This window comes from Anabrus simplex, chromosome 4, assembly GCF_040414725.1.
Source record: "Anabrus simplex isolate iqAnaSimp1 chromosome 4, ASM4041472v1, whole genome shotgun sequence".
Classification (NCBI taxonomy): Eukaryota; Metazoa; Arthropoda; class Insecta; order Orthoptera; family Tettigoniidae; genus Anabrus; species Anabrus simplex.
Genome location: NC_090268.1, coordinates 433,851,034 through 434,139,391, shown reverse-complemented (window position 1 = coordinate 434,139,391; position 288,358 = coordinate 433,851,034). Strand labels below are relative to the sequence as shown.

Below are 288,358 nucleotides of genomic sequence, written 5' to 3'. Positions count from 1 at the left end.
TGAAGTTTTTTGTTGTTTGAGTTATTACATATTGAAAATACGATTGCACTTGGGCAAGGTGGTGCCAGGATTTGTTTACTGCAGTTGGTAGAGCACAGCACGGCAAGCAGCAGGCATGCCACTCTGGACCAAGTACAGTCATCACACAAGTCTAGCGTTACCGACAATACATGATGAATTTTAGAGAAGAATCTGTGATCTCTACAACTGCAAAAACAATAAGACGAATTGAGAATAGAATGTGGGTCGATTGTTCATGGGTTAGCGATGTTAAGAGTGAAAGGAACCACTTTATCACCAGAAACTGACCAACTAACTGAGCAGTTGTAGATTTAGCATGCTACGGTAATTGGTGATAGAGCCCTGGATGTAAACAGGCAGTAGTTCCTGGCATGGCCAAGTGCTATCATATTTTGAAAACATAATAATCATGTCCTTGCATTGGTAAGTTGCTGCTTTCTTTCCTTCTTTATTGCTGAAGAATGGTGATTTGTGGTGAGGGTGATTATTGTTTGGAGGGATAAAACCACAGGATTAGATAACCAACTATCACTGTGATATAAGAGACTGGAAAAGACAGAAAGAAGGAAACAAACAAACAGATGAACAGACGTTCTTGCCATGAATTCAACATGAAATATGTAGGTACTGTGGTTACTTTTCAGGGACAAAATTTGTGATAAGGCAGGCACTTCTAGATAAAGTTGAGGATTCTAAGCAAAAATGAGATTTATAGTGGTACCTTAGTGGATAATTTCTGAACTAATAATTCATCATTTGTTTTCTCAAGGATATTTCCATTATAAATAAGTCTCCATTGTTAAGATATCTAATTATTATTTTCCCCAATTATTCATACAGAAGTTTTTATACTGAGTAATCTAGAATTCCAACTGATTCCCTGAAATGAATACAAGTAATGTTAATGATTCATAATAATTAATAATAATTCATAACAATTTCAGCAATTTATGGAAAACACTACTGATATACAGGTAGCAGGTATGGATGTATGACAGAGTGGAACTGTATTTTATTTCCCTCTGCTTTAACAAGAAAGAAGTGGTTTACTTTTATTCATCATGTTGAAACTGTACAGCATCCTGAACAGTTCAGTTATATTATTTACATCTGTATATTTCATCAAAACTGTGTCAGAATTCAAATTATTCATGTCATACATGTCCAAAAGGAATGTCACTGGGACTTGATCAACATTTAGCCAGACTCAGACTCGCGGGGCAGGGAGCTTGGTGAACAAAGAAGAGGAGGAGGAGGTGAAACTAGCACTGAGCTGAAAAACCCTTGCAGTCAGATGAGAGGGACAGAAGAGGACATGCTGCTGAAACTAGTCTAATATGCCCATGAGAGGGGTAGTTTACAGTGTTTCAAGCCAAGGGATGGCAATTTCCTGCTTTTCCCTCCTGTTTTCCCCGAGTGCCAACATGGATTTCTGATGTGCAAATTATATTATATCCGGATTTAGCAGTAAAAAAAAATTAATGTAGAAGACGTTAATAAATGGAGCAGAATTTACTGTATATCCTGAGCTGAGATGAATTGAGGTCACGGAGTGTCAGGAAAAATTTATGCGAACCTGATGTGTTGAGACAAGCGTCCCTTTAAGATAGGGACTCCTACAGAGTTCTTTTTTTTTTTTTTTTTTGCTATTTGCTTTACGTCGCACCAACAGATAGGTCTTATGGCGACAATGGGATAGGAAAGGCCTAGGAGTTGGAAGGAAGCGGCCGTGGCCTTAATTAAGGTACAGCCCCAGCATTTGCCTGGTGTGAAAATGGGAAACCACAGAAAACCATCTTCAGGGCTGCCGACAGTGGGGCTCGAACCCATGATCTCCCGGATACAAGCTCACAGCCGCGCGCCTCTATGCGCACGGCCAACTCGCCTGGTCCTACAGAGTTAAGCTCCACCCTAGTAATCCTAATATTGCAGCCTATGGCGGGGGATTAATTATGAGAAAACTACTGATCAATTTGTGAGCACATTCAGCTCAGGAGATAGAGGAGATCAAGAACTATTAGATGCACTTTTTAGATGTTTCGAATTCGAGCTGCTAATGAAGACAATTTTTCAAACAAGGTTTCCTTTTCCTCGGACCCCAAGCAGAGGCTATTAAACAATAAATAAGAGCTGGTTGTTTGCCGATGGTCAGTCTGGTAAGAGCCATCTGAGGAAAAACCTATGCTTGCTGTGGTCATGTCGTAAGTAAGTGTTGGTACAGGTGTGAGTTGTGAACTATAAATTGTGAGTGACTTAAAGTAATAACTTACTGAGCCTGTGCAAATTCTCTGATTTGGTGCCTGATGAAACGAAACCGCTGTTAAGTTGATTAGGCAATGGGCAGGAATTGGCTACGAGAATGCTAATATGAATTAGTGACCAAGATTACTAAGCGAGTGCTAAAGATTTACAATAGTATTACGAGACAGCAGAATAACGTACTGGAACATTCCGCTATTCTGAGTAAGGCATCTCAAGTCCTACAAGTCGCCTTACTCAGTAGATTAATATGTGCCAACCATTGCTATAGTTTACGTATCAGTGTGTGGTAAAATTTTAGTTGCCTAATCTTCTATGTGCAGCCTTATCTCTTGTGTGAGTGAAGAAACTGATATTTCTTGTGGATTACTTTAAGATTCTAGCAGCAGGACTATCCAAGCCCATTCATGGACTACATTAGGCGGGGAGTGATGGCTGATACTCCTGTCTGCAGCACCACCGAGATGACTGTTTAATTCCACCATGGGTCCATAGAAGGAGAAATGATCACCAAAGATGAGTAGAGTGGAACCTTGGATTGCGAGCATAATTCGTTCCGGCAACATGCTTGTAATTACAAGCGATTATTTTCATTTTGACTAGCACAAGTTAATCTCCAATAAGTTGTAAAAATGTACAGATGATTTAATCCCACTTGCATCAAGCCGTTCTCATCACCGACATTATGAAAGTTAACAGTCAACATATTTCCATTAATTGTGAACAAGAGTAGAATGTCATATTTGAACTTAAAACATGGACGGCTTGATCACTCCTTTGCACTGTTATATAAATAACATTGACTATGATTAATCCTAAAATAGCATCCACTCAGAGCTCTGACTTGGAGATAGAATTAATGGCTGATGATGCCTGCAATGCCAGGCGAAATATGTACCATACTCAAACTTAATGTAATGACATTGTTATAGTCATAAAGACTTAACCAGTATTGAATAGGTGGTATCAATAAATTATAAACATTTAATAACATGCTTGTAATCCAAAGCGCTCGTATATCAAAGCAAGTTTTCCCATAAGAAACAATTGAAACGCGGATGATTCGTCCACAACACAAAAATATGTATTCGCATACCATTTATGAAATGAAATATAACTTAAAATAAATTAAACTGCACTTTTCCTTACAATAGCATCTTTGTTGGTGTGAGGGAGGCGAGAGATGACACAAGAAGAGTTACTGTGTAGCACGAATTTTACTAACAGAATCACTGCTATCCAATAATAAAGTTTTATTATGAATCCACCTGTTCAATACATTAAAATGTTGTCACATTTAAAATAACTTCATTAGTTAAAAAGTTATATATGGGACATGTTTCGCTCCCATATAGAGCATCATCAGCCAAATCTGAATCTCGAATAATTGTTATTTACGTAAATAATGACTTAAGAACTATTAGAACATTTTTGACAAACTTAAAACTTATACTATTAGAATATCATAAAATATAAAATCTTTGTATACATGGCTTAATTACATGTGCTTAACAGGAAGATACCTTAAAATTATGGAAGAGAGAGTACTAAAATATAAAATAAAATAAAAATATATATATCATGTCCAAAATCTTAGAAAGACGTGAAAATCAATCTTAGGAGCTAAATTTGAGGATTTTCTTGGCAATGAGATCTGGTAAAAAAGTTATTTATCCCTTGTGGATAAGAGTCTATAAAGATTCAAATTTATCATCAATTTGATGATTGAACTTGTAACAGGATAAATGTTGGTCTTCAAGAAATTTAATGCTTGTTGTCATATGACCTCAGCGAATGCTGTTGAACAGATATGTTCTTATAGATGTCAATGACCGTTCGTTGAACTAATGGATTTGATAAGGATGATTGAAAGGGACGTAAATCAACGTTTGTACTGAAAGCTGCTGCTTGGTTTATCTTGTTGAATGTCTGTAACAAGAAAAGGAATCTTGTAAGTAATCGGAATTTGTGTTGCTAGTTAAGAGTGTGCTTCTAGAAACTTCACTTACCCCTCCAATTGCTGTTTGTCGGTTTGGTGTTGTCCGAGGTTATGTGGTGACTGTTTGTTCTGTGTCTACTCCTTGTGTTGTAAGAGTGAGGTGGTGGGGGTTGAGGGGAGGGAGTAGGGGTAGGAGGAGAAATGTTTGTGGGTGTGGTTTTGGGGAATGTCTAGTAGGAGCGCAGGGAGGGGTTGAGTTCTTTAATGTTGGATGATTATTAGTTGTTTTGGGAATGAAAACTTCGGCAAAATTACTTTTTTCTAGATTAAGCGTCTTTAATAGTTTCGGTAATTGTTCGTGTAACGGATTTCTTATTTCAATTTCGTCATTTAAATTTTTTCTTTATTGAAATACTGGTGTAAGTGGATATAAATATTTTCTAATTCTGTCATTAGTTTACCTTTTTCTATCTTCTTTATAATTTTTAGGTCTTTCTCTATGGTTGTGAATTGGTGGCCTGACTCTCTCATGTGAGCACTCATCGCAGAATGTTTGTTGTGCTTTGTAGCATTAACGTGTTCTAAGTATTTTCTGAGAAAGTTACAGCCAGTTTGGCCAACATATGAACATTTACATTCTACACATGTTAATCTATAGATGCCAGAACTTAGATAAGGGTTATTGTTGGAATTTATACTATTGTGGTTGAAAAAAATGTTTCTGTTTGTATTTTGTGTTTTGAATGCTACATTCACATCTTGTTTTTTGATAGGATTAGTTATTTGAAAAATGGCTGGATTGGTGAATGTAAATGTTGCAAATTTGGACTGCTTAGTTTTTTCGGGAGTAAGATTAGTTACTAACTTTTGTTTTACTTTATTGATGATCCGATTGACTATATTTATTTTATATCCATTAATTGAGGCCAGATCTTTTATAAAATTGAGTTCCTTTTTTAAGTTACTCTCTGAAAGGGGGATTTTGAAAGCTCTATAAACTAAACTGTAAAAAGCCGCCTGTTTATGTGATTTTGGGTGAAGAGAATCATTTTTTATCGTTAGAGGAGCGTATGATGGTTTTCTAAATATTTGAAATTCAAATTTATCTCTTATTTGTTTTACATTAATATCCAGGAAGTTTATTGAGTTGTTAGTTTCATCTTCTTTCGTGAATTTTATATTTGGGTCAATATTATTTAAGAAATTTAGGATTTTTTTACTATCATTTTTTTGGCTATCTATTATGACAAAGGTGTCGTCTACATACCTGATCCAAAGGCAAAGTCCATTTATTTTTGTGTTTATTTTGTTTTGCTCCAAATGATCCATATATATGTCTGCCAGTATGCCCAACATGGGGTCTCCCATTGCTAGGCATGTTTGATGGTAAATCTTTTTATTAAATGTGAAGTAATTATTGTTTAATACAAATTTCAGTAGGTTTACGAATTCATCTGTTTCACATCTACTTAATTTACTGTATGTAAGGAGATTGTGTTTGATGATATTGATGGTTTCTTTAACCGGTATATTTGGATACATGTTGGTTATGTCGAATGAAACAATTTTATGTTGTGGTTGTAAATTGAATTTTCCTAGTTTATTACAAAATTCTATTGAATTTTTGATTGTCGATTCGTTGTTAAATTTGTAATGTCTTTTGAGGAAATAGTGTATAAATTTGGATGTTTTATACGTGGGACTATTTCTACTGTTTATTATAGGACGTATGGGTACGTTGGATTTATGTAATTTGGGCAATGCCCTAGCTGTTGGTAACTTTGGATTCATATTTATCATTTTTTGGTGTTCTTGTTCATTAAATAAAAAAGTAGAATTCTTGAGGATCATTTTTAGATTCCGTTGAATCTTATTTATGGGATCCTGGTTTACAAAAGTGTAGGTTTTGTCTGAAAAGAATTCTTTGGTTTTTTCAATATAGTCATTTTTATTTAAGAGGACTGTGGTTTGACCTTTGTCTGCTTTGGTAACAACTACATTATTTTTGTTTAGTTTTGTTTTTAGTGTCATTATTTCTGTTATGAGAGTGGGATTAGAACTTTTGTTTATTTTCTTTACGAAAGCCGGGAGCTTCTTTCTAACTTCAAATCTGATGTCGTTTTGTATATCTGGTGTTAATTTATTCAAGTTTGATTCAACTTCTGCTACTACATTGATTACGTCTTCTACTTTTTGAGAGTTAGGCCAATTAAATTTTGAACCTTTATCTAATAGGTTCATTTCATTATCAGTGAAGTTCGTGTTTGAGAGATTGATAGTGGTGGGAATGTTTTTAAGGTTAGAATTAGGATTATTTGCTCTATTGTTAGATTTGTTATGATTTGGTTTGTTTTCTTTTAAGAGTGTAAGTTTGTTATCTAGGGTTTTTTGTTTCTTGTCTAAAACGTCTGCAAGTTTCTCTGTTATATGATTTTGGATAGAGTTCCATTCTAAGGGAGAGAATTCTTGTGCAATTTCCAAGTGTGTACGATATAATTGCAAGTTCAAAAATGATTTCTTCCTATAGAGAGCTTTAATTTCACTTTTCAGCCAGATCTCATTTATTTTGTTTTGAGTATCTGCTACCTTTGAATTAGATACGTTTTTTCTTTGTATAGATTTTAAAAACCTAGGTACTAATACATTTCAAACATTCTTTCAAGAACCAAATATCTTTGGATATCTAACTGATTTTGATTATGAGAATCAGATATCTATTCTTTTTGTTTGTATTAGCCTGGTTGGCTATTTCATTGCAAGTGACTAATCTCATGTTTTAATCCGTACTGAAATCTGTTGATATACAATAATGAGATTAGTCACTTGCAATCACTGCTATCTCTTGGCTCACTGGAATTGTTTTCTTTTTGTGCAACTTTAATGAGGAACATGTCCAATGACTGTTGCTTTTGCCTCTTTTTGAGGATTTCATGAAAATGTGACATTGCATTGTCATTGACCTGATTCATCGCTCGTACCGCTACAGCCTTATTCTGGTGATGTTTTTCTACAAAATATTGCACCGTTTCCCACATTTTGCACTTCTTCCGAATCTCAGTTGAAGTGAGAGATTCCATTGACTTTTCCTCCTCCTCTTCCCCGTGCAAGATCTCCTCCATAACCTCCTCCTGTTGTTCGCGATGCAGGTCCACCAGTTCATTGGTAGATAGTTCCTGGCTATGTTTTTCCAACAGCTCTCGAATGTCCACGTCATTCACCTCCAACCCCATAGTCTTCCCTAAGGACACAATTTAATCGACAATCGGCAGCTCATTTTCACCAACAATTCCCTCAAAGTCATGTCCAAGAACACAGTCAGGCCACAGTTTTCCACAAGCGGAAGTAAGAGTTCTCTTGGTGACTCCATCCCAGGCTTTATCGATGATCTTCAGGCAGTTCACGATGGGGAAATGCTTTCTCCCAAACTCTCAGATGGTAAGGTTTGTTCCTTCGGTCACTTCAAAGCATTGCTGAAATAGTGCTTTGGTGTATAGCTTCTTGAAGTTCGAAATTACTTGCTGATTCATAGGCTGGAGTGGTGGAGTAGTGTTGGGAGGAAGGAACTTTACCGTAACGAACTTGAATTCCTCCAGTAAGTCGTCCTCAAGGCCTGGAGGATGAGCAGGAGCATTGCCCATAACCAGCAAGACTTTGAGCGGCAGATTATTTTCTGAAAGGTATTTCTTCACTACAGGACCAACGACCTCGTTTATCTATTCAACAAACGAACAGGGGAGGGGAAAATGTAGGCACATGTGACACTCGTATTGCGGAACCTCACTGCTTATCAAGTTACAGTTTATTTTAAATTTTTACTCGTCTTGCAAAACACTCGTAGACCAAGTTACTCACATACCGAGGTTTCACTGTAGATCACAATATTATTACTTGGTAAGTAAACACCGGTAATCATGTAGGATTTTAAATGTATAACAATTGTAAATAAGAAGATCTAAATTTCCAGATGAAACCATATATTTCTTTCTAGTATTTTGTGGGATTCTTTTTCATTTTTGTTCTTGATTTAACCCAGTGTCTGCCAAGATCCGATGTAAGTCGATGCTCTGTGAATTGTAAAACTGCCATGATCCTATGAGGTCCGATGCCGTAAAGGCCGGTTTTCAAGTACCAATTCTTCAGGTTTAATACAACAGATGACTCGAATGCATGTTGGCTGATCCATGGTATCCCTAACTACAAGTAAATACCCTTTTCTCTCTGACAAAGAGAATTATATAACATTCCTATTTTATATTTCTTTGAGAGGTTGGCACACGCTGGCCATGTCATGTGCGCCACGAACGTTGTGCGGCAAGTTTTCTTGGTAATATTTATTCAAAACAATCTTTGAAGGTGTTCACCTTTTCAATACAATTTATTTTTCTTTACAAATAGAATCTTTACATTAACATCGATTCAGCTGTTGAGACATGTTTTGCCCTTATTTAGGCATCATCAGCCAGTTTCTCGACTCAATATCTTCAAATTACAACCAGAATTCAGATTATAATATTTTAAAGATATTTTAAAATATTTAGTTCATGCTAATTTAAAATTTCTTGTTTAACAGTACATAAAAGTATCCATTTGACTAGAAAAACTACTTGTGTGAAGAAGAATGCATTGAGACAATGTTAATCCTTAAATAAAAGTTTTGGGATACACAAACTGACTATGAATTTAAAACTGTTGAATCACTTGGGTAGTTATTTAAATTCATTCTTATTGTCTATTAATATGATGGTTCTTCCTTGGACATATATTCTTGATGATAGACTTTCACAAGTTGAGTGTGTATGTGAGGATCTTCAAAAGGCAGAAGTATTCAGTCAGCAGTATGTAAAGATTGTTGCTTACAAGGATAATGTCCAGATGGAGGAGGAGACTAATGCTAAAGAAGTATTAAAATTTACATATGATAACAATGACATTTACAATAAGATACAAAAAGTAGAAAACTAGAAAAGTGGTTGGAATTGATGAGATTTCTGGGGATATACTAAACACAATGGGTTGGGATATAGTACCATATCTGAAGTACTTATTTGATTATTGTTTGGTTGAAGGAGCTATACCAAATGAATGGAGAGTTCCTATAGTAGCCCCTGTGTATAAAGGAAAGGGTGATAGACATTAAACTGAAAATTACAGGCCAGTAAGTTTGACATGCATTGCATGTAAGCTTTGGGAAGGCATTCTTTCTGACTATATTAGACATGTTTGCGAAATTAATAACTGGTTCGATAGAAGGCAGTTCAGGTTTAGGAAAGGTTATTCCACTGAGGCTCAACTTGTAGGATACCAGCAAGATATAGCAGATATCTTGGATTCAGGAGGTCAAATGGACTGTATCGCAATTGACCTGTCTAAAGCATTCGATAGGGTGGATCATGGGAGACTACTGGCAAAATTGAGTCAAAATTGGGCTAGACAAAGGAGTGACTGAATGGGTTGCTATATTTCTAGAAAATAGATCTCAGAGAATTAGAGTAGGCGAAGCTTTATCTGACCCTGTAATAATTAAGAGGGGAATTCCTCAAGGCAGTATTATCGGACCTTTATGTTTTCTTATATATATAAATGATACGAGTAAAGGAGTGGAATCGGAGGTAAGGCTTTTTTCAGATGATGTTATTCTCTATAGAGTGATAAATAAGTTACAAGATTGTGAGCAACTGCAACGTGACCTCGAAAATGTTGTGAGATGGACAGCAGGCAATGGTATGTTGATAAATGGGGTTAAAAGTCAGGTTGTGAGTTTCACAAATAGGAAATGTCCTCTCAGTTTTAATTACTGCATTGATGGGGTGAAAGTTCCTTTTGGGGATCATTGTAAATATCTTAGGTGTTAATATAAGGAAAGATCCTCATTGGGTAATCACATAAATGGGATTGTAAATAAAGGGTACAGATCTCTGCACATGGTTATTAGGGTGTTTAGGGATTGTAATAAGGATGTAAAGGAGAGGGCATATAAGTCTCTGGTAAGACCCCAACTTTTTTTTTTTTGCTAGGGGCTTTACGTCGCACCGACACAGATAGGTCTTATAGCGACGATGGGATAGGAAATGCCTAGGAATTGGAATGAAGCGGCCGTGGCCTTAATTAAGGTACAGCCCCAGCATTTGCCTGGTGTGAAAATGGGAAACCATGGAAAACCATTTTCAGGGTTGCCGATAGTGGGATTTGAACCTACTATCTCGCGGATGCAAGCTCACAGCCGCGCGCCTGTACGCGCACGGCCAACTCGCCCGGTGAAGACCCCAACTAGAGTATGATTCCAGTGTATGGGACCCTCACCAGGATTACCTGATTCAAGAACTGGAAAAAATCCAAAGAAAAGCAGCTCGATTTGTTCTGGGTGATTTCCAACAAAAGAGTAGGGTTAAAAAAATGTTGCAAAGTTTGCACTGGGAAGAATTGGGAGAAAGAAGACGAGCTGCGCGACTAAGTGGTATGTTGATATAGATGTTGATTCCCATGGGGAATCAGAAATATTTGTTCCAAATGAGTATGTTCTGCGCTGTCAGCGGAGAGATGGCGTGGAATGATATTAGTAGACGAATAAGTTTGAGTGGCGTCTTTAAAAGTAGGAAAGATCACAATATGAAGATAAAGTTGGAATTCAAGAGGACAAATTGGGGCAAATATTCATTTATAGGAAGGGGAGTTAGGGATTGGAATAACTTACAAGGGAGATGTTCAATAAATTTCCAATTTCTTTGAAATCATTTAAGAAAAGGCTAGGAAAACAAAAGATAGGGAATCTGCCACCTGGGCAACTGCCCTAAATGCAGATCAGTATTGATTGATGTTTATGTTCAAAAACTTTTTTATTAAGGTGTTCTAACTGCTCCACTTCTGTTTACTCTTATTGAGAGAACATACGTCATGCTGTCAGTTGGAATTTGTAAATAGTTGATTAAATTGACCTATTTGATACTGCATTCTCTGTTTAAAAGGGCTATTTTGTAACTGTTTTTTAAAATAACTTTAGAATTATATTGTTGATCCCAAGTCTCCTCTGTAAATTCAGATTTATTTGAGTAAAATGAGTACATACTTTTTTTTGACGTGTTGTTTATAGATGTTCTGCTGTTAAAGTAATGAGTCGCTTATTGTTGGAGAGAGTTGAACAGGGCACTACTCAATGTGTACATATAAATGATCAATCCTTGAGTTGCTGGAATATGCAGGCTCCTTTAAGATGCAGGTATCCAATTGAAGAACCACTGAGCCGAAGTTACGTCGTTTATTTATGAATAAAGTCCAGTGAGCCGTATAGCATTAAAAAGTCCAGTGCACACTAAAAAGATGTTAAAGAAAGAATTCTTGAGTTGCTGGATAAGGAGATTAGAATATGCTGGCTCCTTTAAGATACTGGTATCCAATTGAAGAACCACTGAGCCGAAGTCACGTCGTTTATTTACGATTAAAGACCAGTGCGCCGTGTAGCATTAAAAAGTTGATAGGGATGGAAATTTCAGTTGTTGGTCAAGGAATTCAACATATGCTGGCTTCTTAAATTTGCTGCTGTATATTTGAAGAACAACTGAGATGAAGTTACGTCGTTTTTAAGATATTCATAGATGTAAAAACACATGGATGCTGGAAAGGCAAATTTAAGAAGCCAGCATATGTTTTCTTATAATATTGTAATTATTTTATGTTATTCTCCATTGATTCTAGTAGTATAAGTCATGCGAGAGATAGGTTCTCACATTATAAGTCATTGATTTAATTTGTAGCCATGTGTACTACAAAAATATTGTTACATAATGCAAATAAATCAAATTTCTAAAGTATATTATCCATTCATTTCTAACCCTGAAACTTAGGAAAACAAAATTAACACATTGATACAGGCGTTTTACAATATCTCACAATTATTCTCAAAAACTCGCCTTATTCAGTATTAGAATCTCGGATCGCTATTTGATACAGTAATATTATCTTTTATAACATCCTCTAATATTTCTTCTTATGTCCTGCTAACGTAGACGTTCCCTTTAAAGACGTGTGAATTACTATCAGTTCAACCTTCCATCTCAGTTTTTATGCGATACAATTGTTCATAAAACAAAAGTTCATTAAAATTGTTATCCTGATAATATTGGTCTGCATTTCATACGCTAGGCTCAACTCGCTGACTTGTAACCTCTCTTCCATCTGCTTTTGACAGTTAGAAAGTGAATTCCAAGATAACGTCATCCCATCTGATTGGAAAGGTGCACAAAGGAACACTTCATCATTTGTCCTCATGACGTATGTAATTGATATATCCTCTTCAGCGCCTCCTTGATCATCTAACATGTAGCATCAAGTCATGGCCTCCTCTGCGTTCATCACTGGACATGAATACCATATGATCGACTTGCTTCTTAATGCTGTTGAGAATGTACATCTAAGATAATATTTCGTGACCGTAAGCGTCCGGTGACCACGGGGTTCTGAGCTTAGGAATTTCGTTCCTCATCTTATGTCCATCCAATTTCCTGTTAGAATGGGCGAGTTCTTCCGGGTATTTGACACAACTGGACGTATTCCCGAGTAATTCCTGTTAATCATTTCTTTAGCATAACCTTCAATGGCTCAACAGCTGACTCACTTGCCATTGAACGGTTATATAACTAGTATTAATTACAGTATTTAACTTAGATCTAGTATTGCGGGATACAATTAGTTAAATTTCATTTAATATTTTTATTAAGCTTACTAGAATTTTTCGTTAGTATGTCTTTCATTGTGTATTGAAATGAGTATTTTTTCAAATCTCTATTATCTAGGCAGTTCCTTATTCTTTCTTTCTTCTTTGCTTGTATATACTCATATTTTTGTCTTAAAATTTTTTGTCTTAAATTTAGTGTTATTTGTAGTTCTTAGTATTTTAAGTTAATCAGTGTCATCGTTAACAAATAATAATATGTGTGTGGTTAAGTGTAAGAAAGGGCCAAGAGCCCTAACTTCACCACAGAAAATAAAGGTTTTTATATATCTATCTATCAAACACCCTCATAACCATGTGCAGAGATCTGTATCCTTTATTTACAATCCCATTTATGTGATTACCCCAATGAAGATCTTTCCTTATGTTAACACCCAGATACCTACAATGATCCTCAAAAGGAACTTTCACTCCATCAATGCAGTAATTAAAACTGAGAGGAATTTTCCTATTTGTGAAACTCACAACCTGACTTTTAACCCCGTTTATCATCATACCATTGTCCACCGCCCATCTCACAACACTATCGAGGTCACCCTGCAGCCGCTCACAATCTTGTAACTTATTTATTACTCTATACAGAATAACATCATTTGCAAAAAGCCTTACCTGTGATTCCACTCCTTTACTCATATCATTTATATATAAGAAAACATAAAGGTCCAATAAAACTGCATTGAGGAATTCCCCTATTAATGATTACAGGATCAGATAAAGCTTCGCCTACTCTAATTCTCTGAGATCTATTTTCTAGAAATGTAGCGAGCCATTCAGTCACTCCTTTGTCTAGCCCAATTTTGGCTCATTTTTGCCAGTAGTCTCCCATGATCCACCCTATCAAATGCTTTAGACAGGTCAATCACAATACAGACCATTTGACCTCCTGAATCCAAAATATCTGCTATATCTTGCTGGAACCCTTCAAGTTCAGCTTCAGTGGAATAACCTTTCCTAAAACCGAACTGCCTTCTATCAAACTAGTTATTAATTTCGCAAACATGTCGAATATAATCAGAAAGAATGCATTCCCAAAGCTTACATGCAACGCATGTCAAACTTACTGGCCAATCATTTTCAGCTTTGTGTCTATCACCCTTTCCTTTATACACAGGGGCTACTATAGCAACTCTCCATTCATTTGGTATAGCTCCTTCAACCAAACATTAATCTACATCTCAACCCATTGTCTTTAGTATATCCCCAGAAATCTGATCAATTCCAGCCGCTTTTCTAGTTTTCAACTTTTGTATCTTATTGTAAATGCCATTGTTATCATATGTAAATTTTAATACTCCTTTAGCATTAGTCACCTCCTCTGTCTGTATATTATCCTTGTAACCAAACAATAATCAAATGAGTACTTCAGATATGGTACTATATCCCAACCCATTGTCTTTAGTATATCCCCAGAAATCTTATCAATTCCAGCTGCTTTTCTAGTTTTCAACTTTTGATCCTTATTGTAAATATCATTGTTACCATACGTAAATTTTAATACTTCAGCATTAGTCACCTCCTCTATCTGGACATTGCCCTTGTAACCAACAATCTTTACATACTGCTGACTGAATACTTCTGCCTTTTGAAGATCCTCACATACACATTCTTCTTGTTCATTAATTATTCCTGGAATGTCCTTCTTGGAACCTGTTTCTGCCTTAAAGTATCTGTACATACCCTTCCATTTTTCACTAAAATTTGTATGACTGCCAATTATGCTTGCCATTATGTTATCCTTAGCTGCCTTCTTTGCTAGATTCAATTTCCTAGTAAGTTCCTTCAGTTTCTCCTTACTTCCACTGCTATTTCTAACACTATTTCTTTCCAATCTGCACCTCCTTCTTAGTCTCTTTATTTCTCTATTTTAATTCTCTATTACCCTTCCTTACCACTTTTAAAGGTACAAACCTGTTTTTACATTCCTCAACAATTTCTTTAAAACCATTCCAAAGTCTGTTTACATTCTTATTTACCATTTTCCACTGATCATAATTACTTTTTAAAAACTGCCTCATGCCTGCTTTATCAGCCAGATGGTACTGTGTAATAGTCCTACTTTTAAAACCTTCCTTTCTATCACATTTATTTTTAACTATGACAAAAACAGCTTTGTGATCACTAATACCATCTATTACTTCGGTTTCTGTATAGAGCTCATCTGGTTTTATCAGCGCCATGTCCAGGACATTTTTCCCTCTAGTTGGTTCTGTCACTTTCTGAATCAGCTGTCATTTCCATATTAGCTTATTTGCCATTTGTTGGTCATACTTCCTGTCGTTTTCATTTCCTTCCCAATTGACATTTGGTAAATTCAGATCTCCTGCTACAATTACATTCCTTTCCATGTTGTTTCCCACATAGCTGATTATCTTATCAAATAACTCTGAATCTGTGTCAGCGCTCCCCTTTCCCGGTCTGTACACTCCAAAGACATCAAGTTGCCTATTATCTTTAGAAATGAGCCTTAGACCTAGAATTTCATGTTTCTCATCTTTAACTTTTCGTAGCTTACAAATTCTTCTTTCACCAGAATGAATACTCCCCCTCCCACCGTTCCTATCCTATCTCTACGATACACACTCCAGTTTCGTGAGAAAATTTCTGCATCCATTATATCATTTCTCAGCCATGATTCAACTCCTATTACAATATCTGGTAAATATATATCTATTAAATGACTCAATTCTATTCCTTTCTTTACAATACTTCTACAATTCAACACTAACATTTTTATGTCATCCCTACTTGACTTCCAGATCTCTGTACCCTTATCTTCGCTCCCTAGAACCCAGTTTCCCTGAATGTATCTCCCTATTACCCTTCCAAACAAATTTCCTAAGTTATACGTATCACTGCGGTTTAAGTGAAGGCCATCTGAGCGCATATCCCTATCTCCTACCCACCCATTAGTATCTAGAAATTTCACTCCCAGTTTCCCACATACCCATTCCATAGTCTCATTTAAATCCTCAATCACCCTCCAGTTAGTATCCCTCCCATACAGTATTCCACTGATAACAATCTCCGCTTCCTTAAACTTCACCCGTGCTGCATTTACCGGATCCCACACATTTCCCAACTATGTTGGTACTTATGCCAGCTTGCCTTACGTTGTTGGTACCAATGTGAAACACTACCACTTTCTCCTTCCCCTCCTCCTTCTCTTCTACTTTTTTCAGCATCTGCCTCAACCTAATTCCTGGATAACACTCTACCCTGGTTCCCTTTCCTCCACACACTTTTCCCACATGTCTAACGATTGAATCCCCCATGACCAGAACCTCAACCCTACCCACCTCCTTTGATCTCCTCCCCTCCTGGTCAGCCCTATCTTTCGTGATAGCTGCAGATGCCACTTCCTCCTCCCTTTCCCCCTCCCATGACCCTGTTCTACCTGTCTTTTCCTATCCTCTACTCTACATTTCCCTTTCCTACCTTGTCCCTTCCTCCTACTTCCACACATCTCAGCAACAGTTCCCTGTTCCTCATCTTCCTTCTGTTGCTCTACCTGGAGTGGCTCGTACCTGTCCTGAATTCTGATCCTGAATAGAGCCCTTAGCCTGCACTCTCCTTCCCCATAGAATATTAAACCACCTGTCTTCTAATAAAAATTAGCTCAAAATTCCCTTCAAATCAACATTTTATTATTATCTCCCCAACTTTATTACCTCAGTTTTGAACAAACAAAGCTATGAACTTACATTTATGTGGTTTTAAGTCATAATAATTATTAATTTCTGTATTTTTGTATTAATAAGATTTCATTTCATTGCTCTGATCCCTGTGTGATAAACACAAATATATTAATGACTGTATAATAGTAACTTTAATAGACTAATGGTTGTTACACCTTAAAATCAGCTTGTTGTATAATTATGTTTACTATTTGGAAGGGGGGAGTGGTAACTCCACAAATATTGGAAGCCTACATGAGTACACTAAGAAAATGCTCTAGACTACAGTAAACTAATAACTCAAGATTTTACTTATATTATGGTACATTCCTTTTACATTTGCAATTGTTTCACTATAATCTAGGTTTATATCAGTTAAAGCTATTTTTTGGTAACAATATGAAATTGTGACAAATGACTGAATACCAAGCTCCCTTAGTGCAATCTCTTGAAGTTTTTGTGAAGGTCAAGAACCACTTGCAGTTCACGAACCAGTAAATGTCCATGCATGCTCTGGAGTAACATTTTTGATGTCTTGAAATGTTCAAACACATTGAAAGTATTTGATGAAATATTTTTTCAGATTCTTTTTGTATGCATCTGACTTTTCCCCTAGGCATCAAATCCACAAAAATCATCCTATCAATGTCCCATGAAAAACATGATCATGGCTTTAGCAGTTGGAAGAGTTATGTATTTCTTTTCTTGGTGGTGACTCAATTTCATCACTTGGAATAATCCAGGACAAAAAGATATTCCATTCTATCCTAAAATGCATAAGCTATTTAGAAAAAGTTTTGCTTTGACTTTGAATTCTGTGTTTTCAGGTATAAGACTATAAAAAACTCATTTTGATATATTGAATATCCAAGAACTTCCAAGAATTGCAATTGTATTTCAATTACTCCTTGAATGTTGTAGGCCAAGCCTCGACTAGTGATGTGATAATGCTGACAATAATGGCATTACTGTGTTTCATTGTGTCTGAGCTGATTGCTTGAAGTGTGAGCAGAGTGTGACTTATATTGCAGGTTCATTATTCCACATTCTGAAGCATTAACTCTGTCCAGCCCACAATTATTATTATTATTATTTTTTTTTTTGGTGGTGAATATTCATGATAGTTTTCTGCACTCTAATCTAGAAGTGAAGAACAAACTCACATTTGTAATGTAAGTTATTCACAAATGCTATATTCAAGGATTACTATAGTTGCATTATCTATGAAAACGCCATACATGTCTTCATAGTATGCAATATGTCACTTTCATATGTTTAATATTGGCTCTGAAAAAATTATGGTACATTATCTTCTTATACAACCCACCGGTAGAGGAGCGGCTATGAAAGGCGTCTGTCTCCGTGTTAGGGGCGGCCTAATTTTGAACCTGGCAGTAGGTATAAAATGCCTTTGGGTGTGGCGAGCCCATCGTAACAATAGTCTATATGGACAAAGCAGATATGGTGCCTCGGAAAAGGTTAGGGCGTCCCCTGCTAAAAGCGACGCGCAGCTCTTCAGGTGCTGGGGGAACTGTGAAAAATGGGCAACCCGCACCAAACTACATCAAAATTGCAACAATTAATTTACTGACACTGACGGGAAAGACAGAAGAACTGGTTGACTTCATGATAGAAAAAGATATAGCCATACTTGGACTGTGCGAGACCAAGAAGAGGGGTACAGGGGAGATCCCTCTGAGAGAAGGATACAGGCTGTATTACAGCGGAGGACCTGAAGCAAAAAATGGAGTGGCCATCATACTTAGAAGAGAAATCCAAGAATATCTGGAATATACAAAGTACGTCAGCGATAGGATGATGATGATGAGACTCCAGTTTGAAAATGGCGTGAAAGATCTATTTCAGTTGTATGCCCCACAAACTGGTTGCATAGATGAACATCTAGAGGACTTCTTAGAGGAAGTGGAGAGACAGATAGAAGATAAGGAAGTACTATTGATGGGAGATCTAAATGCACAAGTTGGAATGGAAAGACAAGGAAAGAAAGATGTTGTAGGGCCCTTTGGATATGGAAATGTAAATCCAGAAGGCGAGTTGTTGGTGGATTTTTGCATGAGGAATCAAATGATTGTTGGAAACACCTGGTTTAGGAAGAAGAACAGTCAGAAGATTACAAGGTATGGTTGGGGAGACAGACGAACAAAGACCATGATTGATTCTATAATCATAGAGAAAGAACACCGGAAGAACCTTGTAGATGTAACAGCCATGCCTGAAGAAGCTTTTGGTGGAGATCATAGAGTTGTGATAGGAAAATTGAAAGTTGGAAAGATTGAAAAACCCCAATTAAGAAGAGAGAAAAGAATTAAGGTATGGAAGTTGAAGGAGAAAAGCATACAAGAAGAATTTCAAAGGGAAATAATACCCTTGGTACCCAGGACAGAGGTGGGGAATGTTGAAGAGGAATGGAAAAGATTTAAGGAAGCACTGGTTGGATGTGCAGAAAAGGTGTGTGGTAGAACATCAGGAAATGTGAAAGACAAAGAAACACACTGGTGGAATGATAGGGTAAAGATTAAAGTGAAGGAAAAGAAAATGGCATGGAAAGCATGGAAAACATCTAAGACTGAAGAAAGTAGAAGAAAATATGTGGAGGCAAAGAATTTGGCCAAGAAAGTAGTGGAGGAAGAAAAGAGGAAAAGCTGGGCCTTATTCACACAGAAATTGAGAGATGATACGCAGGGCAGCAAGAAATTACTGTAAGGTAACCTAAGAAACAAAAAGAGAGATCAAGTAAACACCAGATTTGTGAAGGATGAAGGTGGCATAATTTTAACAAAGCCAGAAGAAATAAGAAAGAGATGGAGAGAGTATTTTCAGAAGCTGCTGAACATAAGAACGGATGACAGTCATTCAATGGCGACCAGGAAAGGGAATTAGTTGATGAAGAAATGGATAAAGAAATTACAATGAATGAAATTGAAATGGCAGTAAGAAAGATGAAGAATGGAAAAACTGCTGGAATAGATGAAATTTCAGTGGAGATGATAAAGGCAGCTGGAGCTGTAGGCCTGCAGTGGACATATCGGGTTCTCAGGAATGTCTGGGAGAATAAGGAGGTCCCTGAGAATTGGCAAAAAGGAATAATCATCCCAATTTTCAAGAAAGGTGATAAGAAAGTTTTGAAGAACTACAGGGGAATTACTCTAATATCCCATGTTGCTAAGATAATGGAAAGGATACTGGAAAGTAGAATAAGGTTGAGGGTTGAGAATCAGATACAGGAAAATCAGTTTGGTTTCAGAAGTGGAAGGTCAACAATAGAGCCCATTTTCATTATGAGACAACTAATGGAAAAGCACTGGGAGTACGGGAATGATATGGTGATGACATTCATTGATATCGAAAAGGCATATGACAGTGTCCCTAGGATGAAAGTTTGGGACAGTCTGGTGCAAAAAGGAATTGGAAAGGGATTAATAAAAATGATCATGGCATTGTATAAGGAATGTTGTAGTTGCGTGCAAACACAAGTTGGCAGGACAAGTTGGTTCAAAATAACTAGTGGGCTGAGACAGGGAAGTGTTCTATCACCAATCCTGTTTACAATAGTAATGGATGACATCATGAGAACAGCAAAAGCAGCATATGGAGGAAGAGAAATGAACATGATGTTATTTGCAGATGATATTGTGATTTGGGGAGAAGACGACAGGAAGGTTCAAGAACAGTTGAATGTGGTGAATGGGAAGATCGAAGAATGTGGATTGAAAATAAGTGTAGAAAAGAGTAAAACTCTTGTTATGACTAGAGGGGAGAAAGAAGGGAAAGGTCAGATTAGACTTGCAGACAAGCCCCTGGAAGTAGTGGAAACGTTTAAATACCTGGGGAGTGAATTAATGGAGAACGCTCGACTGGATGCTGAGATTAGTAAAAGGATTCAAGCTGGAAGTTGTTTCTATCATAGTGTAAGAAACATGTTATGGGACAAAGATGTGCCAATGGAAGCAAAGGACACTATGTACAAGATGTATTACGTACCCATAACAACTTACGGAGCAGAAACTTGGACAATGACAAAGAAGGATGAGAGTCGAATACAGGCAGCCGAAATGAAATTCTTGAGGAGTATGATACAGAAGAGTAGAAGAGACAAAATAAGGAATGAGAAAATCCGGGAAGAAATTGGAGTGGAAAAAATGAATGATAGAATAGAGAAGAGCCGACTAAGATGGTTTGGGCACAAAAAGCGAATGAGCGACGAAAGAATGCCAAAAAAAGTGATGGAAATGCAAATCCAAGGAAGGAGAGGCCGTGGACAACCACGATTGAGATGGAAGGATACCATCCAACGCAGCATTATAGAAAGAAACCTGGACTGGGACACAGTGTTGGAGGAGGAGTGGTGGAAAGACCGAAGAAAGTGGAGAGGAACCATATTTGCCCCTACCCGGCTACAGCTGGATAAAGGGAAATGATGATGATGATGATGATGATGATGATGATGATGATGATGACAACCCACCGGTAATATTACTGCATGGATTGCAACATATTTCTTTACCAAACTAATGTGTGTCAAGAGGTAAGAAGCATTATACATTCCTTCAAGCATCTCACTAACTTTTCTAGTCTACTAATGTATGCAATTCAGGATACTTCCTCAAAGCCTTATATTCACCTAGTTTCAAGAGAAAGTACGCAAGCTAGGAGTGTTTGAGAGACCACTGTCAATTTATTTGACAAGGACCAACAGCCGCTAAAGAGGCTTGATGTAATATAAGGAATACAAAAATATAAGGGAAGATCTTCATTGGGGAAATCACATAAACAGGATTGTATTAAGGAGAGGGCGCACAAGTCACTGGTAAGACCTAGTAGTAGTAGTAGTGTATGAAACTCACTAGGATTACTTGATTTTATTATAGTTTATTATTTTCATGTCTGTATTGATAAAGTTCACAATTGTAAAATGGGGATAATTCCACCCAATCAATACTGCTTATTAAAAGTACAATATATTTATGCTCAAAAATACACCATTTGCAGTACCACTTTTGATCTGTACCCATCATCCTCAGCTGCCTTAAGAACATGAGATAAAACAACATGTACGAATCATTGGACATTACTTAGTTTAAGAATGTGTTTAAAAAGCATGATGAACAACATTAATGACAAGTTAAAATCAATAATGCACTTCAAAGTCCTGGTGTGTTGCTAGATGAATACTTCGTATCTTGTGTGATACTTATTCTGGTGAGGTGGGCTTTTCAAATATGGTGCTTTTTGTGCTGATCGGGCTGTCTTAGTCAAATGAGTTAAGCTGGCATTGACTAATCTTCATTTGACTTTAAGGCAGCCACGTCAGCACAAAAAGCAACACACCTCACCACCATATTTGACCTCATTGGAATATGTATCACACAACACATGAAGTGTTCATCTAGCAACACTTCAGGACTTTTAAGTGCATCTTAATTATGAAGAAGACAGAAATACAACAGGTCTATGGACATAATTCAAAATTTATTGAATTTAACTTGCCATTAATGTTGTTCATCATTGATTTTAACTTGTTACTACTGTTGTTCTTAAACTAAGTAATGTCCAGTGATTTGTACATGTTGTTTTATCTCATGTTCTTAAGGCAGTTCAGGATGATGGGTACAGATCAAAACTGGTACTGCAAATAGTGTAGTTTTGAGCATAAATACATTGTACTTTTAATAAGCAGTATTAATTAGGTGGAATTATCCCCATTTTACAATTGTAGGATTACTTGATTTGAGAACTGGCAAAGATCCAAAAGAAAGCAGCACAATTTGTTCTGGGTGATCTTTGACAAAAGAGTAGTGTTACAAAAAATGTTGCAAATTTTGGACTGGAAAGACTTTGGATGGAGTAAGGAGACAAGCTGCTCTACTAAGTGGTATATTCCAAGCCGTTAGGGGAGAGATGGCATTGACATAAGACTGGAGTGTTTTTAAGAGTAAAAAAATAAATAAATTATAATATGAAGATAAAGTTGGAATTCAAGAGAATAAATCGGAGCAAATAGTTTATAGGAAGAGGAGTTAGGAATTGGAATAATTTACCAAAGGAGATGTTTGATAAATTACCAAATACTCTGAAATCATTTAAAGAAATACTTTTGCACCCATCTCTTGGCACAGGCCAGAGTAAAGTGCAGCTTCCACCGAAGTCCCAGTCTCATCCATGGCTGTGACAATATAGAAGCTGCTAGGGTATGGGTGGTGCTGAATAATGAATGACATTCGGAGTACAACTAGTGCATCTGAGGGTTATGAAAGGTGTTGCTCATAGCGTTAGTCATGCTACAATAGCACTTTCTGGCCCAGTGAGGAAAGCAATGGCAAACTACCTCAATCCTCATCTTGCCTAGTACGCTTCATTTTGGTGCTGCCATTGGTTTTTGTGCTTTACCTATTGCTACATAGCTTCCTTTGGTGGTGCTATTTGAGGATCGAAGCAGCCTATGGGCTGACAACCTAACAGACAGAGAAGAAAATACTAGGGAAACAACTGATTGGGAATTTATCACTGAGGCAACAGCCCTAAATGCAGATCTTAATTGATGCAGCTTTGTAATTTTACATCTTATCCCTCACTTTCATTGTATACCATATTTCTTTATATTTCTTCAATAATTTGTGTTTGTGCATGTGCATGCATGCTACCCGTATAAATAAAATAGGAGTTTTGTCTGTACTTTGGCCAGAATATTAAAAAACCTGGGTATTTGTGTGTTGGTCATGTCCAGAATAACAAGGAATAAAAACTTGCTACAAAGATTTATCTCACTTCATAACCAACCGCGTACACAAACAGGACAAAGGTCGGACACACACACATTTTTAAATTTCCGTCGTGCATATCAGCCTAATTGTATATATGTGCATGCATCACAAGAAAACAGCTAAACAGAATTTTATGAAAACTGGCCATCAATGCTATAAATTAATTCACGCTGGATGAAACAGTAGTTCAGGGGAAGGTCTCAAAAATTAATTCTCAAATATCGCCTGTTAATGCTGGTCCTAATGATAAATAATAAACACTGTAAAAAATAAATGTTAACCTTTTGAGCGGTACAAATCACTTCCATGACAAATAAGAATTGAAATATTTTTGTTTTATTTCATGTATCCTACCATTGCTGATGGGGGTTGAACGTTACTCACATCCGTAGGTATCACCTCACATTACCCTACACGTGACCCCCGGGTGGTGCTAAACGAGTAACAGCATTAAAGGTGACATACAATATGCCCAGAAACATAACAAGTAACCGTTCTTTTCAGAACCATCAAACTAGAGGTGGGAAACACCCAGTCCGTATTATGCAACTTAATATTGAAGGCATAAGTTCTGCCAAATGCGAATATCTGCAAAAACAACTGCATGACCTTAACATTGATGTTGTTAATATTCAAAAAACCCATACCAAAGATGAACAGGATCTCCAGCGTAGAGGACAAATACCGGGTTATACACTGGTCAAAGCTATCCACCATCCACAATATGGAATAGCCACTTATGTGAAGTCAAGTTTAAATGGAGTGCAAGTAATTAGTTGCACTGAAGATGGCTACATTTATACTATAGCAATTCAGATAAATGACTTAAAAATTGTCAATCTTTACAAGCCTCCATGTGCGAATTGGGCTCCTACAGTACTGCCGGCTTTTGACCACCCTTGTGTATACACTGGAGACTTCAACAGCCATCACACAAACTGGTGGTATGACACTATGGATGTGAATGGGGAGTCTATAGTTCTATGGGCAGAAACTAACAATATGCATTTGGTTTTTGATGTAAAAGACAAGGGAACCTTCCACTCCGCATGCTGGAACAAGGATTATAACCCAGACTTGACATTCGTGTCTAAAGATCAACTAGACCAACCACTCAACACCACTCGCACTGTTCTGTCCAACTTCCCAAACAGTCAACACCAACCTGTTATGGTGGAAATCGGTTTGAAAATTCTCCTTGTAAACTCAATGCCCTTACTCAGATGGAACTTTCAACAAGCTAACTGGGATGGATTCACAAAAGACCTTGACTCCAGCCTAGCTGCGGAGAAACTTCAGCCGACAGCAAATAACTACGACGAATTTGTTAAACTAGTTATCAAAGCTGCCAAGTCCAACATTCCTAGGGGTTACAGAAAGGAATATGTACCTGGATGGAATGAAAATAGTGAGGCTTTATACCAAGAATACCAAAGTTCTGAAAATCAAACAGTGAGCTCACAGCTACTCCACTCTTCAAATAAGAGCAGAAGAGAGAAATGGGAAGCTACACTCAAAGCAATGAACTTCGCAAAGTCAAGCAGGAAAGCTTGGAGAATCTTGAATGCGCTAACTGGCAAGCAACACCCCAAAAAGCCGCATCCTAAACCGAGTCCTGACATCATTGCCAACAGGATCGTAGACCTCACTAGGACAAAGAGGGATAAGAATCATACCAGAATAGTAAACTGTAACCTTTCTAAACTCGAGCGCAGTGCCCCGAGAAACAAGCCGCTTACCAGACCCTTTTCCACAGTGGAAGTAGAAAATGCAATTAAACAACTGAAAATCGGCAAGGCTGCTGGTGCCGACAACATCTATAATGAATTTATTAAGAACATGGGCCTGCATCGTATATACTGGCTCACTTCTCTCTTCACTTACATACTCCAAGAGAACAGATTGCCCATTCTCAAACCTGGCAAGCCTGAGGACAGCCCCGAAAGTTATCGACCAATAGCACTGCTCAGTTGCATATTCAAGCTTCTTGAACGAATCCTCCTAACCAGAATAGCTCCGTTCATTGAAGCTGTTACTCCTCCTGAACAAGCTGGATTCAGACATGGACGCAGCTGCACCGATCAAGTTCTTGCCCTAACTACACATATCAAAGCTGGTTTTCAAGGACAACTAAAATCAACAGCTGTTTTCATCAACTTGAGAGGTGCATATGACACTGTTTGGTGACAGGGACTGATCTACAAAGTATTGCAAGTTGTACCAAGTCGAGAAATCGTGGATCTAATATGTAGCATGCTTAGTGAAAGACAATTCGAAGTGTCTCTAGGCAACACTAAAAGCCACAAACGAAAACTAAACAACGGTCTACCACAGGGATCTGTCTTAGCACCATTGCTATTCAATTTGTACATTCATAACCTACCAAACACAAAATCAACCAAGTTCATATATGCTGATGACATTGCATTGGTAGCACAGTTTACAATGGCGAAAAATGAAAGTATCCTCCTATTCAATACATCATATATTCCGTCATTAGACGGAGTAAACAAGTTCATTATTGGTAGCACAGAGTAATAACTTTGAAGACTGTGAACAAATTCAGACGGAGGACCTTAAGAAGATGTCAACTTTCTTTAAGACCTGGAGATTGATCCCCAGCACAAGAACTGAAGTCTCTTGTTTCCATCTAGCGAATCGTGCTGCGAACTACAAACCAAGAGTTCTGCTCAACGGACGAAAGCTGAGGTACAATGCTTTCCCAAAATATCTTACAGTCACTTTAGATAGAACCCTGAGCTACAAAGAGCACATCACTAAGCTTTCTCACAAAGTCACCGCAAGAAACAACATACTGCATACCTCCTGGGGAGCCTATGCTGATTGTCTACGTTTAACTGCATTAGCCTTGTCTACTCGGCTGCTGAGTACTATGCTCCTGTCTGGTCGGAAAGTGTACATGTGAAGAATGTAGACACAAAATTGAACGATACAATGCGTTGCATTACTGGTACCATCAAATCAACCTTATGTCACTGATTACCTGTGCTGAGTCACATCCCTCCACCTCACTTAAGACGGAAGCAAGCTCTACTAAGGGAAGCTACAAAAATCTTTGCATCACCCTTTGCCACTGCACCAGGAATTCTGTCATCCGTCACAGCAGCGACTTTAATCAAGAAGACCAGCAAGTGTCACTGCAGGGCAACTCATTGCGGATGGGTTTGACCTAACTGAAAGCTGGAAGCATGAGTGGTCATCAAAAACATTGGGAACAAGTGCCAACCATCTTGATCCCACAAAGAAGCCAAACGGTTTTGACCTACCAAGGAACCTGCCGTATCAACAGGTTAAGGACTGGACATGGTTGTTGCAATTATTTCAGGTACAAGTGGGGTTGGATCAGTTCACCAATGTGTGATTGTAACCTGGAAGAACAGACGATTGAGCACCTGGTCCAACAGTGTCCTTTTCATTTGTACCCTGGCGCTCCTGATGATTTGTTCGCTCTCACACCTGGTTTATCTGAATGGCTGAGAAGGATGGACTTTAAAGTTTGATTCTGCCTTGTGTATATATATTGTATAAAATCACCATATGATTAAATAAATAAATAAAAACCATTGCTGAGGTTTATCTTACCAAAGAATTCTTTGTACAAACAGGAAGAACAGCAAATTCTGATCTTCTATTTCTGAAACACTTAAGGTAGTTAGAACAGTGGCCAGGTCGTGAATTTGGGGGGGAATATACCTGATGAAAGGTCATGAAATTTTGGATTTTGGATATGTTTTTTGTACCTAGGCCTTTATTAAAAATCAACTTCTTCTAATTTGGCGCACCTGTGCTTACATCAATATGACTACTTTTGTGTCACGTTTTTCTATTTTTGCTCAATAACTCTTTACTAGTGTGTCCCACAAAAAAACTCCATCCTTTTTTGTAGAACACAAAATTTGCTACAATTTACGCCATAGTATGTTTTTCTAAACCTCACAGTTACCAAAATACAGAGTTTTTAAAACACAAAATGTTTCCAAAAGTTAAGGAAAACTATCACTAAAACACAGTGCCTATCATCGTAACGGTTTATTGGTTCCATTTAAGGACAACATGACACAGATGCTAATCCCATACTAAAAAGTGTGACTAACGGGGAGAAATTTAAAAGGCTGAGATGAGATTTCCCAACTTTAGAGGTCACTCAGCTCTAGAAAACAGAAAGGGAAAGTCCCGAGGTCACCACTTGTGCTCCCTTACATTAAATTTTTTCCAGTAGGGAATATATTGTAGCCATAAGTTAGGTATGTTCATAAATAGTTACAAATAAGACCACAATACATGGAATAATATATATAATTATATATGTATGTGAATTGGCTCAGAAGTAGTTAGTGGGACGTAAAGCAAATAACATATTATTATTATTATTATTATTATTATTATTATTATTATTATTATTATTATTATTATTATTATTATTATTGAGTTGGCTCAAATAATACATTTACAAATAAGATGTACTCACAAACAAAAATAATTTTCTATCCAAATTATAGATATATGTATAAAAATACAAATAATACATAATAACAACTAGCTGTGGTACACGGCTCTGCGTAGGCACTTTTTTGAATGTTTCATTTTGATTTGTATTATTGTAACTGAAGTAATTTTACTGTAGATTTTTTTTATTGTGAGGTTGACTGATAGTTTAAGAGCTCTTTTGTAAATTTAGAGTTATTGTTTAGCATTTAATTTTAAGTTTTAGTTTGAGATTATAATTTCATGTTAAAGTATTTCCTTGTGGCAGCCCAGACTGTCAGGAAAGTAGCTGATCCTTTCAAACAATTAAGTTATAACTGTATGTATTTATGGCTCGCTCAATAGATTTGATGTATATGATTCCAACTGTCACTGGGACTGTCATGAGTCAGGCTAGCGGCCCAGAAATCTGTGGGCTCAACACAAATATCGGTCATTTTGGACATATTCTTGTTCACGCCTTCTCAACCCCCATGCCAATGGAGGCTGACCTTGGACTTAAATGGCATCATAATGGTGTCACAATTCATCTCAGCGGCACCAAAAGCCATCAGTTCCACACTAATATTGGTTGTTTTTGCTTATTTTTTCATATCAAAACGCTTCTCCTAGGGGCATTAGTGGTGTCTTACCCTCAATGTACTTTTTGCAAATTTTTTTTTTTTTTTTTTTTTTTGCTATTTGCTTTATGTTGCACCAACACAGATAGGTGTTATGGTGATGACGGGATAGGAAAGGCTTAGGAATGGGAAAGAAGCAGACATGGCCTTAATTAAGATACAGCCCCAGCATTTGTCTGGTGTGAAAATGGGAAACCATTTCCAGAGCTGCCAAAAGTGGGGTTCGAACCCGGTATCTCCCGGATGCAAGCTCACAGCTGCGCCTCCCTAACAGCATGGCCAATTCGCCCGGTTTTCCAAACAGTAAGTCATATGTGTACCAAGCTGGAACATACACACATAATCTCGGTCATTTTTGAACTTTTTTCCTCATCCCTTATGCTGATGGGGGTTGAATTTTGACTTCAATGGCAATGAGAGTGTCACTGTTCATTTAAGCGACCCCGAAAACTGTGGATTCTACACTATTTTTGATTATTTTTATATGCCACCCTCTTCCCACTTCCACCCGTAGTGGTGTTAGGGGTGGTTTACCGCCACCGTGTTTGTCTCCAGATAGTAAGTCATAAATGCACCAAGTTTCATCGAAATTGCTCCAGTGATTTAGGAGATTTGGAAAGGTACTTCATAAAACATGGCAGCGTGTCCTCCTATATACATCATTTCTTACCGGACTATCATGAAACAGAGTAAGTTGCAGCCGCCTTGCGTCAATCTATCCATCAAGGTCGATGTAAATCTTTGTGTGGCTTTGTAATTAAATTAATTATAAATCAATCTTCATAAAAAAAAATCTACTTATTGGATTTCATTCAAACCACTTCCTAAACCCTCTCGGGAGTAATAAGAACAAATTGTGAAATTTTCAGGAAAATCGGTCCAGTAGTTTTTAAGTCTATTCGAGACGAACAAACAAATATTCATTTTTTTATATTAGAAGATAATAATAGCAGTGCAAATAATGCGTACCTGCAAACAAAATGTTTCGTAGGAAAATGTATAGAAACATTAGACTTTTGATCATTTGTTTCTATCTGTAGTGGCACTCTCATTACCTTCTATAAAAAAATGTAAAATGTTCAATGTCTTCATTTACTTGGATGATCATCTGATCGATTATTGAAACTGCTTCTTTTTCTATGCCATCAACCTTTGTAATAATCTTGGGGACATTTAGGCATGGTAGTCCACAGCAATTCTTACAAATAATAAAGCAATGCAAACTGGCCTTTCTGCAGCTGCAGGCATTAGCATATCCTTTCTTACCTTAGCCAAAAATTGTCTGTGGTTTGTTGTTTTACTATAAGTCAGCCCTTGTCTGCCTGTCGTCCAACCCCAATCCAAAGGGATCTTTTCCCTCCTTATCCATGTGTGTACTTGATAATAATGTGCATAATGCATGATACCGGGCTGCTTGCAATGGTGGCAGTCTAGCACGGGGAACCTTGTTTTTAGTCACAGACACAATGAAGGCAATGAACATTCTACATTTGTTATAGAAAGTGACACTACAGAAAGAACCAAAAGATCGAAAGTCTAACATTGCTATACACTTTTCTACAAAACATTTTGTTTGCAGGTATACATCATTTGTACTATTACTATTATTATGCATTATATGTATTTTTATACATATATATCTAGGTATAATTTGTATACAAAATTATTTAATTTTGTCTTTAAATTCAATGAGTCTGTATATTTTTATTTGTATGCTTTATTTGTAAATGTATTGTTTGAGCCTATATACATATCTTTTTTTGTGGTCTTATTGGTAACTTTTTATATCTAACATATGGCTACAAAGTGTCTCATTCTGTCTTTATGCACTGAACCAATAAACCATTAGGAAGACGGACACTGTGTTTTATTGGTAGTTTTCCTTAACTTGTGGAAACATTTTGTGCTTTGAAATTCTGTATTTTGGTAACTATGAGGTTTGGAAAAACATGTTATGGGAGTAAATTGTAGCAAATTTTGTGCTCTACAAAAAATGACGAGTATTTTTTTGTGGGACACACTAGTAAAGAGTTGAGCAAAAAAAAAAAAGTGACACAAAAGTAGTCGTACTGATGCAAGCACAGGTGCATGAATTAGAAAACTTGGATTTTTAATAAAGGCCTAAGTACACACATCATATCCAAAATCCAAAACTTCATGACCTTTTGTCATATAAAATGTACTTCGACACTGGCCTAAGTAGGAAGGTTACCAGTCCGGATACCTGAATGTACTGTCTGTCGCAACGTGGGCCATAAGCGGATGTATGCCTAATGTGAAATATATTAATATTCCTGAAGACACAGCAGAGAAGTCTTCATAGCTGCCTAAGGCTAGGTTAGTCCAAAATAAATAAACAATACAAATAATTCAATAAATAAATAAATAAATAAATAAATAAATAAATAAATAAATATATATATACTGACTGAGCAAATGTCATGGGATAGCGGAGCACTGATGCGCAGGTGTGTTGTCTGCACACCACATGCCCCCTGTGCCAGCGGCAGTTGTATAGGAGACCTTGTGAGCAGTGGCTGTGCTTGTGACAGGTGTAACATGGAACGTCATCGTGAGCTGACACAGTTCGAACGGGTATGGTCGGTGCCCGACGGATGGGAAGTGCGATTTCGGAAGTGGTGTGGGAATTCGGCTTCACATGATCAACCGTATCCAGGGTGTAGCGTAAATGGTTGAATGCGGGTGTCACCGTCCACAACAGATGAATGAACGGCCGTCCAGCCACCCTCAATGACCGTGACCGGCGACATCTGAGACGGATTGTCAATAGTGACAGACGGGCAACCGTGCAACATATCACGTCTCAATTCAACACAGGCCGTGCTAGACACATCTCCCAGTGGACAATCCGTAGGAACACGGGTTCTATGGGGTGTGGGAGCCGGCACCGCACACGGGTGCCACTGTTAACCCAACGTCATCGGGCACAACCACGCGCATTTGTCTCCTGTCGCCAGTCACCAGGGATGGACACTGGAAAAATGGTGTAACGTGATATGGTCGGACGAATCATGATTTCAACTGCACCATACCGATGGGAGGCACCGTGTATGGCGCAGACCACATGAAGCGATGGATCTCGCCTGTCTCGAAGGTGTGGTCCAGGGCGCTGGTGTCTCTGTTATGTTCGCGTGTGCCGTGCTGATGCTCGGAAGATTACGCATTACTTCTTTTAATTGACTTACATTCCACTTCATCTGAATTTTACACTGCCTACCCCCGTCATTTTTAAATCACCTCTTCAACTGATATTGTGTGGACTTGACCGTTAACTTCTTTCTTACTTATGCATTGTTTTTCAAGTTATAATCGGCTGATGATGACCCAGACTGGGGTCGAAACCGGTACCATTTCCACTTTTAATTAAATAAGAATGTAATCTCTACATCTCTTATTTACTTGTATTGAATAGGTTGAACTACCATATTTATTCGAAACAGACTTTCAACGCATTAGGTCGTGTTATGTACATCGGGAGGTTGTGGGTTCGGATCCCACTGGTGTCCGGCTGGCCATTTTTGTTCTGTACTTAACATCTCTTCAACACGTACTACATGTACGTAACACGACCTAATGTGTTGAAAGTCTGTTTCGATTACAATGCGGTCGTGAAAATTCAATATTCATTACCATATTTATTATTTCAATTTAACTGTGATACTTTTCAACATGGAACAATGAAATTTTTATCTTTAAATTAGGTGACTATCCCATGACATTTGCTAAGTCAGTGTAAAATAATAGTTTTGCCTGTACATTGCTCAGACTTTAAAAAGAATGGTATTTCTGCATCCGTCGTGTCCAACAGTAACAAGCAAATGTACTTTTTAATTTTCCGTAATTTCTGTCTGTCTGTACATATGTACACGCATCACGAGAAAATGACTGAAGAGAATTTAATGAAAATTGGCATGCAAAGTCGGGGAATGAGCCACTACAATCTACAGTATAAATCATTTTATTCACACTGAGCAAAATGGTAGTTTAGGGGAAGGCCTAAAATATAATTTTCAAATATTTGTTATTTGTGGTCGTACTGATAAAAACTGCATAAACAAAGTTATATAGAATTAAATTTCCAATCATTTGTGTCTTATACATTTTTACCATACCAGCTATGATAATAGAGATATTCATGAATTTGTATTTTTGTTGCTAAATCCATATCAGCACAGAGCCACGAGAAAATGGGTAAACAGAATTTAATTAAAATTTGTCTATATAGTCGGGGAATAAGAAACTACAGTTTAATCTATAAACAATTTTTTTCACCCTGGATGAAATCGTAGTTTAGGGGAAGGCGCCTAAAATTTCATTCTTAAATACCTATCTTATTGGTCCTATCGAAAATAATACATAACAGAATTTATAGAGAATACAATTTCCGATCATTTATGTTTTGTACAGTTTTACCGTGGTATTTGAGATCGGAAGAAAACTAAATGTGAAGGCCTACAATAACGAAAGCTCATACAATTGATCAACTATAACATTACATTGACCATTGTTTGTTGTGATGTCTCATATGCTGCCACTCATCTCTGATAGACGGGATTACTGCTGCATAATGAGTGTAACAGCCTGTCTGAAGATTATTATTAAATTTACATATTTATAGCAGGGGAGTTAGATTAGTTTCTTCTCCAGCACACCATTCCTCTGGTTCATTCATTTTTTGATACTGCTGGTACGTAACACGTTGGTTCATCATAGTATTCCAGCTATTCGATCCCTATTCTGAAGCACTGACTGGATTAATCAGTGTGCACAATTAATGGAATAATGGCAGAGGGTCTAGAATTACAATTTTGGCCTATTCCAAATTACAGCACCATAATTCACTAAATAACTCAAAAATCAGCCCTGAAATGAGCCATTTCTTATGAAAAGGTTCTTCCTCTTTGCATTTAATAAATTCTACATTAATTTTATTCCAAATTAGCAGCCAAGAGGGGGTTTCTCCCCTGGCTTGGAGGTAAAATTTGCTTCCACGTCACATAGATTTTCCTCCACCAGTGTAGTGAATTGAGATTTTCCAACTCATTGCTAAGTCTTAGAGTTCTAAGTTTTCCCAGTAGATGGTGTAAGTGCTGCCAATGAGAAAGTCTGTCTAGTTTAGTGCTTCTTAGTTTTTTCCAGAATACTGATAACGGAAGTTGCTTTGTTGAACTTAATTAGGTGGGTTAGCAATTGTCAGAGTTTTCCAAGTGAATATAATATTAATTTATTGTTACTCCTGAGATTAATAAGGAAAAAATAACAATGGGTAAAAGGAGACCCGAGTCCAAAGAAGAAAAAGGAAATTGAGATTATGTTGAAATGTTAAAATTGCCAGGAAATGTAATGTTTCTGCACAAAGTGTTGGAAGAATTAAAAGAAAGGTGGATTTAGGTGAACCAGTTACACCAACAAAGCGGCAAAACTGTAGGGGACTGAGAAAGACCCTGCCAAGGCAGGAACGAATGCTTAAGAATCTTGCTTTGTGTAACCGAAAGACTAAAGTTAAGAACATTAGAGATACCTTGAGTGATGTAGGTTGTAATTTAAGCACAAAGACAGTTCATAGGTGACTTCACGAGTCCGGTTTACGATCTCGCCGTCCAACAAAAAAGCCAAAGTTACGACCAGCCATGATGAGAAAGTGTTTATCTTGGGCATTGAGGCATAAAGATTGGACTGCAAGTGATTGGTTAAAGGCAAGTTCATTTGTTGTATTGTTTTATGAATTAATTCAGTCCACTGGCCACACTCAGTTGGCGGCTTTATCCAAATTTTATCAAATTTCAAAAATAATTTGAGTTACTGATTTTTTAAATACTTTTTGTTCCATACATTTCCTTGTTGCAGGTTTGCTTCTTGGATGAGTCGACAGTAGAAATTATTTACATTGAGGAGTGAGGGTAATTGTTTCCACCTATTCAATACCACAACAGTGTGACGTCATTAATACATCACGTATTTATTAGATTTCAACATTGGGACCGGTTTTGGCATTTGTGTTTGCCAACATCAGCCAAAGGAAAATTGTTGAAATCTAATAAATACGTGATGTATGAATGACATCACACTGTATTGAATAGGTGGAAACAATTACCCTCCTCCTTAATGTAAACCTGGATTCAATACGGACTAAAAATGAAGTTTTTGACATTAAGTAGAAATTATGAAAGATCGTCAGCAGCACGTGTGGAGACGTGCTGGAGAGCAGTTGATGTCCGAGTGCATTAAGGAAACTGTTAAATACTCCGGTAAACTTATGGCATAGTGTATCGAAGAGGAAGTGCGACATCTTTTCCGTTCACCCGTAAGAGAGCTCAAGAGGTTGGTGGGACACCCGCTTGATGGCAGCACAGGCGATTGTGATATCAACAAAGACCCTTGGCCATTAACCCGCGTTATATTTGCCTTCAGTTGTAGTAATTTTTATTGCTCATTATTGTCGCTGTCAGAGATGTTTCGACAATTTCCATTATTAGTGTATTCACGATTGAGTGGTGTGAGAAGTGTTATGTTTTAATTACCTCGGTTTTTGTCGCTATTGTGCTATAAGGCAACGTATTTAAGTACAGGAGGAAACTACCACATCATGCCCTCGTGTTTTGTACCCGGCTGCAGATCTGGATATGACCGATCGTCTTCAGATAGGCATTTCTTTAGGCCCCCTAAAGAGTGTGGTATTTTTTCTGAAATGGGAGAAGGCTATCCATAGAAAAGACTAAAAATAAACTCATAACTGTTTTGTGTGTGACATTCATGTTTGCGATGACTTTCTAGTAAAAGTAGACTCGTTTACGGTGAATGGTAAAAGAGTAGAGATACCAAGACACCGCTGGAAATTAAAAACAGAAGCATTTCCTCACATATTTCCTAATCTACCCCAGTATATTTCTAAGGAAGTTAAGAAATGCAACTCCCCCACAAATAGGCAATCCACACGACGAGATTTCTCTAATAAAAGTCCTGAACAGATCGTAAATATCAGTGATAGTGATCAACCTGTATGCTCAGCAGTTGAAGATAGCTCTAATGTCGCAGATGCTAGGAATACAATTGCGCTATTAAATAGGAGATTGAAGAATCAGAAACGTAATTTCATTAGAGTGCAGAATGAACTCAATGTCGCTAAACCTAAGATACATTTGCTTGAAAAATACATTTCTGATATAAAATCAAAGAGAAATTTCACTGTCAAAACAATTTGGTTCTCTCAGCAAAAAAACAGAAAATGATAGTCGATACAATGTTAAAGAAATGTCAAACAAAAAGTAAAAGAGGAATGAGATATAGCAATGAATTTCTTCTTCATGCACTTCTTTTAAAAATAAAGTCTCCCAAGGGTTATCAGCATTGTTTAAATCATGACTTGCAGCCTTTGCCTTCTGAATCCCACTTGAGAAATTTGGTGAAGGGCCTAAAATGTTTGTACAGCATAAATGAGCATGCTGCCGCTGCCATACCAGATTTTTTTAATGGAAAGGAGGAACATGAACGCTTAGGGATGTTGATATTTGACTTGGTAAAGATTTACGAGAAGGAATTTGCTTTAACTCTGAATCGTTGCAAGTGAATGGTTTTGTTGATTTGGGGAAATTTGCTGAAGATAAAAGCAAGGGTCAGTTGGCAAATCATGCTCTAGTTTCTATGTTTGTTCCTTTTCTATATAACTGGATACAACCCATAGCAATATATGCTAGCCCGAACGCCACCCCTGGTGATATAATTGCAAACATTCTCATTAAAGTCATCATACAATTAGAGCAAGTAGGTGTCTGAATCAATAGTTTCACATCAGATGGTAGCCAGTCGATTAAAAAGTTGTGGAAATGCTTAGGAATATCTGGTAACAAAGAATCTGAAGTGTTCTATCCAGCTGACTCCAACAGAAATTTATAGGCATTCAGATGCGCCACATATATTTAAATGTGTAAAAAATCATTTTCATGACAAAGGACAGGTTAATTATAATGGCAATATTGTTGATTATTCATTGTTTATGAATGTGACTCATCTCCTGAATTTTCTGGATTGAAAGTTTGCTACAAACTGACCTCTGCCTACTTGGATCCTAATTCGTTTCAGCAAATGAATGTAAGACTGGCATTTCAACTATTCAGTAGATCAGTCGCTAATGGTATAGCATTCTGTCGGGGTATTAAAACACAGGGTTTAGAAGACAGTAAACAAACGGAAATTTTCACAAGCGATTTAAACTGTCTGGCAGAATGTTCTCAGAGATACTCAAAATTCATTCGCTTCACAAAGGACACTGGAGTCTTTAAGAGTTACTGTGGAAAGTGCTTCAGAAGTGTCTGAATATTTGTAGGAACACAATTATAGCTACGTTTTGACAGGAAAATTTAATCAAGATGCCCTAGAATGTCATTTCGGTATCCTGCGATCACTAAGTTGTGACAATCATCCGTCCACTATTGACTTTCTACATTTACAAATGTTGCAGTCTATTTACGTACTGACTAAATTTGCCTTATTGTCTGGTGGAAACTGTGAGTACAGAGCTGAATCCCCATTGACGTCTCTTGTTAATCACTGAGTATTCTGGCAAGAGAAATTGAAAGTAAAACTTGTGCAGTGAAGACACAAGCTGTAGATGAAATCAGGGAAAAAATCGTGAACGTCAAAAATGACATTCAAATATCAGACTGGGAAAACAGTTTACCTGAGTTAAGTGGATGGAATTGTAGCAAAGAGTACTTAGTTTATCATTTACCCAGATACATAGTGCGGAATATTTCAAAAGTGATTCAGTGTTATTTATGTCGTCCTTTCCTTTTCTAGAACCGACTGATAATATGCCTGCTTCCCTAACACTAATTAAGGATTACGGCTCAATGCAAAGCACCACATATGTCGCGTATGCTTCAGAAAGTGTTTATAATGTGTTGTTGCGAGTGGAAAATGTTCTTTCGGTTTATGGGGTGATACTTTCTTCGAGTGCCTAGATAAATTAGATGTTATTAAACTGAAGTCATCGCAGTTGGGGTGCTGTGTGTGCTACCAAAACTCGTATTTCACTACTTGAAATGTCTATTCTTCTTCTGCACAAAGGAAATAAGAAGGGAGCTGGTTACTCTGAAGGCAGCGAAATCACCCAGGAAATATTCCAAAGTGTCCAGCAGATGAAATCATTTTTAAACTAAGTTGCATGCTTGAGTTTCTTAGTAGATTTTGAAGTAGTAGTCCCAATAATGCCTCTGTTATCTTCGCGCTCAGTCATCACTGTGGATGACTATGATGATGATGCTTGTTGTTTAAAGGGGCCTAACATCTAGGTCATTGGCCCTAATGGTACGAAATGAAATAACAAATTAAAAGTTCAAAATCATCCAATGACCAAAATAAAAAATGTCATGAAGAATGAATGGATAGATATGAATTTAAAACAATCAGTGGATCCGACCCAAAAACTATCATTAAAATAGTATTACTGACCAAGTGACCACTTCTAAAGCACAATCCTGAATCGAGGATGCTTGTAGCCTAAAAGGGTCCAAAATCCAGGTCAACGGCCTGTCATAATGGTACTTGTCGCTAGTAAAGCAGAACCATGGTAGTTGTCATGTTGAGGTACTAAGCAGAAGTAGCGTAGACTCACGGTATTCCACACACGATGGTACTACTCACAAGTATTGTATGTTGTACAGGTAACGCAGACCTATGGTGTTTCTCACATAATGGCGCCACTCATAGGCAACGCAAACTGATGGTGTTCCTCACCTAGGTGTATTAATCACGGGCGCCAGTATTCCCGTGGTGTTCCTCATATAGTGGGTACTAATCACAGGCAACGCAGACCCACGGTGTCGCTCATATAGTGGTACTAATCACAGGCAACACCCAGACCCATGGTGTTTCTCACAATGGTACTAATCACGGATACTGGAAACTCACAGTGAACCACTCTGCTGCTACTAATCACAAACCTATTGTGTACCTAATATAGTGGTACTACTTGCAAGTAAAGGCGACCCATGGTGTTCCCCGCGTGATGGTACTAATCAGAAGTAGTTTCATGGTTCTAATACAATCATCCCTTGGTCGCCCCTTTTAGTCGCCTCTCCCGACACGCAGGGGATACCGTGGGTGTATTCTTCGTCTGCATCCCCCACCCACAGGGGGTAGACAGAGAGTAAAAAGAAGGGATCCAACACTTTGAAAAATGAAGTAACGGACGAAGAAAGGCAAGGGCCACGAAGGATGTGAAATTGAAAGACTCCCTAGGCCTCGAATGCTCTAATACCGTCGGGGTTGGAAAAGAACAAGAGTTGGCCAAGGGAGTTCGGACAGGATAGACGAAAGTAAGGAGCCTGGCACAAGTAAGTGGAAGCAATGCCAGGACTCAGCTACAGGTACCGTGGTCGTCAACCCTCACTCCCAAGTTGAGAAACCCTTGGGCCCCTTTTAGTCACCTCTTACGACAGGCAGGGGATACCGTGGGTGTATACTTCACTGTGGATGGTAGTGCCATCTGTGCGATGGTCCACGGTAACTCGTGAAGATGTCGCACTTCCTCTTCGATACGCTATTGTTATTGTATGGAGTGTGATATCTGTTCATGGCACTGGGCCGTTGTATTTTGTTGAGGGTACTATGGGGAAAGAACAATACAAACATGTCCTGGATACTTGCCTAGTTCCTCAAATAAATGAGTGGTATCCAGAAAATGATTGAATTTTCATGCAGGATGGGGCACCCTGCCAGACTTCAAAATTTGTCATGAATCATCTGCAGCAGGAAGGATTCAAAGTGTTGGACTGGTCAGGGAACAGCCCAGACCTGAACCCCATACAAGGGATATAGAATATTATGAAAAATAAGGTCAGTAGTCCCATGTGCACTAATATTCCTGAATTAAAACAGCGTCTTCAGCAAGTTTGGTAACATGATGCAGCTATTACTGAAATGGTGGCATGGAGTATCGAACGCATGCCAAGATGTGTTATGGCTGTTATTAAAGCTAAAGGTGGTACTACCAAGTACTAACTGTCTCAAATGACGTAAAAATAAGTTCATTAGTTGTAAACTTATGAAACAAGCTTAAAAGCATTGTAAAATATTGTAAAAATTCAAATAAAGTTAAAAAATATAAGATTTTTTGGTAATTACTAATTCATTGTCCACTGACTGTAATTGCGGGGGGAAAAAATCCCCACATACATCTTGCATAGGGAGGTCATCAAGTGTCAAACATACACAACAAAAATATACCCTGTGGCAAGCATGCTTGAAAACAGTATTTAGCAAAAATTAGCAGTCTTCCTATGTATTTATGGTATTATATGAACCATTGGTTGTGGCATCAAACACAACCATTAACTCGGCTCCAGGGAGACAGGGTCATCTTCCCTATTCTTCATTTGAGTAATTCTTGTCTGGCGCATCCACATTGCGGGGGTGGGTATCCTCCACATCAGTAGGCCGGTGTGAAGGAGAGCTAAGTTCAGGCAAGGACCCAGTCTCAAGAGGTATAACGTGGAACCCATGTCCAGGGTTACGGGTGAAGTCCTTAACAGCATCTTAGGCAGAGAAGGAGACCTTCATAATAGCGAAGATGGTGGATGAGGCAACCCATCCTCTCTGGGGAAAATTAGAAGAGGAAACCACTGCCTTGTGGAGAAGAGGGATCTTCAAAAGCTAAGGGAGTAAACCCCAAAAGAAAATCCTCAGATGCGTTAGGCTTAGCAGGTCAGCAGATGAGTAAATTTGTACTTGCTTAAAACTACAATACAAGCCTCGGATGGAAATAGAATTGACAAGTCTCTGACAACAGTTGCATAGTATGATGGTAATCCTGATGTTCGTGTAAGTGTTAAATCAGAGAACAAAACCCGATTTGGAACAATAAATACTTTAATAATGAATGGGAAGGAAAATTAATTGATTGACCTAATGGAGAGACAAAAATTCGACACCCTGGGATTAAGTTACATAAAATGGAAAGGGAAAGGAATAAAGAAACTAAGAAAGGGGTACACCTTGTACTGGATGGGTAACAGTAAAGAAAATAAATGGAGTGGGATTTGTAGTGAATCAGAATGTGGAACCAATAGCTGAAGTTGAGTTTGTAAATGAAAGAATTATAATAATGTACATACATGTAAAAAAGGAACTACTGAAGATAATAGAGGTGTATGCTCCACAGACAGGATGTGGCATGGAAGAAAAAGAAGAGTTCCTCAATGATCTGGAAACATATATTGTTGGAGATGTGATCATGATAATGGGAGATCTGAATGCTCATGTGGGAACTGATAGAATGGGATATGAGAATGTTCTGGGCCCACATGGGTATGGCGATAGAAATGAGGATGGAGAGAAACTGTTGGACTTTTGTATCAGAAATAACCTGATAGTAAAGAACACATGGTTTATGAAGAGGAATAGCCATAAGATCTGCCAATATAGTTGGGATGGACAGTATGGAACACTCATCAATTTTATAATAACAGACCGAGAATGGGGAAGATTCGTCATGAATATGAAGATAATCCCTAGTGAAAGTATGGAAGGTGATCACAGATTACTGATTGTGAAATTAAAACAAGTAAAATTCTCTAAAATTGTATTGAAGAAGAAACCAAAGATCAGGATTTGGGAATTGGAGGAGGAGGATAAAAGAATGGCATTCAAAGATTGTATAAAAAGGAAGTATGGAAATATGAAGTGGAGAAGAAGAGTGGGACAATTTAGGACAGATATTTGTGGAAGCAGCAATTGAGGTATGTGGGAAAACAAAAGGAAAGGTTAAGGGAAAGGAGACACGGTGGTGGACAGACAAAATAAAAACAGAAATAAAAGAAAGGAACAAGGTGAAGAAAGAAATGGATAAGGAAATGGAAAAAACATATCAGAGGGATGAGAATAAGATGTAAACCTTTCTCTTATTATGTGGAATACAAAAGTTTGAAACTACAAGTAAAGAGGAGTATCAAGGAAGAAAAGGAGAAATGTTGGAGAGAGTTTACCAACAAAATTGAGCAAGATAGTTGAGGAAATAAACTGTTAAACAGAGTAATAAAATAAAAAAAGAATAAATCAAGAAAAATCAAGGCATTCGAGAGGGAAGATGGATCCATAGTACATAACGAAAAGGGTCTTCAGAAGGTGAATGCAAAGTATTTTGAAAAACTTTATAATGAGGATGACTGCTCGGTGGAAGAACGAAATAAGAAAATGGAAATAATAGATGGAGAAAAAGAAGAGAACCCGATAACATGGTTGGAACTTGAAAGGTCAATGAAAGCAATGACCAAAGGTGAAGCAAGTGGAAAAGACAAATTCAATGCTGATATGATTATGCAGCAGGAAGCATTGGACTACAGTGGCTATACAGAGCCCTCAATGCCATATGGAAGGATGAAAGTATATTGAAGATTGGCAACAAGGAAGCATTGTACCACTGTTCAAAAATGGAAACAGGAAGAAATGTGAAAATTATAGAGGTATAATTATCACATGGGCTAAAAATAATGGAGAAAGTCACAGACAAAAGACTGAGGGATAAAACAGAAACACAGTTAGAGGAAAAACAATATGGCTTTAGACCGAATGGATCAACAGCAGACTTGATATTCAAAGTGCAAACGATAATGGAAACACACCTGGAAAGGAACAAAGGAATCATCTTCGTATTTTGGGATTTGGAAAAAGCTTATGATACAGTTAAGAGAAAACAAGTATGGGAATGCCTACGGAAAAGGAATGTACCAAAATCATTAATTAACAAGATAAAAATGTTGTATCATGAGAGTAAAAGCAGTGTACAAGTGGGGGGGGGGGGGGGGAATCAAACATTTTATACAGAAAAAGGTCTCAAGCAAAGAAGCACGCTGTCGCCATTATTGTTTATTATATTGATGGATGAAATCATAAAATGTGTAAAACAGAGTATCAGTAGGGATGAAGTGAATGCTTTGGTATTTGCAGATGATGTAGTGATTTGGGGAAAGGAAGAAAAGGAAGTACAAAGGAGACTGGACATTTGGAATGAAAATCTGAAGGAGTTTGGAATGGTAATTAGTAAAAAGAAAACTGTAGTCATGCACTGTGGAAAAGATAAAAAGAGGAGCCAAGTGAACATAGACGGAGAACAGTTAGAGAATGTAGAACAGTTTATATATCTGGGTGGCATTATTAATGGAAGTAATGAAATCAATCCTGAAATTAATAGCAGACTAAGTAAAGGTACAACATTTTATTATCAAGTCAGAGAGCTTTTATGGTATAGAGTACCCAAGAGAACAAAATTAACATTATATAAACAGTATTTCATACCAATTTTAACATATGGATTACAAATGCTGGTAACTAATAAGAGACAAGATAGTAAGATCCAAGCAGTAGAAATTACATTTTTAAGAACATTGGTTAAGAAAACAAGAAGAATTCAAAATATTTAAATCAGAGAAGAGCTAAATATAGAACCGTTAGTATAGAACATGAATTTAGTTAAACTGTTTTATTCCACCTATTCAATACTATACATATACAGTATGGAATAGGTGGAATAAAACACTGTTTAACTAAATTCATGTAATCTCAGTTCAATAAGGAACCAAAAATGAAATTTATAACCCTTGAACATACAGAAAGCAAGACTGAGGTGGTTCGGACATGTAAAAAGAATAGGAAAGGAACGGGTAGCATGAAGGGAATTGGAAAGAGAAGGGAAAGAGACCAGTTCGAAGACCGAGAAGGTGGATTGATCAGATTTGGAAGGACATTAGAGAAGCTGGATTGGATGTGGCAGAAGTAATGGAGCAGGAAAAGTGGAAGGACAGAAAGGAGTGGAGGGGGCTTGTTAACCACACCTGGGCAACTGGAGTAGGACACTGATGATGATGATGATGATCCTTGGGTAGGGGAAAACCAAGGAGAAGATGGTTGAATGAAGTTAAATAGAATACAAAGGAGTTGAAGTTGAGATGATCTATCTAGACTGGCAAATTTGGAAGCAGCTCACAAACCACACATGGGCAACATGAGATGGTCCACAATGATATTGATATGATCCGTGGTTGTTCCCTAACATGTAGCATATTGAACTAGAAAGAATTTCATTGTGTATCATGGTATGTGCTAGCCAAAAGATGCGAGATCTGAGTGCAGTGTACTTTCTTCAAATAAATTGTTTTCCAGCATGATTTAGTTTGTTGGCGAGTTATGGCAAGTTTTTAACTCTGAACAATTGAATTCACTGGGAAATGCAGTAATTATGATGCAAGCCAAAAGTTTAACATACGTTATGGATGAAATCTTGCAGAAATTCTGTGGTGGTCTTTAGGAACCAATTAGTCAAACAACAACAAAAATCTTGTGTACATTATTAGTTATCTTAATTCAAAAGTAGGTGGTGATACTGTGGAACCTGACATTGTTGGGTGATTTGGACTGGGAGAAGAGAATGAATTGATACAAAAGAGTGATGAATTCAGTTTTGGCAGGAACATGGACTAACAAGCACTAATACTTGGTTTTAACAATTCGTGCAGCAGGTTTTCATCTGGAGATCACAGAATACAGAATTAAAATTGATTACATCCTATGTCAGAAGAAATAACAAGAGTTCAGTCTTGGCAGTGAAAACATACCCAATTGGTGACTGCAGATCTGACCACCAACTATTGGTAGCCACACTTAAACTTTGATTTTGCAACATCAAACAAATGGCAGACTCAAAGAGATTTGATGTGAATAAGACCAGTTTCACCTACAGAAATGAAGTTCAGGGACAGGTTCAACTTACTCTCAACTGAAGAGAAGCAATCACAGGAACTGTGGAAATAAATTAAAACACACATTTTAGGAGCTGCTTCACTGTCCTATGCAAGCAACCATGAGTCAGCTTAATTTGTTTTTACAATATATTTTGCTTTAACTCTCACTGACACAGATACTGTAGGTCTTATGGCGATAAAATGAAATGTTGATGGCTTTTAGTGCCGGGATATCCCAGGAAGGGTTCGGCTCACCAGGTGCAGGTCTTTCTATTTGACACCCGTAGGCGACCTGCGCATCATGATGAGGATGAAATGATGATGAAGACAAAACATACACCCAGCCCCCGGACCATTGGAATGAACCAATTAAGGTTAAAATCCCCGACCCGACCGGGATTCGAACCCGGGACCCTCTGAACCGAAGGACAGTACGCTGACCGTCCAGCCAACGAGTCGGACCTTATGGCGATGATGGGATAGGAAAGAGCTAGGAGTGGGAAGGAAGCCGCTGTGGCCTTAATTAAGGTACATCCCCAGCATTTTCCTGGTGTGAAAATGGAAAACCATCTTCCAGACTGCCGACAGTGGGGATCAAAGCCACTATCTCCCGAATGCATGCTCAAAGCTGCACGGCACTAATCGCATGTCCAACTCACTTAGTCATCAGCCAACTGAATGGATTCTTTTTTTTTTATTTGCTAGGGATTTTACGTCGCACCGACACAGATAGGTCTTATGGCGACGATGGGATAGGAAAGACCTAGGAGTTGGAAGGAAGCGGCCATGGCCTTAATTAAGGTACAGCCCCAGCATTTGCCTGGTGTGAAAATGGGAAACCACGGAAAACCATTTTCAGGGCTGCCGATAGTGGGATTCGAACCTACTATCTCCCGGATGCAATAAATGGATTCTTGAAGCCATCGCTAACATTACTGAAGAAAGGAGGACGACCAAAGCTGCAGGGAACAGAAGAATTCAGACAGCTAAATTGCAGTATTTCAGTCAGCGGCCAGAAGGGAAAAATAAAAGTATTGGAACCAATAATGTCCAAAAATAAATGAAGCAAGTAGCAAGGGCACCGCTTGACATTTATATGCTCATGTAAGGATCTGAGCTTGCCCAACATGTGGAATGAATAAACAGAGAAGCTATATGACAATAGCCCCCAAGATCAACAATCTGGAAAAAAAAAAAAAACAACCAACAACTAGAACTGACACACTGAGAGTAATAAAGCATTACAACTAGCTAGGCACAAATCCCCAAGCATTTATGGAATTACAACTGTTGAAGCCACTAATGCCAATGCCACTAATGCAATGTTATGCCAGCAAATCTGGAAAGCATGTGAATGGCCAAAGGAATGGAAGCAACCAGTGTTTATCCCTATTCCAAATAAAGGTGTCCTTTCAGACTTCTCCAACCATAATGTGATTGCCTTTAGGCAGGCCACTATACACTTATCTGTAATATGAAAAATGCATTCATCGGTTCTGCAGCTCAGCTGGCATGTTTTGTGCACTACAGATCCCCATGCTGCACACTTGTCTGTCTGTTGTCATATCAAACAGCTGTCTGCCATGAAGATACATGTACTTGAGTAGAAAACTTAATTTGTAACTTCAGTGAATATTGCAGATTGTCCCCTTCAGAAGAGCACATTATGATGCTAAGCAGTGTACATGATCTATAAAAAACCACTACTCTACATTGAAAATCCAGTTCCACCTTACGGCTGGCTTTGCAACTAACTGTAAAAATGCTAATAAAGTAACAATTTTACCATATTTACTCCTATAATCTAGGTTATATATTATGGTGTACAGAAGATTGTAGCGAGTAGATTATCCACGAAAGTTTTTAAAACTTTAAAAGGAAAAGAAATGCAAGCGCAGTAATATTGAGGTTAATATAAAAAAACTTACGGACAGGTAATTTTGATATAGCAGCATTTGCAACATAGTAACAAAATTATGTAATGATTAAATATAAAACTGCATACTAAATCGCTGTACTAATCTTTCTCGCGCAATGCCTCTCCCACTACTTTCTACAGTTTTTCTGCATTAATTTCTTTGAGTAACTAATACAGTAGATGAGTAATTGAAAAGATCACTTAGGTCTTCCACTAATAGCACTAGTCTAATGTTCTGGGTCGTTTCTAATTTTCAAGCGAAGTAAACTGAAAATCAGACTCCTTCAGTCGCTCTGAAATGTATTTAAAAAACTGTATGCCATCAGGTGGTGACACTGGCACTCCACCAGACAGTGTGTGGTACTGCATTTTTTACTATGGTAACAGATTCCTGTTGTCTCACAAATGGCGTGCAAGCTGCGCATTACAGAAGTGTGTGCAGCCTGCCTTATACTAGTAAGACTCTCTTGAAAGTTATCGAATGGCATTTCACGATGATTACTGACTGGGAAATGCCAGAAATCCAAGCTAGTTTCTGCAATGGACATCATACAGGAAATCATATGGAAATCTCCAATGGATAATGAAGGAAGCCAGAGAAAATCAAAGATTACCGTATTTCTCCAAATCCAAGACGATCCTGAATGCAAGACGCATTCAACAAAAGAATTAAGTCAGGCTTAAAAAGTGCTTTGTAAAATCATGCCGTTCTTGTACAGTACCGGTAGGCATTTGAAGACTATCTTTGTCTTCACGCCAACATTGAACATTGGCTTTAATTATGCCGTATTCTTTTTTTTTTTTTTTTTTGCTATTGGCTTTACGTCGCACCGACACAGATAGGTCTTATGGCGACGATGGGTCAGGAAAGGGCTAGGACTGGGAAGGAACCGGCCGTGGCCTTAATTAAGGTACAGTCCCGGCATTTGCCTGGTGTGAAAATGGGAAACCACGGAAAACCATCTTCAGGACTGCCGACAGTGGGGTTCGAACCACTTATCTCCCGAATACTGGATACTGGCCGCACTTAAGCGACTGCAGCTATCGAGCTCGGTCCGTATTCTTTTGAGGCTGCAATTCTTTACTTCCCCCTGAATGCAAGATGCATTCAACAAAAGAATTAAGTCGGGATTAAAAAGTGCTTTGTAAAATCATGCCTTTCTTGTACATAGGTGGTTTGAAAAGTTCTCGGAATGTACTAGAATTAAGTATCTTACCTTGGTGGAACTGCTTTTCTTTTTCAACATAGTCTCCCTGTAGACTAATGCATTTGGTCCAGCGATGTTCCAATGCCTTGATCCCATCTCGAAAATGAGATTCCTCCAGGCCTGCAAAATACCTCTCCAATTCGGCTGTCAGTTCTTCCCTTGTAGAAAATCTCCGTCCACCGAGGAAAATTTTCTGCTTGGGGAATAGATGAAAGTCTGATGGTGCCAAATAAGGTGAATAAGGTGGATGTGGCAACAATTCGTACCCCAGTTCGTGAAGTTTTGCCACGGCAATAACATTTGTGTGCGGCGGACGTTGTCCTGATGAAAGATGACCTTTTTCCTTGCCAAACCAGGCCTTGTTTCGCGTATCTTTTCCTGTAGTTGGTCTAGGAGGTTTGCACAGTATTGCCCCGTAATTGTTTGGTCAGTAGGAAGATAATCTATCAGCAGAATGCCTGTTGCATCCCAGAAAACTGAGGCCATGACCTTTCCGGCCGAACGCACTGCCTTTGCTTTCTTTGGTGGGGGTGAATCAGCATGTTTCCACTGCTTTGACTGCTGTTTTGTCTCTGGGGTATAGTAGTGGACCCAAGTTTCATCTGTAGTCACAAACCGGGGCATAAAATCTTGTTGGTTGCATTGAAAACGGGCCAGACTTTGTTCAGACATTTCCAATCTGGTGCGTTTATTGTCCAATGTCAAGAGCCGCGGCACCCATCTTGCGGATAATTTTTTCATACCCAATTCTTCGGTTAAAATAGAATATACCCGTTCAGAAGACATCCCTACAGCTTCAGAAATCTCCCGCACTTTCAGTCGACGATCCTCCATGACCATTTTATGCACTTTTGCGATAAATTCTGGGGTCGTAGCACTTTTTGGCCGTCCACTAACGTGGATCATCATCCAAGATCTCCCGACCAAATTTATTGTTCTTGAAGTGGATTTGGGCTCGTTAACCAAATTTAAACTCGCTGGCCCACTTGGCAACAGTTGAAAATGACGGAGCAGAGTCCCCCAGTGTGTTCTGAAAGTCGGCATGAATTTCCTTTGCTTTCATACCTTTCTTTACAAAGTATTTAATCATTGCTCGAATCTCGTTTTTTTTCCATTGTCACAAATCACTACACGGGAACAACAACAAAGAGTCGTCACTACCACACTCCTGCAGCTAGAGCACTGACGCGCCACGTGTTCACTCACAAAGGATGTGTGTTTGTTGCGCGGGAACCTTGTTGCTCTAGCACTGACATCTAGCGGTGATTCCGAGAACTTTTCAAACCGTCCTCGTACAGTAGGCATTTTAAGACTATCTTGGTCTTCACTACAACATCGAACATTGGCTTTAATTATGTCGTATTCTTTTGAGGCTGCAATTCTTTACTTCCCCAGATTTAATAACCACTAACTTAAAATTTGCATCATATCAAAGAAAACTCATTGAAAATTTGCCGGCAATACCTGTTCCACGCATCTCTACAATGCGACCATCCATCAAGAAAATAATCCTGCTGTTTAAAAAACTTGCGTCAGGCACAACTGGCTGCTGCTACATGTATGTCTTGCTTGCCGGGTTCGGCCGACTTTAGCGCTAGCGATGTATAGGCCTAATCACGACGCGGACATTGAAGATCAGCGAACAAGTTTATTACACCGTGGTATGGCCATTCTGCCCGTGCGTTTTTCGCGCACATACCTCATAATTTCATCTTCAACTTCTTTAAAGCATCCTTGTTGCGGGCCACTGAATGCATTCTTTTGTACAGAATGCATTTTTAAAGCTATCTTTGTCTTCACGCTAACGCCGAATATTGCTTTAGTTAAGCCTACGCCGAATTTTCTTGCGGCTGCCCTATTATTAATTTCTGCGTGTTAAATAACCATTAACTTAAAATTGGCATCATAATATCGACGAGAACCCGTTGAAAGTTTGCCGGCAATAGGCTCTGTTCCATGTACCTTTACAATACAACGATCCGTCATGAAAATATTCCTGCCGTCTATAAAACTTAATTTTACTAAGCATCAGGTGCAGTAGAAGCGTTATAAGTTTGCCTCTGAGTAGCCATGGCCTTTCTAAGAATTTGAGGGGCTCGCATGTTTTTATGCCATTCTGCAGATTTCAGAAACGTTTTTGTAGATATTTCCAGAGATCCAGTGACGTTACACAAAGGCACTGTATAAACAGTTGCTGCAGCTAACGATGTATAATAAAGAGACTGACATTGATTATCAACGAGTTTCGTGTTTGCATGTGCGGGGGGGGGTGAAAAGAAGCAGTGTGGTTACCATGGTAGCTGCTAGTGGTGTCCATTACTGTTAGGTTGCGATTGGAAGACGACCCTTGATTTTTTACGAGATTGTGAGGAAAAAAGTAGTCTTGGGTTCGGTGAAATACGGCATATATATACTTCATTGATTATTTGAAGGCCTTTAATGTTATTGAACACAGCAAGCTATGGGAACTCCAGGACATTTGATCAAACTAATTGGACCACTCGACACCAATCAAGAAGCAACCGTTCAAATGCCGTACGGAGACAGATTAGTTCAACATCCAGAAAGGGACTTATCAAGGTTGTACTTTATCACCTTCAATTTTTAACATGTATGTAGACAGGGATTTGTACGTAGATGAAAGAAACAGAGCGAAACAAATAGTTGTTGAATCCAAAAAGAAGTCATGGGAAGATTTTGGTAATAACCTGGAAAGGCTAGGTCAAGCAGCAGGGAAACATTTCTGGACAGTAATAAAGAATCTTAGGAAGGGAGGGAAAAAGGAAATGAACAGTGTTTTGAGTAAATCAGGTGAACTCATAATAGATCCCAGGGAATCACTGGAGAGGTGGAGGGAATATTTTGAACATCTTCTCAATGTAAAAGGAAATCATCCTGGTGGTGTTGCAAACAGCCAAGCTCATGGGGAGGAGGAAAATGATGTTGGTGAAATTATGCTTGAGGAAGTGAAAAGGATGGTAAATAAACTCCATTGTCATAAGGCAGCAGGAATAGATGAAATTCGACCTGAAATGGTGAAGTATAGTGGGAAGGCAGGGATGAAATGGCTTCATAGAGTAGTAAAATTAGCGTGGAGTGTTGGTAAGGTACCTTCAGATTGGACAAAAGCAGTAATTGCACCTATCTATAAGCAAGGGAACAGGAAGGATTGCAACAACTATCGAGGTATCTCATTGATTAGTATACCAGGCAAAGTATTCACTGGCATCTTGGAAGGGAGGGTGCGATCAGTCGTTGAGAGGAAGTTGGATGAAAACCAGTGTGGTTTCAGACCACAGAGAGGCTGTCAGGATCAGATTTTCAGTATGCGCCACGTAATTGAGAAATGCTACGAGAGGAATAGGCAATTGTGTTTATGTTTCATAGATCTAGAGAAAGCATATGACAGGGTACCGAGGGAAAAGATGTTCACTATACTGGGGGACTATGGAATTAAAGGTAGATTATTAAAATCAATCAAAGGCATTTATGTTGACAATTGGGTTGCAATGAGAATTGATGGTAGAATGAGTTCTTGGTTCAGGGTACTTACAGGGGTTAGACAAGGCTGTAATCTTTCACCTTTGCTGTTTGTAGTTTACATGGATCATCTGCTGAAAGGTATAAAATGGCAGGGAGGGATTCAGTTAGGTGGAAATGCAGTAAGCAGTTTGGCCTATGCTGACAACTTGGTCTTAATGGCAGACTGTGCCGAAAGCCTGCAGTCTAATATCTTGGAACTTGAAAATAGGTGCAATGAGTGTGGTATGAAAATTAGCCTCTCGAAGACTAAACTGATGTCAGTAGGTAAGAAATTCAACCGAATTGAATGTCAGATTGGTGATACAAAGCTAGAACAAGTCGATAATTTCAAGTATTTAGGTTGTGTGTTCACCCAAGATGGTAATATAGTAAGCGAGATTGAATCAAGGTGTAGTAAAGCTAATGCAGCGAGCTCGCAGTTGCGATCAGCAGTATTCTGTAAGAAGGAAGTCAGCTCCCAGACGAAACTATCTTTACATCGGTCTGTTTTCAGACCAACTTTGCTTTATGGGAGTGAAAGCTGGGTGGACTCAGGATATCTTATTCATAAGTTAGAAGTAACAGACGTGAAAGTAGCAAGAATGATTGCTGGTACAAACAGGTGGGAACAATGGCAGGAGGGTACGCAGAATGAGGAGATAAAGGCTAATTTAGGTGGTGGGGTCATGTGAGGCGAATGGAGGAGGATAGGTTACCTAGGAGAATAATGGACTCTGTTATGGAGGGTAAGAGGAGTAGACGGAGACCAAGACGACGATGGTTAGACTCGGTTTCTAATGATTTAAAGATAAGAGGTATAGAATTAAATGAGGCCACAACACTTGTTGCAAATCGAGGATTGTGGTGACGTTTAATAAATTCTCAGAGGCTTGCAGACTGAATGCTGAAAGGAATAACAGTCTATAATGATAATGTATGTATGTATGTATGTATGTATGTATGTATGTATGTATGTATAAGCTGTCGGGGGCTGCCTGGCCGAGGTGGTAAAGGCATGCTTGGTTCGTCCGGAGGCTTGTGGATTTGGTTTCCTGTCAGGAAGTCGAAAAATTTAAGAAATGAGATTTCCACTTCCAGAAGTGCATTTGATTGTGAGCATAACTTAGCCTACACCAAAAATGAGTACCAGGTTAAGTCCTGGGGGCAAAGGAAGCCGGGCATAGAGCTAATCACTCCACCCCATCAAGTGCCGAGGTTACAGATAGTGGAAGAATACCTTCCACCCCTCCTAGGGCCTTCATTGCTTGTACAGAGATGACTTAGCTTTGCTATATAGAAGCTGTCATGAAAAAGGCAGGTCTGGCCAAGTCTAGGATGGGTGTAACTGACGGTAGTAATATTAATCACCTCAAGTGGTATGCTAATGACACCACCTTGTTGGTAGAAAGCAACCTGGAACATTTGATCACAAAGCTTGGTGATGACAGCAAGAAGTCAGGGCTGTATATGCAGTAAATATCAAGACTAAGTTCATGCTGACAGAAGAAAACGTACGAGGGTAGGGGCAAAAGTCGTGGAAACAATTTTTTTTCTTGAAGATACCAGTCCGGTTGGAAAATGTGGCATATACAGACGAAAGGACAAGGTGTTAACTATATGTGTGGACAATGAATAGCACTGAAATATTGTAAAACACTAATTTATTACGGTAGTATACAAGGCAATATGGCCTTCCCGGTACAAAAGAATGACAACACAGTACACAAAGTTGACATGACAAACCTGGGCCTAAAGACTCTCAAAGTAGTCCCCTGCTACCGACACCACACGCTGCCAACGATGTGGGATGCGCTGAATACCACCTGCCTCAGCATTTGCCGCACCATGTGTGAATCAGGTCATCTGTTGGCGCACAGCATTAGCAATGTCCTCTCGTGTTGCAAACTGCCTACCATGTAGTGGTTCCTTAATCATTCGAATGAGATCAAAGTCACAGGGCGAAATGTCGGGAGAGTACGGTGGGTGCTCTAATTCTTCCCATCCCCAATGTCACAGTAGCTGCTTTATGTGGTTTTTCATTGTAGTGCAGGATTATTGCACTGTCCACAAGAGCCGGATGTTTCTCCAAAACGCCACGTTGTACCTGTCGCACCAGGAAGTCCCTGTAGTACTGTGCGGTCACTGTTCTGCCATATGGAACAAAGTGGCAAACAATGACACCCCTGACGTCATACACATTGATCACTATCAATTTGACTAGGGAAGGATTCTGACAGACCTTCTGCCTCCTTGGTGATCCAGCATGTCGCCACTCCGCGGACTGACGTTTCAGTTCTGGTTCGTATGCCCTGGCCCAAAATTAATTGATGGCGATTATTCGTGACAAGAACTGATCGACGTTTTGTTGCCAGTGTGCAAGGTGGTCAGAGCATATTGCATAGCGCACCCACCTTTGAACTTCCGTCAGTGCATGCGGTATCTACCGCGATGCGATTTTGCGCAGTTGCAGCTCATTATGCAATATCCTGTGGACGGTGCATTTCTCGATGCCACTTGCCTTCTCTAACTCCAGTAGCATGCATCGTCTGTCTTTATCCAAGAGCTGCTTGATGACGGCACGTGCCACGTCGGTCGGCACACTGACAGGTCGTCCAGAACATTGCTCATCACTGGTTGACACATGTCCTTGCTGAAACTTTCCTACCCACCGTGCTATTGTACAGTATGGTAGGGCATTATTATTATTATTATTATTTATAAGTTTCATTTCCATATTGATTGGATGCATGTATACAGACAAGAAATTTGTTCCACCTATCAACACTTATTTATTATAAACGGATTCACATCAGTACCGGTTTCGGCCTTCCATGGCCATCATCAGCTCGTATATTACAATATTGTAGCCATTAGACATATGTCACACAGATGTTATTACGATTAGATCATCCGGATGTCTAATGGGGTTAAAAATAAAATTTATTGTAGTAATGTTTTGTCTATGTGGGGGTTAAAATAGCATCTATAATCAATGTGGCGGTGAAGGCTACAGTAAGCTAAAACTTATTAAGTGTACATTAGACATGTTGAGCCGTATCCTGCCGGCCCATAATAATAATTAGAATATTATTTGACCCAATATGTAAATTTTATTCATACAAGTTACAGTCTAATATGTTAAAGTATCGTATCCTAAGATAGTTGATACCGGATGTTGAGCAAGACAGTAAGTCGCTGGACATTGCTTCATATTTCCGCGTGACCGTGAGAAAGGGTGGCGTAACCAAGAGTTGGCAAGGATCGACACATGTATTAGATGCTGACCAAGGAAGATATTTCAGCCAATGGGAAATTTAGGATTTGGCAAACATGGAGGCTAAACCGCGCCAAATCTTAATTCCAGAATGACCAACGTGCTCATTGCTAAAGTCAGTTTCTGTCGTTCATCGGTTTTCCACAGACTCAGAAATAATTGGAAAAGTAATATAAAAGTTAGAGGAAGAGATTTGCTAGTGTTTGAGCTGTGTTTTGTAAATATATCATAATTAATATTGTGTCATCATATACGACGAATTTTCTGATTGGTGGTTGGTTCAGACACCCGGGAACCCCAGTATTGAAATGGTGTCACCGAAGCCTCCTCAGTAACCCAAGCTCTGGAGAGCGTCACTCTGTGTTAAATGCTTGGATAGTGCGGAAGCACAAACTCTGATTGGTGATCGTGATTAACGTAGTGTTATTCCAGTAACAGTAACTGGTTCTTAATAATATTTTAAATTGTGCAGTTGGAAGATTTTACTGTTCCTGAGTAAATGGAAGAGTATATTGTAGCAGAGTTTACTTTCAATATATAAAGACGGTGTTTAGTGACCGCTGTGTAGCAAGTGTAGAGGAGACATGCTATTGTTTCACTACTCCGCGACTGGCGCGTTTCGCAAGGAACTTCCGTAGCGAACCGTGTGCTGCTCTTAAAACTGTATTCTCACCCTTTAAGTGAAGTGTTTATTATAAATGTATCAGTATGTTTAGCTGATCTTGTAAAGAGAAAGGGTATTCCGGCTCGTAGCATTGAGCAGCGAAGATATTGTCAACCAAGGTCTTCTGTGTTCCAGTGAATCATTTTCCAGCAAGATGATGGCTATGCATGCAGAAGAAGGAAGTGCATTCCCACATGTTAATGCTGTGATTAACATGGTGTAAATCCCTCAATCAGCGGGGATGTAAGCTGCTATCCTGGTATCCCGAGAGTCGTCGGATGGAATTCAGTTAAGACGCATGTGTTATTTATGGCATGATATGTAAATTATGTTAAGGTACTAGGGCAGTGTAGATAGGATTTTTAATTTCATGTAAAGTAAGCCTGACGGCATGTGTTTGTTTAATTTTGTTACTATGATAGATTCGGATACGAGAATAATGCATGTTTATTTTATTTTCATTTTGCTTTACGATTAGATGATTGGGAAAATGAGGGATTGATAGGATTAGTTGTTCATTTATGCATGTTACCTAGTATAGGATATTCCGAGTTTTCCATATATATATGCTAGAAGGGCTAGATTGACAGGTTCATCTTAATACAACGTTAAATACGTATTATTTCATTTTATTTCGGTTATTCAGAGAGACAGGTATAGCTAATCTGCATGATGCATGATTTTACGGAAGCTGACTGAAGGAGCTGCAGAACGTCGTCGTTAGAATAAGATCTTTGAAGTTAAGTTGGAATCTGTTTCGCCTGATGGTCTGCAAAGGAAACGAATTGAGTCTCATAATGTGGAAGACCAATGGGATTTATGAGAAATATGAGATAAAGATTGCATGCTGAATTATAATGTATTGGTGCAGACTGATAGTATGCCTGACAAGAGAAAGAATATTGTGCAGATGTGTGTGCCTGCCAAGTGTCTGAGTGTATATTGTGATCAGAATGGACAGTATTAATTCCAGACTATTGAGTCTGATGTTAAATGGCACAAGCATGCTTAGAAGGAATGAATATACGTGAGTTTCCGTGTAGCCGGCGAAAGACGTTATCTCATGGCAAGCTGATTACTGGCCTTGTGTTTATTAGTAGGCGCGAATGAGACGATATTTCCTTGTGACAGCCTCGGGGGACAGAATCCAAACTTTAGCATAGTGTTGAGTTCAACATTTCTTTTCAGCTCGTAATCTACCCGGAAGTACATGACTGACGACCACGCTGTTGAGCGCTCAAATGCAGCAGAATGAGGCAATTTTGCCCATTGCTTTCTTCATGATATCAAGGGTTATTTGTATGTTTTTCCCTTACAGGATGATGTTTTACATTGTTATTTGTGGTTGTATACGTTGTCTCGTTGTTTTAAAAGGGAACAGCCCGAGTGCTGAAGTATTGGTGGTTTATCTAGTTCTGTCTAGATCTTTTGCAGTGAACCGGGATTCACATTAGAATCTGTGTAGCATTTACGACTTTACTCGATATCCAATGTATATATATGTGTTTAGTTTGATTATTTGAAGTGTTGTAAATATAGTATAGCATATGCCCCTAGTATTTTGCATAACTTACATAGCGTCCCATTGCGTCTTAATTATTTTTCTTTTTCATCGTAACTTTTCTTTGTAATGTAACTTTTAATTAACGGTAGCATTTCGGCGACTCTCGTTTTAACTTAGGAAACCGTATCGTTGTGATGCGATAGTGTGTAACTCCATGCGGAAATACCACATGTCAGTGTTTGCGTACACTTGTTGCCATACAATATAAACAATGGACTATAAAAAGAAACTCACTTTTGATGTATATAAGTGTTCTTTGTTGAACTTGATTTTTGATTTCAAAATTTGTCATCATTCAAGTAACGTTTTAATTTCCATTTATTTTCTATATTTTTGAGTTCATTTTGACATATTATTCCTTGATTTTAATTGTTTTCTCGTAATATGATCAGGGATATTTATCAATAAATCCATCTTACCCCCTATGATTGTTTCTCATTCATGTTATACCTCCATTTCCTGTCATTGACTGATATCTTAGAGTAAAACTTTGACTTGTATCCTGACCCAACCGACAACCAACCCACACTCTGCCCAACCCTGAGTTAGTCGGATGTTCATACAGGAATGGAGGCATCGTCCTAGAGGGTATTCACCCTTGGGTACGGTACAATATTGAGCACATTAAACATATTAAAATACACTGACTGACAGAGCAAATGCAACACCAAGAAGGAGTAGTCAGAACTTTATGCCAATTGCAGGGTAGACTGACGTCACTGAGGTATGCTCATGATGTGAAATGCGCCGCTGTGCTGCGCACGTAGCAAACGATAAATGGGACACGGCGTTGGCGAATGGCCCACTTCGTACCGTGATTTCTCAGCCGACAGTCATTGTAGAACGTGTTGTCGTGTGCCACAGGACACGTGTATAGCTAAGAATGCCAGGCCGCCGTCAACGGAGGCATTTCCAGCAGACAGACGCCTTTACGAGGGGTATGGTGATCGGGCTGAGAAGGGCAGGTTGGTCGCTTCGTCAAATCGCAGCTGATACCCATAGGGATGTGTCCACGGTGCAGCGCCTGTGGCGAAGATGGTTGGCGCAGGGACATGTGGCACGTGCGAGGGGTCCAGGCGCAGCCCGAGTGACGTCAGCACGCGAGGATCGGCGCATCCGCCGCCAAGCGGTGGCAGCCCCGCACGCCACGTCAACCGCCATTCTTCAGCATGTGCAAGACACCCTGGCTGTTCCAATATCGACCAGAACAATTTCCCGTCGATTGGTTGAAGGAGGCCTGCACTCCCGGCGTCCGCTCAGAAGACTACCATTGACTCCACAGCATAGACGTGCACGCCTGGCATGGTGCCGGGCTAGAGCGACTTGGACAGTCACGCTTCTGTTCTGTCAGTGATAGTCACCGCAGACGAGTGTGGCGTCAGCGTGGAGAAAGGTCAAATCCGGCAGTAACTGTGGAGCGCCCTACCGCTAGACAACGCGGCATAATGGTTTGGGGCGCTATTGCGTATGATTCCACGTCACCTCTAGTGCGGATTCAAGGCACGTTAAATGCCCACCGCTACGTGCAGCATGTGCTGCGGCCGGTGGCACTCCCGTACCTTCAGGGGCTGCCCAATGCTCAGTTTCAGCAGGATAATGCCCGCCCACACACTGCTCGCATCTCCCAACAGGCTCTATGAGGTGTACAGATGCTTCCGTGGCCAGCGTACTCTCCGGATCTCTCACCAATCGAACATGTGTGGGATCTCATTGGACGCCGTTTGCAAACTCTGCCCCAGCCTCGTATGGACGACCAACTGTGGCAAATGGTTGACAGAGAATGGAGAACCATCCCTCAGGACACCATCCGCACTCTTATTGACTCTGTACCTCGACGTGTTTCTGTGTGCATCACCGCTCGCGGTGGTCCTACATCCTACTGAGTCGATGCCGTGCGCATTGTGTAACCTGCATATCGGTTTGAAATAAACATCAATTATTCGTCCGTGCCGTCTCTGTTTTTTCCCCAACTTTCATCCCTTTCGAACCACTCCTCCTTGGTGTTGCATTGTCACTGCCAGTGTATATAAAGCACAGTATAAAACATTTGATAAGTTTAAACACACTAAAATATAAGGTACATGTATGTTAAAACACTTGTTAAAATTTGCGAGTTCGTGTTGTGTGGAGTTCCTTCTTCAAGGTTCCTTATAGTTCTTGCACTTCTCTGTTTATGTTCGTTTAGTTGCATAAAGTGATCTTCGAGAATATTCTATTTGGCTAATATTGTCATGTTAATTCGTAGTGAAAACCCTTGTCGTAAAAATTTTCAAGTACTGTTGTGATTCAACTGTTGATATACTTCAGTAAGTTTTATGACAGACTGCAAAGTCTTGAGTTTTAAAGATTAAAGGAGCTGTTGGTAGCGACCTCTTTCGTCTGTATTTGTGTTGTAGATATTGCTGTTATCTGCAAAGATAAGCTAGTATAAGTATAGTGTGCGTATGAAGGAATGCCTGAGGTGTGTATGGAGGTGAAAAGGGTACTTACTGTTGTTGTGGAGGTCGTGTAGCGTTGTGTTTGGAAGCTTGCTGTGTACTACTGCAAGTGCGTCTGGAACTTATGTTAGCAGTGGTGAGGGATATGGGTGGAGGGGTAGGAGGAGTGGCTATTATTAATTCGTGGTGAAAACCCTTTTGCAAGCTGTCCACTTCATGGCCGTATCGATGAGTTTAATCAACAAATTAATCTAAAAAGCCACCTAATCGATACTTTATTTCTTTTGCCTTTGGCAAACTTAAAAATACATTAACAAACACAGTACATGTTTCGGCCACTTAGTGGTCATCTTCAGCTGTATATAAAAAATCTTAGATGATAACATTTAAAAGCAAGCACATTGGATCTTAAAACTATATCCCATGGGAATCCAAAAACTATTGTTCTAGATGCTTTAAATGAAATGGTAGATGGGGGGGGGGGGTTTGGGGGTAAGGAGATTTATGTGAATGATACTTAAATTACAGTATCGTTTACAATTGTGTTTAAAAACTTAAATGATGAAAAACATATTTAAAATATTTAAAAGCGTCTATGGTAAAATTCTTTTTGATAACATTAGGTGGCGTGAATAAAAAGTTCGTGTTTGTAATAATCTTCAGGCATTTGTGAGAAAATAATAACTTAATTAAAATTTGCGTCTGTGGTGCTGTTAAACACTTTGTTTTTAATAAACATACTTTAAAATATTCTAAAGTGTCTATGGTAAGGCACTTATTCAAAAACACTTGTGCTTGAATGAAAGTTTATGTCATATGCACCAGTCTTCAGGTATTTATTGTTTATATTTAATAACTTCCTTGAGTGATATTCTTGTGGTTAAAAGGCCGTGTTGACTGTTTAACTTCCGAGAATTGCTCTTCGGAATGTGATGAAAGAAATTGTGTTAGTCGTTTAACTTGTTAAAACCCTGTGGTGGCTACTGTTATACAAAATGGCGATCTGATTCGGGCAGCTTGCCTCGCGATCTGTAACCAGCAGGAGATCGTAATATATTAAAATATGACATATGATAAAAGTAAAAAGCTCCGAATTCTAAACAGATAGCGGGAAGATGTTTGTATTCGAGATTGCGTGGCCTTGACTTACCTTATCTGGCAAATGTTTAATCCGCGTTGCCTTGGAGAACTGCCTTCGTGCACGACCTAGTGTGATAGCGGTGTGACATGGTCTGATTGTTTGTGGAATATTCCGGAGAAAGGGGAAGAAGAGTTGTGTCGTCATCTAGTACGTCTTGTGAGGGGGGAGGGATTACTGGTTGTGTTTCAGTGACGTCGTGTTCGAGTATTTCATTTGTTTGTCTTGTTTGTTTACTGTTTACCATTTCCACGTATTTACTGAATTGTTCGTATAGGAGGTTTTTTCGTTCGTTACGTTTAGATTCCGTTTCCTGTTCTCTAGTTTATCGAGAGTAATGTGGATGTTTTCTAGGTTATTCATTAAACTTCCTTTATTAATCCTACTGATAATTTCGAGATCTTGTCTGATATTGGTGAAATTGTGATTTGCTTCCTTCATATGAGCTCCCCTAGCAGAGTATCTTCTGTATTTCTCTGCATTAACATGTTCCTGATATCTAATTAAGAAGCTCCTCCCAGATTGCCCCACGTATGTTTTTTTGCACTGGGTACATCCAATGTGCTTGCTTTTAAATGTTATCATCTAAGATTTTTTATATACAGGTGAAGATGACCACTAAGTGGTCGAAACATGTACTGTGTTTGTTAATGTATTTTTAAGTTTGCCAAAGGCAAAAGAAATAAAGTATCGATTAGGTGGCTTTTTAGATTAATTTGTTGGTGAAAACCCTTGTCGTAAAAATTTTTCAAGTACTGTTGTACTCCACCCCTCCACCCGGGTGTGGACACAGGACGGCCGCATTGTTGTTTTGAAAGACAATGGACAGAAAATGTTTGTTAGCAGCATGGCACAATTAATAAGCCTTATGTGAGCGACGAGATTGACTAGGAAAAACAATGAGTGATATAATAGCGTATAATGTTTGTGTATGTGATAGTGTGTGTGAGAGTGATTGTGTAAATATTTCTGGAGGTGCTTATGAAACAACTAGGGTGAGTAGTTTGAATTTTTCTGTTGACAATGGCTAACGTAAATGAGTCAATTATTTATACCGAACAGCATGTCCGTGATGTCATTGACCCTATCCCTCTTCATTGTCGTCCGCCTTCACCCTTACCTTCCGCTTCACCAGCAGTGGCAGGAGACATTCTTAAGGAAATGTTAGCTCCCACCAACAATATTTTCAGTGTTGTCATATCAATGCACAATCGCTTCTTTGTCACTTTGACGAAATACAGGCTCTATTTAGTAACAGTAACTTGCATTGTATTTGTGTAACAGAGACATGGTTACAGCAGTCACTCAAATCTGATCTTGTAAAGCTGAATAACATGACGTTACATCGCCTAGATCGTTTAAATCGTGTAGGGGGCGATTGCGCTATATATTGCCGTAGCGACTTAAAAAGTAAAATAATTATGACCTCAGATCCTAAGACTCCATTTCGACCTGAATTCATGTTTGTTGAACTCTTGGTTAATAATCAAAAATTACTGATCGGAGTGGTATACAAGGCGCCGGACATACAACATATATCTGACCTAGAAGTGGCATTATCGAAGTTAACTCCGCTGTACGAAAACATAATCATTCTTGGTGACTTCAATACTAATCTCCTAGTTACAAGTAATGAATCAACATACAAAACCTATTCCATGGCATGGATTACAATATACTGACACTAGACGCGACTAACCATGTTCACAGAATAAACCACACGTCTCACACACTGATTGACCTTATCATAACAAACAATCCGCAGAAAGTGGTAAAACATGGACAGCTTGCTGTACCAGGTATTTCGACCCACGATCTCATATACTTATGTTACTCTCTCAAGGCACCAAAGTACAAAACCAGGTACATAATGCGAAGAGACTTCAAGCATTTTAATACTGAGATAATACGAAATGAAGCATATCAATTGCCGTGGAATGACATTCTACTGACTAATGACATTGATGATAAGGTTGACAGACTGAACTCTTTAATATTACGACTGTATGACAAACACGCTCCGAAGAAGCAAATTCGAGTTTCTCACCCTTCGTCTCCTTGGCTAACAAATGAAATTAAGTCGGTCATGGCAAATCGTGATGCTTGGTATAGGCGATTTAGGCGAACTGAAAGCACTAGTGATTTCGAAAATTACCGTATTCTCCGAAATCAAGTTAAGAAATTAATTCGTAACAGCAAGTATAAATATATTCAAGAGATAACAAACAGACGAAATTCAGCACTAATATGGAAACATTTGCATCAGATGGGTATACGTCGCAGCCTGACCGTGCAGACACCCAGTATACCACTTGATGATCTAAATTCTCATTTTACGAAAGCAGCATACACTAATAATGATATTACTGACAATAATGACTATGATGCGAACTATCCTAATAATGATAATAATAATAATAATAATAATAATCATCATCATCAACCAGTTGATGACCTAACTGATGATGATATTAACGCCATAAATGCTCATTCCCGAGTAAATCAAGTAAAATTCACTTTCAAAAAAGTTGGGGCGAACGATGTGAAGCGTGTAATTTACTCCCTCAAGTCTGATGCTCCGGGTAATGACGACATACCATTATCTTTCATAAAAAATATTATTGGTGACATATTACCTATTCTGACGCATATATTTAATCATTGCCTTGTACAGGGAGTATTCTCAACTGTGTGGAAGCACGGTATCGTCATTCCTATTCCTAAGAAGAATTCTCCTAGTTTACCGTCAGATTATCGCCCTATATCCATTCTCCCACCCCTTTCCAAAGTACTAGAACGCTTGGTACACGAACAAGTCCTCACTTACTTGACTAACTTCTCACTGCTTGACCCTTACCAATCTGGTTTCAAGAAAGGACACAGCCCAACGACTGCCCTACTGAAAGTAACTGATGATATCCGACAGGCAATGGACATTGAAATAATAACATTAAGTTATTTATTAGACCACCTAATCAATACAAAATCGTCTTGGATGATTTACATAAATTTGTTAGCTAATAGTGGGACATGTTTCGCCTTCCCTGAAGGCATCATCAGCCATAGTCTTAACCTTAAATTAAAAATAAGCGTCTAAATAACATGTAGTAATGAAATGAATTTTTAAAAATCTTGAAGAGATTTGAAGTAAAATAACATTAAAAATAACAATGATGGTTTGAAAATACAATGTGATGAGATACAATAGTGGAAGTATTAACAAAATTAACATTAGAAGGCTGCTAAAATAAGTACAATGGATAAAACAACAGATTGTTATACAACAAGTAGTAAGATTGCATAAAAGTAAAGTTGATAGTCATGGCGGTTATAATTAGACGATGGCGAAAAATCTTATATAATCAAAGTAAAGAGGAGAGAATAAAAGTCAAAGTTAGTCGAGAGATCCAAAGTTCAACATGATCTTGAAGATAAAAGACGAAAGTCAGATGCATATGGTGAAGTTGTAGAACACGTTGAGGATATGAAGTAGGTGAATAGAAGTTGAAGAACAGTTTCAAATAGGATCACTATGGACCATCTCAAAATTTGAAGTGATGTTCAAATGTTGTAAATTGTGAGTTTGTAGATATTCTAGTTGAAAAAGCATATAAAAGTGGAATCAGTAAATGGAAGCAAGAAACGTAGAGTTAATTGTGTGAAAAGATATTTGAAAAATATTGAAGTAGAATCGTATGCACTTACCATTTGACGGTGACAAAGATAGCTTGTAATATTATGAGTTAGAAGAATTTGCAACCGTAGACTTCTTGCTACGTGTGTTATAACTGAAGTTTTGTGCTGGAGGGGGATCTGTTTGCGTTGACGTAACTATTGGAGGGGGGCTGCTATTGGTGGGAGGGAAGGAAGAGAGTGTATTACTGCGCGTGTTGTAACGGTGTAAGGCTATTGGAGGGAGCGATGTTCCGGTGGGTGTGGCTATGGGTTTATTGGTTGTATTTGAATTAGAGGTACTAGCGGCGGGGGGAAGGGAGGGGGGTATATTAGCTGTAGGGGAGGTGGGAACTCTAATTGATGTGAGGTTGAAGATTTTTAAGAATTTGTTGGTGAGGGAAGTTGATTCTCGTAATAAAATAAGAATCTGTTCATACAAGGGGCTTTTTTTATCAATAGTGTCATTTAGATTTTTATCTTTATTAAAATGTTGGTCGAGGAAAATAAATAAGTTTTCATATTCTGTCATGAGTTTGCTTTTATCGACTCTTTTTAGGATATGAAGGTCTTGTTCTATTGTGGTGAATTTATGCCCGGTGTCCCTCATATGGTTGGCCATTGCGGAGAATTTGTTGTGTCTTTGGGCATTGTAATGCTCGGCATATCTGGTAGAGAAGCTGCGGCCAGTTTGGCCAACATAAGAAAAATTACATGTAGAGCATTTCAATCTGTATATTCCTGATCCAGAGTAACTATTGTCTGTGATGTTGATAGAGTTGTGATTGAAGAATAAATTACGATTAGTGTTTTTTGTTGTGTAGGCTATTTTAATTTCGTGCTTCATTAATGAATTGGTTATCGGGTAAATGCTATGGTTAGTGAACGTAAATTTAGCGTATTTTGGTTTGACGGGTTTTAATGGGGTTAAATTGGTAGCTAGTTTCAGTTTGGTTTTATTGATGATTTTATCAATCATACTCGTGTTAAATCCATTGAATTTAGCTATTTCCTTGATGAATAGTAATTCTTTCTTTAAATTAGTAGAGGACATAGGGATCTTTAATGCTCTATATATTAAACTGTGATAAGTGGCTTTTTTATGTGAGTTGGGATGTAAAGAATCATTTTTTATGGTTGTTGGAGAAAAGGTGGGTTTTCTATATATTTGGAAGTCGAATTTGTTCAATGCTCGTGTGATTTTGATATCTAAGAAGTTCAAAGAGTTATTGAACTCATCTTCTTTAGTGAATTTAATATTATTATCTAAGTTGTTGAGGAATGATAGTATGTTATTGCTGTTGTTGATTTGTTTATCAATGATAGCTATGGTATCATCAACATAGCGATGCCAAAGACAGAGTCCGTTGATGTTATTAATAATCTTACTATGTTCGAGATTATCTAAGTATATATCGGCTAGTATTCCAGACAACGGGTCTCCCATCGCTAGACCTTCTTGTTTGTAAATTTTCTTATTGAAGGTAAAATAGTTGTTGTCTAAAACGAAATTAAGTAATTTTAACCATTCATCAATTTCGATTTTACTCAATGTGCTATGTTTCAACAGATTGTTTTTTATGATGTTAATAGTATTGTTGATAGGGATATTAGTATACATGTTGGTGATGTCAAAAGAACATAAAACGTGGTTTGGTTGTAGACTGAAATTATTTAGGGAATTACAAAGTTCGATCGAGTTCTTTATGGGGTTGGAGTTGTGAAATTTGAAGTGTTTTTTTAGGAATTTGTGTAGGAATTGAGAGGTTTTATAGGTAGGACTATTGATACTATTAATTATAGGCCGAATGGGGACATCATTTTTATGAATTTTGGGCAGTGATCTGACTGTCGGTAATTTTGGGTTCATTACAGTTAATTTCTGATAATCTTGATCATTTAAAATGAAGTTAGAATTTTTAAGAAGGTTCTTTAAGTTACGCTGTATTTTGTTTGTTGGATCTTTGTTAATTAAGGTATAGGTATTGTCTGAAAAAAAGGTTTCAGTTTTATTGATGTAATCTTGTTTGTTCATTATTACTATGGTGTTGCCCTTATCTGCTTTTGTAATTACTACGTTGTTGTTATGGATTTTGGATTTCAGGTTTAGAATTTGTTTCGAGACATTGTAGTTATTATTAGATGTTATCTCATTAATCAAAGTTGGGAGTTTCTTTTTTACTTCATATCGTACGTCATTCTGTTTATCAATAGGGATTTGTTTATCGATATTAGTTTCGGTTTCAGCGATGGTAGTGATGATGTCTTCTGCCTTTTTGTGATTAGGCCAATTATGTTTGATGCCTTTATCTAATAGATTTAATTCTTGGTTAGAGAAGGTTGCATTAGATAGGTTGATTGTAGTGGGAATGTTAGTCAAATGGGAAGGGGACACTTTGTTGTTTGTATTTTGGTCAGGAGTTTTACATTTGTTTTCTTGAAGACAAAGTAATTTATGGTTTAGGGTTTTCTGTTTCTTGTCTAATACGTAAGATAGTTTGATGTCAGTGTACCTTAAAAATGAGCTCCATTCAAGTGGGGGTAATTTCTGAGAGATGGTCAAATGAGTCCTATATAATTGTAAATTTAGTAAAGATTTCTTCTTGTATAATAGTTTAATTTCATTTTTCAACCATATGTTGTTTACTTTCTTTTGAGTGGCATTAGATTTTGAATAGGGATGACTTTTTCTTTGTAAAGATTTGAGAAATTAAGGTACCAACTCTAATTTCAAGCAATCTTTAAGAAACTTGATATCTCTAGAAATCTTGCCTATTTTAATTTTTAGGTTCAAGTACTTGTTAGGTTTTACTATTGCCTGGTTGGCATTGACATTACATGTGATAAATATCATTTTTGGTCCGTATTGATGATATTAGATTGAAATAATAACATTAAGTTATTTATTAGACCACCTAATCAATACAAAATCGTCTTGGATGATTTCTCTACCAGATATGCCGAGCATTACAATGCCCAAAGACACAACAAATTCTCCGCAATGGCCAACCATATGAGGGACACCGGGCATAAATTCACCACAATAGAACAAGACCTTCATATCCTAAAAAGAGTCGATAAAAGCAAACTCATGACAGAATATGAAAACTTATTTATTTTCCTCGACCAACATTTTAATAAAGATAAAAATCTAAATGACACTATTGATAAAAAAAGCCCCTTGTATGAACAGATTCTTATTTTATTACGAGAATCAACTTCCCTCACCAACAAATTCTTAAAAATCTTCAACCTCACATCAATTAGAGTTCCCACCTCCCCTACAGCTAATATACCCCCCTCCCTTCCCCCCGCCGCTAGTACCTCTAATTCAAATACAACCAATAAACCCATAGCCACACCCACCGGAACATCGCTCCCTCCAATAGCCTTACACCGTTACAACACGCGCAGTAATACACTCTCTTCCTTCCCTCCCACCAATAGCAGCCCCCCTCCAATAGTTACGTCAACGCAAACAGATCCCCCTCCAGCACAAAACTTCAGTTATAACACACGTAGCAAGAAGTCTACGGTTGCAAATTCTTCTAACTCATAATATTACAAGCTATCTTTGTCACCGTCAAATGGTAAGTGCATACGATTCTACTTCAATATTTTTCAAATATCTTTTCACACAATTAACTCTACGTTTCTTGCTTCCATTTACAGATTCCACTTTTATATGCTTTTTCAACTAGAATATCTACAAACTCACAATTTACAACATTTGAACATCACTTCAAATTTTGAGATGGTCCATAGTGATCCTATTTGAAACTGTTCTTCAACTTCTATTCACCTACTTCATATCCTCAACGTGTTCTACAACTTCACCATATGCATCTGACTTTCGTCTTTTATCTTCAAGATCATGTCGAACTTTGGATCTCTCGACTAACTTTGACTTTTATTCTCTCCTCTTTACTTTGATTATATAAGATTTTTCGCCATCGTCTAATTATAACCGCCATGACTATCAACTTTACTTTTATGCAATCTTACTACTTGTTGTATAACAATCTGTTGTTTTATCCATTGTACTTATTTTAGCAGCCTTCTAATGTTAATTTTGTTAATACTTCCACTATTGTATCTCATCACATTGTATTTTCAAACCATCATTGTTATTTTTAATGTTATTTTACTTCAAATCTCTTCAAGATTTTTAAAAATTCATTTCATTACTACATGTTATTTAGACGCTTATTTTTAATTTAAGGTTAAGACTATGGCTGATGATGCCTTCAGGGAAGGCGAAACATGTCCCACTATTAGCTAACAAATTTATGTAAATCATCCAAGACGATTTTGTATTGATTAGGTGGTCTAATAAATAACTTAATGTTATTATTTCAATCTAATATCATCAATACGGACCAAAAATGATATTTATCACATGTAATGTCAATGCCAACCAGGCAATAGTAAAACCTAACAAGTACTTGAACCTAAAAATTAAAATAGGCAAGATTTCTAGAGATATCAAGTTTCTTAAAGATTGCTTGAAATTAGAGTTGGTACCTAAATTTCTCAAATCTTTACAAAGAAAAAGTCATCCCTATTCAAAATCTAATGCCACTCAAAAGAAAGTAAACAACATATGGTTGAAAAATGAAATTAAACTATTATACAAGAAGAAATCTTTACTAAATTTACAATTATATAGGACTCATTTGACCATCTCTCAGAAATTACCCCCACTTGAATGGAGCTCATTTTTAAGGTACACTGACATCAAACTATCTTACGTATTAGACAAGAAACAGAAAACCCTAAACCATAAATTACTTTGTCTTCAAGAAAACAAATGTAAAACTCCTGACCAAAATACAAACAACAAAGTGTCCCCTTCCCATTTGACTAACATTCCCACTACAATCAACCTATCTAATGCAACCTTCTCTAACCAAGAATTAAATCTATTAGATAAAGGCATCAAACATAATTGGCCTAATCACAAAAAGGCAGAAGACATCATCACTACCATCGCTGAAACCGAAACTAATATCGATAAACAAATCCCTATTGATAAACAGAATGACGTACGATATGAAGTAAAAAAGAAACTCCCAACTTTGATTAATGAGATAACATCTAATAATAACTACAATGTCTCGAAACAAATTCTAAACCTGAAATCCAAAATCCATAACAACAACGTAGTAATTACAAAAGCAGATAAGGGCAACACCATAGTAATAATGAACAAACAAGATTACATCAATAAAACTGAAACCTTTTTTTCAGACAATACCTATACCTTAATTAACAAAGATCCAACAAACAAAATACAGCGTAACTTAAAGAACCTTCTTAAAAATTCTAACTTCATTTTAAATGATCAAGATTATCAGAAATTAACTGTAATGAACCCAAAATTACCTACAGTCAGATCACTGTCCAAAATTCATAAAAATGATGTCCCCATTCGGCCTATAATTAATAGTATCAATAGTCCTACCTATAAAACCTCTCAATTCCTACACAAATTCCTAAAAAAACACTTCAAATTTCACAACTCCAACCCCATAAAGAACTCGATCGAACTTTGTAATTCCCTAAATAATTTCAGTCTACAACCAAACCACGTTTTATGTTCTTTTGACATCACCAACATGTATACTAATATCCCTATCAACAATACTATTAACATCATAAAAAACAATCTGTTGAAACATAGCACATTGAGTAAAATCGAAATTGATGAATGGTTAAAATTACTTAATTTCGTTTTAGACAACAACTATTTTACCTTCAATAAGAAAATTTACAAACAAGAAGGTCTAGCGATGGGAGACCCGTTGTCTGGAATACTAGCCGATATATACTTAGATAATCTCGAACATAGTAAGATTATTAATAACATCAACGGACTCTGTCTTTGGCATCGCTATGTTGATGATACCATAGCTATCATTGATAAACAAATCAACAACAGCAATAACATACTATCATTCCTCAACAACTTAGATAATAATATTAAATTCACTAAAGAAGATGAGTTCAATAACTCTTTGAACTTCTTAGATATCAAAATCACACGAGCATTGAACAAATTCGACTTCCAAATATATAGAAAACCCACCTTTTCTCCAACAACCATAAAAAATGATTCTTTACATCCCAACTCACATAAAAAAGCCACTTATCACAGTTTAATATATAGAGCATTAAAGATCCCTATGTCCTCTACTAATTTAAAGAAAGAATTGCTATTCATCAAGGAAATAGCTAAATTCAATGGATTTAACACGAGTATGATTGATAAAATCATCAATAAAACCAAACTGAAACTAGCTACCAATTTAACCCCATTAAAACCCGTCAAACCAAAATACGCTAAATTTACGTTCACTAACCATAGCATTTACCCGATAACCAATTCATTAATGAAGCACGAAATTAAAATAGCCTACACAACAAAAAACACTAATCGTAATTTATTCTTCAATCACAACTCTATCAACATCACAGACAATAGTTACTCTGGATCAGGAATATACAGATTGAAATGCTCTACATGTAATTTTTCTTATGTTGGCCAAACTGGCCGCAGCTTCTCTACCAGATATGCCGAGCATTACAATGCCCAAACACACAACAAATTCTCCGCAATGGCCAACCATATGAGGGACACCGGGCATAAATTCACCACAATAGAACAAGACCTTCATATCCTAAAAAGAGTCGATAAAAGCAAACTCATGACAGAATATGAAAACTTATTTATTTTCCTCGACCAACATTTTAATAAAGATAAAAATCTAAATGACACTATTGATAAAAAAAGCCCCTTGTATGAACAGATTCTTATTTTATTACGAGAATCAACTTCCCTCACCAACAAATTCTTAAAAATCTTCAACCTCACATCAATTAGAGTTCCCACCTCCCCTACAGCTAATATACCCCCCTCCCTTCCCCCCGCCGCTAGTACCTCTAATTCAAATACAACCAATAAACCCATAGCCACACCCACCGGAACATCGCTCCCTCCAATAGCCTTACACCGTTACAACACGCGCAGTAATACACTCTCTTCCTTCCCTCCCTCCAATAGCAGCCCCCCTCCAATAGTTACGTCAACGCAAACAGATCCCCCTCCAGCACAAAACTTCAGTTATAACACACGTAGCAAGAAGTCTACGGTTGCAAATTCTTCTAACTCATAATATTACAAGCTATCTTTGTCACCGTCAAATGGTAAGTGCATACGATTCTACTTCAATATTTTTCAAATATCTTTTCACACAATTAACTCTACGTTTCTTGCTTCCATTTACAGATTCCACTTTTATATGCTTTTTCAACTAGAATATCTACAAACTCACAATTTACAACATTTGAACATCACTTCAAATTTTGAGATGGTCCATAGTGATCCTATTTGAAACTGTTCTTCAACTTCTATTCACCTACTTCATATCCTCAACGTGTTCTACAACTTCACCATATGCATCTGACTTTCGTCTTTTATCTTCAAGATCATGTCGAACTTTGGATCTCTCGACTAACTTTGACTTTTATTCTCTCCTCTTTACTTTGATTATATAAGATTTTTCGCCATCGTCTAATTATAACCGCCATGACTATCAACTTTACTTTTATGCAATCTTACTACTTGTTGTATAACAATCTGTTGTTTTATCCATTGTACTTATTTTAGCAGCCTTCTAATGTTAATTTTGTTAATACTTCCACGATTGTATCTCATCACATTGTATTTTCAAACCATCATTGTTATTTTTAATGTTATTTTACTTCAAATCTCTTCAAGATTTTTAAAAATTCATTTCATTACTACATGTTATTTAGACGCTTATTTTTAATTTAAGGTTAAGACTATGGCTGATGATGCCTTCAGGGAAGGCGAAACATGTCCCACTATTAGCTAACAAATTTATGTAAATCATCCAAGACGATTTTGTATTGATTAGGTGGTCTAATAAATAACTTAATGTTATTATTTCAATCTAATATCATCAATACGGACCAAAATGATATTTATCACATATAAAGGCAATGGACACTCGACAAGTGACTGTACTGGTTCTACTTGATTTTTCTAGTGCTTTTGATACTGTTGTTCCTCAACTGCTACTTTCAAAATTGGATTCATTAAATTTCAGCAAGACGGCAATAAACTTTTTCAGTTCGTACCTCAAAAATCGCCATCAGTGTGTCAAAGTAAATAATAGCAGATCTGAGTGGCTTAACAAACCCCTCGGTGTCCCCCAAGGGTCTGTACTTGGACCATTGCTGTTTGCAATTTACTTACACGATGTTGCCAAATCGATTACACATTGCAAGTATCATCTTTATGCTGATGATCTGCAGATCTACTACCACTCAAGAACTGATAAAATTCAGAGTGCTGTAGAAAAAGTTAATGCTGATTTAAGTTTCATAAGTAATTTTGCATTGAGTAACAATCTCAAAATTAATCCTCTTAAAACGCAAGCAATAATCATTGGTACTTCAAAAAACTTACACGTCTTAAAACAATATGAAATTCCTCCTGTAGCACTAAACAATACCATTATTCCATTTTGTGAAACAGTTATGAATCTTGGTGTGACTATAAGCGAAACACTGAACTGGTCGCAACATGCGATGAAAGTGTGCCAAAAGGTACATCAAAGCCTGCATCCTCTGAAGCGGTTTAAAAATATATTTCCTCGGTCCTTGAAAATAAAGCTCATTCAATCACTCTTGTTTCCAATTCTCGAATATTGTGATACAGTTTTTATTGATATCAATAACGAGCAAAGCATGAGACTGCAACGTGCCCAAAATGCATGCATCAGGTATGCATTCGACATACAACCATACGCCCATGTATCTCCATTCTATACACAATTATCTTGGTTACGACTGAATGACAGACGTAGACTCCACGCAACTACTTTGGTGTATCAAGTGCTTTCTGAAAACACTCCTCCTTACCTATCCACCAGATTTCGCTACCTTAGTTCCCTGCACCTGTTCAATACCCGGTCAGGCTGTACGCTAGAAATTCCTGTGCATCGAACCGCAACCTAAAACAGATCGTTCACTATCACCGCCACGAGCTGGTGGAATGAACTCCCCAATGACATCAGGGAAGCTAAATCTAAGACAAAATTTAAAATCCTTTGCCAGCGTCATCTTTTAAGCACTTCCAGTCTTTCTTGAGTGTGAATGGGATGCATGAATGAGAGTGAATATGGTTGTTTATTGCAATGTGTTGCTGTATATAATTTAGTTATACTTTACTCACCTTAGTTTAGTTAGTGATACTTTAGTTGCTTTAGTTATACTTTAGGTTGTAAAGATTTCATATGTTTAAATTTTATGTAAAATATACATTGTATATACATGAAGTGGTTAAGTGTAAGAAAGGGCCGGGAGCCCTAACTTCGCCACAATAAAGACGCTTTAATAATAATAATAATAATAATATCCCTCTCCACTGCTAACATAAGTCCCAGACGCACTTGCAGTAGTACACAGCAAGCTTCCAAAAAACAACAACAACAACAGTAAGTACCCTTTTCACTTCCATACACACCTCAGGCATTCCTTCATACGCACACTATACTTATACTAGCTTATCTTTACAGATAACAGCAACATCATCTTTGTATACTGTTTCCACTCCCACTTGTCTTCCCTACAGCTACTTATTAAAGACCGGCAAGCAAGGATTTTAGTCTGCTCTACTGTTCACCTCCATGGATGGGTCAGAACAAGGCACATGATGTTACACAGCCTTGATGGACAACAGGTGATGCCGTACAAGTCACAAAGAGCAGGCTTCACGGTGATCAACCCAAAACGTCCAGCAGATCAGTACTAGGACAGACTTGACTAAGCTTAGCCCATCATAAGTACAGTTGGGATATCTATGTAATTACATATTTTGTTCCTTGCTATTTAGGTGCTGGGAAAAGTCATATGTTCCCAAAACACTATGTTAGGGTTATTATTACTGAATTTCATTTTACATATTTTTTTATATTTGTGAGTATTCTGCATATTCTTAGTGATATTACATACAATTACATTTTTTAGCATTTTCCTGTTTTCATATGAAATAAATTGCTGAATTGAAGTTTCACACTTAATGTGGGGCTGTTGTCTGTCCTCTCAACAGGGGGATTAAGGTAATTATGAGTGACAGGTATTCGAGAGGATGATAGGTGCAGGTAGAGGCCCTTGTGAAATAGGTTTTTCCAAAGGTTCCAATTAGCTGCAGGAAAACTGTTACTTTACATGTGCCAGTCTTAAATCTTTCATCCCTTTTAGAGTTAATTGCTTTACAACTTTCATGTTGGAGTTTCCAGGAATATTTTTCTAAACACATTTCTGTGACCTCTTTGTTATGTACTTAGGAATTTCTAAATCTATTCTTAGATTCTCAATTAGGTTTTAGTTTCTTTTGAACAGCTGAAGAACATAGTTCATGAACATCAGTTTCCTCTAGAGTCAATATGGCACCAGTAGTGTCCTCGCTGGCTTTAAAGTTAAAATCATGTATTGCAGTTGACGAGTCCTTTGCAACTGATGGCAAAGTAGTGAATTGCCAAGCATGCAACAAACATATAGCATGTTCCATGAAATCCCAGCTTGAGCAACATGCATGAAGTGCTTTGCACAGAAAAAACCAACAGTTAGGTCTACAAAAGAAACAAATCCTGTTAACACAGATGCAGCCTTCACCTTCAAGTAAGTTAACCCTTTTTATAAAGACTTATGCAATGCAATAATTGCAGCCAATATTCCATGGTATAAACTTAAAGTGAATTCACATTTTTTCTGGAAAAAATACTGCAAACAACATGTTCCTAACCAATCAACACTACGCAAGAATTATCTTCAAGTCTGCTACGAGGAGGTAATGCACAATGTGACAGCCTATAGGAAATTCTTTCATATGGGTTGCTGTTGATGAAACAACAGATGTTAAGGGTAGATTTATTGCAAATCTTGTGCTGGGGAAGCTAAAACCTGACAGCACCTCAAAACTGTGTTTGATCTATTGTAAAGAGCTAGACTACACAAATCACTCAACTATTGCAAGATTTGTGAATGATGGATTAAGAGCTCTGTGGCTGACCGAGATTAAAGAGGGAAAGGTATTAGTGATGTATTCTGATGCTGCAGCATATATGCTTAAGGCTGCAACTGCTTTGAAGGTGTTATATCCCAATATGCTACATTTTCCATGCTTGGCTCATGGATTGCAACGTGTTGCCGAAGATATTAGAGCTAAGTTTCCGTGAGTGAATAGATTAATTTCAGCAACAAAAAAGGTTTTTCCAAAAGCTACACAATGAGTGCTATCTTACACACAGCAATTGCCAGAGATACCACTGCCACCGGAACCAGTGTTAACGAGGTAGAGGACATGGATAGAAGCAGTTAACTTCTATAGTGAGCATCTAGATGCTATAAAGACTGTGGTAGATTCATTTGATCCTGAAAATGATGTATCTATTAGTGAACCACAAACTGCCTTTAGTGACTCCAAAGTAGTCTCCTCAATCACCTACATCAGGGGCAACTTCTGCTGGCTTCCAGAAACCATCAAACGTTTAGAAACATCAGGACTGCCACTGCAAGATTCTATTGCCATCATAGAGGATGCTATTGAAAAACTAAGTGCTGTGCATGGGGAAACTGGTGCAAGTGTAATGAGTAAATTGCAAAAAGTGTTTGAGAAATCCTGGTTATTCAACATTTCACATTGTGTGCCGAATTCTAAATGGAGATGATATTGATCCTCCCGAGGACATTTCTCCAGCGAAAATTCCTCTCCTAAAATTTGCCTCAGTTACATCATGTGATGTTGAAAGATCTTTCACTGCATATAAGAAAATCCTAAGTGACAAACTCCTTTCCATGACCCCAGAGAACATCGAAAAATACTTAATAGTTCACTGTGCTACAAAATGTAATATAAAGCGTGTTTAGTGTGTTGTAACTGACAAAAAGTTTGTTATATTTACATATTTTGCCGCTTTGTGTTACATATGTATGTACATATTATGCCACTTGATACTACATAAAAATCCCAGCTCTAATAATAAGTTATGAATTTCATTATGGTCCATACTGACAACTGATGCTTAGCCCTGCGTGATACATAGGCATGACCAGGCTAGAACACACCATCCCCCAACACTAGATCAGTCCATCAAAGAACATAATATAACTGTATTACACCACAACTGTAATGGAGGATAGCGGGTAACAGTTTCTACTGAGGTTACGTAGGTGTAAATAAAACTATTTTTGTGTTGTTCCATATTGAATGGAATGGATAAGTACAAGAAATCAGATAGGTTGACTATTGAGGTTTACATTCTTAGAGATAGGGAAGGAACAAGTAGTGTTTGGGCAAATTTTAAGGAAATAGTTCCTTCAGATGGGAGTCAGGAGGTCAGTTATGTACAGTGCGTAAAATGTAGTAGCATGTTATAGTTCAACAGTGACATCTCAAGTTTTCTTAGAAGTAAGTGCTCAGTACCATGAGACGGTATTAATAACGTAAAAATCCCTTTCCCAAGGAAACAGTTTCGAACTGGCCTTTCGGTTGTGGAAATTGGTAACAAATTATCTCTATCTGGTGGATTTACTTTCTTTTCGGTTTGGTACTGCTTGAGAATTTATTTACTAAATATATGCATTGATCTGCGCTCTCGCGGTGATTCCTTGAAACTGCGGGAAGAAATTAACCTTGTATGAGGCGCTCTCTACCTGAGCTTTCGTCAAACGATGCTCCGACCACTAACCAATGAGAGCTCGCTTCCAGAAGAAAAGCTGATCTCCGATTATTGAGGTAGAGTCTGGCGTGAGTTGTGAACTGAGATGGACGCACGGTTCTTGCCTGTCTGGTGGGGAGCGCATTCCGCCTCTCGTCATGGATGTGACTTGAAGAAAGATGTGAAAAGGGGCTCTCCCTTGGCCCTCCTTATGATCTTGCATCTTTAATCAACGCGGGAGCTGCTCTAGTTGGTATTTTTAATTTAATCGTTGCATCGCTTCATCATCCAGAATGCAAGTTTTTAAAAATGGAGTCTTGACGCCTTCCTAATTCAGTGAAGATTTTCGGCAATTCTACGAAACTAATTCTCTTCAGCTTTAATCAATTTCAGTATCCGTCGTGTAGTAATGATGGACTCTTAATTAAATGGAAGATCTCGGTCTTTTAAAAGAAATTTGGATATTGTTATTATCATTTTGAAAGATATCATTGAAACCTTTATTCAGGTGAAATATGTAAAATAATTTAAGAAGTTTCGGAGTTCGAGTACCTTACGCTCATGTGGTAAAACTTGTAAAGTATCAATTTAACTACCTTATCAAAGCATGCTAAGCGAGTCTATTTATCCAGTTGAGTTCTAACCAAGTGGACAGTAATTATTTAATTAAGCTGTGTTTGAGTTTGATTTTGTTCGTGTTTCTTGTTCCTCGTTCTTCCTTTCGTTCCCTTTATTCTGATTATCCTTGTATCTGTGGTCATCCGTTACCATGCTTGATACATGGCGTTTGTTGGTTACCATGCCAACGGTTTTGGTATTGATGTGATTATGCTTTATTCTGATTGATTTCTCTTCTCTTGGGTGACCTTGTGTTCCGATTTAAGCGATTTAATTTTTTAATTTCGGTTTCCTTCTGTTTCTTCGGGGTACTATGTGTCATGCTAATTTTCTCCACTTCTTGATTTATTCCCTTGGTGAGAGCTCGGTGGATCTGGAAGACTTTAAAATGTATCCAATGTGTATTGATACTAGTGTCAAATTAACTTCGCTGGTATGATGAGGCCTCACTTATTTAATAATTTTGTGTTTTCCTTTGTTTTTGAGGATTGATCATCCTATGTTTTAAAAGTTTTTATTTGATATCTTAATTCAAATTAATTTATACCTTTATAATTTCTCCTGCGTTGAGTATTTTCTTTCTCTAACCTTCTAAAAGATTAATTCACTAAATAAATCATTTGTTTTAAATTCCCCTATGAAAGTGTTGTTCTTCTTAAATTAACTAGTTGGTACCAGGTACGATTTTCTTTCTCCTTGTTCCGGGTGGGTTTTCTTGCCCTAATTTATGGTAAGTATCTTGTTCTTGTTTTGTTTTGTGTTGATGATTTTACTCTGGGTTCGCTTCCAGCTTGTTCCCTTTATTCACTTATTGTGTTCCAGTTAATTTTTCCTTTCTTTCTTGTTAATTTACTGCCGTGAACGTAGTGTTGTGTATGATCTACCTCACGGGACAACCAAAGATGTAAAATGTGTGTATATATATATCGGAAAGGAAGACAAACATAAGACTATGGAGTGCTGTGTAAAAATTTGTGCTTGCAATATTTATCTTTTTCAAATGGTAGCCTCTCAAGGTTTCAAAGATCTGAGCCAGGAACTAATTCAAATGGATGCTAAATATGGTGACATACATGTTAATAGGCTACTTCTGGATCTGCGTAGTGTCTCAAAGTCAGAACCACTGCAAATAGCTTGAGAGATGTTGCTCTTCCCATTCTCCTGGAAACAACAAAGGTTGGGCAATTTGAACATGGAGTGATAAGTACAAAAATATTGCACATACCAAACAACAGGACATCACAGATGAATGGGCTCTTCAATCATGCGTGTTATTTACACGTCAATATAAGAAATTAAATCGACGACAGGTTATTAGCAACGGGATTTCCACTGGATGACTTAACCTAAATCACTTCTGTCTCAGATCAAGGGAGCCACATAAAAAAGGCTCCAATTATAAATGTGTGCCACGAGCAGTCGGTATACTGAACAAAGTCCTACAACACGCTTTTAAAGAGACCACGAAGGAGGAGTTGAACATATAGTGTGAATCAATGTCAACATGTATAGAGGTTACAGCATGCATGAAATGCGTGAGATTTTGTAGGCAAACTATCCAAAACTTTAGTACAATCTCAAATCAAATAATGTTATTGGTTTTACGTCTCACTAACTATGTACTTTTACAGTTGCGGAGATACCTAATCTCCAATCTGTGTAGAAGCAAGGAGAAATTAAATTCTGGCGCAAAGGAATGCAGAACATACATTCTTCCAATATAATAAAAATATAATTAGTGATTTGTTCGGTTTAATAACCCTGTTTAAGGAGGCAACAGAGCAACTTGAAGCTGAACACTTACCAACAGTTCAAATAGTACTTCTCTAGAACTGATGAAGCACTGTTCAGAACTGGAGACCGATTTAGAGATAAGCAATACAATAGCAGAGGGCAACTCACGTCCTCAGTTTTCTAAATATTCACAGAAAATATTTATAGGTTGGATGTTTTAAAAATACAAGATATATAGAAGATTAGCTCTGAATTTCTTTCCAGAAAAGTTCCAAATGGTATCAGTTCATTATGTGGGAACATTCCTTTGACCTTTTTAAAAATATTTCTTGATGCTGTCAGACAATGAGAAAAAAAAAATGTTCATGATTTGATGAAACTTTCAACAACATCTCAAAGTATACCAAACAGTAGCGACGGTTAGAAGTTAGAAGTGTGGAGGGGGGCACAGAAAAAAGTACCTGGGTTTAAGGGCTATAGCAGAAGGGGGGAGGGGGTCAAAGGACACAAAAACTGAAAAAATACAGCTACAAAATGGGAAGTTTTTTAATGCTCTCTGAGCAAATTTCGATAGAGACTTAAAGGTTGAGTCTATAAACTTTAGTGCAGTAATAACAGTAGCCTAATAAACAATAAACTTTCACCAAAGGGATAATAATTACACAGTTCAGTGTGATTATACAATTAACCCATTAACGCCGTGCGTGATCATATGACCATGCATCGCAATGTCTTATATATTTTCAAATCCTTCGGGTTTAATCTACTAATTATTGTTTTATTCTCTTTGATGTACATCTGGCAACTCAGCCTGATCGATATATTATAGTTCTCAATTGGCGGCATTATTGCATTGTGAGTTGGAGTGTGCCTCTGTGAGGATCAACAATGGATGCGTGCTTCAAGTAAGTAATTGTTTTCTAGTCCTGTTCACACATATTAGCCCATGAAAACTGCATCAATATATTTTATATAAATCATATTGAATGCTGGATAATTTCCAAGAGGAAAAATGTTCTTACTACTTTATTATATGCCAAGAATTTTTAGCGTGATCGTACGAACACGCTAGGCTCTAGCGGTGGCTTTCGATTTCATAAAATATCACACATGTAATGAGCTAGGATTTTACAAGAATATTATCAGGGGTCTCTGTTTTAACATTTTAAAAGTTATTTCTCCTACTCCCACTGCTATTACATGTTGTTTTGCGGCATATCTGTGCCCTAACCTTCGCTTCTACATCTCAACGGTGCTCGAAAACATATCTACGGTAGTTGCGAATGTATCAGACATTTCTATTAGTCCATAATATAGGTAAAAGTACGTTTAGACTGTAAATAGCCTGCTTTCTTTACCCATGTCGTGATTTTTTGCAGGGACATAACTCTAAAGGAAGTCCTCGATATTTTGGAGGCTGATGACAGTGAAGAGGAAACGGTGAAGGGAATATTCATCGAACCGCCTGAAGTGAACGTACCATCTGATGAAGATTCAGGTGACGAAGATGGTGGTGGTTTAGTTGACAATCTCACTGGCCGTCAACTATCCAGTAAGGCGGAAATTGTGTATACAAATAATGTACGTTTGGGAGGATGTGCAACAGATGATACTGAACAAGCAGACACTTCTGCCAAGAAGAAGAAAAACATTTACTCGTGGAATAAGTGTAACGTACTAAATCAAGAGAGTGTTTTTCCAGAACCCGACTACACGTTTCGTGATAAATCCCCTGTGCAGTGTTTTGAAACTTTCTTTGATGGTGAAGTTATTGAACTGCTGTTGCAAGAATCAAGAAAGTACGCACTTTTTAAAAATTCCCCTGATCCTAATTTCTCGCCAGAGGAAATGAAAGTATTTATTGCTATTCTGTTGCTGTCTGGTTACAACCCTGTTCCCAGTAAACGTTCGTACTGGGAAGCAAGTGAGGACTTGCGCAATGAACTAGTTGTCAATGCTATGCGCAGAGACAGGTTCTTAGATATGTGTAAATTTATTCATTGTGCAGATAGCACTCAGCCAGTTCCCAATGACAAGATGTGGAAATTACGCCCCCTTATGGATCTTCTGAAAAAGCGATTCGTTTCCATGTTCAGGCCTGAGCACAATCTCGATTTCGACCAGTGCATGGTAAAATACTTTGGCAGGCATGGCAGCAAGCAATAAGGGGGAAAGCGACGTTTTGGTTACAAAGTCTGGTGTTTGAATACATCCTCTGGATACCTCATCAATTTTGATATTTATCAAGGAAAGAATCCAAAAGGAAACTCTGAATACGAAAAGGCCTACGGTAAATGTGCAGCTCTCATGATGCTGATGTTAGATGAACTGCCAGAGGACATCAAAGTACTGCCGTTCCGCCTTTACTTTGATAACCTGTTCACAAACATGACACTTCAAGAGCTGAAGCACCGTGGCTATGGAGGGACTGGGACTATCAGAGAGAATCGTGTTCTCAAAAAATGTCCTCTTCCCACAGTAACGGAAATGAAGAAGAAGCCCCGTGGAACATTTGAGGTCGCCATGCGTGTGGAAGATGGGATTGGAATTGTAAGATGGGTTGACAATTCCATCGTAACCATTGCATCCACGTGCTACGGCGCAGATCCCGCATCTTCCGTTTCACGTTACTCTCAAACCGAGAAGAAGAGAGTACGCGTGAGACGTCCCGCTGTTTTCGGGGCATACAATAAGCACATGGGAGGAACGGACAAAATGGGTGAGAACGTCTCCTATTACCGCATAGGCATACGGGGGAAGAAGTGGTGGTGGTCCCTATTTGCGTGGATGCTCGATGTTACAGCACATAATGCCTGGCAGCTTATGAGAAGATCAGGTGCTGACATCCCTCAGCTTGACTTTCGCTGCCACATCGTACAGACATATCTCAAGGCGTACAGGAATCCACCATCTGGGGCAGGACGTCCCATTGGAACGGTTCATCAAGGTCGCACCCCCAATGATATTCGCTTAGATGGCAGAAATCATCTAGTAGCATCTGGTAATCGTCGCAGATGTGCTGGAATTAACTGTTTCAGCATTGTACGTACCCAGTGCTTGAAATGCAACATTGGACTCTGCATTCCTTGCTTTGTTCCTTACCATACAGTTGAATAACACTAAGAAAAGACAACCAAATCTGTAAACGGTGATAGAGTGATGAACAAATGCTTTTTCTTATGGCTCTCACGTTTTTCATTTCATGGTTTGTTGTACCCATATATTTTACACAAGTGTTTTTGTTCATTATATGTTGAATTTGTAGAATGTGCTTGTCGCCTATTAAAATAATAATACATTTACAAAGATATTAATGATAAAATGAAATGCTCCCACTCCCGCCTAGCGTGATCATATGGACACGGTCCCTCGCGGGGAAACTACTGGGCAGAAATGCATAAAACTTCATATACATACTCTAGACACAATCAGAAGCAACATGTATAACAGGCAAATAAAAATTCTAAAAAGAAAAAAAAAAAAAAAAATCCGGCATTAACGGGTTAAAGTGTAATTTAGTATTTGACTATACATTAACAAAGTAATAGACACTAGACAGAACTGTACAGACACATTTACTGAGCAAGACTGCCAGACTGACGAATGCACGCGGCAAGAGGGTGAATCATACCTGTGACCATGACCTTGGCAAAAACATACCCCTGCTACGTGCTACAGGCTGCTGCGCTGTACGAATCGGTTAGCCGCAACATATGACATTTTGTATTTCCGCTAAGTATTTGTCTTAGTAATTAAAGGAATGAATTAGCTGAAAAAACAAACTGTACAAATTGCTTTTTATTACAATTTCTAGTTTCAGGCAAATTTTAAAATAACTCTTAGGTTCTTCAGTCTGTCAAAACTTAAGCATTATTTTAAAAATATAAATATTTTGCTTGTTCTAGCATCTTCATCACATGAGCCACCTATAGTTAAATGAGAATGCTTTGTGGAATGGAAGAACGAAGACTGCAGAATTAAAGAAATATTCTTATATCTAGCCATGGGAACTGCACGATGTTTATAAAGCAGTGGAAAGATCAATTTGTAACTTTACTCTGACTTTTGCAAATACTGAACAACCCTGCCATAAGCAAAGGTAGTGAATGCTCATTCAGTATGGCAGATTTTGTGCTTACACAATGGAGGGCAAATTTACCTCCTGAGGTTGGCAACAACCCTCTAAATATTCACAGCGTTATGAAAATGAATAAAATGTAGGTTTTCCCCTACATCTTATGTAAACATCTGCCTATTCTGTCATGTTGTGTAGATGGTGAACATGGCCATTTAAGGTATGTTATACATACAGACAAAATATAGTCCAACAGAACTAAGAGTTAAACCTGGGACTTCCCACTTTACTGATGAGGCAGGAATCCCAGGTTCAACCAGCAAATATTTTGGAATGTATTTGTTTTGCCTGGGTCTGAACGGTACATAGGCAGCTACATGACACAGTAGCAGAAAGCTCTATTTCAAGTTCACTCTTCCAATATTCTATGTTATTATTATTAATAAAGTATTTTATCATCTTTTGGGAACGCTTTTTCAATGTCACTGATATTGTAACAGATCTGATCCAGAAACTAATTTCCATGAATTGCAGTAATTTATAATTTAGATGACTACATTTATTAGCATATCTCTTATTTCTTTCTCTGAAAATTCGAGTTTTAAATCAGGTGTGAATTAATGCGGGGAATTAGTAAATTGATTTTTCTCAGTAGCATACTGGTACATTAAACTCAGTCACATTAAATCCTCTGCCCGCCAAGTGATTACTGTATTTTTCCAAGAATTTGATCACTCAAAATGTAAAAAGTGCCATAAAACTTGACCTTTTCTCTATAATTTAGGTACCGACAACTTAAAATCATGTAGATGTTGATTCCCATAGGCAACCTAAAATATTTGTCCCGAATGAGTAAATTTATAATACCAATATAATGGTCCGTTATTGGACATTATAAATTTTCCAGCTAACTCATTCTTGGTTGCCTGCGTTTCGCCCTCGTGTGCTAAGTTAGGCTCGTCAGTTGGGACTTAGCACACCACCCAAGACGCAAGGCTAGTGCATACCGTGGAGGTTGCTGCTGCTGCTGAGGTTATTTCATTCCTGTCCTTGACAGGCGGGCCGTCAGCTAAACTAGTAGCTCTTTGGCCTTTGATTGTTGATTTTTGATATTTTGGCTTTAAACGTGGTTGTATGTGTTGTACATACGTCATTATTTATTGTTGATTTGGCGCAGAGGTCCCACTGCATAGGCTATTTGAAGCCACCAGCAGTGCCAATGCACTATGAGAGCTATGTCTCATTTCCAAAAATAGATGCCTGCCTGGCCATCAAATAATGTAGATGTTGATTCCCATAGGAAACCTAAAATATTTGTCCCGAATGAGTAAATTTATAATACCAATATAATGGTCCGTTATTGGACATTATAAATTTTCCAGCTAACTGGAAAATCTACATCTACATTATTTGATGACCAGGCAGGCATCTATTTTTGGAAATGAGACATAGCTCTCATAGTGCATTGGCACTGCTGGTGGCTTCAAATAGCCTATGCAGTGGCCTCCACGGTAGGCACTAGCCTTGCGTCTTGGGTGGTGTGCTAAGTCCCAACTGACAAGCCTAACTTAGCACACGAGGGCGAAACGCAGGCAACCAAGAATGAGTTAGCTGGAAAATTTATAATGTCCAATAACGGACCATTATATTGGTATTAACTTAAAATCATTCTAAAAATCAAATTATTAGAAATAAAATACGCTGCATTCATCTGCACTCTGCTATATTAAAAATGTAGATGGACCAACAGTGTGACATTTCATCACGTTTGTTAGATCAGGGGATAAAGATCATACAATACTATAAATACCTACCTTTCCATCCCAGCAAGAGAAGACTGCTAGACCTGGAACTCTGCAAAAACATGTATGTCACAGGGTATATTCTTGACACATTAAGACCATCCTGTGCGAGACAATTGCAGGGACCTCATAACAAAATGATGCTGCGTAATATATGTAATAGTGAGATATATGGTATGTAATTGGTTCACCTCTGCAATTTGTGCAAAAATATAAAACTTTATTTGGTTTCAAGTATTTCTTACAATGTGAATGGGTTATAAACACATGTTTTTGAACTACCCTTTCTTTTTATAAGCATACGCAATTATATTTAGAAAATCATCTGCTCTGAAACTGAGAAACCAACAATCGACAAGTTTTGATTTTGAACTCACTGCTGACAGTTCTGTATCAGGAAAATCTTGAACAAGGTCAGGCCAAAAATCTCCTTAGAAGGAAGTAGACTGATACTTAACACGTAATGTAAGAAACAGCACAGGTTTAATGGGTCATACCTAGACCATGTTTGGTAAAACCTGAGCTTGGCAATCCAATCCTGAGAGCGAACTACTGCCGCCACTGCAGATTAGCCCAAGCTAGCTGTGAAACAGACAATACCCTTGCTCAATGTTACTTCACCAGTCTCTGCTACTTATGGCTACAAAACATAGATATTGAAGAAACTGACGGGGAAAGGACCAATATATTTGAGCGTTGGTATTGGCAACATCCGCTAAGAATAACAGGGACAGAATTAGTAATAGGAAAATCTTGAACAAGGTCAGGCCAAAAATCTCCTTAGAAGGAAGTAGACTGATACAGAAGCTATCTTACTTTGGCCACATCAAGAGAACTACCTCCCTGGAAAGGATGTCGTGCTCAGAATGTGGGGCAGAAGAGAAATTAAAAGGCCAAGTTTACGTTGGTTAGATGACATCATAAGAGATACTGACATGACAATTGCTGAACAGAAAGAAGTTGAATGGAGGCAGATGATTCATTGGATGACTGACAGCCATACTTGACTGAAGGGATGAAGAGAAACTGGAAGAAACAAAGTCGCACATAAAAGTACTTATAAAACAAGTGCTGTGGCAGTTTCAAGTATACTGATCAGTTAAAAAAAAGAAAATGTGATATGATAGATATAAGTAGTGGGCCTATTACTTTTCTTCTACAGAAATGAAAGAAAAAAAGGGCAGAGGGCATATTTGGCAGAGAATGGTACCTTACTCAGTATACATTCATAATTATTAATTAACATGTTATGGAATGTAATAAAATGTAAGATATTATATGAAAGTGTGATGTTTTATTAGTTTTAAAATGTCCATTATAATGAAGTTTGATTTCCAAATTACTTTCATTTAACTCGTACCTCAATTTTAAACTCGAACTTTCAGAAAAAGTGCAACATATACAAAAGTAAATCTGGTATATTTATATAGCTCCTTAAAACAAGAAGGTTCAAGAATGATCAAAATGCAGGTGGTTCCAATAGCAAGAGTTCATTTTAAAATATGAAATATATTTGATATAAAATTAAATAATAGATTTAGGGAATAAATAACAAAGAGTAATTTATAAATAAACCTACGTTTAATTTGTAATATATTATTTATCTGTAAATGCAATGAAATACAAGTATTAAGCACAGACATACGTATTCAGATACACACTTTTGTACCAACCTTCATGAAAAGGAAGAGAAATATTCTCTCTTTACTTAGCTTTATTGTAGAAATTAGGGAGTAATTTAAGTGCTGGGCTACTAAAGACATTTCCTGTGTTATTTATAATACAGTTAAGTCCATTGAAACAACAATCATCACCATCAAAAGTGTTTAATCTGCTTCTCTTTGGGTTTCTAAACATTACCATTTAGAAGATTTTCAGAGCCTAGAAGAGGTGTATTATATCTTGCAGAGGACATCTAAATCAAGACAAGTGCATTACACTCCTGACTTCTCTGCTCTGTGTTTGGCATGTTTTACCAGGAACTTGAAGGTTTAAACTCAAGCAAGTTTTCTTCACTATACATGTTAACTAATAAGATTTAAAACTAGTACAGTTTCTTACCCACTCTATTCCTCCAAATTTATACCTTACAGTAATATTGGCTCATATATAAGATTACGTTTTTCTACATTAAAATGTACTTACAAAAACTGTAGTTGTCTCATATATGCAGCCTAACTTTTTTTTTACAAGTTGCTTTACATCGCACTGACACAGATAGGCCTTAGGCAATGATAAGATAGGAAAGGACTAGGAGTGGGAAGGAAGCAGCCGTGGCCTTAATTAAGATACAGCCCCAGCATTTGCCTGGTGTGAAAATGGGAAACCACGGAAAACCATCTTCAGGGCTGCCGACAGTGGGGTTCGAACCCACTATCTCCCGAATGTAAACTCTCAGCTGTGTGACCTTAAGAGAGCCTAACATTTCAAGAGACTCATTTTCATGGTCTATACAGACCAACTGTATTGGTTATGCAGAGGAGTTGCCATGCACATCACAGCTAAACTTAAGGTCATGTAATAAACAAAAATTTTGAGCTTTGGCAATTTCCTTCAAATCTGCAAATTGTGATCTTTTGTTCTTTGGCTTAGTGAAATGAAAATGTACTTGGTTTCAATCACTATTTAACAGATGCGGCAGATTGTGTAGAAAGGAAAGCATCCTCCATCACAGCAGTAAATAAAGGAAAGAGGAGAAGTTATGATATTGACCTCAAATAGCACGTTATTTGCGAGACAAACAATACCAATTATGTACAGACTGCAATAAAGTTTAGTGTTTTTAATGTAATGTGCAATGTTGCCAGAAACATGAAAAATTCTGGCATATCACGATAAGCATCCAGAGGACCACAAACAAGAATATGTAATGAAATTCATAGGCTTGTTAATGAATTTGTGCAGGAGAAACAAAACCAGGTTTATCCTGTATATAGTCGCAAAGTTATTAGAATGAAGACACTGGTGAGCTTAAAGTTCCAGTAAGTGAATTTCTAGCAAGCCTGGGATGGTGTAAAAGAAACAAATGATGCAGTGTTTGGGACAGACTATACAATGTTGTACAACCATCCCATAATTTCTACAGCAGATGATACAGATGTTGATTCCCATAGGGAACCTGAAATATTTGTCCTGAATGAGTAGGCTACATTTATAATATAGTTGGTCCGTTATTGGACATAGTGCATTGGCACTGCCGGTGGCTCCAAGTAGCCTATGCAGTGGCCTCCACAGTATGCATTAGCCATGCGTCTTGGTAGGTGTGCTATTTACGAACTGATGAGCCCAATTTAGCACACTGGGGCGAAACGCTGGCAACCAGAAAGGAGTTAGCTGAAAATTTATTATGTCCAATAACAGACCGACTACAGCAGAACCTTGTTAAGACATTTCTGCAGGGACAAGGAAAACAGAAGTGTTAATCGAGGAAACATACTACTGAATACAGGAATAAAAACTATCCAACAGGGATATGGAAACACTAGATATGTTTTTCCGACATAGCATTTTACATGTAATTACATGATTAAAACTGTATTGAAGACGATATATTAAAATTATACAATTATTTTATTTATATTATAATTCAATGAATGTATTGTAATATATTGAATACGTGGTTATAAATAATGGCATTTTACGTCGTGTATTCGCGGGTACAGTAACAAATTTATCTACAATTTCTGAAGATGAGAGGAAAGTATAAAAAGGTGTGAAAAAAACATGTGAGATCAAATATGACAACCTTTTCCACTGGTTGTTGTAAAATAACAAGTGTACTGAAAGGTGTAATAAACAACACACATGAAAACATGTGCACCAGGGACAAAAAAATATCGTATTATTGCCAATCACACTCTTTCTAAAACAAATGTTAGTAGAAGCCTTTTATTTCGAAGCAGTGGGTTATTAAGCATTATTTTCTGGTCACACTCTTACACAATGAATTGGAGGTTACGCTTGACCATGTGCGACCAGGAGGAATGACTTTGGCCGCCATTTTGAAGTCAACAAAACTTCTACCAACTTGAGTGATCAAGATGAAACTCGAAGGTGTGAGTTCAACATTCGCGACCTTTGCATGCTTAAAGATGCAGACGCCAGTCCATTTTCTGACGGATTTTAATTGTGTGTTCATAAGTAAGGAATTTCATGGCTTTGTCCATATTCATAACTAGGCTTAGGCTATCACAAGACAAATATGCACCACGCTAGTCAGTTTCACACGATTATGTTCTTAATCCAGATATAAGCTACCGTATCACACGACAAACATTCGCTACACTTCACTGTACCACTCAACACAAAATAAATTTTCAACTTCTGAATGGAATGCGATATACATGCACAAACAGGCTCACAGTTTTTCAGCAATCTCGCTGCTAACCGGCAACAAAAACTGAACATTCCTATGGCTAATGGCTTGCTCCCTGAAGGTGCAACTTATCCTGTGAAGTTCAGGAATTCAAGGCCTTTTCCCGTAATCACGCAACTGTGGTGACGGCTATTGCCCAAGTTGGAAATCGCTTTTCTTTCACAAGGTATGACAAATAACAGTTTTAGGGCTTGGAAAAATGTGATCATAATAAGCGGTAATAGCAAAAATTCATGATGCGATAAGAGTTATTTTTATACAGATTTAATACAATGAGAATCGGGACTTCGAATTTAGGACGTACTAAGCAAGAAAACATTAATGAAGAACGCACTAATGAGGTTTCACTGTATATTGATATTATAAATGTACTCATTTGGAAAAAATATTTCAGGTTCTCTATGGGAATCAACATCTATATCATCTGAGGGCCAGATAGGCACCAATTTTCGAAAATGAGACAAAGTCTCTCATAGTGCATTGACACTGCTGGTGGCTCCAAGTAGCCTACGCAGTGGCCTCCACGGTACGCACTAGCCATGCGTCTTGGTAGGAGTGCTATTTACCAACTGATGAGCCCAACTTAGCACACTGGGGCGAAATGCTACCAACCAGGAATGAGTTAGGCGGAAAATTTTAATGTCCAATAAATGACCAACTATATTGATACTACAGCAGATTATGCCGATAAATTTGTTGTCTATCAGTGTTACATTGTAAAATTGACTAAATCGTACTAAGGAAGTGTCACATCCTCCATGCCAAAACATATCTTGAAACGTTGGTAATCGATGTGCAATGAAAAGACCACATGCAAAAGTTTAGCTGCTTGTTTCCACTGCAAAGCCCCAAAATAAACCCCTGTATTAAGCGTATAACAATAGGAAAGCAATATTAGTTGCTACAGGCTGGACTGTGCAGCTGTCACTGTGGGCAAGCCAGCAGTGGAGCGTTAAGCAGAAAACCATGAGTTAAGGTCTCACCAGTGAGGCAGGAATGCCAGCTGTGCTGTATTACCGTCTGACCACATAGAATTTCAACTGCAATTTCAGGTCCTTGCAGTGGAAACAGGAAGCTAATGGTTTGCATGTGGTCTCTGTAGCTCATCGATTATGTCACCAAAGTTCCAAGGTAGTTTTGGCATGTAGGGTGTGACATTTGCCTTGTTAGTTAAAGGGAAACTTGAATAAGTCTTAATTACAATAATTATTTAATTTTACTTGCAGATATTCATGGTGGTCTTATATACAAGGCCATCTTATATTCAGGTCAATGTGTTATCATACTCGTATGTTAGGAATTGGGGCTATCAGTGGTCATTGATCCAGACTTGTGTGTGGCGAATAAAATGTGTCCTGAGTCTTGTAATGAGGTACTGCCTAGCATTTGCCTGCAAAAGCCACACACAGCATCAGGGTTCAAAACCTCAAATGATGCACTTCTCTGTCCTATAGTGGAGTGGGACTAGTGCATTCAGTACAAATTTGAATCATATAAAGCCATATAACTTAATAAGAAGAACTTCATATGATATGGACAAGGAGTGTGATGGGAATGTACATAATATATTACCTTCAATATTGATAAAAATGTTCATCAACAGTCACAATTTCATTCTGTATATATGTAAAAATACTATATACAAATAAATATAAGAAATATATCCTTAAATCACACATTTTCAAGCAAAGAAAGTCAGCAACAGGGACCTATTTTATCACTTAATTTAACATGAAAGTTCAAGCCTCCATCCCCATTAACTTTAATATCACTGAATCTAATGAACATCATGGATTTCATGCTGAAGATAAACAATGTATTTTCAACTAATGTGACAATATGAGAAACCAGTAATAAAATTTATCTTTTTACAAAGCAGTGTGCACCAAAATGACATAATACATAAAATTCTGTAAATATCAATCTATATACATTACTAAGCCAGGCTTTTCATATTATATTTACATAACCTGATGATTTTATGATCAAAAGTCGATATTTAAAACCAAGAGAGCCTGGGAGGATTCTGATAATGTAGTACATTTAACATACACAATATTTTAGCACCGAAATAAGATATTACCATACCAAAAATACCTAAAGAACTAATTTGCCAATTATAGAATAAATTAATTTACAATATATCACAAGCAATTTTATTTCACAATCAGCTTGCTACCACTCTGAAAGAGTTTGGAGATTTGCCATCTGCTAATAATACATTTGCAAATCAGAAAAGAACATCTATGCTCGACTTTCAATTGCCTGAGAATTGTGGTTTATTTTTCCTTTAAGCAGTAATGATATGTTTGTCATGTACTTCCCTCCAGATGAAGATGTTGGCACCAACATGTAATGACATAAAACAAATACATGTGAAAGAAATATGCAAATCTGTATGTGTAAACAAACTGAAGAAGAAATAAGCTGAACATAAAGAAATACCAGTAATGGCAAAGGTTTGTATATGATTCAAAATAGAGAAAAAGCATACCTGCCCATCAAGAGTCATAGTTAACAAAATACTAAGCAAAAGAAAAGTGGCCAAAGAGAAGTAGCTAAATAGAATAAGACGCCAACTAGTATGGTTTATTGAACACACAACTTCTGTTCTCTTTGCTGGAATAGTCAAAGCTATCAGTTACCCACGAAGGGAGAAGAGAAGAATAAATGACTCATGTGTAATTTTGATAGCATATTTTAAGAAGTATTGTTTCTCTATTTATGTAAGGAAAGTAGTCAGTAGAAGCAGATATAATTTCTTTTAAATTTACAAAATTATAAAATGAAAACTGAAGTTATAATTCAAGAGTACAAATAAACACACAGATATTACGTCTTGGAGAAATAAATGTTCAAAGATATTAAAGATTTAAACCAGGAAGAGGAAAAACAAAGAATCTTATTTATGTCCAGAAACTTCACTCAACATACCGAGGAGTTTCTTAATTAGGTACTATAATTGAAAAAATACAGAGGATATTGCTGTGTACAATATCCTTTGCAAGTAAATATTTCCTCTTTGGAGCAGAGCTTACATCAGACCTAAGGATAAGAACGATACGAGATACATTGCTCTTTGCTTTATTAATTTTTGTTTCATGTTGTGCTTCAACCAAAGCATATTAGCTAAGTATGATTCTTGCTAGAAGGGCATGTCTGAAAACCAAAAATTACTGCTGTTGCAATGCTGGCAGTTTCTTAGTCCACTTTACAAAGAATAAACAGAAACAGACACATAAATTCAAGGAAGACCATGAATTTATACTTGCCACATATCCATAAACAAGTTTCAATTTTGTTGGCACTGGCAGAAGAAATATACCAACATCTCTCAAAACATTTTTTTCAATAATGTGGTATGCTTTTGCCAGAGCTAGATCTATAATTTTAAATATGATCAAGCTACTAATAAGCAACAAGTGCTGGTAATGAGGTTCACATACAACATTTTAACTCAGATGTTTACATAAAATCTTGGAGAAAGCTTTTTTTACCAGTCCACTACCATCACATCCATGACCAGGGACAATCCATACCCTCCAAAATCCAGAGTAAATCAGAATAGAGGACTGAATAAAACACTGAAGAGATACAGAAATAAACTATGAACTTGAGCCTACAGAGCTACTCAGCTTCCTGTTTCTCTTTTTCTTTTTCCTTCTGGATTTACTACTGTGTGAAGGAACAGGAGAAGGACTGCTGGACCTTCTCTTCAACTTTTTCTTCTTCCTCTTCTCATCTCGTCTTCCAGATTTGTGTTTCCGTTTATGACTGCTTGATCTACTGCCACTCCTCTCGTAAGGACGAGAAGAACTACGTGAAGATGATGCCACTGGTGAAAATGAACGTTCTCTATGAGTATCCGATGTTGATCTTGTAATAACGATGCTACGTAATTTAGGCCGAGTTCCATCGGTAAAAGCAGCTATTTCAGAAGGACTATAGGGGGGATTGTAATCGTTAGAAGAGCAGCCAACAGAGTAATCATGATCTGCAGCAGGTTCTCTACATGTATTAAGTCGCTGCTCTTTCATGATGCGCCAAATTTCCCTTGGCTGCTTTCTTACAGTCTTTTTTACACATTTATGTGAAAACGGTTCATCACCATTGCAGGAAGAATCACTAGAAATAGCTCGTTTATGTTTCCTAATTTGTAATGATTTCTCTCGCTTATTACTATGTTCACAGATAGAAGAACAACTGGAAGATGAAGATAAACGTCTGCAACGTTTCTTAAGTGGCAACTTGGAAGAAGAATTCCTGGCATGTCTGGATGCAGACTGATTCTTTTTGCGAGTGTGTTTCATCTTTCTATTTGGAACATAATCGGAATCCGATGATGAATCACTGGAAGTAGAAAATATGAATTCACATGAATTTTCAGAAATGAACTCATCGCCAGATCGATCTGCAACGGTTATTTCTCCTTCCTCTACCACTTCAGGATCAGAGTCCAGGGTGATTATTTCGGGTGTCCGTTCATGGCGAGGTTTCACGTAGCCTACTATCATACACTCATCAGGATCACTAGCAGCACCCCCCCTTTCACCCTGATTTGCTTCACCAGTAACATCAACAGTAGTGGAACTGCTGGAACTATCTACATCAGAATTAATTCCACTGAAATACCCGCCATTTCGAAATTCCTGAGACAACATAAACATTATATTTCCTGCTCCTGAGGTACTAGCTGGGGGAGAGAATGATCTACCATTGTTGATAGTCAAATCTTCTGGTGAATTGTGTTCAGTCCTGAGGAGAGTACTCAATGAAGATGGCACAGAGGTACTCCGTGATGTGCTTGGTTCAGGAGAGAGTACAACAACATCACTATCACTATCAGAACTTGATGCTATCTCAACAGGATAGTTCGAAATATGTACGTAATGTGCAGCCTGATCAAAACCAATCATATCATATGGAGATCTTGCAAACTCATAAAACTCGTGCAGAAAATGAGACGTGTGTCCTCCAAGGAAATTGGAAACTTCAGACCGAAATCCCAAACTACGAATAGGGTACTGTGGCAACAGATGCAATATCAGACCCAACAACACAACTCTGTGACCTGAGTTGTTCGGGAGAAGAGCAGCAAGTTCACGATTCAACCATGGGACAAGGCGGTGAACTTGAGCTGGATTCAACCTGTACGAAAAGAACATCATTCATATTAGTTTAAATGTTCCAAATTTGATCCTAATGATCAAAAAAATGACTACAGTCAAAACAAAGAAATACCTGTAGAACTCTGGAGAGCATTCCCGGTATCGGCCTGTGATGTCAGAAAGTGGACTCACCCACAAATTTTGCTGATAAACTGAAACTCTGAAATCACAAGTCAAGGTTCGTCGCCTGTGGTATGGAATGCTAGAACGATGAGCAGGTATTGCATCTGTGCCCAAAATAAAAGGTTGAACCCAGTTTTGAAGAGCTCTTTCACGTCGCCGTTCAACGGTGAGCGTGGATCTGAAATTTAAGGCAGTAATATGCACATTATCTTTATGCTTAGAATCACAAAACATAATGCAGTAATAGATGGTATTAGTAATCACAAAGCTGTTTTTTCATAGTTAAAAATAAATGTAATAGAAAGGAAGCTCATAAAAGACTATTAAGCAGTACCATATGGCTGATAAAACAGGTATGAGGGACTTTTTAAAAAGTAACTATGATCGGTAGAAAACTGTAAATAAGCATGTAAACAGACTGTGGGACTGGTTTAAAGCAATTGTTGAGGAATGTGAAAACAGGTATGTATCATTAAAGGTGGTAAGGAATGGTAAAGACCTGCTATTTTATAACAGAAGTAAAGAGATCAAGAAGGAGGTGCAAGCTGGTAACATACAAAGAGTTATAAATGATTGTGGAAGTACGGAGAAACTGAAGGAACTCACTAGGAAATTGAATCTAGTGAAGGAGTCAGCTAGGAATAACATGATGGCGAGCATAACTGGCAGTCTACAAATTTTAGTGAAAAGTGGAAGGGCATGTATAGGTACTTTAAAGCAAAAACAGGTTCCAAGAACGACATTCCCAGGATAATTAATGAACAAGGGAAGTGTGCATGTGAGGATCACAAAAGACAGAAGTATTCTGTCAGCAGCATGGAAAGATTGTTGGTTACAAGGATAATGTCCAGATAGAGGAGGTGAGTAATACTAACAAAGTATTGAAATTTACCTACCATAAAAAAGACATTTACAATTAGACACAAAAGCTGAAAGTCTATAGGGTCTGACACCGTGGTTAGCCAGTTCGAGTTCTGTTGGTCAAAAAAATTTTCACCATCAGAATGTTTTGCTGGAAGGGTAGAAGAGGGGGTGGTACATCATTTCTAATCACTAGATTGTGTGCCAAAAGCCAGGATACAATTCCAAACCTCTCTGCGGCGTTTGTATGGAATTAGGGTAGATGATGCTGTAGATGGTGACTCGTCCATCGGATGGAGACGTAAAGCTTTGAGCAGACCCCTTGCTGTTTTTCGACAGGAGTAGGCTACATGCTGACATTGGGTTTCACCCTCCCCCTACCTCATTATCATCATTCCACATCCAGACGCATGTGCGTCAAATAGAAAGACCTGCATCAGGTGAATCGAACATGTCCTCAGATACTCTCGGAACTAAAAGCCATCAGATAAGTAAGTACCTAAGGCATTTGATATGTTAGATCATGAGAGAAGATCATAGGAGACTACTGGACAAGAGAAAAGAGTGACTGAATAGCTGACTATATTTCTAGAAAACAGAACTCGGAGAATTAAAGTAGGTGAAGCATTATCTGATCCTGTAATCATTAAGAGGGGAAATCTTCACGGCAGTATTATTGGACCTTTATGTTTTCTTATGTATATAAATGACATGAGTAAAGAACTGGAATCAGAGATAAGGCTTTTTGCGGATGATGTTATACTGTATGGAGTAATAAATAGGTTACAAGATTGTAAAAGACCTCGACAATGGTGTAAGATGGACAGCACAATGGTAAACAGGGTTAAAAGTCGGGTTGTGAGTTTCACTAAGAGAATAAGTCGTCTCAGTTTTAATTACTGCATTGATGGGGTGAAAGCTCCTCATGGGGTTCACTGTTAAGTACCCAAGTGTTAACATAAAGAAATATCTTCTTTGGTATAATCGCATAAACGGGATTGTAAATAATGGGTACACACATCGCTGCACATGGTTATGAGTAGGGCTTGGATCAATATGCTTGATAAAATCTCCAGATGTGTTTGAAAACCATGCGTTATATACTCTATAGATATGCTCGAAAAAACCCATTATATGCTCCATAGACATACCCGAAAAACCCATTATATGCGGTTAAATATGCAGAATATGCTTGAAAAACACTTAAAAACTATAGAAAGGAAAGTGAAACGAAAAAACCAATAATATATCTTTATATACGAGCTTTATTTTCTAATTGTATGTATGATACACTGCGATATACTCACATTCAAGTTTCAAGTATATATATGAGAAGTTTTCTTATAAAAGTTACAGTTTAAAAGTTCATTTACAAAATGTTCAGAATTAGGCGAGTCAATGAAGTAGATCTGCACTGGTCTGTACAACAAGAATTTTTTCTATGTTTTCAGTTTTGAATGATTTTCTTAAATCAGTCAATAAAAGTTTCAATGATGAGAACAATCTCTCGACGTCAACTGACACGAGAGGTAAATACTTGAACTATGCTGCTTCTCGTGCAGAGTAGTTCGGAAAAATCCTCTGACGGTGCAGACTCGCCACGCAGCATCCTCTCCAAATCCAACGTTGCACTCCAACTGGGATTTCGAGCCAGCACAAACTCCAACTTTTGTTTCACGGTTTACCCAGTCTCTCCAGGCCATGAGTCGGCTTCTAGGATGGCTCCTTGTATTGTAGCGACCACTTCAACCAAATCCATCCCTCGCGATTCCAACTTTAGGATGGCCTCAGGAATGCTCATGTAGGCTTTTATGAAAATCAAAGATGGCATCAAGCCCTTCATTTTAAAAGCAGTCTTAGCTTTCGCGATGTACTTGCTGTCCGCCTCATCAAACATATTGATCACCTGGAAAAAATATAATTGAAAAACATTAGCCGAGGAGAATAACTGAGAAAATTACAAAATTAGGCGCTGTATAATGGAGTAAACATAAAAGGTATGAAAAGAATGATAGAGAAACCTTGAAAATGAGAAGATTTTAAACATTTGAAATAGTCTTACCTCTTCAATTGCCCTATGATTTCGAGCGTAAAACAAGGCATCCAAGATCCAAGTTCCCCATCGCGTCAATATGGGCTCGGGAGGTAAAGGGAGCTCTGGATGAATCGTCTTGAAGGCATGGATGCGAGGAGGAGCCTTGACGAAAATTTTATTCACTGAAGAAATGACGCAGTTGACGCTGGACGATTTTTCGCGTAGCTCCTCAGCAACTCGGTGCACTGCATGGGCAAGACAAGCAACATGTAACATCTTTGGATAGAGAAGCTTGAGGCTCTTCCCAGCCTTAATCATGTAGGGAGCAGCGCCAGTCACCAATGCATTGTACTTTGTTTACCTCCTCATCTGAAAAGGTTGGCCACAGCAAGTCTGAAACAGGAATGCATAAAATGAAGGGTGAACCGTCCAGTTAATGGGATTCTGATATGTCGTACGATTGTACGAGATATTTAACTATCAGAACTTTCAGAGTCTTCACTGAGCATACGTAGAATGCATTGAAATTATAGCTTATTCTTCTTTGGCAAAAACGCTCGAAAAATAAATGAACATATACCTACACAGAGCTGCTTGCACTGTTCGCACAATGGTACCATTGTCACATCTAGCTCCATGCACAGAATTAGGTGGCCTTTCCCCGGTTCACTGGGACTGAGTTTTCCAACAATAACGTTGGGCATGCATCTTCTACAACTGTCTGCGGTCTCGTCGATAGATAACCGAAATGGGTGGCTTCCGATATCATCCCTGATTGCGTGTAGAACCTGGTGAAAAGAGTACCTGAATGAATATTCTTCATCGAATGAAGGTATTATCGAGAGATTACTTTTATTACGACAGAGCTAGATCCATGTTAAAATTACTTCTAAATTGTTTAAATGAGAATGCGGAATACGGCAATCGTGCATTAATTCATACCTTTTCATACTCTGAAGAACCGAGCTCGATAGCTACAGTCGCTTAAGTGCGGCCAGTATCCAGTATTCGGGAGATAGTAGGATCGAACCCCACTGTCGACAGCCCTGAAAATGGTTTTCCGTGGTTTCCCATTTTCACATCAGGCAAATGCTGGGGCTGTACCTTAATTAAGGCCACGGCTGCTTCCTTCCAACTCCTAGCTCTTTCCTGCCCCATCGTCGCCATAAGACCTATCTGTGTCGGTGCGACGTAAAGCAACTAGCAAAAATACTCTGAAGAAACGTAATTTACACGTAGAGTAGACTCCTGAGGCAACTCTCTTCCTGCAAAGTACTTGAAGAAAGCTCCAATCTCAGCATGTTCAACCTTGTAGAGGGGTACATTGGCGCTTAAAAATGCCCTACAAACTCTGGAAGAGAACTCGTCCGTGCTGTTGCTGATTGAACAAAGGTTGTATCAGCGCTTGTTTCTTTGATTTCCTTTTTTTTTTATTCTTCAACTTTTGCTGAGTGCCCACTTGTGGCTTTATGTTGGGAAAATTGAAAACTCTTCGAAATCTTGACCTGAAAATAAATAGGTATGTATAAGTGAGAAAAAATACACTGAATGAACAAAAATAAAGCATTGTGGACTATAAAATTATTTTCAAATATTGCAGTAGAAGTACAAGCACCCTCTCAACGATCCCATGAAAAACCAGCAAATCCAAATGTCAATTTCCGCCTACGAAATGTAAAATCTGAGGATCTAATGGGTCTACACTCCAAATTCTTAAGACATCTCTACTTATCTAATAGGTAGGCACCGTATGCTGCACATACGGCTTACTTGAAATTTCAACTGTTTGACCAGTAATATCTTGTAAGAACATAGATGTGAAAATGTCAATAAGAACTTACCTCTTTTTTGCACATTTTGCAGAAAGGAATTTTTCCGTCAGTAGAAAACAAGTCAGGGTCTTCCTTTGCACATCATCGGAGTAAAACACTCTGAGATTCCTTAACTTTAGGCATCACGTCTTAGAAATCACAAGAACTCTATAGGTACGTACGGATACGATTATGAACTGAGAACTGAGAGTAGAATGCAGGAACTTCACTTGATCAGATCGGATCTTCCACTACTTCATGGGAAAAGCCACCTAAACAACACTGGTTCCCAAAATAGGCACACCACTAAAATACCTCACATTTCAAAGTGAAAGGAATCTTGGAGCTTCCAGAGCTTATCTGACGAGTCGCACTCTAATCCGGCAGAGGCCAATTAGGGTGTGTGAATGACCTCACTAAAGGTTAAAAATCTGCAGTTCTATTATTCGCATCAGATAGGCTTTTCAATAATTATTTCTGTTTTCGAACCTTAAGGATGGTCAGGGCCCGAATTCGGGGGGAATTCAAAGAAAAAACTATTTAGACGAAAACCACAAGAATATGCATTTATATGCTTCTATTCTGAAAAACGCGGTTTTATGCATTTATATGCTCGATAAATTTAAATTCTGCTGGTCCCAGAGAGATGAAAATACCAATGAAATGCTTCTTTCAATGTGTACTATTCAGGAAAAAAATATACTAATATGTTTGAATCCGAGCCCTAGTTATGAGAGAATTTAGGGGTTGTAGTAAGGATGTAAAGGAGAGGTCTCTGGTAAGACCCCAACTAGAATATGGTTTCAGTGAATCACTAGGATTACTTGATTCACGAATTGAAAAAAATCCAAAGAAAAGCAGCCGTAATTTGTTCTGAGTGATTTCTAACAAAAGAGTAGGGCTACAAAAATGTGGCAGAGTTTGGGCTGGGAAGACTTGGGAGGAGACGAGGTGCTCGACTAAGTGGTATGTACTACAAGTTAAAAACTTCATTGTTGGTCCGTACTGATACTTCAAAATAAACAGACCTGATGTTTCCAGATTTTCATTACATTTTATAATCACATTAGTGATTAAATTACATTACTATAAAAATATATTTGCAGAACATGTTTAGTCTCTAAGCGACATCATCAGCTGCTTATTTTTAGCATAAATTAAAAATAGACACATACAGGCAGTAAAAAGTTGTCATACCCTTATGATTCCTATAAAGACAAACATGTACTTGTGTTCACAGGACACTTCAGAGTTGATCGTCTCACCACAAAGGAGGACATCAAACAGAATAACTCCTTCAGAGTCCCAGAAGACCGTACGCATGCCTTTACCAGCTGAGGGTACGGTTTTGAGCTTTTTCTTCGTGGGAGAGTTGGTGTGGCACACTCCATAGATTGCGGTTTTGTTTCCAGTTCGAAGTGATGAATCCATGTTTCATGTGACAATGTTTGAAAAGAAATTGTCACCTTCAGCCTCATAACAAGCAAGCAATTCTGCAGGATGTTTCTTCTTTGTTCTCTATGGTCTTCCATTAGGTGTCGAACAACCCAGCAGGAATTCCACTGGTGGATAAGTGTGTCAGCGCTACCAACTTTTATAACTTCAAAAGGTAAGAAGGGAAGGGGATCCAATGTGCGATAGCGTCCAATTTCACGCAGTGAACACATGACTTCTGGCTATAAAGAAGAACTATAAGTTCTACATGTGTGTATTCTATACTATTCTTTAACAAATTTATGATTGTATTCTGAGTCTTACTGGCTACCTTCGTTGGCAGGCAGTATTTCAAAATTTTTAAAATAATAATAGGCCTACATATACTGTAAATATAATGAGTCTGCTTTATTTATTCTTACATCACGTCATTTATTTTATCTCATTAACTCCTCGGATAAGGTGGACGTCGGCAAGGGCATCCGGTCATAAAAACTCTCTAAGAAAGATTCATCCCTCTTCATACCCGACCCCATAGACAAATGGTGTAAGGATTGGACATACAATTTCATTTATTGTATTATGCAATATTAATACAAAAGAATGAAAAAGAGAACGCAGTCAGTTGAGTCTGTTAGTGTAGCAGAGACCTATCGCACAGTAAACCTAATCACCACTTTAATCTGAATTATCATTGTCTGTGCCGCCAACTTCCCTGCTACCGGTGTTGTCGCCATCCCAAATGTAATCATCTTCACTGCCATGGGTCTTTTTGAAACTTTTTACAATAGTTTTGTTCCCGATTAGAAGCCACAGTGAGAATCTATTCAATGATGGTTTCTAGAGATGGTCTCTGTATTCTCCCAGTTGGGCTGTATGTGTGTGTATGTATGTATGTATGTATGTGCGGAAGTCAGCTCTGTTCCGTATGCCAATATATATTGGATAAGCTCGACAGTGGGTCAAGGATTGACGCAATAGTAATTGATTTTGCTAAGGCATTCGATCTTGTGCCACATGACATCCTCCTTAACAAGTTAGCATGTACGGGCATTGACATCAGAGTTGTGAAATGGATACGAGAACTCCTGTATGAAAGAACTCAGAGGGTACGCGTGGGAGAAACTATCTTCTCTAGTAAGTGTTATGTTTGGTGTGGCTCAGTGTAGCGTTACTGGGCCAATTCTTTCCATACATTTCATGAATGATTCGATAAAATCGGAAGTGTGCTCTTTGCCGATGACTGCATCATACATCGGAAGATAAAGACAGAGGAGGACGAACTATTGCTTCAGCAGGATTTAGATATGATTGAAAACTGGGCGCATGAAAATTGAATGAAAATCCACAGTGGAAAAAGCAAGAAATTGTGTTTCAGTAAAAAAAAAAAATGACAGGAAAGAGGGATTACAAAATTGGAGGAGAAAGTGTTGTTGTTGATAGTTGTAAGTACTTAGGTATTACTATAAGAAAAGACAAACTGGTCAGAGCAAGTGGAAAGTGTAGTTAAGAAATCCTGGAGATTGTTACATTTTATTATGCGGAATCTCAAGAAAGCTAATTCTGGTGCCAAAATTAAAGCTTATAAATGCTCGGTAAGACAGATTCTCGAATTTGGATCTGCGTGCTGGGATCCGTACAGGGTGGGTTTAATAAAATCCCTAGAAAAAGTTCAAAGAAGAGCGATGCGTAACTGGAAATAGGAGAAATACCATTAATTGGGAGTCTTGAATCTAGAAGAATTAGAGCTCACCTGTGTGGTCTTTATAAGAGCTATACGGGAAGGGCTGCCTGGAGTAGTATTAGGAATAGGTTGGCACCTCCCTCATACTTATCGAGAAACGATCATAAGCATAAAATTACAGCCAGAAACCAGCATACGGACATGGGCAAGTTTTCCTTCGCTACAGGATTGGAATCAATTACCATTAGTACTAGTATAAAGTGAAAGGTAAAAGCTGTAAATTACAGACACTGAATTTATCATTTCTGCTTGGTTTAGATTGTGAAACTAGGAGTTTTTTTCCTTGTGGTATTCTCTTTCCAGGGAATTGCTTGTACTCCTGTTATTGTTGTTGTTGAGTAATTACCAATGTTTTTAACTTTACTTTATTATCACTTGTAATGTTAAGCTAGTAGTAGGTTCAACCTATTGTATTGTAAGCTGTAGTGTCAAGCACTGGGAAATACTTAAATGTTGTGTGAATTTGTATATGATGATGATGGATTTAGAATTTTAAACTTAAACTAGTAGTATTTCTTGTAATATTTTTCTTTCCAGGGATTTGCTTGTTGTACTGTTATTGTTCTTGCAGGGTAATTACGTTTTTAACATAACTTTATTAACATTGTAATGTTAAGCTGTAATAAGCTCAACCTATAGCTCTGTAAGCCATTATGTTAAGCACTGGAAATACTTAAGTTGTGTATAAAACTTTATACGATAATGTTGGATTTAGAATGTTAAACTAGTAGTATTTCTTGTAATTTTATTTTACCCCCGTGGAATTGCTTGTTGTACTCCAGTTGTTGTTGTTGTTGTTGTTGTTGTTGTTGTTGGATAGTTATGTTTAAAGTTTACTTTATTATCACTTGTAGTGTTAAGCTAGTAGTAAGCTCAACCTATAGTACTGTAAGCCGTAGTGGTAAGTACTGGAAATACCCAAGTTGTGTGTGAATTTTGTATATGATGATGCTGCTGCATTTAGAAAATTAAACTAGTAGTATTTCTTGTAACATTTGCTTTCCATGGAATTGCTTGTTGTAAATAATGTTAATATTATTCTAGCAATAATAGATTTTTTTAAAATGGTGTTGAATTTTTTGGATAACTAGTTCTGTAATCCCTGTAGATCTTAGACATTTTGTTTTGGGTATGGGCTTTTCACCACAATATTCATACCTGCACGCATGTTCTGGTAAAACACTGAATTCACATATACGGTTTCTCGTATATAGTCAGGTCCAAATTATTTATATTAATACATTCATAATGTCACACTTACTACTGCCCCACGAACTTTCTAAAACCTTATTACAAAAGGGTCTGGGAAACCCGTTTTGAGATTAACTGATTCCCTAACGTATGTAACAGGACCATTTTGGTTCCTTATTGCATGTGAATGGTACTTGTTCCCTTGCTTTCTGCTTCCTTGTCCATGTTGCAGCTTGCGTGCGCATTCTCCATCCTGAAGCTGCTATTACCGGAAGCATCTGGGGATCGGTACATCACACCGATGTCATTGAAGTTCAACATTTGGGGCTGTATCTTTGCAAGTCATGTGTCTGTTTACCATCTGGTGCGTTGGGTGCTGTACTTACTGGCCATTCGTTCTCCATCTTCCTGCACATTGAACAGTCCGTGCTATGCCCTGTGTTTGCGCTTTAAAATGCCATCTACTGCCAAGTAAGACTGTTCCAAAAGTTTACTCTAACCGCATGAAAAGAATTATACTTGACGTTGTAGATAAACATCGTTACTACTACTGTGATGCCTACATCACTGAACTTATCTTGTGGCCTATGCCAGGCATATTGGACACTACTGTGTTCAGAGTTATTCTGGGACAACTTCTAGTGCATGTAACTGTACTCAACATGCTACCTCTTGGCCCCCTGGTATCCTTCAGGCGGGGGTGCTGTGACGTTACAAATGTATTAATATAAATAATTAGGACCTGACTACATATGAGAAACCGTATATGTGAATTAAATGTCTGTATGGCACAGCTAATATTATACGATAAATTATATGGAGCGTTTGGCATTTTCGTGTTGGCAAAAAGTGTGTGCATCGGACGGTAAGGTGTACTCTGATGCCATCTATCTGCCAACGGTGTAACTTGTATTGTGAACTGACTCTGCTCTCCAGAGCGTGCAACGATCGCCTGACATTACCGCTTCCTGCGGCCTACCTAGCAAAGCGGCTGTCTGCCGATAGAACTTATTGTAGATGGACGCTGGCAGCCATGCCTGTTTTCATCACTCTAAATGAGCGATAATCCTACTGGAATGGGATAAAGCTATCATGAAAATCCCTTTTAGGGATTCAATTAAGTTTTGGTTTATTTATTTAAAAAAACTTAGAATGTAAGGTAGTGTAGTGTAAATTTTGTTTGGTGATGGTAATTGCCAGCGCATGGGTCAGCATTTGGGTAAGATGTTATTGTATATATCTTCATGACTGTAAGTACCTATTTTAATTTTATTTTCCTTGTGGAGTCATGTTATACCTCATTTATGTCTCTTTGCGATTACTGCTGTGGTAATTATGGTAAGATTTGGTTTGTGTTCTACTCATACTTTGGTTCGTACTCCATGTTGGTAATATTAAAGTTTTTTCTCCTTTGTTTTCACCATTAATTTAAAATTTACTTTGACCTTTTTGATCTTAATTTTCCCCTCTAATACATTTTTATTCTACTCATTTGATGTGTGTTTCATGGTATCTTTTCCTTCAGGCATGTGTTGTTGCTATATCTAAATTATTTCTGCTTGTTTCTATGTAATACCTACCCGCGTTGATATTAAATTTTATTTTGTCATTCAGTTCTGGTTTATTTGATTTTCATTCCATGTGTTGACCTATGCACTGCGTCATCACAATCTGTCAGTTTTTTTTTTTTTTACTTATATTACTAATTTTAGCCCAGTCAAGTTATATCTCCTTTTTATATTTATAGCTTACAGTTAATCAGAACTTCATATTAAGCACAAGATTTCTGTCCCTATACATATTGAAGTAAATTCTGGGACATACAAAATTTTAAGTAGGTTTCATTTCAAGTTTGTAATCTTAAAATGTAATTATCTCAAGAAATTATTCATTTAACATGTATTGTTTGATGGGGTTTTAGGCAATTTCTTCGTGGAGGGTTTTCTAACATTCGGCATCGTTATCTTTTCGCCACATTGTTGTATTATCTTATCTTTGCCATAACCTATTCTGTACTGTGTCGTTGCTTTATCTTATCTCTCCCCGGGCTTTATGTAACTGTCATTTTTGTCTTATCTTGGGATTGCTTCTGTTCTTGTGTGGCATCGCTGATGATTATTATTGTTTTGGTTCTGACGAGAGGTTTATCTTTTATCTTTGCCATAACCTATTCTGTACTGTGTCATTGTTGCTTTATCTTATCTCTCCCTGGGCTTTACGTAACTGTCATTTTTGTCTTATCTTGGGATTGCTTCTGTTCTTGCGTGGCATCGCTGATGATTATTATTGTTTTGGTTCTGACGAGAGGTCGTTTTTGACTCTTGGTATAAACTGACGCATAGGGTTACCTGACCTGACTTGGTTTTGATTGTACAGACTATGAATATTAATTTTCTTGGTTTTCTTGTCTGTTGAATTTTAAGGGAGATTTAAGTTAATTCTTTTGTGTTAATATTGTTCTATTTTGGGGCCTGTTTTTGTATTAGGTATTTTTCGTCAGGATGTTCTATTATTTTAATTTTGTGTGTTGCGATATTGAATTACGTTTTCTGACCGTGTTCTGGTGTAAGGTTCCTCCAACGGGAATTGTCCTAAGACACTCAAAGTCAACTCCTTGTTTGGTATGGGTAAAGAAAACAAATGTTTAGTTTAAGGAGCTCCTTATCTAGTTGTTAAGTAAAGTGAAGACGTTCATTTTAAAAATGTTATATTTATTTTAATTTCGTTTCATTTTTACTGAAAAATATTTTATTTATATATATATTTATTGAACGAATCAAAGACTTCCCGCAATTACGGGTTGCCACAATGGACAAAGTAAAGCTTATCAGGATACAGAATGTTTTTATCACATAGAAATATAGCGATGATATGGATTTTTTAGGTTATGGAGGTCCGAACAGGTGAGATTTTAGGATGTGTACAGATCCACATATGGTGGTGGTAACTATTCTTTCGATGCTGTTCATAGCCAGGTCACACTTCTTCCAGAATTCTACAAACAAGGCAGGTATTGTGCCACGAGCACCAATCATTAGGCCGATAATCTCTACTTCATTCAGCTGGTATTTATTTTTGTGGAATGGAATGGTGGGCGCATAAATGTTCTGCTTTACAAGATGAACTTCAGTAGACTGGCTGCCATGATGCTCGAATCGGATGGTCGGATCGATAATGAAGCCTTTCTTGTCGCTATCTTTAAAGGCAAGTATATCAATTTGTCTTGTACTCCCTGTCGTAGACAAACCGTGGACTTCTTCATATACACGGAAGTTTTTGCTACGGAGTTCTGCAATCAGTGATCTTATCTTGTGGTGACGTGAGTTTCTCAGTACTTCGCTGTAGGAGCAAGAACCCAGAACGTGAGCCAGTGTTTCTTTCTCTGACGCATCTGTGACAGAGGTTTCCGTCCTGAGTTCTGAACGGGATAGTTCGTACTGCAGAAACATTTGATGTCATCTTGACTGCCTCTCGCCATTCGCTACAAGAAAGTCCCTGGTGATGCCTAATCCAATTATTGGCCGGAGTGTATTCTTTATACAACTCTACACCGATCCCCTTCTGAGGCAAAGGGCACCAAGTTGCCATTTTACGACTTCTTAGTTCTTGGCGGATTTTTCTTGGATTTGGAAGGTCACTGCCTTGATTGGAGAATCTGTTTATATCTGTGATGTTGAGGGCCTGTAGACAATGCGTCGTTTCGGATATCAGATCACGCATCTTTAAAACGTAGCTATTGCTGGCTCGGCGAAGAGCGTTGCATGCGCTTATTTGTTGCAGATGTACTTCCCAGCTTGCTTTGAAAAGTCCGAGGCCTTTGAATCTTAAATCAGAATACAGAGCAATATCGGGTGTATCCGTGGGTAATTGCAAAATTTCCTTTAGGGAGCTATTTACCATTCTGTCGGCGGTTTTCAGGAAGTTAAGCGGAACTCGTCTAATTTCAGCGGTCTGAAAAGCATACACGAGAGTAGGGCTGACTGCTCTGTTCAAAACAATGAACTTTTGATCTGCCTTTAACAAACGTGAGGCTGTAAGCGCATCTGTTTGTGCAAGGTTTTTAAAGAAGGGTTCGCATCAAAGGTGAGTGTTTCGTTAAAAGTGACGCCAAGATATTGAATTTCTTCTCTTTCTTTAATTGTACTATCCTAACATTGTCGTAAATATCGAGCACTCCGTCCACGAGTTTCCCCTTTTCAATACATATGCCCACACATTTGTTGGCATTTATCTATAGACTGATTTCCTGGAACAACGTGATAGCGATGCTTGTCAACTCAAGAGCTGCTTCTTTATTTTTGCCAACAATGACTGTCATCGGCGAAACCAGTAATACTAAGAGGGGGCAATTCTGCAGAAACTGATTTGCCATATGCTTGTACTAGGTTTTTTTCTGTTATCTCATCAAAAATGAAATCTGTGGCCAGGTTATACAATGCTGGCGATAATGGTGATCCCTGCACAAGTCCTCTTAACAAACGAATTGGCTTCATTTTACCCTTAGTGGTTTCAATCTGTGTTGTATTGTCAGTCTGTAGATTGAGGATTAGTTCCTTCAGTTTAGATGGAAGTGGCTCGGCAGCTAGTGTTAGATTTAGGTGCTGATGTCCGATGTTGTCGAAGGCTTTTGATATATCTAAAAAAATCACGGCAACATCTTGCTTATCTGTCTTTGCTGTCCTGAGGAGTCCTCTGAGAATAGAAGTATTTATAAGGCATCTTGGCTGGTCGTTAAAGCCTCTTTGGTGTTCACTGGAAGATACAAAGGAGCGCAAATGCTAATCTAATACCCTTTCAATAACACGTCCAATTACCGAACAGATCGTTATCGGTCTCCAATTTGACAGACATTCGACATTGCCTTTCTTATGTATCAACACGGTTCTAGCACTCTTTAGACACTGGGGTATTTTGCCTGTTGAAAGCATTTGAGTCGTAATGATTGCTATGATTTCTCATTCCGTGTCGTCCCTGATGACACGTACTAAGACACGGTCAGGACCAGGAGCGGTATCTACTGCAATTCGACGTGTTGCTGCGGAGATTTCTTCTTTTGTGATTCTGGGGCTGTACGTTTCATCTAGCTCTACACTGCCTACGTCACTGATTTTGGAGCAGTAATCGTGCCTTATATTGGAATTTTCAATGGAAAATAAATCAGAGTAAGTGGCAAATATTTTGGAAATATCGACGTTGCAAGATTCAGATTTTGGATTTAGTACCCTCCGCACGGCTTTCCTTTGCTGATTGTAGAACTGAAACTGAGTGAGCTGATAGTCATATTTACAGCGTTCTCTCTTGGTCGCACGTTGTGGATTCGAGGACTTACTATATGTTTTACCTTCATGTCCGAGACGTTGTTTTCTCCTGGCTTCGTAATATTTCGTAGCAGGGTGTTTTGGACCAGGTAAGAGGTGGATAGAGTTACTCAGAAATTCCGACAACTCCCACACGAGTATGTCGAACTCAGGATTGTTTTCACTGGAGAACTGAATGAATTTGTTCTTCCATTCCTTTAATTCTGACTGAAAAGTAGTCTCCTCTTGAACAGGATATTGATGCTCGATGGGAATAATATCTTCTGATTGAGATACGCGTTGACTGAAGTTGGTTAACAAGGTAGTTCGATGTATTTGTGGATGAGAGCAACTGATGTGAATGTTTACACCTCTTGCTCCTTGAAAATACCAACCACAGTGAGGGCATTGGGTTCTTCGCGTATTGGAATTATCTTCCGGTCGGTTCACAGTCTCCTCGTTTTGTTCATCCTGTACACCTTATGAGAAAAGGTTTTATCACAGTGAAGGCATTTATTTCTTGTTTCTAAATTGGTCTCCAATTTGAATGAGGACGGTGGTATGATAATTTATGGCAGAGTACCATAGAGACGAAATAACAGCTTAACTAAAATCTAGCGCCTAGCGATCGCGGCGGAATTATTATCAGTTAACGGAGAGGTCAGAGTGGACTCTTGCAAAGAGAGTGTTAACTAAGGACCATATTATCGTGGCCCCCTTCACCAGCCTCTATTGACAGTTATTTGAGTTAAACGTAGTATAATGCGTGCGTTATTTTCAATGGATGGTTTGCTTGATAACATGCAATCTATGATTGACATAACAAGATCGATTAAAATGTCTACTATCGTTGGTACCAAATCCATTATAAGCAAGTACAATAATTCACAATATGAGTCACGATTCTGCCGGATAACATCAGTGCACTATTAAAACCCACGAATGAACAGCACAAATTAGCAACGATGCCTTAAAAACTGACCAGGCACTTATTTCTTACAGCACAATGACAGAGCACTTCATCCGCACAGCCATCTTGTTTTATTTATATTTTAAAATTTTTCTTTTACCTTGTTTAACAGCTGAAAAACTTTCTATTTTACTCTTTACTACTAATGGTTTTAAAATTTTATGTAATGTAAATATTATTCTAGCAATAGTAGATTTTTTTTAAATGGTGTTATATTTTTTGGGTAGCTAGTTCTGTAATCCCTGTAGATCTTCGACTTTTTTGGGTATGAGCTTTTTACCACAATATTTGTACTTCCACGCAAGTTCTGGTAAGTCTTTTTCCTGTGTTGCTGTATTGTTTTATTGTCGTTTCTTTTTTTCTCCCTTGTCGTGCTACGTCGCCCTATGGTGTTTCCTAACCTAACGTCATTATTGGTAAAATGGGGTCGCATTGCATTAAATATCAAGAGACGATATCTTGACGAATGGTTATTTGTGAATATGGAAGATTTTACCACAACTTATCAAGTGTATGAAATTCTTCTTCTTTTATGACCGCATAGGATCACTTTAGTCAGTCCATCATTCAGGTCTCTTTGAAGGGATTGTTTGGGCTTTGCGGTACTCGCAGTATTTCTTCAGACGCTCCCATCTTCGTGCCCTTTCCTCGGTTGAAATTATGCGTGTTCTTGGTTTGTTTCGTGTAAGGGTAAAGTGGAGGTTTGTATTCTTGAGTTTTGTATTCAATTTTATCTTCTTTGTGGTGTCTTCTGTTGTAAGGCCTATTTCCTTCAGATCTTCTCTTACTTCTCTGATCCATTTACATCCTGTTGTGGTATTTTTTGAGACAAGATTGTGTTGTACTAGTTGTGTCAGAAGTTGGTTTTTTTTTGCTAGTTGCTTAACGTCGCACCGACACAGACAGGTCTTATGGCGACGATGGGACAGGGAAGGGCTAGTAGTGGGAAGGAAGCGGCCGTGGCCTTAATTAAGGTACAGCCCCAGCATTTGCCTGGTGTGAAAATGGGAAACCACGGAAATGTGTCAGAAGTCTCGAATCCTGCATCCTCAGGATATGTCCAAATAATCCCAGTCTCCTCTTACGCATAGTATCTGTAATGGATTCTAGCTCTGTGCACATGACTTTGTTACGGATTATCCGCCACTACCCATCTTTCTGGTATTTTTCGTTGATGCAGGTTCTTCCAATCCTCCTTTCAATTTTCTGAAGTCTGTCAGTCTGTGATTGGTTTATTCAGGTGAAAAAGTGTTTCTGCTGCATATGTAGCTTGCAGTTTTATAACTGTGTTGTAGTGTTTTATTTTTCATTTATTGATAGACATTTCTTTTTGTAGATATCCCATGTTAATTTTTGTGTTTTAGCTAATCTATTTGTTCTTGTTTGGAGCAAGATTTTTTCATTTAGGTTGTGTGTTATTACTTCTCCAAGATATTTCAATTGAGTTACTATTTGATTTTATTACCATTTATGGTAACTTCTTTTAGTTGTGTTGGTTTTTGGGGTATAATTTGTTTTTTTCAAATGATACTGTGAGGCCAATTTTATTTGCAATGTTTTGAAGTTTTGATATCTGGGTTTTTGCTTCTTTTACGTCCACTGCTAGTAATGCTAAATCGTCTGCAAAACCCAGGCAATTTGTTTTGATTTTTTGGCCAATCTTTATTTTTGGGGGACATAGCCTAAACCATTCCCTCATTACCATTTCTAGACAACAATTAAATAACAATGGTGAGAGCCCATCTCCCTGCCGTAGTCCAGTTTTAATTTCAAATGACTCTGATGTTTCACTCTTAAACTCCACTTTGACTTGGTGTTACTGTGTCAATTTTATCAAGTTTATTAATTTGGGGTGTAGTCCAAAGTGTCTTAAAATTTTAAACAGAGATTCTCTATGGATGCAATTGTCAGCTTTCTCGAAATCAACAAATGTTACCTCTGTTTCTTCTCCTGTTAAAGTCCATTTTCAACTTAAGACTCATGATCTGATCGGGACAGCTCCTCCAGGGTCTGAAACCTCCTCGATATTCTCCTAGTTCTTTGTCAAGTTGTAAACTTCTCCTATTAAGGATCATCACCACCACCACCACCACCATCATCAACGTACCACTCCAGTCGCCTGGGTGTGGTTAACAAGCATCCTCCACTCCTTTCTGTCCTTCTACTTTTCCTGCTCCATTACTTCTGCCACATCCAATCCAGCTTCTCTAATGTTCTTTCAAATCTGATCCATCCACCTTCTCGGTCTTCCAACTGATCTCTTTCCAATTCCCTTATTCCTACCCGTTCCTTACCCACTCTCTTTACATGTCCAAACCATCTCAGTCTTGCTTTCTAGATGTTCTGTACTAACGGTTCTATATTTAGCTCTTCTCTGATTTTAATATTTTGAATTCTATCTGTTCTTGTCTTTTTAACAGATGTTCTAAAAAAATTTCTATTGCTTGGATCTTACTATAATATCTCTTATTAGTTACCAGCGTTTTTGGTCTGTATGTTACAATTGGTATGAAATACTGTTTATATAATGTTAATTTCGTTCTCTTGGGTACTTTGTCATCCCATAAAAGCTCACTGACTTGATAAAATGTCGCAACTTTACTTAATTTGTTATTAATTTCAGAGTTGATTTCATTACTTCCATTAATGACACTACCCAGATATGTAAACTGTTCTACATTCTCTAACTGTTCTCCGTGTATGTTCACTTGGCTTTTCTTTTTCTCTTTTCCATAGTACATGACTACAGTTTTCTATTTACTAATTACCATTCTAAACTCCCTCAGTATTTCATTCCAAATGTCCAGGCTCCTTTGTACTTCCTTTTCTCCCTTTCCCCAAATCACCACATCATCTGCATAAACCACAGCATTCACTTCATCACTACATGATTTCATCCATCAATATAATAAAACAATAATGGTGACAGTGCATTTCCTTGCTTGAGAACTTTTTTTTCTTTTTTTTTTTTTTAAATAAAATGTTTCAAAGTCACCACTCCCCACTTTTACACTGGTTTTACTCTCATGATACAACATTTTTATCTTGTTAATTCATGATTTTGGTACATTCCTTTTCCGTAGGCATTTCCATACATATTTTCTCTTAACTGTATCATAAGCTTTCTCCAAATCCAAAATTACGAAAATGATTTCCTTGTTCCTTTCCAGGTGTTTTTCCATTATCGTTCACACTGTAAATATCAAGTCTATTGTTGATCTATTCGGTCTAAAGCCATACTGTTCTTCCTCTAACTGTATTTCTATTTTATCCCTCAGTCTTTTGTCTGTGACTTTCTCCATTATTTTTAGCCCATGTGATAACAGGGTTATACATTTATAATTTTTACATTTCTTCCTATTTCCTTTTTTGAACAATAGTAGAATGCTTCCTTGTTGCCAATCTTCAGGTAGCCTTTCGTCCTTCCATATGGCATTGAGGACTCTGTATAGCCACTGCAGTCCAATGCTTCCTGCTGCCTTAATCATATCAGCATTGAATTCGTCTTTTCCACTTGCTTTACCTTTGGTCATGGCTTTCACTGCCCTTTCAAGTTCCAACCATGTTATCGGGTTCTCTTCTTTTTCTCCATCTATTATTTCCATTTTCTTATTTCGTTCTTCCACCGAGCAGTCATCCTCATTATAAAGTTTTTCAAAATACTTTTCCATCACCTTCTGAAGACCCTTTTCGTCATGTACTATGGATCCATCTTCTCTCTCTAATGCCTTGATTTTTTCTTGATTTATTCTTTTTAATTTTATGACTGTATAATAGTTTCCGATTTCCAAGACTATCTGGCTAACCATGTGTTCTTCATTATCAGGTTATTTCTGATACAAAAGTCCAACAGTTTCTCTCCATTTTAATTTCTATCGCCATACCCATGTGAGCCCAGTACATTCTCATATCCCATTCCATCTGTTCCTACATGAGCATTCAGATCTCCTATTATCATGATCCCATCTCCAACAATATGTGTTTCCAGTTCATTGAGGAACTCTCTCTTTTTCTTCCATGCTATATCCTGCCTGTGGAACATACACCTGTACTATCTTCAGTAGTTCCTTGTTTGCATGTATGTGCATTATTATAATTCTTTCATTTACATACTCAACTTCACCTATTGGTTCGACATTCTGATTCACTACAAATCCCACTCCATTTCTTTTCTCTTTACTGTGACCCATCCTGTACAAGGTGTACCCCTTTCTTAGTTTCTTCATTCCTTTCCCTTCCCATTTTACTTAACTTAATCCCAGGATGTCCAGTTTTTGTCTCTCCATTAGGTCAATTAATTCATTTTCCTTCTCACTCATGGTTAAAATATTTATTGTTCCAAATCAGGTTTTGTTCACTGATGTAACACATGCACTAACTTCAGGATTACCATCATACTGTGCAACTGTAGTCAGAGACTTATCAATCGCATTTCCATTTTTAAACTTCCATCTGAGGCTTGTATTATAATTGAAATCAAGTACAAATTTACTCATCTGCTGACTTTGTAAGCCTAACGCATCTGAGGATTTTCTTTTGGGGTTTACTCCCTTAGCCCTTGAAGATGGCTCTTCTCCACAAGGCAGTGGTTTCCTCTTGTAATTTTCCCTGGAGAAGATGGGTTGCTTCATCCACCATCTTAGCCATTCTGAAGGTCTCCTTCTCTGCCTAAGATGCTGTTAACGTCTTCACGAGTAACCCTGGGCATGGATTCCACGTTATACCCTGTGAGACTGGCTCCCTGCCTGAACTTAGCTCTCCTTCAGACTGGCCTACTGTTGTGGAGGATACCCAACCCCGTAACGTGGATGCGCCAGACAAGAAAGTATAGGGAAGATGACCCTGTCTCCCTTGAGCCAGGTTAATAGTTGTGTATGTTATGTCTCGAAGTGAGATTCCCCTGTAGTTATTTTAGGGTCGGTTTTGTCTCCTTTTTTGTGCAGTGGGTGAATGAGGGCTGTTGTCGAGTGTTCAGGCAGTTCTTCTATAATCCAGATAGAGACAAGTTTTTGATGGAGGGCAACTTTTGCTCTTCTTCCTGCATATTTCCAGATTTCTGCAAAGGTCTGATCTTCTACTGGTGCTTTGTAGTTTTAAAATTTATTCAGTTCTTAGTAGACATCCTTTATTGTGGGGGGGAGACATATGTTCTCTGGTGGTGTATTTATTGGGGCGTTTGTGTCCAAATGAAAGAGTTCTGTAGGTTCCTCACAATTTAGAAGCTTGTTGTAATATTTAGCCAGAAATTCTGCATTGACTTTATTGTTATGAGCCCACTTACCATTTTCATCCTTAATCAGTAGGGTCGGGGCTTCATATTTTTGGAGCCGTTTCCTGAAGGTTTTGCAATAGTCCCTTGATTGCGTTTTATTGAATTCTTCTTCAATTAACTGCAGTGTGTCCTTATGATATTGCCGTTTTATTCTTCTTAAGACTTGGGTAGTTTCTTTTCTCTGTTTTACTAGATTTTGATAGAATATTTCTGCTTTTTGGGACTGATGTAATAGCCATGCATGATGTCTTTTCTCCACTGTTTCATCACATTCACTGTTTTTTACGTAGTTTAATTGGAGCCAGGTCTTCCACAATTTGTTTAAGGTTGTGTGCTAAGTCTTCAAGTTTACCTGTGATTTTTATTTTTTCAGTTAGTCTTTGGTAATTTTCATTGTTGATTAGCTGGGTAGGGTCTATTTTTCTGTTAGTTTTAGGGGCCTGCTTTTGTTGTCTCCTCTGGGGAGCGAGTTTAATTTTTATTTTAACTAAGTAGTGATATGAACCTGTGTCTATTCCTCGGAGGACTTTAACGTTATAGATCTCTTTGTGGTGGTATTTGTCCATGCAGATGTGATACAGTTGCCATTCTCCTTTAGTGTAGTCAGGGTGTTTCCATGATTTGAGTTTTTGAGGTTTTCTCTTTAAACATGTAGATTTTTGAGATTAAGTTATGGTTTCTACACAGGTCAACTAGTCTCTCTCAATTTTTATTTGTTTTCTTGTGTGCTGACCATTTTCCGATGATGTCACAGTATTTTGTTTCTCTGCCTAGTTGAGCATTGCAGTTGCCTATTAATAATTTTACATGGTGTCTTGGGATGTTATCTATGGTCTGGTCCAATAGGTCGCAAAATTCTTCTGTTTCTTCACGGTCTTTTGAGGAGTTATTTTTATCATTAGTGGGAGCATGGGCATTTATTATAGTATAGATTTTATTAGATGCCTTTAAGGTGAGCGTTGAGAGTCGTGGAGACTGTGATTTGAATTCTTGAACTGAGTTTACTATTTTAAGGCTGACCAAAAATCCCGTTCCAAATTGTGGGACATTCTTCATCACTCTCTTCCCTGGTATACCTTTATAAAGTCTGTACACTTGAGATTCCAACGCATCCTGGTGAGTGTTTCTAATTTCCTGTAATCCCATGATAAGAATTTTGTGTTCGTTCATTATGTCGGTGATCACTTTTAGTTTACCGGTTTGCATGAGTGAGTTTATATTGTGTGTAGAGAAGTAGGTTATCTGCTTTGGTTTGATTTTTGACTTTGTTTCATTCATGTACGTGGTACTGGGGTATTTCCGTGCCTCCGACTTCACGGTATCTTTTAAGTGGCAGCCGACCGTATCCGAATGCTGCCTTCCCTGAACTCTTCCCTTTCTGCTAGTTGCTTTACGTCACATCAACACAGATAGGTCTTACGGCGACAATGAGACAGGGAAGGGCTAGGAGTGGGAAGGAAGCGGCCATGGCCTTAACTAAGGTACAGCCCCAGCATTTGCCTGGTGTGAACATGGGAAACCATGGAAAACCATCTACAAGGCTGCCAACAGTGGGGTTCGAACCTATTATCTCCCGAATAGGTTCAGCCGGTGGAGTATTCCTTCCATGGCTGACTGTCAAGGTGTCACCTGTGTGGGACTAGGTCATGAGCTCATTCATAATAACATTTTAACAGATACAACAACATAGCTTATACAATAATTAAACACTTGTCAATTTTAATATTCTACCCGAACAGGATCAAAACTTGTTTAGACATAACAAATGTGAATTTTAAGTTTTAAATTTACATTGTACTCTACTATATTGAACAGAAGGATAGCATTTAACAATAAATTATTATTAATATTATTATTATTTTTATTATTATGTGTCAAATTAGACACACGATCTTCATGTTATTTCTTATATATGTTGTTAGTTAATTGCAACATTGTTGTTGTATTGACATCTATTATCTACATGTTTTTATCCACATGTTTAATCCATTGATTGTACTTGACACTATTACGGATAGCAATGTCATTTTTCCTTAGCACGTTTTAATAATAAATAATAATAAAGTTATTGGTTTTACATACCACCAACTACTTTTATGGTTTTCAGAGACACCAAGGTGCCGGAATTTAGACCTGCAGGAGTTTTTACATGCCATTAAATCCACCAACATGAGGCTGATGTATCTGAGCACCTTCAAATACTAGCGGACTGAGCCACGTTCGAACCTGCCAAATTGGGCTCAGAAGGCCAGTGCTTCAAACGCCTGGGACACTCAGCCCGTCTTTAGCACAACATTTTATATGATCCTATTGAATATACTTACCTAGATGCTTAATGTGTTATTTTAAGCTGAAGTGTTGATACCACTTTATTTTGAACCTTAATCATCAAGATCTCAAGTTAATATATTGTCAATAAAATTATGGACTCTAAACTTAATCTTTTATAATCATTTAACTCCACTGATCATAATTTTGTATGCATTTTCTTGTTCATTGCAATCTTTTTCTGACCGGACTCTCACAGTCCCCTTTGGACTTGTTTAAACTACATAATTCACCTTCATGTTTCAGACAATTTTATGTGCTCATTTCTTGGAGGTGCTTTATCCCCTTATTTGATTCATTTAACTTAATATCACCAGATTCTTGATTGAAACTAGTACTAAGATGGTAAGAACTTTGAATGCATACAGGAGTTTATTTTTATTATCTCATTTCTGATCTATTGATTAGGTTCATCTGTAATTCTTATTTCTGTTAAGAAAGCCATATCCCTACTCTCCATAAATGGTAATATATTTGCTAGAATTTTGTTGAATCGTCTCCAGATAGTCCCTGAGAAGATACTTCCTGAATCCCAATGTGAGGTCCATCCCTCAAGACACACTACTCATATGATCTCCAGGAAAAGTGCACAGAACAATAAAAGCCTTTGCTTTTTGTGTTCTATGATCTGGAAAAGGCCTTCGATACAATGCCTAGAGAAGCAGTGGAAGGTTTTAAGGCAATTCGGCTGCCCAGAACACTTTGTTGGAATGATACAGGCAGTCCATGATAATATGCTTGGTCAAGTACTGTACCAAAATGAAATTCAGAAGAATATCCCATCACTAATGAGTTTGATGATGATTATGATGATGCTTGTTGCTTAAAGGGGCCTAACATCGAAGGTCATCGGCCCCACTAATGGGTTTAAGCAAGGCTGTGTACAGGCACCAACAATCTTTCCCCTGTACCTGGCAGCCATGCTCTATCAGACATGATATGAGAATAGCACAGGTGTGGAACTTAAGTATATGCTTAATGGAGGGCTATTCAATCACGCCAGACTCTGATCAGAAAAACTTACTAGTCCCACCCGTGTAACTGAACTGCAATATGCGGATGACAACGCTTCTCCAGCTCATACACATGATAAGCTACAAATGTCAGTTACTTGTATCACTAGGGCATATGAACGATTTGGCCTAACCATCAACATTCGTAAAACAAAGATACCCGCTCATCCAGCTCCTGGAACCTTTCTAGATTTCAGTATTTCTATCTCCAGAATAAGTAGATAATTTCCTCTATATAGGAGGTATTCTCTACAGCAGGGCCTCTCAAACACCCAAAATCTCTCACGTGCAAACTGAAGAGCAGAGGTCCTGTGCACAGTGCATCGGTCCCACTCGGCTCTGACCAACGCTTCGTCTCTAGGTTACTTGGCTAAGCTCGGCTTGGATTTGTAGCGCTACGGAGCAAGTGAAGAGGAGGGAGACAGGCAGAGCGAGCGAGACGGGCGTGGGGAAAGAGAGAAACAGCGCTATCGGGAGTCTGCACTCTGGTCAGCCAAGCGAAGTCGTCTTTTGCACCGTGCACAACGCAATGCACTGGTGCATGCACCCTGAGAGGCCCTGCTCTACAGTAACTGCTCAAAGGAAGACATGGAGAATAGAATACATGCTGACCATATAGCTTGTGAATGTCTTACACATCTGGTCTTCCTGAATAAAGATCTAAGAATACATACAAAACTGATGTATCGAGCAGTTGTCATCTCCATTCTGCTCCTCTGTCGATGTGAAACCTGGATGCTATATCGCCGTAATATGAAGAAACTAGAGCGCTTCTCTCAACAGAAGCTCATATATATTATGAACACCAAATGCGATGACTACATTCCAAACACAACCGTTCTAGAGAGAACAAAGATGAACAGTATACAGACCACTATTGTTGGTCACCAACTCAGGTGAACTGGACATGTCCAGTGCATGAAAGATGACAGACTTCCTCGAAAAATTCTGTATAATGAAATCAGTACAGGCAGGAGACCCCATGGTGCCCCTCTAAAGCACTATAAAACTCAGATTAAGAAGACATTCAGGAGCACTGACATTGATCCAAGTACCAGCTATATCTTGCAGATAGGAAAAAAAAAAAAAAAAAAATTATTATTTTTTATTTACTTTACGTCGCACCGACACAGATAGGTCTTATGGCGACGATGGGGCAGGAAGGGGCTAGGAGTGCGAAGGAAGCGGCTGTGGCCTTAAGGTACAGCCCCAGCATTTGCCTGGTGTGAAAATGGGAAACCAAGATAGGAAAACAACAGATAGGGAATCTGCCACCTGGGTGACTGTCCTAAATGCAGAACAGCAGTGATTGATTGAAGAGCACACTCGCTGGCGCACACCAACTGCAGCTGCTCTTGCAGAATTTCAGTGTGAACATCATAGACAGGAAGTAGAAAAACATCAGAGGAGTAAATGCCAGGCTCAACCATCTAGAAGTGCAACCAATGTGGTTGTATGTTTCATGCTAGAATTGGTCTCCTTAACCATCAAAGGCATCTGTATCCCTGAATTCAATTACTCGAAGAATCGCAGGAGAAATATGAATACTCTGATACGAATGCCATCCATGTGTTTCTTTGTAATATATTTGTAATATAATAAATATTCAATATAATATAATTATGTGGGTTTTTTGTTATTTACCGTGACTGTTTTTCTATTCAACCCCAATTTTAGAATTACAGCTTTGTTTAGTCCACTTTCTTGGTTGCACTGTCCTACATTTCGATTTGCACAAAAATGTGCTAACCAGATTTCACTATATTCCTTTGCAGTCTTGGGAGACCATTCTGAAGAACAAAATCTTAACAAGAGTAATGTATTAATTTAATCAGGCCTTACCTGTAACGGAAGCGACGTACATCGGTGGTATCCACACTCCAGTATGGCACAGCATCAACTGGCCGCAGATGGTACTGATCATAATCCTCATTTGAACGAACATTGTGTATGATTGACTTAAAGCTCTGTTTACATAGAGGGCATTCTGCTTTCACCTGTGTGAGAAACAAAATATATTCTCTTTAAAGGTTTGTCAAACAAGCATTTCTTAAACTGTCTTGTGGTACTAAATACTAGCTATGGTACAAGGCTGAAATTTAACTGACGTGTGGGGCACTTCATGCTACAGTAGTGAAAAAGAACAAAATTCCAAATAATACCCAAATTAAGATGAAGGCCAAATGGAGGTGATATGCTCCAAAATGAACTTATTAATCATAAGGATATTTCAGGAAGAGCAAATTGCAAAAAAACACAATTTCTGTAAGTTATGTGTAAGAGAGTTAGTAATTATTGCAGTATGGAAAATCGAATACACATTACAAGAACACACTGATATTAAACTATGATTCTGCATACGTTTATTGTACTTAATTACAGATTACAGTTTTTGTAACATGAGAATTACACACACATGCCGCCATTTTACTAGTCCTTTTTCACAGAGTTTATATACATCCTCCCACCTTGCAATTGTAAAAGTAACACAAATTCAGTCTGTCAGGTATTTTCACACAGCCCCGATCTTGTAGTTGTACGCCACTCTTACGTTGCCATCTGCTCCTGGGTAGGTTTCTAACACCAGACTGAGGGGCAAGTTTAATTTCTTCACCTCATCTGACTCGATCAGCACAATCTCTACCACCTGTAGAGTTCCCGGCTTCTGCACCCTCTGATGGACCAGCATGGCCAAATATTCATTGCGGAAACGCTGACGGAAGTCATCTCGGAGCTTTTGAAGATATCTCAGTCTTCTGTTCAGGCTGCGGGCATCCATTTCATCCAAGTCTACAACATCATTTCTTGGTAGACCTTGCACAAACATAGCTGGTGTCAATGGGTTCAGCGTCTCTGTCGTGTCTTCTATGAAGGTCAATGCTCTAGAGTTTAATGTGGCTTCACAGTCACACAGTATGGTTTCCAACTCTTCAAAACTTACAACCTTTCTACGTAGGATTCTTCGCAGAAGTTCTTTTACCATGCGGGTTAATCTCTCCCACCATCCTCCCCACCATGGTGCGGCCGGAGGGTTGAAGATCCACTTGATTTTCGGTATGCAGGACATAGCAATTATTTCCTGCCAATTCAGTTGTTTCAAGCTGTTGCTCGCACCTACATCGTTGGTGCCGTTGTCAGTGTATATGACCTATACTCTTCCCCGTCTGGCAATAAATCTTCTCAAGGCCATCATGAAGCCTTCTGTGGATAGGGACCTGACAAGCTCAAGGTGCACTGCTCGGTAGACTGTGCACGTGAATAGTACAATCCATACCTTATCTCCCGAGCTCAGGTATAAGGGACCTGCCATATCAATGCCAGTCACTTGAAATGCAGCTGCACATTTAACGCGGTCTTTCGGTAATAGTGCAGAAGGGGGTTCCAATGGTTTGCTTTGATATCGTCTACAAATTACACATTTCCTCACTATGTTTCGTACCAATCTCTTGATGCCAATAATCCAGAACCTTTCCCTGATGTTGGCAATCATTATCTGGCAGAGTCTCCAAAATATCTAGGAGTGACACTTTATAGATCTCTTACTTTCAAGAAGCACTGCATGAACTGCAAATCTAAAGTCTCCACCAGGAACAATCTTTTACGGAAACTGGCCGGATCACAGTGGGGTAGCCAACCTGAAACCATCCGAACTCCTACAATGGCACTATGCTATTCTGCGGCAGAGTATGCGTGTCCTGTCTGGTATAATTCAACATATGCCAAACAGGTGGATATAGCTCTCAATGAAACTTGCAGAATTATAACAGGTTGTTTGAAATCCACTCCAGTTGAATGGCTCTACCACCCTGCAGGAATAGCACCTCCTTCTGTTCGAAGAGAAATAGCTGCGAACAAGGAAAGAAAGACAGTGGAACAGGAAAGGACCCATCCTCTATATGGACATGAACCGCATCTGCAACGTTTAAAGTCAAGGAAGAGTTTTTTCAGAACTTCAAAGGAACTTAGAACCACTACTGAAAAAGCCAGGTTGCAATTATGGAGGGCTACATCCTACCTTCCTCCTGGCTGGATAAGATTTTCTGAAACTCTACCTCCTGGCTACGATGAAGAATGGATGACCTGGAAATCCCTGAATAGACTGAGATCTGGAGTTGGCAGATCCAAGGTTAATTTGGCAAGATGGGGCTACATAGATCAAGAAAAAATCCAATGTGACTGCGGAGAAGACCAGACCGTCCAACATATGCTCCAGTGTCGTCTATGTCCAGCCTCCTGCACAGAAGATGAACTATATCAAGCATCAAAAAATGCATTGGAAGTGGCCAAGTTTTGGGCAAATGTAATATAGTAATTATAACTGTGTACAACATGTAAGTTTCTGATACGAGAATAATAATAATAATTATCTGGCATCCAGCATGCTGCATTTCACAGTGCTTCTCAAATACCATTCGATGGATTCTGATGTCTTCATGTGGTAGAAGTATTGGGTGCTTGAATTCGTCTGGTTCATCGCCAAGCAATAACCTTGTTCTGACTCTAATCAGCCCAGGTTGGTCTTTGAATGTCTGAAGCGCCTTCGGGATTTTGGATTCATCATTTCTGAAGTGCTCTAACTGGATGCATTGTAACAGCAGTATTTCCGCTTTCTCTACTTCTTCATAGTGAAGTTCTCCTGTCCTCTTGCTCGAACTGGCACAATTATGTCGAAATCTCAGTCTCCAAGCAATCATTCTTAGAATCTTCACATAACTGGAAAAATAATGAAGATCACCACTGAATCTTGAGTTGCCGCTGGAAACAGTGCACAAAGTCATCTTCTTTCTTTCGTTGTTCACATCTTGTTCTGGAGCAAGTATTTCTAATTGTGGCCACTGTCCTTTCTCTTCCAGAAGCCACGCAGGGCCTTCCCACCATCGGCTGAGGAACAAAACCTTTGCATCGCACCCTCTGGAAGGCAAGTCGGCCGGGTTGAGAGCACCAGGAATGTAGTAACATTCATCTGGAGAAGTGTTTTGTCTGATCTCTCTGCATCTATTACTGACAAAGACATTCCAATCATCTCTCCTTATCCGTGCAAGAACGACCGACGAATCACTCCAGCAATATGTCTTGCATCCCTCCATTCCTAAGCTCTTCTTCACTTCACAGCACAACCTCGACGCAATAAGGGCTGCTATCAGTTCAAGTCGAGGGATAGACCAGTCCTTTAAAGATGCCACTCTTGCTTTGGCCTGTGCGAGACGCATGCCGTTTTACCAGACATTTTCCAAGCCAATGCACATTTCTCAGCCATGCCAGAAATTTGCCCAATATCTCTGTCGGCAGTTCTCCATCCCAAGTGGTATTTAATCTCCAAGTTTCCTGTAGGAGTAATTTCGGCACTAACATCGTTGGACTAACAAAACTGAGAGGATCAAAGACTTTCTGAGCGATGGACAGCAGCATACGTTTTGTAATTTGGTTACTGGTGAGCCCTATAGTATCGACATCACATAAGATCTCATCCACGTTAGTTTTCCATAGTAGTCCCAGCAATGGTACTGTACTGTTTCCAGTCTTTTCTGTGTCCTTATGAAGTTGTGTGCTAGTCCATCCTCGGAGCTCAAATTTTGCAGTGGACATCAGTTCCTTTGCTTCTTTGATGAATTTTCTCAACTCCTGCTCAGAATCAACACCTGTAACACAATTATCAACGTAGAATGATTTCTTCAGTTTTTCAGCCGTTTCCTTCACTTCCTCTGGTGCCTGTTCCAAGTGATGGCGCAGAGTAGCACTTAGCAAGAAAGGACTTGGCGCAACTCCAAATACCACCCTACAATGTTTTAATGTTACCACTTCTCGCGAGTCACAGTTTTTCCACCAGAGAAATTTCAAAAACTGTCGATCCTCACGTGCTACGCTGATCGTAGAAATGCTTTGACTATGTCTGCAGTAACTCCAATTGCATTCTTTCTAAACTGAAGTAGTAGACTCAGAATCAATTCTATTAAATGTGGTCCTGTTTCCAAGCAAGAATTCAGCGAGTTGCCTCGAGTATCTCTAGAAGAGGCATCAAATACTGGGCGTATCTTTGTCGTCTCACTAGATTCCTAGATCACTGCATGGTGTGGGAGAAAATATCCTGACCTTCTGTCTTCTGCGTCTGGAACCATCTCATTGATGACATCCTTCAACCAATTTTCAAAAACTTCATGATATTCATTCAGCTTATCAATTCTGGAAAGATGTCTTGTCACCGACAGTAGTCTTTTCTCAGCCGTTGTCCGATTATTTGTTAACTCAGGATGTCCTTTCTTCCATGGCAAGCAAACTTCATATCTGCTGTCTTCATCTGTAGATAGCTGCAACAATTCTGAAATCTCTTCTTTTCGTGTCTTAGATTTCAGCTCTGCTTGGTCTTGAATTCCTATGACATCTAGTTCCCACAGATCACGTAAACTGAAATTCACATGGGTGGGCCCAACAACTTGTCCACCTTTTACATTCTTCCTGCATCCCATGAGTGGTGGTGGTGATTATTGTTTTAAGAGGAAGTACAACTAGGCAACCATCCTCCATATAACACTAATCAGAGGGAAAATATGGAAGGGGTCCGACACTTCGAAAAAGGAAGATATCGGCCAAAGGAAGACAAGGGCCACGAAGGGCGTGAAAATGAAAGACTCCCTAGCCCTCGCAAACCTAATAGCGTCGGGGTCAGAAAAGAACACGAGTTGACCAAGAGATGGTAGGATAGATGAAAGTGAGGAGCCTGGCACAAGTAAGTGGAAGCAATGCCAGGACTCAACTAAGGATCCTGCGGTCGCCAATTCACGCTCCAAAGTTCAGAGTCCCTGGGGCCCCTTTTAGTCGCCTCTTACGACAGGCAGGGAATACCGTGGGTGTTATTCTACTGTCCCCACCCACAGGGGGTCTGCATCCCATGATGGTCCATCCTAACCGTGTCTCAACTGCCATAATATCATCATCAATTTCCATGGTATCGCCAGTCCAAAGTTTACCAAGGAAATCTGCTCCTAATAGGATTTCAATGTCTGGTGCATTATGACTTTGACCTGTGAGTGTGATGTTCACCTCTTTCAAATGTGGAAATATTTTCTGATTTTTCAGTCGAGGAACAAAATTACATATTTTACTTTGATCTAACACCGTCACTGAACATTCAAATTTCTGGTCTAAGCTTTGTAATTTCATATCGTAGATCTTATGTACCCGCTCCCTCAATTCGCCTCCACCAAAGAGGTTATGACTTAATGCCTCTTGCCCTAAACATATCAGATCGAGTTCTCTGGGTATGTGATCCACAATGTATGATCTCTGTGAGCCGGAATCTACAAGAACCCTTGCCAAGAGTGTCATCCTACCAGTGATTATAGTTACAGAGATGTCAACTTTCAAGAAAGGCAATTTGAAATGCAGCCATCAGGGCAAATGGGGGGGGGGGGGGGGGTTGTGTGTGTGTGTGTAGAATTCCCCCCCCCCCCCCCCCGAGATCTTACTAACTTACATATCATTGAAAAATCAATGAACATACAATTCAACCAGATGTAACATATTCAAAGACTGGCATATCAAGAGTGTATGATTCTTACCTGCTAAAGTAACAGGTGATCTGCAGTACATATCTGAGTGGAGGTTGAAGGATCATTTGAGTACTGTAGTTGCTCTCTTAGAAGCTTGTAGTTCCTGTTTGGTAAATGTATACTGGTGACATGCTTTTTCTTTTGATATCATGTGCATCCTCTGCACTAACAGAGCACTAAACAGTGCGGAGTTCATATTAGCACAGAATTCAGTCTTGTTCTTCCTCATCATGCGCATTTGAAAAATCACGGCTACACACACTACAAAACAGGTGTGAATGAGATTTTGAGGAACGCAGTAAACAGGGTCATTTTTTCGAGTATCTTCCTAAATTTTTCAACTATTTTTGGTTTATTACTAGCGTCACTAGTCACGGTAACGTCATCACATGTATTTTCCTGCACAAGAAATTGCTTCATTATTTCATATCTTTCGCATTTCCTAACACACGATTAGCATATATCCTAGAAGAGCTATATATGTAAATTTGGCAACCAAAATTGCAATAAATACTTCTTCATTGTCACGCACACAGTATTCACAATGAAACTGAGTTTGTCACCACTTTGCTGCCAAAACAAAGACCAAAGAACTCGCATACTTGCAAGGAAGTCTGGTCATGTGGCGAACAAAGACAACAACTCCGCAAGATATACCACTTCACAGGTGCCTATTTTGCCAGTACTGGAAGCACACACTGCGTTCGGCGCGTGACAACTCGAAACATTCTTAAATGAGGGACAGGAAAGGGGTATAAATGAATACTGAGAAATCTGAAAATAATATTCTGAGAATTCAAGCTGTAATGGCATTCCTTGTGAATCCTTTTTAACAATTCATGCCCTTAGATTTAAAAATCAACAAAAAATCGTAATTTGTGGTGTGCAATTCGTAAAGGCATAATTATGATGGGTAATTTGTGATTATTACGATTGAATCGTAATAGTCGGCATCTCTGTAGTTACGATAAGTGTCTGTAGCAATGTCTGTCCTCCCTGCTGAGATAGCAAACTGTCTGTTCGGTTGGTTTGTGAATCGCTGGGTGTACTGTTGGACACTTGTCTTACTTCCGTACACAACTGTGGATACATTATTGTAACATGGCGCTTATCACAGATCAACATTTCACAAAACATTTACATTTCTTAGCATTGTGCCCTGCTCTAAGACACACGTAACATCTTGCTGTTTCCTTTAGCAAATCCTTCCTGGCCTCTAACGTTAACTTCTTTGCATTAAAAACACTCTACAGAAGTATGAGATGTTTTATCACACCGTAGACATTCTTCCTTAGTAGAACACTTACTCTCACTCACTAAAATACATGCAGCAGTGGGTACTTTATCTATCTTTGACGCAGAACTCTTAGTATCAAAACTTAAGCTGAAACCAGATCTTTATTTATGAATTTCATTTTCCGTATTGACATTTACCAATCTTCATAAAAGGAAAGAAAAATTCCACCTAATCAATACATTTATTTTCTTGCAAAGTATTACAATCTAGGACCGGTTTCGACCCTTCATAGGTCATCTTCAGCTATATCAGAATCACATTTGCATTTCTATCTTATACCTCTGAAAGACCTTCATGATATATTGTTTCATAATTTTCAGTGAAAACTTATCTTAAAAACTTACAAATTTCTAAGCGTTGTGTTAAAATTAAAATTACAAAACTTTGTCTATTATATACATGCCCTTGGGCTGACAGAATGCATCCTTGGGTTGATTTAACACGGGTCAAGCTTATTGATTCATTTCACAATTATAGGAAAGTGCTGTTATTTTACAAATGGAACCTATAAAGACCAACATTCGACATATATAAAAAATTAGGCAAATTATGGAAATATAACGCAAGAATCAAGGCCAACATGTTTCTGTGTCACTAAACACACTGACTATATTACTAGACATTCATGTGCTTTTAGTAAATGATAAGCATTCAATTTATTAGATATTTATGTTTTATACAATACATAATCAACATAATATGAAACTTGTAATTTTATGCAAGAAGGAAATGACATTTAATCATTAGATTTAAAAGCCAACCATACACGGCATATTTAAATATTATCAATATCTGATGTTATATAAGACAAATTGTTATAATATTTTACCACATAACAACGCAAGATCCAAAGCAATAAGTATTTTAGACTTTAAAGTACAATGATTAGACTTTAAAAAATATATTAGTGTGTTTATGTAAAATATTTTATAGAGATCAACCCGCATTTATATTTTGCCTAAAATAATATCACTCCAGCAATAAGGTATAAAGATGTAACATGATATTTTATTATAATTATCACGCAAGTTTTATTTATCAAATTTTACTGATAGTCTATTCACGATTGTACATAAGTATAAAAGGGATTCGATTCAACAAAATAAGCAACAATACCTAAGATAAATGCTTAATCCACCCAAGGATGCATTCTGTCAGCCCAAGGGCATGTATATAATAGACAAAGTTTTGTAATTTTAATTTTTAATTTTAACACAACGCTTAGAAATTTGTAAGTTTTTAAGATAAGTTTTCACTGAAAATTATGAAACAATATATCATGAAGGTCTTTCAGAGGTATAAGATAGAAATGCAAATGTGATTCTGATATAGCTGAAGATGACCTATGAAGGGTCGAAACCGGTCCTAGATTGTAATACTTTGCAAGAAAATAAATGTATTGATTAGGTGGAATTTTTCTTTCCTTTTATGAAGAAACCAGATCTAGCGAGCATAAAGCGTTCTTCACTTTCAACTTCTAACCTCAAAAATGCCAGTAGGCTAGCTAGAATATCCTGGTCATCTGCTTCACTCCTGTTGTATCGTGCTCTTTCCCAGGCTAACATTACATCTTCTGGCAATGAAGATTCCACTAAAGGGTATAACATGGCAGCCTATTTCTCCTGGGTAACTCCTAAGGTTTCCAAAGCTCGCAGCTGAGTTTCCAGTTTATCATGTAAAGTGCTCAGTGCCATACTTTCCCCCCCTAGTAGCTTGATTTAAAACAAGGGACAAAAGCTCACGTACATAAATTTCAATAAGGAGTTCATCCTTTGCAAAGCGAGATTTTAACGGTTCAATAGCATGACGATAATTGGCGCCTGATGGAGGGAAACTTTCCACCAGCTCCCTAGCTTTCGAACCTGGCACCATCGATTGCAAAAGATAATGAAATTTATCATCGTCGTCTAAAGATTTGTCGGCATCAATTTTATTAAACTAACCCCAAAATACAAGCCAGTTCTTTACATTTCCGTCGAATTTCGTAAGCTCCAGTTTAGGCAGACGAAAATTTCTGTTAGGTGACTGTACTATGGCACTATTTATCTCTTAGACCTGGTCTGCAGCTACAGAATGAACTTGAATAACATTTTCATACCTTGTTTTGATAATATACTCATCTCTGTAGGCTTCTGCGTCATCGTAGTCTTTCCGGTAAGCTTCCTCTTCTGCTTTGTTCTCACATAACCAAGATTCACAGATCTCTTCATCCAGTTTGAAGAGACGATTTGCTTTACCTTCCAATATAGTGAACGACGACTTCAATTCCACTTTATCTACGATTTTTTCTTGTAGATTTTGTTTCACTTGGCTAATAGCCCACGCAAACATGCGTCTCACATGTGATCTTTCTTCAATTTTTCCCGTCCTGCTACAGTTGCCATTATGTAAGAGAGTTAGTAATTATTGCAGTATGGAAAATCGAATACACGTTACAAGAACGCACTGATATTAAACTATGATTCTGCACACATTTCTTGTACTTAATTACAGATTACAGTTATCTTAACATGAGACACAATTACACACACATGCTGCCATTTTACTAGTCCTTTTTCACAGAGTTTATATACATTATGAGTTATGACCATTATCTCATTTCTTTTAAAGTGGAGAAGAGTTTTCAAATGAATCACCTTTCTTATTCCTGGATGAATATACTGTATGATTCTAGTTGAATTTATGACTTCAGAGGATCACTTTAGTCAGTCCATTATCAAAGTCTCTTTGAAGGGACTGTTTGGGCCTTGAGGTCTTCCCAGCCATATGTTCCGATCATCATGCACTTTCTGGTGTTGAAAATATTCATGTTGAGAGGTTTGTTCTTGAGAGTGTGAAGCAGATGTTTGTGTTCTGGGACTTTTTGTTTAATTTTATCTTATCTTTCTTAAAACACATCCATCTATTCAATAGTCCTGTCTACTATTCAGTTACAATAAATAGCTTACTTTGATATTAGTACATGTTTCAATATTTATGGGAAGCTAATTTTAAAAACATAAGAGTTCATTTATTCATAGTGTATCAGCCATGTGGCTCGTTTGCTCCTCTAATAACAGCTCTCTAGCTCTCACGGCAGTGGCCTTTATTACCCAAAATTGCAAAGACCAGTTGGTCAATGAAAGAGTGTTGTGGCCTTCCTCTTTGTTGCTTGCCCTCCAGTATTCCTTGCATTATGTCTTGTAGTTACACCTCCATGTCACAGCGTGTGCCCAATCCAGGAGAGTCATCCTCCACTGAGAATCAGGAATTCCAAAAATGGTGTCAGCTTCCCCAAAAGGGAAATGGTTATCTTATTTAAAGAAAATCATTCAGCGAACAGTTGGATAACACACTATGATGGTCTATCTTGCAGTGACTGGTGTGATGCTATAAAGATGACCACTAATGTCGCAGCCATTCGAGCTGTGCCAGGTTGGACCCAGAACAATAACGGTTGTTGGCATTGCCACAACAAGATAGAAACTCTTTCTCATGTCCTGGGATACTGTCCCTATGGCGAAACCCTGCGACTTACTAGACACCATGCAATACAAAGCACCATCGCTCTGTCATTAAAAGACGCCGATTACACAGTGCATAAAGAAGTCCATAGATTGTTGGGGAATGGCAGTACCCATAAGACTGATATGATAACCTACAAAAATAACATCAATAGATATATACAGAGTGTGCCAATAAAATGTACACACACTTTGATAGGAGATACTTAATATATTACAAAGCTGGACCGAAGAACAGTAATGAGTAATATGATGTTCTGTAAACAGATATACTGTATTTTTAGGTAAATTAATGTAAAATTAAACTCAAGCGTGGGTATTTCCTCTGCTGCGTGCCGTGCACCAGCTCATGCTACTGTATTGCATTGCATTCGGACACAAGATTGTGTTGTGTATCTATAGTAGTAGCTGCGAGGTCCATCAGTGGTAGAAGATTGAGCAGAAAGCACAGGTACCTTATGCTAGTGCTGCTATGCGACAGGCAACAATGTACAAATGGAGCCAAGATTATCATATGATGTTCTGTAAACAGATGCGACTCACATGACGTTATGCTAGCATTGCTAAAACAACATGGAGCCAAGATTATCATTTGAACAGTGGAAAGTGATTTTGAAGTGGGATTGGAAAACCGAGAATGTTGGCGAACTCCCTTGCATATTCTGACCATTGTTTTTTTTTTTTTTGTCTTCTGTATAGACCAGCTACCAGAGCAATTTCTTTTCTTCAGCAACCAATCTTCTCCAATAAAGGAAATAATTTATCCCACGCTACTCTGTCAAACGCTTTCTCGTGATCGATAAACCAGGCATACAAAGTTAAGTTTAGGTTAATTCAGTCATTCTGCTAGGATCTGAAAACAAGACAGCATCTCAGGTTGACTTTTGCTTCCAGAATCCAAACTGGGAATCGCCCAAATAATGCTCTAATGTTCGTTGTAACAGAATTTTAGATGCATGTATGATGAGCTTTATTGTACGGTGGTTCTTGCACTCTAGAGCATTGGGTTTCTTCGGTATAGGGATTATAACAAGTACAGTGTTCAACAGGCCATCTTCAGGTAGAGTATATCTGTTTTACAAGTTGATACAGTGCAAGTGTGTAAGGCATCATCTCTTTTCAATACCTTTATTGCAATGCCATCAATCCCTGGAGATTTCCTTCCATGAATTTGTTGCACTGCCATCCCAAATTTTCTCCAGAGAATATCATTCAAATGGTCTGATAATATGGAATTAGGAATACTTGTGTTATCAAGTGCACATGAGTTTCTAGTCCTAGAGGACGTGAAGCTTTTTATTTTGTGCAGGCTTTATCTGTCCTACCATTTTTAAACAATTCCACCACATCTCTGCACTGTTCATCATACCACTGACTCTTTGGCTTCTCTACATAATCTTTGAACTTTGAACTTCCTTCCTCATTATTAACAGATTTCCATATCCATTTCTCTTTTATCTTAATTTCTCCTGTGATAAGGTTTCCTTGCAGCTGGCTCTGAAGATTTTAATACTTCTTTTGGCACATTGCGGACAGTGTCGCATAGTCTGTACCACCTTGAATATTTTTTTACAATTTGGCTTTAGGTTGCACCGACACAGACAGCTCTTATGGTGACGATGGGATTGGAAAGGGCTAGGAGTGGGAAGGAAGTGGCCTTGACCTAGTGTGAAAATGGGAAACCAGGCAAAACCATCTTGAAGAGTCTTTCTTAGTGAGGGTGCAGGTTTCAATACCATAGGCTAAGATTGGTATGAAGTACTGATTGAACATCACCAGCTTTGATTTTGTTGGTACTTTGGGATTCCAAGAGTGTTCGTACTTGCTGGTAAAAGTGAGAGCTCTTCTGCACTTTATTTGCCACCTCCTTTGTGGCTAGCATATCTCGAGATATTACACTGCCGAGGTATGTAAAGCTTCCTACACTTTCTAGTGGATGGTTTCCTAGCATGATGTTCGCTGGTCGTCCCTCTCTGTTTATTGCCATCACTACAGTTTTGAGTTCGCTTATCTTGAGATTGAACTCCTGGAACTTACCTTCCATTCATTGAGTCTCGACTGTACTTGTTCCTCAGTTTCTCCCTAGATCATAACATCAGCAAAGGCCATTGTATTTAGTTCACCAGAGGTTTTCTTGATGTCATCCATGATGGTGATAGACAATAATGGGGATAGTTCACTACCTTGCTCGACTCCACTTTCGGTCTTGAACCAGGATGAATGTTTGCCACCCAATCGCACACAGCTGGTACAGTTCTCATACAGCATCTGAACTTTCCTCACCAGCCCCTCTGGCACATTCCTTTATCTCAGGCATTCCCATATCTTCTCTCTCTCGCAATGCTGTCAAATGCCTTCTCAATGTCAAGGAAAACCATAAATATATCTTTGCCTCTTTTCCAATATTTTTCCGTTTTACAGACACTGAAGACTAGGTCTGGTCTGGACCTGTTAGGCTTGAAGCCATACTGTTCCTCTTCAAACTGTGGCTCTAAGATGACTCGCAATCTGCTCTCTAAGATTTTCTCAAGAACCTTTAGCTCATGAGAAAGGAGTGTTATTCCCCAGTAGTTGGAACATTTTTGGCAATTTCCTTTCTTAAACGTGGGATAATGACATCCTCGCTCCAATCAGTAGGTATCTTGCCATCTTTCCAAGCTGCATTGAGCACTCTGTGTAGCCACTGTAAACCCTGGATGCATGCTGCTTTAATCATGTCTGTGCCGACTTCGATTCCTGGGGATTTCCCTTGCGGCATCTTCTTAAACGCTGCTTCTGTTTCTGCCCATGTAATGGGAGGTACCTCTGTGCAGGTTTCAACAGCTGGTTCTTTTGTTCTCTGATCTGCTTCTGTCCTGTTCAATAAGTGATCAAAATTATTTCTCAGAACCTCTCTGGTGTCCTCTTCTTTCCTGGCCAGGTTACCATTAGGATCCTCAATTGTTTTGATGGTTTGAACTGAATTCCTTTCATTTTTGATCCCTCCGAACAATAGTTTCATATTACCTCTGCTGTCTTCCTTCAATTTTTGAGCAAAATTTCTCACAGCACTTTATCTTCTCCTCTTCTACTACTCTTACCTCTCAATTTCTTGTCCCGGTAAACTTGCTCAAGGTCTCTGATCTTCCTCTCGTCCCTTACCTGTTCTGGCTTGGATTTCTCTCTATCTCGTTCATTTTGTGCCATGTTCCTTTCCTTTATTGAGGATCTTACTCTCTCATTCCACCAGGGTGTCTCTTTTTCCCTTACTCTCGCACTTGTCTTCCCGCAAACCTCTATTGTTTCTTTTATCAAGGTGTTTTTAAATCTTGTCCACTCTACCTCACGACTCTCCACTTCTTCCATAGGCAGTTGTCCTCTTATACGGTCCTGATAGACTGTCCTTTTTCCAATCTGTTATAGTTTCCACACCTTAATCTTGGTTATTTTCTGTGGTACATTAATGTCTTTCAGATCTGCTACTAATAACCAGTGGTCGCTATTGAGGTTCTCACTTGGAATCACCTTGAAATCAGTCACAAGTCTACTTCTTTCTTTATCTGTAATGACATAGTCAATGACAGTCTTGCTCTTTCCATCCCAGCTGTAACGGGTAATCCTGTGACACGCTTTTGTTGAACCAACTGTTTTTTACTACCAAACAGTTCCTTATGCAGAAGTCTAGGAGATGTTCGCCTTTTGAATTCCTTCTCCCATAGCCATGTGGTCCCATCACCTTCTCATAGCCATTCCTGTCTGTCCCGAGCTGTGCGTTGTGGTCCCCGGTGATGATTGCCCCCTCCTCACTGATGATATCTTCTAGGTCTTCGAGAAACTTGTTCTTTTCATCTTGATAGCAACCCGTCTGAGGGGCATACACTTGCACCAGTGTCAGCTTCTCTTTCCCAAGGTGAACTGTTGCCTTTGTTATCCTCTCATTGATGTACTGGATCTCTGTAATACCATCTAACTCTTTAGACAATATCAATCCTACTCCATTTCTCATCTCTCTGTTGTTACAATTCCAGTAGAGAGTACAGTTTTTCCTCAACTCTTTCTTCCCTTTACGTTTCCATTTAATTTCACTCAGTCCTAGGATTGATATTTTCCTTCTCTCCATGATATCCACTAACCCTTTACATTTCCCAGTCAAACTCAGTACATTGATTGTTCCTATTCGAGTGTGTTATCTTCGGGGTTGTTGTACAATCGCCTATCATCAGACTGTAAGCCATCATACCTGGCTTGGGTCTGCGGTTGCTATTCTTTACTCCAAGTTCTTTGTTTTCATCTGAGGCTCGTATAAGTGTTGAAAGCGATTGCAGTTACTCTCCAACTGACTTGCTAGGCCTAACGTTAGAGAAGATTTTCTGTCAGAGTTATCTCTCTTAGCCTTTAGCAGTACCCTGCCACACTTGCAAGACAGCAGCTTCCAGTTGAACTTATGTGTAATTTCTTACACAATGGCTTCAACAAGCCCCCTAAGGGCTAACTCCTCTGCCCACAGCCATTGGTTCTCCCTTAGTTCGTCAGGTTTGGTAACAGCCGCCCAACCCTCGGCCAGACAGTCGCAGGTAGTAACATCTACTGTCGCATACGGTAGCAGGACATATCTGACCTGACCGTTTTCCATTATGTTTGAAATCCTATCCTCCCAACTCTTCATAGGAATAATATTTTCAGTTTCATGATCAGCGACCATTGGGGTGTCTTCCATCAACTGTAAGCTTTCCCCAACATTCATGTTACTAGTACATTGTGTTACGATTTTATTTCTCTGTTTTTCAGGGTGAGTTTTCCTATGTGAATATTTACTCCTAACGTTGACTTACAACATTTATTACAGATAGCGCACGGAATTTAGTCACCAGACTGTGAATCAACGTCGGGCATTTTAATTCAGTATGTTTATTTTAACGTGGCAGGAGATGAACGTTATTTTGTTTTTCATAGAGTTACTAAGGTAGATATCGGAGCTGTAAGTATTCTTAGCACTGGGTCAACGGTAATTTTGAAAAGATAAGATAGATGGACGTGGTGAATATTGAAAAGAAAAACACTGTACATCTAATTTATACGAAGTATGTTGGAGTATACATACGGGTAGATAATCCCACTCCATATGATGATATCAGATGTAACTAATGCGAATTCCACCAGATGGTAGTGCGTTATAACTTCCGAGATTTGGTAACGTTTAAGTTAGTGTGCCTCGAGAAGAACTATGTGCAATCAATGCCAAGCAATAAAATAAAGATGGCTGTTGAATTTGGCACTAGTTTAATTTCACAATTAAATGAAGAATCTTTTAACAGGAAGACATACGACAGACAACACTTCTACTTATGTAGAACATATTCTTGCATCCTAATTTTGATTAAATGGTATTACGGAAGTCACAATTTTCATGATCAGCATTAGTAAACACCACGTATGATATCAAGTTTTGGAACTAATTTATAGCCTTCTATTGGATTGGATTAATATTAATCCTAGAAACGGCAAGCGTCAAACGAATGGTTGGCCCTTTTCTGTAGCGGCAGAGTCGATTCTTCGATGCATTTTCATTTCTTAATTTAGTACTACTGTCCTGCTAACAGATGGCATGACATCTTGCGATCCTAGAAGTTTTTTATACAAGTCGCACCAACACAGGTATGTCTTTTTTGCTAGCTGTTTTACGTCGCACCGACACAGATAGGTCTTACGGCGACGATGGGACAGGAAAGGGCTAGGAGTGGGAAGGAAGCGGCCGTGGCCTTAATAAAGGTACAGCCCCAGCATATGCCTGGTGTGAAAATGGGAAACCACGGAAAGCCATTTCCAGGGCTGCCGACAGTGGGGTTCGAACCTACTATCTCCCGAATACTGGATACTGGCCGCACTTAAGCGACTGCAGCTATCGAGCTTGGTCAGGTAGGTCTTATGGTCACAATGGGACAGGAAAGGGCTAGAGGGAGAAAGAAGTGGCCATGGCCTTAATTAAGGTACAGCCGCAGCCAGCATTTGCCTGGTGTGAAAATGGGAAACCGTGAAAAACCATCTTCAGGGATGCCGGCAGTGGGGTTCGAATCCACTATCTCTCAAATACTGGATACTGGCCTCATTTACGCGACTGCAGCTATCTAACTCGGTCCTAGAAGTTTACATGTGCTTCTTAATCATTTTCATCCATAAAAACAATCTCTTTGTATAAGTTTCCTTGAAAACAAAGGAGTGACTCGCTGCTATACAAACCAAAACATATCGTGTAATGGCGATGTACTTGTTACAAATTATAATTCTCACGTTAGGTCCGTATTGAAATGTACGTAAATACAAAGTATGTTACAAGTGTTAATTTTAATATCCACCTATTCAATACAAAAAGATATAGTAAATTAAGAATTAAATCTTAATATAAAATGTTACAAGGAACATGTTTCACCCATATTAAGGGCATCAGCCTCAAACTCAAACCTGTATGGTGAATAATCAGGATCCTCGATACTCTTCTTCTTTCCCAATATCTCTTGAACCCTGCTGATAATTTCTCCTTTCTCTCCTGTGAAAGAGGCTTCCGACTTCTAGGGACTCTAGGTGGTGGGGTCCAAGACTGTACCATAGCACAAAATTTGGAATGATCTTCTATATATCAATGTTTGAAATCCCAGCCGAATCCAAGTCCTTCTGTACTTCATTAAGCCACAAGCTTCCAGTCTTGTAGCTTTTAACCAAAGAGATCATCATGAAGCCTGTTGCTGGACCCATTCACCAAGATAGCAGAAGTGACTGACTCTCTCAATCGTTCCATGCACGGTCGTCAAATGGGGGTTTCCGGGATGCCGAGTCTCAAAGTACTTGGGTTTGTCGTACAATATACCGTATGTAATCCTGCCTTCACTGCTATCTCGTGCAGGGCTTCGACAGCAATGACAGCATCCTTAGAGTTGTTGGTTAGGATTGCAATGTCATCTGCAAATGCTAGGCACCGGATCTCAATCTTTCGGGTCCTGGCTCCAATGGCAACTGGTTTGATTTCTAGACTACTCAGTGTACATTCCCAGTTCTTGACTATCAAGCACTAGATTAAATACAATGGGTGAGAGGCCATCACCCTGTCGTACTCCAGTTATCTTGAAACTCTGAGATAGTTCTCCCCTGAACTTCACCTTAGATGTTGTATCCGTAAGAGTCTGTTGGATGAGGGTGCATGTGTTGTAATTGACACGTCGTTCTTGCAGTACGGATAAGAGTGTCTGGCGGTTGATGGAATCATAAGCTCTTTTAAAGTCGACGAAAACCACAGCAATGTTCATACTCCTTGTTTTAGTTGGAGAATGGTTTTTAGGTTAAAATCTGCTCGTACAGGACCGCCCATGCCGAAAGGAACATTAATCTTATTATTTTTATTTATTTATCATATGGCATATACCTGAACAGTACAATAAATTACAGATTTACTGATGATGATGCTGCTTGTTTTAAGGGGCCTAACATCGAAGGTCATCGGCCCAATTACAGATTTATATCTACATAATTTACATAGGTAATCGCCAGGAAAAATTAACTTGTTGCTCCATTGAAACATCTCAGTGGGCATTCTTGTGTGATGTGCTTCACAGTTTGCCTCTCAGCACCACAGTCGCAGCAGGATGATGACTTTTTCCTCCATTTATACAGCAGATCTGCACACACACACACCATGATTAGTCCGGATCCGGTTTAACTTGGACCATACCTTCCGAGGTTGTTCAAAGCCAGGTACCTTCTGTGTAATGCATAGCATATCTACGGAGTGAAGTTGCTCACGTCCGTACGTTTTAACCTAAAATTACCCTACACGTGCTCCCTGGGTGGTGCTAAGCGAGCAACAGGGATCAGGCTATCCTAGTGATCTCTTGGCTATTTTACAAGAAAATTAATCTAAAATTCAGGAGACAAAATCACAGGAAATTATGCAACATTCATAAATTATTACAGTACTGTATACTGACCTTCCTGTATAGAATAATTATAAAACTGATATCTCAAATATGTTGCGGTCAATCTCTTTCTATGCACCACAGAAACTTAGTCATTCTAGAAATATCTTCTTTCTTAGGCTAAGACTGCAAATCAAAAGAACTCCCCAATTAATGGAGACATCCTTACATTGATATTTTTAGCATGACAGAAGCTACATTCACTTTGTCATGTAACACTGTACTTCTCAACATAATTCGATAGATTATGAAGGAAGTTAAAAAAGAAAAAATAGTATTTCATGTTATAAACAATATTATTAAATCCCAGGTGAAATATGATCGAATAATTGTTTTAAGTATTATATTACATTTTAATTAGCCATTAGGCATCATTATCAATCCAACAGTCAGATCTGGGAGAGATGAAAAGCAGTCCAAAGAGGTTGATAGAGAAAAGAAGAAGTACTATAAGCCTTGCTTTCATGACTTGGAACACAAATATAAAATTAATAACTGGAAGTTGTTGGTATGTTGTTTGGTGCACGTGGAACAATCACAAATTTCTTTGTCAATATTTTCAAAAGGTTTCAACTCCCTACTTGTGTTCTACAAGAAATGTCAACTGCGATTTTGAGATATTTACTCCAAATAGTACAAAATCATCTGTCTGAGTACTGTAATGTAATATTGGTTATATTAACCTTCATATTTCTCTAATGTGCTGTGTGTCACTGGAAGTAATTTTAAGAACAGTCTACGTAATGTTTGTTGATTTTTTAAAATGTGTAAGTAACAACTGTCATGAAAATAGTAATTGGGACTCATGACCCGTTATGTTTATAATAAATGAATAAAAAATCTCTAATGACTTATGTTCGCTGCATTTAACCACTTGACTTACTTTGACGGATCCCTCCGTCCTGGCTTTCGACCGCACTCTAGTACAAAGACGGATCTCTCCGTCCGTGCGTAGTGTTTATTTCCGGACCTGCTCCAAGTCAGTTTCCTTTGTGAAAGGATTTAATATCGGTAAGGTTACCTCTTGACAGATGGAAGCACTGTTTTATTCCATTGATGTATTCGAAAAATACTTCCGTGGAAAGAATAACTTGTATCTTAGCAACCTCATCATAAGCGAAATCGTGGCTGCCTCCAAGTTGAGTGACGAAGAAATTATAAGGGAATTTTTGGAAGAGACTGACATTGATAAGAAATAAGCTAGGAAGAATTTAGTGGAAGTGAAAATAGTGAAAGTAGTTTGTGTGACAGTGAGTTGAGCGCTGGTAGGGGTGAACAAAGTGCTGTTTTGTCGTCAAATATGTCACTGAATTTTTGGCCTACATCTGATGCCATGCCAATGGCTTCTAATCATACTTTACACAATAGGGAATGGAACTGGATGCACGTAAGTAATACTCCAAGAGTATCATTCATGCATTGCAACTGGTGAAATAAATAGTGTTGTTCAACGGCACCTAGGACAATGCCCGAATGAACTACAAGTTGTGAACGAATTTCTAACAGCAGAGTTTTGGGAACATCTAAAACAAAGAGACAAATGCTTATGCAAGTAAATGTCTTGTATCAGCTGCCGAGGATATAAATAGGGTAATGTCATATGAAAAGGAACACTGGTTACCTGAATCTGTGGATGAAATGAAGGCCAGATTACCTTGAAGTGGTACAGTATGATGCCAAGTAGTAGTTCAGACTCAATCTTGTTGTTGACTACAACTGTGGAAAGGGTGGTGTACATAGATTCCCATGACCAGAGATTCGCATCATTCCCCTTGATGAGGAATTATGTAAAAGGATAAAAAAATATATATATACTTCTACATGCTAGACATGACACTTCTGAATTCCAACATCTTTCATCACTTCCTCAACCCTGACAAGAAGCGAGTAGGCTTTACCAACTTCCGGATCAATGTGGCCGAACAGCTGTTGGCAAGTGTGACCTTGCCTGACTATCAAAAACGAGGACGCCCAAGCCCTGGGGATACACCACTGAGACTTCAGGGGAGGCACTGGGGACACTTTCTAACCAAAATATCCCCAACAAATAAGGTTTACCCATCACGGAGATGCAAAATTCTGTGCGACACTGGGTCTGAGGAAAGAATCTTCATTTGAATGCCCCCGGTGCAAGGTGGTGCTGCACGTATATGACTGTTTTATGATTTACCATACACACAGACTTTACCAAGTACATCTGACAGTAGTTTGGATATTTCCTCTCATTAGGTTGCTGTAGAGCATGCTTTTTCAGTGTTGGTGATAATATCATGTGAAGTAATGAAAATAAATGGTACACCAAGGCATAAATAAGTTCAATTAAACGGTATGTGAATGGGTTAAGGAGAACTTTCTAGCTTCTATTATTGCACTTCCTCAATGTTTCTACTACTGTATTACCCCGCATTTAAGTTCCTGGCTTTTACAACATTTTTTGTGGGTCCCCCTAAGATTTCCTATGCTCACAATGTATTAAAATCCTCAAATTTACGTTTGCGACATTTTATGCTTCCAGCCATAACTGGCCGTTCGAGATGAAAAAAATCTAGGTAAAATGGTGTCACACCTAACCTAAAAGGCTTTGAGTAACCATGGCATGACGACCAAATCAAACAACCATGGTCTATAATAACTCTTAGAACTCTCAGTATTGAACTTCCACTTAACCAACGCAGCATATTGATATCAGGCATTTTCCACAACATCCTGAACCTTATTTTCAAATCCATCAACTAGTTGAATTAACTCTCTAAGGGCCGGTTGTATAAACATAGCTGATCCGAGATCAATTTTGATTCGAGATCAGAAAATGATCCTTTCCAAGCTGCTCGTTGTGTTGTATAACATTGATCTCGGATCTCATGATCCGGATCACCTTTGATCCGTCATCGTAGAATTTCGCTTGGCAACGTCGTAAACAGCGTGGGAAATTCATACTAATCAGGAGTATGTTGGTAGTAAAGTCACGTTATTTCATGTTTTAATCTCTGTGACGTAGTGTCAATCTTGGTGTCAATCAGATCTCAAACACCGATTGAAAAATGGACATGAACTTGGATGTCAATGAGCGAAGAAATCGAGCGCCGAATTTTACAGCGTACGAAAAGGAGTTGTTGTTTGATTTAGTTGTTACTAAATATAAGAATACAATTGAAAATAAAAAGACTGATGCTGTAAGTACGAAAGAGAAGGAAAACGCCTGGAAAGCACTAGCTTCAGACTTCAATTCCCACGCAAATGTGGCGCGACGGGATTGGAAAACATTGCAGTTATGTTACAAGAATGTAAAACGACGAACGAAGAAGTCTGCTGCAGACGATAAAGTAAGTAAAGAAATACATATTTGCGTATTAATCACTAGTTGAGACTTCGGAGTATCGTACTTAACCAACTGTACATTCTTACTAGGTCAGCATTCATAAAACAGGCAGAGGTCCATTCGTACAACCTACGGTGGATGAAGCTGGACGGAAACTCGTAGCAGCATTAAAACCCCAATTCCTTCCACTAGCCTGCGAGTCCGACTGCGATGCTAACTTCCACCAAGAAGTTATTTTTGGTAAGTTAACCTTGAAATCCTGGTATAAATAATTAGGAATACTGGTACAGGATGTTCGAAGTGTAGACTCATACAGAGCTACGCTTTTCACAAGCATAAGGCATTGTAAATTAATTACCGATACACAGGACTATGTCTGATGTTAGTTTGTTTTTCGTTCTAGTAAATATTGCGATAAGCCCTTTACCTTAATTAATCGGTCATCGGTAACTCCAATAAAAATTTACAAACTACCCCTTGTTGACGAATGACAGGTTAACTAAATACAGTGCACCTTTACTATGGAAGTACATAATGTCTAATTTTATTATTTAGATGTACGTGAATGTGATGTGGAGGATCCTGCACTTGCAATGGAAACTGCAGTGAACGAATCACAAACTCAATCCGTTGCTTTCGTGGAGGAAATAGCTGTCAGTGGGGTTTCTTACAACATGGTAATGTATCAAGTTACGTGACTACTGTATGTTGCAAAAAACTTAAGGGTGTTAATTCAGATAGATATTACATATAATGGCCGGTTTCTGGTACACTACATTTCCCTATGAGTTACCTAAATGTGCTTGTAACTAACTGCGCTATTAACTGGAAACTTAAATCCATATTAATAAGCCCTGGTAATGAACAGTACAGATATCGTCATGTTAAGTATTTCTCGTCCTCCAATAGATGTATCTACGCAAATGTTTTTAGGGTAATTTTGGTAATATCTAGTTACTTTTACTAGCAGAAGTTTCCTATAATGAGAACTGGTTGGCAAATATGTACACAGTCATTTCAATCAATCTGATTCAGCGTGTAATAATCTCTCATAATAAGAATATATCTGATCTAATAACGCAAAAACTAGTTATATTTCCCCTTCTTTCTTATTCACAGCACGCATATATAGTCTTAAATTTCACCTAGATGCGTTCGTCACTAAAATTATAGAAATACACCGCGATTACCAAACAGATCACTTTTTTCTGATCTAGAACACAAGCGTAAACAATAATAATATAAATGAAAAAAAGTGCATGTAATTTCACCTGATCAGATGCCAAACTCTTCAAGAATTCCATTTCTTCTGGGCTTTCACGGCACAACTTGAACAATACGAAAGCGTTACAAACTGCAATCTTCAATAGCCAAAATAAAATAGATACCGGTACCACTACATTTTTCATTAGTATTTCTGTAATGTACTCTTCGAACTGAGGATTTGTATTTCTTATAACTGCAACGGACTAGTCACTTGAGAAGTTTTACTTACACTGACCACGCAACATGCCTTGACAAAAATACTCTCGCAACTGCCGACGTTAAGTCCACAGATATGAAGCTAACATAAACTACAGCTCCCTGCGAGATTTTTAATTAAAGAAGTCCAGATGTTTTATGTTTATTGGGAGTCTATCAGACCTCACGTCACCGGTTAAAAGATATAATACGGTAACATTAAAAAAGCAACAAAAATCGGTAGACTATTTATTATTCAGCAGGCTTATAGTAAGTGCATACCGGTACCTAAGAGATCATGTAGTACAAATGTAAATGCTAATGGTAAATACTCCCTAATTTCAGATTGGGTGTTCACGAACTGTTGGTGAGACTCGTGGTTCAAAGCCTGATGAAAGAAATTTTTAACATTATAGTTGCACTGAAATATCAATTTGAGCCTGGTAAAAATCCGTTTGATTTGAGTTCCATTTTATTTGACGATTCATTTCCCGTGTTAGAATATTTATCTATAGTAGGAGCGTTATGCTCCGAGGTGATTGTAATCGAAACAGCTGGGACAGATGACACCATACAGGTGGAATCAGTTACTAAGCCAGTGATAACGTGGAAGTAAACCTACGGACCGAAATATTGTAAACTCTAGCACACCCAAGCACGTTAAAACTAGAATGAATGACTGTAAATATAGTATAGTCAGTTCATTATCACTAATGTTTACAAAACTAATTTGCTGGGATCAATTCTAGCATAGAGGTACCTACAGCACTAGCTGCAGTTACCAGTCTTTGCGCAGATAACTGTGAATAAGCCGATAACTGTTGTTTCGGAAACTCATTTTAAATGTATCACCATGTTCGGTCACTGATAACTACTCATCTATAGATAACTGTCATTCCAGAAACCGGTCATAAATCAAATATACTTTTCACACGCTTAACTGTTCCTTATTACTATTCGACTAGCTTTTACAGAAGATGTACAATATTATAGGGAAGGATCCACCTTTCAATACTCCGTAGTAAAAAGTAGTTACAACCTGTTTATTGGGACTGGTTTCAACACATTTCAAGTGTCATCATCAGCCAATTAGCGAAGATCTTAAAACAACTAATGTATTGAACACAGGCAAAATATTAACATTGTATCATATTGTAGCAATTAACTGAAATGCTACTATAATAGGAGGAACCCGAAGCAATTTCACTTGAAGACCCATCTTCAAGCAGGGAAATCGTCTTTTAACTAGCCCGAAAGTTCTTTCAATTGTGGATCGCGATCTCTTATGAGCTCTGTTATATGCCATCTCTGCAGGTGTCGCTTCGTGTAATACTGGAGTGAGAAGGTACTCGCAGCAACGGTAGGCACTGTCTCCGAGAAGAAATCCTTTGGGCATTTCCCCCGCCTCAAACCGAGCATGAATTCTAGAGTTATCGAATATATTACTGTCATGTGCAGATCCAGGCCACCTTGCTACTATGTCTAGACAGCACAGATTAGCATCACATAACCTGTACATTCAAGGAGAACCATCCGTGCCTGTTCCTGAACACTTCGGCGTTGTTACCCCCTGGCGATATGATAGGCACATGCGTACAGTCTATAGCACCAAGAATTCCTGGAAAATGAGCTATGTCATAGAAATTACGCATGATTCTCCTTGCTTCTCTCTGGTCAGTCGGTATATTGATAAATTGAGGTCTCAACGCAGCAATTTCTCGCGTTACTTTATGGATGACTCGACAAACCGTAGCTTTATCAATTTTGAATAAATCACTAACTACGATTTGAAAACTCCCTGTCGCATAAAATCGCAGAGTCAATAGAATCTGGAACATTGAAGTAAGTGGCTGGTTTCTATTCGTTCGTCTCATTAGAGAGTCTCGAAGTCTACCTTCCATAACCTCAACAGCGTGTTTGGTTAGACGGAATCTCATCTTAAAAGCTTTGTCGCTAAGTTCTAATAATGGGTTTCCTCTTTCTTGGAATACTCGGAGAGACCGCCGAAATTCTTCATTATCGTCATCTGAAGAAAAATCGGAGAAGTCAGACATCTGTAATTCAAAGACAGAATCGCGATAAAAATCCCTTCATCAGATTAAATACCGGTAAAAATGCAGAACATCTTTTCTTTTTCTTACCGTGATTGTTACGGCACTATTTTGCACTACAAAAGCCCTCTTCTTTTCACGTTGATAAATGCGGCCTACAATACCGGTACAAGAACACTACTTGATCCGGATCACAAGGCTTGATCCAAGGAAATCGTTGGATCAATTTTGATTCGTGATTAAGGAAAAATGATCTCGGATCAACGTTTATACAACACAAATTTGAGGATCAACGTGATCTAGAATCAGTTTTACGCCTTGATCTAGGATCAACTGTTTTATACAATCGGGCCTAAATGTCACATACACACAAACTTTCCACCATAATCCTATGACCTTTGAATGCAAGTAAACATACACCCAATAGAAATCAAAATCATGTATAATACTGCACATACAGTGTCTGGGTAATGGCAAAATGCAGAGCCCAACAAAACTGCAAAGGAGAATAAGAATAAGGAGATAACAGGAGTTTGCTTTATTGCTAAGTACAGTATAAGCCACAAAAAGGAGACATTATCAAGTGATTCAGTGTTTGTCTTGCCCGAGTTCGTTCTTTCACGGTTATTGTTTTACACTTGCGTTTGTTATTGGAGTTGTTAAAGTTATTGTCGCTGATTCATCACATTTTTTTGTTATTTGTTACATTTTTTGTTCTTGGTATGTGAGTCGAGCGGTCAAAGTGAATTGACGGGATCTTCCTTTCCCGTCGCGTCTTTGTTAATTCTTTCTTGTTTTCCTGCTAATAATTGAAAGAAAGAAGGAAAGAAAAACTTTCACTAAGGATGAGGAAGTTTGAATATTAGAAAAGGTTGATTTGTACCGCAGAACACGTATTTCATTGGCTCGTGAATTGCAGCTTCCTGCACTCAAACTGAATACAATTGTGAAAAACAGAGGAAGCATTACATCAAGTGCTTCAGAATGTGAACCAAACTCCAAGGAAAAGAAGTATGTCATACTACAAATATGAGAAAATGGAAGAAATTGTAAAAAGTTGATTTGAAACTTCAAGAGCCGCAGGCATTCCAATTGATGATGTGCTCTTAAGGGAAAAGGCGCTTAAAATGGCAAACATTCTTGACAATGAAAATTTCAGTGCGTCCAATGGCTGGATGAACCGATTTACGAAAAGGTCTAACCTATCCTATAAAACTGTTTGTGGGGAACCTAATGTAGTTAGTGATGAAACTGTGGAAGAATGGATCGATAGAAGATTGCAGGAGCTGACCAAGGATTACGAACCCAGGAACATTTTTAACCTAGATGAAACTGGACTGTTTTTCAGTGTGTTGCCCAGCAAGACTGCCATTCAAAGGAGATAAATGCCAATGTGGGAAACACAGCAAGATGAGGCTCACAGTGATGTTGGGAGCCAATGCTGATGGCTCTGAGAAGCTCCACCCCTATGTGAGAGGGAAATCTAATAAGCCTCATTGCTTCAAGAATGTGCGATCATTACCTACTGCCTACGATGCCAACCATAAAGCTTGGATGACCTCAGATATTTTCCGACAGAAGTTAATTGCTCTGGATTCAAAAATGGGTGCGCAAAATAGGAAGATCCTTCTTTTCATCAACCGTTGTCTTGCACATCCCGTGGATGTTAATTTGAGGAATGTGAAGTTAGAATTTCTGCCTGCTAACGGCACAAGCAAGCTACAACCTATGGATTTAGGGGTTATTCACTCCTTTAAGTCACTTTAATTTTATTCCTTATGAATGCTGGAAAGAATCCATCATCATTTAAAGTTTCAATCCTGGATGCGCTTCACTTCATTGTAATGTCTTGGAAAGCCGTGAAGTAGACTACCATCTCAAATTGTTCCTTGAAAGCAGGATTTTGCAAGGATCATCCCGAATCTCAGCTGCCAGAAGAAGAATAAGGTTTGCTACCTGATGTATGGAAAATGTTGCAGTCAGTCTGCACTAGTGAAGATTGTCTTCGGGTAGATGATTCTGTGAACCACTGCAGAGGAAAGAAGTGTGGAGGAGTTGGTTGCTGAGCAAACAGCAGCCGAGTCTCCCACCAGTGACAGTGATGCAGAGGAAGACAATGAAGTTATGCCTGCTAGTGCTGATGCAAGTGCAGCAGTGGATGTTTTACGCAGGTATCTGTCATCTGTAGAGGGGGGTGAAAATAATTTTCATCACCTTCATAAGCTTGAAAAACAAATAGAGGTCATAAGAAATAACAAGCGTAAACAGAGATGGATTCTGGACTATTTTGGTAGGAAGCAGTGATTGTGTAGTTTTCCATCTGGAATAAATTTGTGTTAATGTTGTATAGTCCTCTCCGTGTAAGGACGTACACTAAGGGTGCAACCTTACCCTTTCTCCCCTGTAATATTAAGGTATTGATTTATAGTGACTTTTCTTGCTGTTGGGTCTTTTTCAGTGTCGGTAACCATACAGTTTAGGGACCCTACTTGCCGATACGACGTCTTACTGTTACCGTTAATCTGGCACGTTGGCAACGTTCAGTCACTGTTCTAGCGTGAATTGTGTGTTGCCACCGCATTGCCTCTAAAGTCACTAGCGATACATTTGCGAGAATATTTAAAGCATATTTTCTTTTTCTGTGGGATTGTAAATCTATTTGGCTAATACCAGGTAAGTAGAATTGTGGCATGTTCGGATAATGCATTTAATAACATAGTTTGTGTGAAATGATGAGCACATCATTTTATTAATTACGTTCCTATTTCGTCCCATACTTATACGAACAGAATTCGATTGGGATGTCTAAGAAGGAAGAAAAATCTGCAAAAACTCCTCCGAAAAGGAAACCAAGGTTACGTCCTTTACAAGCTTCAGGTCAAGAAATGCTTGTACATTGCTACGAGCAATTGAAACAGGAAGACGACGAAGAAGGTATCAGTCGTAGTGATACGAAGCTAATGGCAAGAGTTTCATTATTAACTGGGGTAAGTGTTCGTTTTTATCTTGTTTCTATGATAAGTTTCTGGCATAATGACAATCAGTTGAAAAGGAGCAGTATTTCATTCTGAACCTAACCTAACCTAACCTGATCATGTAGGCCTAAGCCTATACCGGTACCATGTCTTGTGCCGACTTCGATACGGTTCGTAGACTTAACCTTTGTGTATTCATGTTGACTTATGGTATATGTGTATGTAATATATTTCTGTGTGTGTATTCTTACAGTGTAGTTTCGGTTTAGTCCGAAAAGTAATAGGAAATTTCAAGAAGGGAGTTGAATTTTCTACACCAGGTAAACGCCGAAAGCGTGAACATCCAGTGACCGGCATAGACAGTTTTTCTAAGGAAGCGATAGCAAGGTTTATTTATGATAAATTACATAAAGGTAAGGTGACTTCATAAGGAATCTATTGCAACATTATTTATAGAAATTGGCACGCAGGTGAGATAAGCTCCCAGAAATGTTTTGTGCATGTATTGTCATACAGCTCTTTTGAGTCCCTTGTAACTCTCTTTTTTCTTCCCACAGGAGAAGTCGTATTTTCATATAATATTACTGGATATTTGTATCAGTAAATTACTTGTATTGTAGGCCTATTTATTATGTTTATTCTGCATTCGACAATCTCCACCTGAATCAGTGCTTGATACCTGACTGTTGAACACCTTCCAAGCTTCTTATTTCTTACTGCCTGATATAGGTTCAGTGTTCGCAGCAATTACATTTGTTCTAAGGTATTGAAATGGGTGTTTATACTTATATCTTTTATGCAAGTGATCGTGGACTTCTAATCCAGATATAGGCCTACTAATGGAGATACATTCATGAGAGATGTTACGATAAAGTAGTGTAAGTAGTAATTAATTGACTTCATCATCAGGTGACTTTGCTACACAGTAGTTGGTTTTACTTAAAATCAGACAGCTTTTTGTATCATTCAACAGAAATCACATTTTTTATTAATAGGCCTATACTTTTTTTAGAACAAATAACTTCATACTAAAACTTAAAATTCTTACAGGTGCTGATTTGATATTTGCTACAAACTTGAAGAGAAATCAGGATTACCATGGTGCTATGAACAGCGAGAAATTTCAGATGTGGGTGAAGACGCAATTAATCGTAGGATTAAGAAATATAGGACCCTGTGTTATTGTAATGGATAATGCACCATATCACTGTAAGCTTGTTGAGCATCAACCAACAACGAAATGGAGGAAGGATCAATTAGTGGTAATTATACTTAATTGAATATTTCCTTCTACTGAATGATGTTTAATGATGTTACAGAAATTAATTTTTATTTTTCCTTTAATTTACAGTCATGGTTAAGGCAGAATGGAGTTTCTCCACCAGAAAATGCCACAAATGAGCTGCAAAGGTTGTGTAATATGAATCGAAGTCACTTAAAGAGGTACAGAAGCACGTAAACATAAGTTTAGATAATGTTGTTTACACTCGTGTATTTGACTTTCATGTATGCACAACAATATTTCTCTGTTTCTTTAAAACCAGGTACATTGTTGACGAGATGCTGCACAGTGAAGGCCATACTGTCTTACGACTTCCTCCATACCACTCATTTTTCAATGCCATCGAATTTGTATGGTCTGTGGCAAAACAGTATTATAACAAAACAGTGGCTTCAAGACCTGGTCACGGATTGGACAGAGCTACAGCTGTGTGGAAAGAATCTCTTGATCAGGTAGGCCAAGTGGAAATGTTATTTATTGGATATATGCAAGTGGAGTTTATAATATACTTGTCAGGTTGTGATACTTCAATATATCTTATAGGTGACAGCAGAGATGTGGAGAAATGAAGTAAAACACACTGAGAAGAAGATTGTCGAGTTCTACAATAATGAGGTGAGAGGTCTTCCTGAAGTGGAGGAACTAGTCATTCATCATGGAAGCAGTGAATCGGAGGAGGAAGATGAAGAAGATGAAGAAGAAGAAGAAGAAAGAAGAGAAGCCGAGGAGTTAGCTGTACCATTGTAAGAGCCATTCCATGAGATTAAGAATGTTGTAACTTTGCTGGGAAATAATACATTTCTGATTGCCCCGTCCTTTCTGATATAACGAAGTTACATTTCAAAATTGTGGGAATTGTGTATCTACAAGTTACAGGGCGGTATAGATGTGCAGGTGGGGATCAGTGTCCAATCGGAGTGGAATTATCTAGAACTGCTGTGGCGCAATGTGATGAGGAGCGGGCAAGGGGGGGAGAGAGAGAGGGAGACAGCACTCTGTCACCAATACACGATGTAAACATTGTACGCCTGTTAAAATACTGACATAACTTAAATTTTATACACTATCTAATGGTTTTCCACAGTTCTCTGAAAGTCACAACTCACGTATACTGTATATATATAGAGAGAATTACATATAAAAATACCTGTGTACACAATAAGTAGCCCACATATTAAATATAAATCAATTTGCTTTACGTCGCACCAACACAGATAGGTCTTATGGCGACAAAGAGGATAGAAGAGATAGGAAAGGGCTAGAAGTGGGAAGGAAGCGGCCGTGGTCTTAATTAAGGTACAGCACAAGCATGTGTCTGGTGTGAAAATGGGAAACCACCGAAAACCATTTTAACGGCTGCCGACGGTAGGATTTGAACCCACCATTCCCCGAATGCAAGCTCATAGCTACGCGACCCTAAACGCACGGCCAGCTAACTCGGTCATCTTTGAAAATGTCTTTTTCTATCAGCAGAGGCTTTTTTAAAATCGTCATATTTTGTATAGGCTACAGGAGATGTACAGTAGCCCACTGGTTTTCTGATTAAACATCATTTATTTAATCTATTGCATCAGTCTACTTACATACTCACTGTCCACGTACATCGGTAACCTCGTGATTCGATTATTGAAGTATTGTGCAATGATGCGACATACAAACTAAGAGAATACCGAGTGGTTCTTCCAAATATAAAACAGACAATTTCGAGTGGTCATGAGCATGACTCATAGTCATAGGGTAGGCTAAATAATAATGTTATTGGCTTTATGTCCCACTATCAACTTTTAGGTTTTTTTTGAGACGTCGAGGTGCTGGAATTTAGTCCTGCAGGAGCTCTTTTATGTGTCAGTAAATCTACTGACATGAGGCTGAGCACCTTCAAATACCACCGCACTGAGCTCGGCCCTGCCAAGTTGGGTTCAGAAGGCCAGCGCCTCGACCGTTTGAGCCACTCAGCCAGGTGTGGAGGCTAGAGAGCTGAGTTTAAGTAATTGTCGAACGTCAACTAGTTATAAAGATACTGATTGATTAAACTAATACAGTAATTAGAATAACCTAATTGACTACCTACTTACAACCTAGGTACTTTGGAATTGTGTTCTATCTTTTTAACACTGCAAATAAATCCATGTATTGTTTAAAACTCCCTGTAAGAAGAGGACAGTGGATGCGAATAGGTATTATTTTCAAATGAGCTGAGCTCGAGAGTCCATTATAGCATACGATTTTTTCAGTGTACCATGACTCTGTATGTATTGCTTCAGAGGAAGTTCGGCTCCCCGCCAATGTCCAGTGTACCGATAATGAACCATGTGTGTGTTGTGTCTCACTGATCCATGACTGCGTACGATTCTTTCAGTGTGCCATGATTCACTGTGGCTCGCTGCAGCGAAAGCTCGACTCCCCGCCAGTGTCCAGTGTGCCTATAAGGAGCCGTGTGTGTCGTGTGGCTCACTGAGCCGTGATTGTGCATGATTTGTGTGCCGTGAGCTTGCCGTTCCTGTGAATCGATTCACTCGGACACTGAATGAATCGATACACTGCTTCGAATCAAGCACTCAGTAGCCTACACTAGTAGAGGTACATAGTACATTACCATTAAGATAGATAGCATTGCAAAGTAATTTGTCTTTACCATAATAACAATAATAATAATAATAATAATAATAATAATCGTATGGCCTCTAGTGATGGGACATTCGATTCATTTTACTGAATCGATTCATTTGATTCCGTTCACGTTACTGAATCGATACAGTGATCCGATTCACGGCTCACTGGTCACCGCTCCTACTGCATCTGTGTAGTATGTGCTGGTAAGACAGCAGCAACAGCATTCAGTGCTCGCAGCTGCCATCTGGTCTTCGTACTATGAACTACTTTCTTAGAAAAAAAATGCTAGTCACTCTAATACATCGAAGGTTTCCGGCGACGCAGGGTGGGAAAGGTTAGGATTAGGAAGGTAGCAGCCATGACCTGAATTAAGGTACAGTCCCAGCATTTCCTGGTGTGAAAATGGGGAAACTACGGAAAAACCATCTTAATGGCTGCCGATGGTGGGATTCGAACCCACCATCCCCCGAATGCAAACGCATAGCCACGCGATATTAACCGCACGACAACTCGCTCAGTCATTTTTTTTTAAAAAAAGTATTTTTCTATCAGCTGAGGATTTTTTTTAATAGTCATATTTTGTATAGGCTACCCGAGATGTACAGTAGCCCGCTGGTTTTCTGATTCAACATACTGTTATTGCGTCTGTCCACATATGATTGAAGTCTTGTGCAACGATGTGACATATGAACTGAGAGAATACTGAGCCGTTCTTCCTAATATAAAACAGGTACTTTTGAGTGGTCATGAGCATGACTCATAGTCATAGGGCAGGCTAGAGTCGAGTTTAATTGTCAAATGTCAACTAAGTTATAATACTAAGATTTATTAAACTAATAAATAGTATAACCTAATAGCCTACCTACTTACTAGCTACTTCAGAATTATGTTGTGACTACCTTTTTAACACTGCAAATAAATCCATCTATTATTTAAACCTCCCTGTAAGAAGAGGACAGTGAATGCAAATGGGTATTATTTTCAAATGAGCTGAGCTCGAGAGTCCATTATAGCATACGATTCTTTCAGTGTAGCATGGCTCACTGTATGCCTCGCTGCAGTGAGCCGATAAGGAGCCGTGTGTATCTTGTGTCTCACTGAGCCGCACTCGTTCACGATTCTTTCGATGTGCCATGGCTCACTGTATGTGTCGCTGCAGCGGAAGCTCGGCTCTCCGCGTGTCCAGTGAGCCGATAAGGAGCCGTGTGTATCATGTGTCTCACTGAGCCGCGCTCGTTCGCGATTCTTTCGATGTGCCATGATTCACTGATTCACTGTCTCGCTGCAGCGGAAGCTCGGCTCCCCGGCAATGTCCAGTGAGTGCGCCACTCAGCACTGTCCGCTGGGAGTAAGCTGAATCATGTGCCGTGAGCTCGCCGTTCCTGTGAATCGATTCACTCGGACACTTGAATGAATCGATACACTGCTTCGAATCATACATTCAGTAGCCAACACTAATGGCCTCAGCTACCATGTGCAGACATTTCAAGTTGACGCCATCTGGCTGTCTGCTCGTCAATTTTGACGTTCCGTTATACTCTAGGCCCACTAGATGGCAGACCGAGTAAACCGAAACTCTCTTGGGCGTCTGTGGCTGAGATTTAATGAATTTTGTCGGGTAAACACCAAATGTGTCACCAGAGATCTTTTACATGCCGACATCGTACGACATGAAGTGTCGAATGGACTTTTTTCTGCCCTTCAAAAATCCGACTACCTCTGCCGGGTTTGAACCCGCTATATTGGGATTCGGAGGCCGTCACTCTACCACTGATCCACAGAGGCAGCTGTCTTTACCATGAAATACATCGTCGTCGTACATGACTGAATTACTATCAATATATCTTAGAGAAACTGTAATGTACATGAAACCGAAATTGAGTTAATTTCCACGATACATTCTTCCTATATAAAGGAGACCATGAAGCTTATCCACCTTCATTTCAGCCACATAAATATTCAGCAAAAATTGCAAAATCACATTAAAGGACAAATACAATTTTTTAAGTAGAAATAGTCTGGAACATAGATTAGTGAGGTTGGACATCCTGCCCGTCATTCAGGAGTCGCTGTTGAACATACTGTACTTGTCAAAACTAGTAAGTTTCTATTTTACACAATAATAGTGAAATGTTGATGAAGACGACATACACCCAGCCCCCGTGCCAGAGAAATTAACCAACGGTGGTTCAAATTCCCCACCCTGTCGAGAATCAAACCCACACCCTGTGACCAAAGGCCAGCACGCTAACCATTTAGCCATGGGGCCAGACAATAATAGTGAAAAAGCATGTTCACTGCAGCTATTGTTGACAGGATATTTCTTCTCTTTAAAGAACAATGAGTACCACGAATTAATATCCTGTTTTGTTGATTCCTGTAAACTTTGTATGTACGGTTTTGGTTCGCCAGTTCCTAGCGTATCTACTGAATGAAAACTTTGTAGACCAATGGATTCAGTTTTATGTTTATTGCCTTCAGTCGTCACGACAGTTTTTTCAATGACAACAGTCGCTCAATTACAAATCCTGTCAAACCTAACCTAACCCTGCGACAATCAGTGGTTTTCGATGGATCACTACCTAACCGGTCATTATAATTTGTTTTCGGTGGATCACAACCAAACCTGTCCCTATCAGTGGTTTTCGGAAGAATACAGTGGTTTTGTCACAAGTCAATACAGACTCTTGAATCAATGTGTGAAAATGGGAAAGTGTAGAAAACCCTCTTCAGGAATGCCAATCTCTAAGTCCATAGTCTTTTCAGCGTTGTCACACAGCTGAAATTCACTTTAGAAGTAATTGTAAAAAGTCGTATATAGGCTCTACAGATACATAGTACATTACCAATTCCATCTCGATTGCTATGATACGCACACTGCATAGCGGTTTTGCTCTATAGATAAATCATATTATAGTGAAAAAAAATTTGTTTAAAAAAAAATCTGTCTGGCATGAAGGTCCAGAAGAAAAATACTTTCATTGAATTCTTATTTATGTGCTCACCACCCTAGTAGGTTTAAATAAACCTTATAAATACGTTGTAAGACCCATTTTCGAATATGGATCTGCATGTTGGTTTAATAAATTCCCTAGAGAAAGTTCAAAGAAGAGCGATGCGTTTCGTAACTGGGAATAGAAGGAATACCATTAATTGGGAAAGTCTTGAATCTAGAAGAACTAGAGCTCGCCTGTGTGGTCTTTATAAGAGCTATACGGGAAGGGCTGCTTGGAGTTGTATTAGGAATAGGTTATAACCTCCCTCATTGTATCACTATTTGCAGCGATAGCCAGGAAGCGTTAAAAGCACTATGTGCAGTTAAAACATCAAAAATGGTATGGGAATGCCAAAGGATGTTAGATCAGCTGTGTGAATTTAGCTCAGTTACCCTATTACGGGTCCCTGGGCACACAGGTATCAGTGGAAATGAAGAAGCTGACAAACTAGCGAAACAAGGCTCAAAAGGTCCTTTTATAGGACCAGAGCCCTTCCTGGGAGTGTCACTCCGAAGCGTGAAACTGGTAATATCCCAGTGGACAAACCAGTCTCACTTAAGACATTTGGAAGAGGTTAACTATAGCAAGGCAGGCACGTGAACTTATCAAAGGGCCTAGCCAAAGTTATAAAAAGGTCCTGATAAATTTGAATAGGACCAGAATGCGAATGGTAGTTGGACTGTTGACAGGCCACAATACCTTACAGAGACACCTACACATCATGAAAATCAGTCAGGATCCGATGTGTAGAAGATGCGGTAGGGAGGAGGAGACCTCCGCGCATGTGTTATGTCAGTGTGAGGCTCTTGCAAGCACTAGACATCGATACCTTGGCTCACATTTCGTGAGCCTGGAAGACATCAGGAATGCCAACATCCGGGCACTGGTATCCTTTATAGGAGCACTAGGTCTGGACTAGGCAAACCCGTTTAAGGGACACAAAGGGTCTTCACAGACCTACGTGTGGAGCCCTGCGAAGGCAGGGTTCACCCATTCTTTATCTATCTATCTATCTAACCTCCCTCATACTTATCGAGAAATTATCATAAGCATAAAATTAGGGCCAGAAACCAGCTTACGGATGTGGGCAAGTTTTCCTTCGTCAACAGGACCATAAGGGATTGGAATAAATTACCTGCGGCAGTCTTTGATAGATTCCCTTCTGGTATCAAGTCATTTAAGAAGACCATTTGTGTAAAATGAAAAGTAAAAGTTGTAAATTACGGGCACTGAATTTGTGATTTTCTGCTTGGTTTCGATTGTGAAACTGGGAGGCTTTTTCTTGTGGTTTTCTCTTTCCAGGGAAGTGCTTGCTGTACTCATGTTTTTGTAATTGTTGTTGTTCTTGGTTAATTAACAATGTTTTTAACTTTATTTTATCATCACTTGTAACGTTAAGCTAGTAGTAAGCTCAATCTATAGTTTTGTAAGCCATAGTAGCAAGTATTGGAAATAATTAAATTGTGTATGAAACTGTACATGATGCTGGATTTAGAATGACTAGTAGTATTTCTTGTAATATTTTTTTCCATGGAATTCCTTTTTGTACTTGAGTTGTTGTAGTTGTTGGGTAGTATGATTTAACTTTATTATCACTTGTAGTGTTAAGTACTGGAAATACTTAAGTTGTGTGTGAATATGTATATAATGACACTGGATTTAGAAAGTTTAATTAGTAGTATTTCTTGCTTGTTGTAATGTTGTTGTTGTTGTTGTAGGGTAATTACGGTTTAACTTCACTTTATTATCACTTATAATGTTAAGCTAGTAGTAAGGTCAACCTATAATATTGTAAGCCAAATTGTTAAGCACTGTAAATACTTAAGTTGTGTGTGAATTTGTATATGATGTTGCTCGATTTAGAATATTAAACTAGCAGTAATTCTTGTTATATTTTCCTTCCATATATCTGCTTCTTGTACTCTTGTTGTTTGTTTGTTTGTTTGTTTGTTTGTTGTAGTTGGGTAATTATGTTAACTTTATTATCACATTACTGTAAGTAAGTAGGGCCAGAAACCAGCATACGGATGTGGGCAAGTTTTCCTTCGTCAACAGGACCATAAGGGATTGGAATAAATTACCTGCGGCAGTCTTTGATAGATTCCCTTCTGGTATCAAGTCATTTAAGAAGACCATTTGTGTAAAATGAAAAGTAAAAGTTGTAAATTACGGGCACTGAATTTGTGATTTTCTGCTTGGTTTATACCGGGGTATTTCCCATTTGCAATTTATTAATAATAATAATAATAATAATAATGAGCGACAGAGGTTTAACGTAATTTGGAAGGAATGTTTTGCGTATGATAAATGAGTACCAGTTAACTATTGGGGGCAAAGGCGGTCATGCGTTGAGCTAACCACTCCACCCCACCCCACCAAGTGCCAACGTCATGGATAGTGGAAGCCTTCACCTTCCCCCTTTCCAATGGCTTTCATGGTTTGTACGGAGATGACTTTGCTTTTTGCTTTTTAAATATTAGTATTCATGTTTATTATGTTTGTTTATTCATACCCCTGCTTTGTAATTCAGTGACCATGGAATGGCTCTAAATGTTGTAAATTATATTTATATTTACTTGTATTTATTTCCTTTTTCCTTATTGCACACGTTTGTTGTTGTTATTGTTATTACTACTACATATCGCTTAACATGTAAATAAACTAATATTTAATGCAGTAAATAATGCTTATCTCTTCGGATTCATTTCTTCGTTGCGTATTCGTTTTGCTATGACAACATGACTTCTTTATGATATAAATAAATATAAAATAAAGGTATTTCTTCCCAAACATATTTGTTATACGTGCACCAATCAGAGAACCAACTAGGGAAGTACCTCTTACTAAGGTGCATAATGTTTTTGCATACATGTATAATTGAAGAATTGAAGATCCATATACAGGTAAGTGGGTCGCCCATGTGGTAGGCCTATTACGCGTCATAGGAAACTGAGTGAACTGGCTGTGCAGTTTGATCACATTGCTGTTAGCTTGGTTTCAGGAGATGGTGATGTATTCGAACCCCACAGTTGGCAGGTCTGAAGTTTTTTTTTTGCCCGTCATTTTCATTTCAGGCTAGTGCTGTGTCTGTACGCTTATTTACATCTTAAATCCTAGCCCTCTTTCCTATCCAATTCTTGCATCACAACCTGTCTTCATGTGATTTAAGCCAATATATATGTAAAAATCTGGTAATGTTGTTTGACTCATAGTGCTCCTGTACATTGGTTTCCGTAATGTTGAAAGCTTGAGATACACCAACTTGTAAGCTGAAAATATGTTTAAAATGCCAAATACCGAAAACCGTAAAAGTTCTTAGTGGGATGTAAAGCTGTTAGCATTATTATTAAAAGGAAGGACATATGTCTTATGTGGTAAGTCCTTGAACTTGCAGAAATCGCAATGAATTATTCAATCTATATTCCCTCCCCCCTTTCTTTAAGAATGCAGTTATAGTAATGCATACATCAGAATCAGAATAAAGGCAGGAAATGTTTAACATTATTTTAAGCGAGTGAAGGAGAGAATGTATGACTAGCTCAGGTTGGCGGATTCGAGTTCGGCGGTATTTGAAAGTGCTCAAATACTCCAGCCTCATGTCTAGATCTACTGGTACATAAAGAACTCTTGCGGGACGAAATACTGGCACCTCGGTGTATGTGAAAACGATAGAAGTAGATAGTAGAACTAATATTCAATTCTGCAGTGAGCTTGAAGCTGACCTAATTTCCGTTCACGTAGCTTGGCACATTAGTATTCCTATATGTTTCCTGATAACCGTGAAGATATAACCAGCCTGCAGGCTGAAAATATGCCCAATCTCTCTCCTTAGGCTACGGGTTACCGGTATTGAAGAGAGAAGGAAATGTTCGCGCAAAAGAAAGGGAAGTCATTGGACTTTCGAAAATCACACTGCAAAGACTTATTAAACAAATTGCATCGTTTAACACGCCCCTATTTTCAAGAATATGGTTATAGTACGCCTACTGCATATCAAAATAAAGACAGATATATGTAACATTAATTTGAGTGAGAAAGGGTGTTTATTTCCTAAATTTCTCATTGAGCGTGGAAACCGACTTAATTATGAATATCTTGATTTATTTCATCTTAACTTTTATCATTTACTAGGGTAGGGAAACATTTATTATCGGTGTTCACATTGAGGTTAGTTTGTTTGGTTATGTCTGGTGATTTTAATATGTAACCAGGCAGGTTGGCAGCAGTGATCAGCCATTACAAAAAAGAGAAAAGAAGAGCATCGGGCGGCGATATTTACTTTCTGGGGTATTTCGTTACGTGGCGATTACTATAAATACAGGTACAATAGTAGCAATTAAAAGGTTTCATTCAGAGAAAATATTACATAATTCTATAGCCATTCTAAGAAAGTAACTACTGTATATTAAAAGAATATATTACACAAATTTTTAACCACCTACCGGTACCCTTCTCCTGGGCAAAGGATGAGCAGAATTACAAAGGCAGTGTAGTCAACAGTTAATACAGTACAGTAATTAATTTGCATGGACCTTTATTTGAGGTAAGTACAGTAAATCGATTGAGATTGAAATTCTCAATAAATTAACAACATGCCCCGGGTTCAAATCCAGGCCGGGTCAGGGTTTTTTAATTGTCAATGATTAATATCCCTGGCCTGGGTGTTTGTGTCGTCCTTAATGTTCCTTTCCTCACTTTCAACACTTTACACTTCTGCCATTTCCCAATACACGCAGGTTCACAACATATGGTGCAAACTACGGGCAAAAAGATCATCTTAGTTTTACACCCGAATAAAAAAAAAAAGCATTTGTGTAACATTTACCTCCTTTTCCAGAGCATTTTTATATATACCTGTACAAGTTGTTTCCCCACGATTTACACTTTCCCCACTTTTACACCAGTATTCCTTGGTCCCGTAAAAAAAAAAAGTAAAAGAGGGGTAATACTGTATTTCATCAGATAGTACTAGCACAAATCAGAATGTTTTAATCATTTTAGATGGTAAAGCAACGAGATTTTTACAAGATGGTTTTAATCTTTGTATTTGTGTGTTATAATTTATTTCAAAAGTCCTTGTATCAAGTTTCCTTTAACTTGTATTCTTTATATATCTAATATTAGCCGAGGATGATCCCATAAGGATTCAAACATGTACTAATATCAAAATAAAATGTTTATTGTAACAAGAGTATTTAATAGGCAGATGCGGTTTAAGAATGTTACTTTCCAGAAATTTTTTGATCTTAAAACCATCAACAACAGGTACTACAACTAGTTTTTAGAGAACTAACTACTGCAGTAGAATTACTTCATTATTTCAAAAGCACATAAATCAACTATTCTCCCAGCAGTCGCCGTTAGCCAAGCTGTACGTACTGTAACGACACATGAAATGGCAACGCCAACACCACACTGACCCTCTTTCTCAAGCTTGTTGAACTACAGCACAGGGAAAGAAAGGCGCTTAACTACCTGAGATTGGCTGTGCAGGTTGGTGGGTATAGATTGCCATAACAATAGCCAGCTCCAACTACGACACTGCCAGCTATCAAAACGAGCCTGAGTATGTTTGACAGACAGAATGAGATCAATTATTCAGGTTAAATAAATTACTTCATCAATGAGAGGTTGATCAGGAACTATTCAAATCTGCTTCTTATGCTATCTTTACTATTATAAATAAGTTTATACACTCTTCCAATCAGGTGGGATTAAGCATCTTTCTATTTTTCTAGAACACAGCATCTGTCAATTTTCCATCAGTTCAGGATCTTGCTCAGTTCAGTGCCGTGTCTTTTCCCTGCACCGGCATTCCTGGTTTCTCTTTAAATTTTATCAAGTAACTTGACAACTCTACCTAACCATTCTGATGTCTATTTCTTGCAGAGAATGTCCTAGACAGCCTGTCACTGCTTAGTGAGGATACCCTTGTCTGAATGCCATAACTTTGCATGGACACCTAGCCTTAAACATGACTTTTCTTTACACTTGTACCTCATGATTAGAATGGATGATAAGTGCAAAATTTACAGCCATCTGATATCTGACCCCAAGGTTGTAGGGTTCTTCAAAACCTGAATTTCACTGTTGACCGTAAAACAATTATTTGTCTCCCGCCACCTCTTCTGCACATCTTCCAGCACTGTTGTCTCCACAGATGATGAAGCAGCTCACTGACAGGGATTTGATAATGGAGTTATCTCCACTGGAGGTGCATATGAGGGGTTTTATTTCTCTCCATCTCTCCAACTGGAGAACACTGGTGAGTATCCTCTATCTGCTACCTACGGTGATAGTGTATATAAGAGAAAGTTTGATCACTTCTCCAGGTGGCAGTACACTTGCCATTGTCTGCGGCAGGCACCATGGGGTCCAGCCTAAACTGTGGTGTGGTGGTCGCTAGCATACCTAGTTGCTATTCAGTATCTAGTATTGCACAAAAGTTCAGTTCATTTTTAATGTTCATGGATCTGTGCATGTTCATGTGAAATTTCATTGATTGAAAAGAATGCTGCAGACCTTCACACACAATAAAACTACAGCAACCCGAATGTCATTGTTGTATTATTTATGCACTTTGAACAGCTGAATCTAGTAAAAAAACACCAGCTTACCACTCACAAAATACTTCCAGATTTTTTTATAATAATGTCGATAAATACATTTTACCTTTACAATCCTCTTCAAAGAGGCAAGATAAAACTCATTTTGACACCACCAGGTATGGCAATTTGGCAGCATAATGATTAAGTATTTTGTGAAGCTTGCTCTTTCATTGTTAGTAGCATAGCATTTTAGCGAGTTTCTATATACTGTGAGTACATTCTTACTGGTGTTACAGACACAAGCCTTGTTGCCATTAATGCTTTCACGGCCTGTACTTATAGACATGATACTGTATAGGCTTTTGGGCTTATGCCCTCGTGGACAGTCAAGATTTTCTTCTGATGACGCAAGGCACAGTTCTCTGCGAAACGTAAAGAATTTCACCTGATTTTCTTGACACGGCATAAGCCCAAAAGCCTGTACAGTATCATGTCTACAAGCCTTGTTGTTTTATAACGGTTTGTACTTCGGGTTACAAGGGCAGTAATGAGGTAATAAATTTCTTTATACCAGCCAAAAAGGAGTGTTTTTGAAGTGGACAAATGCTATTCTCTGGAAGGACAGAAATGTCACTATAAAGTTCTGTATGGGATATTAATTTTCAGAAAAAATACATTATAATGATAATGCTGATAAATTTGTGATTAAAGGCAGAGAGATAGAACTTACACGACTGAGATGGCTTTAAAGTTTATATTTTAATGTTCTGCATTGACAACAATATAATTAGTGTAGATAAATGAGGCAATCCACCCAATCAATACAATATAAAATTAGTACTTCAATTTATTTTAATCATAGTACTAGCTTCAGCTTATTGATATTAGGCCATCATCAGCCATCTTATTATGTTATTTAATCTAAGTCCATGCGTGTCAGCCCAGTTACAGACACTTAAACGAACTGGCCATACATATAACAAAAGCATAATACTTAAATAGTTCTGATCTAATATTCAATTGATGTTAGATCTTACTTGAATCAACCAATTTTTGTAACTTCCGTTTATTCTTGTCATATTCTAGACTGAAAAACTGTAATTATTATCTTTCTTACAATTTCTGCTCTATTCATCTTGACGATCGGAGGTACCCGGGATCGAGTCGCGAATACAACACTAACTTACACATTTTCAATATTTCTTTTGGTACGCAGAAATTTGTTTCATTCCAAGTTACATAATTCGAAGCCCAATATTTTTGGGCGCGATCACTTTGAATTTCTGAGGTTTCACTATACTTCTTCCATCTTCTCTTTATTTCTTATTTCATCAGCTTTGTACAAACTCTTTCTTTCCTATTATATATAATTCCATACAGCATTCTTTTACTGCCAACTCCAACTGTTTCCTCCCAACTTTTCTTCTCTTACCAATTTCTTACATATCCTTTTATTATTAAGACACTTCCTGTTGCTTTCTTCTTATTTATCCCTATTCCATTCTTGCCATTCTTTCTTCTTTCTTTCACTGCTTCTCTCACTTTCATATTCCACCATGGTGTCTCCTTTTCTTTCACAGTTGTCGATGTTCTACCACAGGCCCCCCTCTGCCGCACTTACAAATGCCCTATTGACGTTGGATCATTCATCTTCCACATTTCCTACTTCAGTAACTGGAATTTTGTTGTTTCAGTCTCCCAGAAGTTCTTCCTGTACATTCTTATTTAATTTCCATACATTTTCGCCTCCAGCTTGTTTTGGCCTACTAGGGACCATAGGCCTTGTCTTAACTCTTAGGTATGGTCTTCTGCTTTTTCTTGGTCCAGTACGCTTTCATTTTCTGGCTGTGTGACTGCTTCCTTCCATCTGTCCACTTAGGGTTGGTGGTCCCCGTACTCTTTTTGCTTGTGAGGGACATTGGGAAAGACTCCCTGTAGGATGGCCTGTCAGTACTGAAATAAGGTTCTCTGTAGTATCTGATGGGATCTGTAGTTCCCCAAGGTCTGATTTTACTGAGGTGATCCACTTGGCCTTGGAAGCCTTTTCCCTATTTGCCACCGTGAGGATTCTCTTGGTGAGCCTGCAAGGTTCCAGGCAAATCATGTGCCTGTAGAAGGTCAGTTGCCTTTTCCTCATACACGTGACTATGTCTTCCTGATTTTCATAGAGCTCGTTGTGCCTGATCCTGTAGGTGCCATCCTCCTCTCTTATGGTTCCTAGTTTCCTCCTCAAGATCTTTCTCTCTAAGTTCTAGTTTCCTGTGTGGGCCCTTTCGATTCATCAAGAGGCACTGAGAGGCGTAGAGTACAAACGGTCTTACTACTGAGTTGTAGTGCTTCAGCTTTAGGTTCTTGGAAAGGTATTTGGAGGTGTAATGATTTTACAGGAATGTTTTTTTTTTACTACTTGCTTTATGTCACACCAACACAGATAGGTCTTATGGCGATGATGAGATAGGAAAGTGCTAGTAGTGGGAAGGAAGCAACTATGGCCTTAATTAAGGTACAACCCCAGCATTTGCCTGGCGTGAAAATCGGAAACAATGGAAAACCATCTTCAGGGCTGCCGACATTGGGGCTCGAACCCACTATTTGCCGAATGCAAGCTCACAGCTGCATGCCCCTAACCACACGGCCAACTCGCCTGGTTTTACAGGAATGATAGGTACCCTCTAACTTGGTGCACCTAGTGTCTATGGCCAAAGTTTTGTTCTCGTTTGCTAAAACCCATTCTCTTAAGAACTTGACTGCAGGAACTTTACTTATGATGTTTACTTGTGGGATTGTAAGAGAAGGTCAGACTCCTTTTCCTCACACATGTGACTAGACGTGATACACTAGGTCTTCTGTAGGTTGACCCTCAAGCCAGTTTTTGTTGCAATACTGCAGAGGCTATGTAGTTGGTGAGTAGCTTCCTCCATCCTGTTGGCCAGTAGGGTAAGATCATCAGCAAAGGCTAGACAGGGTACAGTGAGGTTGTCTTTCTTATATCCAAGCTTCAGTCCTGTTTCTGATGACAATGTGGCAGTCCATTCCCTGATAATCTTCTCTAGTTCACAGCTGAAGAGGATGCAAGAGAGGCCACCTCCCTGTCTGATTTCTGTCTGGATGGGAAAGCTCTCAGAAAGCTCACCCCTGAACTTGACTTTGGAGGTGATTTTCGTCAAGGCAGCTTGGACCAATCTGGTGGTCTTCTTGTCTAATCCTAGTTCCCGCAGGGTAGAGAAGAGGGTCTGTCTTCTGAGTCATATGCCTTTTTGGAAATCTAACATAATGGCTACCCAGGGATGTCCCCCATCGGCTCCTATATGCGAGGATGGTCTTGAGGTTTTGTGTCTGCTCTGCACAGGACCTACTGACGCGGAAACCAGCCTTGTATTCACCTAGAGTTGGGAGTCGAGCTGTTCGGTGGCTCTAGTTAGCAGGGCTGTAGAGAAGATCTTGTAGGTTATAAGCAACAGGGAGATGCCTCTGTAATTGTTGAGGGCAGTCTTGCTTCTCTTCTTGTGCAGTGGATGGATCACGGCTGAGGTCCATCCCTCTGGCAAGACCTCTGCTCTCCATATGTCTTGGATGATCTGGGTGATATTCTGCAGGGACTGTTCCATCTATGGGCTTCCACATCTCTGCAACAATACCATCTTCATCAGGGGCCTTGTTGTTCTTGAGGCCTGTTGGATGGTACAGAGACCTGGTTCCTGACAGTGGGCTCGGTGAAGGTTAGTCTCTCTTTAGGTTCTTCTGCGTTGAGGAGTTTCTGGAAGTACTCTGCAAAGGTGTTGGTGCAGTCTCTGTTGTTCACTTGGGGGCCGGGTATGAGGTGTACGAGTCCCTTGTAGAGATCTCTTGAACTGTTTCTCTTGAAGTCAACTGTCTGTGATTTGTCCTTTCCACCAGAAAGTAATCAATTACTGATTTTATTCTTCTGTCACCCCAGCCATATCTTGTAATTTTCCTGCTGTTCTTCCGAAACCATGTGTTGCCCACAATCATTCCATTTCTCTCACAAAACTCAACTAGTTTCTTTCCTTCATTCCTTTTCCCATAACCATTTCATCCGATTACTTCTTCCTTTCCTCATTTCCGACCTGTGCTTTTAAGTCTCCCATTTTAACCACTTCCACATCAGTTATCTCCTTGTCTAGTTTCTCCAGGAATTCCTCAATAACTTCCACTTTGTTCCTTGTCTGTTGTGCATACACTTATATGAAGTCCTTCAGTTTCTTCCTCATTCTCAGTCTAATTTTTATTATCCTGCCAATGTACTCTACCATATCCATATATACTTCCAGCTGTTTCGAGATTAACAGGCTCACTTGATTTCTTTCCTCTCTGCCACTACTCCAGTATATTGCGTATCCTTTCCTCATTCTCTTCTTTCCTTCCCCCTTCCATATAACTTTGCTCAAACTCATCAATTCTATACCCTCATTCTCTGTCAGAGTCATAAGGTTCATTATGACCACCTTCATGATGCTGGCTACTTGTCACCCATTTTCACAGTTCCCCAGTGCCTAAGGAATTGCACGTCACTTGCCCAAACCTTGTCCAAGACAAGTTCCAAAGTGCCATATCATATATACAGGCTATTATTACGATGGGGTCGCTACTCCCTGAGGCTCAACTCGAATAGATTATATCACAAAATAGGTTAATGAAAACACAGATAACATAGTATTGTATAAAAATCAATATACAGATAACCACAATTACATTCCTATTATGCTGAAAATACATCACTTAAAGAATACCTATGAAGATCACATGCAATATCCTTGGCTAATAAATTCTCCATGGGCTTCTGTACCCCAGTGTACAAACAAGAGCTGTGAAGTGATTAGAACAGGGATAATTACTTGTAAAACCATTGTTTCACAGTCACCAGAATTCAGTTTGACATATTTTTAATTCATTTCTTATTTGATAGCATTTTTCCATAAATTTAAGGGCATTTCATTGATCCTTTTCAGTGATTTTTAGGTAATCAACATCTGCCCCCCCCCCCCCCTTTTATCACTCCCTACAATAATACAAGTAATAAATATTCTTCAATCTTTTCTTAAATGTCAGGCAATTAACTGAAAATAAATAAAATGTTAATGTAAGTTCTAAGTAGAAGTTATAATTATAACAAAAAATTACCTTAGACCATTCCAGGAGACAGCTAAAACAAAACTGGTGCAAACAGCTATCAGTGAAGGATTTATTTTCTGATTTCCCCAAACAGATTGCACAGTTTGGTTCTGGAGACACTCGTTCAGTCTTTGGAGACACATTCACTTTCTCTTCCAGAAGATTTGTTGGAGAAGCTGGAGGCTTTGGACTTGCGGCGGGAAGATCGATAGGCTGCACTGCAGGACATGTATCACCTTCCATTCTAGAAACACATACAAATCAATTCATGAAAACACACGACAGTAAGAAACAAGATGAATGTGGCCAATTGATCTTTTGCCAATGAAACCAACTGATTATCGAGAATACATCATTCAGGAAGAACAATAGAATACTGCCCGGACTGGACTGGGAGATAAAAGAGCTAAAGCTCTGACCAAGGAAAAGTCAAATGGTGAAGAACTAATCTAAGTTACAGCTAAGCCAGAGGAAGCCTTTGATGATGATCAACAGCAGTGATTATATAGATGGAAATAGACAGGATTGAATAACTACAGGAAAGATTAAATGGGGGAATAAAAGTACAAAAAATAAAGACAAGCTGGTACAGTACGATGATTATCATCACTGTTTTACGGGCCTAAACATCTAGGTTGCCAGCCCTAAAACAACTAATACTAAGGATAAAGATTCAAACTGTTGAAGAGGAATGGAAGAATTTATAATATATTTATTATGCATAATTAGAAAATATTTATACTTAATACTATTTTCAGTGGCTATTTCAGTGATGGATCTCATCACTGCATTGCACTGTAGGATATGATACCTTGTACACTGTCTATAACATAATCTGCACACCCAAGTGCGGGCTTGTGAAAGGTACCTGTGCAGCATACTTTTGTGAAGGAAGCCATACGTTGCCAACTGTGTTATCACTTGCCTTAAAACTTGATTAATCGTCGCCGTAAGACCCATCTGTGTCTGTGCGACATAAAGCCCTAGCAAAAAAAATAAATAAATAAAAAATGATTAGGCTGAGTCCAGCTGCGGTCAATGAACGCACTAGTGCTATAGAAGTTGAGATCAATTTTATTCCTCTTCTCTGTACTTTCCCGTACGAAGATTTTGTATACTGCTGTGGAAGAAAGTAGAAATTCCAATCTTAATTCCTCAATTAAAAGCTGCTCCTTTGCAAGTTCGTATGCCAGGCTTCAAGGAGTTACATTAGAGATACTAAGCGCTTTTTTTAATTTTTTTTAATTTTTAGGAATGTAGCCTTTACTGGCCAGGTTCTCCTGCCAGGGTAACGGAGTAGACCATGCAGCCAGCAACTCCATGCCGAATGTCATGCAGCGGTTAATTAACCTGGCTCCCCTGGGGGTGTCAACGGCTTTGCGCGGAGGAACTGCCCCCCCAGGGAGGGTGATGGCCCTCAATGGAGGAAATGCCACTGGAACCCATCTTGTTGGAGGGCTGCAGCTTCAACAGAACTGACTTGACGCCGAAGAGGACCTCATGCGCCAAAAGGGCTCAAGATCAGATAGTCATATGCAGAGCTGGAACAGCGGTACGGATGTGATACTGTGATGCAGAAGGCGACGGAAAACCACCGCATTATGAATTAATCCTAGTACAATCAACATGGCTGAAAACACAAGAAACACTGCCCTCAGTCCCCAGCAGACCTTAGATGGTCAGAGGGTGCTTAGAATCTCCGGGTCAGCTATCAAGATTGCAACATGGAATGCACGAAGTATGTTTGAAATAGGAAGGATTGGTAATACCATCCCTGAAATGAAGAGGATGCACTTAAGACATCCTGGGAATCAGCGAGATGCGTTGGCCAGGTTCGGGACAGTGTACTATAGGCAAGCACACACTATACTATGCTGGAAATGACTACACCAATCACCGTCATGGGGTGGCTGTTATCATGTCGCAAGCTGTAAACCGTGCTGTGAGAAACTTTGTACCATACTCAGACAGAATAGCCCTACTGCAGCTCCAGGCCAGTCCAGTCAATGTCAACATCATACAAGTGTACACACCCACAGCTGACAAAGACGATGTTGAGGTCTAGGAATTCTACAGTCAGGTCAAGTTTGTTGGACATCGCAAAAAAACATGAGATGAACATCATTCTCGGAGACTTCAATGTGAAGATCGGAAAAGGCAGAGTCGGTAACATGGTTGGACCATTTGGTCTGGGCTTTAGGAACGAGAGGGGCAGTTGGCTAGTGCAGTTCAGCCAGGAAGAACATCTTGTCGTGCTTAATACTTGGTTCAAACTACCAGCCAGGCGACTCTACACTTGGATGTCACCTCAAGATACCGCAGAACACATTGTCCGAAACAAGATCGATTTCATTCTGGTGAACCAGCGCTTCCGCAACAGTTTCAAATCGGTTAAAACCTACCCTGGAGCAGACATCGGATCAGACCATAACCCTGTGGTGACATGCATCCAACTGCGCTTTAAGACAGTTCGTAAGACCATGAGATCTGTGAGGATAGACATCAGCAAGATCAAGAACGAAGAGATTCATAAGAGGATTCAGCATGACCTATCTAAAGGTTTTGATAAAATGAATGTTGATACAGGTATAGAAGTCTTGTGGACAGAAATGAAACAGATTCTAACAGGCACAGGGAAACAACATTTAACACGTGATAAAAAGATGAAGAAACAACCGTGGATGACCGATGAGATACTGGAACTCATGGATGAGCGGCAGAAATGGAAAAACCAAGAGTTAAATACAACCAAGTGCACAAAGAAATTGAAAGGAAGATTGTGGCTGCAAAAGAACAGTAGATGGCAGAAAGATGTCAAGAGGTAGAAATCCTGCAGCAAAAGAATGACACTTAATCTACACAAAAAAAAATAAAGGAGTGCCTTGGGTTATATCGTAATAGAGGGCATCATGTTCTGGTGGATAAGAACAACTGCATTGTGACTGACATCACTGACAAACTCAGGGTCTGGATGTCATATAGAGAAGAACTGTTCAACGATGATAGACCTAACGAACATGGCACGAATGAGACAAACGCAGGTCCTGCCATTTTGAAGGACGAAGTGAGGCATGCCATCTGCCAAACGAAGAATGGAAAGGCCCCTGGACCTGATGAAGTGCATGCAGAACTCCTCACACTCCTGGACGACAATGGTATCAGCTATTCAACAAAATCTACTCAACTGGAACAATCCCAGAAGACTGGCTTAGGTCCACTTTTATCACTCTCCCCCAAAAGGCAAATACCAGACGATGCAAAGAGCACAGAACCATCAGTCTGATGAGCCATATCCTAAAGATATTCTTAAAGATCATTCACTGCAGAATCCGTGCCAAGTGTGAAGAAGTGATAACTGAAACACAGTTCGGATTCAGGAATGGTCTTGGGACTAGAGATGCACTTTTCTGTATTCAAGTACTTGTCCAGCGTTGCTTGGAAATGAACAAGGATGTCTATGCATGTTTCATAGACTACGAAAAGGCATTTGATAAAGTCCAGCAAGGGAAGTTGATGGAAATTCTACAGAACATCGGACTTGACAACCGAGTTATTCGGATTATTGCCAACTTGTACTGGGGTCAGAAAGCAGCAGTCAAGATTGAGGAAAACCTGTCAGAAGAAATAGACATCCGCCGTGGCGTTTGACAAGGCTGCGTATTATCGCCTCTACTCTTCAACATTTACTCAGAGGCTATCCTTGCCGAAGCTCTGGAAGAACCATCTAACATAGGCATCATTATCAATGGAAAACGTCTAAACAACCTCCGCTATGCTGACGACACGGTATTGCTAGCAGACAAATGTAGAAGACCTTCAAGTATTATTAGACAAAGTGAATGTTCCTTGCAACAACAGAGGAGTGAAGACAAACATTAAGAAAACCTAGTTCATGGTCATCTGTAAACGGCAAGACGGCCACGTGCAGCTCATTCTCGACAATGAACCCATCGCCAGGGTTCACCAATACAAGTATCTAGGATGTTACCTTAACCGGAAATGGGACTGCAGCCAAGAAATACGGGTCCGCATTGAACATGCGAGAAGCATCTTCATGCAGATGAAGAAACTGCTCAACAACCGCAACCTACAACTAAACCTAAGGCTCCGTCTTTCCCACGTTACTTTACGGAAGGGAAAGCTGGACACTTACTCAAGCTCTCTGTAAAAGACTGGAAGCATTCGAAATGTGGGTGTACAGATGGATGCTTCGCATTTCACGGACAGACAGAATCTGGAATTCCGAGGTGTTGGATCGACTTGGAAAGAAGACTGAAGTCATGCTGACCATTAAAAGGCAGAAGCTGGAATACTTCGGCCATATAATGCGGAATGATAAGTACAGAATCCTGCAGCTTGTTATACAAGGAGGAATAGAAGGACGTGGGAGTCCTGGTAAACGACAAACTCTATGGATGAAGAACCTCGTAGACTGGTATGGGTTGGGCATTATGGCTCTGTTCCATGTCGCTGCATCCAAATTCAAGATCGCCATGTTGACCGCCAACCTCCGCTAGAAGATGGCACATTAAGAACAAAAGAAGCCTTTAGTGCTTCCCATTATTGTAGGTTGGTTTTAAATGTATGCTATAGGTTAGAAGAGACCTGATTTTGGTGTTAAAAAGCTTTATCGCTGTGTCTAGAGAGAGCAATCTGATATATCACTCATAGCACGAATTGCAGCAACCGCTTTTTCTCTAACGTACTGGTTAAAAACTTACTCCGCTGGTCTGTAATGTAATTCCTAGATATTTGAAATCTCTCACTCTTTGTAGTGCCTCACCTCTACAAAATATTTTGTTGCTCTGTTTTGTCCTACCTCCTTTTTGGAAACTCATATGAAATGTTTTATTTTCATTCAGTTGTAGCTGGATTATAAGAGTCCATTTGACCAACAGTGCAGGAGGAGTGCATGGTAAAACAACAGGAAAAGAAATAATAGAGATAATGGAAAATACTGAAGAACATAGGAAGTGGTACACAGAAGTAAAAGAAATATCTTATGTTGTGATTGCTCAAGAAAAAGTGGGAAGGATACAAAGGGCGTGAAAACGAAAGACTCCCTACTCCTCGAGTGCTCTAATACCGATTCACAACGAAGTATTTTTAATTTTCCACCTTGTCGACGCACTAAATTGCTTAAGGCAACTTACTGGTTAAAAGTGGTACATGCTTTGTATATTATAAACCCCTTCGCCACATAACACTGTTTAGATGAATAATTCATATAATGACAAAGTATCAATGCTTTAGAGAAAGTGTCCTTAAAATTAACATCAAGCTGCAGGACAAAAGATCTGCTTGAAGGTATCCTAGCAATTTAAAGGAGATACTTTATTTCATGAAGGAGATGATGCTATGGCTGAGGTGGAATTGGCAGTCAAAATTATAATAGCACAGAAAACTGCTGCCGTTCAGTGCTAACACTTATGGGTCGATATACGTTTTTGCATCGCATATTTACTCTGTGGAGTACATTACGACTTCTATTTTTATTCAATGTGTGCTGCTATCTATTGGGGACTGTAAGAATGAATTTCAGACAACTTCTTCTTGAATGCGAAGACAATATTACTCTGTTCCCTTGGTGATGTATATACTCAATAGAAAGTGATCACAGGAAAATGGCAGGATGAAATATTGGCCACAATTTCGACTGAATTTACGGACAGTGACCACAAAAGTGATGAACGTTTTGAGCCACGTGATGAAAGTGATCTGAGTGGTGATAATGACAGTGATGCGTGTGATGTTGGGGGAGGTGATATGTTATCGCGACCCGGACCTCACTAGCACGTAGAGAATTCCAACACTGCTTGGAGATCGTAAACTACAGGTGATGGTGGCCTGCCTAAATTTCCTTTTTAGGTCAGTAAGTGGATTTGTAAGCCATGGCAATAGACCTGTAACAGGGTACAGTACTCACTATTTTTTACAAACCAGTTACTAACTTCCATTAGGGATGAGATAATCGAACACATGAAACTAAAATTTCAGAGAAACACTCCACTTCAGAAGCGGTCTACTATATGGTGTTCACGGAAAGATGTCACAGTAGAAGAACTGGAGGCCTTTATAAGTGTAGTGATAAATAAGGGAATGAACAGTAAGGCAGAAATGCAGGACTATTTCAGTGAGGACTGGTTAGATAAGCAGTTATTTTACAAAGATATGTTTTCTAGGGGTAGATTTCTACAAATATTTTGGAATATTCATCTCTCCTCCTCTCAAACTGACCACGTAGGCTCTAAAGTGAAAAACAGTGTCATACTTGGATACGAAATTCAGGGAATTTTTCATCCCACGGTAAAACTTGAGTGTTGACGAAAGCACTGTAGGTTTCAAGGGCTGTATTGTTTTCAAGTGCTACACCAAGCAAAAGCCAACCAAGCAGGAACTTTGTATTTATGTACTTTCTGTCTCTGCTTCTGGGTATGTGTGTGCAATGCAACCTTACTATGGTGCAGTGACAACACAAGCACTTATTAGGCCTGATTTACCTTTTACTGCTAGGATTGTCATCCAATTGGGGACAAAAATATTGCAGGCTACCAATGAAACAGGTTTTCAAGTATTCACGGACCGGTTTTATACTGGTTACGAGTTAGCAGCTGAACTATTGAAACTGGAAGTCCACATTACAGACACTAATGGTCAGCAGGAAAGGCCTACCTACCCAGGTGAAAAAAGAAGCAACAAAGAAAATGAAGCAGCATGACATAGTAGCAGTTTTCATGTGTAGTTTGGAAGGACAAGGGAATTATTGCAATGCTGTCAACATTCTACGACAATTCCACTCAGGTGGTGAAAAGGGAAATGAGGAGAGGAGTTGAAGAAGTATACATAAACTAGTTGTTTGTGGTTATAATAAGTGCATGGAGGGGAGATGATGTTTCTAACCAGTATGTGTGCTTGTACCCCTTTACACATAAATCGGTTAAATGGTGGCGGAAAATGCTTTTCTGGCTTCTGGAGGTATCCATTGTGAATGCCTACCTTCTCTTTAAGCAATCCGACCCTAAAAAGTCGCATTTCAAGTTCAGGAAGGACCAAGTAACCCAACTTGTTGGGAACATCCGGAACACTCAGAACCAGAAAAGGGGCAGGCCAGTGACTGACTATCAATAAAGTAATACCTGGTTGCCAGCCATTAAGGATTTACGTAGGTAGTTCCCTTCCCTGTCCCTTCACTATTGTTATTTCGTCTCTCTGTTTTCCAAATTCACACGTTCCCCATCACCAGATATTTCATTCCAGGCTTGTGTCAATGTCATACACCTGTCAATGTCATATGTTATGCAAATGTTATGGGACCCTCTTAGACCGATTCTGATGGTTCGGTCTGTCTTCGCTTCGAGCGCTAGCGCTGTGCCACGTCTGGGGAGCCGTCTGGTGATGAATGAATGTATCATTTCCACTTCAATTACAATGTATAATTTCAAAAAGTCCTTGTTTAAGAAGCCTTTCTCGTGGGCAGTCGAGATTTTCTTCTGATGACGCAGAGCACAGTTCTCTGCGAAACGGAAAGAATTTAATCTTATTTTCTTGACACGGCATAAGCCCAAAAGCTTATACAGTATCATGTCTATAAGTACGGGCCGCGAAAGCATCAATGGCAACACATAATATTAATGGTTGGCTTGTTTCTAGAATTCTACGATCTGTTCAACTTTCCTAGTCTCGGTCATATTTTGGGAGGAAATGGCAATATCTTGAACAAGTGAACAAGTACAAATGAGAAAAAAATTCACAAGAGGTAGCTGCCCTAGAACAAGGGGTACCGTACGGTAACAGCATCAAAGCGATAGTAATGTACTTAATGCCAATCCAATTTCCACACTATTTAGGAAAAAATGAGCTTACATATGTTTTTTAATTTTGAAATTCCCCTGTTGAACAGCTATCCCCAACGAAGAATACTTTATTTTTCTTTGCATATATAGCATAAATGGTGTTTTAATATTGACAATGAATTACGTAAAACATTTAAACAAAGATCTTTTAAAAACGAAAAAGGAATACCAAAACGAAGGAAGAAATTACCATATTTCTCTGAATCCAAGACAACGGTTTTTCTCAGAATTTCACGTGACAAATCACGGGCCTTGCATTCGCGACATAGCTATAATGAACATCACTGGCAGCCACCACGGTAACCACGCTGCTTCCCATCACACCATGCGTGCACACAAAACTCAACCTTCAAGGCCCGCATCTTTCGCTAACCGCTGTAGTCGATTGAACAGTGCCCCTGTGTAACGTCAGTGGTTCTTGGAAAATAGGAAGAGAGAATGACATTCCACTAGCCTCTACAAAAAAGTTTGAGTTTCTGAAATCCACAGAATAGCATCAAAATATTAGACCTACGGTACTCTTGAGCTAATTATAAAGTCGACCAAAATGTACCATACTTATAGGCCCCAGTTGCGCAGGAAATAAAATTCAAATTGGAATAGCAAGGATGCGACCCTTAGAATTCTTAGAAGGGCCACAGTTATTCAGTGACACAGTTATTACGTATTCAATGTACCTGATGCTTAGTAAAAGTAACCGTTTTATTGACAACAAATATTTTCGTGATGGATCATTGTACTGTAGAGACACGCGGAACAGGTATTGCCGGCAAATTTTCAACGGGTTCTCGTCAATATTATGATGCCAATTTAAAGTTAATGGTTATTAAAAATGGGGAAATGACGAATAATTGTGCAGCTGCAAGAAAATACGGCATAACTAAAGCCAATGTTCGCGTTAGCCTGAAGCCAAAGATAGCTTAAAAAATGTGTCCATACAAAAAAATGCATTCAGTGGCCTGTAACAAGGACGTTTTAGAGAAGTCGAAGACGAAATTGTGAAGTATGTGCGCAAAAAATGCAAGGGTGAAATGGTCGTATTACAGAGCACAAAACTCTACCTTCAACGTCCAGGCCTTTATCATACTGTATATCGCCAGTCGCTGAAGCCGACAAGTGAAACATGCGTCTAGCGGCAGCCGGTTGTACCCGACATTTAGCCGTTCAACGTGGAGCGTTGTGCATTGCACGCGCGTAGCAGCTTCTGCTTTGTGCTTCTATCTAGCAAACAGTTCTTGAACTATCACATATGAAATGATATATATATATATATATATATATATATGTATGTTCAGTCTTCAGCCCTAAGGCTGGTTAGATCCTCAACAGCTCTGCCATCAGCTGTCACAGATGGCCTACGCATCACTGAAGAGGCGTACTAGGAAAATGAGTGAGGTAGTTTCCCGTTGCTTTCCTCACCGAGCCAGAAGTTGCTAGTACATATCAGTCTGCCAAGCCCACTGAAATGCATGCATCAACCGACCCTATGAGCAACGTTTTCACACCATTCATTGCAGGGACTGGCTGCACAAGGAATGGCATTACTAGCATCGCTCATACCTCAGTCACTTTCATATTGTCAAAGCCAAGGATAAGACAGAGACAGATCAATGAAACTAACAAAATTGCTCTAGCCATACCAGAAGACATAGTGCACTGTAAACACTAGGTCCTGCCAGCAAAGGCATATATATATATATATAGAGAGAGAGAGAGAGAGTTTTTTCGATTACGTATGATATATCGCGTCTGAAAAAGCAACAAGTTCTGCTGTTGACACCATAGCAGCCAAACATTTTTTGTGTGTCGTGGATGCGAAGATTAAAGATGTTTTAGCAAAAGATGATACAGAAATTTTTGATTTGTTAAACAAGGACTAGGATATAGAATCAGAGTGAAAGTAGTGATAATGACAGTGATGTAGCTTGTGATAGGTGAGAAAATATTGTCCATAATGTTATGGATGGTGGGATTGTTTAGGAAGACACGGATAATTACAGAGGGGAAAGGGAAATGTTCATGACAGATTTTGGGCCTCAAAATCCTGCAAAGAATTGTTCATATCCTGTGAAAACTTTTCAGTTGTATTTTACTGTTGAGTTCGTAAAGATGGTAGTAGAACAGGCAGATATTTATGTTCAACATCACATGCAGTCACACGGAATGTTATTTCTGCTCCGATCAATTGTAAATTAAGGGGTACCAGCTACTGTGTAGGAAATGTATGTGGTTTTTGCAGTTTATATGTTAATGAGCATAGTACACTTCTACTTACAATTTGTTTTAAGTCACACTGACACAGATAGGTTTTATGGTGACGATGGGATGGGAAAGGCCAAGGAGTGGGAAGGAAGCGGTGTGGCCTTAATTAAGGTACACCTGAAAACCTGAAATGGTAAACCATGGAAAACTATCTTCTGGGCGGCAAACAGTGGTATTCGAACCCACTACCTCCCGGATGCATGCTCACAGCTGTGTGCCCCTAACTGTCCAGTAAGCCTAGTACAGAAACCTATATTGAGATCTTATTTCTCAAAAAACTGGGCACTAGCAACTCCTGTATTTGGTTCGGCCATTTTCCTTGTTAAATTTTAAAGCGCTACAAGATTTCTCCATTGCAATGACCTTAGGTAGGTAATTCCAGTAACTTATGCTGTACATGTGTCTTTATGCGTTAATAACAAAATGAAAATGTTAGTAAAATTCATCGAACCGTTTGTCAGTTAAGCTTGATTAACTAAAAGCCTGCATTCATAACATGCTTGGCGCTATACTCTTCCAGCAACACAGGGTAGCCAGGTAGAGAAAGTCCTCCTATGCTGAGAGATTAGTAAGAATTTAACAGACAACAGGAATACTTTCCTGATGGAAAGAAACATGTGGAACAAGTATTACTGGAAAATTTTCAACGGGTTTGATATTATGATGCCAATTTTAATAAAAGGGTATTTAACACAAGGAAATAAAGAATAATTGTTCAGATACAGAAAAATAGGCATAATTAAAGCCAATATCTGGCATTGGTGTAAGGCCAGACAGTCTAAAAATGCATACTGTACAAGAAAGGCATCCAGTGGCACGCAACAAGGAACATGAAATTGTGAGGTATGTGCACGATAAACGCAAGGCCGGAATGGCCACAATACAAGATGAGATACAAATGCGGGCTCACAAATAGGAATTCCCTAAAATTTCAAAGGCAGTATCACATACCTCTAATGAAAATAATTAGGGTAGTAGGTAGGATTTACATAATCCTTGTGTATGTTTATTTTATTTCTCAAATTATACCTGAAATTTTTAATAAATAAAATTATAATTTCACAAAATACTTTCCAAGCCTGATTTAATTTTTTTGAAGAAGTGGGGGTTGTCTTGCATTCAGGGTCATCTTGCATTCAGAGAAATAAGGTAACTGAAAATTTTGAGATAGATTCATGTGCAGCGAAGAGCAACCCAATTGCCTCCCAGCAACTGGTGGGTATGTGATATTCTTCCACCCACTTAAAAAAAAAAAACAGGGTTCATTGTGTCTTCTTTTCAGAATCAACTTCTTAGGCCTGTGAACTGTTACTCTCAAAACTTATTGTTGGATCAATAGCAATGCTGATGTTTCTCTTACTGTCAATCGTGACAATGTCTGCATGTTTACTGGATCCATCAGTGGAGATACAGGGCACTTCTTCAGAGACTTTAAATCTGCCAGATATTTTGAGAGAAGTTCTGCAATACTACTCCTACGTCTATGGTGCCTGTTATTTCCCAAGAGTTCCCTTTTCGGGCAGAAAGAAAGAATATCAGGGAGGGTTTCTATCATGCTGCATTGACAGCAATGGTTTTCTTGGCTTCTACTGTGATCACTTCGAACTGCTATCACATTACAGTTCATTTGAATGGTATTAGTCCATTGGAAGGTTAGAAGTCCCTTCTTCAGTTTATTCCACGTGTTTGATTGTGTCCATTCTGAAAAATGCGAGACACCTTCTCCACGGTGTGGTACAGTAGTTTCAATGTTTCAAACTGCAGATTTCTCAGTTTCTTTTGGGAAGTCTGTACCTTAGGTTGTTCATCAGGGGTGAAATCAAGGCTTCTCAGACTACCCTTTATTTCTTGCTGAAAATTTCTTGTTTGTGCCACAAGTGGGTCAACAATGAAGTCCAGATATTAATGTGTTGAAGGAAAACTTACCACGGCACTCCCATAATGGCCAGGCCACAAATCTTTTGAGCTATAGACCGTGCAGTCTAGAGCAGGGATGGCGAACCTTTTCCAACCAGTGTGCCATTTTAACTCTGGTTTATTATTCTCATCTGTTGACTGTGCCACTTGTTGTTTTCCATTTCCATTACGGGATGTCTACAACCTACACCCCCCCCCCCCCCCCGCAACTTCCTTTCAATTTTCAATTTCCCGATTATGTTCCATAATACGTTATTTATTTATTCATTTATTGAGTTATTTCTTCTTCTTCTTGCGTTACGGCCTCTGTAGGACCACGGACAGCTCCTTCACGGATTGCATTTTCTTCTTCTCCTCCCAGAACCTCTTCATCCTTTCTCTTCTTCTCTCCCGCTCTTCTTCCGAGATATTCAGTATCCTCTTCTCTTGTCTACTCCACTGGTGACTCTCAATCCTTTTCCTGTATCCATCCCTATCATTGATCTCTGGCATATTAGTCGGTATGTACTTGCTTTTCCAATTTTCCTTTTCTTCCACCTTGATCCCCAATTCTGACCAATCTTTCCGGAGTTCAACTACCCACTTGGTTCCTGTCTTTCCTCGTGTCCTCGCTGTTGTTTCCCATACTCTTTTCGTCATTCTATCCATATTCATCCTGATTACATGTCCCGCAAACCGTGCTCTTTTCAGTCTGATTTCTTCTGAGATTGTCCTCATGTTCCGGTATAGTTCTTCCCTGGGTCTCCTCATCCATCTCTCACCTCCTCTCTTAGGGCCTAGTATTTTCCTCAATATTTTTCTCTCTTCTTTCTCTAGTTGTTCCGCACCATTTCTTCCTAGTGCTATTGTCTCAGCAGCATATAATACAGCATTTCTCACCGTTGCCTTGTAATGTCTGATCTTTGCGTCTGTAGATATATTCTTTTTATTGTATATATCTCTGGTCATACAGAAGGCTGATCGCATCTTCTTTATCCTCTCTGTTATTCCCTCATTACTCCTATTCCTTCCTGTTATAAATTCTCCTAGGTACTTGAATTTGTCCACCTTTTGTACGGTGCCTTCCGGTGTTGTCCAATCCTCAGTGGTATTCAATGTCTTTGTCTTGTTGTAGGCGATCCTCAGTCCTACCCTTCCGGCTATATTGCTTAAGTTGTAGAGTTGTGTCTTTGCATCTTCTTCTGTCTCACTTACTATAGCTATGTCGTCCGCAAAGGCTAGACAATCTACTTGGGCCCTATTGTCCTTTTTGTCCCCAACATGCGTCTTTGGTATTCCCATTGTCTCATTCATTGTTCTCCACTGTCTGATGACTTCATCCAGAGCTATGTTGAACAACATTGGTGATAATCCATCTCCTTGTTTGACACCAGTGTTGATATCAATTCTTCAGAGAGTACTCCTCTGAATCTCACCCTTGCCTTTGTGTCTGATAGAATTTCCATTATGAGTTCATGTGTAGTGCCATCTAATCCTCTGTTCTTCAGGATTCTTCCAAGAGTTTGTCTGTCGATGGAGTCATATGCCTTAGTGAAATCTACAAAGGTTACCACCGTTTTTTTGTTCTTTAAGGCCCTATGTTCTATCAGTTGTTTCAGTATAAATATCTGTTCTATGCATCCTCTTCCCTTCCTAAATCCTGCTTGGTAGTCTCCAATTGTACTTTCTAACTGTTCTTCCAGTCTATTGAGCAGGACTTTTGACAACACCTTATAGCCAATCTCTAGTAGCGAAATTCCTCTATAGTTGTTTGCATCCCTCTTGTCCCCCTTCTTATGTATTGGTATTATGATCGCATTCTTCCATCCTTCTGGTAACTTCTTTGTTCTCCAAATCTGGCCGATGATGTTGGTCATGTTGTCTACTGCCTTGTCACCTCCCCACTTAATCATCTCAGCTGATATTCCATCTTCTCCGGTTGCTTTGTTATTCTTTAGATCGCTTATGGCCTGTGCGACCTCATCTCTAGTTGGAGGACATGACTCTCTCTCTTCTGTGTTTTTCCCCAGCTCCAGCTCTTCTTCAGGTGGTTCACAGTTTAACAGGTCATGAAAGTATTCTGCAAGTATCCTACAGTTCTCCTTCGCACTAACTGCCAGATCCCCATTCTTATCTCTTATAAAGAGTTCTCTGCCTTTATATCCACTCAGGCTCTTTTTGAATTTCCCAAAAAAGTCTCTACTATTGTTTTTCCTGAAGTTGTTTTCAATTTCATCAATTCTACAGTGTGATCCATTCCATGAGCTAAAAGGAATGTTTGTTGGGACAGCTCGGGACTGTCCAATTATACGACTGAGGTTGTTAGCCCCAGAAGATGAAATAAGAGCTTGATGTTCAGCTCAGGCTGGCATTTCCTCCAAACCTCACGCTTCGGTTTTCCCTCCGGTACTCGGGTGGCTGACTGCAGTGGTTTCCCACTGGGCGATGGGTGCGCCACGTCCCTACGCCAATTGAGTTATTTATTTATTTATTATAAATATTTGCATAACGGGTGCAATATATCTTGTAAATACTTCCTCCATTAGCTTCATTATCTTCCCATGTTGTAGTTTGTACGCTCAACAATTAAACTAATTTCTCCCTCATCACATTTCCATAAGAAAATCTAAAAAAAACCCAGCTATCCTTGTTTGTAAGGTCACATTCATGCTTTCATCAAAACATACTGCATATATGTGGGAGATATCCAAATTAGCTTTCAACTGCTCCGAAACTTCTTCACTCATTTTTATTATTCTATCCTTGACAGCAGTTCAGCTGGCTGGGACTCCTTTAATCTTGCTAATTATTAGTTGTTTGTTAGGGAAGTTTTCAAATAATGTGTCGGACGTCAATAAGAAACTTTCTTTCAACAACTCACCGTCAGAAATCTGTTTCCCATGCATGCTGTACTATGCAATGAGACAGATAGAAAAAGCCGCACTGATATTATTCCTGGGCCGGAAATATGATGCAAAAGAACTAGTTTGTTTGTGTAATGTTGGATATTTTATGAAACGAACTCTCTTCTTTCTTCATTTGAAATGGAACAAACATTTGAATGACCAGTCTCAAAATTGCGCTTTACATTAAATATGGGGGATACAACTGTTTTCGAACACAGGCAACACATCTTTTTAACAGTCCGAATTCCCTTGGCCAGAGTTCTTGAAAAATACGGTCACCACCTTTGTTAAGTTTCTGTTTTTTTCGGCACCGAAAACATATTTGCGGTGTCCGTATACAAAACCACCAGAAAACGACACTATCACTTGACTTTCGGACCTATCAGTGTAGCAGTGTTGCCATATTGCACGTCCGAATAGAACTAGTACTTATTGTTAGATTTTCGATATTTATTTCTTATTTAAAGTTAAAAACTTCATTATTGTTCCGTATTGAATAGAGAAATAAGATGTACAATATTATAGGTTAGGATCCACCTTTCAATACTCCGTAATAAGATGGTAAAAAGTAGTTACAACCTGTTTAATGGGACCGGTTTCAACACATTTTAAGTGTCATCATCAGCCAATTTGCGAAGATCTTAAAACAACTAGCACATTGAATACAGGCAAAAAATTAACATTGTATCATAACGTAGCAATTCAGTAAATGTTCAAAACACAATAATCACAGTCAAGAGAGTAAACAGAACATCACTATCTTGCGCCGAAAACAAATATAGCTGAAGTTCATAAGCAACGACTTTACATAAGCGAATATTTGACCTGCTTATGAACTTCAGCTATATTTGTTTTCGGCGCAAGATAGTGATGTTCTGTTTACTCTCTTGACTGTGATTATTGTGTTTTGAACATTTACTGAATTGCTACGTTATGATACAATGTTAATTTTTTGCCTGTATTCAATGTGCTAGTTGTTTTAAGATCTTCGCAAATTGGCTGATGATGACACTTAAAATGTGTTGAAACCGGTCCCATTAAACAGGTTGTAACTACTTTTTACCATCTTATTACGGAGTATTGAAAGGTGGATCCTAACCTATAATATTGTACATCTTATTTATTTCTTACACGTGAAACACTGTAAGATATGCACTGTCTGTAGTACGAGACGTATATATAAAATATTATGTTCATGTGGCATGCCACTGAAATCGTGTCCGCGTGTCACTAGATGACACGCGTGGCATAGGTTCGCCATCCCTGGTCTAGAGAGTCCATTGGTAAACCGATTATTCCGGAAAGAAGTACAATATTCCACAATACCATCAGACTATCTCAGATTCAGAACGAACACTGTCCCACTAAGCCACACACACTAGAAGCGGAAATATCACAAATAATATCACTACATAACCGAACCTTACAAAACATAAAAGTCCCTCTAACAGAGAGAGCTCATAATTTGCACTAACGTTAGTCTGGAACACTTATCGCTCAAGTGCGGCCAATATCCAGTATGATATAGATGTTGATTCCCATACGGAATTACAATACTACAATATCCAGTATTCGGGAGATAGTGGGTTTGAACCCCACTGTCGGCAGCGCTGAGGATGGTTTTCAGTGGTTGTCCATTTTCCTACCAGGAAAATGATGGGGCTGCACCTTAATTTTTTTTTTGCTAGTTGCTTTACGTTGCACCGACACAGGTAGGTCTTATGGCGACGATGGGACAGGAAAGGGCTAGGAGTGGGAAGGAAGCAGCCGTGGCCTTAATTAAGGCACAGCCCCAGCATCTGCCTGGTGTGAAAATGGGAAACCACATACCTTAATTAAGGCCACGGCTGCTCCCTTCCTACTCCTAGCCCTTTCCTGTCCCATCGTCGCCACAAGACCTATCATGTTGGTGAGACGTAAAGCAACAAAATAAAATTATCGAGAAGTCACACCTTTTATGAAGTCGGTACATTTATGACTAATTCCTAAAATATTAGGACAACTTTACACAATATTGTTTATGATTATGTCTTTCCCTTATATGTTTTGTGTGTCAAACGGAGTTGCATGCTGCACAAAGATCTCTGCAGCCTGAACCAAATGTGATACTGACAGTTTCCAGACTTAAAACTATGAATGCTGCAAGATCAGCTTTCCCAGGCGTTCATTTTCAAGCATGCTGTAACCGTACACTAGAATTATCTTCCGATTTTAGGTTAGGAAATATTTGTAAATGAAAATCTCCCGATTTTAGGCTAGGAAATTTCCGTAAAATAATTTTTAATATGAAGTAGTGAATGTCATGCGAGTTCGTTAAATTAAGATATCAGAACATAGTATTATAAGAAGGATTTGTAGTTAGGGAGAATTGAACATGTATATCCTTATATTTGTATAACTTTTAATTTGGGTAAGAGTCTCTACACATGGCCTAGCAGTGAAGATTGTGCAACATGGGAAACAGTGACTGTACCAGTAGAGACTGTTGAAGTCGGCTGAAAGTGTTGCAACAAGCGGCTTAGAAACCTGGGGTACAGCTGGGAAGTATAGGCTGAAAATGATTATTCATCAATGTGCATGAACACTAAAGATCGCTTACTTTCATATCAGCCGCCCAGTAACTAATCCGAAGGCTCAGATTTTGAATGAGGTTGCGTTGACAAAGACTCTTGATGTTTCAGTTAGAGCACTGCTATTGGTGGACTTTTGCAGACAACAGAGCCATGTGGAGCAAGCCTATATATATGTGTATGCACCAGTAACAATTCATTATCCATTATGGAGTTAGTAGTATTGAAGAACCTTGACTATGGAGTCATTACTGTACGCGTTCATTACATATGTTCACGAGTTCTTTACGAGGTTATGACAAGTCATTCTTGGTGTGCATTCTGTGGAAGGCTCTACATAGTCTTACCCTGGATTATTCCTCTCCGAGAAAATGCACAGTGTGTGTGGTGGTTAATATGTGTAATCAGGAGCTAACGTGGTGGTGTGCACAGAACTGATTATTGCTAAGTGAAATGGTAGGCTAAGTGTTCATTACTTGGTCATCATTGGATTCATTAGACATGGCATCCATCGTTCACAATAGCCATTTTATATTGTAATAAGTAGTAGTAGTAGTAGTATTTATTCATTCAACATGTCGTTTACATATTTACAGGACTCTGTTTTATATATACATAACTCTTCTAATAACATTATTACTTGAGAAATATTAATCTTATAACTAAACCACATATATTACAGAAGTAGTAGTATTATTATCAACATATTAATACTTAAAATAAATTGAACTTCTAACTATCTCTTGCACACATTAAATAAATTATTATTATTATTATTATTATTATTATTATTATTATTATTATTATTATTATTATCCAAAAGCACACCAACCTCAACAGAGTCAAGTAGATATCAGTAAAATACCACGTAAGGTGAAAAATAATAAGAATAATCGTATGGCCTGAGATACCATGTGCAAATATTTCAATTTGATGCATCTGGCTGTCTGCCCGTCAATTTCAAAGTTCTGCTTTACCCTAGGCCTACTAGATGGCAGACCGACATCGTACAACATGGAGTGGCAAACAAACATTCTTCCGCCATTCAAAAAACTACCTCTGCCCAGGTTTGAACCCGCTATCTTGGGATCCGGAGGCCGATACTCTACCACTGATCCACAGAGACAGCTATTTTATTTGTGAAGTTGTATAATATGATTAACGGAGTATAGTAAGGTGACTGGGATTGTTTCTTTCTCATACACCTATTACTCATGGTAAATTTATTGCATGGTGATGGTGATATTCATGTAAACGAGGTTAAGAATGGGCAGTACCTGACGAGTTGGCCATGTGGTTAGGAATGTGCAGCTGTGAGCTCGCATCTGGGAGATAGTGGGTTCAAACCCCAGTGTCGGCAGCCCTGAAGATGGTTTTCCATGGTTTCCAGAATACTGACCGCACTGAAGAGCTCGGTCGTCTTATCTGTATGAAATCATCAATCTGAAGGGTGACCTTAGAACTATGCACTTTTGTGGTTTGTAGACTGTAGATGATGTTTGTGGATGTTCAATTTGTAAGCGGCAAAATGAGTTGTCTCATGTGATGATTATTGTTGGTGTCGGTTGTATTTTATTTTATCACTAGCTGCTGTACCCGTGCTTCACCACGGAATTCTAAATTTTATACAGAATTCTTGGTTAGGTAGTGTAAACCTTGTGAGCAAGATTATATTAAATTGTATAGCTCTTAACGTTGCCCTAGAAGCACGACGGGGAAGTCACCAACATCTTTTCTCATACCAAGACTGGGTTAGGGAATTTTCATTGTAATGGTAGGCCAGCTTACCGTCAGTCACAATCAGGTTGGGGAGTTTTCATTATAATGGCAGACACTCACTCTCCGCCTGGCTTTATAGACTCTCAGAAAGTCTCTCTTAGTGGTTTTCCCAACTGAAATGAACATGGGTCATTACAATGACGTCTGTAGGAATGGCGCGATTAAAAGCAATGCCTTCATATGAAATACTCGATCAAATTAAAAACCACACATTTTTTCACTTTTAACGAACAGTACTATGCTGCCGAACTAACAGTCCAAAGCTACAGAGCTGGAATGACCAAGACGCAGACATCCGTGTTTCGTGAACAATCGTCGTCCTTTTTTCGGCGGGGGGGATGTCAAATAGTAGATAGTCCCAGGGCAAAAACTATGCCCGTTTACTTATCGGCTTCCTGGGAGTACCCGATGAGTCGGAAATTCTCAATTCACTACACTGATGGGGGAAAGAACTATCTGACGTGGAGGCAATTTTTCCTCCAAGCCAGAGAAGAAACCACATCTTCACTGCTAATTTGGAATAAAATTAATGTAGATTTAATGAAAGTGAAGACGAAGAAGCTTTTCCTAAGAAACGGCTCTTTTCAAGGTTGAATTTTGAGTTATTTAGTGAATTCTGGTACTATAATTTAGAACAGGGATAAATTGTAATTCCAGACCAGTTCATACTACTATTCCTACTATTACTAACTGAGCCTCTGACTGAAGTGTGCACACTGCTCATTCAAAACAGCGCGTCAGAGTAGGTATCGAATAGCTGGCATACTATGATGAACCAGTGTGTTACGTACCAGCAGTATCAGAAAATATACAAACCAGAGGATTGGCATGCTAAAAAAGAAAGTTATCTAACTCTTCAGCTATTTCCCGCCAATATTCAGTTAGGCTGTTATACTCAGTACGCAGCAGTAATCCCATCTATCAGAGTTGAATGTCAGCATAAGAGACAAAGAACATTACAACAAGCAATGGTCAGTGTAATGTTATTGTTGATCTATGTTACTCGCTTTCGATATTGTAGGCCGTCACATTATTGTCTTATGATTCTGAAATACCGCTCTTATCATAGTTGGTACTGTAAAACTGAATAAAACATAAATGGTCGGAAATTATGTTCTCTATAACTTTTGTTATGTAGTACTTTTCCATATGACCAAGAACATAGGTATTTAAAAATTATATTTTAGGTGCCTTCCCCTAAACTACCATTTCGCCCAGGGTGAATAACATTGTTTATAGCTTAAACTGTAGTTTCTTATTCCCCGACTCTATATACCGATTTTCATTAAATTCTGTTTACCCACTTTGTCGGGGCTCGGCGTTGATATGGACTTAGCAACAAAAATCCAAATTCATGAATATCTCTGTTATCATAGCCGGTACGATAAAGTCATAAGACGTAAATGATCAGAAATTTAATTCTACATAACTAAAGTTATCGATATGACCACTAATAATATAAATATTTGAGAATTGAATTTTAGGCCTTCCCCTAAACTACCATTTCACTCAGCGTGAATAAAATAATTTACAGCCTAGATTGTAGCGGCTCACCCCCCCCCCCCCCCCCGACTCTACATACCGATTTTTATTAAATTCTCTTCAGCCGTTTTCTTGTGATGCGTGTACATACATACAGACAGAAAAAAATTACAGAAAAGTAAAAACTGCATTTTCTTGTTACTGTGGACATGAACGATACAGAAATACCATTCTTTTCAAATTCTGAGCAATGTACAGACAAAACTCTTATTTTATATATATAGACTAAATACTAGTAATGAAACTTATGGAAAATCTTTTATTTGTACAATAAATAAAAACTTGGCATGCTAACCAAATTTATTTCCAGAGTTGGTTTTCTTTTTTTTTTGCTTTTTGCTTCACGTCGCACCGACTCAGATAGGTCTTATGGCGACGATAGGATAGGAAAGGCCTAGGACTGGGAAGAAAGCAGCCGTGGCCTTAATTAAGGTACAGCCCCAGCATTAAGCCTGTTAATTACCGCAACTTAAGAGAACAAGGTTTATTCTTTCCACTGATAACATATGTTGCCTAATGATCTATCCACCTCAAGCTGGACTATTCTCTTGTTTATCAAGACTCAACAACTGGGATACCTTCTCAAAATGTTATATTTTATGGTCAGAAGCATCTCATCATTTCAACTGGTTATAATCCAACAGTGACCTTATAGGTGCTGTCATGTGTTTTAGATGGTCATACGCACCATACCCTCATCATTTTAACGTTACATTTAAAATTTGCCTTAGTAGGTGCATTTAAATGTTGTATATAGATACACCTTATGTTTTACAAACCTCAAGCTGGACTATTTTCTCGTGTATCATACCCCAACTGTTGTTACCTTCTCTGTTTTGCTTTCATTGTTTTAACTTTTGACAATTTAACTTTTAACATTAATCCTCATATTTGCTGTCATGTGTTTTATATTTCAACTAGTCATAGTTTAACATTTGTCTTGTAGGTGCTATCATGTGTTATATATTGCTATTTGGCAAGTTGTATTTTGCTCAATTAATTTGTTGGCTGATGACGCGCAATGAGCTTCAAAACTAGTACCAATCTTCTTTAAACGTTATGTGATATATATTCACATCAATAAACATTCATGGTATTGAAAAGGTAGACCTTTAACATTTTCATTTTACTGTAAGCCTGATGACTGTCGCCTCAGGAGAAGTTGTTTGTGCAAGCTGTACAGCTGTACGCTGGGCATTTCATCCCGTAGTCACATAGCACTGTAAGCGGGCGGGCAGGCAGGCGAACGAGCGCATGCTATTCAGACACAGCAACGTGGTTACGCCAAAGGCCGGAAATGTTAAGCGAAGTTCTCCCGGTCACTCTGGTGTTACCATAGTTAGAAATGGAGGCAGAGAGTAATGAAAGAAAGAGGGCAGAAATCCAAGTCATTTTCAATCTACATTGTAAGAAATATGTTATTTATGTTCATATGAGTTTATGTACTTTGACTGGATACTATAAAGAGTTAGGCCAACAACCTGAAATCATTTTGTACTGTATGTAATAAAGTACAATTTTCAATAATATATTTTATAATAATAATGTTATTTGCTTTACGTCCCACTAACTACTCTTTTACGGTTTTCGGAGACGCTGAGGTGCCGGAATTTAGTCCCGCAGGAGTTATTTTACATGCCAGTAAATCTACCGACACAAGGCTGTCGTATTTGAGCACCTTCAAATACCACCGGACTGAGCCAGGATCGAACCTGTCAAGTTGGGGTCATCTGAGCCACTCAGCCCGGCATAATATATTTTAGGAGGTGCTTTACAAACATTTCTAATACAATACAGAGTTAAGGTGGATAAGTTGTGGCTTGAGGTTGCTTGGGTTTAAATTATCTGAAACTCACCAACAATGCAATCATGCTTATTGGGAATAACATCAGTTAGGTTATTTGAAGGCATACATCTATTTGATAGATGCATTTACATTATTATTATTATTATTATTATTATTATTATAGTTTAATCTCGAATAGTAATATCTATGTCCTCGGCATGTACAGGTTAGCTATTATCACCGGATGTCTGATAAGTTTTAAATACTATTTTCAGAAATTCAGTGAACAGGGAAAGTCACATAACACTACAGCATTGTGAAAAATCAAGCATTTAACTTGTTGAATTATGAAAATATATTATGTCTTGCTGAATGAATAACAGGAATTTTACTTTTTTAATGGAAATACTGTCATTTCCATCCAAGGAATTGTAAATCATAGCTTAAACCCTGTATCTGTCAGTTTTGTTTGAATGACGTATGCTTGATGCGTAAGCTGGCCACATTTACTTCAGACCAGCGCGGCCGCACTGGGCTAGCCTCAATGGGCGCCCAGCTGAACACCCCTGCTCTACAGAGTCAATTGTTCCTTAAATCTTTTGCAGGTGACACCCCATTTTGTTATTTATATTCTATTCTAGTTACAAATTATCCATTTTGTGTTTCAATTTCGCCAAGGGGTTACAATGGTTGTTCCACATCACAGAGGTATGCTCTTACACAGAGTAGCTTGAAGAAGCCTTTTCAGACGAACAAAAATGTAAGTCATTCTGTAAGAATCAATCCTTCTTACACCTGCATTTATTCCAGTCGCAGACACTTGCGATGGTTTTGTTACTCTGATCATGACAACGTTCAGGAACTGGAAACGTACATACAGGTCTCAGAGAGGATGTCATCATGCTGTACCTCGACATCCACCAGACATTTGGAGTGCTTACAGTCAAGTATTAAAAGGAGAACAACATACCAACCATCTTGTTGAGGGATGGCATTCACGTTTCCACAGAATGATAATGTTGTACCATGCCTCCCTATGTAAGTTCCATAAAGATGGTGTTCTCAGAGAATAACTGGAAGGGAGATCGCAGCTGGTACTCATGTTCTTCAGTATGTCATCAACATAGCAAAGATAAAGTCCAGATTACCGAGCCAGCTGGCTGTGCATTCATGGTCACCTAGCTGGAAGGTTGAACTGGGAAGGTAAAACCTTTCCAAACTGCCGAGGCTTTCTTTTCATGGTTCTGCCCTACCTAATATGTAAGGGCTTCTGGCATTATTGGCGTAAATACATTTAAGTACCGCCTCATAACAAGATCAGAATAGTTATAGTGGAGGGGATACCTTTCCTGGTACAATGTTGACCCAATATTTTATTGAAATAATTTATTTATTCCATGGAATTATAAATTTTAACACTGAACAAATATTTAGATTTATTAATTATTTATTAATGTATCTATTAACTTAATTTAGAAATGTTTGATAGTATTCAGGGTTCAGAGTTAAACTGTTTGTGAAGGAACTCTAGTTTTTCTTCCTTTTCTGTCCCAAGTTGATTCCTGATTTTTGAATGCACTAATCCAAAAGTAGAAAATGTACACATTTCATACTAGCTCATGATGCAACAGCTGATAAATGTTGTATTATAAATTTGAATGCTTTTCCACAATTCTATGGTAGTTAGATTCTTCATAATTTGTGGTTGTAAAAGTGTTTCAGTAAAGGGTGATGTTCACAGTCTAAATTTCAAAATTGTTGTCAATTTTACTTTTTTCGGTACAATTTACTTTAAGTTGCTCAGACACAGATAGGTCTTTTTGCTAGTTGCTTTACGTCGCACCGACACAGATAGGTCTTATGGTGACGATGGGACAGGGAAGTTCTAGGAGTGGGAAGGAAGAAGCCCTTAATTAAGGTACAACCCCAGCATTTACCTGGTGTGAAAATGGGAAACCATGGAAAACCATTTTCAGGGCTGCCGACAGTGGGGTTCGAACCTACTATCTCCCGAGTACTGGATACTGGCCGCACTTGAGCGACTGCAGCTATCGAGCTCGGTCAGATAGGTATTATGGCGATGATATGAGATAGGAAAGGTCTAGACGTGGGAAGGAAGAAGCCATGGCCTTCATTTAGGAAGAGCCCCAGCATTTGACCGGTATGAAAATGGGAAACGGAAAACCCATTTTCAAGGCTGTCGACAGTGGGGTTTGAAATCATTATCTCCTGAATGCAAGCTTACAGTGTGAGATTCTAACCATACGGCCATATCAATTTTACCACAGTGTCATACACAGACTTCAATCAATCAAATACCTCTTCCTTTTCATTCTCTTTTAACACTACTGCCTGTTTTTTTTTTTAAAAACATGACCAAATTTATATATACATTGCCTGACAAAATAAATTAAGCACTCATAAGGAGTGATCCAGTATTATCCCATTTCGGTATATATGTGTACCGTTGATGTGCGAGTAAATGATTAGATTTACAAGGATCTGTAATGTGTAAAACGCCCAACAGAGTGCATACGTGATGGTACCGTCCTGTTGTTGATAAGTTCTTACCAGTCAACTGCTGTGAGTCAGACAGTTAAGTAAGACGTGCAGAGAGGACTACAAACAGTACGAAGCATCCGCAATGCCTCGCAGCCGCATTAAACAGCCTATCTGCCAACTGACAGCATTTGACAAAGGCTGTATTGTGGGACTGCATGAGGGTGGTTTGTGGTATCGTGCAATTGCCAGGCATGTGGGCCATTCAGATGTCATAATGGCCCAATGTTGGACTCAATGGGTACATGAGGGCACCCAATCACGTCGTGCAGGCAAGAAAAACCACCCCGAGGAAAGACCGTCGTATGGTGTGCCAAGCATTGCGGGATCCCATATCTTTGGCACCCGACATCTGTGAACATGCACTGGAGACTCTACAACATCCTGCGAGTTCCTGGACAGTGTCTTGATAACTAGCACCTGCTGGATTGGGGTCGTACCGCCCCATGCGTCGGTTGGCATCGACACCAGAACACCAACGCCTGCGTTTCGAGTGGTGCCTTGCCCGGGAGGCATGGACAGAGGATGAGTGGCGTTGCATCATGTTCAGTGATGAGTTCTGCTTCTCCACAACCTCCGAGGACCATCGTGTGTAGGTCCTGCTCATATTGTGGAAAGACACTACAGGTGTAATCCCTGGCATTATGGTGTGGGAAGCCATAGGATATACGTTCAGGTCACCTCTAATAGTGTTCCGGCAGACTTTAACGGCACAGTGATACATCAGACATTCTGCATCTGCACGTCCTACAGCACCCTGGGACAATGTTCCAACAAGATAATGCATGTTCACACACAGCACGTGTGTCTATGGACTGCCTAGAGCATGTTGACATCCTCCCATGGCCAGCAAGATCCGTCATATGGTGTGTCAAGCATTGCGGGATCCCATATCTTCGGCACCAGACATCTGCGAACATGTACTGGAGACACTACAACATCCTGTGAGTTCTCGGACAGTGTCTCGATAACTAGCATCTGCCGGATTGGGGTCCCACCGTCCCATGCGTCGGTTGTCATTGACACCAAAACACCAACGCCTGAGTTTCGAGTGTTGCCGTGCCCGGGAGGCATGGACAGAGGACGACTGGCATCGCATCATGTTCAGTGATGGGTTCTGCTTCTCCATAACCTCCGATGACCATCGTGTGCAGGTTTGGCAGCGTCGAGGGCAGATCCTGCTCATATTGTGGAAAGACACTACAGGCGTAATCCCTGGCATCGTGGTATGGGGAGCCATAGGATATACGTTCAAATCACCTCTAACAGTGCTTCGGCAGACTGACGGCACAGTGATGCATCACAGACATTCTGCGTCCGCACACTGGGACAGTGTTCCAACAAGATAATGCACGCCCACAAACAGCACGTGTGTCCATGGACTGCCTAGAGCATGTTGACGTCCTCCCATGGCCAGCAAGATCCCCAGACCTCTCCATCATTGAACACGTGTGTGATGACATTGGAAGGGGAATCAGTCCCAGTACCAACCTGCGGGATCTGGAGGGACAGCTGCAATAACCGTGGATGAACTTGCCTCAGGAGAGGATCCAAAGGCTGTTTGACACTATTCCAAACTGCATAAGGGCATGCTTTGCGACCGGAGAAGGGTGCGACACCCTACTGACCTGGCGCCAACATTCCACCTGTAACTGCCAACGGCCTTGTCTTTTACACCACATATTATAATCAGTTCAATAAAGATATATGGTCTTTCAGCATATCGTTGGCTTACTTCTAAAACCTCATAAGATTTTTCATGATTTTTAGGTTTGGAGAGCATTATATGGATTTAGGTTTGTTCTTTCTGCTGAATAAAACCTCTTGTGTCTACCTTGCATTTTTAAAGAGTTATTTAAAATAAATTAAACCTCGAATAATTCTCAACCTTAAAATGTTACTATAAAACCTCGTAAGTCTTCTGGTGTGACATACATGTTTTTATATTTCAGGCAATGGCATGAAGTTTACCTAAGACCATGTAACTCAGTTCTTTATAGAGCTGCCCATTTGTCTGCCATTTCTAACAATGAATTAAATAACATTTGACCTCTGTTGTACTCGCGGCAATGGTAGGTAAATGCCTGTTGAATCAACTCAAATAGTACTGTGATAAGGTTAGTGTGGTGTTACAATACACACAAAGTATTTGAGTCGCTATTAGTTCCTATTGCTAGCAAAGCTGTGTAACGTCTGTAGTTATTCTGTGAATGTGAGCTGTCATTTGCCATCTGCATTAACACAAATGCGCTAAGTACCTATCTATAAGCAAGGTGCCCAAGGAAAAATTGTAAAGCAGTCAGATGGTCAAAGAAATATTTTAACATGTCTTTCATAAACCAGCAGTGTTCCCTAGGCGCTCTCGTACAGATAATTTTCTCGTTGTCATATGACCTTCGAGTTGGTGATAAACACCCCCCCTCGCTGTCTCTTCATTTCAGAGAAAATGAGTTGGAGAAGTACGAGAATGATGGGTATGTCGGAGATTGATGTGGAACGTGCAAGAACTACACATGTGAATTACGTCAAGAGAACAAATGACAGGAAAGACTACGAAGAAAATTACCGTGACTATGAAGAAAAGATGGTTTCTTATGACACTGATAAAAAAGAATTGTACTCACAAACAAAGGCAAGTGAATTGTATATGGATTACGATGTTATTCAAAACAATGAGATATCTTTGGGAGAGTTTGTGGGTGATAACACTGGTTGTCTTCAAACTGTAAACGAGTCTGTAGAGGAAAACAACAGCCCTGCAAATACCGCTAAAGAAACATCAGACCAAACTCTAGAACACAAACCACTTTAACAGTACTGGACCAAACATTTAACCCTATGAATTCCTCAGAACCCCCAAATGAAACCCCCTGAAGATGTCAGTGTAAACAGTAATGGGCACAGTGCACGCCGTGGAAGAAAAAGGAAAAGATCATCAAATGACCCTCAGTGGACATTTGTGGCAAGTAAAACTAATAGAATGGATGGGAACTGACAAGGGAACACGGAAACACACAGACAGGAGCTGGTAATAAGACGTGGAAAGACCACTGAGGGAAATGAAACCACACTGCAATTGTATCTTGAATACAAAGTCAGCCAATGTGCATTGCAGGAGTTTCATGGAAGGTGACAGAAGACGGATCTTTGATGAGTTCTGGAAAGATTGGTCATGGAAAGAAAAGGAGGGGATGGTAAAAATGCCTTGTAGGTGGACAGGCTCTGAAGGACAAAAAACATCAGAAGAATGATAAGCCTCGAAGATCAAAGAACTTCTACTTCCATTTAAAGCAAAATGGTGCCAGGAAGTGGGCATGTAAAAAACTGTTTCTAAATACCCTGTGTGTTGGCAAATGATCAGTGCATAACTGGGTGAAAGAACACCGAAGTGAAGAAAGTGATAGGAATGGGAAGGAACATGCTTCGGTTAAAGGAATTCCTAGTATGTCTGAGAAGAATAGGATCAGATGTGAAGAACAAACCGGAGAGCGCAAAACCCTAAGCTCATTTAGTTTCATTCTTCAACGAGATTCCAAAGTTACAATCACACTACTGCCAAGCAACTACATCAAAAAAAAATCTTGAACCCATATGGTGGTGGTGGTTGTTTTTGTTTTAAGAGGAAAAACAACTAGATAACCATCCTCTCTGAACAAATTATTGGAAAAGAAATTTAAAATAAAATAAATATATCTATTTTATGAAGGAATTTGGAAACACAGTATAAAACAAAACAAAAAATTAATGAATTAGGCCAAAAAATTACTAACAAATCAAAAGGGGATGTGCGTTCTCCGAGTAACAGCACACTTATAATTTATATACCCTTGATTAATCCACTGTCGCACATAAAGCGGATGCCAAGATCAGCCGTAGTCGCGTCATCGGCTAGTATGCGTTCGAGTGTTTCCTGCAGGCCGAGGCTCCGTCTTAGGCCAGAGAGATTGGTGCACTCTGTGAGGATGAGGGCCACGAACCCATATGGACTTCAAAAGCTGACCTGTATAGAGAATATCAGCTATATTGTGAAAGGCTGAAAGTTCAGGCTTTGTCTATAAAGACATTTCATGACGTATTTGATGAAATGAATCTTGGTCTCTTTTGTCCCAAAATAGACAAATGTGATACGTGCTGTAGCTACAAAGCAGGAAATGTGTCCTCTTCTGACACACACACACACACACGCACACACACACACACACACAAAAGGAATCGGCCAGAGAAGAAAAGCCCTTCAATAGAGACAATGCCAAGCATGTGTTCACTGCAGATCTGCAGTCTGCTTTACTCTATCCATATCAGCAAGCATCAGCCATCTATTACAAAATGAAGCTCAAACAAAATAACTTAACTGTGTACGATCTCAAGACGAATACTGCTTTATTTTTATTTTTTGCTAGGTGCTTTATGTCGCACTGACACAGATTGGTCTTACAGCGACGATGGGATAGGAAAGGCCTAGGAATGGGAAGGAAGCGGCCGTGGCCTTAATTAAGGTACAGCCCCAGCATTTGCCTGATGTGAAAATGGGAAACCACGGAAAACCATCTTCAGGGCCGCCGACTGTGGGGTTCAAACCCACTATCTCCCGGATGCACTGCACGCTCCTAACCGCACGGCCAACTCGCCCGGTAAGGATACTGCTATTTATAGCATGAAGGTGAAGGAGGACTAACCGCAAATGACTTTGCGAGCATCATGTGCGAATTCATACTGAAAAATGTTGCTTATGAATCAGGAGACGAGATCATATTGGGCAGCGATGGCTGTGGCTACCAAAACAGAAACAGTATACTGGCAAATGCGTTTCTGTTATAGCTAAAGAAAAGAACATCACTCAGAAGAAGGACATACACAAATGAAGTGCAATTCAATGCACTCCACAATACAAAGAAAACAGGCATAAAGAAGTCTACGTCAGTCAGCATGTAAGTCTGCAAGATTGAAACCCAAACCATATGTTACGTATTTGACACATTTCTTCTTTAAGGACTACAGTTCCGTGAAGATAGTTTCTTCCATCCGACCAGGCCACAAAAAAAGGGACCCCCACTGTTACTGACCTCTGCTGCATCCACTAACACCCAGACTTGAAAGTAAGGATGAAGAAGACATAATTCAAAGGTGCGTTTCATTCCAGGTAAAATATTATTATATATGTGTTTCAGATTATCTCCATTGTAAATTTCTGGTACTATTTTCAGGTGCCTGGGAAGAACTTCCTCAAAGACAATGAAAGAGCAGTGGAAGTTACTCATTGGAGATGGTGAAAAATCTTTATGGTGCAATTTTAAAAATAAAGGACAAATATCTAGATCTCCAGCAAATGAAATATCTGATACCTCAAGATTACCATACCTTTTATGATAACCTACATCATGATTAGAGACAGTCAGAATTCTTGAATAAAAGGGGCTAAAATTCTTGGTTAAAAAGGATAAAAATTCTTGAATGGAAACGGAAATTTCTTGAGTACCCTGAAATTTTAAAATTATATATCAAAGTTTTACGTTGATAACAAATATAAAATACTTAACATTATTTAACATTCAAAGTTGTACGCAGACAACAGTTCTAATTTTGTACTTCTACTTGTTACCACACACGATAACTGTGGAAGAAAAAAGTTCATAGCTCTTCAAGTAACTCTAATACTTACTATTATTGTATTTATGCATGTGAATTCTAGAAGCTGATCCACATTAAAACTAGTATAATAACATTAATCATGTTATGAAAGTCAAACCTTTAAACCTCGTATGTCCAGATAAAGTTAGAATTTTATTTCTTAAAACCACGTAAGTATACCTGATATATGAAGACTTACTTGAAATGCTTATTTATTCTATTCAACAGAGATATTAATGCTAAACAATGTGGAAACTCAAAAATTACAACAACTGAACAATTTCTGTGAAATTTATAACATTTTTTCCCTCTCCTGAAAAGTTTGCTAAAAATGACTTACAAGGTTTTAGAAGTAAGCCAACGATATGTACTTTCGTTCACTTTCACCACTCCTGGGTGCTTAAATTTTTCTGTCAGGCAGTGTATTTATATACAAGTATTACTATAATTTCACTTACACGTTCCCAAAAATCAAACACAGAATTTATTTCTTATTCTTGAAATGAGCCATATGTTGAACAGAAAGGACTTTTAAATCACTAAACTCTTGTTCTTTTCGACAAGTATGTCGCAGAACAGTGAGTCTTTAGGTATCGTCTAGTATAGAGGGCTGTGAATACATTAGAACCTCGATAATTCAAAATCGGTTACTTCAAAATCCCGCCTAATTCGAAGAAGTTCTTGTTTCAGGAAACAAAGTATGGTTTCAAATGTTATTTAAATTGTTAACTTCAAAATACTGATAATTCGTCATTCGAAGAACAATGTTGGTCCCATTATCGAAATTCAGACTTAATTCAAAACTGCCTTTACATTAAAAAAAATAGCATTTTACAGAGTAATTTAAATTCAAAATATCTGCGTCATGGCAGAAGAATGTGTCTTCCGGAACGTGCAGGGGTGTAGGAGTTTTAAGAAACACCACAATATCACGTAGCAGGCAGTGTGCAGAGAAGCAGAATCTGCAAACACTGGTGATGCTGACAGTTGGCGAAAAAGCGTAGCTGATATAATCAATTCGTATGCACCAAACAATATTGTCAGTGCCATTGAAACTGCATTTTTTCTAACGCCCAGCCCAAATGGAATTATGGTTTTAAAGAAAAGAAGTGCCAGCTGGGAAATCATACCAAGGTGGGGGTCATTGTACTGCATTGCACTGCACATGGAAGCAAAACAATTCCTGTTCTCATCATAGGAAAGTTTGATAAGCCACTATTTTTTCCGTGCAAGTACAAGGCATCTACAAAATGCAAACAGTGGTGCATTATTTGAATAATGAAAAATGAAATGGCGTATGGCTTTTAGTGCTGGGAGTGTCCGAGGACATGTTCGGTTCGCCAGATGCAGGTCTTTTGATTTGACACCCGTAGGTGACCTGCGCGTCGTGATGAGGATGAAATGATGATGATGAAGAAGACACATACACCCAACCCCCGTGCCAGCGAAATTAACCAATTAAGGTTAAAAATCCCGACCCTGCCGGGAATCGAACCCGGGACCCCTGTGACTAAAGGCCAGCACACTAACCATTTAGCCATGGAGCCGGACATTTGAATAATGTAAATGCACCTTGATGGATACATTTCGGAAATCGTTTTTTCCACGGCATTTGAAAGGTTTAAACTGTAAATGAAATGGCGTATGACTAAGTGCCAGGAGTGTACAAGTTCATGCTTAAACTGTGAATCAATGTGATTGCATGCATTAATGGACCTTAGAATACTTCGTGATACGGCAATATATATATAGCAGTTTCCTTGGTACAATAAAAAAGTTAGTACAACTGATCAGTTTGTTAATCAGTTAATCATGTGCAAAATAATCTTTTCTAGGCAGAACCACAACAAAAAAGCAAAACGGAATTCACAAACACACGTCATTACAATAGTGAACAGCACAGCAGTTAAATTACCTGCATTCTGGCAAGATACACCTGCACTTCGGTACAAAGAAACAGATGCACAATTCAGCAGTTATGGGTTTACATAAGATTCAACCAAGTATGCATATACTGTCTTGCAGGACATTATAACTATCCCATCAGAACAAAATGTGTATGTGCATTTGTGTTTAAAACTCAACACCTTTCATTGTCCGCAGAGCAGTGCATCAATCAACTCCTTATGGAGAAGTTTGGTTATCACAAATCTCAGTTTCTGTGATACTTCCATTCTCTTGCAAGCACTAAGCAAGTATCAGATAATCTCCTGAAGGAAACTCTGGATCCAGCATTTGTAGCCACAGGTGCAGGCCATTTCACAAACACAAAGCAAGCTCCCATGAATAAGGTTGCTACTCATGCAGACAAAACTTCCGATATTTCTCCGCCTCCTCTGCTCCTTCACAACATAGCTCATGCTATCCACACTTCAGTAGCCAGTGAGGTCAACCAGCTTATGAAACAAGTTAACTAACTTTTTGCAACAGATGGCAGCAATTCAGATTTTGCCCCTGCACTTTCTCTTGGTCAAGCTGCTCACTCAGCCATAGATCTTCCCCAATGACTTCTACCAAAGATGTAGCCTAGTAGCACAGTTGTTTCCATGAAAAAGCCCTACAATACAACATGCCATACAGGTTCCAGGCAAACTCCAACAGCAGCTACTAAGGCAGAAAATGGTTGCCCCTCTGGTGGAAACCACCACCTAATTACCAACAAGAACAGTCAAAATTAAATTCCCGATTGATATAGTACACGGGTTGATTTAATATAGTGGCAACTATTTTTTATTTAGATACATAGCATACCTACAACGTTAGGCGTTTTACAGGCCTTCAAAGTAATCACCACCATTGTGTAGCACTCACTCCCAGCGATGTGGAAGCCGTTTAGAGCACCTGATCTCTGGAGGTTGCAGATGGAGCGGTTGGTGGTTTAGAGAATGCCATCCACTGTGCGGAAGCAGACCCTTCGAAGTGGCACTTTCATTTTAGGGATGAAATCGTAGTCACAGGGGCTCAAACCTGGAGAATAAGGGAGAGGGGGTGATAAAGCACGTCCCAGCCCCAGTGACTGAACAACTCAGTCACAGCTCCTGCGGCATGCAGCCTTCCACTGTCATTCAGAATGATGGGTGAGTTATTCAGGAAGTGTCCTCATTTTCTTCTTAAGAGTTGCTACCAGGTTTGTTTGCAAAAATTCATGGTAATACTCCGCATTAATGGTACGTCCTCTGGGAACAGTATGCTTTATGGTAGCACTATCCCAGTTGTAGGCAACGATCAGCATGGCCTTCACAATGGTTCCGGTCGGCCGAACCGTTACTTTTCGCAGTGACTAGTAATGATGCCACTCATTTGATTGGCGTTTCAGCTGCGCTTCGTAAGCTCTGGCCCAGGTCTCGTCAATAGTGATTTTCAGCCATAAGAAGGCCTCACCTTTGTGTTCACAGCGCTCCAAGTGTGAACGAGATGCATCATATTGCAGCTATTTTTGATGTTCGGTCAAATCATGTGGAACCCATTTGGAGGCAACTTTCCGCTTCTTCAGGATTTGCAGCACAGTTGAAGGTGCCAGCCCTGTATCGTTGACCAATTCACGAACTGTCGTATTCCGATCTGCCAGCACTAACACGAATAAATTGACAACATACAATATTATACAATAATAAAGTTTTATTATGAATCCACCTGTTCAATACATTAATTGGCCTAACTCTCAAAAAGTAGAAGACATAATCAATGTAGTAGCAGAAGTTGAATCAAACTTGAATAAATTAACACCAGATATACAAAACGACATCAGATTTGAAGTTAAAAAGAAGCTACCGGCTTTCGTAAGGGAAATAAACAAAAGTTCTAATTCCACTCTCATAACAGAAATAATGACACTAAAAACAAAACTAAACAAAAATAATGTAATTGTTACCAAAGCAGACAAAGGTGAAACCACAGTCCTCTTAAATAAAAATGACTACATTGAAAAAACAGAAGAATTCTTTTCAGACAAAACCTACACTCTCGTAAACCAGGATCCCATAAATAAGATTCAACGGAATCTAAAAATTATCCTCAAGAATTCTACTTTTTTGTTTAATGAACAAGAACACCAAAAAATGATAAATATGAATCCAAAGTTACCAACAGCTAGGGCATTGCCCAAATTACATAAACCCAACGTACCCATACGTCCTATAATAAACAGTAGAAATAGTCCCACGTATAAAACATCCAAATTTATACACTATTTCCTCAAAAGACATTACAAATTTAACAACGAATCAACAATCAAAAATTCAATAGAATTTTGTAATAAACTAAGAAAATTCAATTTACAACCACAACATAAAATGGTTTCATTCGACGTAACCAACATGTATCCAAATATACCGGTTAAAGAAACCATCAATATCATCAAACACAATCTTCTTACATACAGCAAATTAAGTAGATGTGAAATAGACGAATTCGTAAACCTACTGAAATTTGTATTAAACAATAATTACTTCACATTTAATAAAAAGATTTACCACCAAACATGCCTAGCAATGGGAGACCCCACGTCGGGCATACTGGCAGACATATATATGGATCATTTGGAGCAAAACAAAATAAACACAAAAATAAATGGACTTTGCCTTTGGATCAGGTATGTAGACGACACCTTTGTCATAATAGATAGCCAAAAAAATGATAGTGAAAAAATCCTAAGTTTCTTAAATAATATTGACCCAAATATAAAATTCACGAAAGAAGATGAAACTAACAACTCAATAAACTTCCTGGATATTAATGTAACACGAATAAGAGATAGTTTTGAATTTCAAATATTTAGAAAACCATCATATGCCCCTCTAACGATAAAAAATGATTCTCTTCACCCAAAATCACATAAACAGGCAGCTTTTTACAGTTTAGTTTATAGAGCTTTCAAAATCCCCCTTTCAGAGAGTAACTTAAAAAAGGAACTCAATTTTATAAAAGATCTGGCCTCAATTAATGGATATAAAATAAATACAGTCAATCGGATCATCAATAAAGTAAAACAAAAGTTAGTAACTAATCTTACTCCCGAAAAAACTAAGCAGTCCAAATTCGCAACATTTACATTCACCAATCCAGCCATTTTTCAAATAACTAATCCTATCAAAAAACGAGATGTAAATGTAGCATTCAAAACACAAAATACAAACAGAAACATTTTTTTCAACCACAATAGTATAAATTCCAACAAGAACCCTTATCTAAGCTCTGGCATCTATAGATTAACATGTGTAGAATGTAAATGTTCATATGTTGGCCAAACTGGCCGTAACTTTCTCACAAGATACTTAGAACATGTTAATGCTACAAAGCACAACAAACATTCTGCGATGAGTGCTCACATGAGAGAGTCAGGCCACCAATTTACAACCATAGAGAAAGACCTAAAAATCATAAAGAAGATAGAAAAAGGTAAACTAATGACAGAATTAGAAAATATTTATATCCACTTAGACCAGTATTTCAATAAGGAAAAAAATTTAAATGACGAAATTGAAATAAGAAATCCGTTGCACGAACAATTACCGAAACTCTTAAAGACGCTTAATCTAGAAAAAAGTAATTTTGCCAAAGTTTTCATTCCCAAAATAACTAATAATCATCCAACATTAAAAAACTCAACCCCTCCCTGCGCTCCTACTAGACATTCCCCTTCCAAAACCACACCCACAAACATTTCTCCTCCTACCCCTACTCCCTCCCCTCAACCCCCACCACCTCACTCTTACAACACAAGGAGTAGACACAGAACAGACAGTCACCACATAACCTCGGACAACACCAAACCGACAAACAGCAATTGGAGGGGTAAGTGAAGTTTCTAGAAACACACTCTTAACTAGCAACACAAATTCCGATTACTTACAAGATTCCTTTTCTTGTTACAGACATTCAACAAGATAAACCAAGCAGCAGCTTTCAATACAAACGTTGATTTACGTCCCTTTCAATCATCTTTATAAAATCCATTAGTTCAACGAACGGTCATTGACAACTATAAGAACATATCTTTCCAACAGCATTCGCCGAGGTCACATGACAAGCATTTAAATTTCTTGAAGACCAACATTTATCCTGTTATAAGTTCAATCATCAAATTTGACGATAAATTTTGAATCTTTATAGACTCTTATCCACAAGGGATAAATAACTTTTTTACCAGATCTCATTACTAAGAAGATCCACAAATTGGCTCCTAAGATTGATCTTCACATCTTTCTAGGATTTTGGACATGATATATATATTATTTATTTTATATTTTAGTACTCTCTTTTCCATAATTTTAATGTATGTTCCTATTAAGCACATGTAATTGAGCCATGTATACAAGGATTTTATATTTTATGATTTTTGAATAGAATAAGTTTTAAGTTTGTCAAAAGTGTTCTAATGGTTCTTAAGTCTTTGTTACGTAAATAACAACTGTTTGAGATTCGGATTTGGCTGATGATGCTCTATAAGAGAGCGAAACATGTCCCATATGTAACTTTTTAACTAATGAAGTTATTTTAATGTAACAACATTATAATGTATTGAACAGGTGGATTCATAATAAAACTTTATTATTGTATACTAACAGATTTCAATACGGATTAAAACATGAGATTAGTCACTTGCAACATACAATATATCAAGTAAATGATATTACGTAAGTCTTGGGACTAGTTTCAGCCACCTAGTAGCCATCTTCAGCCAAACAAAAATTAAACAAATTATGTGGTAACTAAAACATATGTATACCAGACAAAGACAATCTTGTACGAAAAATTATAACATTAAAATATATATAACAAAAATTAAGGTTATGATCTTCTTGTCCCAATATGATGTCTTTAAGTTGACTTAGGACCTCAGGCAAAGCAAATCTGGAAATGATAGCCAGAATCAGGAATGAATAAATACACAGAAAAGAAACTAAAAAGGAGAAAAATTATTTATGAGACTTGCGTCTAATGTCTGATGTAGAACAAGCACTGACTTGCTGGAGGAAGCAGGCATGCCATGTAAACAAAGGAGTGGATAGGGAACAAGCACTGACTTGCTGTAGGAAGCAGGCAATGTGAACAAAGGAGTAGATAGAGAGAAGGTAAACAAGGGAGGGATGGGGGAGGGAGAAGAAAAGGAGAAAGGGTGTCTAAGGTGGGGCTGAAGGATGAGAAAAGAAAGACTGCCGCTGAGAGGGGAATTTACAGAGATAAGAGAAAGAATTCTTTTTATCTGAGGCATGACTGCTAAAGATAGGAATTAAAAGGTCAAATAAAATGTTTGACCTGAAATTTCATTTGGATTGAAATTAGAATTGAAAAGCTGTTCCAGATGGATTAAACAATTTTCCGTAATATTGAGCAGGGGGCTTTTTTTTTTTATATAACTTTGAGAATTTTCATGCCTTGGTTGATATTAGTGAACTTTATAGCTTATAAGCACTAACGTGTTCACATTCTACAAGTCATCATTTACTGCAGGATGATCAGGCCACAACATGTCTGTCACATTTTGTCATCCATCTTTGAAGGCCTTGACCCACTGTGCTACAGTATGGTAAGACCCTTGCAATCCTTTGTAACTCTGCCTTGCATCGCGACCTTTAGCACATTCAACTTTCAACCAGCTCCCCTAATCTTGCTTCAAAATCATTACAGCTGTACTCCACAAGCGTGCGCTCGGAACTACATTCTTGTTGCTGTCGCCGCCGCCATGCATGGCGTGTGGAAAGAGAGTTCAGTTGTGCTGAGGGAGGGTGGGTGTCTAAGCTACCTCAGATATACATTAGCCTGGCTACGCTTCATGGCATTGTTACAGCATCAATGTTTTCCCTAGGACGTTTTTGATGGGCGCACTGCTGTGCCGTTTTTACAGACTTAACTTAAACATATGCTAGTTACATAATATTAATACATATTTGAGTCAATGGGTGCTCCAAATTAAAACTTAAATACTGTAAAACTGTTTATTTAATAATCTCCATTATTGTCAGCAAAATAGCATCAATTACACCGGAGTTAATATGTTTAGCTTGACTATCGCATAGTGCTGTGCGCGAGCGGTGTATGGATTAGCGTGGAATCACACACGACGTTACAAACCCATATGGCACTCCACAGCAACCGAGTGATAAGCCCCAGAGTTAAATGATTAAGATCGAGCATTAGAACACTACTTCAAAATACTCTTATGTCTTCTTCATGACAACACTAAAATAGTTCAGTTTTGCAGTTAACGTTTACCTATCTGATATTGTTAATGCTCTGAGGTGGATAAATTGAGATTCTATCATATTAATTTTAAGTAGAATTCCCCATCTGGCTACTCATTCCTCCCACCCGGCTGATGAAAATTTCTGGGGAGATCACTGAGCATATTTGCCACTACTAAAAAATTAACCCACGTATTTATGTTTTGTGAATATACAGGTGGTATGTCCAATTACATCATTCACTCAAACATTCTATATACAAGTACAACAAATTAAGTATTTATCATATAAGGAGAAAAAGAAAGAAAACTAAAAAAGAAGGAAAACATACAATTCATACAACAAAGCCACTACCCAGCACATGTATCCAGATTTAATATTAAAGAAACATGGTAATTTTGTAACCTTGTTTAGTAAATAATTATGTAATATTAACTAAACAAGTATTACATAAGAACGAGAAAAGATACATTATGCATTATAATATTAAAATAATGGGATGGAACCTAAAAGAAATGAGAAAAAACTAAGCAACAAACAATAGAAAAATTAGCAATATGACAGCTATAGGCCTAAAATTAATTCAGAACTTTTCTTACTATACCGTCAAATGGGGTAATTCCGATCATTTTTTAAGGTTTTTTTCGGATACGTTCCGCGTTATTTACGTAGTACTTACCAAATTAAATATATAAGATTAATGATTCATTAGCTTTTATTTGACGTAACAAAGAATCGTAAGTAGTTGATAATATTGAAAAAAATTAATAAAAATCGGTGATCGGTGTTACCCCATGGAGTGGGGTAATTCCGATCAGTCATTTATTTTTCTTGATTATCGGTATTTGACCGTCTTATGGGTAATACCGATCACATTTTTACTTTTTAAAAATATTTCTTAACATATAAACCTAAAACAAAGCAAATAAACAATCATTAAATCACTAGAAATAAGAAAATTGAAGTCTCTAAACACATTCTATTTTCAAGCTATTTAGTAAAACTATTCGAACCAACAGTCTCTATACTTTGATCATCATCATCATTATCCTTGTCAGCTGCATTGGTGGCCAAATCTCTCACCACGATCCCTTTGCCGGGAGGAACAGTCAAGCGCTTCGCACGGCGAACCGGTGCATTTGTACTTGCCTCTCCAACCCGGGCTCGCTCGAGATGTTGAACGAACGATGCAGTCCACGATCGTTCTCGACTGATGTCATCAGCACTGTCATCATGTGGAATCTGGCGTAGCACGTTTTCTGGACAGAAAGGAACAATACCCGTTTTTCTGAACCCAGAAATAATATTCGTTGCACAATTTACACCTATCTTATTAAATGTCTCTTTTAGAAGTTTAGGGAACTCTGATTTGTGCACCACTCCCCTATTCGTTTTCTTCCATTCATCCAGCACACTTCGCCAAGCCATCTTTAGGGGACGAAAGAAGGCAACATCGAGAGGCTGGCAAAGGTGGGTAGCATTCGGAGGCAATAGAACAAATTTGACGTCATGCTTTTCACATAGCTTGATTACGTTAATTGAGAGATGGCTCGACAAGTTATCGCCTATCATGACTTTGGGCCCCTGTAATGTCTTTATATAAGGCAACATAATTTTCTTAAACCATGCCTCGAACATCGTAAGATCAAACCAGCCACTCATATTTCGGCTATAACCAGCACCGCTGATCCCTCCTTCTGTCCACGTGTCATACAGATGCTTACTTTTGTAGACGGTGAATGGTGGTAACACTGTACCGTCTGCAGCCGCAGCCACCATAACACTGATACTCGTTTTCGACGAGTCTAAAATTCTCTCAGGATGTTTGACCCCACGTTTCACAACAACCTTCACATTTCCCGGATCATCACAGAAATTTGTCTCATCATAATTTATAATATTTGACATAGGGACTCCCTCTAGTGTGTTTTGCAGGTTATGGAAATAGTCCATGATAATATCTCTCGTAACTGCTGCCCTGGATCGTTTGGTGTTCTCCCCAATCCTCACTGTGAGTTCCTGATTCCTCCTGAGAAAACCTCGAATCCATTCTAACCCGGGACGGTTATCTGCAAACCTTTTCTCGACCTTCCCAGCGTGGTTCAAGTAACCCTGGACGATGTTACGTATATCAGTATTTCTGAGCGGGAAACCCCACCTGGCACATAACAGCAGCCCTTCAACGAGAGTTTTTTCCTCCTCCCTCGTTAAGGCTGTCGGTGCACCCACCTTGTGTGAATATCTGTTCTTCAATTTGTCGTTTAGTCTGGTATATGGCACAGCAAACTGTTCAGATGCTCTCCGGATACTCATTTTCCCTTGACGGACAGCTTTTACTGCATTCTCTAAGTGGATAGGGTTATATCTACACCTTCCGACAGGTCCCAGTTTCTTCACATATGTCCTCACCATGATCGGTATTACCCTATAACAAGACAACTTCGTATATAAAAAGCCGTAACTTTAAAACAGTGTAATGTAGAAACTCGCGCAAAAGCTTTATATGATACCAAATAACAGAAGATAGGATTGCAGTATTAACTTACCGCCAGTGTATGGTATGTGACCTTCTGAAACAGAAGTTTCCAATGACAGCGATAATTTAATAAATTTCTCACTTCTTAACAACCTCTCCCGGTGAATTGTAGACAAGAATGCACATATTCTTAGTGCGCAATCAGATAGCCAATAATGTTCCCTTTGTTTATACGCCGCGTATTGGATCCATTGTCGTCGTGGTTTCGCGGGAAGGCTCAGTTTTCAGAAGGAAGACCGAATGATCGATAATGCCCCATTATATCGGAATTACCCCACGTTACGGTACTGCAAAATGCATGAAATTCATCTAGCTTATCATGAAATATATTACTTCCAAGAGGATGTAATTTATTATATAATGCACATTATCTATAAAGAGGAGAGTTTTTGTGACTGTATTTTCTCGCAGTAAAAAAAAATGTTTCTGAATTTCCCTACAGGTTTTCTAGGAGTATAACAGTTTACTGCATAATTCAATATAATCTATTTTGTTCTTAATAAGTTTATAAAGGAATACTAATATTTGACAATCTCTTCTATTGACATGTATTGCTTTACTCCGACCTTCCTGAGGGGAGCCACTGTCAAACCGAATACGACCCTATTGCTGATATTGATTCCACCATTCACACATGAGACGCATCTTAGAAGTGAAGCTTCCACGGTGTGAAGAATTATTTAATTAAATAATACACATGAGACGCTGTTTATATACGAAAATTCAGCCTTTATTGTGAATATCCACAGAAATTCACTGTAGCTGATGTCACTCTTCCCATACTAGGCACTGATTTTCTTGCCATCATCACCCTCTTTTAGACTGTCATCACAAGCATATGGTCGATTGTAATACAGGTATCACCCTACTGGTCCAGCCTGCGAACTTTACTTAACCCAGCGTTAAATCTCTCAACAACTCAATTCAAATATCACGTCATCTTCTACGAATTCCCAGATTTTATTCATCCTGACGGAACTCCAAGAGATATATGGCATCCCACGGTACATTTCACTTGCACCACACCAGGACCACCCATCTCCTGCTGTCAACATTGTCAGACCGCCTCCAGATCGCTAAAAAAAAAAAAAGACACAAGGCTTTAAGAAGGTACAGCACGACATTCCAAAGGATCACTGGCAACACCTCTTCATTTGGTACCCAATAAGTTGAGAGTTGGTATACTTATGGAGATAATTGTGCCCTGACAAACATCCTCCCCATCATCTCTAATGACTTTCACAAATCTACTCGTTGCAGGGAGCAATCTCTTACTGACTGGTTAGTGGTATTTCTAAGCACAGAAAATAACTCTTGTGAAAGCTGGAACACCCTATTAAAACTGCCAAACCAAGGGCAGTCACACAATAACTTGTAGCCTCTTCATTATAAAAGTATACAGTACATGTCACTATTAGGTTTGCTGGCAACTTCCGACTGGATTTTTAAAGACCGACCCGAGATTTCTCCCAAGGAACCAGACAACATGACTCAACCTCCTGTCACCTTCACAGAACTTTCTGGACATCCATCTGATTCACCACCCACATCATACTTCAATTTATTTTTCACTTTCTCTTTGCTAAACCTTTAGTCAGAGAGTGAAAAATGGAAGAGTATCTATAGGTACTTAAAAGCAGAAACAGGTTCGAAGGACATTCCAGGAATCATTAATGAACTAGGGGAGTGTGTATGTGAGGATCTTCAAAAGGCAGAAGTATTCAATCAGCAGTATGTAAAGATTGTTGGTTACAAGGATAACGTCCAGATAGAGGAGGTGACTAATACTAAAGAAGTATTACAATTTATCTCTGATAACAATGACATTTACAGTAAGATACAAAAGTTGAAACCTAGAGAAGCACCTGGAATTGATAAGATTTCTGAGGATATAGCCCACTAAAGGCCATGGTTTGGATATACAGTAGCAACATATCTGAAGTACTTATGTGAGTACTGTTTGCATGAAGGAGCTATACCAAATGAATGGAGAGTTGCTATAGTAGCCCCTGTGTATAAAGGAAAGGGTGATAAGACATAAAGCTGAAGATTACAGGCCAGTCAGTTTGACATGCATTGCATATAAGCTTTGGGAAAGCATTCTTTCTGATTATATTAGACATGTTTGCAAAATTAATAACTGGTTTCATAGAGCGCACCTTGGGTTTAGGAAAGGTTATTCCACTGAAGCTCAACTTGTAGGATTCCAGCAAGATATAGCAGATATCCTGGATTCAGAAGATCAAATGGACTGTTTAGTGATTGACCTACCTAAGGCATTTGATAGGGTAGATCATGGGAGACCATTAACAAAAATGACCGCAACTCTACTAGAAAATTGAGTGACTGAATGGGTGGATATATTTCTAGAAAATAGAACTCAGAGAATTTGAGTAGGTGAAGCTTTATCTGTCCCTGTAATAATTAAGAGGGGAATTCCTCAAGGAAGTATTATTGGCCCTTCATGTTTTTCTTATAGGTCCTATCTATATCAATATGTGCAAAGAAGGGGAATCAGACATAAGGCTGTTTGCAGATGATTTTATTCTGTGTGTTTGAGTCATCAGGCCATAGACTGGTTTGATTGAGCCCTCCATGCCACCCTATCCTGTGCTAACCTTTTCATTTCTACGTAACTATTGCATGCTACATCTGCTCTAATCTGTTTGTCATATTCATACCTTGGTCTACCCCTACCGTTCTTGCCACCTACACTTCCTTCAAAAACCAACTGAAGAAATCCTGGGTGTCTTAAGATGTGTCCTATCATTCTATCTCTTCTTCTCGTCAAATTTAGCCAAATCGATCTCCTCTCACCAATTCGATTCAGTATCTCTTCATTCGTGATTCGATCTATCCATCTCACCTTCAGCATTCTTCTGTAACACCACATTTCAAAAGCTTCTATTCTCTTTCTTTCTGAGCTAGTTATAGTCCATGTTTCACTTCCATACAATGCCACGCTCCACACAAAAGTCTTCAAAAACATCTTTCTAATTCCGATATCAATGTTTGACGTGAGCAAATTTCTTTTCTTAAGAAAGCTCTTCCTTGCTTGTGCTAGTCTGCATTTTATGTCCTCCTTACTTCTGCCATCGTTAGTTAGATTTACTGGCACGTAAAAGAACTCCTGCGGGACTAAATTCCGGCACCTCGGCGTCTCCGAAGACCTTAAAATAGTAGTTAGTGGGACGTAAAACAAGTAGCATTATTATTTATTTTACTACCCAAGTAACAATATTCATCTACTTCCTTTAAGACTTTGTTTCCTAATCTAATATTTCCTAGATCACCTGCCTTCGTTCGACTGCACTCCATTACTTTTGTTTTGGATTTATTTATTTTCATCTTGGACTCCTTACCTAAGACTTCATCCATACCATTCAGCAACTTCGAGATCTTCTGCAGTCTCAGATAAAATAACAATATCATCGGCAAATCTCAAGGTTTTGATTTCCTCTCCTTGGACGGTGATTCTCTTTCCAAATGTCTCCTTGATTTCCTTTACTGCCTGTTCTATGTAAACATTGAAAAGGAGAGGGGACAAACTGCAGCCTTGCCTCACTCCTTTCTGGATTGCTGCTTCTTTTTCAAAGCCCTTGAGTCTTATCAATGCAGACTGATTTTTATACAGGTTGTAGATGATTCTTCGTTCTCGGTATCTGATCCCTATCATCTTCAGAATCATAAATAGCCTGGTCCAATCAACATTATCGAATGCCTTTTCTAGATCTACGAATGCCATGTACGTGGGCTTGTCCTCCTTGATTCGATCCTCTAAGATCAGACGTAAAGTCACGATTGCTTCACGTGTTCCTACATGTCTTCTGAAGCCAAATTGATCTCCCCCAACTCAGCTTCAACTTGTTTTTCCATTCTTCTGTAAATAATACGTGTTAAAATTTTGCAGGCATGAGATACTAAACTAATCGTGCAGTAGTTTTCACACCTGTCAGCACCGGCTTTCTTGGGAATAGGTATAACAACATTCTGCCGAAAATCAGATGGGACTTCTCCTGTCTCATACATCTTGCACACTAAATGAAATAACCTTACGATGCTGGTTTCTCCTAAGGCAGTCAGTAATTCAGAGGGAATATCATCAATTCCAGGTGCCTTGTTCCTATTTAGGTCACTCACAGCTCTGTCAAACTGACCTCAAATTTGGGTCTCCCATTTCATCAGCATCAACAGCCTCTTCATGTTCCAGAACCAAATTATCTACATCGTTACCTTGATACAACTGTTGGATATGCTACTGCCATCTTTCTGCTTTGTTTTCTTTCCCTAGAAGTGGCTTTCCATATGAGCTCTTAATATTCATGCACCTAGATTTCCTTTCTCCAAAGGTTTCCTTGATTTTCCTGTACGCAGCATCTACCTTTCCCAGGACCATACAGCCTTCGACATCCTTGCACTTCTCCTTCAGCCATTCTTCCTTAGCTACCTTGCACTTTCTATCCACTTCATTCTTTAATCGCCTGTATTCTTTTCTGCCCTCTTCATTTCTAGCATTCTTGTATTTTCGTCGTTCATCAATCAGGTCTAGTATCTCCTGAGTTATCCACTGATTCTTAGTTGATCTTTTCTTCCTTCCTAACATTTCTTCAGCAGCCCTACTGACTTCATTTTTCATGGCTCTCCACTCTTCCTCTACTGTGTTTCCTTCGGCCTTTTCATTTAGTCCTTGTGCAACATGTTCCTTGAAACAATCCCTCACACTCTTTCCTTTCTACTTGTCTAGATCCCATCTTTTTGCATTCTTTCCTTTCTTCAATTTCTTCAACTTCAGATGGCATTTCATGACCAACAAGTTATGGTCAGAGTCCACGTCTGCCCCTGGGAAAGTTTTGCAATCCAACACCTGGTTTCTGAATCTCTGCCTAATCATAATGAAGTCTATTTGATACCTTCCAGTGTCTCCAGGTCTCGTCCACGTATACAGCCGTCGTTTGTGGTGTTTGAACCAAGTATTGGCGAGGACTAAATTATGATCAGTGCAGAATTCAACCAGCCGACTTCCCCTTTCGTTCCTTTGTCCCAATCCAAATTCTCCTACTGTGCTACCTTATCTTCCTTGGCCTACCACTGCATTCCAGTCTCCCATCACAATTAGATTCTCGTCACCTTTGACATATTGTATTAAATCTTCTATCTCCTCATATACTCTTTCAATTTCTTCATCATCCGCTGAACTAGTAGGCATATAGACCTGCACTATTGTGGTGGGCATTGGTTTCGTGTCTATCTTGGCGACAATAATTCTTTCACTATGCTGGTCGTAGTAGCTTATCCGCCGCCCTATTTTCTTATTCATTATTAAACCAATTCCTGCATTTCCCCTGTTTGATTTTGTGTTGATAATTCGGTAGTCGCCTGACCAAAAATCCTGTTCTTCCTGCCAACGTACTTCACTTATACCAACTACATCTAACTTTAGCCTATCCATCTCCCTTTTCAGATTCTCTAACCTACCACAACGATTCAAACTTATAACATTCCACGCTCCGACTCGCAGAATGTCAGTATCCATCTCCCTAATGATCGCCCCCTCTCGTGTAGTCCCCACCCGGAGATCCGAATGGGGGACTAGTTTACCTCCGGAATATTTTACCCGGGAGGAAGCCATCATCAGTACATCCTTCATACAGAGAGAGCTGCATGTCCTCAGGAGGTAGTTAGGGCTGTAGTTTCCCGTTGCTTTCAGCCGTGTAGCAGTATCAACACAGCTAAGCCATGTTGAATATTATTACAAGGCCGTATCAGTCAATCATCTAGACTGCCGCCCTTGCAACTACCGAGAGGCTGCTACCCCCCTTTCGATGAACCATTCGTTAGTCTGGTCTCTCAACAGATACCCATCCGATATGGTTGCACCTGCGGCTCGGCTATCTGCATCATTGGGACACGCAAGCCTCCCCACCGCGGCAAGGTCACATGGTTCGCAGAGGAGGGATTTTATTCTATACAGAGTAATAAGTTACAAGACTGTGAGCAACTGCAACATGACCTTGATAATGTTGTGAGCTGGACAGTAGGCAATGGTATGATGATAAACAGGGTTAAAAGTCAGGTAATGAGTTCCACAAATAGGAAAAGTCCTCTCAGTTTTAATTACTGTGTTGATGAGGTGAAAGTTCCTTTTGGGGATCATTGTAAGTACCTAGGTGTTAATATAAGAAAAGACCTTCATTGGAGTAATCACATAAATATGATTGTCAATAAAGGGTACAGATCTCTGCACATGGTTATGAGGGTATTTAGGGGTTGTAGTAAGGATGTAAAGGAGAGGGCATATAAGTCTCTGGTAAGACCCCAACTAGTGTATGGTTCCAGTGTATGGGACCCTCACCAGGATTACTTGATTCAAGAACTGGAAAAATTCCAAAGAAAAGCAGCTCGAAATGTTCTGGGTGATTTCCGACAAAAGAGTAGCGTTACAAAAATGTTGTAGAGTTTGGGCTGGGAAGACTTGGAAGAAAGGAGACGAGCTGCTCGATTAAGTGATTATTTATTTATCGTGTCAGAAGTACAAAGTAAGAGAGACAAAAATTAAACAAGGAAATTTTAAACATTGGTTGACCAAAAATTGGCCACGACAAGCGCATTTGGAGTTGCCCTCATTAGATCTTTAATGGTACAAGTGGCTGGAGAAGATGGACACAGTAGAAGATGCTCGTTAGTCTGCTTAGTACCACACTTGCAGTAAACTGTCTCCACAGGAAGTTATTTAATATGAGATTAAGTGATATGTTACAAGTAATAAATCTCACTGTAGACTGTATTGGACATCAGATTATAAACAATAAAAAAATAAAAATACACACCACCTTTTCAATACTTATCTTTCCTTATATTTAGGATACAAACATTACAACTGGTGTTGTTAGTTGGGACATGTTTCGCTTAACTGTGGTAAGCATTATCAGCCAAAATAATTCTTAGCCTAAAGTTAGATCAGGGCCCCGAACCTAGTGGCCTTAAAGTATATAGTACCCTAAGATTCACATTTACATTATAGAAAATCAATAGTCTTAAAACTAGTGTGAAAACTTCCAACAATGTTCGACATGGCTAAGAGAAAAAAACACACAATCGTGTTGATAGAGGTTAAAACATCGAACTACAACGTAGAGCTGGTAGTGGAGAAATTAAAATCATATTGCTATCAGTCAATCAATAAGAATGTTTACACATAAAAATGATAATATGCTTATATGGAGAGGCAAGTATCCAGTTCCTTTAAAATAATGGTTAAAGCCAAAAACAGGTGTCCTCATTTCTACTGGGAGTTCAAAGTCATAGAGTGAGAAAATAAGACGCAATGAGCGTGAATGGAAGTCTGAAAAAAATGGAAACCAGAAAAAAGAGATGTACTCAGTACTTTAAAAATAGTGTGTCAAAAAATGAGAGTCAACGACCGCTTACCTCTTATGTTAGAAGAGCGGTGACTGGCCACCTTAGCAGCTCGAGGATGTATGGTAATTGTCTCCCCGTTGCTACGTGTGTTGTATCGGTGTGCTAGCTTGTGCGGACAGCAAGTCGGGAGGGGAGGGATAGGCGCAACAATGAGAGCATTAGAAATTAGCGGCGGAGTCATGGCATGAGGAGGGTGTAAGGTGGAATCTATTATTGCGACCGGAGGGATATTTAAAGGTTTATAATTGAAGATTTTTGTGAAATTATGATTTATATCAAAATTAGTACGTAAATAACTTGGGGACTTGTTCAATTATCGGGCTAATGTTCTCGGAGACATCATTCAAATTATTATTATTCATGTGCCGTAATTCAACCGGCAGGACGACCCAAAGGAGAGCGGGCCAGGGATCTGGATATAAATGAAAGGTCCAACCGAGAGGTTTAACGTCAAGACCCAATTCCAAACAGCTTGAGAACAACATTTATTCACAGACAATGGAAAACAAATTCAGAAGCGCTTGGAAATCAACATAACTAAAGAAGGGTTTTGACCTGTTTCCATCTCCCATCCTCGTAAAACAGAGGAATTCCTCTCCTCTAATAAATGGTCTAACATATCGTAACCTGCGCGCCTTGGTACAAAATAAATGTCTGACTAATCACTACAGCACTACAACGTATATACAGCTCAGCAGTTACAAGGTAAGGAAAAATCTTCTATCAGTGAAGGCACAATGACACGCGTACTTCCTTAACTACACGTCCAGAACATTCTGGCACCTTTCTCTCATTTTCGTGAGCTTTTTCCTCATGATACAAGAAACATACAACACTAAGTTACTTTCACAAAATATCTCGGCATCAAGCCGCCCCTCATCAAATTACAACCAGATGCATGGCGTTACATATCCGTACAAGTTCCTAGTTCCTCCCATCATCCTACCAACACATAACAAGCCAGTAGATCTTACCTCCCATGCCCCCCTCACGGTCCTTGGTTCAACGAAAGAGTAATGCTCTACACCAAGAGCAGCAGGTAAGTGAGTCTCTCCACCACCCGGTGACCGCACAGGCTCGCCGGGAGTGGGGGAGGACTCACTACCAACGTCAGCACGCCCCCTCTCTCGGAGAAGCCGGGAGAGGATAGGTGGCCGCGGGCAGGGCATGACAGAAGATCGAGATACCAAAAGAAAGGCAAGAAAGGAGGGACACCCCAGGACGGAACCAAGTCCTTGCCCATGGAGCCATAAGTGAGGAACAGGGAGAGACACATTTATTACAAAATATCAATGCCTAGGACATTCAGAAATACGCACAATTAATAGTCGTAAATTTCAATGAGCTCACTAGGAGCACTGCACAGGTATCAAGTCCTTTAAGGCGGGAGGAGACCAAACACACGGCTCAATTCAAATGTTGATTTTAAAAAAATGTAAGTATTTTCAAATCTGGTCATTAAGCTGCTTTTATTTACATATTTAATAATGTGAATATCCTGATCAATTGTAGAATAATTGTGGCGGAATCAATAATATGGTAGCTCATAGCTAAGTTATGCTTTTAAGGTATTATAATTTAAATATGTAAACAAAAGCAGCCTAATGACCGGATTTGAAAATACTTCCTTTTTTGGATCATCATTTTAATAATAATAATTTGAATGATGTCTCTGAGAACATTAGCCTGATAATTGAACAAGTCCCCAAGTACTAATTTTTATAAAAATCATAATTTCAGAAAAATCTTCTATTATAAACCTTTAAATATCCCTCCGTTTGCAATAACAGATTCCACCTTACCCCCTCCTCATGCCATAACTCCGCCGCTAATTTATAACGCTCTCATTGTTGCGCCTACCCCTCCCGACTTGCTCTCCGCCCAAGCTAGCACACTGATACAACACACGCAGCAACGAGCAGATAATTACCATACCTCCTCGAGCTGCTAAGGTGACCAACAAAAAAGGTAAGCGGTCGTGGACTCTCATTTTTGGACACACTATTTTCAAGGTACTGAGTCTTTTTTCTCCTTTCCATTTTTTCAGGCTTCAATTCAAGCTCATTGTGTCATTTTCTCCATCTATGACTATGAGGACACCTGTTTTCAGCGTTAACCATTATTTTAAAGGAACTGGATATTTGCCTCTACATATACACAGCTTCAGGTGTGATCAATTCTGGTGAAGTGTTACTACTCCATAGACAACTACAATAAGTGATTTTTCATACCCGACTCTCGTGTCTATGCAAAGAATATTTAACCAGTATCTACTCTAATTACCTTCTTCATTCCATTGAACATAAAAAATAATCATTTTTATGTGTAAACATTCTTACTGATTGACTGGTAGCAATATGATTTTAATTACTCCACTACCAGCTCTATGTTGTAGTTTGATGGTTTAACCTCTGTCAACACGATTGTGTTTTTTTTCACTTAGCCATGTCGATCATTGTTAGAAGTTTTCGCACTAGTTTTAAGACTACTGATTTTCTGTAACATAAATGTGAATCTTAGGGTACCATATACTTTAAGGCCACTAGGTTCGGAGCCCTGACATGACTTTGGGCTAAGAATTACTTTAGCTGATGATTCTTAAGACAGTTAAGCGAAAAATGTCCCAGCTAACAACACCAGTTGTAATATTTATATCCTAAATATAAGGAAAGATAAGTATTGGAAAGGTGGTGTAAATTATTATTTCTTTAATGTTTATAAATGATGTCTGTCTGTTAGGTCATCAGCCCAGAGGCTGGTTGGATCCTCAAATAGCACCACCAAAGGTTATGTGGTTATAAGGAAACCGCAAAAACCAATGGCAGCACTAAAATGAGGCGTACTAAGCAAGACGAGGAGTGAGGTAGTTTGCCATTGCTTTCCTCACTGGGTCAGAAAGTGCTATTGCAGCACGACTGACCCTATGAGCAACACCTTTCATAACACTCAGATGCACTAGTCGTGTTCTGAATGTCATTACTCAGGACCACTCATACCCCAGCAGCTTCCATACTGCCACAGCCATGGATGAGACAGGGACTTCGGTGAAAGCTACACTTTACTCTGGCCTGTGCCAAGGGATGGATACAAAATTATAAATGATATGTAACAATAATTATAATAGGAAATTATTTATTGTCCACCTATTCAATACTATCCATAGTATAGTATAGACGAATATGTTTGAATGGTGTCTTGAAAAGTAGGAAAGATCACAATATGAAGATAAAGCTAGAATTCAAGAGGACAAATTGCATAGTATTGAATAGGTGGACAATAAATAATTTCGTATTATAACTGTCGTAAATAACAGTACTCAATACGGATTAACCATGAGGATAATGCCCTGTAAGTGGTATGTTCCGAGCTGTCAGGGAAGAGATGGCATGGAATGAATTCAGTAGACGAATATGTTTGAGTGGTGTCTTTAAAAGTAGGAAAGATCACAATATGAAGATGAAGCTGGAATTCAAATGGACAAATATTCGTATATAGGAAGGGGAGTTAGGGACTGGAATAACTTACCAAGGGAGATGTTTAGCAATAAATTTTAAGATAAGGCTAGGAAAACAGCAGATAGGGAATCTGCCACCTGGGCAATTGCGCTAAATGCAGATCAGTAGTGATTATAGAGACCAAGTGCAACGCTGACCAATTCCTTACATGCAATAAACTGTCAACCAATTCCCAATCTCGATGCTGAGACACACTACAATTACTGAAATAAAAGGTATTCACTGCTGTCATCCTGAATATGGGACTGATAAGAAAACCTACTATTGTTTTCTACTGGAATACTGTAGACCATTTTATTACCAATTGGTTTGGTGAAATGTTTTCAAGGAATAGATTTCAGCTTGTTTAATTTTTTTCATTTAATTTACAACAGTCAGATTTCTGTTCCTGGTTCTCCAAATCATGATCCCTGTGCTCGATTCCAGCCTCTTGTAGACCACGCTCATAGGCTATTTAGACAGTTATACGCCTCACTAGCAGTTATCCACAGACAAAAGTTTAGTTGTAACTAAATGCCATACACAACTATTCCAATACAGTATATGCTATAAATTTCATTTTTTGATCTGTATTGACACCTATTACTTATGATTTGGTTTTAAATGGTCCACTATTCAATACACCCACATGTGAATACAGCCATATCTTAGTCACCCACATGTGAATACAGCCATATCTTAGTATCAGTTTTATCCTCATTTTTTACAGTTTGGTACTAGTTTCAACCTTTTTTGTCATCATTCATGAATTTGATTTTGATTACTCCGTCTAATGATGGAATATACGATGTATTGAATTAGGAGGATTCACTCAATTTTTTCACCTTTGTAAAGTGAAAAGTTTTCACATTTATGCAGATCATTATTTTGCATTAAACCCCCTTGCAAAACATTTATATTCAGTTGGAACATTTATCACTGGCACTGTATGACAAAACAAGAAGAGACTACCAGATGCAGTGGAAATGCCTTTCAAATTAGTTTGTAATAAATGTTTCAGAGTGGGACCAATTTTACTAGTGGGATCTAAACAGAAAAACATCTAATTATATTCAGGTGGTGCTTATAAGTACACGTGGAGCTGCTAGAAACGGAAATCAAACCAAGAGAAAAGCTAATGTGATCTTGGATTATAATAGTTATATAGGGAGCATTGATACAAATAACATGATGGTATACTTTTATTTAGATGAACACAGGAACATAGGACTTCAAAATTCTGGGAAATGTTGCATTCAATATCATTTCAAGGAGGGTCTTAAATTATTATTTGTTCTACGAGGGCTGTAAACAAAGTAGTAGCAGCTGATAGAACTGGAGAAAAAGAATATATAGATTAACCACCTAATCAATACACAATATAGGGTCAGTCAGGGTAATTATAAGACAGACAAACAAAAGGGAAAAAGTGAGGCACTCAGTTTTTTCTGCTCTGATTAATAATCTCAACACTTTGCATGAATGATGATATATATTAGTCTTATATCCATTATGGTAAAATAATTGGAAAGTGTCCGAACTATATATCTAGCAGTAGACAAGTTTTCCTGAGTGGTGTTCTTTCTAACCAAAAAAACTTTCATGCATTGAACTTTGTATTTTGTTACTCTGGTTCAACCCAAATATCCAGGAAAGTGTTTCTGGTTTTATTTGGTAGTGTAAGGGAGAATCTTTTTCAGCTTGAAAACACAATTTTAAGTTTTTGATTTGAGAAGAAAATTCATTTTTAAAAAAAGGGGGTAAATATGAGACATCATTAGGGTAAAAGTGAGACACTTTTAGGGGAAAAATGAGACAGTTGGAACACATGTTTCTGTACCTAAATACTCATGTTTGTCATTCCTACAGACTCCTTTCCAGATATACTTCCTGAACATTCTTTTGAGAATATCCTACTTTCAAAAATCAAACGCACTGATAAAACCATGATGAAGCGAAGAAGAGTGGACCCAACAGCAAAGGTGATAACATCTGAAGAGTATTCCCAGCTTATGAGGGAAAAGCAGAAACCACTTTATAAGAAGGTGGCAACAGTTCCAGTAGTGAAACCTCCATCTAAGACAAGAGCAGAAGTTCATTCTTCTGACTCAGCTACAAGCGAAGATGAAGATTAGCAAGGTAGCGGCAGTCTTGATGAAGTTGAACTGCTCGACAAAGATGCTGTGGAAATGACCATGGCAGATGAAGTAAATCCGGGTGACTTTGTACTTGTACTTTTTTAAAGTTCTGGAAAGCGGCATTCTTTTCAATATAAATATGTTGCCACTGTTCAGAAAGTTCTGGAAGGTGGAGACATGCAAATTATGTCTCAATTGTGTGGAAAATAACAAAACTGTGTTCAGGCTTAATGAAAATGATTTATCCGCTGTGGAAAAGTTAAAATTACTAGGGAAATTGCCTGTTCCAATAGTAACAGGGAAAGGTAGAGGCATTACATTTGCATTCCCAGGAACAGTTGATGTTTTTGAAAAAAAAAACTAGTACTCCTACAATTTCTGTTAAGCCAGTTTTAACCAAGTGATGTGTCTCGTTTTTTCACCAATCTGTTTACAATGGGCACTATGTATTTATTTAGTATAATTAAATTGTAACATAAATTCAGACATAAAGCTCAAATACCATTTAATTAGATGGTATAATGTCAACAATCTATACCAAGTAATTTTTGTCAGAAATAAGTATAAGAATGCATCTCAAGCCTAAATTCTGTGATATCAAAAGATGGCCATTTTGTTCCTACAATAAAACTGAGGAAAGTGTTGCAAACTATTACACCCAGATTTTTTCCAGTCTTCCTTTGACCCTAAGCTGTCTCAAATTACCCTATTAACTCTCCAACATGATTTTACAGTCTGTTACAATACTGTTTCACTTTTCCCCTGGATTGTCTCATAATTCCCTCTTTTGCAGGTGAAAAATGAGACACACATTTATATTTATTTTTCAAAAGTTAATGAATATATAGTAATCTGTTGTTTCCAGTGTTTTTGTAACACCAGTCACAACATATTATGATTATTTGTATAACTGTCACTGTTGTAGTTTATAATTTATGAACAAAGTTGTAGAAAATGTCTCATATTTACCCTGACTGACCCTACTCTAAAGAAGATTATTTATCCAACAAAAGTGGATATGTTACAGCTCTTAGAGCCATCATGAGCAAACAAACACTTAAATAACATTAATAGCATATAAAACACATTTCATGAAATATGTTATTACTACATTCATGATTTCCTTTCGTTGTCATCGCAGTCAGAGTCGTTCACATTTATCACTATCAATTTTATGGCATCGTCTACTAACTAGCCTATATCCCACATTAGTTTTTCTTCAGTCTCGACGATGTGTGTAACGCATATTTCCCAATGTTGAGGGGTCACTAGTTCTATCCTTTCCAGCAGCAGTTTTCTTATGTCCGCAAGGGTGAAAGTTTTGTTGTTCCTAGCCACGTGATCCTTAACTTGACTCCACATACTTTCAATTGGATTTAAAGAACAATGGTACAGAGGTAAACTTAAAACTTGCCTTCCCAATTACAGTGCGATCTCATCCACTCGACACGTGCCACACGAGTCCTTAATATGCTGTGGGATGGGGCGATTCCATTGTCACGGGTGGGACATTTGGACTGTGCGTTTCAACAGTGAAAAGAAAATATATTCAATAATATATAGTGGAAATTCGAAAAGAATTGTGGTCTAATATTACAATACTTGTTTTGTGGTTTAGTATTAATTTTAACATACTGAGCAGAACTACTTTATTGTTATAGACATTTAAAGAATTGTCACGGGTGGGACAGAAAATGGACATATCTTGGGACATTCCCTATCACACGTAGCAAACTCTGAATTGTACATTCCAATAATGGTTTAATCAATACTTTTACATTTATTCCAGCAATACTTGATTTGGCACATTTTAGGAAGTCATTTGCGTTGTTGATTATAAATTTCCTTTGCCTCACTTTATTCCAAACAGCTCTTTTTGTTATACCACCTATACCGTCGACTGCACCTTTTCCATGTGATGTACCAAAAAAGAACCACTCTCCTGTCACACCAAAATCTTCCATCATGTAGCATAAGTTGGAGAGTGTAAACCTGTTTTTTAATTGTCCTGAGCAACCATCAGAAAATATTTTAACAGAGGACAAGTTTGGAATTTCTTTCCTTACTTCTGTGATTATCAGTTTTAGGCAAGCATACACAGAATACTTGTCATGCGATAGTTCATCACTAATAATAGCAAATGACTGTATTCCAGTTTTTTCAAAGCACAAACAGTAATAACTGTAATTTGCTTATGGCTCCAATGAGCACTCTGTATCTCATCTTGAGTGAGTGCTAGATAGTTTTCTGCAAAATCTATTTGCAATATTACCTCATCATCATTAACAGAGGTTTTCATGTCCTTGAAAGATGCAGATTGCAAGCTTTTTACAAAATAATGCTCTTTGAATTTCTTTAATTGAGCCTGAAGTTGTGTTAATGCTTCATCAATAGTTCCATCAATTACAATCAATTTTGGGCGACAGTCATCTTCAGTCCACTGTTTCCACTGAACTACTTCAGATGCACCAACTTCTCCATCAATTATTGTGTGCAAATTCATGATACACTTGTCACATTCGTTTGCCATACATGTCTCACTTTCTACATCACAACAAACACGATTTAAAAGATCACCATGATTAACTGGGAAATCAGACTTTCTTGCAAATGGCTTCAATTAGAAAGTTAAAATTGGCATGATACTTGCACACACACACACACACATTGTGAGGCATTTCAGATGACAATAATATGTTTTTAGACCGTAACTCATAAAATTTCGAAGATTTGATAATGACATCAGGATTTTCTTCCTTAAATAAAGCAAATGCCTCCTTCACCGTCATATTCATATGACGTTTTTGCAAATTTAATCTCTTCCCAGTTTTTGGATCTGCAACAGATTTCATGTCCATGATGCCAGGTGCTTGTCTGCTTACTTCATCAGACTTAAAAAAGTTTTCAAGTCTCAAAAGATGTTCTTCTGGAATCATGCGATTTGACACTTTCTTATCTTCTGAAAAAATCTGCCTTGCCATTTTTGAAGGCAAGTTTTCATAAATTAGTTTCCTAATGACTGCTGTTTTCTTTGAAGGGCTACAAGGCAAAACTTTCTTTACGCGAGAAACAGCTTTCCCGAGAGATTGAGGGCATTTGTACGATCCCAACTGGGAAAAAGGAACATCAAGTTCTGCAGACTGTGGACATACTGTGACTACCTTTATTTTTTCTGTCTGTATTTCTTCTTCCATTCAGTTTCCTTCTTACGCTTTTCCATCAGAGATTTGTTACACAAGGAGACTTTTAACTTCATATCTTCTTGTTATCTTCTGTCTCTTTCTCTCTCATTTTCTCTGTGCCTTTCATATTTATCGCTGTCATCACGCAACTTTTCTCTGAGTTTTCTCATCCGTTCTGCCGATGTTGTTTTGACCATTTTCTGGAAGAAAGGAAAACAGGACTTGGTCTACCAATAACTAAACTTAACCTTGCAAGTGTAGAGTTATATAGAAAGTTTGATTCTAAACCAGAAACCAGAAACAGTGTAGAAGAGTTCATATTATCTTCGTACTGTCACGGGTGGGACAAAATAAAAGTTTTCCTTTTTTATGTTGTGAATAATGTAGGCCTATTAATATACTTTTACTGTGGAAGTATTAAGTAGTTTTCTTACTTCAACCTACAAACAAACATAACCTCTAATGGAGTTATGTCTGAAAACAAACTTTTTCATGTTTTTTGTCACGGGTGGGACAATCAGTGCATTATCGATATTTAATGCATTTATTACATCTTTAAACTTACCTTTCTACACAATCTTAGGCTCAATTAGAAGATAAAGGTCTGCTCTTAGATCACACACATTAACAATATACAATGGCTACTGTTTAGGAGCAAACAAATGACATCTGCAACCAGCAAAATTACTCCAGCTGATAATGATCAACAGAAGCACCAATTTTACCAAAATAATCCACCTGAAATATACTTTTTAGAAAGCTGATTTTTCTGGAATGCAGAATTCAAGCTATTTTCTTGCTAGTAATTAATAAAAAATATTTTTTTCAAACAAATTATTTTTTTCACATGAGGCTCAGTTTTACATGGAATCGCCTGATGACTATAAGAAGTTCCAACTTGACACTGTTGGGTTTGTAAGGGATTCCCTTTCCATCCAGAAACTTAAATATATCTCCCTTTCTCCATGATTGATTGGGCAGTTTCTCAATTCTAACCGAATGGTAAGACGCATTCTCCATAACAATTACCGCATCGGCTTCAAGACAAGTAAGAACATTCGCAAACCACTCTTCGAATACATCTCTATTCATTTCCCCGTGATAGTCTTTCGTGGAGTTAGATTTAAACACAGTAACCCTCCTTCCATGAAACCTTTCTCGTTGCCGATATGCGTAATTATCAAGAGTTTCCCCCTCCCCAAAGGATTCTTTAAGCCGCTTGATAATCCCTTCAAGAATGTGTCCTTACTGGATTTGATAGTTTTATCACCCCATACTTTCGCACAGGTATGCCCTGAATTCATCCACGTTTCATCCAAGTAATAAATTGGTCTTCGCTCCTCCCGAAACTTTCTTATCTGACACAAATAACGTCTTCACCACAAGACTATTTCCTCCCTTTCAATAAGCAGTGGCTGGAGCCCAAGACAAACTTGAAATTTAAAGTTTTTAAAAGTCTATGAAGCATTGCACGCAAATATGAAGGCAGGGATTCATAACTCTTCACAGACTCGACAATCTTATTAATTGTTTGTATTTCACTTCTAAAGAAAATCTTGTGAACTTTTCGCCGAATTGCATCCATAGTGAAACAATCATACTTGTCCACTACCTTCATTTTATTCAGACTTTCCCCCCCCCGGTGAAACGAGTGTTCCGAAAGTTTTAAGTTCCTTTCTAGCACGATAAATACTAGTCCTAGAAATGCCAGTAGAAGTGGCTACTGTCCTTGTCACATTTTTTAGTACTACCAGGATTTGAGTCGCTAAACTTCTTAAAAACATTGAGAACACACTATTTTTTCTACTTCTCAATGCTTTTCCCTTCTTATGCTTTACATGAGAAGGGCTGGGCTCACCCATCTACACTCCACATGGAACTTTAACAAAGGTTATGTAAACTTAAATTAAAACAGTTAATTAAATCCTAAACATCAAGACAAAGACTGACTACCAACTTAAAAAATAATGATATATTACTAAATATTAGCACGAAGGAAACTCGTAAAAATATGCAAAGTCACAAGTGGCTGATGGGAGTGTGCTACTAGTGTGGGGGATGAGAGGGACATTCATAATCAAATGCAGATCGTAGCAACAGATATCACAGTCTGCGAGAGAAAAGTGGAAAAGTATGAGAATGCAGCTGCATGCAACAGCATTTGCCAAAGATGGCACCACATAACCTGTGCAAAATTACAATAGGGGCAGCTCAACGTACTGAAACCATCCAATAAGAGGAAGTTGAAGTCACTGTTTCTATGTCATGAGTGAGAGTAACACCTGGAACACAGCAGCATACGGAAAGCACATGGGTTGTATGTTAGCTAAATGAGCCGCTACTGAATACTGCAATGGCTGTTCTGCTGTTGTCACATCGCCCCTCTCAAAAGGCACTTTATTGCACGAGTATCAATTATAAATTGAAACTAAACAACTTTTCAAACGTGAAAAGTGAAGACAAACAGATTTAGATGATGTTACATAACTTATGCTGAAATAACATTACTTAACACATGTAAAGTATTTTTAACGCCTTACCAAAAGCATTTACCACATGTTTTTCTTATTTACTGTGGCCGTTGGTGAGCAGAAATCAGTGAAGCAACAGAAGTCCTTATTATGTAAATGTAAATTTTTGTCTTGTCATCATTTTAGGTAAACAAAAACATTTAAAAAACTGAAGAATTTGTGCAAAGCAAATTATTGTATGAAGCTTTCTTATTTAAAAATTATTACACATTTAGGCATATGAAGAAATGGACTATGAAGAAGATTTATCTTCAAAGAGACCTGGGTATTTACATTTCCAGATTTAAATTGTATTTATCTGTAAATTATAGAAAGGGATTTGGAATATTTATACATGACTTGTGAGGCAGGGTGTGCCACGTGTAAGTGGCCCTTCCTGTCGTTTTGTAATATCTGCAAAGATGCAAATTCTGCAGAAAGCGTAATTCTAGAACATCATTGTCATTGGTCAAAAGTACAAGTGTTTCTATTGGTGAATGTGGCTAACTGGAGTGTTGCTATTGGTCATTTGTAATTACTCTATTTCCTGTTTGTGTCTCCTAGCGTGTGCGAGTGACTTTGTCCGTGTCTTTGAATTTGGATCACTACAGCGGGCGGATGCGTTTTGCGTCCGTCCCGCAATGGGTCGTCAGCCGCCAAAGGTAAGCGCTTTGTTTTTGCCTTATACTATTTAAATGCATTCTTATTCCCACTTAATGTAAATTCAGCAATTATGTAGAAGTTCATCTCGTGTGCCGGAGTTCCCTCTAGTTTTCCACATTTTACAAAATAGAGCATTTATATGACTTAGCGATTATGCTAGTCCGCAATGTGTTATTTTCAGAGGCAGACCTTCTTTTCTAACTTTAGTTGTAATTGTAAGTAACTGTAACACCTTCTTGAATTGTGTAATTAATTTTGTTTCGTTTAAGGTTGCCTCCTTTCATTCTGTAAATTCTAAATCGTCATGTCAAAGTTTGTTCGTTACCGAAAAGTTTGTTTCCCTTACATATCTTTTGTTTGTATCTCAAGTATCAGTTAATCCGCAGTTCATTTATTTGTTCATTTATAATTGTATGTTCATTTCCTTAATAATTATTTGTCTGTTGAGTGTATTATGGTAAGTCTTTTCTCCCCCATAACGTCATACGTTCCCATGGACCTCATTAGGGCTTCCAGCACGTTCCACTATCTTTTCTTAGTTGTCATTTTTAGGCCTGTAAGTGTTCCCCTATATTTGATTTAATATTGAGTATTTAAAAGATACTCGCCACGCTTCTAAGTTCTGATATGAATACTCCCCCACTGCGTTATTTACAACAATTTCCTTAGTCATATTATTAAGTATTATATTATTTACTACTGGTATTATTTTATTATTCTTATTCTTATATTATTATTATGTGTAACAGTAAAAACATGGCGGACTTTGAAGTGACGCTGTGAGTGTGCTCCGTGTTTATCCCGCGCTAACTGCATTTAAAACAGCATATATAGTCCGTAAGTTGTGTGAAAAGTGGTGTTAAGTTGTAACTAGTGTACGTTGGAAGATGCCTTCAGTCAAAGGTGCACACGAAAGACGGGATAAATTTGAAGCAGCTATGAACAGGTTCGAGGCACGCCTAGAACTTGTTGATGGCTCCCAAGGCTCCAGCACAACCAACCCTGCTGGTAATTCCCTAGCTTCCTTGAGGCAGGAATTCATGGAATTTAGGTCAGCGATAACCAGTGAACTCAAGTCGCTTAGAGATGAACTAAATGATCTTCAACATAAACTGGAGGAACATGACGAGCTACTGGATGAGGCAGAGCAGTACAGTAGAAGAAACTGCTTGCTCATACATGGTATCGTCGAGGAGCCATTTATAGAAAAGTGAAGGACATATTCTCCTAACATCTAGAGTTGGAAGTGCCCATGGAAGGGATCGATAGAATCCACCGTATTGGGAAGCCTCAGGACAGCAGCAGAGGTACTAACAGCGGGTAAGCGGCCGATTATCGTCAAGTTCACTCGCTACTGGGAACGTGAACGCGTGTGGGGTGCTAAGCGCAAGCTAAAAGGCACAAAAATCCTGATCACTGAATCGCTGACAAGAACAGGTAAGGCAATTTTAAATTCTGCTCGGGACAGATTCGGCATGAGAAATGTGTGGACACTAGATGGTCGTATTGTAGTTCTGCTTCCAGACGGCACTAAGAAGATTACCACGAATGCGGATTTGAAATCTTTAAAGTTTTAGTCGGATAAACGTTAACAACTATGTTTCTTGTAATTATTATTGTTGTTGTTATTATTATTATTATAGTGTTTTTAAGAATGTGTGAATGTGTGTGTAAATGCCTGCAAGTGATTGTTAGCTGTCTCATTCTCCAGGAAGTCGAGGTGAGTTTCCTTCTTCTAAATAGCATGTATTGTTATCTTATAATCTACTTGTTGGAATTCTTAGTATTCAGCTAGACAGTTATTGTACACCTGGACCTGACCTTGCCAGTGACAGTATCAATAATCCCTCACTCTCGGTCTCTCCCTGCTCAGCAAGTAGCGGTACTCTGTTGAAACAAGCATTGTCGTCCTCTTCTTAGAGTCTACAGTATTGTCATATAAATACTCTTTCTCTTCCGGCGCACTACGACGAAATTCAAGCAATACTAACGGAAAATAATTTACATATACTTTGCATCTCTGAAACCTGGCTGACTCCTAGCATCCCTTCCTCCATGGTTGATATCGATCGATATGATCTAATACGCTTCGATCGGTCAGATGGAAGACGTGGTGGCGGGACAGCGATTTACTGTAGAAACGATCTACAGAGCCGAGTGATACGTACTTCTTCCCAGGGTGTACGAACACGGCCGGAATTCATGTTCGTTGAAGTAAATATCAACAGACAAAAAGTGATGTTTCCTGTCATATACAAACCGCCTGGTGTAACTGATATGACCGAATTCGAAACGTCTTTACTAGACTTCCAGGCTATTTATGAACACATAATCATTATGGGTGACTAACTGTAACCTACTTAATACGACTCATGACAGTAAACGATTAGTAGATTTGTTTACAACTTGTAACATGACTGTTCTCCCACTACAACCCATGAACCACGTGTATGCAACAAACAGTTTATCACACACACTCATAGATCTCATTATAACGAACAACCCAGGTAAAGTAATAACCCATGGACAAATACCTGTACCATCCATTTCGACCCACGACCTTATATATTTATCCTATTCCCTCAAAGTGCCTAAATACAAACCCAAGTACATAACTGTCAGAAATACTAAGGACTTAAACTTGGATTACTTGAAATATGACGCTTATCAACTACCGTGGGACGATATACGGAGTCTAAATGATACTGACGCTAAAGTTAACTTGTTTAATACAATGGTAAAGAACTTATATGACAGACATGCCCCCAAACGCCGAATAAAGGTTTCTCGCCCTTCTTGTCCATGGCTAGATGATGAAACCAAGAGAATGATGGCCCACCGTGACTCTTTATTTCGACATTATAAGCACACCCTAGATGACGCAGACTTCAAATCTTACCGGATCTTAAGAAATCGCACAAAGCAATTAATCAGAAAAAAAAAATGTGCATATTTCCGGAATTTAGCTAACAACATAAATTCTAATCGTGCATGGGACCAACTTAGAGCTCTGGGAATAGGAAAACATCAACAGAGACAGACAACTCCTGACATTCCACTTGACGAACTGAACGATTACTTTAGTAGGAATAAATATTCAACCTACCCCAATTAACTGCACCGTCTCACCGCCCTCCCCTCCAGCCAATCCACCATTCACATTTCACAGTGTCACAGAAAATCAGGTTAAAAAGGCTTTGTACTCGATTAAATCAAAGGCCACAGGTGTAGACTATATTCCTATTGCTTTTATACATAACATTATGGGTGCTGTCCTGCCTATACTGACGCACATACTGAACGTTTGTTTACTAAACGGAACTTTCCCAACTGTCTGGAAAACAGCCAATATTATACCGGTACCCAAGAATTTAGACCCACAATCACCCTCTGACTATTGTCCGGTGTCCATACTCCCTGCGCTTTCTGAAGTCTTCGAACGTTTAGTATACGAGCAGGTTCTGGAGTACCTAAATAAAAATACTCTTTTGGACCCTTTGCAGTCTGGATTTAAGAAGGGGCACAGTACCGCGACAGCACTTTTGAAGGTTACTGAAGACATTAAAAATGCTATGGACAAACGACTGCTTACTATACTTATCCTTCTTGACTTCAGTAGCGCCTTTGACACTATAGACATTCAGACTATGATAAAGAAAATGGAACTACTAAATTTTGACCTGGCTGCGCTTAAATTTTTTAGTTCTTATTTGAGTAACCGTCAGCAGCGTGTAACAGTAAACGACAAGGTCTCTAAATGGAAAATGAAACTTAGTGGTGCCCCACAGGGCAGTATTCTAGGGCCCTTACTTTTCTGTATTTATATCAATGACATATCATCGGTGACAGGAAATAACACACACCACCTCTATGCTGACGATCTTCAGATTTATTAACACTGCAAGACTTCCGACTTAGATGAAACAATACAAGATATTAACAATGACCTCCGACAACTCAGTATATATGCACAACGAAATTCTCTTATACTAAACTCCACAAAATCTCAGGCAATTATAATAGGAACACGAAAATTACTGAACTGCTCAAACAATATTGCAATCCCGCCTATCCTACTGAATGGTAACATTATTCCCTACAATAAAACAGTTAAAAATCACGGCGTAATTATGAATGAAACACTTGATTGGTCTGATCACACGAAAATCATCTGTAAAAAGATTTTTGGAGCGCTACACCCTCTTAAATGGCAAAAGGATGTATTTCCATTTGAGCTTAAGGCCAAACTAATACAGACACTGGTTCTCCCTATTCTTGATTATTGTGACGTTGTTCTAGTTGATATGACAAGAGAAGAAACGCTTAAACTTCAACGAGCACCGAATTCCTGCCTGCGATTTACTTACAATATTGGGTACGATGTTCACATTACTCCATACTATAAGGCTCTCTCATGGCTGAAGCCTGATAAACGTCAGCAGCTACACATTTTAACGATGTTATTTAGAGTACTAGTGGAAAGTCAGCCACTGTATATTTCTTCTAAATTCACCTTTCTATCATCATTTCACAACTTACACATTTCAGATCCACTCTTTCTATTCCAGTGCACCGCACAAATAAAATTAATAGATCGTTTGTAGTGACCGGCGCCAGATTATGGAATTCCCTGCCAGCTCAGGTCAGAGAAACTAGCTCTTTACAAAGGTTTAAGGTCACCTGCCGAGGACAGCTAACTGAATGGTTGAAGTATGAATGTGTGCGCGTCTGAGGATAAGTCATTATTAAGAGTTCTTACTTTTAATTAGTTTTATTATTAACTTAGTAATGTATTTAAATTTGCTCTCAATTCTATTAATTTTTTGTTTGGTTTTAACTATTTTACATATCTCATAACTTTATGTATGGTTTTGATTAGTATGTGGTTAAGTGGAAGAGAGGGCCTCGAGCCCTAACTTCGCCACTGAAAAAAAGGCATTAATAAATAAATAACCGTAACCGTAATTATGTCCGAAAGTGGTTACATTTGGTAGCAGAGCGTGGTTATGGAAAGGATAAAAGGCTTACAATGATCATCCTTGGCAAACTTTTCTAAAATTAATTTTAAATCTTAAGTTTGAATATAGGTTGTAAGTTTTAAGTGTGTATTCGTAATTCCCGGTTCTTGTTTTTCATGATTCTTGCGAGAGTTCATCTCACCACGTGTTCTTCGTTCCGCGATGTGCAGTCTTGTGTTGCTGTGTTTCACTCGTAATTAACGGTTTGAGGAAATGGTGTGTCACTATTTGTAACAAGTTTCTTTTGGTTTCGTTAATTTTAATAAATTTTCTTGTGTGGCAAGGTTTCGTTTGACCACGTGTTTTGCAGTAAAGTGATATCTTCACATTTCGTATGCTGTGTTCGTGTTCCGAAAGTCTTCTTTAATAAATTTCAACATGTTTGATTATTTCAAGTCTTCTTCAATTCGTGTGTTTTGATCTTAACATTTGTGGGATTACTTGTCGCTCTAGGCTAGGCCTATGTCATTAATTTATGCGAAGTACTGTACTTTCTGCATGACCTAGTAATGTTATCTCCCGAACAGCTGAATTGCGTATGTGTTGAAGACAGAGGATTGCTCGACTTACTCCGTGTTTATGTGCGCACAAATTTCCATCTTAAAAAAGTTACTCATGTCGTGATTTTCTCGTTCTTCCAGATAGGCAAATGGTAGTGGGTGTTTTGGTCAAGTTTTAGCATGGAGTCTCCTGTTTTTCTGAGATGTTTGTCTCCGTAAATTGTTGGCAATAATTTTGAGGTTAATGTAAATTTTCGTCTATTTCTTCGAGTGTTTTCCTGTTCGTAAATCTTGTGTTTTGGCAAATTATTTTGTAAATTTTATTTCTTGTCGCATGGTGTGGTATATTTGGTGCTATTCTACGTGTGTGATCTAAAGTAAATTTCACGTCGTGTCTTAGCTCGGTTTAAATTTCCGGTCATGTTGTGTTGTTTTTGGTCTTTTGCTGGATCTGGGTTCGTTTCCAAGTAGGTATGGGACTATTTTGGTGACTGTTTCCCAACTAGCTGCTAATTTCGAAAGTTTCCTAGTTTGTCTGGAGCTTTTCCATCGTGTAAGATTCTGTTTCCTTGTCTTGTATATTTATTAACCCGTGTGTTCCTATACTTGTTAGGATGGGTCTACATTTGACTGTGATAGTCTTGTAGGGAGAACTCTGCTCTCCATACTATTAGACCAGCTAGGCTGAGGCTCATTATGGGCAAATTTGACAGGTTACGGATCTGCACTTGTGCTCGTGACATGTTGGAAATCTAGTGTCTCTGGTATGAGATTCCTCGTAATCTTTTTTTTGGTATTAGGTGCCTAGATGGAGAATGATGTCCATTGTGATTATAAGAATGATTACTAGGAAGATTTTCTGCAAATGTTCATTTTGGTGTTCTTGTGCTGAGCCATAAATTATTGTTAAATTCATAGTAGGTCTGCAGGTTGTCAAGATTTTCTTTCTGTTATTTTAAATTTGTCACTAGCAAAATTTTGAAGATATTGTGATTTAGCTAAGCCATTCAGTTAATTTCTCTGCTTGTTTTCTTTTGTTCCATTTTATCGATATTAAAAATTTCTTGCGTTACGGGTTCGTGTCTTCTAAATTTATGTACTCAATTTGTACAAGTATGGGATTCTCTAGACTGAGTACGGTTCTAAATTTGTAGCTGTGCTGTATCTGTCCTACGATTTTTGCATATAATTGTGTGTTTGTATTGGGTGCCTTGGGTAGGCATGTGTGTGTGTACTGAGACTTAGAGCTTAAGGTGCTGAGAGGCTGTTCCTCTTCTGGGAGTACGATATTGGCCCTAAGAGTCTCATTGTCGTGTGATAAGTTCAAGTGTACTTGAGGTCATGTACTGTCCTTTTTTATTGTGAGTACTTCTTGATGTGTCATCGCACGGGTGTTTTGTGTGTGTATGTGTACTGTGTTTGTATGTCATGCGATGAAAGTCAGTATTGAGGTCGTCCGTGCCTTTTACCATTCATTGGTTATGCTGATTCAGTGATCGTCGCACTTGTTTTGGTGGTTTGATGTTGCCTGTGTATATGTCGGAGGACAGATAAGCTTGGTAGTCATGTGTGTCGTGCGGTTATCTGGTAATCTCCTCTGGTATGAAGGTTGTACTTGTACCTTTTTATTTCTTATATCAGTGAGTTGGATGTCTGCATGTGCACTCTTGCATCGCTTTTGTTTTTCATTTTTGAGTTCCTGTTGTTAAAGTAATATGATTTTGATTTGGTATTCCTGGCCTAGTTGCGCCTTAATTTGACTGGTGTGACACGTAACGTGAGTATCTATGTAAAAAAAATTATGAGTACATGGCATGGTAAATGAATAGTGACTTACTAACCTCAATTCATTGAAGGTGGTTGCAAGCCAACGTAATTTAGTACTTATTTCCCTGTTTTGAGTTCCCTTGCAACATTTTGAATTCTTCCTTTTATTTGTTTTTTTTTTCCTTAATGTTGGGTGATTAAGAATGCACACTGTAACTTAATTTGGTAGTTATAAGGAATTAGTTGTAAGCAAATTTTAATTAATTGGTGCGCACCATTTTTCGGGTTCTGTAGTTAATAATTTAGTTAAGTAATTTTAGTTGTAATGGCAAGGGTTATTTATAATCATGTTAGATCTAATTTAGTGTGTATTTTGGGGAAAGATTTAGGTCTTCATTTAAGTGTATAACTTGGGATTATCTGTAAAATTTTTGGGTACTAGAGTAAACTCTGGCAAATTTTCTTTTAGTCCTTTAATTTTCCTTTTGAAATTTTAAATAGCGCTTGCCTAGGGGGCTGGGAAATCCCTGTGTTACTGTGGGAGGAAACTTCCATAAAGAGTCTCATGGAGTCACCGGTTTGGTGCTCATGATTTAGTTAGGTTAAGAAGAAAAATACAAAATCCACACTTCAGCCCTTCATAATTTTAAAAGCTCTTATGGATGGTCAGACGATGGCGTTTCCAATGTCTTCTGTTTTCTGCTGCCGATTGGTTTCTGTTGCAGTACCTGCGATACCATGGTCCTTCTTCAAATGGTGATGCCTGTTTGGAGGCTATTATGTGCCTGTTGACCACTAAGATCCGACGATGGAGTGGGCTGGTGTTTTTACGAGTGGCCGTTAGCAATCTAGCACCACATTCCCTGCCTGTTACAAGTCAGTTCACGGCTCGAGGGAGCTGAAAAGAAGCTTTACTGGTGACCTCAGTGGGACTGAAGTGTGAGAGGTCATGGGCATCGGCCGCGGTCTGCGCCTTCATTAGTCAGCAATACCGGCGGTCGCCTGGTGTATCTTCGACCTGGATGGACGTTCCTGAAGTGAACAAAGTGTTCTAGTGTCAAGAGTCGGATAGGATGTGTGGTCACAACCCCCTCAGTGAAGGTTAAAAAAGTAATTGTTTCGAGCGTTGCTCAAGTTTAAGAGGGGGGAGGATGTGGCCGTTGGTGAGCAGAAATCAGTGAAGCAACAGAAGTCCTTATTATGTAAATGTAAATTTTTGTCTTGCCATCATTTTAGGTAAAAAAAAAAACATTTAAAAAACTGAAGAATTTGTGCAAAGCAAATTATTGTATGAAGCTTTCTTATTTAAAAATTATTACACATTTAGGCATATGAAGAAATGGACTATGAAGAAGATTTATCTTCAAAGAGACCTGGGTATTTACATTTCCTGATTTAAATTGTATTTTTCTGTAAATTATAGAAAGGGATTTGGAATTTTTATACATGACTTGTGAGGCAGGGTTTGCCACGTGTAAGTGGCCCTTCCTGTCGTTTTGTAATATCCGCAAAGATGCAAATTCTGAAGAAAGCATAATTCTAGAACATCATTGTCATTGGTCAAAAGTACAAGTGTTTCTATTGGTGAATGTGGCAAACTTGAGTGTTGCTATTGGTCATTTGTAATTACTCTATTTCCTGTTTGTGTCTCCTAGCGTGTGCGAGTGACTTTGTCCGCGTCTTTGAATTTGGATCACTACAGCGGGCGGACGCATTTTGCGTCCGTCCCGCAATGGGTTGTCAGCCGCCATAGGTAAGCGCTTTGTTTTTGCCTTATGCTATTTAAATGCATTCTTATTCCCACTTAATGTAAATTCAGCAATTATGTAGAAGTTCATCTCGTGTGCCGGAGTTTCCTCTAGTTTTCCACATTTTCCAAAATAGAGCATTTATATGACTTAGCGATTATGCTAGTCCGCAACGTGTTGTTTTCAGAGGCAGACCTTCTTTTCTAACTTTAGTTGTAATTGTAAGTAACTGTAACACCTTCTTGAATTGTGTAATTTTATTTCATTTAAGGTTGCCTCCTTTCATTCTGTAAATTCTAAATCGTCATGTCAAAGTTTGTTCGTTACCGAAAAGTTTAATGGTTTCCCTTACATATCTTTTGTTTGTATCTTGAGTATCAGTTAATCCGCAGTTCATTTATTTGTTCATTTATAATTGTATGTTCATTTCCTTAATTATTTGTCTGTTGGGTGTATTATGGTAAGTCTTTTCTCCCCCATAACGTCATACGTTCCCATGGACCTCATTAGGGCTTCCAGCACGTTCCACTATCCTTTCTTAGTTGTCATTTTTAAGCCTGTAAGTGTTCCCCTACATTTGATTTAATATTGCGTATTTAAAAGATACTCGTCACGCTTCTAAGTTCTGATATGAATACTCCCCCACTGCGTTATTTACAACAATTTCCTTAGTCATATTATTATTATATTATTTACTACTGGTATTATCTTATTATTATTATTCTTATATTATTATTATTATTATTATTATGTGTAACCGTAACCGTAATTATGTCCGAAAGCAGTTACATTTACTTTATCTCCCAGGTTATTTGAGATAGGGTATAGATTTCAAGGTAAAATTTGAAATGTAACAATAGTAGTTTGTTATGCACCAACAGAAGTATCTGATGCAGACATGAAGGATCAATTTTATCACCAGCTGAATGAAATTATGAAGAATATAAATAAAAAAGATATTGCTATTATTATGGGTAATATGAATGCAAAGATTGGATAAAATAATGAGGGACTAGAGCATATGATTGGAAACATGGATTAGATGACATGAACTATAATGGAGAGCGATTTGTAAATTTGTGTGCCAGCCAGGAATTGGCAATTGGAGGGATATTCCTTCCTAACAAAAGGTGTCATAAGGTTACATGGGTTATCACCAGATCACAAAATAGAAAATAGGATTGACCCTGTAGCTATTATTGAGAAATTTAGAAGATCGTTGACAGACGTGAGGAACAGAAGAAGAGCTGATGTTGGTAGTGATCATCATCTAGTAGTACATACATACATTACATACATTATCATTATAGACTGTTATGCCTTTCAGCGTTCAGTCTGCAAGCCTCTGAGAATTTACTAAACGTCGTCACAATCCTCGATTTGCAACTAGTGTTGTGGCCTCATTTAGTTCTATACCTCTTATCTTTAAATCGTTAGAAACAGAGTCTAACCATCGTCGTCTTGGTCTCCCTCTACTTCTCTTACCCTCCATAACAGAGTCCATTATTCTCCTAGGTAACCTATCCTCCTCCATTCGCCTCACATGAACCCACCACCGAAGCCGGTTTATGCGTACAGCTTCATCCATCGAGTTCATTCCTAAATTAGTCTTTATCTCCTCATTCTGAGTTCCCTCCTGCCATTGTTCCCACCTGTTTGTACCAGCAATCATTCTTGCTACTTTCATGTCTGTTACTTCTAACTTATGAATAAGATATCCTGAGTCCACCCAGCTTTCGCTCCCATAAAGCAAAGTTGGTCTGAAAACAGACCGATGTAAAGATAGTTTTGTCTGGGAGCTGACTTCCTTCTTACAGAATACTGCTGATCGCAACTGCGAGCTCACTGCATTAGCTTTACTACACCTTGATTCAATCTCACTTACTATATTACCATCCTGGGAAAACACACAACCTAAATACTTGAAATTATCGACCTGTTCTAGCTTTGTATCACCAATCTGACATTCAATTCTGTTGGATTTCTTACCTACTGACATCAATTTAGTCTTCGAGAGGCTAATTTTCATACCATACTCATTGCACCTATTTTCAAGTTCCAAGATGTTAGACTGCAGGCTTTCGGCACAGTCTGCCATTAAGACCAAGTCGTCAGCATAGGCCAGGCTGCTTACTACATTTCCACCTAACTGAATCCCTCCCTGCCATTTTATACCTTTCAGCATATGATCCATGTAAACTACAAACAGCAAAGGTGAAAGATTACAGCCTTGTCTAACTCCTGTAAGTACCCTGAACCAAGAACTCATTCTACCATCAATTCTTACTGAAGCCCAATTGTCAACATAAATGCCTTTGATTGATTTTAATAATCTACCTTTAATTCCATAGTCCCCCAGTATGGCGAACATCTTTTCCCTCGGTACCCTGTCATATGCTTTCTCTAGATCTACGAAACATAAACACAACTGCCTATTCCTCTCGTAGCATTTTTCAATTACCTGGCGCATACTGAAAATCTGATCCTGACAGCCTCTCTGTGGTCTGAAACCACACTGGTTTTCATCCAACTTCCTCTCAACGACTGATCGCACCCTCCCTTCCAAGATGCCTGTGAATACTTTGCCTGGTATACTAATCAATGAGATACCTCGATAGTTGTTGCAATCCTTCCTGTTCCCTTGCTTATAGATAGGTGCAATTACTGCTTTAGTCCAATCTGAAGGTACCTTACCAACACTCCACGCTAATTTGACTACTCTATGAAGCCATTTCATCCCTGCCTTCCCACTATACTTCACCATTTCAGGTCTAATTTCATCTATTCCTGCTGCCTTATGACAATGGAGTTTATTTACTATCCTTTCCACTTCCTCAAGCATAATTTCACCAACATCATTTTCCTCCTCCCCATGAGCTTGACTGTTTGCAACACCACCATGATGATTTCCTTTTACATTGAGAAGATGTTCAAAATATTCCCTCCACCTCTCCAGTGATTCCCTGGGAACTGTTATGAATTCACCTGAATTACTCAAAACACTGTTCATTTCCTTTTTCCCTCCCTTCCTAAGATTCTTTATTACTGTCCAGAAAGGTTTCCCTGCTGTTTGACCTAGCCTTTCCAGGTTATTACCAAAATCTTCCCATGACTTCTTTTTGGATTCAACAACTATTTGTTTCGCTCTGTTTCTTTCATCTACGTACAAATCCCTGTCTGCCTCGGCCCTTGTTTGGAGCCATTTCTGATAAGCCTTCTTTTTAAGTTTACAAGCTGCTCTCACTTCATCATTCCACCAAGATGTTCGCCTTTTCCCATCTTTACACACAGTTGTTCCTAGGCATTCCCTTGCTGTTTCTACTACAGCATCCCTGTATGCCACCCATTCACTTTCTATATCCTGAACCTGCTTACTGTCTACTGTTCGAAACTTCTCACTAATCATATCCATGTACTTCTGTCTAATTTCCTCATCCTGGAGATTTTCTACCCTTATTCGTTTGCAGACAGATTTCACTTTCTCTACCCCAGGCCTAGAGATACTTAGTTCACTACAGATCAGATAATGGTCTGTATCATCGAAAAATCCCCGAAAAACTCGTACATTCCTAAAAGATTTCCTGAATTCAAAGTCTGTTAAGATATAGTCTATTATGGATCTGGTACCCCTAGCCTCCCATGTGTAGCGGTGAATAGCCTTATGCTTGAAGAATGTATTTGTAACAGCTAAACCCATACTAGCACAGAAGTCCAGCAAACGCTTCCCATTCCCATCAGCTTCCATATCTTCCCCACATTTACCAATCACCCTTTCGTATCCTTCAGTTCTATTCCCAACTCTCGCATTGAAATCGCCCATTAGCACTATTCTATCCTTGCTGTTGACCCTGACCACGATGTCACTCAATGCTTCATGAAACTTGTCAACTTCAACCTCATCTGCACCCTCACATGGTGAATACACGGACACAATTCTTGTCCTAATTCCTCCCGCTGACAAATCTACCCACATCATTCGCTCACTTACGTGCCTAACAGAAACTATGTTGCGTGCAATGGTATTCCTGATAAAGAGCCCTACCCCAGACTCTGCCCTTCCCTTTCTAACACCCGTCAAGTACACTTTATAATCTCCTATCTCTTCCTCCTTATCTCCCCTTACCCGAATATCACTTACTCCTAGCACATCCAGATGCATCCTCTTTGCTGACTCAGCAAGTTCTACCTTCTTTCTTCCATAAGCCCCATTAATATTGATAGCTCCCCATCGAATTCCATTTCGTTCGCCAAGTTGTTTCCAAGGAGTCCCTCGCCTGTCAAATGGGAGTGGGACTCCATTACTCCCATAGGTCCGAGGCTTGCTTAAAGTGTTCTGAGCTCGGTAAATTCATGAAGCAGGATGCTGCCCTACTTGCACATAGTCCAAGTGAGGATCTCTCCTCTAACGGGTTATGGACCACCGGTGAATTGTGTAGTCCTGGCCGCCTGAGCACAAGGAGGGCCACGACTCAGAATATGTCCGAGATGCCCACTCCCATTCCATAGCAACTGGTATCCCGACTCTCAGGACCACTTACTAGGCCACTCAGCCGTTGCCCATGGTTCACGAACTAGGACGTGACTACAGTAACCCACAAACATGAACCATCATCTAGTAGTAGCCAAGTTTAAATCGAAAATAAAGGCTGCATCAAAGAAGTTTGCACCTAGAAAAAAAAGAGGTACAACATACAAAGATTAAACAATGAAAAGAGGAGGAAAGAATTTAGTTTGGAGTTGAAAAATCGGTTTGAAGTCTTTTCAAATCTCGAAGAAGAGGAAGGTTGAGTGTGGAAAAAACTTGGGAAAATGTTAAGAATACTTATATGTAAACGTGTGAAAAAGTAATTGGTCATAGGAGCTATCGACAGAAAGAATGGATGTATGTATGGGACTTAACTAAAAAATGAAAAGAGGCAAAAGCTATAGTGAATGAAAGCAGAATAAAACAGCAGAAGTCAGAAACCCAAAGGAAATATTTGGAAATTGACAAAATTGTTAAAAGGAGTGTGAGAAGCGATAAAAGAAGATGGATTGACCAGCAGGCACAAATTGCAGAGGAAGCTGAGAAGAAGGATGATATGAAACAACACTTATAATATTACAAGAAAGTTGTCAAGAGGAGGTTATACGAAGAGTAACCCAGTGAGAGATAAGCAAGGAAATATGTTATCACACAAAGAAGAACTGAGAAGATGGCTAGAGTATTTTTCAGAAATGTTAAATAAAGATGATGGAAATGAGCAGGATTGCAAGAAGTAAATGAAGGCTTAGATAGTGAAGACTCAAGAATAAAGCTAGATCCTCCAACAATGCATGAAGTAAGATTAGCATGCAAACAATTAAAGAATGGTAAAGCAGCAGGTATAGATAATATATACAGAAATAATAAAAAGTGGATGAAGAGGCCACCATTAATTTGCTCCTACCATTGTTGGGGAAAATATGGAAAGGAGAAAGAATTCCTTCCGACTGGAAAGATGGACCGATTGTGAAACTTTTTAAAAAAAGGGGGGTGGGGGCGAAACCACAGTGTGTAAGAATTTGAGAGGAATAACACTACTGACCATACCAAGTAAAATTATCTCTAGAATAATTCTAAACAGAGTAAAGGACTCAATTACGCAGAGCCTTCAAAAAGAACAACCTGGTTTCCATAGACGCTACGTGTAATTCTCGAGCAAAGTAATGAATGGCAGGCCACATTGTACTTGACATTCATAGACTTCGAAAGAGCATTTAATTCAGTAAATAGAACTGTAATGTGGAAGACCTTGGTGAAATATGGAGTACTGCATAAGACCTTGAATCTCATAAAGGAAATGTATGAAGGGTACAGTTGCAAAGTAGTATTTGAGGGAAAGCTCGCAGATTATGTGAATGTCAAGTGGAGTTCGCCAGGGATGTATTCTTTTACCAACAATCTTTTTAGTGGTGTTTGATAACGTCATGAGAAAAATGTTGGGTAGAAGGAAAAGAAGAATACAACGGGGATTGGGGGAAAGACTGGAAGATTTAGAATTTGCAAATGATATTTGTTCTTTTGTCTTCAAGAATTATTAGTGATATAAAACACAAGTTACAGGAATTACAGATGGAAGCAGAGGCTGCAGGGCTCAATATAAATGTTGTTAATGAGGTAAATGCTAAATTTGATGAAAGATAGATTGTGGCAGGAAAAGAGACTGAAGAGGTTAAAACATTTACCTACTTGAAAAGTGTAGTGACAACAGAAGGAGGGGCAGAATAGGATGTGAGAGCTAGAATAAGAAAAGCAAATGGAACCTTTATGCAACTGTATGCAGTGGAGAAGAATAAGAACATTTCAAGGAAGACGAAAATATATATTTTTTAATACAAATGTTAAATCAGTCCTACATGCTTGTGAAACTTGGAAGATTACACGAACTATCACTAATCTCTTGCAGATATTCATAAACCTTTGCTTAAGATGTATTATAAACATCAGATGACCAGAAATTATATCCAATCACGAGCTATGGAGAACAAGCCAAGGTCATACTTTGAGAAAGTCAACGGGATTGATAGAACACAGCACTGGAATGGAATCCGCAAGGTACATGGAGGAGAGGTCATCCTACGAAGATCTGGAGGAGGCTGTAGAGTAGGCCCTTGAACTAGGGAAGACTTGGAAGGAAGTTAAAGGGCAAGTAGACGACCATGATGGAGACATTTCATGGATGTCCTATATTCCAGTGGGAACGAGAGGAATTAAGTAAGTCAGTCAAGTCATCGAGTAGTAGGAATAGATGAAATTAGACCTGAAATGGTGAAGTACAGAGGGAAGGCAGGGTGAAATGGCTTCAGCAAGAAATAAAGAGTAGCATGGAATGTTAGCAAGGTACCTTTTGATTGGACAAAAGCAGCAATTGCACCTTAATATAAGCACGGGAAGAGGAAGGATTCCAACAACTATCACAGTATTACATTGATCAGTATACTAGGCAAAGTGTTCACTGGCATTTTGGAAGGGAGGGTGCAATCAAAGGTTGCGAGTAAATCGGACCAAAACCAGTGTGGTTTCAGATCACAGAGAGGCTTTCTGAATCACGTGTTCAGTATGCGCCTGGTAACTGAAAAATGCTATGAAAGGAATAGACATATATGTTTGTTTCAGAGATCTAGAAAAGGCATGCGACAGTAGTGAGGGAAAAGATGTTAGTCATACTACGGGATTTTACATAAAAACAATATATATACAATTCTCCACCTTATCAATACGAGTTTATTTTACATTACAAATATTCAAGACTAGTTTCGACCCCTATGGGGTCATCCTCAGTTGACAATTGTAAATTGTTCATAAAAACATCACATAGTAAAAGTTAGACTAGTTTAGGCTGATCATTAATGTTTAGTGTGTTTAGTACATGACTAGTGTGCATTGTTCATAAAGACACATATTACCTTAACGCTCCTACTATCCAATTTTTAAGTTATATAGTATGGAACACAGATATGTTTGTGTAACTCAACAGTGACAAGTTCAAATATTTACAGAATTGGCTGTTGATTAGTCACATGATATAATAGAACACAGGCTTGAGCATTTTTGATTTAAGTATCAGTGCAATATCTTGCTTTTGTACATACTAGAAGCTAAATTCATTTTGTAAAGTCATTACATACTGATTGAAACTTACTGTGAGGTTAAAATTGAGTAAAAATATATGCTAATGTGGACATTAAAATATTGTTAAAATGGGCATATAATCAAAAACAGTGGTATGTATGCCACACATGTCTAGTATAAAAACTCATTACACTGGTGCTGTTAGTGTGCAGTACAGCATATACACTGATTTGGAATAAATGGATTTGTATATATATCGTTCCAACAAAGTGGATCCATAAAAATATAAGATGTATAGGTAATTAGTATTATAATGATCCACTGCAAATTAGGTAATGCTGTTGTTTATCTGAAGATCTATTGGCAGCTACAGATGTTAAAGTTATTAAAAATGTTAATGGAGCATGTTTTCTTCCGTAGACGCGATGTATAAGATTGGTGGCATTAGTCAAATATGATGAAAGTTATGCGTCTTGGTGCGTCTACGGAAGAAAACATGCTCCATTAACATTTTTAATAACTTTAACATCTGTAGCTGCCAATAGATCTTCAGATAAACAACAGCATTACCTAATTTGCAGTGGATCATTATAATACTAATTACCTATACATCTTATATTTTTATGGATCCACTTTGTTGGAACGATATATATACAAATCCATTTATTTCAAATCAGTGTATATGCTGTACTGCACACTAACAGCACCAGTGTAATGAGTTTTTATACTAGACATGTGTGGCATACATACCACTGTTTTTGATTATATGCCCATTTTAACAATATTTTAATGTCCACATTAGCATATATTTTTACTCAATTTTAACCTCACACTAAGTTTCAATCAGTATGTAATGACTTTACAAAATGAATTTAGCTTCTAGTATGTACAAAAGCAAGATATTGCACTGATACTTAAATCAAAAATGCTCAAGCCTGTGTTCTATTATATCATGTGACTAATCAACAGCCAATTCTGTAAATATTTGAACTTGTCACTGTTGAGTTACACAAACATATCTGTGTTCCATACTATATAACTTAAAAATTGGATAGTAGTAGCGTTAAGGTAATATGTGTCTTTATGAACAATGCACACTAGTCATGTACTAAACACACTAAACATTAATGATCAGCCTAAACTAGTCTAACTTTTACTATGTGATGTTTTTATGAACAATTTACAATTGTCAACTGAGGATGACCCCATAGGGGTCGAAACTAGTCTTGAATATTTGTAATGTAAAATAAACTCGTATTGATAAGGTGGAGAATTGTATATATATTGTTTTTATGTAAAGTAATATCCATCAATACGGAAATGAAACTTATAAACAATACTACGGGATTATCGAGAAGGTTGTCAACCTATCTAATTATAATTAAGAACTAACATGAGGAGCCATAAGCCCTCAAGAGGTGAGGAAAGAATGGAAGTCAAAGTAAAAACAGACCATTTCCTGTGTAAACACCAATGGTTCTGGACTGCTTTAGGGTAGGGCCTGGACAAGACCATCGGTCTGGATTGGTTAGGGTAGGGGGTGGACAAGACCAGTGACTTGGGGTCAAGCATAGGGGGTCTGAGGGCATAAGCCCCAAGGTTAGAGCTGCGAAGCGACCTTAGGCCTCAATAGTTTCCGCTGTGCAAACACCCTTGGTCTGCACTGATTAGGGTAGGGTTAGGGTGATAGCAACGCATTCTAAATGCCCACCACAATAGTGCAGGTCTATATGCCTACTAGTTCAGCAGATGATGAAGAAATCGAAAGAATATATGAGGAGATAGAAGATTTAATACAATATGTAAAAGGTGACGAGAATCTAATTGTGATGGGAGACTGGAATGCAGTGGTAGGCCAAGGAAGAGAAGGTAGTACAGTAGGAGAATTTGGATTGGGACGAAGGAACGAAAGAGGAAGTCGTCTGGTTGAATTCTGCACTGATCATAATTTAGTCCTTGCCAATACTTGGTTCAAACACCACACACGACGGCTGTATACGTGGACGAGACCTGGAGACACTGGAAGGTATCAAATAGACTTCATTATGATTAGGCAGAGATTCAGAAACCAGGTGTTGGATTGCAAAACTTTCCCAGGAGCAGACGTGGACTCTGACCACAACTTGTTGGTCATGAAATGCCATCTGAAGTTGAAGAAATTGAAGAAAGGAAAGAATGCAAAAAGATGGGATCTAGACAAGTTGAAAGAAAAGAATGTGAGGGATTGTTTCAAGGAACATGTTGCACAAGGACTAAATGAAAAGGCTGAAGGAAACACTATAGAGGAAGAGTGGAGAGTCATGAAAAATGAAGTCAGTAGGGCTGCTGAAGAAATGTTAGGAAGGAAGAAAAGATCAACTAAGAATCAGTGGATAACTCAGGAGATACTAGACCTGATTGATGAACGACGAAAATACAAGAATGCTAGAAATGAAGAGAGCAGAAAAGAATACAGGCGATTAAAGAATGAAGTGGATAGAAAGTGCAAGGCAGCTAAGGAAGAATGGCTGAAGGAGAAATGCAAGGATGTCGAAGGCTGTATGGTCCTGGGAAAGGTAGATGCTGCATACAGGAAAATCAAGGAAACCTTTGGAGAAAGGAAATCTAGGTGTATGAATATTAAGAGCTCAGATGGAAAACCACTCGTACGCAAAGGAGACAAAGCAGAAAGATGGCAGGAGCATATCCAACAGTTGTATCAAGGTAAAGATGTAGATAATTTGGTTCTGGAACATGAAGAGGCTGTTGATGCTGATGAAAAGGGAGACCCAATTTTGAGGTCAGAGTTTGACAGAGCTGTGAGTGACCTCAATAGGAACAAGGCACCTGGAATTGATGACATTCCCTCTGAATTACTGACTGCCTTAGGAGAAACCAGCATGGCAAGGTTATTTCATTTAGTCTGCAAGATGTATGAGACAGGAGAAGTCCCATCCGATTTTCAGCAGAATGTTGTTATACCTATTCCCAAGAAAGCCGGTGCTGACAGGTGTGAAAACTACCGCACCATTAGTTTAGTATCTCATGCCTGCAAAATTTTAACACGTATTATTTACAGAAGAATGGAAAAACAAGTTGAAGCTGAGTTGGGAGAAGATCAATTTGGCTTCAGAAGAAATGTAGGAACACGTGAAGCTATCCTGACTTTACGTCTGATCTTAGAGGATCGAATCAAGAAGGACAAGCCCACGTACATGGCATTCGTAGATCTAGAAAAGGCATTCGATAATGTTGATTGGACCAAGCTATTTATGATTCTGAAGATGATAGGGATCAGATACCGAGAACGAAGAATTATCTACAATCTGTATAAAAATCAGTCTGCAGTGATAAGAATCGAGGGCTTTGAAAAAGAAGCAGCAATCCAGAAAGGAGTGAGGCAAGGCTGCAGTTTGTCCCCTCTCCTTTTCAATGTTTACATAGAACAGGCAGTAAAGGAAATCAAAGAGAAATTTGGAAAGGGAATCACAGTCCAAGGAGAGGAAATCAAAACCTTGAGATTTGCCGATGATATTGTTATTTTATCTGAGACTGCAGAAGATCTCGAGAAGTTGCTGAATGGTATGGATGAAGTCTTGGGTAAGGAGTACAAGATGAAAATAAATAAGTCCAAAACAAAAGTAATGGAGTGCAGTCGAACGAAGGCAGGTGATGCAGGAAATATTAGATTAGGAAATGAAGTCTTAAAGGAAGTAGATGAATATTGTTACTTGGGTAGTAAAATAACTAACGATGGCAGAAGTAAGGAGGACATAAAATGCAGACTAGCACAAGCAAGGAAGAGCTTTCTTAAGAAAAGAAATTTGCTCACTTCAAACATTGATATCGGAATTAGAAAGATGTTTTTGAAGACTTTTGTGTGGAGCGTGGCATTGTATGGAAGTGAAACATGGACGATAACTGGCTCAGAAAGAAAGCGAATAGAAGCTTTTGAAATGTGGTGTTACAGAAGAATGCTGAAGGTGAGATGGATAGATCGAATCACGAATGAAGAGATACTGAATCGAATTGGTGAGAGGAGATCGATTTGGCTAAATTTGACGAGAAGAAGAGATAGAATGATAGGACACATCTTAAGACACCCAGGACTTGTTAGTTGGTTTTTGAAGGAAGTGTAGGGGGTAAGAACGGTAGGGGTAGACCAAGATATGAATATGACAAGCAGATTAGAGCAGATGTAGGATGCAATAGTTACGTAGAAATGAAAAGGTTAGCACAGGATAGGGTGGCATGGAGGGCTGCATCAAACCAGTCTATGGACTGATGACTCAAACAACAAGATCAGACGTAAAGTCAGGATTGCTTCACGTGTTCCTACATGTCTTCTGAAGCCAAATTGATCTCCCCCAAGTCAGCTTCAACTTGTTTTTCCATTCTTCTGTAAATAATACGTGTTAAAATTTTGCAGGCATGAGATACTAAACTAATCGTGCGGTAGTTTTCACACCTGTCAGCACCGGCTTTCTTGGGAATAGGTATAACAACATTCTGCCGAAAATCGGATGGGACTTCTCCTGTCTCATACATCTTGCACACTAAATGAAATAACCTTACGATGCTGGTTTCTCCTAAGGCAGTCAGTAATTCAGAGGGAATATCATCAATTCCAGGTGCCTTGTTCCTATTTAGGTCACTCACAGCTCTGTCAAACTGACCTCAAAATTGGGTCTCCCATTTCATCAGCATCAACAGCCTCTTCATGTTCCAGAACCAAATTATCTACATCGTTACCTTGATACAACTGTTGGATATGCTCCTGTCATCTTTCTGCTTTGTTTTCTTTCCCTAGAAGTGGCTTTCCATATGAGCTCTTAATATTCATGCACCTAGATTTCCTTTCACCAAAGGTTTCCTTGATTTTCCTGTACGCAGCATCTACCTTTCCCAGGACCATACAGCCTTCGACATCCTTGCACTTCAGCCATTCTTCCTTACCTACCTTGCACTTTCTATCCACTTCATTCTTTAATCGCCTGTATTCTTTTCTGCCCTCTTCATTTCTAGCATTCTTGTATTTTCGTCATTCATCAATCAGGTCTAGTATCTCCCGAGTTATCCATCGATTCTGAGTTTATCTTTTCTTCCTTCCTAACATTTCTTCAGCAGCCCTGCTAACTTCATTTTTCATGACTATCAACTCTTCCTCTATTGTGTTTCCTTCAGCCTTTTCATTCAGTCCTTTTTCAGCATCTTCCTTGAAACAATCCCTCACACTCTTTTCTTTCAACTTGTCTAGATCCCATCTTTTTGCATTCTTTCCTTTCTTCAATTTCTTCAGCTTCAGATGGCATTTCATGACCAACAAGTTGTGGTCAGAGTCTACGTCTGCTCCTGGGAAAGTTTTCCAATCCAACACCTGGTTTCTGAATCTCTGCCTAACCATAACGAAGTCTATTTGATACCTTCCAGTGTCTCCAGGCCTCGTCCACGTATACAGCCGTCGTTTGTGGTGTTTGAACCAAGTATTGGCAGACTAAATTATGATCAGTGCAGAAATCAACCAGCCAACTTCCTCTTTCGTTCCTCTGTCTCAATTCAAATTCTCCTACTGTATTACCTTCTCTTCCTTGGCCTACCACTGCATTCCAGTCTCCCATCACAATTAGATTCTTGTCACCTTTTACATATTGTATTAAATCTTCTATCTCTTCATATGTTCTTTCGATTTCCTCATCATCCGCTGAGCTAGTAGGCATATAAACCTGCACTATTGTGGTGGGCATTGGTTTGGTGTCTATCTTGACGACAATAATTCTTTCATTATGCTGGTCGTAGTAGCTTAGCCGCTGCCCTATTTTCTTATTCATTATTAAACCAACCCCTGCATTTCCTCTGTTTGATTTTGTGTTGAAAATTCGGTAGTTGCCTGACCAAAAATCCTGTTTTTCCTGCCAACGTACTTCACTTACACCAACTACATCTAACTTTAGTCTATCCATCTCCCTTTTCAGATTCTGTAATCTACCACAACGATTCAAACTTCTAACATTCCACGCTCCGACTCGCAGAATGTCAGTATCCATCTTCCTGATGATCGCCCCCTCTCGTGTAGTCCCCACCCGGAGATCCGAATGGAGGACTAGTTTACCTCCGGAATATTTTACCCGGGAGGAAGCCATCATCAGTACATCATTCATACAGAGAGAGCTGCATGTCCTCGGGAGTTAGTTACGGCTGTAGTTTCCCGTTGCTTTCAGCCGTGTAGCAGTATCAACACAGCTAAGCCGTGTTGAGTATTACTACAAGGCCGTATCAGTCAATCATCTAGACTGCCGCCCTTGCAACTACTGAAAGGCTGCAGTTTATGAAAGTAAATGAAGTAAATGGACTTCTGGGGGACAGGGTGGTGAATTGTCAGGACATTGCATCGAACACATCTCTCCTCTAAAAGGAATATCACTGGGTGAGTTGGCAGTGTGGTTTAGAAGCGCGCAGCTGTGCGCTCGCATCCGGGAGATAGTGGGTTCGAACCCCACTGTCGGCAGCCCTGAGGATGGTTTTCCGTGGTTTCCCATTTTCACACCAGGCAAATGCTGGGGCTGTACCTTAATTAAGGCCACGGCTGCTTCCTTCCCATTCCTAGGCCTTTCCTGTCCCATCGTCGCCATAAGACCTATCTGTGTCGGTGCGACGCAAAGCAACTAGCAAAAAGAAAAGGAATATCCATAAAATCTACTTCCTAATAATGCTACTAAGGTTGGTGTGCACGGACAGTAATTTTACCAAAAAACGACCAAACTCAACTTACATGAGATATTTGCCACCATTTCCACTGATAAGTGATTTTTAAAACACAGTGTCATGATGTGAATAGAAGTAATGAATAAATTAAATTACATTCATAATCCTATCTGGATTTAATTATAAGGAAATTAAAAAAATGATTTCTGAAGCTTTCCTTTTCATGGATTTATGTCACTTTGGCAATAGGCTAAGCTCTTCAACTGTGCTACAATGACAGTTGATGGTAGAAAAAGTTCATGGTTCAAGGTACTTAAAGGGGTTAGACAAGGATGTAATCCTTCACTGTTTTTCATAGTTCACAACTATCATCTACTGAAAGGTATGAAGTGGCAGAGAAGTATTCAGTTAAATGGAAATATAATGAAATGGTGTGGCTTTTTGTGCGGGGAGTGTCCGAGGACATGTTTGGCCCGTCAGGTGTATCTTTTGATTTGACGCCCATAGGCAACCGCGCGTCATGAAGACTATGAAATGATTATGATACGCCCAGCCCCCGTACCAGCGAAATTAACCAGTGATGGTTAAAATTCCCGACCCTGCCCGGAATCAAACCCGGGACACCTGTGACCAAGGGCCAGCACACTAACCCTTTAGCCATGGAGCCGGACGATGGAAATATAGTAAGCAATTTGGAACAGGTACTTATTTAGGATGTGCATTCTTCCAGAATGGTAATATAGTATCATATACAGCAAAACTTGAGGCTCGTACAGGTACAACTTTTTATAACCCTCACCAGCGCAAGAACCGCTGTTTAATGTTCATTTGTCATTGGGAATGGCGACTGGTAGCAACTGATGTGACAATTAGTTCCTCGTGTCAACTTCACTTAGTTCCTAATACCAACTTTGGTCGGGCTGTTTAATTTATTCGTGGTTAGTTGCTATGGTCATAAATTCTTCATTGCTATGGCAATCAACAAGGTATTGCTAAACATGGATATTGTTCCGTGCAGAGTGTTATGTCAAAATGACTGATTTTAATGATTTCAAGAGTAAGTTTGAAGATTCGTTGTAGTTTTATGTTAATAACAGCCTGATAACTAGGGAAAAGAATTGTGAGAAATATGGGCATAGCAGCAAACTTAGTGTTCAGCAAGGAAAAAAATTATTCTTTAGATACTTTCCAGTAAGGTATGCTAAATTTTTGTATAAATCTTCCTTCCTTCCCTCCTCCTATGTATGTTAAACTTTGTTTATGTGTATGAAATAATTTTTCAGCATTCGTCTACCCTGGACCATTAGTGTTACTTTTCAGATAAAATATGGCTAGCTATGGAACAATCACTGATGTTTTCATTCCTCCTGTAAAAAAAAGATATAATTACTTAATTTCCCTCGTATCAATTATAAGATAAGACTGACATCAGCGCAATCTATACTTTACCGTGGTCAAATATTACGATAAACAGCACGCTTGCTTTCCCCTGGACGAAACATTATGGACCATTAATTTTTAAAATGTTGTTATTATAATTTATCCAGCCTGGCTAGTCAGAAAATCATTTAACTGGATGGGTTAGGTCCAGCTAGTGACAAAACCATTGGTCTGGATAGGTTAGGCCCGACTAGTGACCAAACCATTGTTCTGAAGTGCTTAGGTCAGGCTAGTGGTAAACCCATTGAACTGTGGTCAAGCAAAGGGGGGAGAGCCGCAAAGCGGCTTTAGGCCTGCTGACATCAGCGCAATATACACCTTACCGAGTCCAGTTTCACGTTACCGTCAGATCTGGACCAGTTACAAATGCTACTGCTTCTCTTGTACACATAATTCTGTTTCCATTATTTGGGTCGTATGAATTCCAAGAGCGACAACCGCGCAATCTATGCTTTACAATGGCGAGATCCGTAATTAATTCACCGCTACCTCTGAACCATTTAAACATGTTATTATTTGTCTTTATCAATGATATTAAATCACGAATGGCTGTATTCCAAGAGTGACAACAGTGTAATGGCGAGATCTGTAATTATTGTATCGCCACCACTCAATTATTTAAACATGTTATTTGTCTTTGTTATTCGTATTAAATCATGGGAATTATGGGAGTGACGTTTCATAGGGCAAATATTAAGCCAATGGCAGAGTCCATTCGTCCCACCGTCAGCCATGATTATTATGTTATCCTGGTGAGGGTTATAAAAAGTTTTACCTCTAAAAATAATGGTGTGGCGTGATTGTGGTTTATTGACATAAGATTGTTGGTCCATTCTTCTTTGATTTCTCAGGCACTGAGAAAAGTGCCAGTGTATGTTGAATGATGAAATGGTACCAGAACTTGATGTATCAGGTGGTTATCTAGAGTGATTTAAGCAAGTCAGGGTCGCAACTCATTATGCAACATTTGTATGCCACTGGTTGGATGACATGTTCCCCAGACGCTTGATTGGGAGAATAGGCAGCACAGTCGTCTGACCTGAACGCCAAGGGCTTAACCTTATGGGAAATTTTTAAAGCTCATGTTTATGCTACAAAACTATGGGAAGTGGATCGTCTCCAGGAAATGATAACAGCCATAGCAATAGCAGCAGAACATGTTCTGCAGTTAGGGTTTGTGCTGTTGGGTGTTCTATGTTTGTATTAACTGCCCACTGTCCTATTTTAAGGACAGAAGACATACCCACCAGCTTTTACTACTGCCTAAGCTGCAGGCAAGAATTGGTGCTATTTGTTTTGTTGGTAGCACACTAAAGATATAAACTGTCATTTGTTTTGGTTTCAAGCAGTTTAAAAAAAGTTTCTGTACATTGTTGATAGCTTTATAACAACCAGACTTTGGCATCATGGAAAAGCTCCTGCCCCGGAAGAATGAAAGTTAAGTTACACAGTACTTTTTGTTGATATTTATAATCCAATTGGTGTGATATGTTGGTCAAGGTACAAGTAATAAATATATGAACTCTCCGTTTTTGGTGGTGAATAATTGGCTATATGATTTTTATTTATATTTGAGTGTTCTCTTTATAGGATAGTGGGCATGAGGGGTACTAATTATATAGTTTGTTTCTCCTCTACTCCAACTTGTCTCTGAAGGAGATTTGGTTTATTTTGGGGGAAGAAACAGACTGCAATGTGGCATCTGCTGCTGTGTTACCACCTAGTTCCATGGATGACTTCGTTACTGATGAGGAATCCGGTGAAGAGAACGGTTTGAACGTGAATCATCTTCCCGGATCACAGTTACGTGCTGATGCTGAAATGATATATCATGAACAAGATGATGTAGTAGATGAAGTTGTAAATAACAATTCCAACTTAGACATTACTGAGGAAAACCACCAGAAATTGACTGTTTTCTAAAACTGCATACATGTAGACAAAACATGACTTGGAAATTGAAAACTTTGAATGGCCTAGTTTGGATTTTGTTCCTAATAACTCACTCCGTTTCAAACGTTCTCATCTTTGTTTGATGACTGTAGAACAACCAGAAATTTTCAATTTGTATAATTGTGGAATGGGGGGCGTTGATAGATCTTACCAAAACTTCAGTCTCTATCACCTTTCAGTTCGAGGAAAAAAATGGTACTTTCCTCTTTTCACGCACTCTATTGACGTGTGCGAGCAGAATGCTTGGCTGATCCACAACTGAACAGACGTAAATTGGATCATCTGACTTTTCAAAGAAGAGTGGCTGTTGTTCTCTTGCAATCCAGTGAACGAAAAACGGCAAAAAACGCAGTCGTCCATCACCGCTAGAAAAGGCTGATCCTGATATGACCGCGTAGATAACATCATTGAATCCCAAGGGAAGCAAACAAGGTGCAGGGTATGCCACAAAAAGAGTCCATGAGGTGCAAAAAACTGCAACATAACGCCACATGTGAAGTGTTTTGAGAAGTACTACCATGCCGTGTAGAAACACCAAGGTCCTTTGAAGTCTTACATTTTACTGTATCCCCTTCAGTTCAAACTCCAACAATTCATTCTGTAATCAGACTGCTTGTATAAGATTGGAATTAAGAATAATATAACATTAGAATGACATACACATTTTGCTTACAGTATTATCATACCCCTTTTGTCCACTGTCCCTTTCATAGGACACCCCCTCCTGTCCAGGCAACGTACCTGATCCTGAAATACTTAACACTGAATCAGCATACAACCTATAGGTCAGTTATATACCATTAATTTTCAAATTCAAGCAAAAAAAATTTTGGGCAGATCTGGGTTTCAAGCCACCCTGGGCTATATAGGCCCTACTGTACGCGCAATTTTTAGTGATAGATTTTTGTACTGGGTTGAGGAGTAAGGAGGGAGCACTGCCGGTTCCAGTAATACTGCCAACTGAATGGAAATGAAATCTGAATTGAATCGATAATATGATCGATCGATATGAATTTTCTAAACCTTTATTATCTTACGCCAACAACTGTGTCACACACATAATAGGCTATATAATACTATATAACAGTTCTCGATGAATTCTATAGTTTGGGTTTGCTGTGTAAACAACAACAGTACGAGTACGTAAAGTGTACGCCAGATGTCGCGCAGCGATCATAAGCGTTTCTTAGTTTGTGTTTCAAAGGTTGCCAATACGAATCTCGAAGATAACTGAAGTCGACCGATTCAGCACTACGGTGTAAATCTATCGCTAAAAAGTGCGCAGCTAGTACTGTAGACCTATATCATCGTGTGCCTTTCAGTCTCTATATAGGTAAACAACTGTTAATGGTGTGTGGTTGTTATAATAATTGTCGAAAATATTTTGAACTAAAAATGATCTGTACATGTTCTTAACCCTAGAATGGTAACAATACGCCTCATAGACGTACACGCAAATTTAAATGCCCGCCAAAGCGAGTGACCTTGACAGGGCATCGCTACACTCCAGCAGTGCTCCAGAACTGGAAAAAATCCAAAGAAAAGCAGCTCGATTTGTTCTGGGTGATTTCCGACAAAAGAGTACCGTTACAAAAATGTTGCAATGTTTGGGTTGGGAAGAATTGAGAGAAAGAAGAAGAGCTGCTCGACGAAATGGTATGTTCTGAGCTGTCAGCGGAGAGATGGCGTGGAATGACATTAGTAGACGAATAGGTTTGAATGGCGTCTATAAAAGTAGGAAAGATCACAATATGAAGATAAAGTTGGAATTCAAGAGGACAAACTGGGGCAAATATTCATTTATAGGAAGGGGAGTTAGGGATTGGAATAACTTACCAAGGGAGATGTTCAATAAATTTCCAATTTCTTTGAAATCATTTAGGAAAAGGCTAGGGTGCAACAGATAGGGAATCTGCCACCTGGGCAACTGCCCTAAATGCAGATCAGTATGATTGATCGATTGCTTCAAACAGCCCCCCCCCCCCCAACGTGTGTCAGTCACGTCCCAGCCGTGTTCCTCTCCACGTTCGGTGAGTAATAATCCCTCTTACGTAATGTAGTGCACCTGAGAGGCGCATAGTTACCATCAATTGGTGTGATTATTTCTAGTTTATATCATGAGTTTTTATCAAATTTGTTGTAGGTTATTTTTCTTTTACTTGAGTTACTTCTGGAACAAGAATTTACTTCCAACAAGCTAGTAAGACTGTCTTGAGAGTCTAGGTTTTTTTTTTTTACTTGTGTTTATTTTTATGTACCACTTGTGCCTTGTATATCTTGTGTTGGAAATAGAATAATTAATTCAAGTTTCAGAAAGAAAATATAATTGAATTCACCTCTATACTTAGTGATGTAGTTAACATGAAGAACGTTGGAGAAAAGAAAGATAGGAGACAGTACAGACGTTGTTTTGCGCCGTGTACGCCTTGGAAGATTATAGTTGCCAATAAGCATTAAATTTCCTTGTTACCATTCTAGAGTTTAATAAAATGAATCAATATGAAAAGAAAAGCAAACACTGAAAACAGAGTAATTTCTGAAATGAGCGGTATGAACCAGTAACAAACCAAAACATCTTGCAACAATAAGTTTGTTTTAAATCTGAAGGTATTTAATCCAAGGTGCACAGAATTAGACATGATACTGTATAGGCTATTGGGCTTATGCTATGTCAAGAAAACAAGGTGATGCACAGAATTAGATCAGTGGTACAACAGTACTATTTTAGTCTTTAATCCCTACAAACAACCTGATGCAACAATGGCCCTAAGCTCTATCAATAATCCTCATGCCAGCATTACTGACTACTCTACAAGTCTTAACTGGCATAATCAAGACTGCCACAAATTACTGTTACATCTTAATTCAGAGACAGTGGTAGTATAAATTCCAATCCTCTCACAAGATGGTTTCCTAATATGCCTCTCTCCTTAACTTCTCAGCCTTATATGTATATATACAAAACTTGCAGCCAGAAGGCTGATTGGACCATCAAGCACTCCACTAACAGGTGTCATAGAAAACCTTGGTATTACTGAAGAGTAATAGGGAAATTAGACATAAGATAGTTTTCACATTGGTTTCTTCACCAAAACAGATGGTGCTATTAGAATTTTTAGTACAACCCCAATAAATGACATTATGTCTTATTCTCTGTTACATTTTTTATAAAAACTTAAATAAAAGTCATGGTATAGGTTCGCCTACCTTATTTTATCGTGTTGGAACTAACTACAGATAAGTCTTTTCTATTTCACAAAGTGTCCGACAGTCCTTAATTGGACCATCAGCTCACATCTCAAAAAATTAAATAAATCAATTTCACATAAAACTCAGGAGCAATCCGAAGAAAAGTGCATAGAATAATGATTAAAAGAGATGTCGGACGGTCTTTCTGGAACATTACGATAAAATTATTCGTAAGGTAAGACAGAATGATCAACCTCAAAAGACTACATCACGCACGAGACCGTACGAACTTACAAGAAATCGTGAGGTTTCTTACGGCTACTCTCCGTATAATGGCGATAGAATTCAGTGAATTGTTAACCAATTAAATGAAATTGCTTACGGGTGGACATAGGTATCGAAATCATTACATGACGAACACACATAAATAGACCAATATTTATATGTTCCACCACAAAATACCCACCCATCCAAGGAGATACACCAGAACCTTAGAAACAAACATTATATACACCTACAGGAAAAATGTTCAATGCACTAAAATATAAAATGTATAACAATTACGTACGTCTATTGATTCTTGAAACTAAGTATATTTTGCACAGATAAAATCCACTCATCTATACACATCGGTGCTCATTTTCTCGACACATAACTCTCAATCACTACAATCACAATGCAATTCTCTGTCAAAGCACCCAAGAGGAACACATAAGTCAAGACATGGAACATTGATTCAACTATGTGTAGATACTGAGATGACTATCCCCCCTAGCGAGTTGAAATTAGTTCTATGCATTGCCGAAGATGGCAGCATCGCATAGAGAATGCACGAGTCATGCTCATCTTGCAGATGTTATCAATTGCGTAACGCTATATTACTGTCCTCTACCTGCAAGCCAACATTTCTAAGAATGTTGTGGCTCCGGGCGACAAATTTCGGAGTAGTTTCTAATGGCTCTATAATAATAATTTATTTATAGTAGCTAATAGCCATACTAGACATCCAAATCTAATAAAGAAATAAATAGTAGTGTAAACCATACAGTTATTGGCCACTTAAGGATAATATGAAGTTTGTTATTCAATAAAATTCATGAATGGCAGCAAATATTTTTTGAAACAGATTTTTGGCATTGTTATTTCTATCTAATACAATAAAGACTAAGGCACTTGTGATAAAATAATATTACAAATTTACACATTAAATTATTTGTAAGTGTGTAAGAATGTATAGTTATCGGCCACTTCTGACAGTAAATGTCCACATGTGGTACAGTAATTGACCACTCCATATTTCTACTAATAACGTTGTATCATGGGTTTACTGAACAATCTATAAACTCCTATATTACAGTGTATCATACTTTTCTTGGAACAAAGTGTTAAATTCTACGTTTTACTAGGTTATATAGTTCACCTACATCTTCATCATCATCATTATCAATTTCACTGCCCGATTTCACATTGAAGCAGAAATGGCACAGGAACCCATCCTCTTCCTCAGCCAGGGGAATATGCTTTTTGCGGTTGTTAGGTACACATTTTTCGTGAAACGAACTGCGACAATCCTCACAACGAATTTTCCTCCCATTTTTAACCTTGCTATGGCAGATGCAACACCTTTCTTAAATAATTTCTTTTTAATTGTGCATCTGTAGTTTTCCTTTCATTCCTTTTCACCTTTCAGTTCTGCACGTTTACTTTTCAGTTGTTCTTTCTCTTCCTCTTTCTTTCCATATTCGGAGCAAGTTTGATTAATGAGGTAGTCGTGCTGGTTGAACACTTTTCCTCCCCTCCTGTGTACATTCTCTTGCTTGCGACATTGCTAGTTTCTGCTCTTATTTGGCTATTCTCAAACATGTCTTGATATTTTTTTCGATGTCACAGCAAATGGCTGTCTGCCTGTGATCTTCTTTCCTTTACTCTTAGGAGTTTCAGGCCAAACAAGAATTTCCTCTATATGGTCTAAATGGGCTCTTTTGATTACTGAGGTACTCGTGCTGGTTGAACACTTTTCCTCCCCTCCTGTGTACATTCTCTTGCTTGAGACATTGCTAGTTTCTGCTCTTATTTGGCTATGCTGTGAGGCATTATTTGGGGTCACATTGCTACTGATATTTACTGTCCCTTTTCCCTCGAGTGTTCTGATAGTGGACTGACAATCAATATCCTTCAGATTGTATGAGTGGCTGTTACACTGAATTATGTCACTTGCTGCATTGCGTGATTCAGCGCCTAACATTCCCCTGAAGTTCTTCTCTTTCTTGAAATATTTCCATATTCGGAGCAAAGAGAGAAATTCTTGGCTGCTTTCTCGCAGAATCGTGCCATTGCTATTCTTAATTGGTTCAATTTTTTCAGCTCCTACAATGCTGAAAAATGTGTCATAATTCATACATTTGAGATATTTTCATCATTGCAGGAAATCTGTCCCTGCTCCTTCGGGACCGCTGTCACGTTAGATTTCCCAATACAATTGGTGTAATCCACTGCATCAGGATTTATTAAAGGACAAATGCCACATATTTCAAAACCTTTTGCCAGGGTTTCAGGTTTGGCAGCAGACTCAACTACCTTCTTCAGCAGAGGAGCAAATGACAATTTGTTCAGAACCTCACCTGGATGATTACAATACGAATATCATGCACTGCCTTTCAACAGCATACTTTGAGGGAACGAAACACAGCAACATCGGCAGGTTGTAACATGCGGGTAACATTTGGATACAGTGTTATTATCTCAATCTGTAAATCACGGCACAAGACAATTGATAGGTTAAGTGTGATATATGACCGTCAACAAACAATACTACTGGCAATGTTATACTTTCAGACACAAGAAAGAGGTGAAATACATTTGCTATGTATTAAAAAAATACCTCGGAAGTCATCCACCCACTGTCACTTCGAGCGATTCCCTATTCCTTGGGAACAGGTTCTGAAATCTTTTCAGGAATTCTTTTATAGGGATAGACAATCATTGGGCAATATGTTTTCCTACTGGCCGAAAAGGTGAACATAACAGTTATGTTCTCCTTAGAAGGTCCCTCCTGAACGGAATAGACGTTTCTTTCCCCCTTCTTCACTAGCACTCGACCCGTTGAGGAACATATGTGGAAACCTGTCTCGTCTCCGTTGAAGACTCTAGATGGGTCTTTCATAGCCTCTTCAAGGTTTGCCTCTTTAATATACTCCTTTACTTCGCAAAACTACTTCCTAACATCACTGACCGAAACACGTGATCGTGCCGCTGTTACTGACTCACTTGTTCTGTCTGTTATCTGAGGATGACGACGCAGGAAAGCCTATAAACAAAAAAGAGAACTCAATATTTTCAAAATAATTTACAATTACATGGATACTAATGAACAGTTCTACGAATATCTTATTACCTCCAGACAGCATTCACCTGGACGGTTGTTCCTAAAAAGGTTCGGCCGTGAATTTAATGTATAAAAGTCTGTACGCTGGAAATTATGTCTTCTCTCTTTTTCGGAAAACCATTCTTTGCCATTTCGAGAATCCACCTAGAAATATTAAATTTCCCTTTCATTGTTAAGAACCATAGCAATAAGGCAAATTGTGTATCTCTCTACTTCATGTTACACATTTTGAATCATCTTAGGCTTACATGACTGAAGTATCCTCCTCTTCCTTAGTGAAAACTGGTGATGTACCGAAAGAATCTTTGTGAGCAGGGTTTTTCAATTTAAATTTTAGACTGGTTCGTGGTAGGCCATATTTTTTCACCACGGCTCTCAGAGATTTATCAGGATCATCGTGTATTTCTTCTATTGCTGCTTCCATACCAGCAGGATCGTATTCTGGAGGTTTAGGCATTTTAAAAATCAACTACAAAGTAACAATCAAAAATTGTTACAGTAATGGACCAGCCCAAAAAGTCATTGGCAGGGTGGCCATTCATTGTATATTCTGCTTTTATTACATAATCCAAGGACTATTGATATTCTGATCGTATAAAAAGCTTGTCTATCGCATAAAAACAACGATTTTTATCGACTCCCAAAACACAGCTATTGGCCGGGGAGCGGGAGCGGGAATCGAACCCGGGACCCCTGTGGCCAAAGGCCAGCACGCTAACCATTTAGCCATGGAGCCGGACGACTGAACTGTTGATAGAGTGCGTCAAGAAACAGATAATGCTTTACGACATGAGTAATGCAAGGAAGAAAGATATGTTGTGGTATGGAATAGGAAAAGAACTTTTTTTGCTAGTTGCTTTACGTCGCACCGACACAGATAGGTCTTATGGCGACGATGGGACAGGGAAGGGCTAGGAGTGGAAAGGAAGCGGTCGTGGTCTTAATTAAGGTACAGCCCCAGCATTTGCCTGGTGTGAAAATGGGAAACCACGGAAAACCATTTTCAAGGCTGCCGACAGTGGGGTTCGAACCTACTATCTCCCGAATACTGGATACTGGCCGTACTTAAGCGACTACAGCTATCGAGCTCGGTTGGAAAAAACTGCGTATACCGTTCGTAAACTTGGGACTTTTTTTGCTAGGGGCTTTACGTCGCGCCGACACAGATAGGTCTTATGGCGACGATGGGATAGGAAAGGCCTAGGAGTTGGAAGGAAGCGGCCGTGGCCTTAATTAAGGTACAGCCCCAGCATTTGCCTGGTGTGAAAATGGGAAACCACGGAAAACCATTTTCAGGGCTGCCGATAGTGGGATTCGAACCTACTATCTCCCGGATGCAAGCTCACAGCCGCGCGCCTCTACGCGCACGGCCAACTCGCCCGGTAAACTTGGGACTTACCTTACATCACAATTCAGTTGTTGGATAAGTGAAGGGAATAATGTGGATACACTTTGGGCTAAATTTAAACGAATCATTTGGGAAGGAGAGAAGAGATTTGTACCTGTTAAGAAGGGTAAAATGACCTCAGACCCTGTTTATTACACAAGGGAAATAAGAAAATTAAAAAGAAAATGTAGAATAGTAAACAGGAAAATCAAAGAAGGTAGGGAGAGTAGAGAAAGTAGAAAACAGCTAATGAGGGAACTGAATAGAGTGAAAAAGGAAGCAAAAGAGAATTATATGAATGGCATACTTCAAGAGGGTAATGACCACAAAGGGAAATGGAAAAAGCTGTATTCATATATTAGGAATCAAAAAGGAAAAGGAATCCAAATTCCTACAATGGTGGGAGAAGGGGGTGAACACTATTTAACAGATACTGAGAAAGCAAACCTCTTTAGTAGGGAATTCCGAGATTCAGTAGAAGATTGTCAGGACTTGGAAACCGTAACAGAAGATAGAGAGGGAGAGACACAGAGGGAAACAAGAAGCTTCTCATTCACAAATGAAGATATTTTCAGAGAAATCCAACTGCTTCAGCAAGGAAAAGCAGCAGGAAGTGATCAAATTACTGGGGAGGTATTAAAGACAATGGGGTGGTACATAGTGCCTTATTTAAAATTTCTCTTTGACTATGTCATAAATAATAGTGTGATACCAAAGGAATGGAAGGAATCTATAATAATACCAATTTATAAAGGAAAGGGTGATAAAAGGAAACCAGAGAACTACAGACCAATCAGCCTGACCAGTATAGTTTGTAAAATACTGGAGAGTTTAATATCAAAGTACATCAGAGGGATATGTGATGATAAAAATTGGTTCATGAGGAGCCAGTATGGATTTAGAAATAAATTTTCTTGCGAGGCACAACTGGTGGGATTTCAGCAGGACATATCAGATCAGTTAGATTCAGGAGGCCAGTTAGATTGCATAGCCATAGATCTTTCCAAAGCCTTTGATAGAGTGGAACATGGAATATTATTAAAGAAATTGGAGAGAATAGGATTGGATGTAAGGGTTATACGTTGGATAAGAACATTTCTAAGTTCAAGGGTTCAGAAAGTCAAAGTAGGAAATAATATATCACAGGAAGAGAAAGTCTGGAAGGGAATTGCACAGGGTAGTATAATCGGTCCGTTACTTTTCTTAATATACGCAAATGATTTAGGGAACAATATAACAACGAAAATAAGATTGTATGCAGATTACATAATTGTTTATAGGGAAATAAATAACATTGAGGATTGTTCAGAATTACAAAGGGACCTTGACAGTATCCAAGAATGGGTTGAAGAAAATAATATGAAGATTAATGGAGGCAAATCAACTGTTACAACATTTACAAACAGGAGCTTTAAAACTGGATTTGAATATACTTTGGATGAGGTAGTTATCCCAAAAGATGGCAAGTGCAAATACTTAGGTGTGAGATTTGAAAGTAATTTGCACTGGAAGGGACATGTTGATGACATTGTTGGGAAAGCATACAGATCGTTACATGTCATAATGAGACTACTCAAAAGGATGCAACAAAGAATTAAAATAAAAAAGTTACTTAAGTATGGTTCGTCCATTATTGGAATATGCAAACAGTGTTTGGGATCCTCACCAAGAATACCTAATAAAAGAACTAGATGGTGTGCAGAGGAAAGCAGCAAGGTTTGTAACAGGGGATTTCAGGAGAAAGAGCAGTGTATCAGAAATGTTAAAGGAATTTGGGTGGGAAACTTTAAGTAAGAGAAGGAAGAAAACTAGACTTATAGGATTATATAGAGCCTATACAGGAGAAGAAGCATGGGGAGATATCCGTGAGAGGCTTCGGTTGGAAAATAATTATATTGGTAGAACTGACCACAAGTACAAAATTAGAAGGAATTTTAGCAGAAGCGATTGGGGTAAATTTTCTTTCATTGGGAAGGGCGTGAAGGAGTGAAACAGTTTACCAGGGGTAGTGTTTGATCCTTTTCCAAAATCTGTACAGATATTCAAGAAGAGAATAAACAACAACAGAGATAATAAATTAAATGTTAGAGGGCATTCGACCAGTGCAGGATATTGTAAATAATAAATGTGTGTGATTAAATTAGTTCCATCCCCTGGTCTAAGGAGTTTGGACAGCCCAAGTAGGGGACTGCCTGTAGGGGTGAAGTACAGTGGGGACTTCGAGGGCCCTGGGACCGCTACGGTAGCTGTGAAGGCCCTTCAGGAACTCTGAAAAGTGGTGGCAAAAGGGGCTCTGGTTAAGACGCAGCAGGTCGTTATGCTACTTAGGTTCCAAAATGGGTAAAATATAAATATGTAAATAAATTCAGTGTTAATTTTAATCTTATACCAGTTGTATATTATTATTAGAAGTAATTTCACATACCTTACTGTATATGAGTTGACTATGTTTGTAAGATATTATAAGTAGAATTTTGTAAACAATATAAATTTATTAAGGATGATGTGTGTGTTTAATAGAAAAAAATTATTAACGTAAATTGTATAATATTGTATTCTAGGAAAATTTTCTTCGTCTCCTGTTAATTAAAAATTTAGTGCTTGACAATAATGTATTTTAGTGTACCATTTGCCACCGAGGTAGACACCTCATTTGCAAATAAAGAGATTTTGATTTGATTTGAGTTTGAACTTCCAGATGCATGTAAGATGTATGCTAAAAACTATCTATACACGGTTGTTATGCATGTCAAAGAACTCTATAAATATCTCACGATCAGCGAAGGCTACAGCGGGTGTTCATCGTGCATCATTGTCAACATTTTCAAATGCTCCAAGTCCCGATTCCGGTGGATCTAAATCTTCTCAATATGCTGAATTTTCTCTGAGGAAATTGTGCAGAATGCACGGTGTTCTAGTGATTAGCTTAGCTGTGTCCACACGAACATCCATAGGTCAGTAATAAAATCTCCATTTCTGTCTTAATATGCGGAAGGCATTTTCTACAACCCTTCTTGTTCTACACAGGCAATGGTTGTGATTTTCTTAGCGCTTGTCTCCTTTTGCTTGCCTGTATGGAAACGGTCTCATTAAGTAACTTTTCAGAGGAAACGCTTCATCGCCGATTATGACATAAGGCGCAGTCACATTGTGTTCAGGAAGATTTTTGTCCTTCGAAACACCAAGAGTGCACGCTTTTAACCATTGTCCCATTACAGAGTTCTGGATTTCTTTTTTGCTAGTTGCTTTACGTCGCACTGACGCAGATAGGTCTTATGGCGACGATGGGACAGGAAAGGGCTAGGAGTGGGAAGGAAGCGGCCGTGGCCTTAATTAAGGTACAGCTCCAGTGTCTAGTCCCTGGTGTGAAAATGGGAAACCACGGAAAACATCTTCAGGGCTGCCGACAGTGGGGTTCGAACCTACTATCTCCCGATTACTGGGTGTTCTGGAAAATACCACCATCACTGTTTTTCCGTACCCTCCGATGTCCCCACATAGGAACTTGTCATCTTGACCACCAATTGATAAAAGTACAATAGAGGATTTCTTCAGGTAACAAAAATCATTTGATCCACTGTTTCTCGGACATTTTATAGTAATTCCCATCGATACTACCAACATAGTTTGGGAATTGCTACATTCTGTAATATGCTCGAGCTCATTCTATCCATATTTCGATAGATGGTTCAGGCATGTATATTCCTTGCATTCTGTCACAAAGAGCTCAGCAAACATTTCGCACAATAGCACTAAATGTTGTGAATCCGACCCAGAAACTATGACAACTGTAGAATAGGAACCTCCAGTAGCTAGAAATCTGAAACAAAAATACAGAGAGTGAATGGAGTAGAATCTCGCAAATCCGAGCGTTATTTGAATTTTTATTTTCGTAAATTTAAGATGATTTGTCTACAGCATTTCATTCCCTGCGTATTTCTGATATGTCATCGTACTGTGGGTCCCCTCTACCGAGACCAAGTCTGGCTATTAAAGCAGTTTTATTGCTGGACAACGCATGGGGACGTCCGGATGAACATGGACTAGTATGTGATGGAATATGTGCTTTATTTTATCCACCTAACGTAACGAGTTTGATACAACATATGGATCAGGCCGTTTTGGAATATCTAAAAAGAAAGTATCGGCACCGCCTGCTACATTCACTCCTGGAAGCAACAGAATGTGACGAAACTATCACGAACTACCTCAAACAGATAGTTTTGAAGGACGTAATATATTGGACGAGCTTCATAGCAACCACGGGATTGTAGGTTTCGCTCCCGCTCCCGCTTCCCGCGTACCGCGTTGGTTTGTGCAGACCTTAATGCAATTTACTGCAATTTACAGTTACTGGCCACCCGCAAGTGTGGCGCACACTGCAATGATTCTTATAAATTGTCACATTAACTCATTGGTTATTGACTTAACTCACCTCAGTAACTTTCCCAGGTGTGTAGGACAATATCGAAACAGTATCAGCAATATTACAAATGCGTCCTGAAACTAAAGAAATTCAAAGGAAATATCACAATATTAAACACTTTGCCAATTTAATGCCGCCATTTTGAACTCTCACAGCTAATGGAGGGAAAAAGTTCCATGTTCATGGAGAATAAAGGATCGGTCTGCCCTCTAATGACGAAAATCAGACTTTAAATGCTACCACTGCCTTGTATTGGCCAATAACTGTAAGGTGGCCAATTACTATGCGGTTTACCCAACACATATTTGAATATCTGAGATATCTAGTCCACCACAGTGTCTATATACACATTTCCTATACGTCTGGCGAGTCCTTTACTTTACAGTTAATCGGAGCAGAAGCGTGTCAGCGATACTTTCTTCTAGGCGCAAGTGAGAGCGTGGTGTATATCACAAGCACTGACACACAGTGCAAGCGTACTGTTAGTCTGGTTCGTGATATCCTTTTCTTGTGTAGATCTTCAAGTGGAAACCATGGTCAGCAAAGCGGGTGATCGTGTGCCGTAGGCCAAACATGGCATTCATCCAGTCTGTTGACATAAGAGCTTCTGTGGAATAGGAATCGGGCCATATTATTTCACTTCGCTTGGTGTTTAGCTCTTGGATCAGCCTCTCGTACTGCACTGTTCATGGTGGCGAGTTCTGGAATAGCAGGTGGCTCTATCGTGCTCTGTTCCATCACATTCGTCACTTCATCCATCCTCTAACTTGGTAGAGAGAGAAAGAAATGCATTTATTTCTGCTTCCCCCATTTGGAGGTTTCCAAAAAGAAAAAGCTTACATGAAAATTTGATTAATAACCACAAGGGTCATTTATAATATATCAATAAATTATAAATAAACTATATTAAAGCCTACTTAATACAGTAATTAAAAATGTGTATGTCAATAATTTTAAAATCTATGAGGGATTCCTCATAGGACAAAGACGTAGCTAAGAGTCTATATGACTTTTGACTATTGCTAACGATCCTTTCAGAGCTGCTAACCCAATGTCCTGAATAAATTCGTTATGCAGATTAAATTTCTTACAAAAGTTGTGAAATGTGTGAGTAATGGTGCCTCGTGCTAATATCATCAATCCTAATATATCTAAGGAGTCCAGATGATATTTCTCGACATAGTATGGGATTGTAGGTTCATATATATCACATTTCTCCTTGTGTACATCATGTGGTAGAGTGGATGATGCTTCGGTTCTAACTGTGGGGTCTATTATGAACCCTTTACTTGAGCGCGGTGGTATAGCAATCATGTTATTCCGCCGGCTTAACCCTGTCTGAGACAATCCATGTACTTCTCGTACACTGTATAATGCTTTTCTCTCAGGGCTTCAGCAATCATAGATCGTATACGATGATGTCGTGAATTCCGTAGGGTGTCATTAAATGGACAGGAACCCAAGATGTGACCAAGTGTTTCAATCTCACTGTGGCAACGCCGACAGTATTTATTGTCTCGGGACCTGCCAGCCAATGCGCGAATTGGAACTACATTTGTCGTTAGTTCTATGGCATTTCTCCAGTCGCTACTGGTTAAACCTTCGGGTTTTCTTACCCACTGATTGGTTGGTGTGTACTCTTTATACAGTATAACACCCTTACCCATTTGTGGTAAGACACACCAGGCATCGAATTCTTTCTCACGGAGTGGTTGTCGTAGGAGCGAGACATTGACTGATTCGTATTCAGTATTCAGAAGAAGGCCAAGTTTTTCGAAGCACTTCTCTGTTTCTGTATGTAGGTCTCTGGTATGGCTAATGTGTATATTGTTGGATCGTTGGAGAAATTGGCATGCACTTATGTGCTGTAGATAAGCCTCCCAACCATACTTGAAAAGTCCGAGATCTTTATAATTTTTTATCAATCAATCAATCAATCAATCAATCAATCAATCAATCAATCAATCAATCAATCAATCAATCAATCAATCAATCAATCAATCAATCAATCAATCAATCAATCACTACTGATCTGCATTCAGGGCAGTCGCCCAGGTGACAGATTCCCTATCTGTTGTTTTCCTAGCCTTTTCTTAAATGATTGCAAAGAAACTGGAAATTTATTCAACATCTCCCTTGGTAAGTTATTCCAATCCCTAACTCCCCTTCCTATAAACGAATATTTGCCCAATTTGTCCTCTTGAATTCCAAATTTATCTTCATATTGTGATCTTTCCAAACTTATTCGTCCACTGATGTCCTCCCACGCCATCTCTCCACTGACAGCTCGGAACATACCACTTAGTTGAGCAGCTCGTCTCCTTTCTACCAAGTCTTCCCAGCCCAAACTTTGCAACATTTTTGTAACGCTACTCTTTTATCGGAAATCGCCCAGAACAAATCGAGCGGCTTTTCTTTGGATTTTTTCCAGTTCCTGAATCAAGTAATCCTGGTAAGGGTCCCATACACTGGAACCATACTCAAGTTGAGGTCTCACCAGAGACAAATATGCTCTCTCTTTTACATCCTTACTACAACCCCTAAATACTCTCATAACCATGTGCAGAGATCTGTACCCTTTATTTACAATCATATTTATGTGATTACGCCAATTAAGATCTTTCCTTACATTTATACCTAGGTATTTACAATGATACCCAAAGGGAACTTTCACCCCATCAACGCAGTAATTAAAACTGAGAGGACTTTTCCTATTTGTGAAACTCACAACCTGACTTTTATCCCCATTTATCATCATACCATTGCCTACCGTTCATCTCACAACATTATCGAGGTCATTTTGCAGTTGCTCACAATCTTGTAACTTATTTATTACTCTGTACAGAATAACATCAGCTGCGAAAAGCCTTATCTCTGATTCCACTTCTTTACACATATCATTGATATATTTAAGAAAACATAAAGGTCCAATAATACTGCCTTGAGGAATTCCCCTCTTAATTTTTATAGGGACAGATAAAGCTTCACCTACTCTAATTCTCTGAGTTCTATTTTCTAGAAACAGAGTCACCAATTCAGTCACACTTTTGTCAAGACCAATTGCACTTATTTTGGCCAGTAGTTTCCCATGATCTACCCTATCAAATGCCTTAGATAAGTCAATCGCAATACAGTCCAACTGACCTCCTGAATCCAGGATATCTGCTATATCTTGCTGGAATCCTACAAGCTGGGCTTCAGTGGAATAACCTTTCCTAAACCCAAATTGCCTTCTGTCAAACCAGTTATTAATTTTGCAAACATGTCCTATATAATCAGAAAGAATGTTTTCCCAAAGTTTACATACAATGCATGTCAAACTGACTGGCCTGTAATTTTCAGCTTTATGCCTATCACCCTTTCCTTTATATACAGGGGCTACTATAGCAACTCTCCGTTCATTTGGTAAAGTTCCTTCATGCAAACAAAAATCAAACAAGTACTTCAGATATGGTACTATATCCCAACCCATTGTCTTTAGTATATCCTCCTAAACCTTATCTATTCCTGCAGCTTTTCTAGTTTTCAACTTTTGTATCTTACTGTAAAAGTCATTGCTGTCATAGGTAAATTTTAATACTTCTTTAGTATTAGTCACCTCCTCTATCTGACATTATCCTTGTAACCAACAATCTTTACATACTGTTGACTGAATACTTCTGCCTTTTGAAGATCCTCGCATACACACTCCCTTGTTCATTAATTATTCCTGGAATGTCCTTCTTGGAACCTGTTCCTGCCTTAAAGTACCTATACATACTCTTCCATTTTTCAGTAAAATTAGTGTGGCCACCAGTTATGCTTGCCATCATGTTATCCTTAGCTGACTTCTTTGCTAGATTCAATTTCCTAGTAAGTTCCTTCAATTTCTCCTTACTTTCACAGCCATTTCTGACTCTATTTCTTTCCAACCTGCACCTCCTTCTTAGTCTCTTTACTTCCCTGTTATAATATAGTGGATCTTTACCATTCCTTACCACCTTTAAAGGTACAAACCTATTTTCACATTCCTCAACAATTGCTTTAAACCCATCCCAGAGTCTGTTTATATTTATATTTACTGATTACCACCGATCATAGTTGCTTATTAAAAGCTCCCTCATGCCTGTTTTATCAGCCATATGGTACTGCCTAATAGTTCTAATTTTAATCTCTTCCTTTCTTTCACATTTACTTTTAATTACAACAAAAACCGCTTCGAGATCACTAATACCATCTATTACTTCGGTTTCTCTATAGAGCTCATCTGGTTTTACCAGCACCACATCCAGAATATTCTTCCCTCTAGTTGGTTCCATCACTTTCTGAATCAGGTGCCCTTCCCATATTAACTTATTTGCCATTTTATGGTCATGCTTCTTGTCGTTCGCATTACCTTCCCAATTTACATTTGGTAAATTGAGATCACCCACTACGATAACGTTCCTTTCCTTATCGTTTCCCACATAGCTGATTATCTTATCAAATAATTCTGAATCAGCATCTGCGCTACCCTTTCCTGGTCTGTACACTCCAAAGACATCTAGTTGCCTATTATCTTTAGAAAAGAGCCTTACACCTAGAATTTCGTGCTTGTCATCTTTAACTATTTCGTAGCTAACAAATTCATCTTTCACGAGAATGAATGCTCCCCCTCCTACTTTTCCTATCCTATCTCTACGATACACCCTCCAGTTCCGTGAGAGAATTTCTGCATCCATTATATCATTTCTCAGCCATGATTCAACTCCTATTACAATATCTGGTAAGTATATATCTATTAAATTACTTAATTCTATTACTTTCTTTACAATACTTCTACAGTTGACCACTAACAGTTTTAAGTCATCTCTACTTGATTTCCAGTTCCCTGTTCCCTTAACACCGCTGCCTAGCGCACCCAGTTTCCCTGAATGTACCTGCCTATAACCCTTCTAAACAAATTTCCTAACTTATACGTAGCACTGCGGTTTAAGTGAAGGCCATCTGAGCGCAGATCGCTATCTCGTACCCACCCATTAGAATCTAGAAATTTCACTCCCAGTTTTCCACATACCCACTCCAAAGTCTCATTTAAATCCCCAATCACCCTCCAGTCAGTATCCCTCCTGCACAGTATTCTACTAATAACAATCTCTGGTTCCTTAAACTCCACCCGTGCTGCATATACCGGATCCCACACATCCCCAACTATGTTGGTACTAATACCTGCTTGTCTTACGTTGTTAATACCAACGTGAAACACTGCCACTTTCTCCTTTCCCTCCTCCTTCTCTTCTACTTTCTTCAACATCTGTCTTAACCTAATTCCTGGATAACACTCTACCCTGGTACCCTTTCCTCCACACACTCTTTCCGACATGTCTAACGATAGAATCCCCCATGACCAGAGCCTCAACCCTACCCACCTCATTTGATCCCCTCCCCTCCTGGTCAGTCCTATCTTTGCTGACAGCTGCAGAAGCTACTTCCTCTTCTCTTTTCTCCATCCCCTGACCCTGTCCCACCTGTCTTTTCCTGTCCACTACTCCACATTTCCCTTTCCTACCTCTTCCATTTCTCCTACTTCCAAACTTCTCGGCAACAGTTCCCTGTTCCTCATCTTCCCTCGGTTGTTCTACCTTCAGTAAATCGTACCGATTTCTCACCGACACCTGTCCTGAATTTTGATCCTGAATGGAGCCCTTAGCCTGCAATCTCCTTCCCCTTAAAACATTAGACCACCTGTCTTCCACAATTCCCCCATTTCCTTTCAATCCCTCTATTTCACCTACTGTACCCTGTACATTGTTTGGAGGCCTGATTTCCTTCCTGTCCTCTGAGAGTATCCTAATTATCTCCCTCAAGATCTCCAACTCCTCCCTCATACTCCTTAATGCCTGGTCACACCCACAGTTCCTACACTCTCACTGCTTAGGCATTTTTTACTAAATAATTTAGAGAAAAGGAAAATAAGATAACTTATTCTGTGCAAAATAAAAGTGAAAGGAAAGAAATATTGTCTAGGTTAGTTCACAAAGAACACACGACAGTAAGTTATTTAATATAGGCTACTACTACACTACAACACTACTTAATTGTACTATTTTTATTCCTACAACACGCTAACACGATGAAAATTGCTGTTAATTACTGGAAACAGAGAATAATACACAAGAATTATACAATTCTTAACTGCAGTTAAGTCTACCCTAATTACAACAACAGAATTTTAGTAAGAGAGGTACAACAGATACCACAGAAACGGTTCCATACTATACAAATATTTCACACTAATAGAATAAACACACCACTTTCTAATAAGATGCTATAATACACTACGATAATTTTAAACTACGTTCAGACTAAGTACAGATACTACAATACACTACAATAATTTTAAACTACGTTCAGATGTATTCTAATTACAACAGGTTATTACCAAGAGAAAACAGAAAATTACCATTAAAGTTCGAAATTCGCAAAACTACTCAAAATTATAGAATAGGCACTCTAATTTCTAATAAGTTACTATACTACACTACAATAATGTTTAAACAACGTCCGGACGTATACTAGCTTCTTACTAAGCACAAATAGAAATGAAAATTCCAATAGGCCTAAATTTAGATATTCGCAAGAACTACCGGTAGGTACGGTACTCAAAGATTACCAACAAAGTTAAACACGTATACAGATTAATATTAGTACTACTTTGTCCTACTAGGCTGTAACACAAAGGAAACCTGCCGTTCGCACAAAAATACACACGAATTTAACAGGCAAGTTACTATCTAATAGCCTATACTGTATCTACACTACAATTCTCAACTGAAATGCGGTTATGTGATCTTTACAGATGGTGGATTACTAATGTTTTCCCTACTCCGCGGGACGGAGAATAAACGTTTCCTTAAATGTTGAAAAATATGAGGTTGTTTATAAGTATAACATGCTGTCTGGTGTATCTATTCGAAGCTGAAGAACTTCTTTCAAGGTGCTTTTGATAAGACGTGTGTCAGTATCAGTTAGGAAACTCGCAGGTATTCGATGTAAAGGTGTAGTGTGAAATTTTTAGATCAAAGATGGGCAAATGTAGGTTGATAGCACATTAAATTTCTGGTGTGGTTGCACTAGTGGAGTTGATGCTAATGCGTCTAGTTTACTCTTAAGTTTTCCATCGTTAATTTAGCATCAAATACAGTAGCATTGTGATAGTTTACTCCGAGATAGCGGATTGTAGCAATACCGGACAGTTTGCGGTTTTCAGCAAGAAGTCATTAGTGCTGCTTACGGGTGGACATAGCACTGATGTGTATAGATGAGTGGATTTTATCTGTCCAAAATATATGTGGTTGATGTGTTATCATCGTGGCTACAAGGTTGACGAAGAAAGTGAGTTACAGAGTGAATAGACGTGGCAATAGAGGTTTCATCAGGTAGACTAAGCTTCAGGGATATATTAAAGTGTCTACTTACTACTAGAATAGAGAATACAGAGATAAAATTAAAATTTTAGTGTCGAAATTTTCTTGTTGTGAGAAGCCATCTTGTCAAAGATTTTAAACACACTAAAGGGTCGCACTCCACATTAGGAGTATGTTGAGGGTTCCAAGCGCTAACGTGTGGCGGAGAATAAAGATAGTCAATCCGCCTTCTTGAGTCCGAAAGAGAAGAGAGAGGCATAGGAACTTAATCATATCAACCTCAATAAGAAATCTCCCGGAAAAGATAATTGGAAGTTCATATCCGGTAATAATTTGAATTAACCTTTTTAAATTATACAGTATATAGTGAGTATCTTATATATAGTCCACCATGCCTACCAAAAACACTTCAGGCATGTCAAACCAAGAAATACTTCCTAAATGACCACAATGCGATAATACCTTTAATGGTGATAGTGGCACTGTCGGCTGTGATGGCAACTGCAAAAGAAGGTTCCATAAAGACTGCACATCGTTGACAACTACGGAGCTCAACGCCCTCAAAAGCAAGAAAGGGAACTTGCTATGGATGTGTAACATATACAGGCAACTCCTAGAAACATATGGCATAAATACATCCTCGCAAAAAGAAAAGGAGTTCGGGAAAGAAATAAAACAGCCGTAAAAGAGCATAAAAAGACCTGCGACGAACTAAAGGTCTAGATAGATGATATGGGGAACACACTCTTGAGGAAAATGGCCCTCATACTTGAGGCACAACTACAGCAAGCAGACTATCTAGTAAATAATAAAACATCATACAGTAATGCCACAGCAACGTGCCAGAATATCGAAAAATGTCACGAGTCGGACAGTACACAAATAAATCTTCCAACAGACAGCCTTCAACCTCAGGGAACAATAATCATGGAGGGAAGAAGGGGAAGTACAAATGAACAAGTTAGACCTACTGTAATACAAACGAATAAGACGCAAAACCATCAATTTGTAAACACTAGAGTACAAAGAAATGGAATAACCATCATAAGAGGAACAAAGACTGTCGGAAGTGAAAAACTCCAGTCACGGTCAGCCTTGGCTATACATTGGAGGCCTGTTCCAAAACACTGAAGCGGTGAAGCTAACGAAACACCTAAAAGACAACGGAATAGTGGGTAACACACAAGTAGAACAGCTGTCATCAAGGGGCGCGAATAGCGCCTTCGAGGTTGGCATACCACTCGCAGAACAGAAAAAGTGAAACAGTGAGATTTCTGACTACAAGGGGTAACGGTCAGAAGATTCAATCTAAATTTTCGTCACCAGAGGAACGTGGGCGTGGAATTCTAGGATCCCGATCACAAGAAACTCAATGAAATCAAATTATCCGAACCAGACAACAAACGACCCATAAATAACAAGGTTAGTGTACTCTTATGGAATGTGGAAGGTGTAAGAGGTGTGATAAATAATTCCCAAAACTATTTATTTAGAGATTTTGATATATGCCTTTTGACAGAGACATTTGGAACTCCAGAAAACAGAACCGATGTCCCGGGATACTATAATATACATTATTTAGCAAAGAAAGGTGTCAGAAGAAGATCATCTGGAGGAGGGGGGAGTAGCCTGTCTGATTAAACCAAATCTAGCCCCATTCCAAGTATTGATGACAGAAGAAGACTTACTAGTTGTCGGTGCAAATATTGGTATGATCATATGTGTATATTTCCGCCCTGACTGCAGTCCAATAGACATACTCGACAGCCTGCAATGTGCCTTCAACATAATCCCGCAAGGCGAAAGCATTATCCTTGCAGGAGATCTAAACTGCCCAATTAATAGAACGAGTAGGAAAAGAGAATTAATACTGAACTAACTAAATGAAGATGGTATGATCCTAGTGAATGATCGAAATATGCAGACATACGTATGTCACAATGGTGGAAGTGCAATTGATTTTATGCTAATACGAAGATTTGAAGCAAAGACACAAAACTTACTAACGTATACAGACGGCACAGTAATGCAGAAACATATACCAGTGATTACAGAATTAAGATGTAAAAAGAAGATGACACAGAATGAACAAAAAGCGGCTAAGAGAACAATAGACACAAATATCTTGGAGGTTAATATAGGAGTAATACAAGAAATACTCAGAGAAATCAGAGAAGGAGAAATAGATGCGGCATTATACCTAATAGAGAACTACATCAAAGGAGCGACAGTAAATGCAACAGTCACAGGTAGTGCGAAAAAATGGTTTGACAGAGATCGTTACCAAACAATACAGCTAACTTTGGAGAAACTAAGAAAAGCGAGGCAGACTAGGGAGATAACTGACCTAGCAGACTATCAGAATGCTAGAAAGGAATGTAAATTTCTAATAAAACAAAAGGTGTTGAATACGAGGAAAGGCAAAATCTTGAACGAATAAAGCAAATTGAAGAAGATTGGTATAAGGCACTCCGCACAAGGCAATCGCGCTTTCCAACGGACATACCGATGGAGGGTTGGGAAGCACACTTGGAACAAAAAGTTTGCTACAATAACACAACACCTACAACCTTTACATATGATGAAATAGAACAGTACACGCCCTTCTCAATAGCTGAAATAATGAATGTTATTGAGGCCACAAAGAACCATAGAGCTGCAGGTCCGGATGGAATTTTTAATGAACATCCGAAAGCCTCAGCATCACACAGATAGTTCCGTTTTTTACCGTATGAGTTTCTTCTTCTTCTTCTTCTTCTTCTTCTACTACTACTACTTCTTCTTCTTCTCCTTGAAAGGTCTGGTTGGACTCATATGTTATCGTCCAGAGTTTCGACTTGACAGTTAGCTGGAAGTCAGACGGTGGTGCCAAATTGCTACGAATACAAACAGCTGATTTACGCTACACAACACGAACAGAAATGTAAATACTGGAATATAAGCCCATAATCAGTTATTCTTTGTAGCAACATACATGATTCACATAAGATGAACAATAATACACAACACATTCGGGATAATATTAGAAGTGAAGCTTCCACGGTGTGAAGAATTATTTAATTTAATTTCCGGGTTGAACCGTGTTGTACTTGTCTGCACACAACGTACAGTTTGCTGACGTTTCGAATACATTGCAGTATTCTTTGTCAAGGCGACTGAAATACCCCTACTCGATCCCAGGTAATCAGTCTCCCAGGCAGAAATTACACTACTAGAGTGGCCCTGACCTTGGGCTTTTATATCCTAGCCTTTCTGGCTGACGTAAGTCCTGGCTGTCTCGTGAGTATTCTGGAATGTATGTGTCACAGCCAGTTAGTGGGGGCTTGCCCGCGCTGTTATGTAATGGGGTTGCGGCCCGTGTGTTTATGTTGTGGTCTGTATGTCTTAAACTATGAATGATGGGCATCCAAGAATTACTGATTTTATGTCCTTCTTCTAAATTTATGTTGTTCGGATGTTTCTGGATTTCGATAGCTTCGCGGATTTTCCTTTCCAGATTCCAAGGGATAGCTGCTAGGATCTTGGTCTTGCCAAATGATATTCCGTGCCTAGTTTCGTAGGAATGTTTGGCTACCGCTGAAATATCTGTATTTTGTGATATTCCTTCTCTTTGGAGCTTCATCCTTAGACGTAGGCGTCGACATGACAGAATATCAAATTCACACACGTACCTAAAATTAACCTACTATTAACTACCGAACGAAATATTAAACTAAGCTCCTATATAAACTAGATCACCACACACTATTCACTACAATATAACGCGCTATACTATTAAAAATACAACAATACGTTTATAAACTCTACACTACGAAATATAACCGAACAACCTAGCACAAAGAGACAAAGACCGCGAAAAGAACTGAGCACAATAAATACACAGCTGATAGCACGAGGTTACAGTAAACAACTGATCGACAACACTGCTAACAGGAACTGGAGTCTAACGCGCTCTATCATAGCGATCGGCTGCCTATGATTGGCTGTTCATTAATTCACTTACCCTCCGCCAAAAGGCAGCGCTCAAACATCAAGTCGAAACTCATAATAACTGAACTATAGTGCTAGTATGGATAGAGCTGCTGAACAAATGTCTACAGACAGGGAAGATTCCATCATCTTGAAGGAAGTCAAACATAAAGATGCTCTATAAAGGAAAAAGGAGAAGTGAATAGACCTGAGTACTGGAACAAGTAGGTTTCAAACTGCTTACAAGATTGCTGACACAACGCATAGCCACAACAGTAGATCCACTTTTATGGCAGCTGGAAATCTACTTCAAGACATCCACCTAGCAATTGCCAAACAACGAGGGAAGATGTATGTAGTTTTCATTGACTATACCAAGGCCTTTGACAGAGTACAGTAAACAGGACAACGATGCTGAAGACGTTTGAAGCTTTAATTGGCAGAACATAGCTGACAAGACCAGCAGCAAATATATTAACAGAAAATTTCGTACAAATAAATGACAATCTTTGCCCATCCAACTGGATCAGCCAAACTATAGGAGTGCTTCAGGGCGACCCACTGAGTCCATTACTGTATTGTATTGTATTGTATTTTATTTTATTTCGTCCAACTGATCATACAGTGATATGGGACACGTCAATAATCATATTTACAGTAACAAAGGATAAAACAGTAATATACATGCCATGATAAATAAAGAGAAATATACAAAGTGGTAAAGAGGCACAGATTTTTAAAAAAGTGATACATAAGTTAATTTTAAAGAGCTAAGTATTCTTCAATAGAATAAAAAGAAAGGTTAGAAACAAATTTGAATAATTCTTTCTTAAATTTTGAACATGGTTTTATCTGCTCAATGTAGTCTGGTAATTTATTAAATAAATGAACTCTGCATAACTCAAACTTGATTTATATAGCTTAGTTTTGTGTGGTTCTATGTGCAGACTGTGTTTATTTCTAGTATTATACCTATGTACATCAGAGTTTATAGTGTAGCTGTTTACATTCTCCTTCATATATACAAGTGCATGGAAGATATAAAGGCTAGGCAATGGTAAAATGAAATAAAGTTTAAAGTATTTCTTGCAGCTTGTCCTCCTGCCGACACCGGCCATTCCTCTAATTATTTTCTTTTGTAACTTAAAGATGACTTCGCTATATCGTGAATTCCCCCAGTAAATGATTCCGTAGGTTAGTATGGGATGGACATATTGAAACCATAATTCCACGATGAGAATTTTTTTCTCAATATTTATTTCAAATCAACAAGCTACTTTTATTTTTGAGGGCAGCCATGTTGCGCTCCTAAGAGCCTCGATGTCGCGTGGTAAGGATCTCACCCGCGGCCGGCTCGTGAAATACCGTGACACATCGGTGGATTTCGAGTGCCCGATAATTCTTTAAATTCACGGAATTCTGGGTAACGAGGGATTTTGGCAATACAGTAAATAAAGAAATAAATAATCTAAATTATTCTTAAACCCTACGTGAAGACAGAGCCCCCAGGGTAAATTATAAATGCAGTTAAGCCTAAGTACAAGTCAGCGTCAGATCAGTGAACTAGCTCCACGTGCCAAGGTCAAGGGATGAAGGAAACGCGCGAAACGTCCGGGCAGAAATAATTTATTTCACCTGTTGTGAGTGTGTTAAAATTATGAGATTAACATAAAAAATAATTACAAGTCTGTCCGGAATTCTGGGACAAGTCTCATAAAAATCGATATATTGAACGCGAAATTAGCAGATTACGCAATCAAGCTTAGTAGTGTGTGTGTAGCGTTCCTCCTATAGACTATAAGAGGAACCCTCCATTGCATATTTTTCAGTGTCGATCTGGTTTTTGAAGCGGCGGTAGCTTACGCCCGTCGTCAGCAGAAAATTGTACCAGATTGATCTACAAACGACTTAGTACATGTTCGTAGCTGAGGTCCACCCAGTCGGTTAGAAAGGGAAGGTGACAGAAAATTTCTGAACTATTGCCGACAAATTGTGAAAGTATAGGCGTCTGTTAAAGTACACAGCAAATGTCACTGTATCACCTTATGTGTGTTTGAAAGTGGTAAGAGAATTGGGAAGCTAGTCAGAGTAGTTTTGATTTCGTTATCTGTTGAACACCTGGTGTGTTTGTGGGTGACAGAGAGAGACAACTCTGGGATAAAGCAGACAGTAGCAGTTGACTGCAGAACTGCAGAACGACGGAGATTCGTGGTACACATTATAACGAGGAAAGTGCGTGATTTGTGTCGTAATTTAATATCGTGTGAAAAAGGCAGTGTTTGTAAGAGTGATATGTTGGAAATGATGATGTTATTTGTGCAAATGTACGGCTAAAGGCACGAGGTCATCTGGCGACAATGTAGCCAGAATACTGAGGATGGCGCCATTTTGCAGGTCTGTCTATATTCGTATTATGTTGTAGTTAGATTTTTTTGTTCTGTCCCAACATACTTTTCAAGATGATTGTCGGGTTGATATTTGTAATTATCAGGCGAAAGTGTTATAATTTTGGTCAGCGTGTGAAAATTTTAGTTTGAAAATTTCACGTCAAGAAACTGTAAAAATGCGACGTTTAAATCTGGTGTTAATGTTCTGTGAGATATTGCCGAAAGCGAGAAAATTTAGGATAGCTATAATTGTAAAATAGTCGTAGCGAGTGTCTTAATTTCAAATATCAGTTGAATTCAGAAATGTTTGTCGATAATAATAATAATAATAACAATAATAATAATAATAATAATAATAATAATAATAATAATAATAATAATAATAATAATAATAATAATGTCTACCGCGGGATAAAGAAATTTGTCTATTTTAAAAGTGCATTTAACCTGTATATTTTACAAGGATCACAGGCACTTAGAATATTTCAGTGAAATTCGATAGAGTTACATTTATTCATGGGAAGTAAAAATTTTGGGACATCGTGTATATCAGTGATACGGAAAGTCGCGGTGTGTTCTTGGATTCTCGAGGTCCGAAAGTCGTAGTAATAGTAAAATAAAGAGGTGTATTTCATAATGGTTGTTGTTTTCACTAGAGGATTGAAAAATGAAAGGGGTCTTGGAAATATAAGAAAAATGGGTTGAGAGCGAAGAATTTATATATGTGGAGATGAGAGGGATAGGAATATTGAAGATGAAATGAAGCCTGGATTTTAAGTGATACCGCTGGGATAAGGCGAGGAGAATGAGTTTGAGACAGGCTATGTTTGCCGAGGAAGTATTTGTGAAACAGACTGTATTTTGACAGGCTGTAGAGTATTCCGCTACCAATCCGAAATTTGGAACGACTACTGTGTGAGGTATCGTAGATTTCTAGTAAGATCCCAAGTGAAAACGACTCTAGTAAAAGGTTAAAAATCTTGGTTGTAAAAGTCAAGTGACTAGTTACGTAAAGCCCGTATGAATATTAAGATAATGCGACCTCAAGGATAAAAGAGCATTTCGAATACATGGTTGGTGTTGTATTGAATTTCGTTTCACTGGATATGTCATTGATATAAATATTTGGAATTGACGGTAGGCGATTTGAGAGTTTCTAAATGCGGTAATGATGATTATTATTTTGAATACATCCACTAAATGGTAGATGTGTGTTGGGAGTTATCATTGCTTCCCTAAAAACTTCATTGCACAGGCTGAGATTGTGTTTGAGTTGAAGAATTGTTCGTCACGTATATTTATTTTCGAGTTCACGTATTGTAACGAGATGGAGACTTACTGCATTTTTCGACTTGCATTCGTTTAATAGTAAGAGACATGGTCCCATGTGTATTGAAATGTCAGAGTTGGTTTGAAATTGTTAGTTCGCCTGATATGCTAGGGGATACGTAGTACGATCCATTTTGACGCCCGACAATAGATTTAGGACGTCACGTGTTATCCTTGGAGTTACTGATGATGAAATGTCCTAGTTCACGCCCGACGATAGAATTTGGAAGGTGTCATGTACATAGAGATTAGTGTTAGGATGTACAGATTTTAAGTGAGCCCGACGATAGGTCTGGGATGTCAGCTGTACATACTCAAGTCTCAGATTAGATGTTTCCTTTGTTTTCGCGAAGTGACTTGGGCGAAGGTAGCCTCTACAGTAAAATATGAAATATGAAGAGGGTGAGATCGACAATAATGAGGCCAACTAGTGCGTAGCTCCAACAGTTGAAGGGTGTTCCTTGAGATAACGGGGCCGCTATCGGTGAATGAGGGTTGCCAAAATATTGGATATCGACCTGACGGAGATTAAATATTTTTACTGTAATTCTCCATGCGTGTTGAGTTTTAATGACTTCGATATGTTATTTTATTTTACGTACTTAATTGTTTTGTCGTTGTGGCGTCCGTTTCGTTTTGATAGTGTGCATATTGACACTCAGTGTATTAGTGTGAGACTTGAGTTGCGAATGCGGTTTCGATTCGTCAGCCAGTAATATTATTTTATTTTCAATCTTTGTCGTACTTTCATTTTATTCGTAGTTGAATTCGATTAAGTAATCATTTTATAGGTAGTGTGTTGGGACAGACAATAAGTAGACGGATCTGTAAAGGTAGTCATTTTTTTTAAGGAAAGAATTCCTTAAAGTTGTAATATTTTTTCAATGTGGACTGGTAATTTCATTAAGCGTAACATAACCATTTCTAACCTGAAAATCGGTTTGGTAATAATACTTTTCAAGTGATTTACCACTTTTTATTAAACTTCATTGTTTGGCATTTCTTCTAAATGCGTGATGAATAAGTGTTTCCTGCATTTCACGGTTTTGTTCCTTAAGAACGACGTAACGTAAGATCCTCGCGGATCATGTTGTTGTTGGTTCCTTCCGAACAGCTGTTTGGGTGATGCACATTTAGCATCGGGATTACCTTATCACTTAAGGGTGTCATGAATGACAAATACATGGTGGAATTTTATTTCAATTGTGAATGATGCTGTTAACTTGTAGTGAACACCATGCTTTCCCATAATATTTCGCAACCTATCCAAAGCAACTGATTGTCAATTTGGTTCGATTAAGGGTCCATTCGGCGGGTGTTCCGTATCCGTAAAGGGTATTCGACTGGTGGATAACCTTAATTGAGAGGAAATCAGGCGTTCTACCTGTTGAAAGTCAGATTTTCCACGGATCGTGTGGATTAATTCTCAGTTCTCGTTTGGAGTAATAGGTGCCCGGTTTTCAGGTCATTCCTTTTTCAGTTTTTCAGTTTCGCTGTCCACTAATGTACTAATTTCACCGAAGCAACTCTTCGATATTGCGAGAAATAAATCAACGCTATGCAGTGTGACTGCGTTTGAAACATTCAATAATAAATAATTTATAATTTTTTTCAAGGATTTATATTAAAATAATACTGTTGTCGTGTCATTTCGATTTTAATAAAAGTTAGTAAGCACATATTTGCTCCTCATTTCAAGTAGTTAGGCTCTCTTCTGAACCCCATCGTTTGGTTAAGATCGTGACCGAATTTATTCCCGCAACGACCCATGATTTAAGAGTTCTATATTGTTCTACTGTAGCAGCCGTGGCCGACCAACGATGGAATGATAAGCTCAAGGGTTCAATATGAAAAATAAATAATTTGGCAAGCCTTTAAATTAAAACTATTTTTCAAAGAAATTATCATGAAATAAATTCTACTAAGCTTTTTCCCTATAAACTCTGTATGTTTTTCCCAGGTTAATGATTCATCCATCCACAAGCCAAGCAACTTTGTTGATGATGAGTACTCAATTATGGTCTCTCCAAATGATATTGGACTAACTTCCATATTTAAATTAATCTTATGGTGAAATCTAATCACAGAAATTTTCTGTTTAATTAAAATTAATTTATTATCTTCAAGCCATCTCAGGATATTACTCACTATATTGCCTGCCTTCAATTCTAACTCTTCATAACTTTCATCAGCTACAAAAACAGTAATATCATCTGCAAACAAAGTTAATTGCACTCCTTGAATATCATCGACAATTTGGACGATATCATTAATAAGTACTAAAAATAATAATGGTCCTAAAACTGACCCCTGTGGAACACCATGATCTGTGTTTCTGGCACAGGAATACACATTCTTAATTACATTTTTGCTCAAATCAGTACCGGTATATGATATTTCAACAATCTGTCTTCTATCCCCTAAAAATGATTTGAAGCAGTCATAGGCCATTCCCCGAACTCCATACATGTATAACTTTTCTAAAAGCAAGCTGTGGTCAATTATATCAAAAGCATTTGTTAAGTCCAAGAAAATACCTAAACATGCACCCTTCCCATCTAGTGTGTCATATATCCGTTCAATAAAGTTAATGAATGCTGTGGTAGTTGATCTATTTTTACGAAAGCCATTCTGGCAACCAGCTAATATATTATGCTTCTCAAAGAATGATAACAGTCTATCGTACATAATTCTTTCCAGTATTTTGGAGAATACAGAGGGGAGGCAGACAGGCCTATAGTTACCAGCATCTTCTTCACTACCCTTTTTATGTATCGGAACAACTTCGGTTTAAATGAGACTATGGAGTGGGTATGTGGGAAACTGGGAGTGAGATTTCTAGATCCTAATGGGTGGGTAGGAGATAGGGATCTGCGCTCGGATGGCCTTCATTTAAACCGCAGTGATACGTATAAGTTAGGAAATTTGTTTGGAAGGGTAATAGGGAGGTACATTCAGGGAAACGGGATGGCCTAGGGAGCGGTGATAAGGGAACAGGGAACTGGAAATCAAGTAGGGATGACATAAAATTGTTAGTGTTGAACTGTAGAAGTATTGTAAAGAAAGGAATAGAATTAAGTAATTTAATAGATATATATTTACCAGATATTGTAATAGGAGTTGAATCATGGCTGAGAAATGATATAATGGATGCAGAAATTTTCTCACGGCACTGGAGTGTGTATCGTAGAGATAGGATAGGAAAGGTGGGAGGGGGAGTTTTCATTCTGGTGAAAGAAGAATTTGTAAGCTACGAAAAAGTTAAAGATGAGACACATGAAATTCTAGGTGTAAGGCTGATTTCTAAAGATAATAGGCAACTTGATATATTTGGAGTGTACAGATCGGGAAAGGGTAGCACTGATGCGGATTCGGAATTATTTGATAGGATAGTCAGCTATGTGGGAAACGACATGGAAAGAAATGTGATTGTAGCGGGAGATCTGAATTTGCCAGATGTAAATTGGGAAGGAAATGCGAACGACAGGAAGCATGACCAACAAATGGCAAATAAGTTAATATGGGAAGGACAGCTGATTCAGAAAGTGATGGAACCAACCAGAGGGAAAAATATCCTGGATGTGGTGCTGATAAAACCAGATGAGCTCTATAGGGAAACTGAAGTAATAGATGGTATTAGTGATCATGAAGCTGTTTTTGTGGTAGTTAAAAATAAATGCGATAGAAAGGAAGGTCTTAAAAGTAGGACTGTTAGGCAGTACCATATGGCTGATAAAGCAGGTATGAGGCAGTTTCTAAAAAGTAACTATGATCGGTGGAAAACGGTAAATAAAAATGTAAACAGACTCTGGGATGGGTTTAAAGAAATTGTTGAGGAATGCGAAAACAGGTTTGTACCTTTAAGGGTGGTAAGGAATGGTAAAGACCCACCTTATTATAATAGAGAAATAAAGAGACTAAGAAGGGGGTGCAGACTGGAAAGAAATAGAGTTAGAAATGGCTGTGGAAGTAAGGAGAAATTGAAGGAACTTACTAGAAAATTGAATCTAGCAAAGAAGGCAGCTAAGGATAACATGATGGCAAGCATAATTGGCAGTCATACAAATTTTAGTGAAAAATGGAAGGGTTTGTATAGGTATTTTAAGGCAGCAACAGGTTCCAAGAAGGACATTCCAGGAATAATTAATGAACAAGGGGAGTGTGTATGTGAGGATCTTCAAAAGGCGGAAGTATTCAGTCAGCAGTATCTAAAGATTGTTGGTTACAAGGATAATGTCGAGATAGAGGAAGAGACTAAGGCCGAAGAAGTAATAAAATTTGCATATGATAACAATGACATTTACAATAAGATACAAAAGTTGAAAACTAGAAAAGCGGCTGGAATTGATCAGATTTCTGGGGATATACTAAAGACAATGAGTTGGAATATAGTACCATATCTGAAGTACTTATTTGATTATTGTTTGGTCGAAGGAGCTATACCAGATGAATGGAGAGTTGCTATAGTAGCCCCTGTGTATAAAGGAAAGGGTGATAGACATAAAGCTGAAAATTACAGGCCAGTAAGTTTGACATGCATTGTATGTAAGCTTTGGGAAGGCATTCTTTCTGATTATATTAGACATGTTTGTGAAATTAATAACTGGTTCGATAGAAGGCAATTCGGTTTTAGGAAAGGTTATTCCACTGAAGCTCAACTTGTAGGATTCCAGCAAGATATAGCAGATATCTTGGATTCTGGAGGTCAAATGGACTGTATCGCGATTGACATGTCTAAAGCATTTGATAGGGTGGATCATGGGAGACTACTGGCAAAAATGAGTGCAATTGGACTAGACAAAAGAGTGACTGAATGGGTTGCTATATTTCTAGAAAATAGATCTCAGAGAGTTAGAGTAGGTGAGCTTTGTCTGACCCTGTAATAGTTGAGAGGGGAGTTCCTCAGGGCAGTGTTATCGGACCTTTATGTTTTCTTATATATATAAATGATATGAGTAAAGGAGTGGAATCAGAGGTAAGGCTTTTTGCGGATGATGTTATTCTCTATAGAGTGATAAATAAGTTACAAGATTGTGAGCAACTGCAACGTGACCTCGAAAATGTTGTGAGATGGACAGCAGACAATGGTATGTTGATAAACGGGGCTAAAAGTCAGGTTGTGAGTTTCACAAATAGGAAAAGTTCTCTCAGTTTTAATTACTGCATTGATGGGGTGAAAGTTCCTTTTGGGGATCATTGTAAGTATCTAGGTGTTAATATAAGGAAAGATCTTCACTGGGGTAATCACATAAATGGGATTGTAAATAAAGGGTACCGATCTCTGCACATGGTTATGAGGGTGTTCAGGGGTTGTAGTAAGGATGTAAAGGAGAGTGCATATAAGTCTCTGGTAAGACCCCAACTAGAGTATGGTTCCAGTGTATGGGACCCTCACCAGGATTACCTGATTCAAGAACTGGAAAAAATCCAAAGAAAAGCAGCTCGATTTGTTCTGGGTGATTTCCGACAAAAGAGTAGCGTTACAAAAATGTTGCAATGTTTGGGTTGGGAAGAATTGAGAGAAAGAAGAAGAGCTGCTCGACTAAGTGGTATGTTCCGAGCTGTCAGCGGAGAGATGGCGTGGAATGACATTAGTGGACGAATAGGTTTGAATGGCATTTATAAAAGTAGGAAAGATCACAATATGAAGATAAAGTTGGAATTCAAGAGGACAAACTGGGGCAAATATTCATTTATAGGAAGGGGAGTTAGGGATTGGAATAACTTACCAAGGGAGATGTTCAATAAATTTCCAATTTCTTTGAAATCATTTCGGAAAGGGCTAGGAAAGCAACAGATAGGGAATCTGCCACCTGGGCGACTGCCCTAAATGCAGATCAGTATTGATTGATTACTTGAATTTGCCTGGAAATTTACCAGTGGTTAGTGACAAATTTATCAAGTAACAGAGAGGCTTGATTAAGTATTGGTAACAGCATTTAATAAGGTAGTTTGAATAACCATCTAAACCAGAAGACTTCTTTTTACCCATCGGTTTTATTATCTTATCTATCTCTTGTTCAGTCACAGGAGTAAGAAACATGGATAATACATTCCTGTGAACTGTATTCAAGCCGGTTCTTGTCACTGATATTTGAAAATTTTCCGTTAACCTCAAAACTGCTTCTATAAAATAGTTACTAAATATTTCTGCAACTTCTTCCGGATCACTGTCTTCTTTCTCTGCATTTGTAAGTGTAATATTACTTTTTAATGGAACTAGAGTACCTTTCTCCCTTTTTATAATGTTCCACATACATTTAGACCTGTTTTTAGATTTTTTAGCTCATTCTCATTATGCAATCTTTTGGCAGCCTTCAAAACTTCTTGATACATGTTCTTATATT

The 288,358-nt window shown here is 38.6% G+C and overlaps 2 protein-coding genes across 2 annotated transcripts; both read right to left on the bottom strand.

Moving 5' to 3' along the window:
- Positions 1–84,868: 84,868 nt before the first annotated feature.
- LOC136872061 (E3 ubiquitin-protein ligase Topors) lies at positions 84,869–258,461 on the bottom strand. The gene is made up of 5 exons (XM_067145918.2): positions 258,312–258,461; positions 166,957–167,191; positions 120,122–120,276; positions 94,274–94,501; positions 84,869–94,180 (listed from the first exon to the last, which is right to left on the bottom strand). The coding sequence occupies exons 2-5, from the start codon at positions 167,188–167,190 to the stop codon at positions 92,638–92,640; spliced, it is 2,160 nt and encodes a 719-aa protein (XP_067002019.2). The 5' UTR covers position 167,191; positions 258,312–258,461; the 3' UTR covers positions 84,869–92,637.
- On the bottom strand, positions 96,504–98,151 carry LOC137500427 (uncharacterized). Its single transcript, XM_068227322.1, has 3 exons — positions 97,804–98,151; positions 97,247–97,612; positions 96,504–97,090 (listed from the first exon to the last, which is right to left on the bottom strand). The coding sequence occupies exons 2-3, from the start codon at positions 97,535–97,537 to the stop codon at positions 96,866–96,868; spliced, it is 516 nt and encodes a 171-aa protein (XP_068083423.1). The 5' UTR covers positions 97,538–97,612; positions 97,804–98,151; the 3' UTR covers positions 96,504–96,865.
- Positions 258,462–288,358: the final 29,897 nt, after the last annotated feature.

Excerpts from the sequence above, each read along its gene's own strand:
- LOC137500427 (XM_068227322.1), bottom strand. The coding sequence starts at position 97,537 with ATGATTAAGGCTGGGAAGAGCCTCAAGCTTCTCTATCCAAAGATGTTA. Across the intron at positions 97,091-97,246 it reads ATCATAGGGCAATTGAAGAG|GTGATCAATATGTTTGATGA; the intron begins GTAAGACTATTT and ends TATTTTTTCCAG.
- LOC136872061 (XM_067145918.2), bottom strand. The coding sequence starts at position 167,190 with ATGGAAGGTGATACATGTCCTGCAGTGCAGCCTATCGATCTTCCCGCC. Across the intron at positions 94,502-120,121 it reads GTACGTCGCTTCCGTTACAG|ATCCACGCTCACCGTTGAAC; the intron begins GTAAGGCCTGAT and ends CTTAAATTTCAG. Across the intron at positions 94,181-94,273 it reads TGCTCTCCAGAGTTCTACAG|GTTGAATCCAGCTCAAGTTC; the intron begins GTATTTCTTTGT and ends CTTTTCGTACAG.